This window comes from Mobula birostris, chromosome 31 (assembly GCF_030028105.1).
Source record: "Mobula birostris isolate sMobBir1 chromosome 31, sMobBir1.hap1, whole genome shotgun sequence".
NCBI lineage: Eukaryota > Metazoa > Chordata > Chondrichthyes > Myliobatiformes > Myliobatidae > Mobula > Mobula birostris.
Genome location: NC_092400.1, coordinates 20288531 through 20573532, shown reverse-complemented (window position 1 = coordinate 20573532; position 285002 = coordinate 20288531). Strand labels below are relative to the sequence as shown.

The 285002-nt window shown below is 40.5% G+C and overlaps 8 protein-coding genes across 17 annotated transcripts; 5 read left to right on the top strand and 3 right to left on the bottom strand.

Moving 5' to 3' along the window:
* The first annotated feature begins 72798 nt into the window (after positions 1 to 72798).
* Positions 72799 to 95173, top strand: ppp1cc (protein phosphatase 1, catalytic subunit, gamma isozyme). The gene is made up of 7 exons (XM_072247967.1): positions 72799 to 72996; positions 85298 to 85429; positions 86295 to 86525; positions 88374 to 88478; positions 88683 to 88906; positions 90302 to 90436; positions 93598 to 95173. The coding sequence occupies exons 1-7, from the start codon at positions 72942 to 72944 to the stop codon at positions 93685 to 93687; spliced, it is 972 nt and encodes a 323-aa protein (XP_072104068.1). The 5' UTR covers positions 72799 to 72941; the 3' UTR covers positions 93688 to 95173.
* A 7864-nt stretch (positions 95174 to 103037) lies between these two features.
* hvcn1 (hydrogen voltage-gated channel 1) lies at positions 103038 to 119473 on the top strand. 4 transcript variants are annotated; one of them, XM_072247561.1, is made up of 6 exons: positions 103038 to 103224; positions 105145 to 105338; positions 111538 to 111642; positions 116519 to 116750; positions 117905 to 118017; positions 118091 to 119473. In XM_072247561.1, the coding sequence occupies exons 2-6, from the start codon at positions 105177 to 105179 to the stop codon at positions 118178 to 118180; spliced, it is 702 nt and encodes a 233-aa protein (XP_072103662.1). In that variant the 5' UTR covers positions 103038 to 103224; positions 105145 to 105176; the 3' UTR covers positions 118181 to 119473. The 4 variants fall into 4 exon arrangements, with proteins under 4 accessions (XP_072103662.1, XP_072103664.1, XP_072103665.1 ...); XM_072247563.1 differs by lacking the exon at positions 103038 to 103224 and adding an exon at positions 104005 to 104050; XM_072247564.1 differs by lacking the exon at positions 103038 to 103224 and adding an exon at positions 104202 to 104303.
* Positions 119474 to 120692: 1219 nt separating this feature from the next.
* LOC140190896 (tectonic-1-like) lies at positions 120693 to 170829 on the bottom strand. Of its 3 annotated transcripts, XM_072247836.1 has the most exons (15): positions 170445 to 170824; positions 169917 to 170219; positions 161725 to 161845; positions 154817 to 154923; positions 151348 to 151505; positions 149875 to 149962; positions 144063 to 144175; positions 141753 to 141779; positions 138411 to 138539; positions 138126 to 138251; positions 135771 to 135852; positions 133986 to 134130; positions 127161 to 127317; positions 125441 to 125566; positions 120693 to 121735 (listed from the first exon to the last, which is right to left on the bottom strand). In XM_072247836.1, the coding sequence occupies exons 2-15, from the start codon at positions 170158 to 170160 to the stop codon at positions 121592 to 121594; spliced, it is 1767 nt and encodes a 588-aa protein (XP_072103937.1). In that variant the 5' UTR covers positions 170161 to 170219; positions 170445 to 170824; the 3' UTR covers positions 120693 to 121591. The 3 variants fall into 3 exon arrangements, with proteins under 3 accessions (XP_072103937.1, XP_072103938.1, XP_072103939.1); XM_072247837.1 differs by lacking the exons at positions 120693 to 121735; positions 125441 to 125566; positions 127161 to 127317 and adding an exon at positions 128161 to 128333 and having other exon boundaries at positions 169917 to 170829; XM_072247838.1 differs by lacking the exons at positions 120693 to 121735; positions 125441 to 125566; positions 127161 to 127317 and adding an exon at positions 129702 to 130740 and having other exon boundaries at positions 169917 to 170828.
* Positions 170549 to 203063, top strand: LOC140190898 (protein phosphatase PTC7 homolog). The gene is made up of 6 exons (XM_072247841.1): positions 170549 to 171060; positions 184330 to 184509; positions 187331 to 187529; positions 194692 to 194815; positions 197492 to 197621; positions 200464 to 203063. The coding sequence occupies exons 1-6, from the start codon at positions 170859 to 170861 to the stop codon at positions 200520 to 200522; spliced, it is 894 nt and encodes a 297-aa protein (XP_072103942.1). The 5' UTR covers positions 170549 to 170858; the 3' UTR covers positions 200523 to 203063.
* Positions 203064 to 206062: 2999 nt separating this feature from the next.
* Positions 206063 to 231186, bottom strand: LOC140190897 (cell cycle checkpoint control protein RAD9A-like). Its single transcript, XM_072247840.1, has 10 exons — positions 231079 to 231186; positions 230068 to 230220; positions 229003 to 229117; positions 225178 to 225277; positions 223427 to 223533; positions 223201 to 223307; positions 214567 to 214631; positions 213139 to 213264; positions 210656 to 210908; positions 206063 to 206575 (listed from the first exon to the last, which is right to left on the bottom strand). The coding sequence occupies exons 1-10, from the start codon at positions 231184 to 231186 to the stop codon at positions 206411 to 206413; spliced, it is 1299 nt and encodes a 432-aa protein (XP_072103941.1). The 3' UTR covers positions 206063 to 206410.
* A 4409-nt stretch (positions 231187 to 235595) lies between these two features.
* Positions 235596 to 246085, top strand: vps29 (VPS29 retromer complex component). Its single transcript, XM_072247946.1, has 4 exons — positions 235596 to 235654; positions 240115 to 240306; positions 243098 to 243333; positions 245560 to 246085. Exons 1-4 carry the CDS (start codon positions 235652 to 235654, stop codon positions 245675 to 245677), a joined length of 549 nt encoding a protein of 182 aa, XP_072104047.1. The 5' UTR covers positions 235596 to 235651; the 3' UTR covers positions 245678 to 246085.
* Positions 246086 to 249792: 3707 nt separating this feature from the next.
* Positions 249793 to 267075, bottom strand: LOC140190951 (protein FAM216A). Of its 5 annotated transcripts, none has more exons than XM_072247948.1 (6): positions 263705 to 263906; positions 261516 to 261584; positions 258921 to 259069; positions 254528 to 254654; positions 253618 to 253801; positions 249793 to 252250 (listed from the first exon to the last, which is right to left on the bottom strand). In XM_072247948.1, the coding sequence occupies exons 2-6, from the start codon at positions 261523 to 261525 to the stop codon at positions 252223 to 252225; spliced, it is 498 nt and encodes a 165-aa protein (XP_072104049.1). In that variant the 5' UTR covers positions 261526 to 261584; positions 263705 to 263906; the 3' UTR covers positions 249793 to 252222. The 5 variants fall into 5 exon arrangements, with proteins under 5 accessions (XP_072104049.1, XP_072104050.1, XP_072104052.1 ...); XM_072247949.1 differs by having other exon boundaries at positions 261552 to 261584; positions 263705 to 263902; XM_072247951.1 differs by lacking the exons at positions 261516 to 261584; positions 263705 to 263906 and adding an exon at positions 266966 to 267075.
* Positions 266763 to 281911, top strand: gpn3 (GPN-loop GTPase 3). Its single transcript, XM_072247944.1, has 8 exons — positions 266763 to 266957; positions 269970 to 270078; positions 272246 to 272413; positions 273177 to 273301; positions 274425 to 274540; positions 277735 to 277831; positions 278774 to 278902; positions 280521 to 281911. The coding sequence occupies exons 1-8, from the start codon at positions 266910 to 266912 to the stop codon at positions 280587 to 280589; spliced, it is 861 nt and encodes a 286-aa protein (XP_072104045.1). The 5' UTR covers positions 266763 to 266909; the 3' UTR covers positions 280590 to 281911.
* The last annotated feature ends 3091 nt before the right edge of the window (positions 281912 to 285002 follow it).

The following is a 285002-nucleotide window of genomic DNA, read 5'->3' as shown; positions in this document are numbered from 1 at the left end:
GGATCATTGGGGACCCGAGTCACCCCAACCACAAACTGTTCCCGCTGCTATCATCTGGGAAATGGTACCACAGCATAAAAGCCAGGACCAACAGGCTCCAGGACAGCTTCTTCCACCAGGCCATCAGACTGATTAACTCACGCTAACACAGCTGTATTTCTATGTTATATTGACTATCCTGTTGTACATACAATTATAAATTACTATAAATCGCACATTTGGACGGAGACATAACATAAAGATTTTTATTCCTCATGTATATGAAGGATGTAAGTAATAAAGTCAATTCAATTGAATCCCATAGAAAGAAGGCAAAATTGTATCACAACCGGCCTTCATCGCCAGCATTGTCTAATGTTCAGATGCAAGGGTTGCTAGCAGCCAAAACCTTTAGTTACAGTTTCTTAAAACATTGAAGCCGTTACAATAACAAGTGTTTATCATAACTAAAGCTTACCAGGTTTAGTTGATTCTCCAAAGTTTGTATCTGTTTCTGCAAATATCTTCGCCGTTGTTGAACTTTCGCTATGCCGCCGGTGGACATTTTGTGCTTCATAATTTTTTCTTCCTGTTCTTTTATCTGCACCATAACAAGAATCTCATATGCAACTGCACTAAAACATTTTGACTTGTTTCTAAAAGGCATCTGTTAGTCTTGCGACACCATGGATCTGCGCCTGGAAAGTCTTCACTCTCCAGGGCGCAGGCCTGGGGCAAGGTTGTATGGAAGACCAGCAGTTGCCCATGCTGCAAGTCTCCCCTCTCCACGACACCGATGTTGTCCAAGGGAAGGACATTAGGACCCATACAGCTTGGCAGCAGTGTCGTCGCAGAGCAATGTGTGATTAAGTGCCTTGCTCAAGGACACAACACGTTCCCTCGGCTGGGGCTCGAACTCACGACCTTCAGGTAGCTAGTCCAATGCCTTAACCACTTGGCCACGTGCATTATGTGCCAGGCTACAAACACTTCCACAGAATAAGTGTATTTTTGGTAGATATAACCGGTGAGAAATGAAATATTTTCTTTCATATTGCTGAACGTGGAAGATGGCGACCAGACATATGAAAGAAATGCAGCTTATGTGCACATATTGGACCACTAAATGGATTATCTCAGTGTAAGGCACAATGGAAAGGTGCATGTTAATGGTGGGATGTATCTTTGAACACCAGTGCTTGTTAGTACCAGATTTAAGTTGTGCTACTTTTCCAATTAGGAAAAGGGGAGGTGCAACGAGACCTGGGTGTCATTGTACACCAGTCATTGAAAGTGGGCATGCAAGTACAGCAGGTGGTGATAAAGGCGAATGGTATGCTGGCATTCATAGCAAGAGGATTCGACTACAGGAGCAGGGAGGTACTACTGCAGTTGTACAAGGCCTTGGGGAGACCACACCTAGAGTATTGTGTGCAGTTTTGGTCCCCTAATCTGAGGAAAGACATTCTTGCCATAGAGGGGGTACAAAGAAGGTTCACCAGATTGATTCCTGGGATGGCAGGACTTTCATATGATGAAAGATTGGATCGACTAGGCTTATACTCGCTGGAATTTAGAAGATTGAGGGGGGATCTGATTGAAACGTATAAAATTCTAAAGGGATTGGACAGGCTAGATGCAGGAAGATTGTTCCCGATGTTGGGGAAGTCCAGAACAAGGGGCCACAGTTTGAGGATAAAGGGGAAGCCTTTTAGAATTGAGATGAGGAAAAACTTCTTCACACAGAGAGTGGTGAATCTGTGGAATTCTCTGCCACAGGAAACAGTTGAGGCCAGTTCATTGGCTATATTTAAGAGGGAGATAGATAAGGCCCTTGTGGCTAAAGGGATCGGGGGTATGGAGAGAAGGCTGGTACAGGGTTCTGAGTTGGATGATCAGCCATGATCGTAATGAATAGCGGTGCAGGTTTGAAGAGCCGAAAGGCCGACTCCTGCACCTATTTTCTATGTTTCTGTGTTTACTACTTCCAAGCAATAAGCTGTGTCTAGGCAACTTCCCACAGACAACAAGAAGCCTGAACTTTCAGGTATTGCTTTCAAAACAGCAGATAAGAGATTAAAATCAACCCTACATCTCACATACAATTGTAGTTGTTGTGTACATCCCTCCCTCTGCCAACCCGATGTCGGCGTGTAACATCATTTACACCATTGGGCACAGGAGTACATTCAGCCAGAGACTCATTCCACCGGGATGCAGCACTGAGCATCATGGGAAGTCATTCCTGCCTGTGGCCATCAAACTTTGCAGCTCCTCCCTTGGAGGGTCGGACACCCTGGGCCAACGGGCTGGTCCTGGACTTATTTCCGTCTGGCATGGTTTACATATTATTATTTGATTGTCTGTGGTTTTGTATTGCTATGTTTGTACTCTGTTCTTGGTTGCTGCAGCTGTAACGAAACCCAATTTCCCTCGGGATCAATAAAGTATGTCTATCTATCTATCTGTCTATCTATGTACACTCCGATCCTTAAACGAATATAGATAAACAGAAATAGAGAGGGACAACACACACGAAACGCTGGAGGAACTCAGCGGGCCAGGCTGCATCTACAGAGACAGACGCTTCAGGCCGAAACGTCGACTGTACTCGTTTCCATAGATGCTGCCTGGCCTGCTGAGTTCCTCAAACAACAGGAATTCTGCAGATGCTGGAAATTCAAGCAACACACATCAAAGTTGCTGAGAATGCAGCAGGCCAGGCGGCATCTCTAGGAAGAGGTGCAGTCGATGTTTCAAGCCGAGACCCTTTGTCAGGGCTAACTGAAGGAAGAGTTAGTAAGAGATTTGAAAGTGGGAGGGGGAGGGGGAGGGGGAGATCCAAAATGATAGAAGACAGGAGGGGGAGGGATGGAGCCAAGAGCTGGACAGGTGATTGGCAAAGGGGATACGAGAGGATCACGGGACAGGAGGTCCGGGGAGAAAGGCGGTGGGGGGGAACCCAGAGGATGGGCAAGGGGTATAGTCAGAGGGACAGAGGGAGAAAAAGGAGAGTGAGAGACAGAATGTGTGTATAAAAATAAATAACACACATATACACACATTCTTTCTCTCACTCTCCTTTTTCTCCCTCTGTCCCTCTGACTATACCCCTTGCCCATCCTCTGGGTTCCCCCCCACCGCCTTTCTCCCCGGACCTCCTGTCCCGTGATCCTCCCGTATCCCCTTTTGCCAATCACCTGTCCAGCAATTGGCTCCATCCCTCCCCCTCCTGTCTTCTCCTATCATTTTGGATCTCCCCCTCCCACTTTCAAATCTCTTACTAACTCTTCCTTCAGGTAGTCCTGACGAAGGGTCTCGGCCTGAAACGTCGACTGTATCTCTTCCTAGAGATGCTGCCTGGCCTGCTGCGTTCACCAGCAACTTTGATGTGTGTTGCTGAGTTCCTCCAGCGTTTCGTGTGCGTTGCTCTGGATTTCCAGCATCTGCAGACTTTCAACCCTCACAAAGAGTAAATGTCACTGAAACACCATTGATTTACTTTAAACCAAGGAAGAACTGGTTTAAAATTCGAAGCGTGGGTCGCACAACTGAGCTGAGCAGAGGCGACCCAGGGGGCCAGAATGGGGTGGGGAAACCCTGATAACCGTGAGCCACAGGCTCTGCTTATTTCAGTGGCCTGAAAGCAGATTTTGTAAAGAAAATTTGTGACACAATCCCTTTAATAATGAATATATTATAAGCGAGATCTTGCCTTATGAAAGACACTTGGGGACAGCCAATGACTGGCTGTACTTTGGGGAAGACGTCAGTGCAGATCAGCACCCTGCTCACCCTGCCTGCACCAGCAGGCTGGTGGTAAATTCAGGGGAGCTCCTCTCCTTGAAGATGGACCTTGGGTGAACTTCCCAAGGCAGCAGTGAGCAGCAACCTGCGGTCAGCAGCAGCCTGGGATGTCCAAGGTCAGGAAGCTAAGAGTGACACAAAGCAAGAAGATGCACTTCCAAGCAACAGGATACCTGGAGATGTGTGCGGATTTGCTCTTATCTGGGTGATCCAACTTTCAACGGGATAGAACGAAACTGATACATTTCAAGGTGCGCAATTTGAGTTCTCGGCCTATTCCTGTGAACGCTGACTGGCCGCAATTGTTCCAAAGTAACAAGCGAAATAATTTGTTACATTTGCTGCCAACAGGTTACAAAGTGGTTAGGCCACATGTTGCTTTATAGTGGCAGACCTACAAAAAAACAGGGAGACCATTCTGACCCTTGCACTCATTCCCTACTCAAGACAACCATGACTGATCTTGTACCCTGTGCTATTTCCCTAAACTAACCCTAAATCCTTTGGTTCCTTTAAAATCGAAAAACTTATCGGTCTCTGTTTTGGATGAACTTCCGTAAACGTTCACTTCTCTCTAGGCCAGGAGTTCACAAACTTTCTAATATCATGGAGCCTTACCATCATCCTGGTCGGGAAGCCCCTACTCCAAGTGAAGAGATTTCTTCTCACCTCAGTCTTGACTGGTTGACCTTCTTTGCCCCTTTTTTTTAAATCTGTGGAAACCATTACAGCAGATGTTGAAGATGACAGAGAATGCTTCCATTATCTCCTTTGAAACCGTTAGGCGTTAATCATCTGGGCGCAGCAACTTATTGGCTTTCAGTCACGTTACTTTCTCCAATTTCCTTACGACTGATAATTTCTTTCAGCTGTGCAGCTCATCCAGACTTGCAGCTGAAGTATTTGTATCCTTATTTCTCCAAATAATCTCTCCCAGCTCAGTCTATAAGGGCCCTACAGTAACATTTTCAATTCTTTTCCTTATTACAAACATGTAGAAGATGTTTCAATCTGTTTTTATGTTTCATAGTGTACTGTAAAGTACCCTGTACTGTGTTCTCTTAATATATTGGATTGACCAATACTGGAAATTCAGCAGAATTTGGTTACTTTTATGTATTTTTATTTTCTTTAAGTCAGCAATACACAATAAGAAGTTAATAAAATCCTTCCTGCTTTAACTTTAATAAATAATTCACTATTCCTAAAGTAAAGTTAAATTTACTTCTATAAAAATCTTCATCATCATCATGTGTCATATGACGTGGGCTACCATCATTGTTCTTGGCAAATTTTTCTACAGAAGTGGTTTGCCATTGCCTTCTTCTGGGCAGTGTCTTTTCAAGATGGGTGACCCCAGCCGTTATCAATACTCTTCAGAGATTGCCTGCCAAGTGTCAGTGGTCGCATAACCAGAACTTGTGATGTGCGTCAGCTGCTCGTATGACCATCCACCACCTGCTACCATGGCTTCACGTGACCCTGATCAGGGGGCTAAGTAGGTGCTACACCTTGTCCAAGGGTGACCTACAGGCTACCAGAGGGACGAAGTGCCTTACACCTCCTTTGGTATTTTTCCCCCCGCCACCCTCAGACAACATTGGTCTTGTGGAGAGGGGAGACTTGCAGCATGGGCAACTGCCGGTCTTCCATACAACCTTGCCCAGGCCTGCGCCCTGGAGAGTGAAGACTTTCCAGGTGCAAATCCATGGTCTCGCAAGACTAACGATTGCCTTTACTTACTAGCTCACAATATTTAATTTATGCACTTTAGGTTATGTGTAATCCATCTGTAGGTGTCATCCTTAATTTCAGAAGTTATTATGTGTTATGAGTATTACAGCTCTTTACACCCTGGTTTGGAGAAAAGTTGTCTCATTTGACGGTATACATGCATGTAGTTAAATGACAATAAACTTGACTTAACCTTTGACCTATTGGCTCAGTAAATATCGCAACATCAGATGCCTCAACCCAAGCTGCCAATATTCACCACTAAACGATGTCCAGAATCAACTAAAGGAAACTTGTAACTAAATCTGCTTCACTCATAAAGGATCCGCTATTTTGGCATCATTTTTCCCATTTCTAATCCTTGAGACATTCCTTCAACAATGCATTCTACATCCTAGAAATGTACCTGAGCATCAAGCTTAGCAATTAGGTTCTTCTCCTGCTCAGCAAGGCAGCCATACTCCTCTTTGCTTTGAATCAAAGTCCTTATCAACGTTGAATCGTTAATGTCCTTCTGTACCCTCTGAGACGATGTGACAAGGCCCAAGTTCGTCACTAGGCCATTGCGATCGTGCTGCAATTGATTTAGCTCTCGTCTGTAAAAGAAAACATAAAGTCCAAAGGTACTTTGGAAAAAAGGGCTCCATTTTACCAGCCAGGACTAATATAAGCCACTGGTCCCTTGTGTGGGTCTTCCACACTGACTGCATTGTGTTATATACAGATACATTCATATATGTGAGACCTGACCTATTTCATGGCAAGTATGTTTAATTATTATTGAAGTCCATTTCCCCAATGAACCTGTGCTGCCCAATAACACCCATAAGACCAATTAACCTACTAACCAGTACGTCTTTGGACCGTGGGAGGAGATTGGTGTGCCCAGAGGAAACATACGCAGTCACCGGGAGAACACACAAGCTCCTCATGGACAATGGGGAGAATTGAACCCTAATAATGTAGCTAAGCGCACAACACCGTGCCATTTTCCCTTGTGTAAAAAGGTAAATTAATGCTTTTCAAAGCTGTCGTGCACAGCAATGGAAACGCCACCATTCTCCTCCAGCTCTTGGAACATTCCGGTTTTAAGATGGCGTTACTGAAGACCTGCAACAGCTTACTTGTGGTTCGAAAGCAAAGGAACTTGATTAAAGACATTACTAATAGCACTTTTTTTGAAGTAAATTGTGGTAAACTATCTCCGCAAACAATGACGAGGCAAGTGAGGACAAAGCGAATTCGAGAGATGTTACCTGCTGGGGCACTGCAAAATCAATGCGCTTGGAGCTGGAGCTGTGCTGGTTGGAGAGGACAATTCGGAGAGGAAAAGACGAGGTGGAGGAGTTCCGATGCCCGTCCGATTTATCCACGTGCAAGGGTGGATGGCTCTAAGTGCCAAGCCCATTTGGAGAGGTCAAGTACGGCTTCTTCAGCAGCTAAATCCAGGCCCGGATCAAATCACTGGGCGGCACATTCTAGACCCAGAACGATTTTCTACCATGGCAAAGCCTGGGTCCTAACGCAAAGTTTGGACAATCTAAACACCAGCCCAGATAGACCAGAAAGGTAGGGTGTCAGGGATCAGGCGAGGCACCGAGCTGATTTGGAGAGGTTGAGAACTGCTTCTTCAGCAGCGAATTCTTGGCCTGGAGCAATTCACCATGGCAGGGCCCAGTTCCTAGTGCAAGGTTTGGACAATTTAAAAGCCGGCCCAGATAGTCTGGGGGCTCCTCTCTCCACGATGCTAAGTCTGTAAGACTGCCCCCTGACTGCTGTGCTTCATGTCTGTGAACATTGAGGTGACTTACCCCGCTAATATGATGAACTGAATACCGAGGCTTTGGGCCTACTTCGGGCTGCTCCAGGGATTTGGATCTAAGGACTCAATTTGGTTCGAAATGCTGTCGTTGTTGCCTGCTTCTATTGTTTGCATGATTTGTTTTGTTTTTTTCTCTCTGTGGGTACTGGGGGTTGGTCTTATTTTCTTTTAATTGGGTTCTTTCGGGATCCTTGCTTTGTGACTGCCTGTAAGCAAACAAATCTCAAGATTGTATACTTTATGCATTTGTTGATAATAAATGCACTTTGAACCTTTGAAACTTTGAAGATCAGTAGTGTGTCATCGTCTCCGTAACTAATGGTGGGGCACAGACTCCCCTCGATTTAGAGTCACAAAGTCATGGAGTGTTACAGCAGGGAAACAGGCCCTTCATCCCATCCTGTCCATGCTGATCAAGTTGCCTCATCCAAGCTCAGAACCTTGTCCTGCTGAAGGGTCTCAGACCAAAATGCTGACTGTACTCTTTTCCATAGATGCTGCCTGGCCTGCTGAGTTCCTCCAGCATTCTGTGTGTGTTGCTTGGATTTCCAGCATTTGCAGATTTTCTCTTGTTTATCATCCCATTTTCCCATTTTTGACCCCATATCCCTCTAAAAATTCCTCCAATCTGTGTACTTATCCAACTATCTTTTGGTTACTGCACTGTACCTGCCTCTGCTGCTAAACCTGGCAACTCATTCCACATAGTATACATACCTCTCACAGAATGAAGGAATTGCTTCTCCGATCTCTTTTAAATCTTTCACCTCTCGCTAGAAAACTATGTCCTCTGGTCTCCCCTACCCTGGGGGAAAAAACAAGCTTTCACCCCACCTACTTCATGATTTTATACACCTCTGTAAGGTCATGATATTTAACCTTACTCTCGCATAGATTTCCCAACACGTGAGCTGTACACTTATCAGGAACTGCAGCTTCCTGGACGCAAATAATGATTATGAATTAATTCCCGACCAATGGACAACCAACAATTTGTTCATGTTGAGCAGAGGCTTTCGGTGGAGCTGAAGAGGAGCAGGGATGGCATTATATCATGAGGAAGATGTGTCTTCAAATTCAGTCGCACAAAAATATAACTCTGCATTTGAAACGAAAGCCTTTTTTTTTTAGCTAATCGATTTTATTCCATTAACAAGAACTTCTGCCCCTGCACCCCCACAGAAAGTTAATCCTAAACTTTGTAACGTTAAATAAAAACAATTTGTACTCGTACCTCACTTTCTCTGCACTAAAATGTCCCCAGTTATGGCAGAGGGTGGCTGCCAAGCACAATATATTGACAAGGATATGACAAGTGATATTGGTAATGACGACCACGTGATAAGTCAAAGTGGGAGTTCATGTTGGAGCCTCTTAAAGGAGAAGATAAAGCTGGAAAGGTGGAAAAGTTGAAGGAGTGTATTTCAGGATCCTGCTAACCTGGTCACTTAGTGCAGAGGTGAAGAACTGGGGTCGATCAGGAAGCCTACGTGACTCCCTTGTCCCCTCGTCTCTCCCTTGTCCCCTCGTCTCTCCCGACTGATCTCACTCCTGGTACTTATCCTTGCAAGTGGAACAAGTGCCGTGACTTCCCTCTTTAATAGCACTTTTATCTAGAAGTTACAGAAATATGCCTAGAAGGTTCAGAATATTAGGACTGAGATTTAATCAATAGATCAGTTTATGAGGCAATACTAGCAAATTATAGACAGAGAAAGCTCATAACATCATAATCCGCTTGGATTTACTTTATTAATAGTTTTCAAAATTCAAAGTAAATTTATTATTAAAGTGCATACACGTCACTGTATACAACCCTGAGATTCATTTTCTTGTGGGCATACTCAATAAATCCAGCTTAGGATAATAACCACAATAGGCAGCATCTATGGAAAAGAGTATTGTCAATATTTTGGGTCGAAACTCTCTGGCAGGACCCTTCTGTTCTCTATTGTTGCAGCCTGGCCTGCTGGGTTCCTCCAGCATTTTGTGTGTATCACTTGGATTTCCAGCGTTTGCAGATGTTCTTTTGCTTGTGACCAAGGCAACAACATCCAGTTTTTATAATAAATTGGAAAACAAGTGACAGAACCAGCTGCTCCAGTGTCCTGGGTCCAAGCCTAACCCTTCCGGTGCTGTCTATGTGGAGTTCGCATGGGTGTATCCTCTGGCTGCTCCACTTACCACACCCCGTCCCAAAAACTTGCACGTTGGCAATCAAGTTGACCAGCTCTCACTATAAGACCTGTATATAACCTGTGGGTTAATTGGGCATGGTGGCGTAGTGGTTAGCACGACCCTTTACCGTACAGGCAACCTAGGTTCAGTTCCCGCCGCTGCCTGGAAGGAGTTTGTATATGTTCTACCCATGACTGTGTCGGTTTCCTCCGGGTGCCTTGGCGTCCTCCCACAGTCCAAAGACATACCGGTTGGTAGGTTAATTGGTCACTGTAAATTGTCCCGTGATTAGGCTAGGATTGAATCGGGGATTGTGCGAAGGTTCGGGAGAACCTAGATGTGGGTAGAGGGAGTTACTGGGAATATGGTGGGGTTGAGATGAGTTAGGGTAGGAATAGTGCAAATGGAACTCATGAGGCTGAATGGTGTTTCTGTGCTGTATCTCCCTACGTCTCTATGACTCAAAACTAGTGAGTTTCATCCTAGCATGTTCCTGCTGATCCAGTTCTGACTCAATTCACGACACTGACTGAAAACGATGACGTGTCCACAGAAGCTGAAAAGTTCAGACTCTGTGTCTCAAGTTTAAGTTTAGTGCCCGCTCGATCCCCTTTTTAGATACCTCGTCGCTGTACTTTCACGTTCCAAATACATTTTGAAATTAATGGTAATAATATTAACAATATCAATCTCTCATTGCTACAGTCAGAAGTTCCCACCTGCTTCAAAAGGGCGACATTCATACCAGTGCCCAAGAAGAGTAGTGTGAGCTACCTTAACGACTATCGTCCAGTGGCAGTCACATCTATGGTGAAGAAGTGCCCTGCGAGGTTGGTTATGGCTGGAGTCAACTCCTGCCTCAGCAAGGATCTCAACGCACTGCAGTTTGCCCATCGCCACAATAGGTCTACAGCAGTTACAATCTTATTGGCCTTTCATGTGGCCTTGGATTACCTGGACAATACTAATACTTATGTCAACGTTCATTGACTACAGCTCAGTGTTTAATAAAAGCTGACCAAAAAAGCTCTAGAACCTGGACGTCTGTACCTCCCTCTGCACTGGATCCTCATCTGGCTCACTCCGGCCGTGGGGATTGGAAATAACGTCTCCACCTCACTGGTAATCAACAATGAAACACCTCAGCGGTGTGTGCTTAGCCCACTGCTCTACTCTCTACACCCATGACTGTGTTGGCTCGGCACAGCTGAAATGCCACCTGTGAATTTCCTGACGGCACTGATGTCGTTCGGCAGGATTTCAGATGGCGACGAGGAGGCGTACAGGAGTGAGGCAGATCAGCTGGAGAGTGGTGTTGCAACGACAAACTTGCAGTCAGTGTCAGTAAGACCACAGAACTGATTGTGGGTTTCAAAAAGATGAGGAATCACACGGCAGTCCTCATAGAGGGATGAGAAGTGGAGAGAGTGAGCAATTTCAAGTTCCTGGACGTCAAGATCTCTGAGGATCTAACCTGAGCCCAGAATATCAATGCACATACAAAGAAGGAACTACAGTAGCTATATTTCATTAGAAGAGATTTGGTATGTCACCAAGTACACTCGCAAATTTATACAGATGTACTATAGAGAACATTTTAACTGGCTGCATCACCATCTGGTATGGGAGGGCTACTGAACAGGATCGAAATAAGCTGCAGAAAGTTGTGAACTCAGTCAGCTCCATCATGGGCACTAGCCTCCCCAGCAACCAGGACATCTTCAAGGAGCGACGTCTCTAAAAGGTGGTATCCATCATCAAAGACTCCATCACCCAGGACGTGCACTCCTCTCATTGCTATCATCAGGGAGGAGGTACAGGAGCCTGAAGGCACACACTTAATGATTCAGGAACAACTTTTTCCCCTCTGCCATCTGATTTGTGAATGGACACTGAAACCATGAACACTACCTTACTACGTTTTCTTTTGCACTATGCCACATGACAACAAATTTCACAACGTATGCCGATACTGATTCTGATTCTGATACAGGGGAATCAGAGCCAACCAGTCCCCAGCAGAAGCCTATTCAGACAATGCACATCAGAACTATTATGAGGGTTGCCTGGGAAGGATTGCAGGTCAGCTAATACAGTTTTACACCCAAAATAAAAGTGTAATATTCATTTCATAATGCCCTTTACTCAGGGAGGAGTTACAGAAGGTACAGGTATAAGTCTCTAGAATCAATCTTAAACCTATAAACTTTCAGTTCTGTGCCAAGCAACCTGTTAATTGAAAGTTGTTTATGGTACATAAAAATAAAAGTTCACTGTTCTGCTAAATGGATTCAGGAGTATGACAATACTACTGTAATTTTAATGAGACTGAAAGTAAACTTGGAAGTATTTTTCCTCTTTTTTCAGAGCAGCCTTCCATTTTGCTTGTACACAGGACAAAAATCTTTCCTCTTTTCAAATAGCAGCCTTACATTTTGCCAGTACACAGAACAAAAAATGGTTTTAGAGAAAGCTTTGGATCTTGTCAGTGCAAACTTCACAGCGTGGCCACAGTCTTCAACCCAGGAGTTGCTTTTTCTGATTAATGCGGAGCACAATCTCCTTTGGGAACTTATTTGCTGCTGTAGTCCTTTGAAGCCCCAAAACAGTGCTGATTTAGAAAGGTTTCCCGATTTTCTTGCCTACAGTGCAGTACACAAAAATGCAAAGTCAGATTTCTAACGTCTTCAGCCCATTTCTCCGGGACAGTTTGCTTTCTAGCTGATTATTTCTTCTTTTCTATTCCCTACAATCGTTGGGTGTCTTTATTGAGAGATGGAATTTTAATTGTTGCAATAAAATTATATATATAGTACAATGATTCCTGTTTAAATTGCATCTTAAAGTCAATGATTCTTTTAACATATCTGAAGCTATAAATCACTCAAGTGCATATAAAGATTTTTAAAATCTGTTATATCTTCTGTTCAGAAATAAATACTGTAAGGCATCCATTTCCAGAAATTATTTTTATTCATTTGTACAACGGGCACAGGTGTCTGTGTCAAATGCGGTATTTATTGATCGTCCATTATTGCCATCCTCCTCGAGGTCCACAACCTCGTCATGGTTTGGAGGCTCGCATGTCTCAATGACCCGGAGAGCTATGCTGGCTGGAGTCAGGGCCTTGTGCTTTGGCTCTCGGTAGGGTCAACCATGCCAAAGAGGTCAAAGGGTAGAGGCCAGACTAAGAGTGATCCACCAGTCCTCCAGGTTCAGGGGCTCAGCTCAGGGCTAACAAGCCTGACTGGTAAAACAAAATTGTTATGGAAACAGCAATGAAGAGTCCTTCTATATCTGTGTGTGACTGTATGGACAGACAGAGACTGAGGACCTTCATTGCTGCCCTAAACACCAGCAGTGTGATTGGCATAAGTAAATCTTATTGCCATTGAAAAGGTCCTTGTGGGCTGCCCTCCTGAACTGGAGACAGTCTGCCACCAGCTTCTCAGAACAGAAAATAATAGGTAAAACTTAACTAAAAATCACATTCGGGAAATACCCCAATTTCAAAAATGCAGGTGACCCAGCGATAGTTTAAACACAAGTTTTTCTTAATTGATTTTGTAAAATCATTGAATGGCAACCAAAATCAAAATAATGCAGGTATTGGAGATCTGAAATAATAGGCAGGAAACACTAGAAATCCACAACCATCAGGAGCAAGAATTTGAATGCTTCAGTGTTTATGGTCTTTCTATGGAAATGGGAAAAGTTTTAGAGATGAAATTAGCTAAAAATTGCAAAGAAATTGGAGGGGAAGAGAGTAGAATAACCCATTTAACATCCCCAGCAACTTCTCACTTATCACTTTTAACTTTTCCCAGTTCTGATTACTTGAAACTACCTCCTCCCTGCTTCTCTCTCAAGGAGTAGGCTACTAAGCCTCTGCAGCCTACCCATTCAATATATTATAATGATCAATAATGGGTCTCATCTCCTCCTCTGTGCCAGATCTTTGTACCCTTAATTCCTCAAAAAAATATACCTACTTCCTCATTAAATACACAAATTCCAGAAACTCCCTATCTCTGAGAAGAAACTTCTACATACCTCAATTTTAAATGACCATCTGGTAAATATGTCACCTTGTCTGAGAGGCTGCAAGTAGTGGACAAATCTCAACATCTCCCTTGCTATGCTTCCTTAGGATCCTATGTGTTTCAATAAGATTATACTTCATTCTTCTAAGCTCCAAAGAATTTAGCTCTAATTTCTTGAGACACTGATGGTGGACAACTCTCTCACCTCAGGAAGTAACCTAATGAATCTCTGTTGGACCTCCTCTAGTGCTAGTATATATTTTTTTTAAATATTGGGACCCAGACTGTAACCACATCAATACCTTTCATACTTACCATAAAACCATAAGATATAGGAGGAATTAGTCCATTTGGCCCATTGAGTCTGCTCTGCCATTCCATCATGCCCGATTGATTTCTGTCTCAGTCCCAATCGCCTGCCTTCTCCCCATATCCCTTCATGCCCTGACTACTCAATAACCTACCAATCTTAGCCTTAAATATACCAGTGGCGTGACATCAACAGCCACCTATGACCACAAATTCCACAGATTCACCACTCTTTGGCTAAAGAAATTCCTCTTCTTCTCCATTCTAAATGGATGTCCCTCCATTCTGAGGCTGTGTCCTCTGGTCCTAGCCTCCCTCACCATATCACTAGATCCACTCTATCAAGGCCTCTCAACATTCGATAGGTCTCAATGAGATCCCCCATCACCTTCTGAATTCCAGCGAGTAGAGGCCCAAAGCCATCAAACGCTCCTCATACGACAAGCCTTTCAATCCTGGAATCATTTTCGTGAACCTCTTTTGAACCCTCTCCAATGTCAGCACGTCCTTTCTTAGGTGTGGGGCCCAAAGTCTGCTTACTTCCCTATTTCCAGCCCCAAACCTTGCAATAGAAACCGATGTTCCATTTCCTTACTTACCTCTTGCTGACCTGACCTGCCACCAGTTTGCCATTCATGCAGAAAAGCACCCAGATCCCTCTGTACTTTGATGATTTGCAAGCTTTCTCCATTTAGCTAACAATCCATAATACTAGGTGATTTGCCGAGCATTTCAACAGAAGAGTGTTTTTCCTCTCTTTGGTACTTCATCATATTTTACTCCTCTACTTAGTCCGCTACAAGATTTGATGAACAATGCTTGTCACCATTTTCAGCATAATGTGACGCACACCCACATCTTTGACATAGACCTGAAACACACGTTCTCTTATCACCAGCTCACTTGCTACTGGAAGCAAATTAATGCCATCAGCTTATCATTAATCCTTGTAACCTTAAATCCTGGAAACCGGAACGGTTTAATGCATAAAAATCCAGCCTTCTCCGATGATCAAATTGCAACTAAAACCGACAAAATACCACTGTGAATAAAGGCAGCTGACTTTCCATTGATTTTACATTTTCCTAATCTATAGTTCCAAACCAAACTTTATTCATTTAAATGTACCATTCCAATGATGCATTTATCTTCTATGGGAACTAGGGACCAATGGAATGGTGGAGCAGACTTGATGGACCGTGTGGCCTAATTTTATTGATGTGTCTTATAATCTTATTATTTTGTCTTCTTTATTTGCAGAGATCTAAGAAAATAGCAAAGGAAAGATGTTCATAAATTTTATCCGCTCTTTACTTCTTCACATACATTTTTACCCGGTGCCCTGAAATGCCAGAGGCAATTCAAATCGGAAGCTTATTAGATAGGATCCAGTTTCAAGTTAACTAACTGAATGCCTAGGAACAGCTCAAGAAATCCAGAATAAACATGAGATACTGATACAAATTATCCCCTTTAGATTATATGTAGTCACACTAGATAGTACTGCATGTCAGTAATCGAAAACAGATATACAGTATATAATTGGATTCTGCCGTATGATTAAAAATAGCAGGGAGCATGAACCGTGTCTAATTTATCTCACTTCGGCTTAAAGCTAAATGAATAACATACTTCCTTGAAAAAGATCAATATTCTAGATTAATTACAACTTTGTCTAAAATCGCAGCTTTAACATGCGGAATGAGAAATCAGTCTCTTACTTCACCAATTTATACTGCCAGTGTTGCCATTTTGTTACTTGTTTTATTGTTATAGAGTTAAATAATTGCAAAGTGATTATATACTTTTCCTACACTCAGTGTCCACTTTGTTAGGTACACAGGTATGTTCCCCACGGGACATTGGATTGCAGAGGGAGAGAGATGGAGTTGAGAATCTGATTCATCAGTTCTTCGGCGAAGAGAGGTGTAGGTCCGAAGCAGATTTTCTTTTCGTTATTTATTCGTACTTTTTTCTCGTTTTGCACGTTTAGAGCAGTGGGGATGCCAGACAGGATACTGGAATACTCCTCTTGTGGGAGGTGGGAAGGCAAGGAGACCTCCAGTGTCCCTGGCAACCACATCTGCAAGAAGTGCACCCAGCTGTAGCTTCTAGCAGACCTTGTTAAGGAATTGGAGCAGGAGCTGGGTGAACACTGAATTGTTTGGGAGGTTGAGGGGTTGATAGACAGGACATTCAGGGAGGTTGTTATACCCAAAGTGCAGGACTCGGGTAACTGGGTGACCGTCAGGAGGGGGAAAGGGGATAGGCAGCCAGTGCAGAGTTTTGTGTTCGTCCATCGTCGTCGATGAGGAATGGTGTCAAGACTAGCGCGTGATTTGGATTTAAGTGAGGGAGAGTTGCGCAGCGTCAGCCTCACTCTCTCTTCCCAATTCCCATCTGGATCCAGTGGCAAGACAGGGTCAAGACGGCTGGAGATGGGACTAGGCGCAGTGGATGACCAGGATGTCTTCTGTGTCTTGTCCTGCTCTACACATTCCATGATGCTTGCAGAGACCATTGGACCTTCCATTGGTCTCATCTGCTGGAGTCTGTCTTCACATGCTGGGATAGACAACTCTCTATCCCACTGAGGGTTTGAGACCCGTCGGCTACCCTCACCTGGTTTAGCCGGCTTGTCAAAGCCATTGCCCGGGGTGTGGCTGCCGTCGCATGCAAACAGCTACGGGGAGTCACAGCTGAGAGCTGAGTGCCAGGTGGGGACCAAAGGTGGACTAACCGCCTTGAAAAGGACTCAACATGCTCCCCCACCAGAGGTGCTACCCCTCCCTGACACCCCATACATCCCAGAGTACTGTGGCCCCTGTGGCCATTCCCCTCAGCAACAGGTATACTGTTGGGGGGAAATGACCGAGCAGACACTGTTGGGGGGAAATGACCTAGCAGATGAAAGCCACGGTAGTCAGGTCTCTGGCACTGAGTCTGGCTCTGTGGCTCAGAAGAAAAGGGGAGAGAAGAGTTGAGTTGTAGTGTTAGGGGATTTATTGGTCAGGGGAATAGAAAGGAGGTTCTGTGGATAAGAGCAAGATTCCCAGATGGTATGTTGCCTCCGGGATGCAAGGATCAGGGACATCTTGGATCCATTCAACTGCATTGTTAATTGGGAGGACGCATGGTCAGTTAAGTGAGACAGGGCAGGTGACAGAAGTTTGTGTAGGGGAGGGCTTTTCTTCTAGTCATCGTAATGCCATTCGTTTCAAGGTAATTATGGGAGAGGATAGGTCTGGTGCTTGCGTTGAGATTCTAAGTTGGACAATGGATAATTTTAAAGGTACCAGGAAGGATCTGCCAAGTGTGGGTTGGTTCAGGTTGTTTTCTGGCTAGAGGGTACTTGATAAGTGGGAAGCCTTCAAAAGTGGAATTATGGGAGCACAGAGCTGTCGGAATAAAAGACAAGGATGACAGGTTTAGAGAACCTTAGTTTTCAAGAGATATTGAGACCCTGGTTAAGAAAAAGGAGGTGCATAGCCGGAATAGGCAGGCAGGAATGAATGAGAATGAGAATAAGAATCAGAATTAGGTTTAATATCACTGGCATATGTTATGAAATTTGTTGTTATGCAGCAGCAGTACAATGCAACACATAATAATAGAAACATGTAAATTACAGTAAGACATGTACATATATATAGTTAAATTAAATTAAGTAGTGAGGTGGTGTTCCTGGGTTCAATGTCAATTCAGAAATCGGATGGCAGTGGGGAAGAGGCTGTTCCTGAATCATTTGAGGCGGGCTCCTGTACCTCCTCCCTGATGGCAACAATGAGAAGAGGGCATGACCTGGGTGATGGGGGTCCTGAATGATGGAATCTGCCTTCTTGAAGATGTCCAGGGTGCTGGTGAGGCTAGTGCCCATAATGGGTATTCGAGGGGTATAAGAAATGCAGGAGAACACTTAAAAAAGAAATCAGGAAGGCTAAAAGAAGCATGAGGTTCACTGGCAGACAAGGCAAAGAATATTCCAAAGGGATTCCACAGGTATATTAAGAACAAAAGGATAGCAAAGCAAAAAATTGGTTTGCTGGAAGATCAGAGTAGTAATCTACGTGCGAAGCCAAAGAGATCTTAACTGGATTTTTTGCATGTGTACTTACTTGGGAGATGGACACAGAGTCTTTAGAAGTAAGGGACAGCAGTAGCGTGGCCGTGGACCCTCTGAGGATTACAGAAGAGGAGGTGTTTGCTGTCTTGAGGCAAATTAGGGTGGATAACTCCCCAAGACCTGACTAGGTGTTCCCTCGTACCCTGTGGGCGGCTAGTACAGGAATTGCAGGGCCCTAGCAGAGATGATTAATACATCCTTAGCGACGAGTGAAGTGCTGGAGGACTGGATGATAGCTAATGCTCTTCCGTTGTTTAAGGAAGGCTCTAATCAGAATCAGGCTTATTATCACCGGCATGTGACGTGAAATTTGTTAATTAGCAGCAGCAGTTCAATGCAGTACGTAATATAAAAGAGAAAAAAAAAAAGAATAATAAATAAATAAATAAGTTACAGTATATGTATATTGAATAGATTAAAAAACGAGCAAAAAACAGAAATATTGTATGTTTAAAAAATGAGGTAGTGTCCAAGGGTTCAATGTTCATTTAGGAATCGGATGGCAGAGGGAAAGAAGCTGTTCCTGAATCGCTGAGTGTGTGCCTTCAGGCTTCTGTACCTCCTACCTGATGGTAACAGTGAGAAAAGGGCATTCCCTGGGTGCTGCCTTTCTGAGACACTGCTCCCTGAAGATGTCCTGGGTACTTTGTAGGCTAGTACCCAAGATGTTGACTAGATTTACAACCTTCTGCAGCTTCTTTCAGTCCTGTGCAGTGGTCCCTCCATACCAGACAGTGGTGCAGCCTGTCAGAATGCTCTCCAACTATAGAAGTTTTTGAGTGTATTTGCTGACATGCCAAATCTCTTTAAACTCCTAATAAAGTATAGCCGCTGTCTTGCCTTCTTTATAACTACATCGATATGTTGGGACCAGGTTAGATCTTCAGAGAACTTGACACCCAGGAATTTGAAATTGCTCACTCTCTCCACTTCTGATCTCTCTATGAGGATTGGAATGTGTTCCTTTGTCTTACCCTTCCTGAAGTCCACCATCAGCTCTTTTGTCTGACTAACATTGAGTGCCAGGTTGTTGCTGCAGCACCATTCTACTGGAGTAAGCCAGGAAACTATAGACCAGTGAGCCTAACTTCAGCAGTGGGAAGGCTCTTGGAAAGTATTCTAAGGGACTGACTACATAAGGATTTGGATAGACAGGGACTGATTAGGGTTAGTCAATACGGCCTTGTGCATGGTAGGTCAATGTCAAACAAATCTTCTCAAGTTTTTCAGGAAGTTACCAGTAAAGTTGACGAAAGCACGGCAGTGGACGTTGTCTACATGGACTTTAGCACGGCATTTGACACGGTACGCATGGGAGGTTGGTCAAGAAAGTTCAGTCGCTTGGCATTCAAGATGAAGTCGTAAATTGGATTAGATATTGACTTCGCGGAAGAAACTGCTTCTCTTCTCAGTTGCTTCTCTGGCTGGAGTGCTGTTGCTAGTGGTGTGCCACAGGAGTTGGTGCTGGGTCTGCTGTTGTTTGTCATCTGTATCAACGATCTGGGTGATAGTGTGATCAACTGGATCAGTAAACTTGCAGATGACACCAAGATTGGGGGTGTAATGGACAGTGAAGAAGACGACCAAAGCTTGCAGCAGGATATGGACCAGCTAGAAAAATGGTGAAAAATGGCAGGCGGAATTTAGTGCAGACAAGTGTGAGGTGTTACACTTTGGTAGGACCAACCAGGGTAGATCTTGCATGGTACGCGGTAGGGCACTGAGGAGTGGGTAGAACAGAGGGATCAGGGAATACTGATACATAATTCCTTGAAAGTGGTGTCACAGGTAGATAGGGTTGTAAAGAAAGGTTTTGGTACACTGGCCTTTGTAAGTCAATGTATCAAAGTAGAGATGGGATGTTATGTTGACATTGTATAAGATGTTGATGAGGCCTAATATGGATATTGTGTGTAGTTTTGGTCACCTACTTACAGGAAAGATGTAAATAAAGTTAAAAGAGTGCAGAGAAAATTTACAAGGATGATGCTGGGACTGGGGGACCTGAGTTATAAGGAAAGGTCAAATAGATTAGAACTTTATTCCCTAGAACATAGAAGATTGAGGGGAGATTTGATAGAGATATACAAAATTATGAGGGGTATAGATAGGGTAAATGCAACCAGCCTTTTTCCACTGAGGTTGGGTGAGACTAGAACTAGAGATCATGGGTTAAAGGTGAAAGGTGAAAGGTTTAAGGGGAACATAACAGGGAACTTCCTCACTCAGGGGGTGGTGAGACTGTGGAATGAGCTGCCAGCACAAGTGGTGGATGCAGGTTTGATTTCAAATTTCATGAGAAATTTGGACAGGTATGTGGATGGAAGGAGTATGGAGGGGTATTGGTCTGGGTGCAGTTCGATGGAACTGGGCAGATTAATGGTTCAGCACAGATTAGATGGGCTGAAGGACTTGTTTTGGTGTTGTGGTGTTCTATGACTCTATGGCCAGCTCAATAGATCAAATATCTAATCAGCTAATCATGTGGCAGCAACTCAATGCATAAAAGCATGCAGACATGGTCAAGAGATTCAGTTGTTATTCAGACCAAACATCAGAATGGGGTAGAAATATCATCTAAGCAACTTTGACCATGGAATGATTGTTGGTGCCAGACCAGGTGGTTTGAGTATCTCAGAAATTGCTGATCTCCTGGGATCTTCACACTCAGCAGTCTCTAGAGTTCACAAATAATGAGGTGAAGTACAAAAAACATCCAGCGAACGTAGTTCTGTGGGCAAAAATGTCCTGTTAATAAAAGAGGTCAGAGGAGAATGGCCAGACTGGCTCAAACTGACAGGAAAGCGACAGTAACTCAAATAGGCACGCGTTACAACCGTGGTGGGCAGAAGAGCTCCTCTGACTGTGCAACACATTGATCGTTGAAGCCGATGGGCCACAGCAGCAGAAGACCATGAACACACACTCAGTGGCCACTTTATTGGATACAGGAGGTACCTAATAAAGTGGCCACGGAGTATATTTTCACCACTGTGGTTATTAAAACAGGCACAATCTGCCTCACCTTCTGTACTTTGCAGCTGTGTGGGGAATGAGTTTAGACTTGCAGTGCCCATTCAGAAAAAACAATACCTGGTAATGGGAAGATCTGCAAAGGGAAATGCTAAAAAAAAAAGTATGTGTTTGTCAGTGTAATGTCACCCACATGCCCGCATACCAGGCTGCCTGTGCTTAAGGGAAACCATAAAGATCAGTCCCCTCCCAGAAGCAATGTAGTGTCTGTCCGAATGCCCTGGGCTTCAATCCCCAAGAAGTATTCATTCCAAGTGCCCCGTCTGGTGACCGAGGTGTCACCATGGCAACAACATAACGAAGCACTCGATCCACAGGGTACAGTACCGTCAGGGTAGTGAAAGCAGAGGCTTTGGCCGCACGTGGCCAATCGGAGCCTCGCCGTGGAGGAAGGGAGCTCGGAGGGTGCATGAGGCAGAGGACAGCCGTGGCAACTCCCCGGGGTGCAACCCGCCTCCGCCTCTGCTTTCGCCCGAGCGAAGAGGCCAGGGCGGATAACTGGAAAAACAGCACGTTAACACAGCAGAGCATGCCTGTGCATGTCTCCATCGTTGTCAAAGAAATGCTGTTGATCCCTGAAATTTGCAAACCTGCCTGTTCCACCTAGAGCGCGAGGACTTAAACCCTTTCTCATACACAGCCTGACCTGGCTCTGCGTATTCAATGGAGGCACTAGACTAAAGCATTTAATGGAAGCCAGGTGGTAGAGTTGCGTAGCAGTCTGGGCTTACAGCATCAGCCATTCGGGTTTAATTCCCACCGCTGTCCCCGACCACTCCGGGTGCTCCGGTTTCCGCCCGCATTATAAAAACGTGCAGTTAGTAAGTTGTGCGCGTGCTACGTTGGTGCCGGGAGCACAGTGATACCCGCACCCTGCCCCCATCGCAGCCTCGGGCTGTGTCGGCCGTTGACGCATTTCACCGTACGTTTGATGTACACGTGACAAATAAAGCTCGTCCGTTTCCATCTTTGCTTTTAAAGATAGCATACTTTTGTTAGAACATCGGTCAGAAGGTACCAGCCAGGCAATATTGTCAGCTTTATATTCCGTTCACTGTCAGCTAGTCCTTTTCTGTGTGATGCTGTTTCATTCTGAAATGTGATATTAACAGCTTGATGAATATGGCATTACTTTTGCTTCAGGTAAGTGCAACAACTCTCTCATGCAGAGTGGTAATTGCAATGAAAACCTCTTTGCACGGCAATTTTATGTTCTAAAAGAGATTCCGAGTATGATGAGTAATACTCAGCAAATCAGGGAAGAGAAACAGAGAGAATGTTTCACACTGGGAGCCTTTCGTCAGATTAGAGAGACAAAGGAAGCTGGTAAAGCTGCAACGGGATCTCGGCCCGAAACATCGACTCTTTCTTCCTCTCCATAGACTCTGCCTGATCTGCTGAGTTCCTCCAGCATTTTTGTGAGTGGTGACGACTGGAGAGTCAGTGACAGCCCGGAGAGACGGCAACCAGGGCAGAACGGGCTTGCAACCCAATCTGTGTCCTCTGAGAGGAGGACCCCCACAAAAACCACAAAGAATCTAAGGAAAAGATACCCCCAGGGGTGCCCGAGGTGGGGGGAGAGGATGAGCATCCCAGTCAGATGGACACAACGACATCAGACCCAGGCAATGAACAAACGACAATGAGGAAGCAGTGTGCATGTGGCAAAATCTGCAAGAACGATCGTGGCTTGAAGATCCACCAAGCGAGGATGAAGTGTTTGGCGGGAGCAGGAGCAGCACAACGCACAGGTGTCCAACTTGGTGAGACAAAGGAGGGGCCAGGCCCGGAGTCACCCCATAGTGCCCGGAACCTCCAAGTGTTGCAAACTAATCCTTCGAACATGAAGTCTAACAGGAGGCGGATCAAATGGCCTGCAGCTAACATGACTTCACTGTGGAAGCAGTTTGATGAAGATGTTAACCAAATTCTGGAGGGAACGGCGAAGGGAGGGGTCGATAGGAAGCTACAAGCCATGACAACAATTATTGTCAGTATCGCAGCTAAACGGTTCGGAGAAGAGGAGAAGGAAGGCTCCAAAACATCTTACTCAAAGAACCAAAGAGCATTGAGGATCCACAATATCAGGCAGGAGATGAAAGCGCTGAAGTTCCAATACAAGGAGGCAGGAGAAGAGGAGCGCATTGGCTTGGCCCAGCTGATGTGCACATTACGAAAGAAGATTAGGGTCCTCCGCCGGGCAGAGTGGCATCGGAGGCGTCATTGTGAAAGGGCCTGAAAACGTGCTGCCTTTATCACCAACCCCTTCAAGTTCTCCAAGGAGCTGCTGGGGGAGAAGCGCAGTGGGAAACTGGCCTGTTCGCAGGAAGACGTAGACTAACATCTGAAGAAGATATATAATGATCCTGAAAGAGAGCAGGAGTTGGGAGAGTGCGACATCCTAATAGACCTACCTGAACCGGATGTGCAGCTCGACATGTCAGAGCTGCAACTAAAGGAAGTCAGAGAGGTCGTCCACAAAGCAAGGGCAAGCTCGGCTCCAGGACCAAGCAACACCTCATACAAAGTGTACAAGAACTGCCCCAAACTCCTGCTGCGTCTGTGGAAGATCCTGAGAATCTTCTGGAGAAGGGGAAAGATCCCAGAACAGTGGAGAGTGGCTGAAGGGGTGTGGATCCCGAAGGAGGAAAATGCCACCCAGATAGATCAGTTTCACATCATCTCCCTGCTGTGTGTCGAGACGAAGATCTTCTTCAGTGCAGTTTCCAACCGGTTGTGCACCTACCTAGCAAAGAACACCTATAGTGATACATCAGTCCAGAAGGGTGGCATTTCAAGGATGCCAGGCTGTCTGAAGCTCATCAGTGTGGTGACACAGCTCATCAGGGAGGCCAGAGAGAGCAAGGGCAACCTGTCAGTGTTGTGGCTCAACCTGGCCAAATATCACGTCCCCAGCAGAATCAGAGACCTTATCGCTGATTATTACAGCAACTTCAGGATGAGGGTCTCTTCAGGAGCAATTACATCAACCTGGCACAAGGTGGAGGTCGGCATCATCACAGGGTGCACTATCTCAGTGACATTGTTCTCCCTAGCCATGAACATGCTCACTAAGTCTGCTGAACCAGAGTGCAGAGGGCCCAGAATGAATTCCGCTCAACGGTAACCACCTATCAGGGCATTCATGGATGACCTCACAGTCACCACAGAATCAGTCCCAGGCTGCTGGTGGATTCTGCAAGGGCTCGAAAAGCTGGTGGAGTGGGCCCGGACGCATTTTAAACCAGCCAAATCAAGATCGATGGTGCTGAGGAAAGGGAAGGTGGAGAACAAGTTCCGGTTCAGCATCGCAGGCACAGCCACCCAACCATCACAGAAAAGCCAGTAAAGAGCTTAGGCAAAATTTTTGACAGCTCTTTAAGGGACACAGCATCCATTCAGGCAACCTGCACCGAGTTGAATGGCTGGCTGAAATCTGTGGACAAGTCTGGCCTACCTGGGAAGTTTAAAGCCTGGGTGTATCAGCATGGCATTCTTCCCAGAATCCTGTGGCCCCTCCTCATCTATGCAGTTCCAATCTCAACAGTCGAAACCTTAGAGAGGAGGGTTAGCAACCACTTCAGGAGATGGCTGGGGCTGCCAAAGAGCCTGAGCAGCATCGCACTCTATGGACACCACAACAAACTGCAACTGCCCTTCAAATCCTTGGAGGAAGAATTCAAGGTAACAAGAGCCAGAGAAGTGCTACAGTATAGGGACTCAAGTGACCCGAAGCTGGCTAGAGCAGGGATCCAAGTAAGTACTGGCAGGAAGCTGAGGGCAGAGGAAGCTGTTCAGGAGGCAGAGGCGAGGCTGCATCACAGGAGGCTGGTGGGAGTGGTCACACAAGGCCGAGCTGGGCTAGGATCCTTTCCAACTCCCCAAATGGACACCAGAGGGAAGGAAAGACATCGTCTAGTTCAGGAGGAGGTGAGAGCAGTAGTGGAGGAGATGAGAGCCTGCAAGGCGGTGGGAATGAAGCAACAGGGAGCTTGGACAAGATGGGAGAATGCGGTTGCGAGGAAAGTGACCTGGGCTGATCTTTGGAAAGCCGAACCACACCACATCCAATTTCTCATCCAGGCAGTGTACGATGTGCTTCCGAGCCCATCAAACCTGCACACATGGGGCAAGGCAGAGTCACCTGCGTGCCCACTGTGCTCCAAGCAAGGAACCCTGGAGCACATCCTCAATGGCTGTGCAAGGGCACTTGGTGAGGGACGGTACAGGTGGAGGCATGATCAGGTCCTGAAGACCATCGCTGAAGCCGTCAGCGCAGGAGTTGAGTGGGTGAAGCGGTCCCGACCCTCCAAGCAGACCATTGCCTTTGTCAGAGCTGGGGAGCAGCCAATACCTGCCAAAAGAACATCTGCAGGTATTCTGACCTCTGCAAGGGACTGGCAGCTGTTGGTGGACCTCGAAGGGCAGCTGAAGTTCCCCAACCATATCGCAGCCACCACCCTGCGACCAGACATTGTCCTAGTGCCTGAGTCTACTAAGCAAGTGGTGCTGCTGGAGCTGACAGTCCCATGGGAAGATCGCTTGGAGGAGGCCTTTGAAAGGAAGCTCTCCAAGTACGCAGGACTGGTCAGCTACTGTCAGCAGGCTGGATGGAGAGCGAGGTGTCTCCCAGTGGAGGTTGGTTTAGGGGATTCGTAGCCCATTCTTTAGTTAGGGCCTTCAGCATTTTGGGCATCGAGGGAGAGAGGAAGAGGAGAGCCATCCGCAGTACCACCGATGCGGCAGAGAGGGCCTCAAGATGGCAGTGGCTCAAAAGAGGGGAGCCATGGAGTCATAAGTAGCTAGCCATCTGGACACAAGCTGGGGTCTGATCAGCCCCGGCTGGGTCACCTGGAGGAGGTTGTATGATGTTGAAAGACCTGAAACACCCGATGATTCCAGGAACATCACTGAAGATGTGTTCAGAAGCATCAATAGATGTACGTACACAGCAGTGTGTGTTGTTCTGGTAGGGAGATCTGGGGAGGGGGAAGGGACGTTTCTGATGGGGCAGCACCGGGATAACCATGGGGGTAAGCTGCCAATGATGCTATCTGGCTAAGGGGTGAGTGGAACCAGTTAGAGGGTGAGAACGGACAAAAGAATGTGAAAGTTGCAAAATGCAGAGCAGGAGAATAAGTTGAGCCGGTCAGGCAGGGCATGACAGAAAGAGATAGAGATAGAGATAGAGATAGAGAGAGAGAGAGAGAGAGACAGAGAGAGAGAGAGAGAGAGAGAGAGAGAGAGAGAGAGAGATTGAGATTGAGATTGAGATTGAGAGATTTAGCTCTCCACCATCCAAGCCCCTTTCCAAGTCCCAGACTGATCCAGATACTGCAGACTGGAAATCAGAATCACTTGGCAGGAGGTCCCCTGCCACACTGAAAATTCTCAGTGGCAGTCGGATCCCTGGCAATGGAGGTTCTTTGCTCCCAGCAGCTCGGTGAAGACCATCTTGTTCTGGTAAGTGGACACGTTTGGGGGTGAGGGGGTGGGGTCCCTGGCCTGGCTGACCATCAGGCCTGGAGTGCCCAGGGTTCTGGCAGTGCTGCTGGTTGGCAGCTGGTTGCCCCAGCATTACAGCATATGAATTAACTGCATTACTATGTGTGTCCATAATAAAGAACTTCAGTTCCCAGTGTGCAATGCGGGCGGTTCACCCGGAACCGGAAGTGGCACTGGTGAGCTGTGACTTCAGGAGCGTCCTGCGAATAAATATGTGCTAGCGTTTTTACCCAGGCTGTTTGTCTTTATTAAGAACAAACATAACATTAGCCTTGTCATGAAACTTCTCTCTCTTCCCTCTTATTTGATTTGCTTCCTTCCCGGATGGAATTGGAGGTTCTTCAGGAGTGAAATGAGATTATGAGGAAGAATAATTTGTCAGTCTTTGTTTATTGATAGCTTTTCATAAATTCCCTATGTCTCTATTTTCTTGTAAATGCCTGCAAGAAAATGAATCTCAAGGTAGTATATGGTGACATCTATATACTTTGATAATAATTTACTTTGATGCAGAAGTTGCCTGAAGGAACAGCATGCACCTTGTAGAGATGTCAGTGTCGGGCTGAGAAACCAGCCTGAGTCTAGGCCCAGAGGGCACAGCCTCAGAAAATAGGGACAACCCTTTAGAACAGAGATGAGGAGGAATCTCCTTAGCCAGAGGGTGATGAATCTGTGGAATTCATTGCCACAGACGGCTGTGAAGGCCAAGCCATTGGGTATATTTGAAGTGAAAGTTGATTAGTAAAGGCGTCAAAGGTTACAGGGAGAAGGCATTCGTTTATTCATTCATTATGTGCCATGTCATATGACGTAGGCAATCATGGTCTTTCCATGACCAGGGTTGTTATTGGCAATTTTTTCTACAGAAGTGGTTTGCCATTCTTCTGGGCACTGTCTTTACAAGCCGGGTGACCCCAGCCATTATCAATACAGTACTCTTTGGAGATTGCCTGCCTGGCATTGGTCGCATAACCAGAACTAGTGATATGCACCAGCTGCCCCTACAACCATCAAACACCTGCTCCCATGGCATTATGTGACCCTGAATGGGGGGGGGGGGTTGCTAAGCAGGCTAGTGGAGGGAAGGAGAACCTAACACCTCCTTTGGTAGAGACCTGTCTCCACCCCACCACCCAAATGGGGTTGAGTATATTCATAAATCAGCCATGATGGAATGGGGGAGCAGATTCGATGGGCCGAAAGACCTAATTCTGCTCCTAAGTCGTATACCTGCCCTTATGGTCAAACAAACCTCAACTTTAGTTTTGTTTTTGCTGCAAGTTGCTCTTTGCCATATTCCCCTGAATGATTACGTCCCCATTCAGTGCTGTCAGATGGTAGTATTAGTCATGATACCTGTTACCATGGAAACGCAACAGACTGTAACAGTGCCATCATCCCTAGTGAGAAGTAATTCTGTCAGCATTGTTAAACAGTTGCACTCTGTCAATGCTAACTTTAAACATTAGTTACCTCGCTTTCAATGCATCATGAATTCCTCCCCTCTTGCATGAAATTGCTGAAGAACTTACAATTGCCTTGTGATGGTGCGTTCAGACTCTTCGCGATAGGCCCGCTGGTCGCCTTCCAAATTGCGTAGCTGATACAAAAGTCTGTCTTTGACTGAGGTTGCTATTGCTTCTGTTTCTGTCTCGGTGTCTAACAGCAAACTCTCAGTTGCCTGCATGCTGCTTACGCTACCAAAACAGAAAAGCAAAATTATCCCTTAGGCAAATTCTCAGTTGGATTTCCTTTCTCTCTTGTACTTAATTCAAATACTGTGCTGCTGTAAATGGCACACTAGAGCAGTACTTTTGGAACTTTTTAGTTTTTAAATTGTACACAGTGAACAGTGGGGCACTGTGGAACAAAGGGATCTGGGAATATAGGTCCATAATTCGTAGAAAGCGGTGTCACATGTAGATAGGGTCATAAAGAAAGCTTTTGGCACACTGGCCCCCATCAATCAATGTATTGAGTACAGGAGATGGAATGTTACATTGAAGTTGTATAAGACAATGGTGAGGCCTAATTTGGAGTTTTGTGGGCAGTTTTGGTCACCTACCTACAGGAAAGATGTAAATGAGGTTGAAAGAGTACAGAGACAATTTACAAGGATGTTGCCAGGTCTGGAGGACATGAGTTATAAAGAAAGATTGAATAAGTTAGGACTTTATTCCTTAGGACATAGAAGATTGAGAGGAAATTTGATAGAAGTATACAAAATTATGAAGGGTGCAGATAGGGTACATGTAAGCAGACTTTTCCCACAGAGGTTGGGTGGGACTACAACCAGAGGTCATGGGTTAAGGGTGAAAGGTGAAATGTTTAAGGAGAACATGAGGGGAAGCTTCTTCACCCAGAGGGTGGTGAGAGTGTGGAACGAGCTGCCAGCACAAGTGGTGCAGGTGAGCTCGATTTCAACATTTAAGAGAAGTTTGGATAGGTACATGGATGTGAGGGGTATGGAGGACTATGGTCCCAGTGCAAGCCGATGGAAGTAGGCTGCTCAAATGGTTCAGCATGGACTAGAAGGGCCAAAGGGCCCGTTTCTCTGCTGTGTTTTACTATGACTCTATGACATCTAGAACCTCAGCTAAAGAATTTGCCTATCTACAATATCAAGATGAATTTGAACTGGGTGTGTTAGGACTGGACCAAAGGTTAAAGTTCCAAGTATTTGAAACAGAACCCAACCCACTTTAAACCCATTTGGTTTCACCAAAGGCAAGGTGAGGCTATCAGTTCAGTTGCAGGAACCGGGTTTGTCATTTGTGTCTTTCAACCAACAGCTTGCTAGGCTTTTTTTTAACTCTTTCTAAAGCCCAGGGAACCTACCAGGTGAAAAGAGGCAACAGGAACTGTATGTGTATGCAGCGCCTTCTCAACTCTGTGTGTTCCGCACTCAGCCCATCCTCTTGCCGCCTTCCCATCCCCATTCCGACACGTCAGTCCATGTCCTCCTCGTGTGCCATGATGAGGCCACCCTCAGGGTGGAGGAGCAACATCTTATCTTCCATCTGGGTAGACTCCAACCTGACGGCATGAACGTCGATTTCTCCTTCCGGTAAAAAAAAATCTCCCCCAACCCCCCCCACCCCACCCACTTCCTCAATCCACCAGTCTGACCTTTTACCTCTTCTCACCTGCTTATCATTTCCCCTGGGTCCCCTCCTTCCTCCCTTCCTCCTATGGCCCTCTCTCCTCTCCTATCAGATTCCTTCTTCTCCAGCCCTTGACCTTTCCCACCCACCTGGGTTCACCTATGACCTTCCCCTCCCCCCCACCTTTTAATTATGCCGTCCTCCCCCTTCCTTCTCAGTGCTGAAGAAGGATCTCGCCCCGAAATGCCGACTGCATATTCAGTTCCACAGATGCTGCCTGACCTGCTGAGTTCCTCCAGCATTTTGTACGTGTGTTGCTTTGGATCTCCAGCATCCGCAGGTTTTCTCATGTTTAATCTGTGCATAGACTGGGAGGTGCATTTTTCCTTCAGCCTTAGCCACCGTAACTGAGCTCATAAACCTTCAACTCATCCACCATTGTTTATCTTTACCCTCTCCTCACCATCAAACCCCACTAGCTACCTTACCAGTTCCCAAACTACCTCAAGTATGTACTTGGACCCATGCCTCTTCATTGGAACTGCCGCTGATTGAGCAACAACGCACAAAACGCTGGAGGAACTCAGCAGGTCAGGCAACATCTATGAGAGGAATAAAGACCTTCAGGTCAAGACCTTCTATCAGGACTCTTTGAGTAAAACTCCACCAACCACTTCAACTGTCCCCTCCAAAGCCTGGAGAAAGGGCCATCAGACCCTATTAATTTTGTCTAGATTCTTGAATTTATTGGTCATGTATATCGGTAAATCAAAATTCGCTGACATGCATGGGGAGGCACAGTAGCGTAGGGGTTAGCACAACGCTTTACAGTACCAGTGACCTGGGTTTAATTCCCAACACCGCCTGTAAGGAGTTCATGCGTTCTCCCCGTGACAATGTGGGTTTCCTCTGGGTGCTCCGGTTTCCTCCCACAGTCCAAAGACGTACCGATTGCTGGGTTGTAAGTTGTCCTGTAGTTAGGCTAGGGTTAAACTGGGGGGTTACTGGGTGGTGGGGCTCAAGGGGCCAGAATGGCCTCTTCTGCGCTGTACTTCAATAAATAATCCTGCTTTTTAATTAGAACACTGCCCAGCAAACTTTTATTGAATTTGTTTTTAATCCCGAGCGGTAGTACTAATACGGTTTACCATCGCGCAATGGAAGTGTCAACACAAAAGGACGCGAGTTTTGCATTGGCCTTTCCTCAATATTGATATTAAGAGGACCGTTTTCCAAACTTCATAACTTTTTCCTAGCTTCGTAACTTCTGGGGGGAAAAAATAGCCATCACTGACCTCACTGCCGGGGATGGGTGGTGGAGCCAGACACATGAGGGACAGTTGAGAGACTCTAAGATGAGCACATTGGTGGCAGGAAAATGGATGACTTGTTGAGAAGAAAGGGTCAGATTGTTCTTGGAGTGGGTTAAAAGGTGAGCACAATTTTGTGGGCTGAAGGGCCTTGCCTTATTGCTCTATGGCCTATATTCTATAGAACAGAGGTTTTATGACTTCCTCGTTGGATCTACTCTCAGGCTGCTAGTTCATGGTGCCTACACTTTGATCACAACCTGTAACTCAATCCTGACCTTAAATTTCTCCACCCCTACCTCAGCTTCTCCACTGAAACAGTTTTACCTGCTCTTACTGCCTCAGTGTTGTCCTTTCTATAGGCTTATTCTCTCCAAGGGTGTTCATTCATAAATCCCAGGTGACACTCCCTAATCCTTTTATTATCCAGGTACCCCTATTATCACATGCTTGGTAATAACGCCCAGTATATGTGTCAAGCCAAGTGCTCTATAAGTCATGTTGTTTCGATTTCTTTAACAGCACAGCTCTATTTGTTACCTTCCAATCTGTGGGAAATGCTGTGGCCACTCGATAAACCACTGTGTACGTGGCTGCCTATTTCAAAAGCCTAGGATGCAGGGTGACCATCCTTACGGGTTTGTCTATTCCATTAATTTCCACAGATATTATCCTATTGCCAATTCCTATGGACTCATTCCCCGAAATCTGTTGCTCTCCGATGTGTGTGGGAGATGTTCAAAGTCTTCTTCTACAAATGCAGGTATGAAATGTTTGTTTCCTTTCTCTGCCAGATCTCCCATTTAGTCTGTATGTCAGCCAACTAACCTTTGCTAGTCTTTATCTTTATCTACATAGATACTGAAACATACACCCTTTTTGCAGATTTGTTTCTAGTTCCAGTCATCTGGTGCTCCTATCTTTCTTTGTTCTATAGTTCAGCTCTAAGCTCCTCAATCATCAAATTTTTTATTATTTTACTTTAAGTTCCACTACAGCCTTGTCATTTCCCATCTCTATAATTTAACCTGTACGTCTCCTTATCCCCCACCTTACCCCCTTCCACCCACAAAATTCAGTCCTTGTGCTGTTGCGCATTTAATATTTTAATAACATTTGAGTTACCTTGCTCGATTAGGCATTCTTGTTCGTTAAGGTAATTCATTATGGTTGTACGTATAAATACGCAGATTGCATACGTCATCACACACGATACATGTGCTTCTCACTTAGCACAAAGTTAGACCCGCATTCCCAGACTCCCATGTCTTCCTTAATGCTTTTTAAATTACAAAACGTAATGGTCACCTCCATTCCCCAGCAGACCTCCCTCAGGAATCTCCTTCTTGTGGCCTCAGCTCTTTCAGAAACCCATCTGAATGAGTTGTAGTTACCTCTTTGATCTGTCCATTGTCGCAGATCTCTATTTCTTTGGAACAGGTTCTCTATGTCTGGATTGAATGTAAGGTGATATGCTTGTTTTCACAGATGACATCCAACCCAGCTTTAGGATATTATAAATTACTGACGTGTTACCAAACAATCGATATCTCAATAGTACCTTGGAAACATTGCTTATGTAATAATAAACATTTGTGTCATTTTACAGGGTATTGTGACATTATGAGTGTCAGGACTTCAATGCATTTTACTGATGAATAATTTGAAAGCTGGTAATCTGCTAATTAACAAAAGACTAACATATGCTAGACAGATTTTGATTCTTACTTTCACTATTTCTTCACAGAAGATGAGTTAATTTTACAGCTGCACAAAATAATTATTTAAAACACTTGTCTCATTTTTTGAGGAATAAAAAGTTGTATCAGAGTAGGCCCCTCAGTTCTCTAAGTCTGTTCTGGAAGGAATATTTCGCAGTGAATGGTGTGTTGTGCTACAGTGGGACTTAATTATATAGTTCCCTGAAGGTGACATCATAGCTAAACAGGATGGCGAAGAAGGTGTTTGGTATACTGGGACATTGCACAAGATATTGATGAGGCTGCACCTGGAGTTTTGTTTTCCCTGTTTTGGGAAAAACGTCATTAAACCAAAAGGAGAGTATGATACTCTTGCCAGGACTTGAAGGCCTGAGCTACAGGGAGAGTTTTGGCAGACTGAGACTTTATTATAAACACAAGAAAGTCTGCAGACGGCTGGAAATCCAAAGCAGCACACACAAAACGCCGGAGGAACTCAGCAGGCCAGGCACCGTCTATGGAAATGAATCAATAGTCAACCTTTCAGGCTGAGACCCCTCCTCAGGAGTTTGTCCCTTGGAGCGTAGGAGACTGAGATGGAATATCATAGAGGCGTGTTAAACCATGAGGGGTAGAGATAGCATGAATGCACATAGTCTTCTGTCCCAAGGAAGTACATCAAAAACTAGAAATGCTTCCTCAGGTGAGAAGGCTTTAAAAAGGAATCTGAGGGCCAACTTCTGCAATGTGGAGGGTGGTGTGTTTATGGAATCACCTGCCAGAGGAAGTGGTGCAGTAGGAAATATAATAACTTTTAAAGGGCACTTCAACAGGAATATGGATAGGAAAGGTTTCCAGGGATTTAAAGACAAATAAACGCAAGATTGACTAGCGTAAGTGGGTATCTTGGTCCTCGTGGTTGAGTTGGACTGAAGGAAAAGCTTCTGTGCTCTATCACTTAATGGATATAGAGCCAAAGTGGGCAATATTGCCCCACCCCCATAGGGCAGTGGGGGTTTCGAAGGGAGCGATAAAGAAAAAGGGGCAGTGGGGGGGGGGTGCTCGGTAGCGAAAGGGGGCAGCTGAGGGATTACAACCCAATTTGAGAAAAGAATCGCTTATTATAAGCATTTGATCTTCAGCGCCTCAGAATTGATTACAATGATCACATAATCACCTCACCATTCTCCTAGACTTCGTTTGAATTGTGTTATAGTTGTTGAAAAGCAATGTGACACTTCCGTTTTTGGCATATCATGAGAAAGCTGGACTGAAGAAATTGTATTGTTTCTGGCCCTCACCCATGCATTCTTGCCATTCACTACTGTAGTACGGTTAGCTAAGACGAATCCAATTCTCTAATCCTGTGAATTCGGTTATGGGAATTCGTTCAATGGGGTAAAGTTCAGAAACTGCCTTTACGAATGGTCTTGACCACATTTGAAGACTCCTTGGACATTTAAAGGGAATATATTCTGATAAAGCAAACGAGAACTTGGCTTATTTTCAGTCAATTCTTGAAAATTTTCAGAAACAGAAAACATTTCAAAGCATATTTGCCAACATTTCACAACAAAATTGCTTTCCGTGCTTCATACAACATTTTGTGACTCATTGTTAAATCTGGAAAGCCCATAAAATTGGAGAATAAATGATTCTGCCAGCAAAAAGGGAGATTCTGAGAATGGTTTCACGTAAATCACCAGACCAAATAATTAAATGATTCCACTCAGTGACGAATCTGTTCAAAGATGAATAAATGAAATGTCAGAGACACATTGTGCAGCATATTTAGGATAGCAGAATTTTCTCTGCAGTTGGCCGAGTCAACTTTTCCAAGCAATGAATATTTACTAAGCAGCACATCCTTGCTTCTTGGTTTTGTTCACTTCATAAAAGATGAAAGCCTGGTTCAAGAGTTGCTATTTGCAAGGGCACTATTAACAAATATGAAGGGAGAATTAACATGTTTGGTTGTTGAGCAATTTTTTTAAAGAGGACATTCTGCTTCAGCGACGTTCTTGCTTGGACAACAGATGGGGCACCATCAATGACATGACATCATCGTACTTTCTTGAAAAAAAACTGTACCTAACATATTTACCATTCACTGTGTAATTCACAGACAATGTCTTGTCACAAAAAAAAACGCAAGTGGTCAGCTGCACATATCATTATTATAGTGATAAATAAAACCTGGTCCCAAGCTCTCAATTCTTGACTATTAGAAAAGAGGAAAGAAAAGGCAGGAGGAGAAGATGGCGACGTGACGCGGCTCGCAGCAGCCACTCCAGTGGTGATAGCTGTTATCTGTCAAGCAGGGTTTTGTGCACAATCCTGATTTGATGGAGACAGATGTGAGAGCACAGAGGAACATCTGGAGAAACTTCTGAAATGCCTGCTTCGCTGCTGCTGCTACTGTGTGATCCAGAATCTCCGGAGGGGAAAGCCCCGAGTCCTCTGCTTTGCTTGTTGCTCAGCGGCCGGGGCGGGGTCGAAGCACTCGGCAGAGGATGGTGCTCGGTGCTTGGTGTCGGAGGCTCGAAGTTTTCGGATAGACTCAGAGTCTGCTGCGGTCGGGTGCTTCCAGTGGTGCTGCATCGGCAAGTTTGCGGTGCTTGGAGGTTCATGGCAGGGAGAGTTTCTCCCTTCTACCGAATGCGTGAGATGGTGGGGCTATCGGGATTTGAGACTTTTTACCGTGCCCATGGTCTGCTCTTTATCAAATTACGGTATTGCTTTGCACTGTTGTAACTATATGTTATAATTATGTGGTTTTGTCAGTTTTAGTCTTGGTCTGTCTTGTGTTTCTGTGATATCATTCTGGAGGAACATTGTATCATTTTTAATGCATGCACTTCTAAATGACAATAAACAAGGACTGAATGTCCTCATAATCTAATCTGAATAGTTGGAAATGGAAAACAGAAAATCAGGGAGACAATTTGGAAGCCAGAACAAATAAAGTTTGGAAAACAAACAAAAAAAATACAGGTGGCTGTGTTTAATAAGAGGAGTACAGCAATTAAGGGAATGAGGAGATCTAGCAAATGAAGTTACATGGAAAAGATTTTTCTGAATGTGGAGTCCAAAAATAAGAATGTGAAGAAGGGGTTGTTGAACCATACAATTCACTCTACAGTGGCCAAGATCTGTGCTAACAGTTCACTGCAATTCTATACCCAGTTTGAGTGATATGCAAGTTTACAGAACCCGCATTGTGTCACAATGGTGGGGGATTGGGAGCAAGGGTGGACCCAAATGCAAGACACATCTTGTGAGGTTAATTAGATTTAGTTTATTGTTTGATACCAGGAGAGCAAGCCAGGAGCAGGAAATAGCGAACTGGACAAGGACTCAGGACTACGACTAGGCTGGGACCAAGGGTCTGGGCTTGGACTCTGAATTGGCTCCCAGAACTAGAGGAGACATGAAGAGGCTAGGGTATGGACTCCGAGCCAGAGACTGGGCAAGGACCCAGTACCTGGGTCTTGCCTCGGGCTCGGACCCCAGAACCAGGCAAGGACATGACATGGGCTAGGGAGAGGAGCAACATGGGAACACAGAGCCTCGGTCTCGGGGAGCAGGTACATGGAACCATGGACACATACACAGAACACAGAGTCGAGACCCCTCCTTGGGTACAGGACATAGGGCTGGGACTCATGACCCTCCGCAGGGCAATGGCAAGACGGCCTGACTTACCCCACGGAGGTGAGGACAAGACAAGATAGAACATGACATCCGCGGAGGAACGGCAAGAAGGCCTGACGTACCCCACGGGGACAAGGACAAGACAAGACAGAACATGACCCCCCTCAGGGCAACGGCAAGACAGCCTGACCTACTCCACGGAGGCGAGGACAGGACAAGACATGACTCCCCGCGGGGCAACGGCAAGATGGCCAGACTTAACCCCACGGAGGCGAGGACCAGACAAGACAAAACATGACCCCCCGCGGAGCAACGGCAAGATGACCTGACCTACCCCATGGAGGCGAGGACAAGACAAGACAAGACCAACACAAATGAACACAAGACAGTACCTATCTAGCTCCGGTGATGGAACTAGACCGAAGTGCAGGCAGGGGCTGCAGACGAGGGCTAGAGGCGAGAGGGGCAGAGAAGGGATTTAGACAAGGGGGTAGGACAGGAATCACAGTCCGCCAGGGCCAGGACTTGACTCAAAACTGGGAGCCGCCAGGAACAGGACTTGACTTGGTGCTTGAATGCCGCCAGGGACGGGACTTGACTTGACTTGGTGCTTGAATGCCGCCAGGGCCAGGACGTGGTACTGGGAACCTCCGGGTAGTGGCGAGCTCTCGACTCGACCCGGGAACAGTAGACAGCGGTTCTTGATTCCCTCCGGCGGGTTAACTGACGGACCCACCTTGATGAGGAAACTTTGCAGGCTCGCTTCGGCGAGGTAACTGGACAGGGTTGCTCCGGTGAAGAGAGGCGAATTACCGGCACTTGCTTCGGCAGAGACTAGGCTTTCTCCGGCCAGATGACATCTGCACACCGTACCTTTGATGACTTTGCAGACGGTCTCGCACCGAACGGCTGAAAGCTGGAGACTATAAACTAGCAGTTCAGCCAAGCATTAATTGCCTCTAATCATCAAAGTCGAGGGACACAGGAAAACAAGGAATCAACGGTATGGATCGTAACATAAACAAGGTAAATTTAAAGGGACCCTGATCTGGATCATGACACATTGTCAGCAAACACCCAGTTGAAGTCCAGTGGAACCGCATAACAATGATTGTCTTTGTCATTGCACAATGCGACAACCATCAGAAAAGCCACAGATCACCATACATTATGTGTGAGGGGAAAATAATCTTTGTGCAGGCAACATTTCATTTTATTTACATCTTCACCTTATCGATTCACATAAAAAACTAACTCATCTTTTATTTACTGATCATCTACTGGTCTGAACCAAGTAGTCTCAACTTATCAATACTTTCAGAAGTCTGGAAGATAAAATTATTAAAAACATTCTAATCACATTGGAAAGACTTACTTAAACCCTGCTATAAAGGGAGAGAAATAAAGTTGAAAGGTCTCACAAGTAGAAGTTTTTTTCCTCTCAAGGTTTGAAGTTATTAAATTCCATTGTTCCCATCATTATTGGCCATTATGATGTGACCATCTGTGCCTTCCATTCCAGAGTGAACATGGTAACCAAAAGTTTGAAGAATCAGTGTGCAAGAGACCTTGCTTTTGTGGAGAGACTACGGGATCTCATCATGAGTAAAGTTTTGACAGTGCAGCACTAAAGAAACTGCAGCTTTCAAGACTTTCCTTTATGTATAATTACAACATTTTGTTAAACTTGAGTACTACTGTGTGTTGCAGGTGTCCTTGGTGTGTATGGAAACTGTGCCCAGGATGTCACTGAATGGTCAGGTAGAATTTCAAATCATGCATCGCTGTAAATATTGTGGATGTGAAAATACTAATCTAATGTATATGCAAATTTTAACAGAGAAACTAAATTACCGAAGTAAAGACTACAGAGCGCTCTAAGTTAAGAATACTGTGAGAGGAATATGCTAATTAGCCCCTGGAGACATTTCACTCCTTAATATGTTGACTGCTCTGTGAAATAATTCCACAGGCTTGTTTTTTTTTTTGCCTCCACAATACCCGTGTTTAGTTCGGAAAATATTCAGATTTAAAATTAGCAATGGATTGGCATTAATTGTGTTTTACAGGGTTCTAAATTTACACCATCCTCTGCAAGTAATGGTCTTGACTGATTTTACTCCTAAATTCTTATTTATTATCCATACTACCTGAAAATCACAGGAAGGGCTTGTCAGGGAGTATGTGAATATAGCAGATAGTAATTCAAGCAGGAACCAGTCCTCAGTTCTTAATGTAAATAGAAAGCAGTAAATCCAAGCTAAAAGCACAGGCTGCCCCACAGAGCAGAACCGTCCATCAGGACTCAATTTGTTTCCTACCACAGATGCTACTTAGCCCACTGCATTCCTCCAGCACATTGTTTGCTGCATCGTTTGTGCAGATTATCTTCATATTTAAACAGGTGTCATTCTGGTGAATATATCTGATTTTCCCATGAAGATCAACCTATCCTTCCTATACAGAAACGCCCATGGCACACCAGGAGTTTTTATCGCCGTAATGTAACAGGTACTCCAGACTTCAAGATTTGAAGAACAGTATTCTTTTACCACCTTTAATTATTTTGACTACTTCTCTGTGTAATTGTAGTTATTTATGTACATTGTGTCGGTCCCTCCAGTTGAACTCTGCCTTTTTTAGTGTTTCCCCCTAGCTATCAGTCTGTGGTTTTGTATTGCCATGTGCTCCTGTCCCCGCTCCTGCTCTACTCCGGCCCCTGTATTACTGAGTACTCCATCTCTCACCTGTTTCTCATTATTACCTGTATTGCTGCCTCCTGTGTCTCATTGTGTTCCACCTATCATCTGCCTCTCTGTTTATTGCTCAGTGTATTTCAGTCCTGTGTTTTCACCTGTTTGTTGCCAGATTGTGCCAGTTAATTTTCCTGAGCCTTTCCAGATTTGTATCTGTACTCTGTCTGAATATCGACTCTGCCTGTTTCCCGATTCTGGTTTTTGGATTTCTCTGGATATTTTGATCTCTGCCTGAACTTCGACGCTGACTTTGTTTGCACTTTGGGATTTGTTACTCAATTAATATCACTGTGTATACAGTACTGGGTCTGCGATTGGATCCCTGCTCTGGTGTCCTGACAGTACAGAGTAACAAAGCCCTGTATTACTCAGTAATACAGGGGGCCGGAGTAGAGCAGGAGCAGGGACAGGAACAGGAACACATGGCAATACAAAACCACAGATTGACAGCTAGGGGTAAAACACACAGAAAGAGAGTTCATCTGGAGGTACTGACACATTGAACCCTAAATCTCTTTGGTATTTAGTGCATCAAGCCATACATCACTTGGAAAATACAATGCTCTGTCCTTTTTAAGCCCAAAGTGAATTTGCCCACATTGAAATCAGTTGACTGTAGTTTTCTCCGTTCACTTAATCAGTTGATAACTCTTATTTAACACTACTGTTCATAATAGTTACAATACTGCCAGTCCTTATGTCATCAATGATTTGTATATGTGGGTTCCTAGGCTGTCATCAATGTTAGTTTTAACAATGAAAATAATTATGGCTTTAGCACAGATTCATACATACTGTAAATCCACTTCTGCAAAATGCAATTGACGTCCTGTTATTATTAATTCTTCATAACAAGCCTACCATGCTGCAATTTAGCAAACGCTTCTTTAAAGTCCGTATCCTCTGCGTTACCCTCATCACCTGCCCTCCCAGTTATCTCTTCAAAAAATAGCTAGCAAGTTGGTCAAACATATTAGCTTTCCCAATCGATCCACCTTTGCCCATTGAATGCTCATTCTGCCCCATAACTATTTCAAAAAATTTCTCCACCGTTAGGACGAAACAGGTTAGGGTCATTGCTGCATGTATTTTTGCACCTTTTTTGGAACAACTGTGCAACAGTTACAATTTTCCAGTCCTCAGACAGTCATAACATATCAAGGAGTACCTGGAAGAACATGGCCAATATCTCTGCAATTCTTATCCTTCCTTCCCTCAGCACTTAGGGTGTATCTCTCTAGGACCAATTGTTTTAACTACCTCAAGTTTGGGTGGCTGGCTGGAGACACGTCTCTACCAAAGGAGATGTAAGGCGAGCCTGCAGGTCACCTTTGGGCAAGGTGTAGCACCTGCTTAGCCCCCATCCACCCAACCTCCCCGCATCAGGGTCGCATGAAGCTATGGGAGCAGGTGGTGCATATCTCAGGTCCTGGCTATGCAACCACTGATGCCAGGCAGACAGTCTCTGAGGAGTATTGATACTGGCTGGGATCACCCAGCTTGTAAAGACACTGCCCAGAAGAAGGCAATGTCAAACCACTTCTGCAAGAACATTCATGGTCACTGAAAGACCATGATCGCCCGCGTCATTTGAAATGGAGCAGAACAAACAAACCAATTTTATGGATAACTGAAACTTCTTACACTTCTTATTTATCAAACCTATCCATTATCTGAACTATGTTTAACTATAATATAAAAGCAGAAAATATTAGAAAATTCAGTAGGTCCAGCAGCATCTATTTAATTTAGTCATAGCGTAGTCATCCAGCATAGAAATAGGCTGTTGAGCCTATTGTATCTGAACCAGCCATCATGTATCTCCATACTAATTTCTTGCCAACTGATCAATATCATTCTAAGGCCAAAGACGGCCCTCCTCATTGTGTACAACACCACCACTAGCTTCTGTGTCATCTACAAACTCATCAGTCGCATTTCCCACATTCACATTCGTTGCTTTTATTGTTGCCCATAAACCAGCCCGCCCACACCCCTGCTGCACACTCCAAATTCTGGAACTGCTTGGGTTCATCCTCTGAAGGGTGACAGCACTCTTACCCACCGAAAGTCTACTCGTAGGGACCAGCCACGCTTCGATTCCTGGTGACGAGTGGTGTAAGGGCACCAGGGCAGGCAGAGGTACTTGGAAAGCAGACGTAGAGAATTATTCCAGGGTGATTGGCTGGTTTCTATGTTATATGACATGCTTCCCATTGCCTTTCCCTTTTATTGTTTAGAACGCTCGAGGTTTTTCTTTCTCTTTGTGGCCATGGATGCTGTCATGCCCAGTAAGAGAGAACATCAATTGATAACTGATAGTTCATGGAGAATTGAGACTCTGATTGTTTCATTGTAGGAGGGTGACAGGTTCACAAGTCAGCCAGCAAGGAAGGAACTAAATAGCTTTCCCCCTCCTTTCCTCATTCTCCATACTTCCTTAGAGAGTCATAGAAAAGTACAGCACAGAAACAACCCCTTCAGCCTTCCTTCATGCTGAACTATTTAAGCTACCTGCTCTCATTAGGACCATGAGAGTAGCCCCTCACCAGGACCATACCCCTACCTTCCATGTACCTATCCAAACTTTGCTTAAACATTGAAATGGAGCTTGCATGTACCACCCGTGCTGGTAACTCATTCCACACATTCGCAGCCCTCTGAGTGAAATTTCCCATCACGTTCCTCTTAAACTTTTCACCTTTCACCCTTAAACCTTGGCCTCAAGTTGTAGTCTCACACAACCTCAGAGGAAAAAGCCTGTTCGCATTTTACCCTATCTATACCTTTCAGAATTTTGTACATTTCCATCAACTCTCCTCTCAATCATCTATGCTCCAAGGAATAAAGTCCTAACCTACTTAAGCTTTCCTTATAACTCAGATTTCCAGACCCAGCAAGATCCTTGTAAATTTTCTCTGTACTCTTTCAACCTTATTTACATCTTTCCTGTAGGTAGGTGATCAAAACTGCATACCATACTCCAAATTAGGCCTCACCAATGTCTTATACCACTTCAACATAGCATCCCATCTCCTGTACTCAATACATTGATTTATGAAGGCCAATGTGCCAAAAGCTTTCTTTACGACCCTATCTATCCCGACACCACTTTCAATGAATTTTGGACCTGTATTCCCAGATCTCTTTATTCTACCACATTCCTCAGTGCTCTACTGTTCAATGTGTAAGACTTACCCTGGCTGGCCCTACCAAAGTGCAACACTTCTCACTTGTCTGCATTAAATTCAATCCGCCATTTTTCAGCCCATTTTTCCAGCTGCTCCAGATCCTGCTGAAATTCCCAGAGTCTAGTCACCAACCTACACACACACACACACACACACACACACACACATATACACACACTCAACTGAACACCACTCCACTCCTTTGCAACTTTTGCTCATTTCTTTCTCAATTCCTGCTAAAACATTGTTTACATTGTTCACATTTACATTTACTTTTACATTTACATTTACCTTTACATCATTTATTATTATATTGTAATCTGTCCTTTACTGTGCCTATTGTCTTGTTTATTAATTATTGTACTATCTTGCACTGTTTTGTGCACTTTATGTAGTCCTGTGTAGGTCTGAAGTCTAATGTAGTTTTGTGTTGTTTCATGTCGCACTATGATCCTGAGGAATGTCGTTTCGTTTTTACTGTGTACTGTACCAGCAGCTATGGTTGAAATGACAATAAAAGCGACTTGACTTGATAGCCTTCCTCACTGTCCACTGCACCCCCAAACTTGGTGTTATTTGCAAATTTGCTGTTCTAGTTAACCACATTATCATCCAGCTCATTGATGTGGATGACAAACAACAATGGACACAGCAGTGGATCCCTGCGACACTTCAGTCAGAGACACAACCATCTGATACCACTCCCTGGCTTCTCCCGCACGGCCAATGTCTAATCCAAAATACTACCTCATCTTGAATGCCTGGCAACTGAACCTTCTTGACCACCCTCCCGTGCGGGACCTTGTCAATTACATCCACCGCCTTGCCTTCATCAACTTTCCTGGTAACTTCCTCAAAAACCTGTATAAGGTTGGTTAGACATGATCTACCACACACAAAGCCATCCTGACTATCTTTAATCAGTCCATGTCTATCCAAATACTTATATATCCGGTCCTTTGAATACCTTCCAACAATTTACCCACTACTGATGTCAGGCTCACCAGCCTATAATTTCCTGGTTTATTTTTCTTAAATGTATATCACCCTCCTCCTCCTCCGGACTCTCGACCACTCACCATTCCAATGGCAGTGGACGTCTCCAATAAAAATGATGTTCTGCAACAAAGAGCAGCCACCTCACCAAGGATCCTGAGAAATGCTAGACCGAATACCATAGGGCCAGTCCTTAGCAGTCTATGCAACAAAAATCTCATCTGTTTGATCTGTATTAATCCTTACAAAAAAAAGTACTCATTTCTGTAAATAATATATTTTAATGAATCCAATTTCCAAAGGAAGCATTTATTGAGTTTACCCTTTTGAAAAATTCAGATTAGTGTCTAATCATAATTTGATTATATAATAATAACACACACAGGGATATTATCTGATTGTTATGTCAGACCCATTAGCCAGAAGTGAATTTTGAATGGAGAATTCAATCTTTTCTCAAGTCTAAACTGCTGCCAAAATCAGGCAGTGAATCCTGGCCAGAATTCTCTCATTACATCACTGGGCTTTTATTAAATTGTTTGAGAGAAATTCAGCACTTGTATACTTCCTGAAATAAAGATCCAATCATTGTACCATATAATCCTTCAAAATAACCTCAATAATTCCATCCCCCTGCAGTTCCCTCCAGATTGTTTTGTCATTCAAGGATGAGGTGGGCATTTATCTTCCACAATGTTGTTGATGGTGAGCTCATTAATACTTTAGGTTGTGTATAGTGATATTTGCTCTTTGTTAATCCTTCTCATTCATCTTCTCATACACTCTAGGGACTGGACTACTCAGTTTGCTATCTTGTGGTTGTGTCATTATCCACCCCAGTTCTCTATAAACCTGCAATCATTCTCTTGGATTTTAAACCCTCCCGGAAATTTATATCACTAAAGTCCAAGAACATGTTGCTGTCCACTAAACCTATTCCCCTGGTCCCTTTGAAGTTGAATCTCTCTAGTTAGTTGCCAGCCCTACCATATTGCAGAGTTAGTCTTCAAGTCACTCTCCCTTTCTTCTCCCCTTCTCTGTAATCCCCAAGATCATTTTCCTGTCTCAGAAGGATAAACCTTAATCTGGTCTAACCTAAGCAGAAGAGACTCTACAAATGCCGGAAATCCACAGCGACACTTAAAAAATGCTGGAGGAGCTCAGCAGGTCAGGCAGCATCTATGGAAATGAATAAGCAGTCGGTGATTCAGGCCGAGACCCTTCTGCAGGACTGGAAAAGAAAGGGGAAGACGCCAGAATAAAAATGTGGGAGGAGGAGGAAGAGGACTTGGTAGACAGTGATGGGTGAAGCCAGGTGGGTGGGAAAGGTGAAGGGCTGAAGATGAAGGAATCTGATAGGAGAGGAGTGTGGACCATGGGAGAAAGGGAAGAAGGAGGGGTACCGGGGGAGGAGATAGGCAGGTGAGGAGAAGAGGTAAGAGACGAGAGTGGCGAATAAAAGAAGAGGAAAGGGGAGGGAAATAAAATTACTGGAAGAAGAAATCAATATTTGCGGTGGTATGACACTCAGTTAGCCACTCCCATGTGGGAGGAGTTCACATACTGTACAAGCAGCGTTATCAATAAAGTTCAGTTGAGTATCCTAGTGTGCTCTGCACTCTCCCTCAATAAAAAACACAGCATGCTGTCAGGAGTGGTTGATCATTGATGAATTGGTGCTGCAGACCATTTGAGATCCCCAACAAGAAAGACTGTTCTTGTTCACATATATCTTGAGACTTATCAACTAAACTACCTATGATAGGAGAATGGACAAAGAAGAGGCAGATGGAATAGTGTCGGGAAGTGTATAGTCAGGCACTTTGGTAGAAGAAGTAAAAAAGTAGACTGTTTTCTAACTGGAGAGAAAATTTTTAAAAACTGAGGTGCAAAGAGACAGGATTCCCTAAAGGTGGAGGCCAAGTCTTTACATATACTTAACGCAGAGGTTGATAGATTCTTGATTCATCAGTGAACGAAGGGATAAATGGCAAAGGCAGGAGATTGGGGCTGAGAGGAAAAATGGATCAGCCATGATGAAATGGCGAGCAGACTTGATGGGCCAGATGGCCTAATTCTGTTTGAATTATCGGACAGTTTTTAAAGTGGAAGAGCTATTGCACTGGGAGAGTTCCACTCTCTCGACCCCGGAAGCACGGGTCCAGCGGCACGAACAAGTGTCACAAACTGGTGTCTTCCTTGGTTGCCATGGAAGACCATCCATGCCCTATCATGCCTTCGCTCTCCACGGAGTGTTGTAATACCACCCTCTGTCGGATGTCTCTGTGGATTTCACCCACCCTGTCCGCCAGAGCTGACTTCACATGCTAGGATGGACATGTCCCTGTCTCACTGGGCTATGAGGCTGCCATCTATCCTCACCTGGTTTAACCCACCTGTTGAAGCGGTGAAGCTGCTGTCACATATGTTACGAACCCACAGGTTTCGTTGACTGCGCACTGTCACTTTAAGAGCGCCTAAATGAGGCAGGACTATGATGTTGTTCACTGACTGACTTGCAGCTTGTTTAACTTTATGACAAGGACACAGACAGAGACAGCCGAGAGAGAGAGAGAGGGCGACCAGCTGATGAAACTTCAGCTGGTCACTGCGATGGTTCGAAACTCTCTTATGCCCACAAGGGTGGGTTAAATATCCGCACACGGTGCACTACGAATGGGTGTCTGTCACTTCGTATAATCCAAAGGAGTGGATTTTGTTTGGGATTTCCTGTGGAGACCACTTATGTGCTAACCCTTGCCTGGGCATGATGTGTGCTAATCCCTTGAAGACCATGTCCCCGTGACAGATCACTTTCGGTGATAATTCATATGTGGATTTGGAACAACACAACGGACAAGATCTACAGCGACTGTCATCTCCTTTTACCATCATGGAATCCGTGGAATACTTAGGTTTACCCATGGAATTCGATGTAACCACCTTTTCTCTACGTTTCACCCTGGATTACAAATATCTCTCTCCTCTCATACATTCCATGGATGAACTGAACTTTCCTACTTTACCATATCAAGACTCTCAGCTTTGCTTCCCCAAGCTTAACTTAGTTTGGGAGCTATATTACATACATATATACACATAACACTGTTAACATTTGTTTATCTTGGTTAAGTTGCAATATTATAAGTAGATAGTGTACTAATAAAGATAGTGGTTTTAACATTAAAATCTGACTCAGAGTGAAATCTCTTGCCACTGGTTTATTTCAAAATGTTACAGTTCGTAACACATGCAAACAGCTACCAGGTGAGAGCTGAGTGTCCAGTGGGGACCGAAGGTGAGTGAGCTGCCCTAGAAGGGACACGGCAAGCCCCTTCACCAGAGGTGCTGCCCCTCCCTGGACACCCCATACATCAGGTGGGGTGGAGTCCAATTAAATGCTCTTTAGATTGTCTCGAAGATCATAATGGAAAGAGAGAAAAATAAGTGTGATTAGCTGAAGTAATCACAAGGAGTGTGAGAAAATGGGAGAACTTGCAAGTATAGAAAACATGCAAATTAGGCTTAAAATTGGGAATAAAAAGCTTGTGCATCTTAATGTGATCAAAATACCACAAATAATAGAAAGCAAAGAATTATTTTTAATTTATGCTCCCTCGAAGATGGGTCAAATATTGCCCAATACTGGGTGGAGGATTATTTGTATTCACAAGAGTTGAATACAAGGTCGGTGAAGATGTGGTCCAACTTTATAAAAGGCAGTGACACTTCAGCTGGAGTACTGCGGGCTGTGTTGGTCATCACAGCATAGAAAAGATGTGCTGGAGCGGGTACAGAACAATCTCACCAGAACATTGCCTGGAATGATGCATTTCAGTTGGAAGGAGGGATTGGAGAACCTGGATCTGTGTCCCTGGAGCAGAGAAGGTTAGGAGGAGATGTGATTCAGGTGCACAATGTTATGGGGCTTATGGACAGGGTAGGCAACAGGAAACTATTCCCAAGATCAAAGGTCGGTAAAACTAGAGGACCTGGAATTAGGGTAGGGGGTAAAAGATTGTGAGAAGATCTGAGGGAGTGGTACCAGGGATACACTGCATGAGGGAGTGCTGGAAGCAAAATCACTCACAGCATTTACGAAGAGTCTTGATAAATCACCGAGAATAGAGGACTATGGGCCAGGAGTTGGAAGCGGGATTAATTATGACTGGGTCACCACTGGATCTACCTGTGGGCCCAAGGCTTTGATACATTTACAATAAAAGAATGCCAGTGGTGATACTTCATTAAGAGTTTGAGGATATTTGGGATTTGGTGTGAGGAGGAATTTCCTTAGCCTGAGAGTGATGAATCTGTGGAGACAAAGTCATTGGGTATATTTAAAGCAGAGGTCGATAGGTTCTTGATTAGTACAGGCATTGAAGGTAAGAGAATGGGGTTGAGAGGGAAAATAAATCAGCCGTGACCAAATAGCAGTACAGACTCAATGGGCTGAATGGCCTATTTCTGCTCCTATGTCTTAACATCTTATGGTACATCACCAAAGACTTCAGGAATTTCCATAAATGCGTAGCGAAGAGCATTCAGACTGTTTGCATCCCCGCCTGGTATGAAGGCTCCAACGGGCGGGATCGAAAGAGGTCACGGAGGGCTGTAGCCTCTGCCAACTCCATCACAGGCACAAGCCTCCCCATGGTTGAGGACATCTTCGGGGGGCCATGCCTCAAGAAGGCAGCATCCATCACCATCCCCGACATGCCTTCATCTCATTACTGCCAACGGAGAGGAGGCACAGGAGCTGGAGGACTCACATACAACATCTTAGGAACAGTTTTTTCCCGTCTGCCATCGAATTCCTGAATGGTCCATGAACCCATGAACACTACCTCACTATTCTTCTTTCGCCCGGTATTATTTACTTATTTATTGGAGTTTATAGTCATTTTTATGTCCTACACTCTACTGCAGTCACAGAACAGCAAATTTCACAACTTACGTCAGTGATAATAAACCTGATTCTGATTCTAATTGGTCAATACGAACCTGATAAGCCAAGAGCTTGTTTTAATGCAGTATGAGTCTATGAATCTGCAAACCTAGTGGAGCAGAGCATGCTGGCAAGTACAGTACTGTTCAGTACTGTAGTAATTTTATGTACCTATATTGCACTGTACTGCTGCCACAACAAAAAAAAACAAATTTCATGACATATGTGAGTGATGATATGGGTCTTTAGTTTGGACGGAGAGTGGGAAGGGGACAGGGAGTGGGGAATCACATTTGGGAAAAGGAGATGGGAGCAGGAAGCACCAAAAAGACATTCTGTAATGAACAATAAACCAATCGTTTGGAATCAAATGACCTTGCCTGGTGTCTCAGAGCTGGTTGTGTCTGCACCCACATCACCGCGCCTCTCCTGCTTCCCCGTCCCCTGGCACTTCTTCTCTGCCGCCTGTCCCACAACCCTCCCATGGCACTCCACCCTCACCATTCCCAAAATTCTTCGCTCGCGCGAGATTTACAAACTCACCCTCTGCTCCACATTGATAAATATGGCACTGTGTAAAAGTCTTAGGCACCCTGGCTATATATATGTGCCTAAGACTTTTGCACAGTACTGTACGTGTGAATTTTTCCATAGATATACTTGGCAATATTTCCCATAAAACACTAATTCTCAAGCAGTATGGTTCCACATTGTAAATATCAAAGTATCTTAATCTCTGGTCTTTCTAAACCAATGGGCCAGGCAGCATCTGATGAGGAAATTAGACAAACTCTTCATCTGGACTAAGTCTGCATTGAGTAAGCAACTTGTCTGATGCAAAAAAGGAGGGAAAATCCGAGGAATGGCTATCCTGGAATTAGTCTTGTGGACTGGCAGCTCAGCTTCACTGCACTTTCATTGCAAATGTGAAGAGCTGATTATCAGGGACAACACAGAAAACTGGACACCTGGATGAGAACCAGAGCGTGGAGACACCCAGAATTCAGATGCCGTAATCGGCAGCAACAAGCCGATTCAATCCAGATGAAAGGCCTCAAACCAAAGCAGTGTCTGCCTAGTTCCTTCTCCAGATGCAGCTTGACTGAGCAATTTGTTTGTTGCCCAAGAAATCAAGTTTGCTCGAGCCATGCGTGAGTTCACTTCTCGAGGTCACTCACTGAGATCAATTTCAGGTTAATACTTCTCACCAGTTGTTTCCTTAACGCCAAGCAGAAATGGCAGTCTTGGAAGGAAATTATGTAGATTTGCTGGATTAACAAAAGGAGACTGGAACGCTGAAGATGTATCATTGGGAGGTAGAACCGTAATCTAAGGCCTTTATTAAGGACCCCCATCATTGAGATCATGCCTTGCTCCCTTTGCTACCATCAGGAAGGAGGTACAGAAGCCTGAAGGCACACACTCAATGATTCAGGAACAGCTTCTTCCCCTCTGCCACCCAATTTCTGAATTGACATTGAACACGTGAACACTACCTCACTACATTTTTATTTCTATATTTGCGCTACTTATTTAATTATTTGATATAAATATTTGCTTACTGTACTTCACAGTTTTTTTCTCTATTGCTCTGTATTGCATTGTACTGCTGCTGCAAAGACAACAACTTTCACGACATGTGCCGATGATATTAAACCTGATTCTGATAACAAAGGGCTAATCTTCCAACAGCACCTCAAGTGCAGAGATCTAGCATGCCATTAGCTCATCGGTTGCTCTGAATCAGAAGGCAGGAGACTTGGACGTTTGGACTAGCTTTGCATTCAGGCTTGCTGTCCGGTGGGATTTACAACACTGGTGAGTGTGGATGTCTAACCCTCAGCGTGTGGTTTGTCGGAGCTCACAGGACGAATTATCCTTTCAGCTGTTATAAAGATTTTTTTTTGTCATGGAAAGGGTATTCTGCCGTAGGTTCTTAGGTATTAATCAGCTTGGGAATGTTTCCCTTATTCTGTAAGGGAAGAGTTGAGGATACGAGAAAGACTTTAAAGATATAAAATTAAGTAGCTTGCAAATCTAATATGTTGAGACATCAATCACAATAATGCACTTTTGAAAGACTTATCTGAATTATTGAACAAAATTAGTTTATTGAATTACAATGGATAAATGTCTCGGTCTCTTACATCATGTAATCATGAACTGTGTATTTTAATCTGGCTTTACTTTCAATGAATAAACAATTTACAGATTTTTCACTGCATAATTTATATCTTTCTCTGCTCAAGCCATCTGGTGATTTGTTCCTAACTTTCCCTGCAAGAATCACAAAACTACGTAAGGTTATGTTACAAATCCTGGAATTTTCCATCATGGCAGATCCTGAATGAGAGAGAGTGCAGGTTTAACGTGGACCAATTGTACCTGAATTGTAATTGAAAATGAACTTTTGTAAATAAAAACTGACCAATAAAGTATTGGTGAGGGTTATGCCTAGTCTACTCCATCATAGGCACTAGCCTCCGTAGTATCCAGGTTGTCTTCAAGGAATGATGCCTCAAAAAGGTGGTGTAAATCATTAAAGACCATCATTAAAGTCCACCATTAAAGACCCCCATCACCCAGGTCATGCCGTGTTCTCATTGCCTCCTTCAGGAAGGAGGTACAGAAGCCTGAAAGCACACACTCAACGATTCAGGAACAACTTCTTCCCCAGTGCCATCAGATTTCTGAATGGACATTGAACCCGTGAACACTACCTCACTACTTCTTTTTAAATTTCTATTTTCTACTACTTAATTAATTTGACTATTATATATATAATATAATAATATATAATAGTTCTTTTCTCCATTATTATATATTTGCATTGTCCTGCTGCTGCAAAGTTACCAAATTTCACGACATGGTGCTGGTGATATTAAACCCAATTCTGAACTGCAGCTCGTGGTTACACAGAACATCGTTAGCTAATAGCATTATCGGTCAGTGTGTTCCTGACTTCCATGCCTGTACACTGCCGCGAGGAAATCAGGAAGGCACGGATGCACTAAGCCTAGGGATGGCTCAGAGCGCAGAGCTGAGGGAGCTGGTACACTTCTGTGCGATCCCTTATCTTTGTTACCGGCTATGTAGAGCAACCCTATTGATCAACTGAATCGAAAGGGTTTATGCAAGTAATTTATTTAAAATTCATATTTTAATATATATATATATAACAGGAGGGGGAGGAGAAGATGGTGGTGCGATGCAGCGCGCACGGTCACTCTGAAATGATATCGTATGTGTTAGCTAGGGGCCGTGCACAATCCTGATTTGATGGAGGCAGACGTGAGAAGCACGGAGGAACATCTGGAGAAACTCCTGAAATGCCCGCTTCGCTGCCGCTGCTACTGTGCGATCCAGAATCTCCGGAGGGGAAGGCCCCAAATCCTTGGCTTTGCCTATTCCCCGTTGCCGGGACCGGGGCCCAAGCACTCAGCAGAGATGCTGCTCGATGCTCGGTGTCGGAGGGCTGGTCAGAGGCTCGGAGTTTCCAGACGGACTCAAGAGTCGGCTGTGGTCAGGTGCTTCCAGGGTGCTGCATCGGCAAGTTTGTGGTGCTGGAGGTTCATGGCAGGGAGAGTTTTTTTTTCTTCCTTTTACCATCTGCGAGAGATGATGGGACTTTCAAGAGACTTTGAGACTTTTTTTTACCGTGCCCATGGTCTGTTCTTCATCAAATTACCGTATTGCTTTGCACTGTTGTAACTATATGTTATAATTATGTGGTTTTTGTCAGTTTTTCAGTCGGTTTGTCTTGTGTTTCTGTGATATCATTCTGGAGGAATACTGTATCATTTCTTAATGCATGCATTACTAAATGACAATAAAAGAGGACTGCATGTCCTCATAATCTAATCTAATCTAAAAAAATATGAGGTGAAGTAGAGGTGAGCAGAGCAAAGTTGGAGGCGGAGGAGAGACAGATTTGGGGCCCATCCACCTATATGAGGAGTGAAGTTTGATCAATAAAAGCACTGAACAAGATAGATTGAAAAGACAGGGTATCTGGACCAGAGGTGAGGGTTAAGCTCACTGCTCCACGACCTTTACTCTGCTCTTCACTGCACTGAGGGTGAAGCCTGCTCTGGGCTCCATGTCTGCACGTTGGATGTTTGCCGGTCTTTTCTTTCATGGGTTCTTTTGGGTTTCTTGTTGTGAGGCTGCCCGTAAAGAGACGGATCTCAAGGTTGTATACTTTAATAATAAATGTACTTCATAAATTGTTTTGTTATTTTGAAAAGCTCTTCATTACTAGGAGCCTTTAAAGTTGTCAGAAAAGTCATCCAGCAGATTGGGGGTGGGAGTGTTGGAGTGTTGTGAATTATCTCACTTCACAGAACAGCTGCAACTTTGATGCCTGCAGCCTAACTTATTCCATGGGGCTTCCAAAGGTTAGGGCATTTTGGGCAATGACAAGGAGAGAGCATAAGGCCTGGGTTAGATGGAACACATTATGGACCTTCATAAAGTGTTCTATTGTCAGAAGACTGCTATTTTTAGAGAAGTTTGTTCTAAACTTTTGTGGAATTGTGACACGGTTGTGATTCTAGTAACTTATTTCCAAGCTACTGTAGTTACGACTTGTGGGAACTTACTGCGCAGATATTGACCGCCATGCTTAAATATTGTCCACACTTCAAGTATTGCTGGCGAATTGCACCAATAAATCACGATTAATCCCTTTCACAAGTCACCTCTCTGAATACAGAGCATTGTAAGCACATTTTTGGCTAGTACTCTTTCATGCAAGGCAAGAGGAACAAAATCCCAAATGTAATAGATTGGTGTCTTTTTGAACTGTCTCAGAGCACGAACAGTTCTTTAGACATACAAAGTTATGGTTGGTAGAAATTTGTTCTCTTAAACACCCTGAATGCACTGACTTCCAAACCTCAATATTATTGATTATCTTCACACAAATACAATCACTTAAGTTAAAAGAAGAAAATGATAGAATTGCTCAGCAAATCAGGCAGCATCCATGGGGGGTGGGGGGGGGGAAAGAAAAGAGACATGAACTTTGTTCCTCTATCACAGATATGGCCTGGTCTGCTGAGCATTTGTTACATTTCTTGTTTTCATTTCAGATCTACACATTGGCAGTATCTGTTTTTTTTTGGAATGTAGTCACTTATTAAGAATTGAAACAAACAAGAGTTACTTTAGAAATGATTGGACTCTTCACACATATTTCTGAACACCATTGGTCTTTCTTTAAATTAAAGGTATTGTGCAAGTGTGAGTTTCTTATCAAATATAAAACAGCCTGCCATAAAATAGCCTTTGAACATCACCAAACAACACTTGCAAATTTCTACAGATGTACTGCGAGGAGCATTCTGATTGGCTGCATCACCGTCTGAGATGGGAGCTGGGGGGGGGGGCGCTACTGCACAGGATCGAAATAAACTGCAGAGAGTTGTAAACTTAGTCAGCTCCATCATGGGCACTAGCCTCCATAGTATCCAGAACATCTTCAAGGAGCGATGCCTCAAAAAGGTGGCGTCCAACATTAAGTACCCCCATCACCCAGGTCATGCCCTCTTCTCATTGCTACCATCAGGGAGGAGGTACAGGAGCCTGAAGACACACACTCAATGATTCAGGAACAGCTTCTTCCCCTCTACTGTCCAATTTCTGAATGGACATTGAACCCATGAACACTACCTCACTACATTTTTTATTTCTATTTTTGCACTACTTACTTAATTTAACTAATATGTGTGTGTGTGTGTGTGTGTGTGTGTGTGTGTGTGTGTGTGTGTGTGTGTGTGTGTGTGTGAGTGGGTGGGTGTGTGTGTGTGTGTGTGTGTGTGTGTGTGTGTATATTCCTGTAATTCACCGTTTTTCTCTATCATTATCTATTGTATTGTTCTGCTGCTGCAAAGACAACAAATTTCAGAACATATTCAGCGGTGATATTAAACGTAGCAAAATGCCTGACAACCTTCACAAGAATTTGTATTAAACAAAATTTGACACTCAGGGCTAGAATTTCATTTGTATTGTTTTTTTTTTGCCATTAAATCAGTATTGCATGTCTCTCTGATGGTGCTTTAGAACTTTAGGAGGTCATAACAATGCAGAATTCCATTTACAGACAGGTTACCAGGCTTCCTTCTGTAATGTTACACTGCTTCAGGAACAGTAAGTACTATAGAAAAGCTCCAGTGTACTTCTGACAGGTGACAGCACATAGGCACACAGTTGTGATCACATTGCGGGCCCCTACGGTCAGAAATGTCAAACACCACCAGCACTCTTCCAGCTACTGGAGAGTGCTGTTTACTTCCACAAGGCTGGCTTGATGAGGGTGAGGAGGTTTAGTGAGAGGGAATCGGAGAGACTGGTGGATCACCTGCCGTGCAATTCTACTCTGCTGTCAGATCACCTGCCGGAGGGTCTCCTCCATTCAATAGGTCAGTAGGTTAATAGGTGCATTTAGTGTCAGGGAAATGTATACAATATACATCCTGAAATTCCTTTTCTTTGCAAACAGCCATGAAAACGGAGGAGTGCCCCAAAGAATGAATGGCAGTTCACAAACCGATCCTCATAGAGGGATCCGAAGTGGAGAGAGTGAGCAATTTCAAGTTCCTGGGTGTCAAGATCTCTGAGTATCTCACCTGGTCCCGACATATGGATGCAGCTATAAACAAGGCAAAACAGCAGCTATGTTTCATTAGGAGTTTGAAGAGATTCGGTTTGTCACCTAAAACACTTGAAAACTCCTATAGTTGTACCGTGGAGAGCATTCTGACAGGCTGCATCACTGTCCGGTATGGTGTTGGGGGAGGTTACTGCACAGGACCGAAAGAGGCTGCAGAAGGTTGTAAATCTAGTCAGCTCCATCTTGGGAACTAGCCTACAAAGTACCCAGGACATCTTCAAGGTGTCTCAGAAAGGTAGTGTCCATTATTGAGGACCCCCAGCACCCAGGGCATGCCTTTTTCTCATTGTTACCATCAGGTAGGAGGTACAGAAGCCTGAAGGCACACACTCAGTGATTCAGGAACAGCTTCTTCCCCTCTGCCATCTGATTTCTAAATGGACATTGAACCTGTGAACACTACCTCACTTAAAAAGATATATTATTTCTGTTTTTGCATGATTTTTAATCTATTCAATATACGTATGCTGCAATACGTTTATTTATTTATTCTTCAATATTATGTATTGTATTGAACTGCTGCTGCTAAGTTAACAAATTTCACGATACATGCCAGTGATAATAAACCTGATTCTGACATCTTCAAGGAGTGGTGCTTCAGAAAGGCAGCGTCTGTTATTATGGACCCCTATCATCCAGGTCATGCCCTCTTCTCATGGCTACCATCAAGAAGGAGGTACAGAAGCCTAAAGGCATACACTCAATGATTCAGGAACAGCTTCTTCATCTCTGCCATACGATTTCTCAATGGACATTGAACCCATGAGCACTACATCACTTTTTTAATTTATATTACTTCTGTTTTTGCACTATTTTATTCAATTTAATATAAAATTGATTAATTATTTTTTTTTCCTTTCTATATTATCATGTATTGCATTGTTCTGTTGCTGCTAAGTTAACAAATTTCACAACACATGCCGATGATAATAAACCTGATTCTGATTCCAACAGCATGTAAATAGGAAAAGGTAACCCATGGAGGAGTGAGGCCTATCTTGGACAACTTGCACAAGGATAATAAAGGAACTGCTAGGGAACTGAATGTTAAGACATTGCATCCATCTTCTTTAGGAACAGGGGCTCCCAACCTTTTTAATGTCAGGACCAAGGAGTCTGTGATTCCCCAGGTTGGCAACCCTTGAAGGAGAGTGCTTGAAAACTAATGGAAACAGTTGCATCACTGGGTACATTCAAAACTGATAGCCTGGAGTTACTAGGAAAGTTGACTAATCTTTAAGTAGATAGGTCACCAGTAGCACTAGGATGCACACTGGAATTTTGAAGGAAACAGAGGAAGAAACTTTGGGGGCACTAATATAACTTTTCAAACCTCTTTGGATACAGAGATGATGTCAGAGGACTGGAGAATGTGAGGGGATCCTTTGTTCAAACATGAAGGTGAGGATCAGCCCAAAAACTGGACACTGGTGAGTTACATCTTGGGATAATTTCTGCAAATATTTACCCAGGACAGGTCTGGGAATGACCTAGAGGGAAATGGATTGATTGAGACAAATCAGCATATGTCTGTTAATGGGAAAACCTCCAGGGTTCAGACGCTCCAGTTCTCCGGAGTGTGGATAACTGGATTGGTCCCTTTAAAGATTCATACCCGCTCCACTAATTGGTATCCAGGTTTGGATATTTAAAGAGCACCTGAACTCAGGTTTGGTGCTCGATCGTCAGCCCAACTTTGGTTCAGTCTGCGATTGCGTTTAGGATTCTGTCTCATTTGGATTCTCATCTGGTCTCATCAGGCTCTCATCTAGCTCCTGGTCAAGAACCTTGTTCTTGTCTCAGTCTTGAAATCGATTCTGGTCTAGGATACTCCACCACTTGGGTCCTTACCGTCCTCGCCTAGGCCTCTCGTCATGGCAACACCCGTTACTCTGTTCTTCCACGAGCCAAGGTATTTAGACATACAGAGGTGTCGTCCACTATAGATATACAATTCAAAGGGAGCATTGTCAACTCAAAGTATTGAAGCAAATAATGTCATTGTAACTATTGAAATGTTATTGAATCACCTATTGATCTTAAAGCTATAATAATATGATATGTTTGGGGACTCTGCCACGAGATTGTCTATTTATTGTGATCAATAAAGACTATCATATGCACAAGTCCAGTGTCTCTCCAGTGATGTTGATTGCGGTCACAACATACCTAACAAGCAGGGTTGTGGTGAATAGTTATAGTCTGACTGTAAGACGGTGAATAGAGGCATTATTCACCTTCCTACAGATATGCGGTGGTAGCATAGTGGTTAGCACAATGCTTCACAGTGCAGGCAACCCAGGTTCATTTCCCGCTGCTGCCCATAAGGAGTTTGCACGTTCTCCCCGTGACCTCATGGCTTTCCTCCGGGTGCTCTGGTTTCCTCCCACAATCCTGTTAGTAGGTTAATTGGTCATCATAAATTGTCCTGTGATTACGCTAGGATTAAATCAGGGGGTTGCTGGGTGGCATGTCTCAGAGGGCCGGAGGGAACTATTCCGTGCTGTATCTCAATAAATAAACATTTGAGCTGTTCGCTTTTTTTGATCTGTTTTACCACGCTCGATTGGATGCTCCTAACCCCATCTTGATGACACAAAACTTGGCAATATTGCGAACCATGAAGACAATCTTGATCAATTGCATTAGGTTGTAAACGGGATAGTGGAAAGGTCAGAAGATGACAGCTGAATTTTAACACCAAGGAAAGGGGATAAATTTTGGTCGGAAAAACGGGAATGTAGAATAAAGGATACTGTGGGAATAATGGAGTGTTGGATCAGAGGGATGTGTGTGCACAAATAATCGAGAGTTGCAGAACAGGTTAAGAAAGCAATTAGTAAGGCATAGACAATTCTAGGCTCTATCAATAGTGACATAAAGCATAAAATCAGTGAAGTCATGCTGAATCATTTTAAAAAAACACAGCTCTAACCTCAGCCAGAATATTGTGTTCAATTCTGGTCACCACTGGAGTAACGTGGAGGCTTTAGAGAAGGTCCATAAAAGATTTATGCAAATGTTTCCGAGGATGAGGAAGCACAGTCTCAAGGATGGATTAAAGAAGTCAGATTGTTTGCTTTGAAGAGGAAGCTGCTATTGGGTTCTGAACAGAGTGGATTAGTGAATGGTTTTACCCTTTGGTAGAGAGGAGTTGGTCAGAGGAATAAAGGGGAAAGGGATAGGTAGCGTGAGGAAAAGCTATGTTTTATGCTGCATCTGGTGGTTATGACGGAGTAGGTTTCACTGTGTCCTTCAAAAGAGAAATGGATAAAGATATGGTGGAGAAACATTCAAAAGACCACTGAGAAAGGATGAAAGGATAGGTGGGACTAGGTGAGAGTAAGAATTTGGCACGGACTAGAAGGGCCGAGATGGCCTGTTTCTGTGCTGTAATTGTTATATGGTTATATAACTGGTGAGTTAGTCAAAGTTCAAAGTACAGGGTGAATTTATTATCAAAGTACATGCTGTATATGTCACATATATAGCCCTGAGATATATTTTCTTGTGGGTATTCACAGTAAATACAAATAAACAATTTTTTTAATAAACAGAGTAATTATAATAAATAATTCAACAATAAATATTGAGAACATGAGAAAAAATGAGTCCATAGGTTGTGGGAAGAGTTTAGTGCTGGGGTGAGTGAAGTTGAGTGACGTTTATCCCCTTTGGTTCAAGAGCCTGATGGTTGAGGGGTAGTAACTGTTCTTGAACCTGGTGGTGCGAGTCCTGAGGTTCCTGTACCTTCTTCCTGATGGCAGCAGTGAGAGCAGAGCATGGCCTGGGTAGTAGGGGTCCTTGATGATGGATGCTGCTTTTCTGAGAGAGCACTCCATGTAGCTGTGCTCATTGGCGGGGAGGGCTTTATCTGTGATGGACTGGGTCATATCCACTACTCTTTGTAGGCTTGTCTGCTCAAGGGCTTTGGTGTTTCCATAAAAGACTACAATGCAACCGGTCAATATACTCTCCACCACACGTCTATAGAAGTTTGTCAAAGTTTTGGAAAACATGACGGATCTTCAGAAACTTCTAAGAAAGAAGAGTAGTACTGCTATGCTTTCTTCGTAATGGAATTTATATGCTGGGCCCAGGCCAGACCCTCTGAAATAATAACACTGAAGAATTTTAAATTGCTGACCCCTCCACCCCTCATTCTCTGATGGGACTGGCTGATGGACCTCTGGCTTCCTCCTCCTGAAGTCAATAATCAGCTCCTGACATTGAGTGAAAGGTTGTTGTTGTGGCACCACTCAGCCAGGTTTTTAATCTCCCTCCCATATGCTGATTCATCACCACCTTGAATATAGTATCGGAGCTGTGCTTACCCAACCAGTCATAAGTGTAAAGTGACTAGAGCAGGGGCTAAGCACACAGCCTTATTGTGCACCTGTGCTGATAGTGATTGTGGAGGAAATACTGTTGCCATTCCGAACTGACTAGGGTCTGCAGGTGAATTTGAGGATCTAGTTGCATAAGAAATTATTGAGGCCAAGGTCTTGGAGTTCTTTAGTCTCTAGGTCTAGATTGGTCTTTAGTTTTGAGGGAAGTTAGTAGTGAATACTGAACTGTAGTCAATGAAGAGCATCCTGATGTATGCATCTTTACTGTCCAGATGTTCCGGGGTTGAGTGAAGAACCAAAGAAATGGCCTCTGCTGTTGACCTGTTGTGATGGTAGACAAAGCGAAGCGGATTCAAGTCACTTCTCAGGCAGGAATAGATATGTTTCATCACCAACTTCTCAAAGCTCTTCATCACAGTCGATGTAAGTGCTACTGGACAATCGTCATTGAGGCAAGTTACCACATTCTTCTCAGGCACCAACATAACTGAAGCCTACTTGAAGTAGATGGGTATCTCAGACTGCTGAACCAAGGGGTTAAAGATCTCAGTGAACACTCCAGCCAGTTGATCAGCACAGGTCTTTAGTACTCGAACAGTAACCCCGTCTGTGACGAATGCTTTCTGTGGGTTCACCCTCCTTTCTTTCTTTTTAAATCTTTTTATTAATTTTCCAAAATTATAAACAGAATAACAATGTTGATACAGAGAGATTGGAATAATCTTATTGTTGATAAGCATATACAAAGAAAGATTTCAAATAATACAAGTATAATAGACTTTCAAACTCTTAATGTAATTAATCATAGTGAAAAAAAAAGAAAAAAAATACAAAAGAAAAACCCCCAAAAGAAACAAAAATAAATAAATACTAACCCAAAAAAAAACAAACGGAACAAAACAAGGCTAGGCCAATATCTTAAATCCAACACGTTCAATAACGTCGTCAACTCCGCTCCTCTATTCATATATTTTAAGTTAATAAGAAGGATTCGGAAAGGTCAAATTACATCATATGAAAATGTTGAATAAATAGTTTCCAAGTCGCTTCAAATTTAACCGAAGGATCAAAAATGTCACTTCTGATTTTTTCTAAATTTAAACTTAATATAGTTTGGGAAAACCATTGGAATGTAGTGGTAGGATTGGTCTCCTTCCAGTTCAATAAAATGGATCTTCTGGCCGTTAAAGTAACAAATGCGATCACCCGACAGGCTGAAGAGGATAAAAATCTAAGTTCTATCATTGGCAAACCAAAAATTGCCGTAATAGGACGGGGTTGTAAATCAAAACGCAAAACTATTGAGATAATATCAAAAATATCTTTCCAAAATTTTTCCAAAAGAGGACAGGACCAAAACATATGAGTTAAAGAAGGCAACTCAGAGTGACATCTGTCACAAATAGGGTTTACATGGGAATAAAAATGGGCTAATTTATCTTTAGACATATGGGCCCTATGCATTACTTTAAATTGTATTAGTGTATGTTTAGCACATATAGAGGAAGTACTGACTAATTGAAAAATTTTATCCCATTTCTCTGTAGGTAGGCAAAGTTGAAGTTCCCTTTCCCATTCATTTTTAATTTCATCAGATATACCTGGCTGTAATTTCATAATTATATCATAGATAGATGCTATTGGTTCACCCTCCTGAAGGATGCTCTTAAGTCATCCTCAGAGAGTGAAATCACAGAGGGCTGTGGGAGTTCATACCTCCACGTTTTGATGGTCAAATCAAGCGTAAAAGGCACTGAGCTCATCTGGGAGCAAAGCTTTATCACCTTCGGTATGTTGCATGTTTTCACTTTGCAGGAGGTGATAGCACTCATGCCCTGCTTGAACTGTCGAACATCCTTCCCTGATTCAAGTTTGGTCTGGAATGGCCACTTCAGCAGTGAGGTGGCTTTCTGGAGGTCGTACGTGGACCTCTTATATTTTACTTGTTAACCAGACCTGAACACCATTGATTTGACCCTTGGCAGATTATGGACTTCTGGTTCATCCAGGGCTTTTGATCATCCAGGGAAAGCTGAATGATTTTGTGGGCACACACTCATCTATGACTGCTTTTATGAAGTCTGTGACATCTGTGTTGGATCCGTTCAGATCCTCTGATGAGCTCTTGGCCATGGCGCAGTCCACTGACTTGAGGCCATCACACCGATGCTCCCCTGCCTCCTGCGACCACCTCTTTGTTGTCCTTATCTATGGGGTCTTGCTCTTTAGCCACCGCCTGTAGGTTGCAGGAGGATACTGTATCTTTAGTAACAAGAATTACAAACACAAGAGGGACAGTACATTAATAAGGGGCTGAATGGCCTCTTTCCTGATTCTGCGGCAGATAACAGGAACTAACCATATTGGAGGACGATTACCAGCATGCTATAATCCACCAGAGGAAGTGACCATTTGTTGGCCATTGTGCTGAGTGTCATCGATGGGGTTACGGCTGTCCATGGAGATGAAGACACCAAATTTGAAGGAACCTGGTCCATCTTTTTTTTTACATATTACTTTTCCTTAACTGATTTTAAAGCTTCTAATGGTGTAATCATGTAATTTTCACTTTCAGCTCTGTTCTCTACCCAAGTTAGAAACATGCTGCCTTTCCAATACGTTCAAAGTCACCAGCTCAGAAACTGATACGACAGATAATTTTAGGGGATAAGAGAGTGACAAAATGCATCCACGTTGATACAATGGTCTCAAGCATCTTGTTCCCAGACAAAGCACGAGGCAGCAACGATGAAGGTCAATGGATGCACGGGTCAGACATCTGTTCGACTGGGGAGAATTCAAATGATGACTTCTATGGGCTAAGGGACAGAAGATTGATGGGCAACATCAAAAACAGCATGCTGTTGGTCTCCCCTCTCGATGTGGAAGGCATGATATCTCACTGTCCCTCGCTGGTGAGGGAGGGTCTGTGGCACGGTGAGGTGCTGGGTTATGGACTGTAGTTTTTGATGGATCTACTTCATGGTCTCTTTGTGGGCTTTGCTATTACTTGCATGGTGGGTGGTGGGGTGGGGGTGCTGCTACTTCCTGCTGGAACAAGTGGGTGAGGGGGAAGGTTGATGCTTTGCTGTTGCTTGTGCATGGGAGGGGGAGGAGGGGCTTTGGGATTCTAACATACTTCTGTTACTCATTCTTTAGGGTTTTCCTCTACTTTGTGGATGTCTGTGAAGAGTAAGAATTTCAGGTTGTATATTGTATATTAAATGGAACACTGAACATTACATAAGTAAATGTGATGCGCAGAAATGCCTTCCTTTAATGTTAATGAGTATCCAGAAGAAATTGACACTAATATGGCCGCTAGCTGGCAGTCCACCCTTTCCAATAGAGAATCTGTAGACACCCCCATTGGTTCATCTGTGGAGCCAATTATAATGCAGTATTAATCATGGGTACTAGTCTCCATAGTATCCAAGACATCTTCAAGGAGCAGTGCTTCAAGAAGGCGGCATCCAGTATAAAGGACACCCCCCAACCCAGGACGTGCCCTCTTCTCATTGTTACCATCAGGAAGGAGGTACAGTAGTCTGAAGGCACACACTCAAGGTGATTCAGGAATGGCTTCTTCCTCTCAGCCATCTAAATGGACATTGAACGCATAAACACTACCTAACTACTTTTTTTCATTTATTTCCATTGTTGCATTACTTATTTTAACTTAACTATTTAATATACATATATATATACTCTTACTGTAATTCAGTCTTTTTTCCTATATTTGTCATGTACTGCCACAAAGTTAACAGATTTCACAGCATATGCCGGTGACATTAAACCTGATTCTGATTCTGATCCCATGTACAACAGCCGCTTTGCCTTCCCATCTCAGCTTTCTGACGTGGGAGCTCAGAATCGTGCGGTCACGATTCGGGAAGCCACTGTTCCAGGGAGTTTCTGTGGGGTCCCACCAGCCTCACAGCCTGACCTTTAGGATTAGCAAAGCACTGCCCTGGGAGTGTGATAAATGTTGATGACTAATGGCCAGATGTTTTCTTGTGATAGCAAGGACGTGAGCTATGCGATGCCTGAAACTGACTCAGTCACAGAGCCACTCTCCTCTCCTAAGTGATTGTTCTGGAACCACAAGGTGTCAGATTTCTCATGGCCGAGCATCTTGCCGTCGGCCGACTGTGTGTGTACGCATGGGGTTTGCACCAATCATAAACCGTGCCTTGAGTGGTTAACCCTTGTTGCTCAATAACCATCACAGTCGTCACAAAACACTCAGCAGAGCAGAGAGCCAGGCAGCATCTAAAGTGTTAATTCTCCCTCACTTCACAGAAAACACCTTTCCTGCTGAGCGGTTCTCGCGTTTTCTACTTTTGTTTCAGATTTCCGCCATCTGCAGTTCTTTCATTGTGGTGTTTGAAATCGAGAGAAGAGCAGCAAGTGTGCGATTGCTTGAGGATATCACACTTCGACTGTGGTCGAACACCAGCTACACTTAGGGGCCTGACATCCTTTTTGGTTTGGGTGATGTCAAGGTAGATATGGAGTGCCTATAGAGTCAGATATGTGCATTCAACGACACACTGCAGCGCGAGGAAGTCCGTATTCCTTGCAAACCCTGGTGCACGCACCACCAGTTTTCCTCTGACAAAAGTGGAGATAGCATTGGTCTTTTTTTGCATTTACTGAGTCTCAGTGACCTTCAGTAGGCAACTATGGATTACAAAATAAGAGATGAGCCTTGGACATCTACTCTTGAATAAAATACAAATTCAACCTGAGCTTCGCATGACCGCAACCAATCCAAATTCAAACTGGCCCAAGGATTTAAACCCAACCTGACCCATCACATATAGTCAGATCCTGTCAGGCCCGAGTTAGGCTGCTGGAGTCAGGTGGTGATGGTTGCCCATCGTGCCAACCAGTGTTCTTAAAGGTGGAAAACCCTTTGCAGTGGGGTCGTTCCACTCCCTTGACCTCAGAAGTCCGGGTCCAGTTGTACGAACAAGGAAGAGAAAACTGGGATTTTCCTTGGTTGCAGTGGATGACCATGACATCTTCTGCCTTTCACGCTCCATGGAGTGTTACAGAACCACCTTCCTGGCCGTTGGATCTCACCCACCCAGTCCGCCTGAGCTAACTTCACACGCTGGGACAGGCATGTCCCTGTCTCACCGGGGTACGAGACCACTGGCTACTCTCACCTGGTTCAGGCGGCCTGTCGAAGCGGTGTACCGGGGTGTGGCTGCTGTCACATGTAGAAGGTACTTGGAGCCACAGGCAAGAGCTGAGTGTCTGGTGGGGGATCAAAGGTGAGTGACCTCTCACTGGCCACCCATTTTAATTCCACCTCCCGTTTCCCATTCCGATGTGTCAGTCTGCGTCCTCCTCTACTGCCGCGACGAGGCCACTCTCAGGTTAGAGGACCAACACCTTTCATTCCATCTGGGTAGCCTCCAACCTGAGAGCATGAACATCGATTTCTTGAACTTCCAGTAATTGCTCCCTCCTCTCTCCTTCGCGATTCCCCACTCCCATTTCCCTCTCTCACCTTATCTCCTTACCTGTCCATTACCTCCCTCTGATGGTCCTCCCCCTTCCCTTTCTTCCACGGCCTTCTGTCCTCTCCTATCAGGTTCCCCCTTCTCCAGTCCTTTACCTCTTCCACCAATCAACTTCCCAGCTCTTTACTTCACTCCTCCCCCTCTCCCAGTTCCACCTATCACCTACTACCTTGTATTTCTTCCTCCCCTCCCCCACCTTCTTAGTCTGATTAGGATGAAGGGTCTCGGCCATAAACGTCAACTGTTCACTCTTTTCCACCAATGCTCCCCGGCCTGCTGGGTTCCTCCAGCATTTTGTGTGTGTGTTGCTTTGGATTTCCAGCATCTGCAGATTTCCTCCTGTTTGTAACTGCTTTCTATGTTACCTGCACTCATAGGAACATAAAATGAGGAATTAGAACAGGAGCAGGCCAATCAACTCTTTGAATCTGCACCATGGTTTAATTAGATCATAGCTGTTCACATCTTGGCCTCAACACCACCTCCCTGCTTTCTCCCCTTGTAGTTCGAAGATGACCTGGCTACTTGAAAACAGTTGGCCTTGTTGCATACCACAGTTCTGAACCTTTAGCGATAAACAATCAGCTCAGTTCAATGCAGCAAAAGCCTCAGAATTTATAATCCTTTGATCCCTGACTCAAAGTTTAAAAAGTGCAAACTACATTTGTTATCAAAGTTCATACACTTTACTCAACCTTGATATTCGTCCCCTCACAGACAGCCACAAAACAAAGAAACGCACTGGAACCCGTTAAAATAAAAGGACCATCTAACACCCAATGTGCAGGGGGAAAAAACAAATCGTGCAAACAATAAAAGTAAGCAAGTTATATTCAGAATTGAAGTTCATGAAAGTGAGCCCACAGACACGAAGCCGGTCATCACTGAAGATGATTCAGGAGCCCATTAGCTGTAGGCCATTTCCTCTGTTCTGCGCAGGAACGAGTAAACCTAGTGGAGCAGCAAAATGTTACACGGGGTTAAGGATAATCAAAATCAGAATCAGGTTTATTATCACTAACGTATGTCATGAAACGTGTTGTTTTATAGCAGCAGTGCAGACACATAAAAACTTTCTCTACGTTACAAGTATATTGTGCAAAAGAGCAACGACAATACAGTGCTCATGGGTTCAGGACGATTGAGAGGTCTGGTGGAGGAGGAGGAGAAACTATTTCTAAAATGTTGGGTGTGGGTCTTTAGGCCACAGATTAGTATCTCTAACCTTCCTTCAAATTGCCGGGCAATTCCCAATAAACCAGTCTGCGTGGGTCTGCAGGCACAGACAAACTAGGCTGAATAATTAGAAAGCAAAGGAACTGCAGATGTGGGAAGACCGAGAACAGAACAGAAAATGCAGAAGTGCTCAGCAGAGCGGGCGGTATCTGTGAGAACGGAAAGAGAGTTTACGTTTCTGGTCAATGACCCTTTCTTGATCGTGGTCACTAGTCAGCTCCTTCAAATATCGTTGTTTCACTTCCCACAGAGGCTACCTGATCCAGCATTTTCTGTTTTTGGCCTGCATAATGGTGGCAGCTTTCTTTCCCATGAAGGACATTAGTGAAATGGATAGGTTTTTAATAACAGTCCAATAGTTTCATGGTCATAATTATGGACTTTAATTCTGATTCATTTAATTACTTTAATTTAAATCTGCCAGCTAATTCAAACTCATCTATAGATCAACAGTTTGGGCTTCTGAATATTAGACTAATAACTTCATCACTGGATATAAAAGTTTGCATCCCATTATTTCAAAGAGCAGGTCAGATATTCTGAATGCATGGGTTAATAAGACCATAAGAACGTAAGATAAAGGAGCAGAGTTAGCCCATTTGGCCCATTGAGTCTTCCCCACCATAGGAAACATCCACTCCATCGAGGCATTTCACCCTTTGATGGGTTTCAATTAGGTCACCCCTCATTCTTCTGAATTCCAGTAAGTGCAGGCCCAGAGCCATCAAACACCCTTCGCAAGACAAGCTGTTCAATCCTGAGGTGCTGTTCATTCTCACTGATGATGTCTCCTGGTATGGTGACAAAACATTTGCAAATGGATCACCGACGCTGGAGAACAACTCAACCGAGTTATTTCCACCATTAGTTAACATCTATCCTTCATTCAGCTTTGCTGTTTCTAAAACACCGAGTGTGGGTCTTCAGACTTCTTCACCAGTGGTAATGAGAAGAAGGCATGTCCCAGATGGTGAGAATTTTTAAAGATGGATGCTGCTTTTAAGAGACACCCGCCTCTTAAAGATGTCCTCGATGGTAGGGAGGGCTGTGCCCATGACAGAGCTAGCTGAGTCTACAACGCTCGGCAGCCTCTTATGACCCTGTCCAGTTGCGATGCAACCAGCCAGGGTGCTCTCCACCATACATCCATAGAAATTTGCACGTCTTTGGCGACACCTCAATTCTTCTCAAACTCCCAAATGACGTGGAGCTCCTGGCCTGCCTTCTTCACGATTGCATCAATGTTAGCAAAACCAAAATGTTGGCCATTGACCTGCACATACTCCTGTTTACACGCTCAAGGAATGATCCTGAGGTCGGATGGTTTGAGTGCTCCAAGTTCCTTGGAGTGGACATGACCAATGGCCTGTCCTGGTTTGACCACGTCGGCACCCTGGCCAAGAAAGCTTCCCAGCGCCTCTACTTCAGGAGACTAGAGAAATTGGGCATGTCTCCTTTGACACTCACCAGTGTTTACAGATGCACCATAGAAAGCATTCTATCCAGATACACCGCAGCTTGGTGTGGCAATTGCTCTGCCCGTGACTGGAAGAAACTGAAGAAAGTTATGGATGCAGCTCAGTACGTCATGGCAACCAGTCTCCTCTCCATGGACTCTGTCTGCTGCCCCAGTAAAGCAGCCAGCATGATCAACAATCCAATCCCACCCTCGACATTCTTGTGTAGGGTTCTCAGTAGTATTAACTGTAATGTTAACCGTTAACTGCCAATAATAAGATGGCTTCTCTATAGTGTTATAATGAAATGGCTTCTCTGTAATGTTAACTGATGAAGTAATTTTTTTTATAGCTGAAATGTTTGGGTTATAATTATAGATAACGGAACTAACTAATGGAAGTCATGTTATTCTATCTGTATGTGTGGGAACCTGAGTGAATGCGCGGGAATCTCGGCGAGGACGTGTGGGAAGCACTCTGGTAGACCACCGTGGTTGGTCCCAGTCCGAGGGTCGAGGAGTTCGGAGGAGATCGAATGGTAGAGAGAAGACCCTGTTTCATGAGCTCCAACAATTGTGCACAAACTGGTTAACTCTGATAAGTGTGGCACCTTTTTCTTTTATATTTTGTTTCCCCACTAACCACATAGTCACAGTAGGATAAATAAAGTGTAATCATTTAATGGCTTATTGTGTATTGTCTGATTTTTGCATTGTGGGTCTGTACATTACACAGCATCCACACACATTTGATTACCCAGGTTGGCGGGGCTGAGGGCACTTCCCATGGACGTACACGAGCTGAGCGAGTCAGACGCTTACATCTGCTTCTCCCCACTCTCATCGGGCAGAAGATACGTGCCATCAGGCTCAAGGACATCTTCTACCCCTGTTATAAGACTTTTCAAATGTTTCCTAAGTGTGATAAACCACGGCGGTGTAGCGGTTAGCGCAAAGCCATTACAGCTCAGGGTGTCGGAGTTCAGAGTTCAGTCCCGGCATCCCCTGTAAGGAGTTTGTACGCCCTCCCCGTAGAATGTGTGGGTTTCCTCCGGCTGCTCTGGTTTCCTCCCACAGTCCAAAGATGTACCAGTTAGTAGATTAATTGGTCATTGTAAACTGTCTCGTGATTAGGCTGGGGTCAAATCAGTGGGTTGCATGGCTTGAAGGACTGGAAGGGCCTATTCCATACTGTATCCAGACATCCCACCTCTCCCAGAAGTTCGAGAGTCTTCCGCATATTAATAGTGGTTCCCTGATGCCTGCAAATTATATACAATATCCCGCAGATCAATTTTTTTGAGAGCGAGCGAGAGAGAGCGCGCGAGAGCAACCACAAGAGAGCGAGAGAGAGAGAAAGAGCGCGATATGGCAGAGTGTTCCAGAAAATGAAAATATAAAACGTACATCACCCCAGACTACGCTAAAGTGTACCCCTGCCTAATAGGGATCAAAAATAATGACAGTGTTGCTCGCTGCACTGTTTGTAACAGTGACTTTTCTATTGCCCATGGTGGGTTAAGACTGTAAAAGACATGTTGAGGTGAGTTTAACAGGTGTTATTCGTTCATTAGCATAGCTAACGTTATTTAAACTAGCTGGCCAGCTGCTAACGAGCTACTCTATTACAGACATCCCACCTGTCCCGGAAGTCTCCCGCAAATTGATGGTGCTACCTCCCTGAAATGAGTTTTTACAGGGTGGGATGTCTGTGTATCTCTAAATAAGTAGATAGATAGATAGATAGATAAATTGGGCTCTTGACTTCACAGTTTACTACGCTGTGATCTTACTCATTACTGTTTACCTGCACTGCACTTTCAAAGAAATGGGAAGAGAAAGGGAAGCAAATTTGTGGGGAGGTGTTGCAAAGCACCATTTAAGTCATACACTAAGGTATGATTAGCTTTATTTGTCACATGTACGTGGAAATGGCATACAGTGGTAGGCACCATTTTGTGTCAATCGCCAACACGGTCTGAGGATTGTGCCAGGGCAGCCTACAAGTGTTACCACACTTCCAGCACTGGCATAGCATGCCCACAACTCACTGACCCTAACTCTAACCATGTGGAAGAAAACTGGAGCACCAGAGGAAACCCACATGGTCACAGGAGAACGGATGGACAAACTCCTCACAGCCAGCAATGGGGATCAAACTCCAATCAATGATCGCTGACACTATAAAGTGATTGCACTAACCACTACGCTATCCTGATTTGCACACACTTCACCCATTTCTCCACAGGATTTATGTCAAAATGCTCCAAGAATCCTGGACGTACCACAATCACAATGTAGACTCTAGGTGTTCAAGGAGGTGGCCACCCACCATCTTCTCTGCAGTGGTTGTCAGTCCCATTAACATCACCATCACCACGTCCTGAAAATCTTAATACTTCAGAAGATAACACCAGAGTTCAGATAATATTTAGATTAATGTCCAGACGGCAACAAAGCTAACAGCATAAGCAGGATTTCCCCAGTAGTCCACCCATTTCAATTCAACTTCCTGTTCCAATTCTGACATGTCAGTCCACAGCCTCCTCTACTTCCACGATGAGGCTCCACTCCTGCTGGAGGAGCAACTTCCTCATATTCTATCTGTGTAGTCTCCAACCTGGTGGTATGAACATCGATTTCTCTGACTTCCAGTAATTTCTCCCCTCCCCTTTTTTTTTACACTCCCCATTCTGGTTCCACTCTCACTCCTTCTCCTCCTCATCTGTCCATCACCTCCCTCTGGTGCCCTTCCTCCTTCCCTTTCTCTGGTCCACTGTTTTCTCCTATCAGATTCCCTCAGCCCTTTACGTCTTCCACCTATCACCTTCCAGCTTCTTACATCAATGGCCCCCCTCTTTCACTACCTACCCACCTTCCCCTTCACCTGCTTCTACCTATCAGCTGACAGCTTGTACTCCTCGCCCTCCCCCTCCCCCACCTTCTTATTCTTCCCCCTTCCTTTCTAGTTCAGATGAAGGACCTCAGCCTGAAATGTGGACTGTTTATTCCCCTCCGTAGATGCTGTCTGACCGTCTGAGTTCCTCCTGCACTTTGTTTTGTTCAAGATTTCCAATCAGGCACATCCTTTCCATGACCTACTGAATAAGAGGCAGAGCACCCTTTCGAACAAGCACATTAAGCTCCACTGTCACAAGGATCGTTACAGAAGATCTTTTCTACCAGATGCAATAAGTATACACAACTGGATCCTGACCCGGATCTGGGCTGTACTCTCTAAATATCCAGACCTGCATCTCGGTTTTTTTGCACTACCTTACTTTCCATTTTTATATTTTCTATTTATGATTTATTATTTAAATTTTTAATATTTACTATCGATTTGTAATCCAGGGAGCGGGAAGCGCAGAATCAAATATCGCTATGATGATTGTACGTTCTAGTATCAACTGTTTGGCGACAATAAAGTATAAAGTACCTCTCTATGCGACAGGAGAATGCATATCATAGTAGTCTCTGTTCTATTATTTTGTACATTATTATTGCACATTGGTAAATATTATTGTGTATTTTATTGTTCTGAACTTTATTATTAGCTAATATCACAGTACTATTAATATAGTTGTCATTAAATGGGAGAGGCTGTCCCAAAATAGATCATGATAGAAATGTTGACAAGGAAAACTACAGACTTTGAATGGTATGCATTGAGCGGTATGATTTTTAAACGGACATACATGAAGCTCTGAAAGTGACTGGAGAAGTTGAGAGGGTTTAAAAGAAAATGGTCTGAGTAAGGAAGTTGTGCTAAATCTTTATGAATCACTGGAGTACTGTGAGCAAATTTCAAGCTCAAGTTCATTCAACCTTACTCGTGTTTACAGCTAAATAGAACATCATTCCTCTACGGCCAAGTTGCAAACCACAGGTGGATTGAAAAGACAGGGTTCGAGACGAGAGGCAAGGGTTGGGCCAGTTCTGCTCGCTGTTTTGCTACGTTGGCTCGGCTCTGCACTGAACTGAGGCAGAGGACGCGGCCTGCTCCATGTCTATGAACTTGCCTTCGTTCTGAATGCTATTTGTTTATATTTATTATTTGCACAATTTGTTTTTTTTTCCCCCCTCTCTCTGCACATTGTGTGCTTGACGGTCTTCTTTTTAAATGGGTTCTTTTGGGTTTCTTTGCCTGTAAGGGGACAAGGTTGTATAACATATATCTACTTTGATTATGAATGTACTTTGAGCTTCGAGACGCTGCTCAAGTTGCTGAATTATTTCAGCAGATTGTTGCTTCAGCTTCCAGCATCTGCAGTCCACGGCGTCACCAAGTTGAATATTTGAAAGCCTTTAAGGACAAGTCGGGCAATCTAAGGCACCCAGAGTTGCCTCACTCCACATTCTTTGTAATATGGTTATCGTCTGACCCTCAGTTGAAAGTCCATTCTTTTTCAAAGCAACATGCTGGGGGAACTCAGCCGGTCAATAGACAATAGACAATAGGTGCAGGAGTAGGCCATTCGGCCCTTCGAGCCAGCACCGCCATTCACTGTGATCATGGCTGATCATGCACAATCAGTATCCAGTTCCCGCCTTATCCCCATAACCTTTGATTCCGTTATCTTTAAGAGCTCAATCCATCTCTTTTTTGAAAGCATCCAGAGACTTGGCCTCCACAGTCTTCTGGGGCAGAGCATTCCATATATCCACCACTCTCTGGGTGAAAAAGTTTTTCCTCAACTCCGTTCTAAATGGCCTACCCCTAATTCTTAAACTGTGGCCTCTGGTTCTGGACTCACCCATCAGTGGGAACATGCTTCCTGCCTCCAGCATGTCCAATCCCTTAATAATCTTATATGTTTCAATAAGATCCCCTCTCAGCCTTCTAAATTCCAGAGTATACAAGCCCAGTTGCTCCAATCTTTCAACATATGACAGTCCTGCCATCCCGGGAATTAACCTTGTGAACCTACGCTGCACTCCCTCAATAGCAAGAATGTCCTTCCTCAAATTTGGAGACCAAAACTGCAGACAGTACTCCAGGTGTGGTCTCACCAGGGTCCTGTACAGCTGCAGAAGGGCCTCTTTGCTTCGGTCAGGCAGCATCTATGAAGAAGAGTGAACAGTAGGCATCTCCGGCTGAGACTCATTCTTTTTGATCACTTAACTTTGCCTAAGGTGTGAGAATCTTGATATTCCTGGCATGGTAAGTGCAAAGGTTGCACAATCAAGGCATGAAATGACATTTAGCGGTGATAACTATGACCACAATATCACACAAAGAAGGACTTTGCTCCAGTGCAGAGAACTCGCCCGCGCGGACGTACAAACGATGTTTTTATAGAAAAGCTGACCGTGTGTAGTACGTCATGGGCCGAATAAATAGTCCGCGGGCCCGCTCTGGTATCCTTCCGCCGAGCGGTGACGCCATTTTCTGGAGGATTTTTTTTGAAAAGGGAAGGGAGGCTCGGGAGGAGACGGGGAGAAGCGGCTGAAGGCGAGGGACCGATCACCACTACCCCGAGGCAGTGCCCCAAACCATGGCCGATGTCGACAAGCTCAACATCGACAGCATCATTCAGAGATTGTTAGAAGGTGAGGTTGGCGGCGGTTTCGAGGCCCGGGGGTGGTGGGGGGAGGGAGCAGGGGTGCGCCTCTCCTACAGCCGGCCGCTTCCTCACCGGTTCCCCGGCGGTCGGCGCGGCCTACGTGTGTAAATGAAATAACGCCGCCGCCCTCCCTCAATCGGCAGGCCGGGTCCCAAGGCCAGCCCCGCGTTGTGACCTGGCTTCCCCCATGTTGAGCACGTCGGCCCCCGGCCCTGCTCGCATCCGCATCCTCTCCCGAGTCGGGCCGGCGTGCTGTGCTGTGCTGGGCCCGGCCTCTCATCGGAGGGAACAGAATGGGGATCTAGTTTAATGTCGTGGGGGAGGGGTGTGAGTGAGTGCGCGGGGAATGGGGGCTGTGGTGGGATCGGGGCTGGAACTGCCACCGAAATGGCGGAGCACTTAGTGATTAGGGTAAATTTCACCACTCATGAGCTGTATGTAACCCAGATCCATTATCGACCCTTACAACAATTCTCTGCTTCCTCACCATTACCCCGTTTTCGATTATCTGTAGAATTGGATTACTTTCAAGCCGGTGTTCTTTTGGTTAAAGAAAGGTGTGTGTATATATATATGGCTTATTACTTAACGCCCTAGAGCCACTGATGATGATGGCATTCTCACCTTCTATGTTTGGAAGACAACTGTTTCTCTTCCACCCTATCTCTGGAAATGTAGGGCAGGCTAACTATTACTTGCAGAGTAACCGAATAACCATCTGTTTCTTTCCGCGACCTTTATAATATGTAATTGATGTTTTATCGGTGGAAAGTCCATGCAATTACAGGATATAATGAAGATTGTGGTATAAGATTGTAATTGTTTTAGTTTGAAATTCGTGTTGTTGAGTTACCCACCGCATTAAAGGGATTAAAATTTAACTGACTTTTATTTTTGTTGCCGCCTAGTAAATCTTTTACCAGGAATAATTTCTGAGCATATCCTTCCAAAAGGAAGGATCTTCAGAGCCCTCACCCATCCTGTCCGTGGAAATGTAGGTCAGCAATCAAATGCAACCTTGTGCGTTAGATAAAGTTACCCCTTTTGTGGTTGAATTACTTGGAAAGTAACCAGATAACCATGGAGGTTTCTTTTTCAACTGGCCTGTATAAAACTTGATCAGTTTTACGTAGTTGGAAGGTCCACACTTTTATCAGAATGATATAAGATTCTGGTATAAGACGATCACTTTTTGTTTGAAGAGCCCATTCCCTAATCAGTGTTTGGATTAGAGAGTTAGACATTATCGGAATTTTGATTTCCCACTTGAATGGAAATCTTTACAATGTGTTTATTTGTGTGCATCCTTCCAATAGAATGTGACCATTAAATCTGTACATGTTATTTTTCCCACATTACAGCTGTGTTCAGTAGAGTATGCTGTTATACAAGTCTGCTATTGAAACGATGGGGAGGTCCCCCGCTGGCTATGATCAATACCCCCCTTCTGTATCTCCCTTCCAAGTTGCACTGTTATTTGTAGGATCTTTGATCAGGCCAAGGACACATCTTGTTTAACTCCATGACCTCTTAAGAATGAAGTGATTTTAAATCTCAGTGCATTGAGGGATTTTGCAATGCATTGCTGAGAGTTGGATACATTTAATCATTTTGTTCTTTCTGCACCTTGGACACAGCTACTGCAGCTCTGTTTATCTCAAGATATCTGTGGTATCTTGGCTCAAAGAAAGTTACCTGTACCTGAGGAATTACTTAGGAGTTGGGTGTTATAGGTCATTCTGAAAATGTACTAAAATGAGGTGGTATCTCTACAAACTATTAGGTGCTGTGAGGTCTGAAGTAAATAATAATGTTTACTGTGTTTAAGAAATGTGAATATTCGCCCAATGTCTCATTTAGTGGAACAGATGGATGCTGATCCTGAGGTGAAAGGAATGGCCAAGCATTTTCTTTCTTGGAGGAAGTGAGGTAAAAATTGAAGAGAATTTCAGATTGGTAGATGGGAGTGACATGACTTGCCAATCTATTTAGTGATTTTCTTAAGCAGATCGATCAACTTTGAGAAAATAAATATTGATTTGAGCAATAGGTCTGTAAATAACAGAACTGGGGATATTTCTAGACATTGCAAAGTTTCCTTATTTTTTTTTATCTTGTGTTTTTGAGTAAAATGGTTCCAGGGAACTGAATTTTGAGTTAACTTTAGTTTCAACTATCTGTTGAAATAGTAATTTTTTCATTAAGAGTAGAAACTGGCTGCTTAACCAGCATTTAAAGTTAAAATAATGAAGCCTCATCCAAACGAAAAGTGGTCACTTGTGATTCAGGGTGGCTGTTCATTGAATCTGTTTTTACGATTAGGTTTATTGAATATTCTATATTTGGAATTTAATCACCTGTTAAACAGTGAGGGGCAACCAGTTTTTCTGTGCAAATTATTAAATAGATACTTTATTGATCCCAAAGGAAATTACAGTGTCACAGTAGCTTTACAAGTGCACAGATATACAAGTATTAGAAGAAAAGTAGAAAGAATAAAAAAATAAGTTGCCTCAAACAGTCTAACAGGAGGAGGTCATCACTTCCCTGACTATAGGTTGACTCATAGAGCCGAGGGTAAGAATGACCTCATGTAGCGCTCTTTGCAGCAGCGCAGTTGTCTTGGTCTATTACTAAAGGTGCTCCTCTGTTCAGCCAAGGTGGCATGCAGAGGCTGAGAAAAACTGTTCAGAATTGGCAGGGTTTTCCACAGGATCCTTCGTTCTACCCACAGCCTCCAGAGTGTCCAGTTTGACTCCTATAACAGAGCCGGCCTTTCTGATCAGTTTGAGTCTGTTGGCATTATCTGTGTTGATGCCATTGACCCAGCACACCACCACATAGAAGATTGTATTGGTGACAACAGACTGGTTAAGACATGTGAAGGAGAGGTCTGCATACTCCAAAGGATCTCAGTCGCCACAGGAAGTAGAGGTGACTCTGTCCCTTCTTGTACACAGGCTCTGTGTCGGTGCTGCACTCAAGACTGGTATCCAGATGCACCCCAAGGTACTTGTAGGTCCCCACTGCATTGGTATGAATATTTGACGTTAAGTGTACTTGTGCAGTCTGTAATCTTTGTGGATCTGATGAACTTTAATCTAATGTCCATGAGGAAAACCTTTGCAATGTATTTTAGCTGTAGCCTGTATGTGCAGTCTTTTGTGAAAAGAGATTTGGGTAATTGTATTCTTGGGGATTTAAACATCATGGAAATTTTTCATAGACAAGTACTGAAATAAATAGCTGGCACTCTGCAGGTATTGTGGTTCAACAATAAAGTTCGATGTCACAGTTTAAGTGGGGCCAATTTTATAGTAGCACCATCCATGTTCCAAAGCTCTTTGCATCCTGTGACATGCATGCTGGGCTTCAGATGTTTATTGCATAAACTTAGTTCAGTCTTGCGTTGCATTCTGCCCTTGTATAGTGGATCAATACTTGCAAACTAATCTATTTTCTGTCAGTCATGTTGGTCTTCCCTGACCATTTTGTTGTAGTTCTAACTGTAGTTCTAAAATCGAGGCGAGAAGACTGCAACTAGAGGGGCACTGCCTACGCCACCCCGAGCTACCTGCTAGCCTAGTCATCATATGGGAGCCCAGGCATGGGAGGATGAACCTTGGACGCCCTCCCAAGACTATGGTCAACACGCTCCTGAAAACAGCGGCGCGGCTAATGTAGATGAACTGAACACACTGATGAGGGAGAAGTGTGGAGTCCGTCATCGTGCCTGAAGCCGGCCCCCTAGGCCTGAGTCGATGAAGTAGTAGTCTAACTGAAATCCAAGCTTTGGATTTGGAGGTGCCTTTTAAATCATGTTGGATGTTTTTGTTTTCCATAGAAATACTCAGGTCTTCACTTCCTCTGTTCCAAATTAGATGACTGCTGAATCGTTTGAAGCTTTGTTCGCCAAACCGTGATGTACCACATGAGGCGATGCCTAATGTAACAGATCATTTAATGTGAAATTTGGAAATTTGTCTTAAAACCTAAGAAATGCCTGCTTTGAAACCTAAATTCAAAGTTTACAAAGTCTGATTAAATGAGCAAATCCTTGATTAATTTACTAAGTCATTTCGCAGCTGGTAGTCTCAATTTCGTATTCTGTCATTCCAGTTAAGACTAGTATTTGCTGTTGTCCAGTAAAACTTCTGGGCAAACTGGCTCTGCACATCTTGTGTATACAGTATTTTGATAATGATCTCACACAGTCTGGAAAGCTATAAGCCTTGGTATACCATTTGCATTTGAGTGCTGCATCCAAGAACAAGGTAACATTCTCACTGTTAATACCCAGGTAATGAAGTGACATGTTATCTCAGGTGCTAATTGCTCGTGGAAAACTGCTTTGAGTTTGAAGGGCTTTGGTGGAAGTGGTGTGCATCTTTTCCAAATTTTAACATGGCTGCTTTATTTGGAGTATATCCCATGAAGAGTCAGTCCAACATAGCTCTGTAATTTCCATAGTTACACTAGTAGTTTGCAGATAGTGAATTGAGTTAGAGGTGTTCATTGTGTAAAGAAATTCAGTTGGATAAGGGAATCTTGGTTGGGCCCCTCTAAGAAACAAGAAAAACTTTCGCCCAACCAACACACATCAAAGTTGCTGGGGAACACAGCAGGCCAGGCAGCATCCTGACAAAGGATCTTGGCCTGAAACGTCGACTGTACCCCTTCCTAGAGATGCTGCCTGGCCTGCTGCGTTCACCAGCAACCTTGATGTGTGTTGCTTGAATTTACAGCATCTGCAGAATTCCTGTTGTTTGCATTTTAAAACTTTTGCCCACTCTGTGGGATAGAGCAAGAGAGGGATCCTTAAAATCCTCTTTTTGGAAATTGTTAATATTCTAAAGCATCACACTCACAGGTACGAGTGGAAAAAGACTAAACAATGGGAAAGAATAGACAAGGAAAGAATTAAGTTCTGTGAAAAATAGATCAAAATAGTGATTCTATTGTAATGCTCCTGGATCTTGCAAGGAGGTGGAAGTAGGCTGGGCATATTGAGGGAGCTGTTCAGCCTTTGCAACATAACAGCAATATTGTCTCCTGTTTTTTTTAATATATATATATTTATTTATATATATATATATATATATATATATATATCCCTCTCCCTGTTTACATTTCTAGATAGACCAGCTGCTAACAAAAAGCTTTCACCATCCCCTCTGTGCTGGCACTACCAACACTTGTCAATCAATGTCTTAGCTACTTTTTTCCTCCCTTACCCTCTTGCCTTTTCGCCACTTAAAACATTTCTAATACGTCCTAAAATGAAATCTAAGCTGAAATGTAGCTTTTTATCTGTCCAGCTGCTGTCTAATTTGAAGAGTATTTCCTGCATATTTTTTTGACCAACTAACAGTATGTTGTTCCTGAACAGGATAAATTTTAATAATGCCCTTGGTGCTTATAACGTTAAGTGTGTGCATCAGCAAATTGTAGTAAGTTACAGAAGTTAATGTGAGGTGCACTGTGTGAAATTAATTCAGAATTAGAATCTTTAATTATTTCTAGCCTTTGACTTAGCTGATTGCAATACTGGCATTGCTAGAATAGAAAAAAATCTTATTTCCATAATTCCTGCTAGCCATGCTTTATGTGGGTCCTTTAGAACAGTGGTGGAATGGTTTGTTGAACCTCCTGAAATTTATTCAGTGCTTATTATGGAGTATAAAGGAGAACTATTTGCAAAGATCTGTGGGATTGGTTTGCCATTTCCTGCAGTAGTAGGAGCAATTTTTAAGAGGACAAAATGATAAGGTGAACATGGATTAGGGTAAACTAAGCACTAGAATTATGTTAGAAACCAACTTTTGTAAAGTCTTGAATCTAAAATCAATTTGTTGCGAAACTTCAAGCATGTTGTCTACAAAGCAAAAGAGATGGATGAATTTTGTTTGAATGAGAGCAACAACTGTTGTACTATAAATACCTTTCCATTGAGATTTTTGGATACTGCTGAATACAAGGAACAAGTCTGTTCTGTTGCTCTTAAATCATATCTATTGAACTTTGATTATCGAAAAATACAATGGGTTGCAGATGAAGTGGGCATAATTGTCCATTTTTGTAATATTAAGTGGTAATTCATTTCTGGAAGCTTAATCTCTAAATACTTAGTGCAAATCAAAACTCTAGATATTGGAAAAGTGAAATAAAAATGCTGAGTATATTCAGTAGGTCAAGGTAGATCTCTGGAAAGGGGAAGCAGTTAATGTTCCCTCCTGCCACCTTCTTACTCTGACTTCACCTCTTTTTTTTCCAGTCCTGATGAAGGGCCTCAGCCCAAAACTTGGATTGTTTATTCATTTTCATAGATACTGCCTAGCTGGCTGAGTTCCTTCAGCATGTTGGTGAATTTGCAGCATCTGCAAATTTTCTCATGTTTGTAATGTTTTTGTTGATAGTTTTGTACCTTAACGTTTAAGTTATGTTTAGAGAGATTTGGTCCTTTAGACTACCTTGTCCATTTTCCAGTGTTTTCTTGGTACACTGAATTCATTGGTTTCTAGGATGGGCGGGTGCCAAGTTACAGGAGTGGCTGAGATGGAGGGCTAATTTTATTGTACCCTTGTAACTTATTAAATATTGCACCACGGTGTTGATTTTTTGAAGCTAGACAAAGTTAGTCCTCCAGTTTAAACACTCATGGATGTTTTCCTTTGTGCTTTTAAAAAAAACTTAACTGATAAATGTTGCATGGATCCCTGCTCTCTACTGGTGCACTGACAAATCACAGCGAAGAGGTTGTCTGTGAGTACTGTTGGGTGGGCCAGCAGTATAACTACTTGGTTTTCAGTTTTATGGTGAGTGCAGGACATTACCAGGAAGTAGCAGCAACTACCCCATATGTTACCATGTGTCCTGCAGTAAATCAGAAATATTTTTTAAAGATCTGGAATTAATGCTGGAAAATCTTAGCAGGCTAGGGAGAAACTATGGAAGCAGTTAACTTTTCAGGCTTTGACAATCTCAGTACAATGAAACCTTGCAGGTTTTTTGGAGCACTGCCATAACTTGAGATCTGTTACTGAGAACTTTCTCTTCTGTTAAAAATATTTTGGTAAGTTACAGAACTTGTATCTGTGGTTCTGTCTAAATTTTCCATGTTCAAAGTTTACTGCTGAAAGTCACTAACAGAACTAATTATATATGTATGCCTTTGAGTCTTCTAATTTCATGAAACCCTTGTAAATTCTACTCTGCTTGCTCATTGCCATATCTATTAATTTCCTCTGAGGAGTTGGTTTTTTTACATTAAGTGTTCATTTCAGTACTATTGCACTTGAATCTGTATTTCACCATATGCAATTAATCCTTTCTCCTTGACTCCCTCTGACTGTCATTCTGTTCATGCACTCTGTAACTGCTGTTGAAGCAACCACAGTGACTTGCTGAAGTGCGTTTTGGAGATGGTAAATATCTGCCTAGGGTTAGGCAGTTAATGTTTAGGATGATGAATAATGAACTGATCAAACAGGTTACCTTGTGCTCAATCTTTGTTGGAGTTGTATTCACTGAAGGAAGCTAGGAGTACTCTACCACACTGCCTTGTATAAATGGTGGACTGGCTTTATGATTGAGAATGAATTTTAAAAATTCTTGTTACCAGGTTCCCAGGCTGTGCTGTGTAGGCATGGTGTTTAAAGTTGTTGACAAAGTTAAGGTCGGTGATTATTGAGCCTTTCAGGGTTTCGATGGCTGGGGCCCACAGCTGTGGTATTACAATATTGTTTGAGTGGTTAAATTTATATTGGAGATAGTTTTTGTTTGTGAGTACACTTGTGCTATATCTAGGTAATATTCGTCTATTAAGTGACAAGTATGAATGATTGAACAAACTTTATTCTAGTGTGAAGTTAGATAATTGAAGATGGTTGAGCCTATAACCTTGAAGATGTTGTATTGTCGCGGTTCTTAGATAGTTGACTGTCAACAACCAGAGCTATCTTTAATACAAATTGTTGGAAAGTTTTCCCCTGGATTTGTTTGACCAACATCAAGACTCTTTAATGTCTCCTTATGAGCAAATGGTGTCTAGGTAAATTTTCTTACCTAAACTCTGGATTTCAGCTTTCAGTCCATGTTTGAATTAAAACAATAGTGCTTGCATCTGAGTTAGTCCTAGCTCAATCTAAACTGAACATTGATCAAGGTTGGTGCTTAATGGCACTGTTGACATCATCCATTAATTAAGAGTACACAGATAGCTTTGCAGTTAGCTGAATTGGATTTTCCTACTTTATCTGGTCTTGTATTTTTTCACATCCATTCAATATTTCTTGTGCACTCTGGCAGGTAGTGAGTGAACCTGCTTGCCCTTGTAAATCTGCCAAAGACTGGCAAAAACTTGCCTGTGTCTGTGTTGACGTTGATGTATGTCCACAATGGATCTGGTTAAGGAAAAACTTCACCACTGTGGCACAGCAAATGTGTTAAATAGGGAGAAATTAACAAGATCTCGGAGTCGAGAACTGGGCATGCTCAAGGCATAGTAAACTATCAGCTCTAGAAATGTATTTTAGCTATAATTACATAACCAGGCATATTCCACTGGCTTGAATGACAATCAGGTGCTAGACTAGTGGAATGCAATATAGTCAACATGTATGCTAAACAGTGTGTAATTGGCTTTTTAGCAATCCTGAAACCAGCAGATCAACTTGAAACATTTCAACATTTCTGCATCTGGTGGGTAATTAAACATCTAATGGGGGTTGGAGGAGGCTCCAGAATTGTGCTATTCTCAATGATTTCCAGCGTGTGAGCTCTAAAACGATTGAGTATTTGTAGTCATGTTGCATCAATCCTTGGGGCAGTACCCTAGACTGAACCATCCTCAGCTGCTTCAGAAATTTCCTGCCATAATAAATTTCCCTGTAGGTTCTCCTTCATCGTACACAATAATGTATTCTTGATCCTTCCTCACTGGGTTTCAATCTGGGAGTACCTTCACCATGCAGTACTAAAAGGCTGTGGTGTGCCGCCACCTTCATGAGGGTTGTGAAAGATGAACAAATATTGGCCTGGAAAATGTAGTGGATTCTGGTAAATTGGGACATACGGGGACCAGTACATTTTGGCCCACATAAGCAGCTGCCCCAATTTGCTGAAATTTCATAAAAATAGTTAAAAGGGTATAGTGAAGAAAAATTATCATTTAACTGAGTAACAAATTGCGTATTTGAATGAAATACAGAACAAATTAGAACACTATTGCTACTACAGAAGTACAAAACTAATTCTCAATTAGGCAGGAATTCATCCCATGTACTGACGTGTTCTTTTGACTGTAAAAATAAGTACAGATACCTGGTGTAGATAATGGACTGCCTTCATAATGCTTTGCAATTACATGCTCCATATTTTCATTTTTTTTTATTGTAATGAACAAGATGATTGTATCTTAATTCTTCATAGTTCCAAACTGGAAGTAGTGAAATCATTTCATTTTCACTCCCAGTCATATCTGGCATCTCCAAGCCTGAATGCTTGAAACTGCAGTGAGCAAAACACTTCTAAATTGTGTTGCTGCTTATTTCTAGCCAACCACCAATGTCAAAAATCACCACTCTTTGAATACACATAAGCAACTGACACTTCTGTTCACTCTAGCCACGGTGTAGTGACTAATGGCCACAAGTGTACGCCACCAATGCTAGTTGGAAACTGACAACAGTCTCCTGTCCCAAACAAGTGGCATAATGTCCAAAATAAGCGAAGGAAATCACGGCTATTTCTTCAGTTAGTTTTTCTTTTTAGGAGTTGTCCCAAACAAACAGCTGCCTCAGTTAACTTGTATTTGCTTGTTTAATTTTCCACCTCCATTGCAAACTGTGGTCTGTTCAATTTAGTGATGGTAGTGATGCACACATGGCTTCTCAAAGAAAAGGAATTTCTATAATGGTGTCATGGGGCAATGCATGGGCAATTGTTTTGGTTTACTGCGGCCTGCTTTACATTTATTCTAGCAACTATCTTTTGGGATTTGATCAACTCATTTTTGATGCTTTTGTGACTGCTGGTGATCGATATTGAGGTCTTTCCCCAATTAATGACTTTGTACCCATATTGGAAGAATTTTGGAAACAAGCACAATTGTTAGGTTTCCATGTGAGTTTCTTCTATTCGCGGGTGTTTTTTTGTTTACAGCTTTCATTTCCTGAGTGATTGTAGCATTTATACCAGGCCAAATTTTGATGTTTATTAATGTAAGAGGCATTACACACAGGGGAGCATTCCCTGACTTGGTTCCATCAGCCCAGGTTTGAATCTGAAGTCTGGTCCAGTGTGGGGATCCTCTGGGATTGCTTCTATATCCCAACTACATAGTGCTTAGTAGGTTAAATGGTATACCCCAAACTAAATTATCCCTTGTGGTAGCTGGTGAGAGAATCTAGGGCAATGGGGATGAAGATGGTATAAATTGGCCTGTGAAGGAATAAATTAGAGCACTAAATTTGGAATTGGGTTTTTCTAGAAGATATCATAGACATAGTGGGTCATTTGCTAATGTTATAAAAAAAGTGTATGAAGCTTTCATAAGTGTATACCTATAATGGATCATTATTCACTCACCTTGATTGTCATCCTTGAGTTGAATTATCCACCTTTTTCTGTGTGCAAATGGATCTTAACAAACTTGGCCTTGTATACCTGCATTTAAAATGTAGGTAATACATGTAGGTTTCAATAGGTACATTTAATGTCAGAGAAATGTATACAATATACATCCTGAAATTCTTTTTCTTTGCAAACATCCATGAAAACAGTGCCCCAAAGAATGAATAACAGTTAAAATGTAGCGACCCTCTTTTCCCCCCCCCCCCCCGCCTCCCCACAAGCAAAAAAGCATCAGCACCCTTCACCAAGCACTCAAGCATCAATAAAGACACGGACTTGCAGTGCCCCAAAATCTACTCGCTCACCCGGTCATTTGACATACCACAGGTTCTCTCTCCCTAATAAGGGAGAAAGAGGTGTCCCTGTTTCATAGCGAGAGGGGAGACCTAACAAGAAGCTCACTGATTTACGATGTTAAAAGTCTGCTGCTTCACCTTTTCTGAGCTCTGCATCCAGAGAGTCAGCACCAAAAAGGCACAGCTCTCCAGACACACAACCCTGGCAACTAACCCACTGCTCCCGATGTTCTGTGTTCTCCCACAATGCTTCAGTCAGGGGCACCGGCCTGGAATCAGCAAGTCCCCAGAGCCATGAAAATCCAAACCATGAAGGCATGCTCACCTCCCAGGCCGCGTCCTTGGGATATCAAAACGCAGTCGGTCGTGAGGCCCTGAGAGCAGGTCCCATTCCTGCAAAGAACTGAACTCAGCCTGTGACTCCAGGTCAAGGTCTTCAAAAAAACATTGAAAAGGGGAAAAAGAAAGATGTCAAAGAAATAGAGCTGTTTCCGAAGATGCAAGCAAAGGATTCGCTGTTTAACGCCCTCTTGACAGCCCCACTTCCAGTATGACAGTGCTGTCTTGAATTTTATTAAGTGAAATTTTGTCTTGGAGAATCTTACTGACAGTAAATACATGATTTTATTGTGCATAGGAAAAATGGAAAATTTCAATGTTTGTAGCTTTTTTTCTGTAAAATTAAACAAGAGTAAGTTGGTTTTAGGAAATGAAAGGTATGTCGCATCCAGAGTTTCTCCGGTTAGCAGACGATTTCCCCCTCTGACGTAGTGGGGAAACCACGTACGAGACCAGTTACAGCAGTGGTTTGCCATTGCCTTCTGCTGGGTGAGTTTCCAAAGAGATCACCAGCTCGTAACCCAGCACGGATGGAAAGCGTGCAGGGGCACTGGCTGGATTCGAACTCGGGACCTTTCATCCCGAAGTCCGGCGCTGATGCCACTATGCCACCAGCCGGGTCAACCTGGCTGAAAATGCTGGATGGTTGTGATATAGACCTGATTAAGTTATTTTACTTCAGTTCTACTGCTAATGGGTAATGGTAAATTGAACCCATAACTGCTGGGCATTTGAATTGCATATCAGCATAAGTGAATACTTTTCATGTTTTGGATTTTTGTTTTCTGTGGAGTTCAACAGGAATAATTTTCAGCAATTATCTGTCCACTGGTAGAGGACGTATAGTTGCATAGCTGTCTTTGGTGTTGCAATGTTTTCAGGAACTGCTGCTATCTTGGTATATGTAGTGGGGGCAGCAAACTGGCAGAGCCATTCAAACAAAATGTGTTTTAGAGCTTGTGTGACAAAATCACAAATGCATACCAGTAGTTAATTGACTAATTTTCTTCCACAATTTAGTGCGAGGTTCAAAACCTGGAAAGAATGTGCAGCTGCAGGAGAATGAGATCAGAGGCTTGTGTCTCAAATCACGTGAAATCTTCCTCAGTCAACCTATTCTCCTAGAACTCGAGGCTCCATTAAAAATTTGTGGTAAGAAGCTTCATGCCTTTTACTTGGGTTTAAGCATTTTTCTTAAGATGTCCAAATGTAACCTTTATAATTTATGCTCGAAAATTGGCCTTTTATCTGTGAAATCATATTTGAATGCACTTAGAAGCAAACAATTAACAATGAAATTTGTAACTTAGTACTGCTGTTATGATTATGGTATGTGCCCTGATTAGAGCCAAAGTTGCTTGTTTAGTATCATGCTTTATTACATTTTGGCTTATTTTTAGATGAGGCATTTGCATGTAACTTTAAAATAACAAGTACAATTAACCTGTCTGTTTGCACAATTGAGTTATTTGAAGATGGTGAGAAGCTTAACCTTTATTTTCATTTGGAGCATGGGTAAACTCTTAATTATCTTATCAGATCTGTTTGGGATTGAAATGTGCCTTTTGTGATTCTGTCACCTGTTACGCTGCATGTGATTTTGTTGTCTACTTAGAAATCTATAGGAATTTAACTTTCCATTTCTAGTAAACAGCCTTATCAATACATTTTCTTCAGCTATATGGGGGGGAAAAAGCATATTCAACTTCGGATATGTTGATTGTACTATATTATTGCAAGTTTTCAACAATTCAGTCCATAATGCAGATTCAGGAAATGGTGGTTTTTATGGTTTGTTCTTGATGTATGTTACACCATTATTGTGTTTGTGCTTATTAGCTCTTAATTGTATGTTGCAGTAAGACCATCTACAAAATTGCCCTCCATTTCTTCCTCTCATCCTCCCTCCAACACCACTCTTAGATAGAATGGTCTATTTGTTAACTAGGTCATCTAGTCTGCACTTCACTGTGATTTTTTTTTATTTCTCTCTAACTTTTCTTTTTTCTTTTCCCAGGTGATATTCATGGCCAATATTATGATTTGCTTCGACTGTTTGAATATGGTGGCTTCCCACCAGAGAGCAATTACCTGTTTCTTGGTGATTATGTGGACAGGGGGAAGCAGTCATTGGAAACTATCTGTCTTCTGTTGGCTTATAAAATTAAATATCCAGAAAATTTTTTCCTTCTGCGTGGAAACCATGAATGTGCCAGTATAAACAGAATTTATGGATTTTATGATGAATGTAAGCAAACTTCTCTAATCTACTTTTGCAAAAACTGAGATGAATCTGCTTAGCATTGGTTTCAATTGTAATATATTTGGAAACAATTGAAGAAATCACTTAAGTACATGGCAAAACATGACCATCTGTGGTTTGGCTACTGGTCGTATCAAATTGAATGCCAACATTTTACCATCATTACTTGGGTAAATAAATTAGACTCTACATTGGTACCGGGACATTCACCACACCATTGGATACCTTCATTCTCATGTCAAAAGTGAACATTGGAACTGGCCTAGTTGTTTTCTCAAAATAATCAAAAGCATTTCACTGACTAATTTTGATTCTAGTGCTCCTGTTTGGACAGTTCTAGAAGATGAAGCTGCTGGGTGTTTAAGTAGTGTATAGTACATGGGACAGTCATTTGATAAACAGTGACTTGAATAATACTTCAAGGCACAGTTCAAAGGTGACCCGTTTTGTATGAAGTTAATTATTTCTTAGAAATTTTTAAATTCCAAATTGGTGCTGTGCTAAGCAAGGCCATAATAAGTTAAACTAAATATTCTAATTTCTATCTTTTAAAATGCGATCCATTTGGCTGGATGCTGCCTTGACTTTTTGATTGAAGCTTTAAAATGTATTCCATATTTAAGGATAAATGTAAAACTTTCCATGATAGTTGTCATACAACTAGAATTCAGAAGGTTTTTGAATATTAGATTGTTGGGCTCATTTTATTTTAAGCAAATAATGCAGTCAAAATTTTGCTACATTACCCTTATCAACACGTGCTTTTTTCCCCCTCAGCAAACAAAAAACTACAAATGCATACAGTACAATCTGAATTGAAAAGCTTAGATTGCTAGGAATGTTTAGCAATTTGGGCTGTCACTGTGAAGAAATGTTGACTGTTCTGATGACATTGAAATTGCTTTTTCCTGAAATTCTTGAATTTGGTTTGTCCTGAGGGTAGTAATATGCCAAGTCAGAAGAGCATCCTTCAGAATTAGTGACCAGAAGTGCAGAGAAAGGGTACAATGGAGAATTAAAGTGACCAACAACAAGATCCATATCACATTTGCATAGCAAACTGAATTATTCTGTAAAATGGCCATTTAGCTTGCTTGGTTCCAGTACCCTCGAACTAATTGAAAGGGGTGCATTTGAGTTACAGGTGTGTTTGGGTCTCTGGTGGGAATGGAAGAAGAAAGTTGTAAGTTCCCCATCTCCAGCAAACTTATTTCAGATTTACAGCATTGTTTTGTTCATTCTTCCATATACCTTTCCAGTATATGGTTAACAAGACTTTGCTGTTCTTAGTCAGCATCACTGTCAATTTTTTATACAGCAATGTTGTAGGCCCTTCTGGCTCAATGAGCCATGCCAACCAGTTACACCAGTGTGATCAATTAACCCACTAACCTGTACCTCTTTGGAATCCGGAGCACCTGGAGGAAACCCACACAGTCATTGGGAGAAGGGTTAAAAACTCCTGACAGACAGTGGTGGAATTTAAACCCAGATCACTGGCTCTGTAATAATATTGCTGTGCTACTGTACCACCCAACTGGGTTTCTGTTGGTCTCTGACCTATCACGGGTGTTTGTTTTCTCTGTAGCCCTTGGAACTTTGATTTCTATCTTGGTTCTGAAAGGAATTTAAACTGAAAACTTTCTGTTTTTTTTTCTATACAGGCTGGCTGTCCTGAATATTTATAGCAGATATTTTCTTCAGCTTTCCCTGCCACGTTTAATATTTTTATTTTCAAATTACCAATATGCAAATAAGAGGCCTCAGAAATAATACTAATCCCCTATTTTGAGAGCCACGTTATCAATTAATTCTATTACTTTTCCCCTTAAGGTAAAAGGAGGTACAATATTAAATTGTGGAAGACCTTCACAGACTGTTTCAATTGCTTACCAATAGCTGCCATTGTGGATGAAAAGATATTTTGTTGCCATGGTGGTATGTATAATTTATGTACAAAGGTCACATTTCCTCTTTGACTAATCTTTTTTCTAAAGTTTGTAAATGCTTGATATTTGGGGCATACCACATCTGAAATGCTGAAATAGAACTATATTTTTAAATTGTGCATTTATGGAATATTAGTATTAAATGATGGATAAAATGTGAGTACTGATCAACTTTATTTGTGGTTTTAATCAGGTTTGTCACCTGATCTTCAGTCCATGGAACAAATCAGACGAATCATGCGACCCACTGACGTGCCTGACCAAGGACTTCTTTGTGATCTTTTGTGGTCTGATCCAGACAAAGATGTATTGGGATGGGGTGAAAATGATCGAGGTGTCTCATTTACATTTGGGGCAGAAGTAGTTGCAAAGTTCCTTCATAAACATGATCTGGATCTGATATGTAGAGCCCACCAGGTATGGTATGGAGGGTTCATTTTGACAGCCTGAATTTACAGCTGTTGTTGAAATATAAAGAACATAAAATTAAATATTTTAAATCTCATGTAATGTAATTCAGTCATACTAATAAACTCACGTCAAAAGTAAAATTCTGTTTTTCTTAGAAAGGGAAGCTATAAATATGAGACATTAGGTCAATCCTTTCGTCCTGTAAAGGATAACATGGATTGTGGATGCAGTTGAATTGCGCAGAAAATTCGCGTCTCCTCGGTGATCTTGTCATTGTGATCTGAAGAGTAGGATTGCTGAACTACATGAGGCAGCTGCTCTAGCTTTTCGTAAACTCAAATTCAGTCTACGTCAGTTTTCATATTGTCTGCTTGCTTTTGTTATATACTACCAGACTTTCATCTTATTTCCCAATATTCACTGTTTCTGTGGCTACAGTGCTGTAATGTGAAGACATCACTTCCTTTTGAATTTGAATCTCTTGCTCAAGTTTAATGTTTTAACTTGCCCAAGGTTGGATTTGTAGTCAGGCCAAAAGTCATTATTTCACAATGAACATTGGTGGTTTAGCATAATGAGGAAATCTAGTCGTAAAGTCTATTGAACAGGGATTACTTTTAATTGGAGTAAATTTTCCATACAGTTTGCTCCAGATACTCCATGATTTGAACAAATGCCCTTCATCAATAGAGAAGGCTGAATGCAAATGTCGATGATTAGTTTTATAACACAATGTTATCATGCTGAATATAACCAGGAGACTTGGAATTAGGAATAGGTGTCCCATATTCCACTTGAGTTTAACATTGTTTCATTTGGAATATAGTCATTTAAAATTACTATGTAGATGTGTAATATCAAGGTTTGTAGGGAAAGATAATTGTTGTCCTGTACACAGGCGTATAGCAGTTAGTGTAATATTAGTATAGGACCAGCAAACTGTTCAATTCTGCAGCTTTGTGTGCGAGTTTGTACATGTGGGATTCCTTTGGGTGCTATGGTATCCTCTCACATTCCAAAGACAATAAAGTTAGTAAGTTGTGGCACGTTAGGTTGGCGCTGAAGGTACATGGAATGCCACCAGCACTGGTCATTGATGTAAACAACTGTTTCAATGTACATGTGACAAATCGAGTTAATCTTGCCTTACCAAATTTTGTCATCCAGTAGCTGACAAGCTATTGATTCAAGTTGAGGCGATGGCTCTTGTTTCTCCATTATATGCCGTCAACTCTTAACTTTATTCAAATTAAAGGGTGTTATGGAAAAAGTCAAGACTTTTAATGCGGTTTAACAGATCCAGTGATTTGGAATGTGTATTAGTAAGCAATAGTCTTTAACATGAAGTACATAGTTAATATGTGAAGATTCATGTTCATTTTGTTTACTTTGCTGAAACAGGTTGTAGAAGATGGGTATGAGTTCTTTGCGAAGAGACAATTGGTGACTTTATTCTCTGCACCCAATTATTGTGGGGAGTTTGATAATGCAGGTGCTATGATGAGTGTAGATGAAACCTTGATGTGCTCTTTTCAGGTAAGACTGTCTTCAAATCTAATCTCAACTTTTCTGTACTGAATAAAATGTAAGGGTGTGGATGCTAGAACATTTAGTTGAGTATCTGGTCTGCTAATCAGATTGAATTTGAAATATGTAACCTAATTTTAAACCTGGCTTTTGGTACTGTGGTATTGCTCAAACTTAATAGTTAGATTGTACAGGCTTGTAAGATTGGTATGTGCAAATACTGCTTTTGCAGACACTGTCCACTTAAGTACATAAGATTTTGGAGCTGAGCACTTTATTTAGGCAACTCTTAAAGAACAAAAGCGAATGGAGAAAATAACCAGTGTTTCCTTTGTTTATTTGGGGCTGTGCCACTTAATAGGGACAGCAGTCTGCTGCTGAACAGTTTCTAATTAGCATCAGTCACATGCACGTGTGGCTGGTAAACACCACACTGTGCTAATTTGCCAGCAGTCTTTAAATAGTGTCGGTTCATTTGGGCCAACTGATGCCGAATTAAAAAGCAGTGATATTTGACACTGCTTCATGCAGGAAGGCAATGAAAAGTCAGTCCATTACCTGCATTAGGTGTCTGTGCTAGAATTCCTCTGTTGATAACTATTAGGAACTAATAGACAGTAATATTAATAGTATTCTAATTTATTCACTTCATTTAAATACATAATTTCTGACTCAGTTAAATGTAGTTTGTCCTTTTAAACTATATCCATGAACTAATATGGCGGGAGGTGGGAGCTAGTATGATAGAGCTGAGGATGAGCCAGCAGGTTTACAAGTGTATGTAATGTGAATGTAAGGATGGACAAGCCAACAATTGGATGCAACTGCAGACAGGGCAAGGAGTTCAATTGTATCACGGAGTGGCAGAATTTATAAGGGTGCAGGATCGAGCATGCTGTATTTTAATACACGTGGCAGGGCTAAGCAACCATGGCTGACAAGGGAAGTTAAGGACTGCATAAAAGCCATGGAAAAAGCATATAAGGAGCAAATGTGAGTGGGAAGTTGAATGATTGGGAAGCTTATAAAATCTAACAAAATGCAACTAAAAAAGAGCTGTGAGAAGGAAAAATGAAATATGAGGGCAAGTGGGCTGATAATATAAAGCAGGATACTAAAAGTTTCTTCAGTTGTATAAAGAATAAAAAGGGGGTGAGAGTTGATATTGGACCACTGGAAGGTGATGCTGAGGAGGTAGTAATGGGGGACAAAGAAATGGCAAATGAACTTGATATGTACTTCGCATCAGTTTTCACTGTGGAAGACACTAGCAGTGTGCCAGAGGTCTGTGAGTGTCAGGGAGTAGGAGTGAGTGCTGTTGCTATTACAAAGGAAAAAGTGCAAGGTGAACTCAAAGGTCTAATGATGGATGAGTCACCTGGGCCAGATAGATTACATCCTAGAATCCTGAGAGAGGTTGCTGAAGAGATAACAGATGCATTGATCATGATTTTTCAAGAATCACTTAATTCTGACTTGGCCCCTGAGGAGTGGAAATCGCAAATGTCACTCCACTTTTTAGGATGGGAGGAAGACGAGGAAACTATAGGCCAGTTAGCCTAACCTCAGTAGTTGGGAAAGTGTTGGAGTCTATTATTAAGAATGAGGTTTCAAGGTACTTGGAGACTAATGATAAAATAGGCCAAAGTCAGCATGGTTTCTATAAAGGGAAATCTTGCCTGATAAATTTGTTAGTTCGAGGAAGCAACAGGGTGGAAAAGGAAAGGCAGTGGGTGTCATTTACTAGAATTTTCAGAAGGTATTTGATAAGGTGCCACGCATGTGGCTGCTTAACAAGATAAAATCTTATGAAAAGATACTGGCATGGGTAGAGGAATGGCTGACAGCCAGGAGGCTGCGAGTTGGAATAAAGGGGGCCTTTTTTAGTTGGCTGCCAGTGACTAGTGGTATTCCTCTGGAATTGCTACTTTTCACAGTGTTTGCCAGTGATTTGGATAATGGAATTGATGGCTTTGTGGCAAAGTTTGCGGATGATATGAAGATGGGTAGAGAGGTAGGTAGTGCTGAGGTAGCGATGTGCCTGCAGCAGGACTTGGACAAATTGGAAGAATGAGCAAAAAAGTGGCAGAATAGTGTTGGGAACTGTATGATAATGCATTTTGTAAAAGGAGCAGTAGTGCAGACAATTATCTAAATGTGCAGAAAATCAAACATCATAGGTGCAAAGGGACTTGGGAGATCTCATGCGAGAATTCACAGGTTGCCTGGTAAAGAAGGTATGTTGACACTTATATCAAGTGGAATAGATTATGAAAACAAGGAGATGATGCTGAAGCTTTGTAAGACACTAGTCAGGCTGCACTTGGAGTATTGTCAGCAGTTTTGGTCCCCATGCCTCAGAAAGAATGTGTTGTTGGGGAGAGGCCAGAGGAGGTTTCCGAGGATGGTTCCAGGAATGAAGGGGTTAACATGTGAGGAGTGTTTGGCAGCTTTGGACCCGTACTCACTGTAATTTAGACTGCGTGGGGATCTCATTGGAACCTACTGAATGTTTGTAAGGACTAGATAAAGGTGGATGTGGAAAGGATGTTTCCTCTGGAAGGGTGTCCAGAACTAGAGAACATAGCCTCAAAATTGAGGGGTGACCTTTTAGAACAGAAGTAAGGAGGAATTTTTTAAAGCTGAAGTGGTGAATCTGTGGATTGCTCTGCCAGAGGCTGTAGTGGAGGACAAGTCCATCAGTATATTTAAAGCGGAAGTTGATAGATTCCTGATTGGTCGGGGCATCAATGGATATGGTGAGAGGGCAGGTGTATGGGGTTGAGTGGGATCTGGGACCAGCCATGATATAAATGGCAGAGCAGACTTGGGCTGAATGGTCTGATACTGCTCCTGTGTTTGAACTCCAGCTAATTGGGGCAGCCGCTTATTGAGCCAAAATATACTAGTCCTGGTGTGTCCAAATTAGCCAGAACTCTCAGTGGCGTGTTAATATCCAATAATCTATTGTTAAAGATCCTGAACTAAATGTTACATTAAATGTGAAGTTTGTAATGTGGGATAGTAATGCTATTTTTAATTTATTCATGTTCTTACAAAAAAGTTTAATTTGTGCTGGTTAAAATTGAGTGTATTTCCTATTTCATTGCATTAATTTACTATTGTATATTGAAAGATTGAAGGAAATCTTTAAACCCTATGTTTTTTAGATTTTGAAACCAGCAGAGAAAAAGAAACCCAATACAAGCCGGCCTGTAACGCCACCAAGGAGCATGATCACAAAACAAGCCAAGAAATAAAACCAGGAATTCTGGTGTTGCCTATTCGGACATGTATTATACCGGATTGTCTCCATTTTTAACTTTTTTTTGTGTAAAGTGTACCTGTCAGCTTGCTTGGGTTAGATTACTACTTGTTGACTTGTGGTTTATCTGCTGTGATATGCTGAGTCATATTTGCTGCTGCAGAGCAACAAACATGAGTCAGCCACCTGAGATGGAAGATTATTAAAAATACAGTAGCTCTCTAACCTGCACTGGTGCTCCTACTCGTTAGCATAGCCTGCTAACAATAGTGTGCACTTGATTATTCCACAGTAGGCTTCAACGTGGGGAGGGTGGGGATAATTGAGGGTTAGTAGTTGAGAGAAATTTGACTTTTTTGGTACAGTTCAGAAAGTATTGTAAATGCAATGTGAAGAACGTTGAGTTTTCCCTTTTTTAAAGGCCCAAAGAGGTGCTTGAGCCTGGTAATTTACTTTTTTTGGAAAACAAAATTCGCTAAATGTAGGAAGTGGCATACTGTTTATAAAACCAAGTTATAGTTCAAAAATTTTTGTACTTAATGTTTTTTATTTAGAGGAATGCATCTGCTTTTTTCAAGTCTTCATGCCTGTCATATAAACAACTGTCTTGTTGTATAAATGTCACGATTAGAAGGATCTGCCTCTCCACTCTGCCAGCACCACTGAAAATGACGTAAATTTGATTAAGCACACTTCCTGTACTATATTTTCGATGATGAAATAAAAGCCATTATTTTACATTTGGCATTTTGATTTGTCAAATACTAGCTTCCTTGTGTTTATAATGGCTAACACGGATTAGTTAACTTCTGGCAAAGATGGTGGAGAACAGATTAAGGTATGTCTAGCATAGAATATTAATGAACTTTTATTTGTCATTCACTCATTCCTAGAATGGGATTGGGAGATTTCCCTATTCCTCCATGCCATTATCATCCCTGGCCTTGAAGCCAAGCAAGCAATTTGAGGATCTGTGTCATTAGACAATTGGCCACTAGGCGAAAAATAAATTGGAATGCTCAATGTTTAAACTTCCCTTTAGACGTTTCTCACCATGTATTTGTAGCTGAGAGCATAAGGTTCTAAGCTCTTTCAGGTCACTTGTATGCAATGGACATTTTTCCCCTTCATTGCGTTCAAATTTCTTAAAGGTGAATAGATACGATACTCGTTTCCCTTTATTTAGTCATCCCCTCTCCTCCCATACCCCAAGATTTTTGCCTTTTCTCACTTGGTACAAAACCTTGTCCATACACTTTTTGTCAACATTACTGCATTCAAGAGGAGATACTGATTTGGCTTTCTGTATCTCCACTACCATGCTGGGGAAGTTCAAAATTGGGCAATCCACTTCAGCCTTGTGGCTGGTTTAAATGTGGCAGTGGCAGATCCCTGGGCATCTATTTGAATGCCTGTACTGTCAACTATGTAAGTTAATTTCAAGATCAAAATTGGGAAGAAAAATAAATCCTTTTTACAAACCTAGACTCCTGTGATGTTTGTGTGTGGATGCTTCATAATTCTTCTGGAATGATTCTGAACTAGGTGCAAGAGAAGAGTCATATAGGAAACTTGGCTTTTAGCTTGGTTTACTTAACTTGTTCTTGATCTCTAATGGCCTCTACTCTTACTCTTCATTGCCACCAGGCCATCTATTATTACTGGGAAGGTTTAGTATCCTTTAAAGTTCCAAATAAAACATATAGAATTCCATCCACTAATATTTTCCACGAATGATTCTGCAGTATTACCCTTAAGGAAATAAGGTATAATCTTTCTTTTATACTTGTAGAAACTCTTGCTGGCTACTTATTAATTCTGCCTTTTGGTCTCTACGAAGTTACCTATTCTGAGTTCCCTATTCCAGTTTTGCCAACTCTTGTCATAATGCCATTGTAATTGCTTTTATTTAATTTGATTTGGACCCAACTTGAAAGTTTACAATGCTATGGGGAAAAAACTTTGCGTTGATTTACTTGTGCTTATTTATATGTTTATATTTTATTCAAGATTGCTATTTTTCTGTTCCATTTCATCCAAACATCTCCTAAATCACCATCTTGCATTTGTTATCCATAAAAGTTGCTACATTTTAGTGACCACCCATTTGATCCTTCCCGATATTTTGCGGTAAAACCTATTGGTGTTATTCCTTATAATCAAGCTTCTCTGGGCTCTTCAGTGATCACCCCGTTTAATTTTCACCCTGCCTTTAGATTGCATTCTTATTTTGGAATTACAGAGTTGGACACTTAACTGTAATTTCTGCGCCTTGGGCAAATCAGATAAGATGCTACATGAAGGGCAGATTTTCTAGTCTTTCTGAGCTCTTTTGGTGTCAGTCATCATTTAAATCTTTTTTCCTGTGTGCGTATACCATCATGTTGCTGCAGGAATCAGTTTAGCTATGGTTACAGTTGTCTGGGCAGATGAATAAATGTTTTCAGTACTAAGCAACAGGAAAAAAAACTTGCCAAGTGAAAACAGATCTCTACAGAGTGATCTAAATTAATTACAAATATGAAACACAAAATATTTGCGTTAAGTATTCACCCCCTTCAAGACAGTATTAGTAGAGGCACCTTTGGCAGCAATTACAGCCCCCAGTCTATGGATAGGTCTCTATCAGCTTTGCACATCTGGACACTGCAATTTTTCCCCATTCTACTTTACAAAACTGCTCAAGCTCTTGTCAGATTGCAAGTAAACAGCCCTTTTCAAGTCCACCCACAATTTCTCAATTGGATTGAGATCTGGACTCTGACTTGGTCACTCTAGGGCATTAACTTCATTATTTTTAAGCCATTCCTGTGTAGCTTTGGCTTTATGCTTGGGGTTATTGTATTGCTGGAAAACAAATCTTATCCCAAGTCACAGTTCTCTTGCAGACTGCCTCAGGATTTCCCTGTATTTTGCTGCAGTGAAGTATCCCCGTCACCATGCTTCACAGTAGGGATGGTGTGTTTTTGATGTGCAATGTCTGGCTTGTGCCAAACAGTGTTTAGTCTGGCCAGTTTCGGTTTCATCAAACCATAGAACCTTTTTCCAACAGACTTCAGAGTTTCCCACATGCTTTCTGGCAATTTCAGTCCTACATTTTGGTAGGACTAATCAAAATAGGACATACATGGTAAATGGTAGGGCATTGAAGAATGCAGTAGAACAGAGAGATGTAGGAATAATGGTGCAGAGTTCTCTGAAGGTAGAATCTCATGTGGATGGGGTGGCGAAGAAAGCTTTTGGTATGCTGGGCTTTATAAATCAGAGCATGGAGTATAAGAATTGGGATGTAATGTTGAAATTGCACAAGGCATTGGTAAGGCCAAATTTGGAGTATTGTGTACAGTTCTGGTCACTGAATTATAGGAAAGATGTCAACAAAATTGAGAGAGTACAGAGAAGATTTACTAGAATGTTACCTGGGTTTCATTTCCTAAGTTACAGAGAAAGGTTGAACAAGTTGAGTCTTTATTCTTTGGAGCGTAGAAGGTTGAGGGGGGACTTGATAGAGGTATTTAATATTGAGGGGGATAAATAGTTGACGTGGATAGGCTATTTCCATTGAGAGCAGGGGAGGTTCAAACAAGAGGACATGAGTTGAGAGTTAAAGGGCAAAAGTTTAGGGGTAACGGGGAATTTCTTTACTCAGAGTGGTAGCTGTGTAGAAGGAGCTTCCAGCGGAAGTGGTTGAGGCAGGTTCTATGTTGTCGTTTGAAGTTAAATTGGATAGGTATATGGACAGGAAAGGAATGGAGGGTTATGGGCTGAGTGCAGGTCAGTGGGACTAGGTGAGAGTAAGAGTTCGGGACAGATTAGAAGGGCCGAGATGGCCTGTTTCCGTGCTGTAATTGTTATATGGTTAAACTAAAGCTGAGATTTTCTTTTCCAAAAGTGGCTTTCTCTTTGCCACTCTCCTTTCAAGCTGCGACTGGTGAAGCACCTGGGCATCGGTTGCTGTATGCACCATCTCTCGTATCTCTGGCACTGAAGCTTGTAACTCCTTCAGAGTTGTCATAGGTCTCTTGGTGGCCCCATCACTGGTCCCTTTCTTGCACAGTCACTCAGTTTTTGAGGACAGCCTGCTCTAGATGGATTTACAGCTGTGCCATATTTCCATTTCTTGATGATTAACTTAACTGCACTCCAAGGGATATTTGGTGACTTGGGATTTTTCTTTTATCTATCTCCTGACTTGTGCTTTTCAATAACCTTTTCATAAAGTTGCTTGGAGTGTTCTTTTGTCTTCCTAGTGTAGTTTTTGCCAGGACACTGACTCTCAAGCAGTTGGATCTTCTAGATACAGGTGTTTTTTTTTTACTACAATCAATTGAAACACCTTGACTGCACACTGTGGTCTCCATTTAGTTAATTATGTGACTTCTAAAACCAATTGGCTGCACCAATGATCATTTGGAATGTCGTATCAAAGGGGGTGAATGCTTAAGCAATTATTTTGTTTTATATTTGTAACTATGTAGAGATCTGATTTCACCTTGGCACGAAAATGTCTTTTCTTGTTGATCAATGTCATAAAACCAAATTAAATTTACTGATTCAATGTTGGAAATTTTTATTTTGTTTTACAAGGGGAGGGGTGGACACTTTTTATAGGCACTGTACAAGGTATTCCCTTTATCCTTTCCATCTATTCCTTTATGACTTTTATTCGTGTTTCTGAAGCATCATTGACCTTTTTCTCTCCAGAAATACTGCCTGACTTGCTGAATATTTGGGAGTTAAATACTTTCATCAGCAAGATTATTTTTGCCCCCTACATTGCATTCATTTGGGATCATCATGCTTCCTGGCTAAGTTACTCAATACCTGAACTTGTAATACTCAAGTTCAACCGATGCTCCTAGATTGGGGAGTAGCAAGGGGATGTTGCCTGAAGCCCTGTCTTTTACTAGTATTTGAAACTTCAAATCTGAGCATTGATGTACTGGTCAATTTTCTTAGAGCAATGTCTCAAACGTTTTATCTCATGACATTCAGATTGTATGAATTGCCTATTTATTGCAATATACAGGCATATTTCAAAAATATCACATTTGTTTCAAAGCTTTGGAAACCCTGAAGTAGAAGATTATGCCTCTCTGATCTCTGTAATTCCTTTTGAGTACTTTATTGCACCAGATACCAGTCCTTCACATAAGGATTATCTGAAACTCTTCCAAAACTTGCTTCCAGACTTCAAACACCTAACAGTTTAAACCACTCTTGCTCATAATTTTCCCTTGTCTGTTTTCTCCAGTTTGCTGAGCTCATGCTAACTATATTTCAAAAATAATGTACTGAAATTTCAGCTTCAACTACAGCCTCCACCAACTCTTAGCCTACCTGATTTTCTCAGTGCCACAGAATATCTGCGCTGTACAGGATTGGTGGATGAGCTGTTTTATGAAGACAGCAATTATACACCATGGAAACTATGAAGACTAAATTATTGCTTAAACAGTAGGTGTACTTTGAGTTACAAAGGAGAATCCTCTTTGGTGTGCATTGGCACGTTGGAAGCAATGGAGAATCCTCAAGTAAGAGCTGAAATTGGTTCCTTGATATAATGCAGAAAATGTTAATAATCCAAATATGAAAGTTTCAGAGGAGTGGATTTACATCTACTTTTGGTGTTCACTCTTTAAAATGCAGGTATTTTATAAACAATGATTTTTCTTGAAGCCGTCAACTGATGTTGGGTTATGGCTGCCACAAGCCTCCCATTGGAACTTCACAGACAATGCACATTTCTATTCATACTGATAACAATTGAAGCTCAAAGCTCCACACAAAGTTGATGTGGAACATTTCCAAGTCAACTTGGCACATGTTGCAGAAGTACATTGAGTTTCTTGCTATTTAAAGGGACGCCACTGACACTGGATACCCAGTTTTACAGCTTCGATACAAAGTGCAGGCCTATTAGGCAATTTCCAAAGTCCATAGTGTAATTAAGCCTTATCTTGCACTTAACTGCTAAGGTACCAAGTCAATAGCTAGTTACACAGAAGAGTTCTGGAACCTCATAGCTAAAGCACTGATGTGTCCCTCTACAAAGCCCTATTACCCAATCACTCTTTGGAGTCACCACAACCTCAATGGACCTCTGGTGAGAAATATATTTGCTAGCTCAGGCTTTCCAAAGTGGCCATCATGGGGAAATGTGGGACTAGGTGTCTCTAATTTTTTTTTTGCAAATTATTCAAAGCAGGCGCAACAAAAAAAAACTGCAGATGGATTGTAACCCCCCAAAACAATGTTTCTCTTTCACAGACCCTCCTGACCTAAGTTTTTTTCTAGCTTTCTTTATTTTTTTATTGCTCAGCCATGTTTGGCCACTGACACTGCCAGAGGGATGGTTCTGGTGTTCAAAGGCTACTGTACACTCCTCACAGCAGTGTACTCTCCAGCTACAGTCGCTGGGTGCCATCTCCTGGACAAAACCATAGGAAGGCACCATAGTCCATCAGCAATTCCACAAATTGTCTACGTACCTAAAAAGAAAAGGGCATCAAGTCATATTGACAGCACACCAACTTAATTTGGAAATGTACATTACCCTTTCACAGATGCTATCTGATGTGCTAGGTGGAACAATTTCAGTTTTTATTACTGTTTCTTTCTTAAAGTATGTATGAATTTGCAAATATGACTTACATTACCATAAACATATACGCAAATTATTCTGGGTACGCTTTCTGGAGTTTATGCTGTTATAACAGTTTGTGGTGCTGAGACAAACCTGTAGTCTAGGGTGGTGTATATATTGATCCACTGAAGAGGACTGACTCTGTCCCTCATCTTTCACAATCTCTGATCAATTCTCCATTCACAGTCTGACCAGCATCCTTAATAGTTGTATCAAATTTTTATACTGCTAGTAATAATTACCAACATTTCACTAACTTTGTTCTAGTATGACAACCTATTGCATTTCCTACAATCATCCTAGGTGTCTTTGCATGACGTTTTATAATCCATTACAAACAATAATATGCTTTTCTCTTGTTGCCCCTTCTTTCTTTTTCCATATGCTTTCCCCTTTCTCTATTTCTCCATTCTTCATTCTGGTTCCCTTCTCTTATCCTCATCCATCACCTCCCTCTGATTTTGCCCCTTTCCCTTTCTTTCCTGGTTACGGTCCTCTCCCATCAGACTCCCTCACCCTTTCCCTCTTCCACCTAACACTTTCCAATTTCTTACTGGTTTCCAAATAAGGGGAAATGTAGGTGGGTGGGGGAAAGGGATGAAATGAGGAGCTGGGAGCTTCTACCATCTTGTACTACTTCCCCTCTCCACACTCTTACTCTGCCTTGTACTCCTTCCCACCCCCACCTCCTTAAATCTGGCTTTTGCCCTTTTCCTTTCCAGTCCTGATGCAGGATCTCAGCCCAAAGTGTTGACTGTTTATTAACCTTCATAGGTGTTGCCTGAGGTGCTGAGTTCCCCCAGCATTGTGTTGCACAATATTTCCAGCATCTGCAGAATCTCTTAAGTTTATACTTTTTGGGTTTTTTTTCCCTTCCATGGGGCATAACCTCGTAATTTCCCACCTGATACTCTGTATACCAACCTCTTGCCTACTCAACCTATTGTAGGTCTTTGTGCTCACCTCACAACTCGTTAGAGCGTCTATCTTTGCATCTATGGTATGCTTGGTCTCTCTTCCCTTTCATCCAGTTTGTTAACAGTCTGTGAATGTAGCACTGGGATACCCCATGGTTACTGATTATTAATTTAAAATGGTCTCTTTATTCTGATTGTTTTCTGTTAACTAGTCCCTTAGCTAAACTGCCCTTCACCTACCCCAAGCGCTTTTAAAGTGCCTTCTGTTGTGAATCCAGAATTACTAAATCTCTGCCATTTCCTATCATTAATTCCCCAGCCTCATCTTCCAAAGGACTAGTGTTTGCTTCAGCTATTCTTTTTATATACACCTGTAAAAGTTATTTTTAAAACTTTTTATTAATTATTATTGAAAATCAACAACAGAGAAAAATACATCAAAATAATCGAGATAACATATCCATATGTAGAGTAAGAGTTAAACTATTAACCAGGCTGAACAGTATATCAATAATAATCAAAAAACAAAGTATTAAAGCTTTTTTTATGGAAAAAAGGAAAGAAAGAAAAAAAAAAGAACCCCTACTAACTAAAACAGAGAAAACCCCTGATAACTAAAAATAGGGGGGGGACCCCATTTGGAGCACAAACCCAGAGCTATGCGCCATACAAGCTTCCATAAAAAAAAGACATCAAACTGCCAACCAAATCCATACAACCAAGCATCAGAAAAGGACCATCTGTATTAACTCAAGTCAAATGATAATAACGGGCAAAAGAACCCCACCTTTTCTCGAAGTCAAATTTAGGATCAAAAGTTCGACTTACTAATTTTTTCCAAACTAAGACATAACATCATAAGTTCTTAACATTTTTTTAATACACAGTCGACGTTTGGACCGAGATGTCAGGACTGGAGTTATGTTTTTTTTTCCGGAGCAGATGAGGCTGAGGGAAGAACCTGACTGAGGTGATACATAAACCACGAGGTCACAGACCAAGAGGGTGATAGTGGGAAACTTTCCCCCATAACTGGGGTGGGAAAACACAGTCTGTGAAAGAGAAACAACGTTTTGGGGGTTATAATCCCTGTAAGATTTCCAACATCGGTCCTTAACCTCGAATTCTCGTATTAATATTGATATTCTCGTATTTGGAGTATAGTGTGCAGTTTTGGTCACCAAATTACAGGAAAGATATTAATAAGGTTGAAAGAGTGCAGAGAAGGTTTACAAGGATGTTGCTGGGACTTGAGAAACTCAGTTACAGAGAAAGGTTGAATAGGTTAGGACTTTATTCCCTGGAGCGTAGAAGAATGAGGGGACATTTGATAGAGGTATATAAAATTATGGTGGGTATAGATAGAGTGAATGCAAGCAGGCTTTTTCCACTGAGGCTGGGGGAGAAAAAAAAACAGAGGACAGGGGTTAAGGGTGAAGGGGGAAAAGTTTAAAGGGAACATTAGAGAGGGCTTCTTCACACAGAGAGTGGTGGGAGTGTGGAATGAGCTGCCAGATGAAGTGGTAAATGCGGGCTCACCTCACTTTTAACAATTAAGAAAAACTTGGACAGGTACATGGACGAGAGGTGTATGGAGGGATATGGTCCAGGTGCAGGTCAGTGGGACGAGGCAGAAAAATGGTTCGGCACAGCCAGGAAGGGACAAAAGGCCTGTTTCTGTGCTGTAATGTTCTGTGGTTCTATCTGCGGTTTTTTTTTGTCATGCCTGCTTTGAATAATTTGCAATGAGGAAGAAGAACGAGAGATACCAGAGAGGGCAGTCCAGGTCACACAGTAGTCTAGTCCATGATGGCCACTTTAGCTTCGGGGTAAGAGGGGAAATGTTTAGATGGGACCTGAGGAAGAATTTCTTCACCCAGAGGATAGCTGCAGTCTGGAACATATTGTATTGGTGATGGAAACAAGCACCTGAAGACACAGAGGGCAAAGGACAAAGGACCAGGAGCTGGTAATGTTATGGATGGGTAACTGATGGTCGGCAGGGACCCGATGGGCCGAGTGGTAGCCGGGAAAGAACTTTATCACGGCGTACGTAGAGGCTGGAAAACCGGGCTCACGGACACAGTGGGGCTGTTCGTGGTCACCGCTCTCCCAACATCAGTCATCGGCCTCCAGGGAAAGGAATGGATCCTTTTTTAAAAAATGGTGTCTTACTGTACCGGGGCAGAGTTTTACTGACAAGAGCGGCCCGGAGTTTGGAATACAACTCCCGGCTGAAAAAAAAAGTCCACCTTCCGAGTCCAGCTCAACTCAGCGTACTTTCTAGGGTCGTATTTTACAAAAAAAAAATCAGAATTCAACACAATATTGTTTCTATAAGTAGCCAGGATCTCTTTATAGAGCTTTGCATCCGCTCGTTTTGGTTTAAAACTTCATCCAAATCAGTAGGTGACACTGATGTGGAAAGTGTAAATGCTTCTCGGTGTATCGCGCAAACGGCACTAACAGATCAAAACGCTGTTTTTTTTTGTGTGAATATATATTATGATGAATAAAATTTATTTTTGGAACGAGAGGTAATGGCGAGGTTTGAAGCAGTCGGTGGCGGACGCGGAAAGAACAAAACCGGAGGCGCCACCGGGACACGGTCCCGGTGCGTGAAATTGCCTCGCGAAACCTCAGCCTCGCTGGAGGTGAAGGGAAAGACGACAAACTTCTAGGCTTCAGTCACGAAAAGCGGAAGGAAACGGTTAGGTCCGGGAAAAGCGTGAGCAGTATTTGGGTCAAAGTGCATCTGAAAATCCAAAAGTGTGGAATGTTTGTTGAAGCCCCTTGTGAGTAATTACAGTCCGTTTTCGATCCCTGCGTGTGCTTTATTCGCACTTAGAATTTATCCTCTTGTGACTGGTGAAAATTATTAAATCGGCTGTTTTTAGTGCGGGGTAACATCTCAGAGTTTCACAGGTCCTGGCTGGGTTCAGATAAACGGCCCTGACTCTTAAAAGTTTCTTGTGGCAGGGTTTGGCTCACGAGTTGGTTCCGCTCAGTCATATGATCCTGAGAGCTTTTCCCGCAACAGCAGCTCCGGTGAGTTGTTTAATTCGCCCCTAATTAGTGCGGAAGGCAGTTTATAATGAAGGATTATTGCACCGTTACTGTACCTGGTGCCCTACCTCTCAATCAGCGTCGCCGCTGGAAGGTCTTTGCCAGTGTACTAGCTCTGTGAATTTGCTGTGGTCACATTTCCTACAAGAGTGAACATTTCCTAGAGCTCCGTAAACTTTTCCCCCCCATAATTTGGGCTCCTTTACAGACAGGTGCACCTTTCAGCGTTCTTTTTAATACTTTTGTGGCTAATCTGGAATGACAAGTCTACCAAGGACCCTCTGGGGCCAACCAAGAGCAAACTGGGTTTTACCTGGCGTAGCAGTCCGCTGGTATCCTGAAAGTAGCCGCGTTTTTAGTGTTGTGCCAGGCTTGTGTTTTTAATCAGTGCGTGTTATTGGTTGCGTGTTTGAGTCACTAAACCACCAGTTTCTGTTCCCCAAAAGCTGTTTGCTGGGGAGGAAGTTAATGGATTTCCTGACAGTTGAATCCACGGTGGAATTGGCTGCGTTATCTCAGACAAATGAAAACGGCTGACAGTTATTTTTAAACGCCTCACTGTTATGTTGGAGTTATGTGCTTCCTAGTTTTAAGGTGTGGTTTTAACCTCTTTTATTACAGATTGAAGTTGTTTTTGACAAACTTAGAAACTATAAAGTAGGTGGCACCTGTTGAATGCAGATGTTTCAATTAAAATTAGATAATGTTCATTATTACTTCCTCTGTCTCTGTGCTCTGTAATCTGTAAATACGCCTGAACGTTTAGCTTGTCTTTGGACGTAGACTGTCAAATTTTGAAGTATTTTATCTGCTTGTTTTATAGGACTGAAGTTATTGTTAACATTTTTTAAACCAATGGCAAGGATCTTAAGATACTTTACCACTGTGGGTGATGACTACCAGAAGTGGCAAAAAGAAGATGAGCGTGATGAAGATGCCGATGAAGAAAGTGTTCCTTCCAAATTCAGTTCTCTCAGGGATGTTCTTAAGTGGCTTTTTAACTGCAAGAAGTTCCAGGTACTATTTGCATTTAACCACAAGGATTGAGAATTAGAAGTACAGGAGTTTTACTGATCTTAAATCCTTTTAAGTTTATCCTCAACTGATCTTGAAATATACAATCTTAGGGTTGCAGAAATATTGTGTGCTGTTCAATAAATGCACACAAATAGTTACAGGATTATGGAATAACCTATAGTGGTTTGGTTGTCTGGTAATGCATTAATTGTGACGTTGGTTTACACTACATTGTTGTCTTTTATCAGCCTCTAATCCGGGGAGAAGGGAAAATTCTTTTTGGGTCCCTTGTATTAACTGTGGCGCACAATTCTTTAAAATCTAGAAAGTGAGATTCAAGCCATTTCGTGAAGGTTGCCTAAACCAGGAAGCAAGTTGCACAAGCTTCTGTAGTTCAAGGACTCTTCAGGATGAAAGGTCCTTCTCCTTAGTATGTGAAACCTGACGCACATTAACTGCGTAGTGTCTTTATCAAATTTACTAAAAATTGATTGTGGGATTTTTAGATTTTAGATTATGAGGACACGCTGTCTTCTTTTATTGTCACTTAGTAATGCATGCATTAAGAAATGATACAATGTTTTTCCAGAATGATATCACAGAAACACAGGACAAACCGACTTAAAAATTAACAAAAGCCACATAATTATAACATATAGTTACAACAGTGCAAAGCAATACCATAATTTGATAAAGAACAGACCATGATCACGGTAAAAAGTCTCAAAGTCTCTCGAAAGTTCCATCATCTCACGCAGACGGTGAACCTCCAGCGCCGCCAACTTGCCGATGCAGCATCCTGGAAGCACCCGACCACAGCCGGACTCCGAGTCTGTCTGAAAACTCCGAGCCTCCGACCAGCTCTCTGACACCGAGCACCGAGCACCATCTCGGCCGCGCGCTTCAACCCCAGCCCCGGCAACAGGCAAAGCCGAGGATTTGGGGCCTTCGCCTCCAGAAATTCTCGATCGTGCAGTAGCAGCGGCAGCGAAGCAGGCATTTCAGAAGTTTCTCCAGATGTTCCTCAGTGCTTCTGACATCTGTCTCCATCAAATCAGGATTGTGCACGGCCCCCTAGTTAACACATATGATATCATTTTGGAGTGGCCGCACGCACTGAGCCGCCCCGCCATCTTCTCCTCCCTCCAGATTGATATTATCATTAAATTTATTTACTTGTTGAGTTACAGCACAGAGTAGGCTTTGCAAGCCACGCCGTCCAGCAATTCCCTGTTTTATGTATATATAAAGTATACACACTCTGTGTGTGTATATATATACACACATACATATACACACACACTCGCCTAATAATCAGGGGACAATTTACAATGATCAGTTAACTTACCAACCGATACATCTTTGGACTGTGGGAGGAAACGGGGAGAACGTACAAACGCTTTCTAGGCAGTGGCGGGAATCGAATCCTGGTCACCTGTGCTGTAACGCGTTGTGTTAACCACACTTGTGCCGCCCATTGGCTGATCTAATGTTACAGCTGGCCTGGCCTGGCATTATTGTTGCAGATGTTGAGTTGGGGGGATGGAATGATTAAAGAAGTAATGTGTGATATTTGAAAGCACTTTTTAACTCTGTAGAAAATGAAGTTTGAAATGTGTTTCCAAACTAGCAAACATAGTGGAGATTTACTGTCCTTAAATGACTTGGCTAAAAGTCGAATTGAAGTCAGCAATGTATAATACAATATAAAGGTCAGCAGTAGCATGCAGTCAGTCAGAGTTGAGCAACATCAGTGCACACTGGAGTGTGATATTGGATAAAAGACTGCTTTTTTTGACTAGGAAAAGATCTTTATCATTGGGGTTATTTGCTTCATCAGGAAATTAAAGTAGGGAGACTGATTCCAAGGTGCTTTGAATTATTTATCAGATGGACTGACTTTTTTCTCAATACAGTTTTTGTTCTTGTGTTACCCTATTCATTGTGCGTTACACAAGCTGTTTGAAAACAACGGTTATGAAACAGGAAATTGAAACTGCAAATAGTTAAATGCTTTATTCCACACCAGCAAGCTTTCTATAAATCTGGAAAACGTTTAGTCGTGGTTTTGCAGATAGGAGAAAATCTGCAGATGCTGGAAATCCAAGCAGCGCGCACGTGCACAATGCTGGAGGAACTCAGCAGGGCAGGCAACATCTATGGAAAGGGGTAAACAGTCGACATTTTGGGGCTGATGAAGGGTCTCGGCCTGAAACGTCGACTGTTTACTCTTTTCCATAGATGCTGCCTGGCCTGCTGAGTTCCTCCAGCATTTTGTGGGTGTTGCCTGGATTTCCAGCATCTGCAAATATTTCTTGTTTAGCTGTCAGTGATGTCCATTCATTTTAATTTTCATTCACAAATAAGGGGAGCAAATTTACAAGGGGAACAAAAACTTTACAACTCCTCCCTTGGAGGGTCAGATGCCCTGAACCAATAGGCTGGTCCTGGACTTATTTCCTGGCATAATTTACATATTACTATTTAACTATTTATGGTTTTATTACTATTTAATTATTTATGGTGCAACTGTAACGAAAACCTATTTCCCCCGGGATCAATGACTATGACTACTCATAAAACAAAATGCATTTTTATGGTAGTCAGGTCTAATATTAATCACTATTTTAAATGTCTGTTATTAAAATTGATGCTGGAATAAATGTCGGACTCTGCAAAAAAGATCAGATTGATTCCCTTGACCTGTCCTTTTCTACAAATGGAGTGTGGGTCATTCACACCATTTAATACATGGAAAGAGAAGAGCTTGTCAGATACATTTCATTGTTCCCAAGCTGCAGGTTTTTGTATATGGAGAATATTTTAATAGAATGAGCAAGAAAGTGGAAAATGATATACAATGCTGTAAAATGCACTTTAGTAGAAGAAGTGAATGTGCAGACTAGTTTCTAAATGCAGAGAAAATTTTTAAAAAAAAGATACAGAGGGACTTTGAAGTCCTCGTGCAGAACACCCTAAAGTTTAATTTGCAGGTTGAGTTGGTGGTGAAGAAGGCAAATGCAATGTTAGCATTCATTTCAAGAGGTCTAGAATACTGTATAAGAGCAGGGATGTGATGCTGAGGCTTTATAAGGCACTGGTGAGGCCTCACTTTGAGTATTGTGAACAGTTTTGGGCTTTTTTCTAAGAAAGAACGTGCTGGCATTGGAGAGGGTTCAGAGGAGGTTCACAAGGATGATTCTGGGAATGAAAGGGTTATCATGTGAGGAACATTTGGCTCTGGGCCTGCACTTGCTGGACTCTTAATTAACAGTGAGTATCTCATTGAAACCTTTTAAATGTTGAAAGGCCTAGACAGAGTAGATGTGGAAAGGATGTCTATTTTAAAACAGATGAATAGAAACGTCTTTAGCTAGAGGGATTATATTCATTAATACATAATTAATTACAGGGTATTTCACAATTATATTAGCATAATTTAAAAATTATATTAACACTATACAAAAGAAAATTTCAGCTTCGCAGCAGCAGTGGCTATGTGCATAGAGCATTTCAGTTGTTGTGTGGCCGTGCACCCACGCAGCTTAGAGGGAAGGGTGATTACCATCACAGAGGAGGCTCTTTAGTCTGTTGAGTGGTAGGTGTCTGTACAAATATATTAGTCTACTTCGTTCCCATGCTCTTCTCCCCCAGTAGCCCTGCAAATTATATTCTCTCAAGCACCTGTCCAATTATGTACTCTTGTACGGTTCTGACTTGCTCTGGTGTAGCACTCTCCAGGACTCTCATCCATCCGAAAGCCTGGTGTCCAGGATTGGATAAAATATTATACTAGTTCTTCTGTCTCTGTGAATGTAGTAGTAGGCTGCCGTCAATCCCAGGGGACCATGGGTTTGCGCCTCTGGTGGTCTGTGTCCTCTCCAGGGCACGAGCCTGGCTGGGGTGATTTGAAGAATTGGCTGTTGCCCATGCAGTGGGCTCCCCATCTCCACATCACTGTTGTAGTCCAAGGGAAGGGCAAGCGCTGATACAGCTTGGCACCAGTGTCATCGCAGAGGTTGCCAGAGTGAAGTTGTAAACAATATCAAACTGCCTTGGGTACCTGTAAACACGAGGAAGTCGGCAGATGTTGCAATTTCAAGCAACACACATAAAAGTTGCTGGTGAACGCAGCAGGCCAGGCAGCATCTCTAGGAAGAGGTACAGTCGACGTTTCGGGCCGAGACCCGGCAACTTTTATGTGTGTTGGGTACCCGTACCCTGGCTCCATATTTCTTCCTCGGGGTTTACTCCCGAAGCCTTTCCAACAGTAGTGTTGGGCATGTGGCCAAATGGTTAAGGCGTTCGTCTAGTGATCTGAAGGTCGCTAGTTCGAGCCTCAGCTGTGGCAGTGTGTTTGTGCCCTTGAGCAGGGCACTTAATCACACATTGCTCTAGTCTGTGCGAGGAGTGGCGCCCCACACAGACTTCCAATCTGTGCCTTGTAAGGCATGAAAATGCCCGACGCAGGCGTCTCATGGTCTGAGTCAACGTTCCCTCCCCTCCCCTCCCCTCCCCCCTTCCCAGCAGGGTGGGTATGGCCACAAGGCAGTGGAGGTTTCAAATCAGTTTTCCTTCTCCGAGGCGGGCTGCCGTCCAAGGCTGATGAGCCCCACCTACCCGATGCAACTGGTTTTGAGGCACCAGTGGTCCACCTTTGCCCCTTCTCTTGTCAGTAGAAACAGTTCCGCCGGGCCTAGTAGCTAAACCACACGTGAAAGCCAAGAGTTGGATTTGGTTGTCAGAGGCTGTTAGAGTCGCATGCCATTTGGAGCTCTTTAGAGATAGTGGGAGCTTGTCCCCACTACCAACCCTGGCTATGACAACCTTAGGAATCAAAGTATTCAAGCACAAAGTTGACAGGATTTTGGAGAAATGTACGGTTAAAGGGTTTAGGCAGGACAGGAGTTGAGGCCTGACTCCATGAATGATGTTGTTCTGCCTGAAGTGATGTATAGCTGCCTGAAGCTTCTATTTCTTAAGTACCATGTAAGCTGTAGTTCATAAACCATTTTGAAATAAAGTATGTTTACATTTTAATCTGTGTGCTCTGATTCATTAATGTTTTTTCTGTTTTAACCAATAAAATCCATTATGAACTTGTACATCTCTTAAATCTTCCCCTCTGCTGCCTTTCCTCCGTTGAGAGCAAGCGAACCCTCTCTGTTTAGAGCGGGGGTTCCCAATCTGGGGTCCACAGCATAAAAGTTCAGGACCCCTGGTTTAGAGTTATCATCAAAATTCCTCCTCCCCAGAACTATTCCAGAAAGTCTTTTCTGAAACTCTCCAAACTGTGGCAACTGGAATTCTACATGGTGCTTCAGTTGTGGCAAATTAATTTATTATGCACTAGGCTGCATTGAAATTATTTGCCTGTGCGAAGTTAGCACCCAGTATTTTGTGAAGGTTCTTTGTACACTGAGTTTGGCCTTGTGATGCAATAACAAAAAATGTAATTACCTTTATTTCTCAAATGTTGAACATTAATGTAATTTTACTACCTCACTGACAGTAATATTAAAGATCAATGTAGTTGGTACTAGAAGAGATTTTAAACAGCCTTCAACCAATTAAACTTTCTAATGATGGCCATGTTTTATAGCCAGCACTACTTTTTGGATAATATTTTAAAAAGATAGTAAGCTGCCTCATTACTAAAGAATATTAAAAAAAATTAAGGTAAATGGAGCTGAATTTGGCCATCTGTGTACCCACTACTTTAATTTCTTATATTAGCTGCTGGCGATGAAACGTTAATTATTTCAGAACTGAAATTAACGTTTTAGAAATGTGGAAGTGAATAACCAGAGAATATCAAGCTTACTGAACAATTTAAAAAAAGATCATGTTCACCTGTTTTATTTTCCCATATCCATTAATCTTGTCAGTAACTATTTTTTTAAATCTCTGCCTTGAATATACTCGGTGTTTCTTAAATTACTCAATGATCAAAAATGGTTAAGGTTGTAGAGCCAGGAATTGGAATCAGATTTATCACTGATATTGATTTTAAAAAAAAATATTTCTAAAGCTGTCTTCTGTTTCCAGGCAGCCAAAGAAGTTGATTACATTGAACTTGAGCAGGGAAGTTAAAAGCCTGCTTTGAATAGGATTAGCTCAAACAGTGTGTGACGGTCATGTTTGCTGTACCTGCTTGATACATTGTACTTTAATTTTGATTTTTTTTTTAAATAAATAGATTGCCGTTGTGTGTTTGGTCATTTTGGATGCCCTGTTCGTGCTTTGTGAGTTGCTAATTGATTTATCGATTGTTGAGGCAGACAAGGAGAAAATAGCCCCCCAGGTATGATTAAATACATTTTTTATAATATCTGATTTCCACAGTAATGCTTTGCATTTATAAACCATTGAAGCACATAACAGAAGTGAAAAAGCTGAAGGATGGAACCCCACTGGGTGTCAGTTACTGTGGTGTGGAGATGCACACAGGAGCCTGGGGTCAGAGTGGCAGCTGCTCAGAATTTCTGGGGACAAGGTTCTGACTTTTCATCACCCTTTCTTTTGCGTACTTACTACCCATGACGCCACTGACGTTTAGGGCAGCAATGAAGGTCTTCCATCTCTGTCGGTGTTCAGGGCTTCCTTCATCATGTCAGTAGCTTCCTCTTGGATTTCACCACCGACAGTCATGCAAGGCCCGGGTAGAGACTCAGGAACACCACCACTCTCTGATGTAGAATGATTCTTCATTACGGTTTTGTTTTGCCAGTCAGGATTGTTAGCCCTGAGCTGAGCCCCGGAACCTAGAGGACTGGCGGACCACTTTGAGTCTGGCCTCTACCCTTTGACCTGTTTGGCATGGGTGACCCTACCAAAAGCCAACACACAAAGCCCTGACTCCAGCCGACATCGCTCTCCCCATCGTTCGGAGGCACATAACCCTCCAAACCACAACAAATTTGTGGCCCTCTTGGAAACTCATTTGTGTGGTGCTCTCTATCCTCCTGTATGTTTACCTTGATTTACTGTCAATTTGATATAAAGCTGTATTATTTTTGTCAACCCGGCAACTTTTGCATTTTCTAAGCTTCCTTTAGTTCAATAAAAACTCTTCACCATTTCCCCACACAATCCCAATCCATTCTGTGATTTATTATCTATTGCTATTGCCGTGTTTTCTTCATGCCTCATCTCTGAAACGGCCACGAGCGTTCTCCACTATCTCACCTCCACTTGTACAGTTCTGTGAGTCGCACTGCCGATTGGCTAGCGGTGTGGCACTGAATCGACTAAACTAAATACTGCTGGACTCCCGCTTTGATGTTCTGTGTTCGCTCGCTTTTTGCCATTTGCGCAATTTGTTTTCCGCGCGTTGATGTTTTCTTGAACGGGTTCCATAGTGTTTCTTTGTTTCGTGGCTGCCTACAGGAGGACGGATAGCAGAGTAGTCTTTGAATCCTTGAATTTTCTGGTATTGCCCCCAATCTAAGTTTTATCAGCTAGTAGGAAGTCAGTTTCTGAATTGAAAATGGGAAGGTGGCCTATCACACAGCTGTTGTAGCTTTAAACTGCTGATACTCAATTGAAACTCTAATGTAACAGACAGACACTGGTCTACAACACAGAATCAGGTTTAATATCACTGGCACATATCGTGAAATCTGTGAATTTTGTGGTAGCGTAGTTAATGGTGGAAATTTCAATTGAAGTTAAACGGTGAGTTCAAATTAACTCATCACTGGAGCACAAGGCATTTTAAATATACAGCTGTAAATAGCTGAAATGAAAAGTGACTAATTCAAATTCTTTATTTTGATAAGCAAAGCAAAAGAAAACAGATGTGTTCAAATGTACAAGAAAATAGAACTGAGCATAGATGGTTATTTTGTACATAATTAGAACAATGTTGCAATCTCTTTTTCTTCTTTGATCCATGTTTATACTTGCTAGCATCCTCCTCCCCCCCCCCCCCCACGGTCCCTGTATGATGTTGTCCAGAGGCACTGAGCTTCTTTGTTTGAAGTTATTTCTCCAGCACTATGATCACCCCTCATCTTACTCATTGACTAGTGATGAGGAACTAATTGTATTTCCAACTTCAGTCAATGTGAAGCTACCCTGTGTTTTTTTTTTACTGAAGATATTCATGTTAGCATTTGATTTCAACCCTCTTGCCCTTCCGCAGTTGAATCTAATGAAAACCATTTCAGGAGTCCAAATGATCGAGTTTGAAAAGCACGTTGCTGCCATCATCAATACTCCAGACTCCACTTCACAAATTTATTTATCTCAAAGGCGTCACTGTGTACTGTTTAAATTCTATTGCTACTAACTATAAATTTTTTAAAAAGTCTTCAATCTATTTAAAAATAATCCCAATCCTTGTCAAATTTGTCCATGCTAGTCTCCATTTTCAACTAGTGCAGTAAATTCTTTGTGTGTGTTTATAATTTTTATTGCCTGATTGATGAATATGGAGCCAAGGAAAGCCAAAAGAGTTGAGCACATGCTGAAAAATAATTTCATTATTGCTGTTGTCCCCCATGTGGTCTAGTACGTGGATCTAAACACTACAGCCTTGAAAATCAATATGCTGTTGAATTGCAAGTTTGAGTTATAGAGCACGACAGCACAGAAACAGGCCTTTTGGCCCATCTAGTCTGTGCTGAACTGTTCTGCGTAGTCCCATCGACCCACACCTGAACTGTTCTGCGTAGTCCCATCGACCCACACCTGGACCCTTTATACCCTTGCCATCCATGTACAAATCCCATTTCCAGAAAAGTTGGGATATTTTCCAAAATGCAATAAAAACAAAAATCTGTGATATGTTAATTCACGTGAACCTTTATTTAACTGACAAAAGTACAAAGAAAAGATTTTCAATAGTTTTACTGACCAACTTAATTGTATTTTGTAAATATACACAAATTTAGAATTTGATGGCTGCAACACACTCAACAAAAGTTGGGACAGAATTAAAATAAGATTGAAAAGTGCACAGAATATTCAAGTAACACCGGTTTGGAAGACTCCACATTAAGCAGGCTAATTGGCAGCAGGTGAGGTATCATGACTGGGTATAAAAGTAGCGTCCATCAAAGGCTCAGTCTTTGCAAGCAAGGATGGGTCGTGGCTCACCCCTTTGTGCCAAAATTCGTGAGGGAATTGTTAGTCAGTTCAAAAGGAACATTTCTCAACGCAAGATTGCAGAGAATTTAGGTCTTTCAACATCTACAGTACATAATATTGTGAAAAGATTCAAAGAATTCAGAGACATCTCAGTGCGTAAAGGGCAAGGTCGGAAACCACTGTTGAATGCGCGTGATCTTCGAGCCTTCAGGCGGCACTGCCTAAGAAACCGTCATGCTACTGTGACAATTATAGCCACCTGGGTTCGGGAGTACTTCGGAAAACCATTGTCACTCAACACAGTCCGTCGCTGCAATCAGAAATGCAACTTGAAACTGTATTACGCAAGGAGGAAGCCATACATCAACTCTATGCAGAAACGCCAGCAAGTTCTCTGGGCCCAAGCTCATTTCAGATGGACCGAAAGACTGTGGAACTATGTGCTGTGGTCAGATGAGTCCACATTTCAGCTAGTTTTCGGAAAAAACGGGCGTCGAGTTCTCCGTGCCAAAGATGAAAACTACCATCCAGATTGTTATCAGCGAAAGGAGCAAAAGCCAACATCTGTGATGGTATGGGGGTGCATCAGTGCCCACGGCATGGGTGAGTTGCATGTATGTGAAGGTACCATTGACTCTGAGGCGTATATTAGGATTTTAGAGAGACATATGTTGCCATCAAGGCGACGTCTCTTCCCGGGACGTCCATGCTTATTTCAGCAGGACAATGCCAGACCACATTCTGCATGGGCTACAACAGCATGGCTTTGTAGACACAGAGTGTGTGTGCTTGACTGGCCTGCTGCCAGTCCAGATCTATCTCCTATTGAAAATGTATGGCGCATCATGAAGAGGAGAATCAGACAACGAAGACCACGGACTGTTGAGCAGCTGAAGTCTTATATCAAGCAAGAATGGACAAAATTTCCAATTGCAAATCTACTACAATTAGTATCCTCAGTTCCAAAACGATTAAAAAGTGTTATTAAAAGGAAAGGTGATGTAACACAATGGTAAACATGCCTCTGTCCCAACTTTTGTTGAGTGTGTTGCAGCCATCAAATTCTAAATTTGCGTATGTTTACAAAACACAATTAAGTTGGTCAGTAAAACTATTGAAAGTCTTTTCTTTGTACTTTTGTCAGTTAAATAAAGGTTCACTTGAATTAACATATCACAGATTTTTGTTTTTATTGCATTTTGGAAAATATCCCAACTTTTCTGGAAATGGAGTTTGTACTTACCCAAACTTTCCTTAAATGTTGACATCAAACCCACATCCACCACTTGTGCTGGCAGCTCGTTCCACACTCCCTCCACCCTCTGAGTGAAGAAGATCCCTCTCAGGTGCCCCTTAAACATTTCACCTTTCACCCTTAACCCATGACCTCTAGTTCTAGTCTTACCCATCCTCAGTGGAAAAGGCTACTCATAATTTTATATACCGTACCTCTGTTAAATCTCTCCCCTCCCCCCATTCTCCTATGCTCCAGGAAATAAAGTCCTAACCTATTCAACCCATCCTGCGACTGGGGTCCTCGAGCCAAAGCTTTATTTAGTGTTTAGATGCCACTCACTATATTAAGATTTTGCTAACGTAGACTGTGCCACAAACAACTGATACATTTTTATATTTACTCTATGGGGAATGAGCAAACTAGTGATTATTTGTTTTGTCAGTGGATTGTCAAGGTCATTACTAAATTAATAAAAAGGTTTGAAGGTTCATTTATTATCCAAGCGTATAGAACGCTGAGATTCGTCTTCTCCAGATAGCCGTGAAACAACGCATGGAAGTCATTAAAAGAAAAACAAATCTTGCAAACAGCAACACAATTATCAACTCCCCACCCCACGCAAAAAAACTAACAACTCGCACCAAACAGCAACAAGAACATCATGCCCCCATCCCTCCCCTCAAAAAACTTGCAAGTCACGCCAGATGGCAACAAGAAAACAGAGAAAATAATGTACGTTGTAATGAAATGACTGCCAGTAAGACGATCTGCCTTTTTTTTTGCTCCAACTCGGTATTCTTTTATTTAATTGCTTTTTGCCGTGGATTTAATAATGTTCTGTCTTTTACAGGTGTTTCACTACCTGAGTATTACTATTCTGACTGTCTTTATTCTGGAGTTAGCTGCGAAATTGTATGCCTTCCGCTTAGAATTTTTCTGGCACAAATTTGAAGTTCTGGATGGCGTCATAGTAATTATATCATTCATTCTCGATATTGTCTACATTTCCCGGGAAGATGCTTTTGATGGTCTGGGCTTGCTCATACTATTACGACTATGGAGAGTGGCAAGAATAATAAATGGTACATTTTATTATAGAGTATCTTTAAATGTAGGGAAGAGGTGGGGAAATGGATCTCTTTGTTATAAGTATTTTCACTTGGCATAGACTGCAGAATACCACAAGAACAGGAGCAGAATTCAGCCATGCAGCCCATCAAGTCTGCTCTGCCATTCCATCGTGGCTGATTTATTATCCCTCCCAACCCTATTCTCCAGCCAACTCCATGTAACCTTTGACTCCCTTACTAATCAAGAGCCAACCTCCACTTTAAATATACTCAATGACTTGGCTTCCAGAGCTGTCCATGGTAATGAGTTCCATTTGATACACCAGCCTCTGGGTGAAGTTCCTCCATCTCTGTTCCAAAGGAATGTTCATGTATTCTGAGATAATGCCCTCTAGTCCTAGACTCCCCCACTGTTGGAATCAACCTCTCCATGTCTACTCTACTTAGGCCTTTCAATATTCAATAGGTTTCACTGAGATCCTCCCTCATTCTTCTAAACTCCAGAGAGTACAGGTCCTGAACCGACATGTGCTCCTTGTATGTTAACCCTTTCATTCTTGGGATAATTGTCCTAAATCTCCTCGGGACCCTCTCCCATGCCAGCACATCCTTTCTTAGATAAGGAGTCCAAAACTGCTGACAATACTTCCCTAGTGTGGTCTGACTACTGCTTTTAAACCTTCAACAATACATCCTTGCTTTTATATTCTAATCCTCTTGACACTATATAAAATAATGTAATTTGAATACTGAATCATTTTTTGCTTACTAAATGTATTTTTACCAACTTGACTAAAAATATAATTTTTAAATGTAAAAACAGGATGTGTATTAGCTGCTGTTAGGTTTGTTATAAATTCTAACTTTCTTGAGGCTTGTGCCTGAAATTTTAATGTCCTAAAGGAATTGATTGATCAAGCTGAGGCTTTTACATGGTGCCTCCAGTCACCACGACTCTTCATGAGAAGACTGCAAGGACAGTAAAGTTAAAATTTTCAGGCTGACCAAATGGAGTCGGGTCAATTTTGTAAATCACCTGTATTGCAGGGAGGTTGTTATAATCGCTGCCTACTCGGATTATATTGTATTGGATATGGCTTCTAAAATGTAAGGACAACTGACCATTGTGTGAATTTCATAATTATCTCCCAATTCTTGTTGTAAAGGAATCTTTCTGACTCTGAAGTCACGGCAAAAGAAGAAAGAAATTGAACTGAACCGTGCCAACAACAATCTCAGTCAGAAAGTGGGTGAGCTCCAGAGTCAGTGCACTGAACTGGTAAGAGCATCCACCTTGAAGAAAGGTGTTCATTTTTAAATGACTAGATTTTAAATTGTCATTTCTTTTGCAGACACAAGAAGTTGAGAGGCTTCGTCGATTGCTCCAGGAGCACAGAATAAACTATCAGATCAATGAAGAAACTTCATTAAAGGTGTGTTAAATGAAGATTGCATTAAGAACAGCAGATGAAATTACTTTGTAACAGTATCTTGCAGACTATCAACCGAGACTTTCCAGTTTTCCAAGAAAACCAAATGACCATAAATTGTTAATTAACCTTGTATTTCAAAATAAACCAAAGACTTGACAGCGACAGTTTTATTTACCGGTAATTTGTAGTATTATTAAACAATATACTGATTAGCAGTCTGTTCTTAACAATGCCAGTGTGTTATTTCAATAGAGTCAGCATTTAGAGCACAGAAGTGGCAAATGTTCAGCCTAACTTGTTTTGCCAGCTATGAGGCCAATCCACACACAGGCCCATATCCCTGAATTCCTTTCCTAACCAAGTGTCTGTCCTAATGCCTTTGGAATTGTATCTGCCTCTTTCACATCCTCCTTGTCGCCACCATAACTAAAATGACAATTTATTAAGGGCTATTTTTATTTCAATAACAAGTGATTTGCATTTTGATTTGATCTGGAGTCAGGTGCGCTATCCTCCCTTTGTTACCTCTGGTAAATTACCAGATGTGACTAAATTTCTGTCAGAGCTTTGCCTTGGACTTATTTTTTTCCTGTAAACAGGGATGTGTGCTCTCTACAAAGAATGACTCATCCAAGTACCTTAAAGATGCAATTCCTTGCAGGGGAATAATTATCACAGCAGTAATCATCCTCAGTATTTCATGTGTAACCTTGAGAGTGCAATTAATTGCAAGTCATTGCACCCACAACTGGATATTATTGAGCAGATCTAGAATTGTATCTACACTTTCTCAGCAATGTAGCTCAGTTACATGATGCAACTGAGATGTATTTGCAGTTTCCATGATGGACTTTAAAGCGTCAAACTGATTTTAAGCTTCCAAAACAGTCAAATTTTTTTAAAGAGTGCAATTTAGAATCCATCAGGATATTCACTTGGAAAATTGGTGCCTTTTTCAGTTGTGTGAAATCCATCTGTGTATTTTCTCCTTTGGACTCTTGATTAAGTTTGCTTTCTCAATACTTAGCAGAAAGGGAAGGTGAAGAGCGGATGTAGAACTTTGCTTTCCATTTGAAGAGTTGTGTCCCTTTGTTTAGAAAATATACTGCTTTCTAGTGAATGGGTTTCAAAACTAGGGCATTTCAATACTGAATATCAATCTGTTTGTAATTATTAACTAGTGAGTGATGAAGCTTATACAGAACATTGCAAAATAAATGACATGCCACCTGTATTTAAATATAATTACATATATTCTTTCATTAGTTTGCCATAATTCATAGTGTATATTGACCTGGAAATCTGAATTCTAATAAATTCAGAAAGTTTCATTAATGTGCTTTCAGGTTCATTGTTTAAAATGTTAACTTTCCAAACATTGTGGAAATTCGCATTACAAAATTCACATCAAGTAGATTGTCATACATTGATTTATAAAATGTCTTTTCCTTTGGAATATATACACATTTAAAAAAAAAAAATTGAGAATAGTAAACTGCTGTTTATCCACTATATAGGAAGTAAAATTCTCAGATAAACAGCAAACATCTTTGAGAATATTAAGCCTTTGACTTGTGAATGTAAGGTAGCCAGGATATAGTGAACAAGTTGCACCAATTTTGGTTCAGGAAACTGTCTGGCCCGGGTGATGTGTGTCTATGGTAGACTGAATTGCTTTTATGAAAACTAGCTCAAATCGTGAATTTTGTTTCAAGTGCTATGCAAAATAAACACACATTAAGAACTGTAGACTGATTAGCGGCAAAATTTTTTGAATATTTGGTACTTCATGTCATGAGTATGGTCATTCATTTTCTGTATTTTACATTAATTGTTTAGTCTTATAATATAGAATTGCCATGTAAAACGTTATTTAAAACTAAGGAAATGTAGCTTGGTGATTTATTTTAAAGGGTTATACATTGGAACATTGTAGTGTACAGCAGTATTTTTGCATTTCGTTTTCAACCAGCACCCTATTTTCCCCATCCATTACACACAGCTAAAAGTATACTGTGTAGGTTCTCCCTAGGTAATGACAGGGCTCTGTTCCTGAGCAACCCAAACAGCAACAGCCACAGTGTTTCTATAAGGCGGAGGATGCCTGCAGAGGTGGATTGCCCCATAGGAATGGATAGTCCAGAGAAGCATCTTAACTCTAGTTTTGCCATTCTAATGATAAAGCTGCTATTAATGAATTTAGCCCAAGCCTATTTCAGGCTCATGATATTCTTTAAACGATTTTACTGCAGATGGTGTGTTAAATGCTATTGATAGTTTTTAAAAGGACAGCAGGTGACATGCCTTAAGTAGAACATGTAAAAGGACATGGAATTGTTCTTTTTGGGTTCAATATGGCAAAATTCCAACTCATTCAAGAATGACCATTTATAGCCCCACAGCAGCTGATAAATGCATTCCCCAAACACACTTGTATGTGGGGCTTAACATACAAAGCATTCATAAAGTGGGGAGGATCTGTATATAGTTTCAATATGCATAAATAATAAATGAGGCTTAATTCTCTTTCCATATGAAGCTTTTATTTTTTTAAGAAAGCATAAAATATTGGTACCAGCCCAAGTAATAAAACACATTATCTTTAGCATTTAAATTAAGTATAAACTACAGATGTTACAAATTTGGAAATGATCAGTGGGGCAGATGGCATTCTGGGGAGAGAGATGGTTTTTCAGGTTTGCAGCCCTTTATCAGAACCAAACAGAATGAGAAAACCAGTGTGTTTTAAGCAGCAAAAAAGTGATACATAGAGAAAACAAAGGGAATGTTTGTGTATAAGGACATGGGTTGTCTAGATGCCACAATACTTTTGGAGAAATTAAATTTATACATGAATGAGAATAAAGAATGAATAAAGCCAGGAACATGCTGAAACAGAGGCAGAACTCGGCAGATGTGAAGAACGTTCTTTCTCTCCAAAGATGCTGCCTTATCTGATAGATATTACTGGCAATCTTTTGGCTTCAGATATATTCTATGCACTTGTTTCCTTCTGAGTTGTAACAGATCTGTTTCTTCATTGGTTCAGTTCTGATGCAGTGTAACTTAACATATTAGGTCTTTTGCTCTCTCCACCGAATGCAGCCTGACTTGCTGAATAATTCCAGCTCTTTGTCTTCAGTGCAAATGTATTTCAGTCATCTAAATAAACTTAATTGTACTGTAAATGCAGTCCATTGGGAAATTTATGCTGAAGCAGGTATTCATATGTACGGTTGAAATAAAAGCAAATGGCTACATACAAAACAGTATTTGAGAAAATTGCAATTCATAGTTTAACACCATTACAAATCAGTACATCTACTGTAAGTTACTATACATAGCAGTTATTATTTAAACAATTTCATGGTATAGTTTCATTATAACTCCAGATCCACACAAAAAATAGTTGAGAGTATTTCATACAAAAGGAAAGAAGAAATCATAAGGTAAGTTGATATAAAGCATTGGTTTGCTTTTGTATCCAGGCTGGGCAGATGCAGACACATCTGTAAACTTAACTGAGGTAGAGATGTACAAATTTGTTGCAGTTTTCAAAGATCTCTAGAGAAAGAAGGCAAAAATTAACTGCAATTGTGCAGTGTAAAATTAAATCTGTAAAAGGCTTCTGTAGAATTTGGCAACTTGAATTACAAAAATCATGAAATTGGCTGTTACTCGTAATTGTCACAAGTCTTACTCTAACTTAAAAACAACTAGATTTAGTCAACTGAGAGGTTTTGAACCAAGTGGTGCAAAACTCCATAGATGTTATTTCCAAGAACTTCTGCCTATTTGTCATCAACTCCCAGATCACTGGCTTTTTGCTAAAAAGATTGTCACTTAAATTCCTTGGTCACTACAACACAAATCCAAGATGTCACTGACTTGAATATCATTCATGCCAATCAATTCTCTGAACCTCAGGAAAATGTTTCTGAAGCAATACTGTGGACTTTATTTCCTTCTGTTACTAAACAGTTGATTTAGCACTTACTGTAATTTATCAACCCAAGTTTCTGAGATAAAAACATTATGGAATCCAGTTGTCCCACAATTTGTTGAATTGTTGACTTCATTCTATCATACTGAAATAAGCATATTTATTTTCTTTTGGTTCATAATCTCTCCATAAAATAAACATCAAACATTATTTGGTAATCATAACCTTTTCAGGTCAAAGCAGAAATGTGCATTTTCAAAACATTAAGGTAGTGTGGATTTTTGAATATTGACATGAATACAAGGACAGCAAAGATAAAAAAATGAAGTGAAGTCGAGATGGGATGCGTTGAAAATCATGAATGGTTTACGTTGATAATGAGGCTGAATCAATTCAGAATATCTAAAAAAGAAATGGGGGCAAGAGGCTACTTGGCTGTTTCAGATTGTAATGCAATTTTTAAAAATGGCTTATTGTCTACCTCAAACTCTTTTCCCAGCTGAACCTGATTTCTTTAAATCTGAAAACAATTAATCTTTGTGTTGAGTGTAAATAACTGAGCCTCCACAGCCCTCTGTGTTAGAGAATCCCACAGATTCACTGCCCTCTGCATGCCTGCATTTGTGGGGGAGGGGACATGGGGAGAAAAAAATTCCATTGAATTTTGAACTAAATATCATACCCCTTATTTTAAGAATAATTAGTTCTAGACTCATTAGTCAAGTAAGATATCCATCCCATTTCTATCATGTTCAAACTGCAAAGAATTTTCTACAGTTCAGTGAGATCACCACTCAGTTTTCTAAATCCTAGAGAATAAAACTCATCCTCTTTTAATTTCTCCCCTTATAATAAAGCTAGCATCCCACTAACTGGTCTAGTGAATCTTCACTACTTACTTTTATATTTTAAGGTATGGAAACTTAAACTGTGCTCAATGATCCAGGTATGGTCTTCAGGTAATTGTAATAAGCTATTTTTACTCCTTTATTCAAATTCTTTGGACTGAAGGTTATCATTTGCCACCTTAACAATTTGCTACATCAACATGTCAGCTTTCAAATCTGGATGGCTTTAAACATAAGTTTACAATTTCAAAAGTTACACTCAGTATTTCCATGTTGTCTTCAAGTGGATGAACTCAATTCCCCCCCACCCCCACACTGGATTCCAATGGCCAGGTTGCTGTCCACACACTCAGCTCATCCATCTTTCCTTGCAGCCTCTGTGCTTCCTCATAGCTAACACTCCCATTTATTTTTGTGCTGTTAGCACACTTCACGATGTTATAGTTAATCCCTTCAACCAACTTACTGGTATACAGTAGATAGTCAATAGTTGGTTCTTACAAATAAGATCTTGTAATACCCCCACCACCTGCAGCCTATGGACGCGGGAAGGACTTGTTTCACTTCTACTTTTTACCATCAGCTAACCAACTTTCAATATATGCAGTTATATGAGCCCTGGGTCCCATGTGCTGTAACCTTGTTCATCATCATCCTGTGTAGACTTTAACAAAATCCAAATACACTATCTAGTGTACTAGATACAGTGGCATGCAAAAGTTTGGGCACCCCTGGTCAAATTTCTGTTACTGTGAATAGCTAAGTGAATAAAAGATGACCCGATTTCCAAAAGGCATAAAGTTAAAGATGACACATTTCTTTAATATTTTAAGCAAGATTACTTTTTTTTCCCTCCATCTTTTACAGTTTCAAAATAACAAAAGAGGAAAAGGGCCCAGAGCAAATGTTTGGGCACCCTGCATGGTCAGTACTTAGTAACACCCCCTTTCGCAAGTATCACAGCTTGTAAACGCTTTCTATAGCCAGATAAGAGTCTTTCAATTCTTGTTTGGGGAATTTTTGCCCATTCTTCCTTGCAAAAGCTTTCTAGTTCTAGTTTTGAGGAATATCCACAGATTTTCGATGATGTTTATTTAGGTCAGGGGACTGTGAGGGCCATGGCAAAACCTTCAGCTTGCGCCTCTTGAGGTAGTCCATTGTGGATTTTGAGATGTGTTTAGGATCATTATCCTGTCGTAGAAGCCACCCTTTTTTCATATAGAGCTTATTTTTTTTTTTTTTTTTACAAACGGTATGATGTTTGCTTCCAGAATTTGCCGGTATTTAATTGAATTCATTCTTCCCTCTACCAGTGAGATGTTCCCCATGCCACTGGCTGCAACACAAGCCCAAAGCATGATCGATCCACCCCCCCCCGTGCTTAACAGTTGGAGAGGGGTTCTTTTCATGAAATTCTGCACCCTTTTTTCTCCAGACATACCTTTGCTCATTGCGGCCAAAAAGGCTATTTTAACTTCCATCAGTCCACAGGACTTGTTTCCAAAATGCATCAGGCTTGTTTAGATGTTCCTTTGCAAACTTCTGATGCTGAATTTTGTGGTAAGGATGCAGGAAAGGTTTTCTTCTGTTGACTGTTCCATGAAGGTCATATTTTGTGCAGGTGTCGCTACACAGTAGAACAGTGCACCCCACCACTCCAGGGTCTGCTAAATCTTCCTGAATGTCTTTTGCAGTCAAACAGGGGTTTTGATTTGCCTTTCTAGCAATCCTACGAGCAGTTCTCTTGGAAAGTTTTCTTGGTCTTCCAGACCTCAACTTGACCTCCACCGTTCCTGTTAACTGCCATTTCTAAATTACATTACAAACTGAGGAAACAGCTACCTGAAAATGGTTTGCTATCTTCTTATAGCCTTCTCTTACTTTGTGGGCATCATTTATTTTAATTTTCAGAGTGCTAGACAACTGCTTAGAGGAGCCCACGGCTGCTGATTGTTGGGACAAGGTTTGAGGAGTCAGGATATTTATAAAGCTTTGAAATTTGCATCACCTGGCTTTTCCTAACGATGACTGTGAACAAGCCGTAGCCCTAACAAGCTAAATAAGGTCCGAGACCTTGGTAAAAAAATTATCTGAGAGCTCAAATCTCTCGGGATGCCCAAATTTTTGCATGGTGCTCCTTCCCTTTTTTTCTACTCTAAAATTGTACAAAACAAAAATAATACACTAATCTTGTTTAAAATATTGAAAAGAATGTTTCAATTTTATGACTTTTGGAAATCAGTTCATCTTCTACTCACTTAACTATTCACAGTAACAGAAATTTTGACCAGGGGTACCCAAACTTTTGCATGGCACTCTATCTTCAAAGTACTCCAATAGTTAAACTGTTATAAATGTTATACAAGGATGTTCTCCTTTTTCTGTCAATCAATAAATTCTAATTTTCAAATGTTATGCCTTGAGTTGATGATACCTTTTTTTAAACAACGTTTTTCTTCAAGAAAACTTACTACTTACCAAAATGCACGTTTCTCTGATTGTCTGTGTGACTGCTACAATTTTAGCTTGTGGGTTTATTAAGGAACCATATTTTGTCCACTTCACCTCCAGCACTAAAGATTCAGGAACTTCACAACCACATCTCTGTAAGAAGATGGTACTCCAGTTATTTTGCTGGTTGGAACAAGCAATGAGATCATGCAAATTGTCAACATAAAAATATTAGAAAATGACATATCAAAACCTTGTGTCATAGTCGTACAGCAAGGAAACTGGCCAATTATGATGCCCCATCCAAGCTAGTTCCATTTGTCAGTGTTTGGCCCTTAACATTCTAAATCCTTCCAGTCTATGTACCTGTCCCCCTGTCTTTTAAAAACTGTTATTTGTACCTGTCTCAACTACTTTCTCTGGCAGCTCATTCCACATAGATACCACCTTTTGTGTTTTTTTTAAACATTGCCCCTCAAGTTCCTCTTAAATCTTTCTCCTCTCACCTTAAATCTATGCCCTCTAGTTCTCGATACCCTAGTTCTGGGGGATCAAGTCCCTTATGATTTTATACACCAGTAAAAGATCACCTCAGCCTCCTGCACTCCAAGGAAAAAAGTCTAAGTCTGTACAACCTCTCCCCCTAACTCAGTCCCTCAAATTCTGGCAGCAGCCTTGTAAATCTTTTCTGTACTCTTCCCAGTTTAATAACATCTTTCCTGTAGAAGGGCAACCAAAACTGAACACAATACTCTGTGTGGTCTCTCCACTGTCCTGCTCAATTGTACCATAATCTCCCAATGCCATTTGCCTTCGTCACCCTGTCTGCCTGTGACTCCACTTTCTAGAAATCACGTATTTGTAGTCCAGAATCCTCTGTCCTGCAATACTTCCAGGGCTCTGCTGTTCATTGTGAAAGTCCTACTTGGATTTGACTTTCCCAAGTGCAATTATCATGCAGCATTAACTATGTTGGCTACATTCTTGTCCAAATCATTAATTTGGATGACAAATAATAATGAGCCCAGCATTGAACCCTGAGGTACACTACTGATCACAGGTCTCCAGTTTCAGAAACAACCTACTATTATCATCTTGCTGTGATTTCTACCATCCAGCCAACTGTGTATCCAATTAGCCAGCTCTCCCTGGATCTTGTGTAATCTAATCTTTTATTAAAGTGAAGTCATGTCTTAACTACTGCCAAACAGCCTCCATGCACTAAAAGCAAACACTGACAACCATAGTCTCTTTCCTTCAAATTTAAATTATCATTGTGCTTTCTAAAATGTATTGAATCACTTTTTAATGTATCTTTAAGCTCAATCTTCCTTGCTTTTATTTGGCTTTACAACCGGATATGATTAAATATTCTAAATAATGCTTGCTGATTTTTAAAACCTGTCTGCCTCAGAGTCACAGTCATACAGCACTTAAACATCAGGTCCTTATCAACCCAATTTATCACATGACCAGGATGGCCCCTCTAAGCTAATCCCACCTGCTAGCATTTGGCTCACAACTTTCTAAACCTTTCTAACCCATGTACCTCTCCAACTTCCTGTTGCAAAAAGCATATTTGATTAATGATTTTTTAATGTGTTTAAGCAGAAACATTTTCAGTCCATGTGATCCTGCTAGCCATATTTTGTTGCTGCTATGAGCAGATGAATATATTACCACACTGATATTTTCCATCAAGACGTAGATTAAAAACTGATTTCTTCATATTTCTCCAGGATATTACCTGAATTATTGAAGTAGCTTTTTGGATGGTCACCCAGTCTCTCACATTCTGCACTGGAGTGTTTCCAAACGATGCCACACTTTGAGGAAAGTTTTGTCCAATTAACAGATTTTTGATGATACGTGACCATTGATGGCATGTTGTGACGTTGGTTATTCTTTAGGGATAAATAAGAGAAACCTCAGTGGTTCATCCACGAATGTTGTCAAAAAGGCTGCATTGCTTGTGCTCCCTCGGATTGGATGGAAAATTTTGCCAATGAGATTCTTATTATTTATTTGTTTTGTTAAGTGGGAGTTATTAGCAAGGCCAGCATATTTCACCAAGGGAAGTATTTCTTCCCAATCCTTATTGCCCTTGCAAGATAAACTGGCCTTCCAAATTGTAATGGTGCAGAGCTTAAAGGAGAAACTGAAGGTGATGTGCTTTCACACATCTGCCAGCTTGCCATTCTTGGTAGCAGAGTTTGCATGTTTGGAAGTTGCAGTCAGAAGCCTAGGTGAGTAACAACTTCACATGCGTAGATGGCACCCATCACATTTTTGTGCTGTTAGCAAACTTCACGATGTTAAATTTAATCCCTTCAACCAAATTGTTGGTATACAGTAGATTGTCAATAGTTGCGTTCTTACACACAAGATCTTGTAATACCCCCACCAATTGCAACCTGCGAATGTGGGAAGGACTTGTTTCACTTCTACTTTTTACCATCTGCTAACCAACTTCCAATGTATGCAGTTACATCAGCCCTGGGTTCCATGTGCTGTAACCTTGTCATCACCATCCTGTGTAGACTTTATAACAAAATTCAAATACACTATCTAGTGTACTAGATATCTTCAAAGGACTCCAATGGTTAACTTGTTATAAATGTTATACAAGGCTGTTATTTTCCTTTTTCTCTATCAATCAATAAATTCTAATTTTCAAATGTTATGCTTTTAGTTGATATATTGTTATTTTAAAAGCAACTTGTGCAGATGGTACACATCACAATCTTCATGCATCAGTGCAGAAGGCATATATAGTTAGAGCTTAACATGGTTCCAATCAAATAAGTTGTTATGTCCTGAACAGATAAGAAATCTTTGAGTGTTGCTGGGCTTGTAGTTACCTAGGCTGGTGGAGGTTACTCCATTATGTTCCTGATGTGTATTGTAGATGGTGCATTCCCTGAAATAATCAAACAGGGAATATGTGTTTTACTCCTTAAAAAGCATGGAGATTAATGTAGTACAGAGATCCACAAAAGTTTTCATTTAAATCAGAACATTACTGGTCCATTATTATTGAGCATATCCCTCCTCCCAATGAGCTTCAAGACTTGAGGTTGAGTAACAATCTTTAATAGTGCCATAGTCCAAAACTTCAACTCAATTGTCAGTACTGTCACAATGACTCGGCCCAAAATATTCAGGTTTTCAGTGACCTATTAATTTTATAATTGTGATCCCACATTCCCCATTGCTTGTCTTTGGTCTTTAATGCTACTTCAATTCAAGTTTTGTACAGTCCTCTGAACCTTAATTTTATTTCTCCCATTAAGAACTTCTTTTACATCATCATCCCTTGCCTATTAACCATTCTTTGCTACATGCTACAATCGCATAATATGACAGATACCTTCCTAAAATAACAGAAATAATTATCACAGAGCAATACAATATAAGCATTACTCACGAATTCCATCACAGAACACCCAAGCAAATCAAACATAGAAATGTGTTTTATAAATTTGTTTGAATCCATTTAAAATTTTTCATTGTATAAACTAGTGCATTTGATAGATCTTCACTTGCTGCCCGGCAAATCAAACTCTTGGTAGGAAGGCCTACCACCAAGCCCTAGTGAAGCATATTTTACTTCTCCATATGCAGTGGTGCTATATCTAACCAGTTCATCTCCACCTACCTTGGGTAATCATCGGCAGAGGAAGGAAGTGAGGGAGGCAAGCACAATTCAAGCTTAGAAACATAATCTCACTCTTTTTCTCTGTTGAGTAATGGAGCCCCTCCAGCACAGGTGTAATATACTTTGATTTTCCTGGGATTAGATTATATCACACACTCACAGCAGGCTCACAAGATTTCTGGTGTAAAATAAGCTGTGGTGATGCTGCAGAAGTACTTGTTAAAGCTGCTGCAACAAAGAGGAACAGGAAGATTGCTCAGTTAGAAGAGCTACAACTAGTGAGAGGTACAGTGCTAAGGCTTGGTAAAGACTGGAGCCTTTGCTGGTGCTTTTAACCATACTGGAAGAGCAAGGGATATTCTGTGTAAATTGAGTGTCTCAATTCTACTATCATTTCCATTGTTTGGCTGTGGATGTCCTGGTAATAGAAGCAAGGTAGAAAGAAATTGTACAGAAAGCCGTGCCTCCTCTCTTAATTCCTTCCATTGCTGATGTTTTACCTGAGAAAGGTGAGCTAGATATATCCCTAACATAGATATAGAAGGAAAATTCAACTTTGTCAGTGAGTTAGTGGTAGGTCTTGTTATGTTTCTTAACTGTAAAACATAAAACTAATCAAAAGAAAAACACAAGGAGACCAGGGGCATGATTCATTATTACTTTAAGTGAGGTGCCCACTTCTGACGTGGTGGCATCATGACGTAAGCCATTCACGTACTTTTACACATAACCCACAATTAATTATTTGAACAAATAAAAAATGTTTAATCAGACAATATTTACAATATTACTCAAACATTAAATACACAACACTGCTCCCTACTTAGTTATACACTCCAACTCAATAAAGAATTCTTCTCAACTATATACATGGTATATTATATCATACAACTACTATATAGACATCCACAGCATAGCAAATTTGAAATTGCTACATTCAGGCCTAACGAGTTAATCGCTGTGGAGGATTTCTTACTCTTGTGGGATAATGTCTTTCCTGACAAGGGAGGTTGCTTTGCTTGGCAGGAGAGACTTGTGGCTGTGAAACAATCTCACGTTCTGGGCCCTCATCCATGGTGGTTGTAGGAGTTGACTCTGGGACTACAGGAAGTAGTTCTGACAGTTCTGAATACCTTTCTTCTGGACGTGTTGGCATCCTGAACAGTGCATGGCAAACTGCTCGATCTGCTATCTATCCTAGGCCACCAGACAAAGCTTTCATTTTGACCACACCTAGATGACTAGCTTGTAGCTCCTTCAACATTTTAGCTCTTAGCTTGGATGGTACAACAACTCTCCACATAGGGCAACTCGCGTCAAGAGCAAGTTCATCCTGGCACTGGTAAAAGTGGGGGAACTGGAATTTCTGCTGCACATTCCAGTCATTTTGGGTGGCCATGCAGATCTGAGACAGTGCAGGGTCTTTTCTGGTTTTCCTTTGGATCATCCTTGCCAGGGTAGAGAGATTTTTGATTTGTGTTAGGGAGAATACGTCAAAAGGAGTGTCCGTTTTTGTAAAATTTTCATGTATTTCCAAGGGTAAACAGGACAATCCATCAGCATTTCCGTGATTGGTTGTCCTCTTGAATTCTACCTTGTAACTTGTGCCCTCCAAGAAACGGAGCCCATCTCGGCACATGTGCTGCCGCTGTTAGTGGAACACACCCTTCTGTGGATCAAGAATGGACACTAGTGGTTGATTATCAGTAATGAGGGTAAACTCTCTCTCATAGAAGTACTGGTTGAAATGTTTTACATCCCAAACCAGACTCGAGGCCTCTGTCAGTCTGTGGGTATTTTTTCTCTGCAGTGGTAAGGGAATGTAATGCAACATTCATTTCCATCACTCATAACGTGACATGACTACACCAATACCATAAGGCAAGGCATCACAGGCAAGCTTCACTGGACGATGTGGATCATAATGTGTGAGTACAGAGTCTGATGTCACCATTCCCTTTGCCTTTTGGAAAGCCACCTCACACTGCTTTGTCCATTGTCATTTCTTCCCGATCTGTAGTAATCCGTTCAAGGGGTGCAGCACAGTAGCCAGGTTTGGCAGAAACCTGTTATAGTAATTGACAATTCCTAAAAAACACCACAACTGGCACACTTGTGTGACCACAGTAAGTAATGCTTGGTTTAAAGAACTCACATTTATTGCATCTTGCTCTGAGCCCCTAATCTTCTAACTTTTTTTAACACCGTCCTTAGGTTTTGGAGATGTTCCTTATCATCCTCACCAATAACAATAATGTCATCTAGGTATCACTGCGTGCCTGGGCAGCCTCGCAGCATCTAGTCCATTGCTTTCAGCATGAGTTCAGGTGCAAATGCTACTCCAAAAATAAGCCTATTATAGCAATAAAACCCCTTTGTGAGTGTTTATGGTGAGAAACACTTTGAACTTTTCCATCTCCATCCTCAGCTAAGCCCATTTTGCTGAAGTGTTTTTACCTAGAAAGGTTTGCAAAGATATACAATATCCTCCATTCTGGACAGAGGGTATTGATCTTTCAGTACTGGGTTGATGGTAACCTTGAAATCTCCACAGATTATGACAAATCCATTCTTCTTGGCTACTGAGACTACTGGTGTTGCCTTGGGTTCTATTCTACCTTAGAAAGAATTCCTTTAGCCTCCATGCTATCTAGGTCTCTGGCTTTTTTTTTAATCACAGATAGTATAAGGAACCGGATGGGCTTTGTAAAATTTGGGCGTGGCATTTTCATTTAACCCTATTTTATCCTTGCTATGTCTGAGTTTTCCAATGCCATCCTTGAACACTGCTATGGTATCATCCAGTACTTTTTTAAATTTACTGTCATATGGCTTCAATACAGGGGATGTGGCGTGCAAATGGTGGATGGATCTCTTATCAAGTTGTAGTTTTCTCAGCCACTCATAGCCCCATGATGCTGGCCATTGTGTTTTTACCACATACAAACCCAAAGTGGCTTGTTGGTTGTTGTATTTCACTGTTATTACTGTCACTCCCACAGAGTTATAAGTTCTTAGTTGGGTATCTGCAGGTTACAGTTCAGTATCTTTGAAATGCTGTTCAAACTCTTTTAGTTTAATGACTGAAACAGCTGAGCCACTGTGCAATTCCATTTTTAATTAATTAGCCATTCACTTCTGGTGTAAACTATATTGCCTATCTCATTAGTTTTCACATTGTAAATCTCAAGGCCACCCAGTCCTGTGTCACTCTCATTAATATCACATTTTTCATCAACAACATGCAAATTAGTGCTCTTCTTGAAACTGCAACTTGACTCTTCCCTATGCAGTCCATTTATTTTCGTCTGCCCGACATGCTCTTTGTATGTGTTCTAAGTTGTTGCATTTTCTGCAAGTTCTGCCTTTCAACCTGCATTACTATGGTGTATGTGAGCCCTTGCCACAAATGTAACACAATTTGTTTGGCCAGGCAGGTTTCTGTTTAGAGGTTGCAATTTTGTTCACGCTCACTTTCATTCCTGATTCCAAATCAGTTGATTTTCTAGTTGCTTTTTCCATTGCTACAGCGATTTGAACTGCTTTTTAAAATGTGAGTTGTATTTCAGATAGCTGTTTTTAAACGTTTTCTTGTAAGACTCCACAGAATAAACAATCTATCAGTGCATTGATAAGCTCATCACTGAAATAACAATGCTCAGACAATCTCTTCAGTTCAACCACACAGCTGATATGGACTCCCCTTCCTTTTGATGCCACTTATGAAACCTAAAATGTTCTACAATCAACAATGGTTTTGATTCCAAATGTTCCCACTTTACTTTCACAAAGCTAATTAGCAAAGCTAATTTTGGCAGGTTTGTTTGGAGCAGTTAAATTTCTAAGCAATCTCTAAGTACTTCCAACTATTACACTTAGCAAAACTGGCAAACACTTCTCATTGGTTATTTCATTTGCTTCAAAATATTGCTCAATTTGTTCTGTTTTCAGCAGCCAGTTACCTTTTGTGCCATCGAAGGCATCTATCTTTCCAATACAGCCAGGCACTTCTGCTTTAAAAAAAATATTTTATTATCATCCAGTACTCACTGTTTATTTAGCTGTGAATTTCATCAGTTTTCTGCCTTTTTTTTTAACCTTGATTGTCTCTGTCTCTTTTTCTGAAGAGATACATGCTGTGGTTTGTTTTAACTAGACTGTCCCTCTTCCCTTGTGAAGAAAAATAAAACGTCTCGCTGCGCTTCAACAGGTAGGTAGTTATCTTGGGTTCATTTTAAAACTTATTTGTCACCACTGTTATGTTTTGTAACTCCAAAACATAAAACTAATCGAAAGAAAAACTTGGGGAGACCAGGAGAAGTGAGGAGCCCAATTATGACAAGGTGGCACTATGACATAGGCCATTCATGTACTTTGACTTATTACCTGTAATAAATTATTTAAAGAACCAAATTCTTAATCAACCAATATTTATAATGTTACTCAAATATTACTGGAAATATTAAATACACAAGTCTTTTCACCAAGAGTTTGATTTATAGTTATTATAGTTTCCATGGAAGTTTGTATTAGTTTACCCAATGAAAATTATTTTACATTTTAAAAAGAAACATATTCTATGGGCTTTTAAAGACAAGAGATTCTGCAGATGCTGGAAATCGTGAACAACACACATAAGGTGCTGTAGGAACTTATTAAGTAAGGCAGTATCTATGGAATAGAATCAACAGTTGACATTTTGGGCTGACACCATTCATCAGGACTGGAAAGGAAGAGGACTCAAAATGTTGACTGTTTATTCCCCTCCATAGATGCTGCCTGACTTGTTGAGTTCCTCCAGCATTTTGTGTGTGCTTCTACAGACGTATAAACGGTATTTCATTGAATAAATGCCAGGATTGTATGTCCATTGACGTGTGTTAAAGAAAAAACAAATGATTCCACCAGACCTACCGCATAATGCAGCCAGAGTTTAAGTTGTATCCAAAAAGTACTGGCGTCCGGAACCCTACCATCTGTAGACAATCTTGATTGGCCGAACTCTTCATGACTGTCAGCTGCCCAAATCTGTTTCTGCTTTGAATTATACCAACAGTGGAAAGACCCAGTTAAGGAAAAATATTTGAATAAAGCAAGGAAAAATGGGATTTCTTGAACAATACTAAAATGAATCCTTCTTAATTAAAATTGTAGGATGCCAAACATTGCAGCTTTGGAAAGCTTAGTTAAGTCCTGATATATCAGTTTGTAAACCATGCTTGCTTTGAGAATACCTACATATTTTTTTTAAATTTAAAGATTTTGTCATGGCCTTCTGGGCAAAATGGCACGGATCTGCTTACTTCCCAAAGTTAAATATAAAATTGAATTAATTTAAAATGAAGCCAAAAAAAAACAAGATAAACCAGCTTATTTGGATGGAAACAATAAATGGAGTAATCTTGATTTGACGTTGTCAAAACTTTCAAACATATTTCCATTATTCCACACATTATTGAATGGAGTATTCCTGTTTGAGGAACAAATATAGATGTCAGATTGTTTAGCAACTTAGTGTAGAAGGAGATGACTTACTTCTGTATTATGCAAGTGGTTGAAAGCAATGCAGTTTTATAGAATGACATTGAAAAAATTTGACTACATCAAAGAAAGCATCACCAAATCAAAATTCCAAAACTGATAGAATTGAAATATAAACAAAATGATTGAAATACTCAGCAGCATTAGTGCAGAATTACTGAGACGAGCAAATAAACAAAACCTAGATTAAGAGGAGCTGTAATTAGCAAAAGGCAGAATTGTTACCAACAAAAAAAGAGACATCGTAATGATGTCCAATTGTTGAACTTAAAGCTACAATTTGCACACCTGAAATAGAAGGTATTCTTTCCCAAGATTCTGTTGAGCATTATTACAATAGTGTAGGGGACCACGAAGAGAGATCAGATTGGGAATAGGTTGGAGAATTAAAACAACCGGTGACTAGTAACTGAGGATTATATTTGCAAACTCATCAAAAGTTCAACATTTGTGGCAAGAGACTGCATTGTAACAAGTGAGTGCTAGATGCTAAATTGAACAATTTACAATATAATCATGATAATCTGGAAGAAACATTGAGGTCTGATAGGAAAGGAAGAAGGTAAAAAGGCAGGAGCTGCTTTATACAGTCTTCAAAGGAGAAAAACTCTAGTTGAATTATTCAACCTCCAAGAGGACCACAACCTTGTTGTAGGGTTTGGAGGCTTGCATGCCTCAACAACCTGGAGAGCTACGTTGGCTGGTGTAAGGGCTTTATGCTCTGGCTTTTGGTAGGGTCTCTCATGCCAAACAGGTCAAAGGGTAGATGCTAGACTAAGAGTGGTCCATTGGTCCTCTAGGTTCAAGGGTTCTGCTCAGGGCTAACAATCCTGACTGGTCAAACAAACTTGTTATGGAAATAGTAATGAAGATTCCTTCTACATCTGAGTGTGATGGTATTCCTAACCCTCCACCCAGGACTTGCATGACTAACAGTAGTGAAAAACAAGAGGATGCTACTGACATTATGAAGGACACCCTGAACACCACCAGAGTTGGAGGACCTTCATTGCTGCCCTTAACACCAGTGGTGTAACAGGTAGTAAATGAATTATTCAAGAAACAATCAGAATAATGGTTGATAAGAGCACGTTCAAGTGGGCCTTAATCGTGTATATTTAGTTTACAAAAGATAACTTGTGTGGAAAGGATATGTGGCATTTGGTCCAAATCCAGCCACTAGAGGGAGTCCAACAACATAGCCAGGATTCCCACTGAAGGGAACCCCCACGGTGTTTTCCTACAATTTAAAAGGACATATATGAGTAGACAAAAAAAATCCTTAAAAAGCATCATTAAATGTGACAACATTGAAAATTACAATAAATACACTAAGCTGGATGTTGGTCTGTTAAAAGGATCAATGCTGTTGTTCTTCAGAGTAAAATACATACAAGTTCAATAACGTCAGTCAATTAACAATTTCTTTCAGTAGGCTTTAAATGGCACAAATATATTGGGGGAGCTCCTAGTGAAGGTCATCCAAGGCTTTTAAACTTTAAAATTCAGGGGCATAACATAATAGATTCGAGCTCCACACAGGACTTGAATACAGTTATAAGGAAAGCACTAATGAAGTTGCTGTCCTTTAGTTTGATATTAATGATGGCAACCCCACAACAGTAAAGTGAGAGCTTCACCATTGTACCAGTGAAGTAATATCATGAAAAATGTATTATTCATCTCCGTACTGCTTGAAGAACTCTGTTTCTTCACTTTGCTACGTTTTCCTACATAATAATAACTCATTGCATGTGAAGTACTTTGGGACCACTGAAAGCAGATAAAATGTGATGGAAGTGCAAAAGTGAGTTTTTCTTTTTAACTTTTTTTCTATACATCAGGAATAAAAATATACTTATGTTTTTGCAACTCGCCTATTTATTAAAAAGATCCAAGAACAAGTCTGTGCGGTTAGACTTTGAACGTGGGTACAGAATGACCTTTCATAATCTTAGAGGAAGATCATCTTTAGAGAATCCTTTATTCATTTCTAATTCTGTTTTACAACTTAAGTTATAAGCACTCAGCATGTCAGGTAACATCTGTGGAAAAACAAAGCATTGAAAATGCAAGGGTTGGGGAAAATTGAGAATCGTGGTGAAATCTCATTGAAGGCTGAAGAAATTGCAAAGAATGATATTTTGAATATGGAGGCTGGTGGGGTGGAAAGTAAGAACCAAAGGATCTCCATCCTTGCTCTGTCAGGAGGTGCAGAAAATGTGAAGTGGGTCATAGTCTCTGTCAACTATGGTGGAGGAATCCACAGTTCAGGAAGGAGAATATCTCAGACCAATGTAAAAGCTCTCAATATCACAGCAGATATGATGGGTTTAGAGGACTGGATACAGAATTCAACTTTTTATGATAACTCACTCCATCCATTTGCGCAAATAAATAAACCTATTATCCAAGCGGGATCCAGGTGCATAATTTGCAAGAGGCTAACAAACAAACACAGCAAATAATTCAGGAAACTAACAGTAAGTTACTGCTTACAGTGAGGGCAATACAAAAGGAGAATTCTACTTCGGTTATCCAGGGGATTCATATGTACAGTATTGGTTGCCTTATTGTGAAAGGTGTGAGTGTTTTGGAAACAGTTTGAAGAATATTTGCTGGCTGGAATGATCAGATTGTCTGATCAGGAAAGGCTGGACAGGCTAGACTTGTACCTACTAGACTTTGGAAGAATCAAAGAGAATGATACAAACATACAAGATGCTAAGAAGCCTTGGCAGGATGGTTGTGGAGAGGATTTTTTATATATATATATAGAGAGATGCACAGCACAGAAACAAACCCCTTGGCCCAACTTGATGTGTGCCGCCAAGGTTCCTTCATGAGCTGGGCCTATTTGCCTGCATCTCTCTAAACCTTTCCTATTCATGTATGTGCCCAAATATCTTTGAAATGCATGAGCTCAGTGGAAAATGCTACAGTTTTGGTGCTCAATAAGAGTCTGGGCCAAGCAAAATCATGTTTCTGTAACAGAATGCAAGATGTCTATTCAGCCCATCAATGCCCACCAGAAAGTTGCAAGAGAAATCCACTTAGTCTCACTCCCTAATGCTTTCCCTATGGTCCTACAATTATTTTTCTTTCCAATAGCTATCCAATTTCCTCTTCAAAATAACAAATCAGTCTCCTTTCACCACTCCTTTAGGTAGTGAAATTCTGATCATGACTTCTTTTTTGTCACATCACCTTGGTCTTAAAACAGTTTTTGCTCATAAAATTTCCCCAAGTTAAACAATAAGCCTGACCTTAGAAATCTGGAGAATTTAAGGAGGGAAGAAAATAGAACAAAAATTATGTAGGACAAACTAAACAATATTGAATTTGAGATACAGTATACTGTACTGTTCAATATACTGTATTTTTGCTACAATGGTCCTGAGGTTTCAATAATATCTTTGTGAAAACATACTGAAAAAATTGTAATTTGCAGTGGTCATCATTGAGTCAATTCTGTTTTTTCCCAAATATCAAAATAATTTTGAAGTATTGTACCTGAATGAATTTAATCTGGAAGCGTTGTTGCACTGGTACCAAGCTACTGTCAATAGTTCCAAGAACAAGAGCAGCCGATGCATTTACAATGGTCCCTTTACTGTTATACACAATAATATATTCCACCTACCAATAAAATAAAGAACAATGCATCACTGAAATCATACAGAATTGCTTACTTGAAAGTCCATACATACATAAGCATTCTACAGTGCTTGGAAGCAATGATGAGGCTAAAAATGTATGACGCACAATAAGGCCTTCTTGAGTGATCACATAACTTACCTCTAGCACAATATTTCTGCACATATTAACATCTTGGTTGGGTAACCAGTTATTAACAGCAAAGTCTTTCAGGCGTATTAATGTTCCATTTAGAGATTTCAAAATTATAGAGCTAAGAAAGACTGGGATCTGGAAGAAAGCCAAAATTAATTAGCAAGTGAGTATATCTAAACTTCGTATTTTATCCATTTTTAAGCATTGTAGGCTCATTTCTAAAATATTTATTTAAGTGCAAAATTAAGTCCCTAAAACTAAAAACCAAAAATCAAAGCTCTTAAATATGTATTTTTTTGAACAACTGAGATTCCTCATGTGATAAAGCGTGTTAAAATTGAATGCATTTTTGATATTTATACATGTGGTAATTGCATTTAAAAAAATCTTTTCTGGTGTATGGGCTTCAGCACAATTCATATAAAAAAATCATCAGAAACAATATTCTGTAACACCGTAAGACACAGAAGCAGAATTAGACCAATCAGCCCATTGACTCTGCACCATGTTAAATACAGAGTACATTTCTGCTTTCTTCAAGCAAACTACATGCCAGGATATAGATTATTGAATAAATATTCAAGCAAAGCACAAATTTGTAATGCAGTAGCAGCATCCTTTTAGACTGAAATGTTGCAATCTCAGAGTAGCAGCAAATCCTGCTGTCAAAGAATTAAAAATTTTAAACAAATACACTTAATGGTAAATCATCTAAGTATGGTAATCTATGAAACAACTTGCCATTTGTTTATTAAATATATTGCTCATTGGTTATTCTGTTTATGTCAGCTGATTGATTATCCCAATCATTATACAAAAACATTTTGGGCATTGTGTTGGACAAATGATTACCCAATATCTTAATTACATTGTAATTTTCACTGCTACTTTTGGCCATCACGAGCTTTTGAAATCTGTGAGCTTAAAGGAGTTTAAGCTGAATAAAATCAAAAGATGACATCTATCCTTTCTGCATTATTTGTCAAAAAGTCAAAAGATATCTCAGTCTGTTATATGTTCAATTTTTTCCAGTTCTGAAATAGGTAGCTATATTACACAAAAAGGCACAAGTTTTTGTAAAATATTATATAGGAAAATAAGGTAGCATGTGGATAATACAAACAATTCTATAGAACCACATACCAGTGTGAAAAACGTTTCTCAAAATATCAGGTTATAAAAATGATATTAAGAAAACGCAGGTTATGTCCCTAAATTATACAACATCCAAAAATCTGCAGGATACATATGGTCTTAAATAGGAAGCTAAATCATTAAAATATTTAGGAATAACCCTGCCAAAAGAGCTTTCAATGTTGTCACGGGTAAATTATGGGCCATTAATTTCAGAGATAAAAGCAGATATACATAGATGGAATCTTATCCCCTTTTTAAGTCTAAATTCAAGGATAAATAGCACAAAAATGAATATTCTCCCTCAAATTACTTTACTTTTTCCAGACTTTACCTGTGGAGGTAGACGATAATCAATTCAGGGAATGGGACAAATGGATTTTCCACTTTATTTGGCAAGGAAAAAAACCTAGAATCCGATTTAACACCTTACAGTTAGGAAAGGAAGGAGCAGGTACGGCACTTCCTTGCTTGAGAAATTATTTTTATGCTTCACAGATAACCCCTCTGTTATATTGGTGTAATAGGGATTATAAGGCTAGATGGAAGGAAATAGAATTTGGATTGATGGACAGTTTTCCTCTACAGGCCTCAATTGCGGACAAAGGATTGACGGCCCGATTGGAAAAGGTTAAAAACAGCTGGATAAATCTCACACTAAAAGTATGCAAGAAAGTGGCTAATCCATGTGGAATCTACAACATGTTAAAACTTTTCAGATGGTGTGCTTATGATACTAAATTCCTTCCCAGCAGAGAAGATAAAAGATTTGAATTATGGATAAAGAAAGGTCTTACAACCTACCTCTCATTCACACATAAAAGTGCATTACAAAGTTTTCAATCCCTGCAGGATAAATACAGCCTAGAACACAACGATTTTTTTTAGGTACCTTCAAGTACGACACTACTTTAACCAGAGTTGTAGACATACAGACTTATCAATAGTAGAATTAGAATTTTTCAAGATTCTGAAATTGGCTTACAGCTCAATATCAAGTAAGTAAATTTCTCGATTATATAATGCCCTCTCTCATGCCAAAAATGAAAACACTTTGTATATTAAAGAGAAGTGGGGAAAAAGAAGCAGGGTTTTTTACTTTCAAAGGAGGCTTGGGGGAAAATATACAGCTTTCAGTGGTCTTCAACCAACTCTTTGGTTTGGAGAGAACACTGCTGGCAAAATATTATAAGACACTTCAAGACCCCATACCAGGAAAAATATAAAGACATAAATGTGGTGTGTTAGAGAAGGTGTGGCTCCAAGGAGGCAAATCACTTCCATATTTTTTGGGATTGCTCTAAATTAAGTTTATATTGGAAAGGTATTCACAGAACATTAGTTAAGGTATTTAAGACTCAGATACCTCTGAACTTGGAGAGTCTCTATTTGGGGCATGTATTGTTTTTGGAACAGAAGAAAGATATAAAGCTGCTGCAGGCCCTTTTAGCGGCAAGTAGGAAATCATTCACCAGAAAGTGGTTAAAACCAACATCACCTACATTAGAAGATTGGCATGAAATTACTTTGGAAATATTTAAAATGGAAAAGATGACTTACTCTCTGAGAATTCAAAAAGAAAAAATTTATCAAATTTGGAATAAATGGATTGAATTTATAAACCCAATGTGAACAGACTTTAGACGACTCTCCTAAAGGTTCATACTGCTTTCCTTATTAACATAGTAATAGTGTTAATGTAAGCTCGAATGTTCACTGTTTTATTTCTGGAAAACGTGGAATTAATACAAGAAAAAGATTTGGGAAAAAAATGATAAAATGAAGTAGTACACAGGGATTGGATAAGTATGTCTGTGGGTAAGAGCAAACATGAATGTGTACTTGTGAATGTATAAATATATATAGATTTATACATATATAAAAATGGAAAAGGTTTTATATGTAAAAGTTTGTGTAATACTTGTGAATGCCTTATCCAAATAAAAATAAAATTAAAAAAAAGAAAAACGTTTCTCTACCAACACATACCGTATATGATTTAGAAGAACACTCAATCAGACTTCTTTTTCTCCTTTTAACCAAAATGTCAGGATTCTAGATCAGTAATTTCAGTTTTCCTGCAACTTTGTTATGTGGGATCGATAGCTCCTCCAAAGCAACACTAGTAAGTCACAGAATTAATACTTTTATCCTTGTTCACTTTTATAAAATGTAAGAACACAAACTAGTAAGATGTAAAAACTATATACTTACTCCACTATTCAAATTTGCATTAGGGCTCTGCAAAATAAATTTCCATATATTAGTTTCTAGGTTCAAAGAATACTTTCATAAAGTTTAATCACAAATATATTTCTGTCAGAAATTGTAAATACATTCACAGCTGAGAAACTCTCTACACGTATGAGTATATTACGTTGAGTGTACTTTGGCCTTTTCTCCTTGGAAAGATGGAGGATGAGAGGTGACCTGATAGAGCTGTAGAAGATGATGAGGAGCATTGAACATGTGGATAGCCAGAGGCTTTTTTCTAGGGCTGAAATGGCTAACACAAGGGGGCATAGTTTTAAGGTGCTTGAAAAAAGGTACCAAGGGGATGTCAAGGGTAAATTTTTCACACAGAGAGTGGTGGGTGTGTGGAATGCTCTGCCAGTGGCAGTGGTGGAAGCAGATACAATAGGATCTTTTAAGAGCCTCTTAGACAGGTACATGGAGCTTAAAAAAAATAGAGGGCTATGCGCTAGGGAAATTCTAGGCACTTTCTAGAGTAGGTTACATGTTCGGCACAACACTGTGGGCTGAAGGGCCTGTAATGTACTGTAAATTTCTATGTTCTATGTACATTACACAGAGCCTTCTACCTTAATTTATGAACTCAGAATCAACTTCCCAAGACACAAATGACTAAACAACATGGTACTTCCCATGGTCAATTTATATATACAAACACACAACAGTGGATTCCAGTAAACTGGGACACATCAGGACCACTGCATTTTGGTCCAATTAAGTGGCTGCCCCAATTAGCCAAAGTTTCATGGAAATAGATAAAAAGGAATAAAAAAGACAAACTACTGTTTAACTGAGTAATAAATTATGTATTTAAATGAAACAGAACAAATTAGAACACTATCAATACTACTACAGTACTATAAAACTATATAGAAGTTCATAATTTATCCACTGTATGCTGCCATGTTCTTTTGATTGACTGTAAATTAGCACAAAGACCTAGTGTAGATTATGGACTGCTTTCATACAATGCTTTCTACAATTGCATCTTCCAAATCTTCATTTTCAATGTAACATTCAAGATGATTGTTGATCCCTTCAGATCCTTCATAGTTCCTAACTTGTTGACATAGTGGAATAGTTCCATTTTCACTCCTGGTCATTTCTGCATCTCCAAGCTTGAATGCTTAAACTGCACTGAGCAAAACAGTTCTGAATTGACTTACTACTTTTTTCTTGCCAACTAACAGCAACAAAAATCACTGCTTTATGAACACAAACACACACAACTGACCCTATTTAAAAACTGTTTGCTCTAAGCACAATGTAGAATCTAACGTGACTGAACAACAGGAATTCTGCAGATGCTGGAAATTCAAGCAACACACATAAAAGTTACTGGTGAATGCAGCAGGCCAGGCAGCATCTCTAGGAAGAGGTGCAGTCGACGTTTCAGCCCAAGACCCTTTGTCAGGACTGTTTAGAAACTGTTTGGCAACAGTCTCCTGTCCCAATTAAGCAGCATTGTATCCCAAATAAACAAAGAGAATCCCAGCTATTTCCTCAATTAGGTTTTGCTCTTTGAGAATGGCCCAATTAACCTGAATCCACTGTATATATAGATTCATACGGAACGAGTTCATTTCAACATGAATAATTAATGGTTATTAATTAATATTAATAATGAATTAATTATTTAATGAATATTGGCCCAGATCTTGATAGGCTTGACCTTCTGCCCACAGTCACCATTCATGTTCCCCACTGTGCCCATACTTACCTGGGCTGCTAGCAACCCTATACTCTCAAGGTCAACGCTAAGGTCAAAATAGTGATTGGGTAAACTCGGAGACCGTGGGACTGGCACTACTGCTGAGATCACCAAGCATGACAGAAGATAAAGCTGTGGCTGGACTTTGCCAACAGTGGCGACCACAAGGCATTTTGATGGCTTTGAAATCAATAACAATGGCAATATAATACAAATTTAAAACATTAAATAGAAGCAAAACATTTTAAAAAGCACATCTTCCTCCTTTGTAGATCACTACAAAGTTGGAAATCTTAGTAAGCCTGGGCTCTACTATTGGCTTCCATGTGCTGCCCAATAATGAAGCAGTGTGCCAGATGCAGCCAACAGGCAACATTCAACATTCAATAAATCCTGGATATGAGTGTCTGATGTCTCATACTTACAAACATTTTAATTACTGAATTCTAAAATTTTCATTGGGAGCACTATCAAAATTCAGTGATATTCATCCAATTAGTTTGTACATTACATTTTGGAACTACCACTGAATGTGAAACATCAAACTGTGGAAAACTTACTGGAAGAATTTTTACATTCAGATAATTGTTTATACTGAATGCTGGGAGACTTGTGCAGTTTGTTGATTTCTGTATCCTTCGACTGCAGTGTGTTGTTTGGTCTATCAAAAAAGCTATGATACAAAGAAATAAGAGTCAAACATCACTAACTAAAACACTATAAATACATCTTAATGCAGACTTGTTTTCTTGGATACCCTGCAACCTTAGATTATGTGGAAAACCAGTATCTCATTGACAGATTCAAAACTGAAATACATGGAAGGGCATGAAATTACTCTGCTTATGTGATAGATACACACTATAATAGACCTAAAGGGTTCAAGCTGATCCATTTCATGGTAAATAATTTGTTGACATCATGCTGTTTAATAATGGCCAACAAAACTCCTTCAGAGCCCCATTTTTCTGAGTCTTAATTGTTGGTGTTAGTTTCAAAATAAGTAATGAATTTTATATACTTTCCTCATCACAGTCTTCTAGAGAAACTCAGCAGGTCCAGCAACATTTAACTTCACAAGCACCCTTATACAATGCATTCCTTATACCTACATAAATGGCTTTAGATAAGCTTATCGCTCTTGAATGGCACACAAAGTGAGCAAAAAGGGCAAAGGAACCCTAATGAGGCAGTGACTAAAATATGACAGAATTCACCTTGGAGTTTGAAAGGGAGAAGCTAAATGTATCAGTATTACAGTGGAGTTAAAGTTAGAACAGAGGCATGAGAGAGGAGCTGGCCAAAGTTGATTGGAAGGGGACACTAGAAGGGACAACAGATGAACAGCAATGGCTGGAGTTTCTGGGAGCAATCCAGAAGACACAGATAGATTCAACACGAAGAAGAAATATTCTAAAGGGAGGATGAGGCAACTGTGGCTGACAAGGGATACAAAATACAAAAATAGTGGGAAGCTATAGGATTGATTCTCACATGGTTTGTCGGCTTGTCATGCTGTGAGAGCTTGTGTGAATAAATGATACCGAGAGCTAAGCCGTCGGTAGTTCATCTACTGGTAGGGTCTCCTATGATGGACAGATCTCAGCTGAGGTGTCAGACTAAGATAAACCACCCACCTAGGCAGCAGCAGTATCTGCGCAGAAGGAAGGCCAGGCAATCTCTTCCGTATCTTGCCATGAAAACCCTATGGATAACTACAGTAAAATGAAAACAAAATAAGATATAATGTTGAAAGGTGAAAATCCCAGGTTGGAAGACCTGAGGAAGAGCTGATGACCCTTTGAAGTAAGGCTAAGATGTATGATGCCGTTGGAGTAAAGCCTTCGGGACGTTCAAGCGCACGAAATGAGGGTCAGAGGCTACAAAGATATATTGATTTCTGGGTACATGGAACGTACACAGCATGAATCAAGGAGAGCTGGAGATGATGAAAGATGAAATAAAACACTTGCAAATCAACCTTCTCGGAATCAGCGAGCTGAAGTGGAATAGTATGGGACACTTTCAATCCAATCAACACTGGATATACTATGCCAGAAATGACAATTACAGGAGGAATGGTGTCACATTCAAAGTCAAGAAGAGACTGGCTGGAGCTGTATTGAAATACAATGCAGTCAGCGATCGCCTAATCTCAGTTCATCCACGATTAAGACCTACCAACACTACCATCGTACAAATATATGCACCAACAACAGATGCAGAGGAAGATGAAGTAGATCAGTTCTATGAGCAAGTGCAGGCTGAACTTAATGGAATACGCGAACAAGATGTACTAATAGTTATGGGAGACTGGAACCCAAAAGTCAGGAGTGCAAAGGATGATCAAGAAGTCAGGAAATATGGACTGGGTACCAGAAATGATGTAGATACAATGTTTAGTCAACTTCTGTAAAACCAACAACTTGTTCATCTCAAACACGTTTTTCCAACTACACAAGTGCAGACTGTGTACACTTGGACCTCTCCCAACGGATTACACAGAAACCAAATCGATTACATCTGCGGAAGTCAGCGATAGAAAAGTTCTATGATGTTAACGAAAACAAAACCTGGAGCCAACTGTGACTCAGACCACCAACTACTAATAGGCAAACTCAAAGTAAAGTTGAGGAAGCGCAAGCCTTTCACCAGAGTACCAAAACATGATCTTCAAAAGTATACCACTAGAATTCAAAGATGGCCTGAACAATCGTTTTGCTGCTCTAAACATAGCCGAAAGTACACCAGAGGGACTGTGGAGAAGTATCTAAGATGCTGTACGTGAAGAGTATGAAAGGACCCTGCATAAACTGAAAACACAGAAGAGATTGAAATAGATGAGTGAAGAAACTGAAAATCGCACAACGAAGCCAAAATTAAGGGAAAAAGGGTAGTAGTCGCTTTCCAATATTCCACTAGGCGAGACAAGGCAAGACAAGGAAAACTACTACAATAACAAGTGTGAAGTAGAAATGGAAAATAAGAAAGGAAGGACAAGCAACACACATCAAAGTTGCTGGTGAACCCGGGTCTTGGCCTGAAACGTCGACTGTACCTCTTCCTAGAGATGCTGCCTGGCCTGCTGCGTTCACCAGCAACGTTGATGTGTGTTGCTTGAATTTCTAGCATCTGCAGAATTCCTGTTGTAAAGGAAGGACAAGATCAGTGTTCTTAAAGCTACAAGAACTGAAGAGAAAATTCCAGCCTCGCACAGGAATGCTACAAGATGCTTATGGTGCCATGCTCAATTAACCTGAGAAGATCAAACAACGATGGAAGGAATACTGTGAGTCATTATACAGTAAGATCAACTGGATCAAGAATATCACCCTATATCTTACAATCAGGAGCTGACAGTGACGAAGGAAGAAGCTGAAGCAGCAATAAAAGCCTTAGCAAAGAACAAAAATCTTGGCGTTGACGGAATTCTAATTGAAATACCACAGAAATCAGACTCAGCTGTTGCAATACTGATAACACTCTGTCAGCTGATCCGGAAGACAACGCCATGGCCAAGCGAATGGAGGAAATCAGTGTTTTTACCCGACAGAGTGTGAAAATTATCGTCCAATCACCCTCATTCTAACAAGATTTTACTAAAGATCATTCAGAAAAGACTTCGACCTTATTTGGAGTGGGAGTTTCCTGAAGTGCAAGCAGGTTTCAGGAAAGGAAGGGGAACAAAAGACATCATTGCAGATAATATTATGGATTCTGGAGAAGACGAAAGGATACCAGAAAGACATCTGTATGTGCTTTACTGACTACAGCAATGCCTTTGACAGCGGCAATCATGACAAACTCTAGATCACATTAAGACACATGGCTGTACCAGAAAATTTGGTCGTCCATATGTGCAATCTTTACATCAATCAAAATGCAACAGTTCGAACGGAACAAGGAGAAACAGAATGATTCAGCATCTGTACAGGGGTACGACAAGACTGTGTTCTCTCTCCCCATGCCTGTTTAATTTGTAAGTCAAATGAGAGTCAAGTGAGAATTGTCAGCAAAATCATCAATAACCTTCATTATGCTGATGACATGACAATACTGGCTGAAAACGAAGAAGACCTGAAGCAACTGCTAACCAACATCAAGGAACATAGTCTCAAAATGGGTCTGCATCTTAACCTAAAGAACAATAAGATTATGACTATTGGCAGCACAACCAATTTCCAACTCGATGGAGAGGAAATTGAAGTGGTTGACAGTTTCAACTTTCTTGAACCAATGATTAACACCGAAGCGGTAAGCAGTCAAGAAACCTAATGAAAAATCGTCCTTGGCAGAGCAGCCATGAAGGATTTAGAAGACCTTCGGGAACAGGAATCCATCTCTACATACAAAGATTTGGCGTGTGCAGGTGATGGAGTTCTCAACAACATTATATAGATGTGAAAGTCAGATGGTAAAGAAGAATAGGAAACGTATCAATGCCTTTGAACTGTGGTGCTGGAGAAAAATACAGCACAACTCATGGACCTCTCACGGAATAAACGAATCGGTCCTAAACGAGATCAAACTAATTCTCTCTCTGGAGGCTCAAATGACAAGACTCTGCCTGTTGTACTTTGAGCACATCATGTGAAGAAACAACTCCCTGAGAAAGGATATCATGCTCGGCAAGGTGGAATATCAACAAAAGAGAGGAAGGCTGATAATCAGATGGACGGACACAAAAAGGACAACTGTGAACGCAACATTATCAACAATGAGCCGCCTTTGCGAGGATCGAAACTCATTTAGAGCAACTATCCATAGGGTTACCATGAGTCAACTACAACTCGATAGCACTTAACAGCAACTATAGGATTGGAAGTTTTTAAAAACCAACAGAAGGCAACTAGCCAATAACATAACAGAAGATACAGAGTTTTTTATATATATATATATAAAAAGAATAAAAGAGAGGCAAGAGCGGTTGCTGGAAAATGAAACTGGCGAGGTAGTAATGGGGGTCAAAGAAACGGTGGACAAATTCAAAAAGTAGTTTTGCATCAGTCTTCACTGTGGAAGGCACCACAGCATTATGTCAGAAGATCAAGAGAGTCAGGGGTTAGGAGTAAGTGTAATTGCTATTACTAAGGAAAAAGTACTTGGAAAGCTGGTAAGTAGTTACCGGAACCAGATATACACCAGGGTTCTGAAAGAGGTTGCTGAAGAGATTGTGTAGGCATTAGTAGTGATCTTTCAAGAATTACTAGATTCAGGAATAGTTTTGGAGGACTGTAAAATGGCAAATGTCACTCCACTCTTTAAGAAAGTTTTGGTGGTAAATGATAGGACATTATAGGCCCATTAGTCCAACTTCAGTGGTTGGAAATATTCTGGAGTCTATTATTAAGGATGATGTTTCGAGATACATGGAGGTGCATAAGATAGGCCAAAGTCAGCATAGTTTCCTTAAGGGGAAATCTTGCCTGACAAATCTGTTGGAATTCATTGAGGAAATAACAGGCAGGATGGACAAAGAACAATCTGCGGGCGTTGTTTACTTGGATTTTCAGAAGACCTTGGACAAGGTGTCACACATGAGGTTGCTAAATGAGATAAGAACCCATGATATTACAGGAAATATATTAATATGGATGGAAGATTGACTGACTGGCAGGAGGCAAAGAGTAAGAATAAAGGGGGCTTTTTCTGTTTGGCTGCCGGTAACCGGTGGTGTTCCATATGGGTCGATGTTGGGAAAACTTCTTTTACATTACATGTCAATGATCTGGATGACAGGATAGATGTCTTTGTGGTCAAGACGGCAGTAGATACAAAGGTAGGTGGGGGTTCAGGCAGTGTTGCGGAAGCGGGGGGGGGTCTCTAGAACTCGGAACTAATTAGTAGAATGGCAAAGAAGTGGCAGATGGAATATAATGTAGGGTAGTATGTGATCATGCCCTTTGGAGGAAGGAATAAAGGTGTAGACTATTTTCTAAATGGGGAAACGATTCAGAAATCAGAGGTGCAAAGGAACATACCTCATGCAGGATTCCCTAAAGGTTAACTTGCAGGTTGTTATCAGTGGTAAGGAAGGCAAATGCAATGTTAGCATTCATTTCAAGATGACTAAAATAAAAAGGCAAAGATGTAATGCTGAGGCTTTATAAGGCATTAGTCAGGCCACGCTTGGAGTACTGTGAACAGTTTTGGGATCCTTATCCAAGAAAGATGTGTTGGTATTGGAGAAGATCCTGAGGAGGTTCACAAGAATGATCCAGCATGGATTGTTCCCCAGTGACATATTTCTGACTCAATGTTCCAAAAAAGTTAAAATGATCATCCCAATTTTACAATAACTGAATGATTTTTAGAAATAGTTGTTTTTAACTTAAACACATTTCAACTGCCCTGTCCCTGTCCCTCCCTTACCTGCAGGGTTGTTGTCAGTGCATGTAGCTGTTACCAAAGGAGCAGGAAGCTTCAGATAACCTCCTCTGACTTTAATAGGCATACCATACTGGAATTCAAAAATAAAGCAGTGAGTGGATCAATAACAGATTTAAAAAAAAGGGAGAATGATAAATATATTTGTATATGATACAAAATATTTATGCAATGTAAACAGCTATAGGCTTCAGGAAAATATCAATGGATGGGTTAAATGGGAGAAACACAGTTAATGAAATTCAATCCGTAGAAATGCTGTATGATCTAATTAAGTTCAAAGTAAATTTATTATCAAAGTACATGCATGTCACCATATACAACTCAGATTAATTGCCTTGTGGGCATACTCAATAAGTTCAAGGAATAATAACCATGACAGAATCAATGAAAGACTGCACCAACTTGGCTGTTCAACTACCGTGCAAAAGACAACAAACTGTACAAATACAAACAGAGAAAAATAACGATAACAATAAATAAATAAATATGCAATAAATACCAAGAACATGAAATTGAGAATCCTTGAAAGTGAGTCCATAGGTTGTGGAAATATTTCAATGATAGGGCAAGTGAAGTTGAGTGAAATCATCCCTTTGGTTCAAGACCCTGATGATTGAGGGGTAATAACTGTTCCTGAACCTGGTGGCATGAGTTCTGAGGCTCCTGCACCTTCTTCCTGATGGCAGCAGTGAGAAGGGAGTATGAGCTGGATGGTGGAATGTACGAATTATGGAAGATATTAATGGAATGTACGAATTATGGAAGATATTAAAGGAAAGAAAGCTAAAGATACTTTGATATATCTACATGGCAAATAAATAAAGAGCTCAAGAAGCTATATGAGAGTCTTTCGTTCTCTTTGCAAGAGGTGTAGAATGCTAGTTAAGCCACAGAGTACTGCATACCACATTACAGGGAAAACGTGCTAAAACAGGCTCAGATAATGATCTTCAAGGATATTGCAAAGCGTGGAGTGGTTCAGTTATAAGGAATGTTGACTAGGCTGGGGTTTTGTTTCCTTTGGGACAGAGGTGCCTGAGGGGAGATTTTGGTGGGATGATTAAATTATTAATGGCCTACATAGGATGAACAGACAGGATATATTTCCCTTGGCAGATAACTGAAAGCCGAGAGGGAAGTTGAAGACTTAAGGCTGATTTATACTTCTGCGTCAAATTGATGTCGTAGGTACGGCGTAGCCGCGAACCCTACGCAGTGCCTATGCATTTACACTTGTGCGTTGGTGTGTCTGCGTCACTCTGCAATTCGCGCAAAAATAAAATCAAGTGCTCAATTTTAAGGAACATACTTGAAACAAAATGGATAGTCAGAATCAAGAAACCCAACTGCAACTGTTTTGATATTGTTAGTACAAAGCTCAAAAGATGGAGACAAGAATAAAGGCAAAATTCAAACCTAATTAGTATTATTTTGCAGAAGACTAGATATTGCTACCTGATAGCTACTTGAAGTTGAACTGGATGCACTTGTAGGTGACAGAGTTGGAGGCGCTTTATCGGTACTAAAGGAAAAACCACCAAACTGTTTCATTAAGCTGTTAAAATTACTAGTACTTGGCACTTCTGGGGCAAAAAAGGATGAGCCTTTCTTATCTGAGGATTAAAACACAAACATGCAAACAGAAAAAGGTAGATTAGAACATTTGAAAACAAACTTATATGTTAAAAATATACATGTATATTGCTTTTCAGAAAGAAATGGTGAAAACTATAACCATATGCCTTCATTTACAAAAGTGCAAACGTTGGTTAGATAAGATGCTTTATCTTGAACACACAAGCGACTGCAGATGCTGGAAGCTGGCGCAAAAAAACAAACTGTATCCAGCAGCATTTTGCTGTGAGATCCTGCCCTTCATCTAAAACATTGATGATTGTCCTGCCCCTTCTCCCACATTAACAGACACTGCTCAACCTGCTGAGCTCCTCCAGCACTTTGTTGTTCTGCTTCAGACTCCAGCATCTGCCACTTCTCGTGTCTAAAGGATGCTTTTCTTCTCTGTTTTGTACCTAGAGTTATAAAAGGTTTATATGGTGCCATTACAATTATTTAAGTTTTCATTAATTTTGCATTCTGCAGGTTGCTCGGGATTGGAAAATGGACGTGGACTTAGAAAAAAAGCTTGTGTTTCCCCCAGACATTGCGGCTACAACACTCCGGCCAGACATGGTCCTGTGGTCCACAACAGCCAAGTTGGCATATCTTGTGGAATTGACAGTACCATGGGAAGGTGGTGTCGAAGAAGCTTATGAGAGGAAAAAGACCAAGTACTCTGAACTGGCAACTGAAGCTGCCCAGAACAGATGGAAGACCAAGATTTTCCCTGTAGAAGTGGGATGCAGGGGATTCGTGGCTACATCTATGACCAGTCTAATGAAGAAGATGGGAGTGAGGGGTCACTCTCTCCAACAAGCAATCAAGTCCTTGACAAATGCAGCAGAAGAAAGCAGTAATTGGATTTGGATTAAAAGGAAAGACAACAACTGGGCTGCAAAATGAAGACAGGAGGGTATGGAACTGAGGGGGTGTATCTGGGATGCCAGGTAGCACCGTTGAGCCCTCTGGAGACGTTGTGGGCTTATCAACAAAACGTCAAAGAAGGAGGGTGCCCACCTGATGACCCCAATGACATACCTACCCTCCTTGTCACCACTCCAAGCCCACTCCCAACATCGACAGTGCCAACTTATCATAGGGATTGAAACATCAAGTCCTATTAGCTCTACTAAAAATACAATTATAGTTCTAATTTGGTCTTATTTTCTAGACCAATAAGTTTATTTGCCACAATTCATCAAATAATAAATACATAATGTAATACATAAACCAAGTGAAAAAATCTAATCTAAATAGAGAAAAACAACAACCTGCTATCCAACTACATGGAAACTTCAATGGCATAGTATCTGGGCCACTGGATGCAGATTCCCTCAGTCCCTTTCACACACCAGGACCCATGGTCCCTTTTGTTCCCAATGCTCACTTGAAACTCACCTAGCTTTATTTCCAGCATTCTTTTGAAATTTACTGGGTTCACTAAAAAAAAATTATTGTATTGCATAAAATCTAAAAAAAACTAAGTCTCCTTTCAGTTTCCTTTTGGAAACGTGACTGAAGAACAAAATCATTGTCTTCTCCTTAATTGCTTTTAAAAACCTCTGTGTGAGTGAGAGTGATAGAAACATAGAAACATAGAAAATAGGTGCGGGAGTAGGCCATTCAGCCCTTCGAGCCTGCACCACCATTCAGTACGATCATGGCTGATCATCCAACTTAGAACCCTGTACCTGCCTTCTCTCCATACCCCCGATCCCTTTAGCCACAAGGGCCATATCTAACTCCCTCTTAAACATAGCCAATGAACTGGCCTCAACTGTTTCCTGTGGCAGAGAATTCCACAGGTTCACCACTCTCTGTGTGAAGAAGTTTTTCCTAATCTCGGTCCTAAAAGGCTTCCCCTTTATCCTCAAACTGTGACCCTTCGTTCTGGACTTCCCCAACATCAGGAACAATCTTCCTGCATCTAGCCTGTCCAATCCCTTTAGAATTTTATACGTTTCAATCAGATCCCCCCTCAATCTTCTAAATTCCAGAGAGTATAAGCCTAGTCGATCCAGTCTTTCATCATATGAAAGCCCTGCCATCCCAGGAATCAATCTGGTGAACCTTCTTTGTACTCCCTCTATGGCAAGAATGTCTTTCCTCAGATTAGGGGACCAAAACTGCACACAGTACTCCAGGTGTGGTCTCACCAAGGCCTTGTACAACTGCAGTAGTACCTCCCTGCTCCTGTAGTCGAATCCTCTTGCTATGAATGCCAGCATACCATTCGCCTTTTTCACCGCCTGCTGTACCTGCATGCCCACTTTCAATAACTGGCGTACAATGACACCCAGGTCTCGTTGCACCTCCCCTTTTCCTAATCGGCCGCCATTCAGATAATAATCTGTTTTCCTGTTCTTGCCACCAAAGTGGATAACCTCACATTTATCCACATTAAATTGCATCTGCCATGAATTTGCCCACTCACCTAACCTATCCAAGTCACCCTGCATCCTCTTAGCATCCTCCTCACAGCTAACACTGCCACCCAGTTTCGTGTCATCCGCAAACTTGGAGATGCTGCATTTAATTCCCTCGTCTAAGTCATTTATATATATTGTAAACAGCTGGGGTCCTAGCACTGAGCCTTGCGGTACCCCACTCGTCACTGCCTGCCATTCTGAAAAGGTCTCGTTTATTCCCACTCTTTGCTTCCTGTCTGCCAACCAATTCTCTATCCACATCAATACCATACCCCCAATACCGTGTGCTTTAAGTTTGCACACTAATCTCCTGTGTGTGACCTTGTCAAAAGCCTTTTGAAAATCCAAATATACCACATCCACTGATCAGTATGCTAGAATAACTTACCATACAATATTTTTGTAATTACGCATGAAATAGTGCCACATGACAACAATATATATTTCATATACAGTAATACTATTCATATCATCTACACAGGCAAAGATAAGAGCCTCAGTAAAAGCAGATGAGAATTTGGAGGCACGATATAAGCTATGTGCAGAAATTGCTTCCTCAGTTATTCTTTAAAAGTCAATTTATTTTCAATTAGATCAATTAAAGAAAATTACAATGTTTTTTCCAATAATTATTTGTAATGTAGTGTATATTTAATAAATGAAGCACAAATAGATCATCGATACTAGTTGAGCATATTAGTTTCCACTAAAGATCTTATATATGAAATCTTGTGTTTCATTGCCATACGTAAAAACAAGATAATTCAGTTATGTGGCACTATTAATAACCATAAGTGCAGAAGTTAAGTGCCATTTTGTATTGCATTTTAACAAAACAATTATGAAATACACCACACACTGTCCAAAAATACACTTACAGTTGTTTGTCTCAATGCAAAATAGGCTGGGGTTGATCAAAGTCACAGCTTCACTACTATTTGTAGAGTACATTGCTGCATCTTGTCTGCAAAGTTCATTGTCACCCCTGCACAGAAGTCAAGAAATGTTGATATAATTATCAATTGATGTTTTAACTTTTATTGAATAAACAGATATCAAGGGATTAAAATAACGTGGATGTTGGAATCAATTCTTAAGGATGTGGTTTTGGGGTACTTGGAGTTATATGATAAATAGGCCGTAGTCAACATGGTTTCCTCAAGGGAAAATCTTGTTTGACAAATCTGTTGGAATTCTTTGAAGAAATAACAAGCAGGATAGACAAAAGAGAACCAGTTGATGTTGTGTGATTGGATTCTCAGAAGACCTTCGACAAGGTGCCACACATGAGGCTGCTTAACAAGTTATGAGCCCATGATTTAACAGGAAAGATTCTAGCATGGACAAAGCAGTGGCTGATTAGAAGGAGGCAAAGAGTGGGAATAAAGGGAACCTTTTCTGGTTAGCTGCTGGTGACTAACGGTGTTCCATAAGTGTCTGTGTTGGAACTGCTTCTTTTTACTTTATATGTCAAGGATTTGGATGACAGAATTGATAGCTTCGTTGCAAAGTTTGCAGACGATATGAAGATAAGTGAAGGGGCAGGTAGTATTGAGAAAGTAGAGGGGCTATGGAGGGAATTAGACAGATTAGTAGAATGGGCAAAGAAGTGGCAGGAAGTGTATGGTCATGCGCTTTGGTAGAAGAAATGAAAATGTATACTATTTTCTAAATGGAGAGAAAATACAAAAAAACTGAGACACAAAGAGATTTGGGAGTCTTTGTGTACAATTTGCTAAATGTTAATTTGCAGGTTGAGTCTGTGGTGAGGAAGGCAAATCAGATGTTAGCATGCGTTTCAAGAGGACTAGAATATAATGTTGACCCTTTACAAGGTACTGGTGAGGCTCACTTGGAGTATTGTGAGCAGTTTTGGGCCCCTTATCTTAGAAAGGATGTGCTGAAACTGGAGAGAGTTCAAAGGAGGCTCATGAAAATGACTCCAGGATTAAATGGCTTGTCCTATGAAGAGTGTTTGATGTCTCTGGGTCTGTGTTCACTAGAATTCAGAAGAATGAGGGGTGATCTCATTGAAACTTATTGAATGGTGAAAGGTCTTGACAGAGTGGATGTGGAGAGGGTGTTTCCTATGGTGGGAGAGTCGAGGACCAGAGGACACAGCCTCAGAATAGAGCGGTATCCTTTTAGAACAGAGATGAGGAGGAATTTCTTTAGCCAGAATATGGTGAATCTGTGGAATGCGTTGCCACAGGCAGCTGTGGAGGCCAAGTCTTTATGTATATTTAAGGCAAAGGTTAATAGATTCTTGATTGGTCAAGGCATGAAGGGATACTGGGGGTGGGGGGGGGAGGTGGGTGGGAAGGCAGGAGATTGGGGCTGAGAGGAAAACTGGATCAACCATGATAAAATGGCTGAGCAGACTTGATGGGCCAAATAGCCTAACTCTACTTCTATGTCTTATGTACCACACAAGTGCAAAGTAAATCTCTTTCTAATGAAATGCTACTCAATGAAAAATATCCACTTGTCCATCACCATTACATCCATAGCACAACATTCACCCGCTGTCAATCATGTTCAGATTTTTCCATTACCTCCTTTAATTTCCTTGTAACCTCCTCCTCCTACTGTAACCCTTAAAGTTCTGACTTTCTTAGAAAGTGAAATAAGGCAGTAAACCACTCCAGACTTGAAACTTGCCTCAGCTCATCTTGCTTCATTCTAATCCACACCTTTGACATCCATAGATTAAACTATATTTATGCTCTCCTAGCCATTCTTCTATCTAGTGATTAATTTGTGCTCATCCAAACGCTGTTGCCTGACCCCATTACGGGTAACCATTTATAACAATGTTTCAGTTTTAAAACCCATGTTATTTTTAAACAGCGCTACGGTCACTTATTTGTATTTTTAAAAATTCATTCAGAGATACAGCCACACTGCCCATTAACCTACCAATTTAACCCCAGCCTAATCACAGGTCAATTTACAAGTTCAATTATCATTCAACCATACCTGAATACAGCCAAACGAAACAGCATTCCTCCAGTGTCAAGATGCAAAACATACACAGCACAAGGCACATATAGTACATACAAGACAGCAAGTAATGCATCCAGCATTTTGTGTGTGTTGCTTTGGATTTCCAGCAGAATAAGAATCAGATTTATTATCACCCACATGTGACGTAAAATTTGTTAACTTAGCAGCAGCAGTTCAATGCCATACGTAATATAGGAAAAAAACACAAAATAAAATAATAATGATAATAAATAAATCAATTACAGTATATGTATCACACATCAAAGTTGCTGGTGAACACAGCAGGCCAGGCAGCATCTAATGGAAGAGGTACAGTCGACGTTTTGGGCCGAGAACCTAGTTAGTCCTGACGAAGGGTCTCGGCCCGAAACGTCAACTGTACCTCTTCCTATAGATGCTGCCTGGCCTGCTGCGTTCACCAGCAACTTTGATGTATGTTGCTTGAATTTCCAGCATCTGCAGAATTCCTCGTGTTTACAGTATATGTATATTGAATAGATTAAAAATCGTGCAAAAAAACAGAAATACTATATATATTTTAAAAAGTGAGGTAGTGTCCAAGGGTTCAATGTCCATTTAGGAATCGGATGGCAGAGGGGAAGAAGTTGTTCCTGAATCACTGACTGTGTGCCTTCAGGCTTCTACACCTCCTACCTGATGGTAACAGTGAGAAAAGGACATGCCCTGGGTGCTGGAAGTCCTTTATAATGAACACTGCCTTTCTGAGACACCACTCCTTGAAGGTGTCCTGGGTACTTTGTAGGCTAGTATCCAAGATGGAGCTGACTAAATTTACAACCCTCTGCAGCTTCTTTCGGTCCTGTGCAGTAGCCCCCACCCCCTTACCAGACAGTGATGCAGCCTGTCAGAATGCTCTCCATGGGACATCTATAGAAGTTTTTGAGTGTATTTGTTGATATACCAAATCTCTTCAAACTCTTAATGAAGTATAGCTGCTGTCTTGCCTTCTTTATAACTACACTGATATGTTGGGACCAGGTTAGGTCCTCAGAGATCTTGACACCCAGGAACTTGAAACTCCACTTCTGATCCCACTATGAGGATTGATATGTGTTCCTTCGTCTTACCCTTCCAGAAGTCTACAATCAGTTCTTTCATCTTACTGATGTTGAGTGCCAGGTTATTGCCGCAGCACCACTCCACTAGTTGGCACATCTCACTCCTGTATGCCCTCTCATCAGCACCTGAGATTCTACCAACAATGGTTGTATCATCAGCAAATTTATAAATGGTATTTGGGCTATGCCTAGCCAGACAGTCATGGGTATAGAGTGAGTAGAGCAGTGGACTAAGCACACACCCCTGAGGTGCACCAGTGTTGATCGTCAGCCAGGATGAGATGTTATCACTAATCCGCACAGATTGTGATCTTCCAGTTAGGAAGTCGAGGATCCAATTGCAAAGGGAGTTACAGAAGCCTAGGTTCTGCAACTCCTCAATCAGGATTGTGGGAACGATGGTATTAAATGCTGAGCTATAGTCGATGAACAGCACCCTGACATAGGTGTTTGTGTTGTCCAGGTGGTCTAAAGCCGTGTGGAGAGCCATTCAGACTGCGTCTGCCATTGACCTATTGTGGCAATAGGCAAATTGCAATGGGTCCAGGTCCTTGCTGGGACAGGAGTTCAGTTTAGTCATGACCAACCTCTCGAAGTGTTTTATCACTGCATATGTGAGTGCTACTGGGCGATAGTCATTAAGGCAGCTCATATTATTCTTCTGGTATAATTGTTGCCTTTTTGAAGCAAGTGGGAACTTCCGCCCATAGCAGTGAGAGGTTGAAAATGTCCTTGAATACTCCCGCCAGTTGGTTGGCACAGGTTTTCAGAGCCTTACCAGGTACTCCATCGGGACCTTCCGCCTTGCGAGGGTTCACTCTCTTTAAAGACAGCATAACATCGACAGAGATCACAGGGTCATCAGGTGCAGCAGGGATCTTCACAGCTGTGATTGTATTCACCCTTTCAAAGAGGGCATAGAAGGCATTGAGTTCATCTGGTAGTGAAGCATCGCTGTCATTCATGCTATCATGCTATTGGGTTTCACGTTGCAGGAAGTAATGTCTTGTAAATCCTGCCAGAATTGCCATGCATCCGATGTCGCCTCCAACCTCATTCAAAATTGTCTCTTTGTCCTTGAAATAGCCCTCCGCAAATCACACTTGGTTTTGTGGTACAGGCCTGGGTCACCAGACTTGAATACCACAGATCTAGCCTTCAGCAGACGGTGTACCTCCTGGTTCATCCACGGCTTTTGGTTTGGGAATGTACAGTAAGTCTTTGTAGGCACTCACTCGTCCACACAGGTTTTAATGAAGTCAGTAACAACAGCAGCATATTCATCCAGGTTCAAAGATGAATCCCTGAATACAGTCCAGTCCACCAATTCAAAGCAGTCCTGTAGGTGCTCCTGTGCTTCCCTTGTCCATACCTTCTTGGTCCTCACTATTGGCGCTGCAGTCTTCAGTCTCTGCCTATACTCAGGGAGTAGAAGTACAGAATCTGCCGATTGTCTCATGTACTAATCTCCCTTCTTCCACTTGTCCCCGCAGGTGTCTAAGTGCTGAACCTGCCTATAAAACACCTCTCTCACCTCCATTCAAAGCCCTAAACAGTCCTTCCAGGTGAGGCAACACTTCACCTGCGAACCTGCTGGGGTGATCTATTGTGTCCAGGGCTCCTGATGCGTCCTCCTCTATATAGGTGAGCCCTGACATATATTGGAGGACTGCTTCATCAAGCATCTCCGCACCATCTGCCACAAGCGTGACTTCCCGGTGGCCAAACATATTAGTTCCAATTCCCATTTCAACATGCCGATCCTCTTGTACCAAGATATGGCAGAACGACATCTTATATTCCACCTGGGTACCCTCCATTCTGATGGCATGGATATCGATTTCACCTTCTGGCAAACAAATTCCTCCCACCCTTCCTTTATTCCCCATTCTGACCTTTAATTCTCACCTGCCTATTACTTCCCCCTGGGTCCCCTCCTCTTTCCCTTTCTCCTCTGGTCCACTCTCTTCTCCTATCAGATTCCTTCTCTCCGGCCTTTACCTTTCCCATCCATCTGGCTTCACTTATCACCTTCCAGCTAGCCCCTTTCCCCTTCCCCCACCATTTTATTCTGGCATCTAACTCCTTCCTTCTCAGTCCTGATGAAGGGTCTCTGCCTGAAAGGGTGACAGTATATTCCTTTCCAAAGATGCTGCCTGACCTGCTGAGTTCCTTCAGCATTTTGTGTATTGCTTTGGATTTCCAGCACTTGCAGACTTTTCTCGTGATTGAGTAAACATTCAGACACACAAAAAATAGTCCCTGAGTGACATGTCCTTTAAATTGATGGTGCTATTGGCAAGAAAAATGCATCCTCAGCAGTCTACAGATGAACATACATACACATGCATGCAATCCAGCTTGTCATTCCACCAGTCGAACAATGGAAGGCAGCACCGAATGGGAGAGGCCAGCTCCCAACCAAGCATGGATACTGTGCTACACCATCTCTGGCGTATTGTCTCCTGGACTGCAGCAACAGGGAAGCCTGTGGCTTGAGGCCTAGTCCTCACTACAATCACCTGGCATGCCAATAAACAAGGAAAACTGACTTGTAGCATTTGTCCAACAGGGTCTAGTGATCACAAGAGAAATATCCATGACAATCACCTGCTGTTAGAGTGCACACTGCTTTCATGCACCAACTTGGATGTCTTTGATACCTTCCTGTAGCAGGTCTGCACCAAGTCCAGTTCCTCCACCATCAAGCAGCTCGCTGATGGGCTAAATCTTTAGTACTTAAAGTTCTTAATGTTCTCATTGTCTAGTGATCGTAAAAAAGACAGCTGAAAAAGACAAAAACTTTGGTTGGCCTCCCGGGAGGCTGCAGCATTCAAACGTGCTACCATCTTACCTAAGGTACAATGACCTATTAACCCATATGTCTTTGGACTGTGGGATGAAACCAGAGCACCCGGAGGAAATCCATGCCTACATGGGAAGTATGTATAAACTTTCTTATAAAGGGCGCCAGAATTGAACTCTGAACTCCAATGCCCCGAGCTGTAATAGCTTCATGCTAACCGCTACACTGCTGTGGTGCCCCAGCTCTCTACTCCATATATTCCTCTATCCCTATAAGCTTTTGAAACCTCTGTGCTTCAATTCTGACACTTTTATTAATACCTGATTTGAATTACATTATTAGTGGCCACGCTTTTGAGTACTGAGTTTTGAATTCCCACTTAATCCTGAATCTACATTCAATGCATAGAAAATAACCCACCTTACATCAGCCTACACTTTCACAATCGCAAGATAACTTGCCCAAAGATCCAAAGGACTCTTGACAGATTTTTCAGGTTATAATAAATTGAGATGCTTAACTTCAACACTGATTCATTCTAACAATATCCATTTGAAAAAAAAAATTGGTTTTGAATGTCTTATCAGTTCTTCAAGATTTGGAGACTCCAGAAAGGATCATAAATCAATAATGATGGTGACATGGAAAGTGGAAAGAACAACATAGAATTAGATGGCAGAAGATGGGAGTGGATACTGAAGCAAAAGCACACACCTTGCGAGCATCTTCAGTCATTTCATTCCAGCCTGTAGAATAATACATCATTAAAATAATCCAAATTACATTTTATATTGATGATATACTATATTTATTGGTTACAAGTAGAAATGCTGTAATTGCTTTCAGCACAAGTGTAAGTATTAGATGAATTAACCCATTTCCCAGTTTAACTTACGTGACAATATGAACATCACAGGTTGAGAAGGTAGATAGATCTGATGATGAGCAGTCTGGATCACAGCAGCAATTTATATCACATCGTCCAACTAGTAAGTTACAGACACACAAAGTACGAACTGAAAAAGCAAAATTATATTGCTGTTACTTTAGCAATGATTTTTATAAGTTAAGCAACACTGAACTTTTAACAAATAACTGTTAGCCATAATCCAGTTATAGCTGGTAGCACTTACACTTTCTTCAAGGCTTAGTCAAACATTTGAGCATATATTTTGGCAGATACTTCATTGGATTCCCAAGACTGTGCTGCATTATTTAAAGAGCTCATTTTTGGATGGGTGATTAAGCCAACACCCCACCTATTCTCAGATAAAGGTAATTGATCCCTGAGAATTGTAGTTTGGCTGTCTTGGCAAAGCACAAGTGCTACCAGCTACAATACTGTGCAAAAATTTTAATACTGGGCAAAAATAAAATATTGGGCAAATGTAAAAAGATTCTGTAAAGCTAAGATGCTTTCAAAAATAATGAAATGAAAAGTTTCTAAATATCAAAAGAAATACAGGTCCACAATCCCTTATCCGAAATTCTGAAAACTGAAGTTTTTCTCATGGAGTGTGGAGCGTGTCGTAACAAGGCTTGTTTGGCGCGCCAACAGCTGACATCACTCAATTCAAGTTAATTGCTGGTCTTGAACAACGTGCATTTATCAGTGAGCAAGAGATTATGGCAGTTTACTCAGTTAGAGGGAGACTGCTTAGACATAAACCTATGTTAATGAGATGGATGACACTTGAAGAAGTCTTTAAAAACGCCATCTGTCATAGTGCTGCTTCATAACTTAAGAATCCTGTTCCTGGCCCATCAGGTACCTGTAGAGTATTTAGCTTTGTTTGCCAGACATAATGCAACTTAACTAGAGGTAACTGTACGTATTTAGCTTACAGGTGTCCCCCGCTTTTTGAACGTTCGCTTTACGAAACCTCAATATTACGAAAGACCTACATTAGTTACCTGTTTTCGCTAACAGAAGGTGTTTTCACTGTTACAAAAAAAATCAGCACGCACCCCGAGCAGTCACTCTCCCCCAGATTCGGAAGATGAGTTCTAAGGTATCAGAAAAGCCTGAAAGAGCTCAGCATCCTGGTAAATCTCCCCTGCTTCCACATCCTTCCTCTCGTGAAAACCTTCCTCAGTCCACTACACCTCCAATCTTTGTATCATCAGCAAATTTGCTGATCAAATTTACCACATTATCATCCAGATCATTAATATAGATGACAAATAACAATGGACCCAGCACTGATCCCTGTGGCACACCACTAGTCACAGGCCTCCACTCTGAGAAGCAATCCTCTACTACCACTCTTTGGCTTCTTCCATTGAGCCAATGTCTAATCCAATTTACCACCTCTCCATGTATACCTAGCGACTGAATTTTCCTAACTAACCTCCCATGCAGGACCTTGTCAAAGGCCTTACTGAAGTCCATGTAGACAACATCCACTGCTTTCCCTTCATCCACTTTCCTGGTAACCTTCAGCAGGACTGGAAAAAATAAAAGCTGAGGAGTAGATTTAATAGACCACATTTCAAATAAAAACAACTTCTTCTTTTGTGCTAATGGAAAATATAAAAACAAACTTGATTACTCTGTAGGTAAATAGCCCAGTGCATGATTAAACAAAGATAACAAAAGGTGCAAATGAGGTGCACAATGAGTTGAATGAACTAAACTGATTAACTGAAACAGAAATGTGTGTAAAAGTAATCAAACTGAGGCTACGTCCACACTACGCCGGATAATTTTGAAAACGAAGCTTTTTCTCTTCATTTTGACCCTCCGTCCACACTAAAGCGGCATTTTCATCCCCCGAAAATGGAGATTTTCAGGAACTGTCTCCAGAGTGAATAAATCTGAAAACACCTAATATCCGTTGCAGTGTATACGGGGTAAACGGAGAGATTTAAAAACACTGTCATGACAACACCACAACAACAACGCTTTTTCTGCTTCTGCTTGGTACTGCGCAAGCACTGCTGTACGGCTGTTATAAAGCGCAGTCGGTGTGAACGGCGTGAGAGTTAAGTTGTAAAGTGAGCTTTTTTGACTATTTAAAAACGCTGTCAAAACGTGCCAGAAAAGACGGCCACAGCGCGGCATTTCGTTGTTTTCTTGAACTCAACCCTCCACATAACCTAACAATTTCAGAACAGACGGCAACGAGACTGAAACCAGAAGAGTTAGAAATGTACTCACCAAATACTTTGACCCATAGCTTACTAAATAAATAAGTATACTCACTTTGCCCTGTTTTCTGTCTTTGCTTACACATGGAGGTGGTTTACCTATTTATGCAAGCACTTTTCTGACAATAGATGTGTAACAGCCTAATGTAACATTGTATGGAAATACAAGATAACACTGATGCAGACATGTTTTATACATTTAACAAGGTATGATTAGAGATTAAGGGAGCTAGAGCTTTACTCTTTGGAGAGAAGGAGAATGAGAGGAGACATGATGGACTTCAGTAAGGCCTTTGACAAGGTCCCGCATGGGAGGTTAGTTAGGAAAATTCAGTCGTTAGGTATACATGGAGAGGTGGTAAATTGGATTAGACATTGGCTCGATGGAAGAAGCCAGAGAGTGGTGGTAGAAAATTGCTTCTCTGAGTGGAGGCCTGTGACTAGTGGTGTGCCACAGGGATCAGTGCTGGGTCCATTGTTATTTGTCATGTATATCAATGATCTGGATGATAATGTGGTAAATTGGATCAGCAAGTTTGCTGATGATACAAAGATTGGAGGTGTAGTAGACAGTGAGGAAGGTTTTCAGAGCCTGCAGAGGGACTTGAACCAGCTGGAAAAATGGGCTAAAAAATGGCAGATGGAGTTTAATACCGACAAGTGTGAGGTATTGCACATTGGAAGGACAAACCAACGTAGTACAGGGTTAATGGTAAGGCACTGAGGAGTGCAGTGGAACAGAGGGATCTGGGAATACAGATACAAAATTCCCTAAAAGTGGCGTCACAGGTAGATAGGGTCGTAAAGAGAGCTTTTGGTACATTGGCCTTTATTAATCAAAGTATTGAGTATAAGAGCTGCAATGTTATGATGAGGTTGTATAAGGCATTGGTGAGGCTGAATCTGGAGTATTGTGTTCAGTTTTGGTCACCAAATTACAGGAAGGATATAAATAAGGTTGAAAGAGTGCAGAGAAGGTTTACAAGGATGTTGCCGGGACTTGAGAAACTCAGTTACAGAGAAAGGTTGAATAGGTTGGGACTTCATTCCCTGGAGCGTAGAAGAATGAGGGGAGATTTGATAGAGGTATATAAAATTATGATGGGTATTGATAGAGTGAATGCAAGCAGGCTTTTTCCACTGAGACAAGGGGAGAAAAAAACCAGAGGACATGGGTTAAGGGTGAGGGGGGAAAAGTTTAAAGGGAACATTAGGGGGGGCTTCTTCACACAGAGAGTGGTGGGAGCATGGAATGAGCTGCCAGATGAGGTGGTAAATGCGGGTTCTTTTTTAACATTTAAGAATAAATTGGACAGATACATGGATGGGAGGTGTATGGAGGGATATGGTCCGTGTGCAGGTCAGTGGGACTAGGCAGAAAATGGTTCAGCACAGCCAAGAAGGGCCAAAAGGCCTGTTTCTGTGCTGTAGTTTCTATGGTTTCTATGATAGAGGTGTACAAGATATTAAGAGGAATAGATAGAGTGGATAGCCAGCACCTCTTCCCCAGGGCGCCACTGCTCAATACAAGAGGACATGGCATTAAGGTAAGGGGTGGTAAGTTCAAGGGGGATATCAGAGGAAGGTTTTTTACTCAGAGAGTCATTGATGCGTGGAATGCATTGCCTAGAGTCAGTGGTGGAGGCAGATACACTAGTGAAGTTTAAGAGACTAGTAGACAGGTATATGGAGGAATTTAAGGTGGGGGGTTATATGGGAGGCAGGTTTGAGGGTTGGCACAACATTGTGGGCCAAAGGGCCTGAAATGTGCTGTACTATTCTATATTCTATGTTTTCAAAGCTTGCAGAAGGATTTAGCCCAGCTGGAAAAATGGGCTGAAAAATGGCAGATGGAGTTTAATACAGACAAGTGTGAGGTATTACACTTTGGAAGGACAAACCAAGGTAGAACATACAGGGTAAATGGTAAGGCACTGAGGAGTGCAGTAGAACAAAGGGATCTGGGAATACAGATACAAAATTCCCTAAAAGTGGCGTCACAGGTAGATAGGGTTATAAAGAGAACTTTTGGTACATTGGCTTTGTGGCTAAGTTTGCTAACCATACGAAGATAGGAGGAGGGGCCGGTAGTGCTGAGGAAACAGAGAGTCTGCAGAGAGACTTGGCTAGATTGGAAGAATGGGCAAAGAAGTGACAAATGAAATACAATGTTGGAAAGTGTATGGTTATGCACTTTGGCAGAAGAAATAAATGGGCACACTATTATTTAAATGGGGAAAGAATTCAAAGTTCTGAGATGCAACAGGACTTGGGAGTCCTCATACAGGATACCCTTAAGGTTAACCTCCAGGTTGAGTCAGTGGTGAAGGGGGCGAATGCAATGTTGGCATTCATTTCTAGAGGAATAGAGTATAGGAGCAGGGATGTGATGTTGAGGTTCCATAAGGCGCTGGTGAGACCTCACTTGGAGTACTGTGGGCAGTTTTGGTCTCCTTATTTAAGAAAGGATGTGCTGATGTTGGAGAGGGTACAAAGAAGATTCACTAGAATGATTCCGGGAATGAGAGGGTTAACATATGAGGAACGTTTGTCTGCTCTTGGACTGTATTCCTTGGAGTTTAGAAGAATGAGGGGAGACCTCATAGAAACATTTTGAATGTTGAAAGGCATGGACAGAGTGGATGTGGCAAAGTTGTTTCCTATGATGGGGGAGTCTAGTATGAGAGGACATGACTTAAGGATTGAAGGGCGCCCATTCAGGACAGAAATGCGAAGAAATTTTTTTAGCCAGAGGGTGGTGAATCTATGGAATTTGTTGCCACGGGCAGCAGTGGAGGCCAAGTCATTAGGTGTATTTAAGGCAGAGATTGATAGGTATCTGAGTAGCCAGGGCATCAAAGGTTATGGTGAGAGGGCAGGGGAGTGGGACTAGATGGGAGAATGGATCAGCTCATGATAAAATGGCGAAGCAGACTCGATGGGCTGAATGGCTGACTTCTGTTCCTTTGACTTATGGTCTTATTAATCAAAATATTGAGTATAAGAGCTGGAATGTTATGATGAGGTTGTATAAGGCATTGCTGAGGCCGAATCTGGAGTATTGTATTCAGTTTTGGTCAGCAAATTACAGGAAGGATATTAATAAGGTTGAAAGAGTGCAGAGAAGGTTTACAAGGATGTTGCCGGGACTTGAGAAACTCAGTTACAGAGAAAGGTTGAATAGGACTTCATTCCCTGGAGCGTAGAAGAATAAGGGGAGATTTGATAGAGGTATATAAAATTATGATGGGTATAGATAGAGTGAATGCAAGCAGGCTTTTTCCACTGAGGCAAGGGGAGAAAAAAAAACCAGAGGACATGGGTTAAGGGTGAGGGGGGAAAAGTTTAAAGGGAACATGGGCGGGAGGAGGCTTCTTCACACAGAGAGTGGTGGGAGTGTGGAATGAGCTGCCAGAAGAGGTGGTAACTCCAGGTTCTTTTTTAACATTTAAGAATAAATTGGACAGATACATGGATGGGAGGTGTATGGAGGGATATGGTCCATGTGCGGGTCAGTGGGACTAGGCAGGAAATGGTTCGGCACAGCCAAGAAGGGCCAAAAGGCCTGTTTCTGTGCTGTAGCCTTTCTATGGTTTCTAAGGGTTCCGGCCCGAAACGTCGACTGTACTTTTTTTCCATAGATGCTGCCTGGCCTGCTGAGTTCCTCCAGCATTTTGTGTGTGTTGGTTGGATTTCCAGCATCTGCAGATTTTCTCTTGTTTATGATTCTATTACTTAAAATGTTACTTTCATGAACAAAATATAAACATTTCTCTGTAACAATTTATTTTGGAAAAAGAAATTTTGGGAATCTAAAATTTGCTATTTTCTACTGATACAGTAATACACATCTTAAACAACATTTATATAAAAATATAGGGTGCCTAAGACTATTGCACAGTACTGTACAACTGACATTTTTTTTAAATAACATGTATAAAATACTTTTTCAGGCTAACACAACATTTTACATGAAATGAAATGTATATCATAGAATATTATTTCACTAAATATAGAACCTACATTATACATGCAAGTTAACATCACCATTAAGATCACATTTCTTCGACTACCTTCACTCAAAGTTAAAGTTGTACCTCTCAGCAGTATCATAAGTAGATATATGAAACATTAAAAATGTCTCTGATGGTACAGATTTTCAGTGATAGATATTTACAGTCAGGGAAGAATTATTTTCAGTGATAGATATTTACAGTCATTCCCTTCAAGAACTTATCCAAAGCTTTTTCTCACCCAAACCAAAATAAAAACAAAATATTGATAAAAATTTCTAGAAATATAGTACAAGAAAATGGGAGCAGGTACAAGCCATCAGGCCCTTCAAGGCAGCCCTCCCATTTAATATGATCATGGGTGACCTATGCTGGCCTCCTCTTCTCTGCCATTTCTCTATAACCATCTATTCCTGTCAAATACGTTTCCACCTCCATTTTGACTACTTCTAATGATCTAGCTTCTACCATCCACCAAGAGTTCCCTCTGTGAGAAGAAATTTCTACATACTGTATTTCACCTTTAAGTAATCAGATATTTGTAGTTATATAGCTACATCAGATTCTCCCGTGAATGCATACACCCCAATATTTACCCGATCAATTCCCTTTAGGATTTTATATGCTTGAATAAATTCACTCCATTCTTCTAAACTCCAAGGAACACAGGCCCAAACTATTTAGACTCTCCTGGTAGGGCAGCTCTCTCATCCCAGAAATTAGCCTATTGAATCTCCTTTCTGCAGCCTCCAATGTCACTACATTTCTTTATTGTACAAGGAGACCAAAACTGAGTGCAGTCCAAGTGAGATCTCACTGACACCCTGTAAAATTGCAACAAAACCTCCCTATTTTTAAACTTCAACGTTCTCGACAGAGAAGAGGAACAGCCATGATCATGTATTTGCCTTCTTAGCTGCATGTTGGACCTGCCTGATAGCATTTGTGATTCACGTACTAGAACATCTAGATCATTCTGTTCTTCACTCCCTTGCAGTCCATTTAAGTAGTTATCTGCCTTTGATTTCTCTGACCAAAGTACACGATTCCACAATTCCCCGAATTAAATTCCATCTTCTCTCTCACTCAATCTATCTACAGTATATGCAGGATTTCAATATCCTTTTCACACCATACCCTTCCACCTATTTTTGTGTCATCAGCAAATCTGGAAACCTTACCTTTTTGTTCCTTCCTCCTGGTCATTAATGCAAGCAGTGACCATCTGCAGGCCAAGAACTAATCCTGTAGTACACTAGTTCGTTTATTCCAGTCTGAAAAGGACCCATGTATTCCAACTGCCTGAGACGGTCAGTTTTCAATCTATTATAACTCACTTCCTTCAGTACCATAGGCTTTTAATAAATGCAATAACCTCTCATATGGCACTGTGTCAAAAGCTTCTTGGAAATCTAAATATTCTACACCTACAGGTTCCCCTCCATCGCCCTCCCCAATTCCATCCTCAAAGAACCCGAGCAAGTTTTGTTAAACAACAATAGAAAGCCAAACAGGCAGCAATCGTGGAGTAAATGTTGGGGTGACTGTACAAATGAAGTACGACAGTGGAAGGGGATTAGTGAATAAAAATGTCCATGTGGTGGGCACATAAGCACTGTGAATCATAGCGGGAAATCAAAGACTGGAAAAGTTGATAATCTGAAATAGTTGGACTCAATGTTGAGTCCTGCAAACTACAACGTGTAAGGTGAGATGACGTGTTGTTTGGGAAATGTTACTGGAACTTAAGAGGCCAAGGAGAGAGATCATTGGAAAATTAAAACGCTGGCAATCTACGAATCATGTTTGCTATCTCAAAATCTCACAGCAAAAGTAGGACTTGCAGCGAATTTCGCGAAAATCTGCTGACAGTGAAGTGACTCTTAAGAGCAGGCAAGCTAAATGAAACCATAAAGTTTCCTACCGTTTACTTTAAGATCTGGCAAGGTATTTGCCCGGGGCAGAGCCGCCTTTGGGGCCACTTGAGTGGTCGGTTTAGGGTTTGTTGGATGCGTGGGATTTTCGGTGCTGCCGGAGATGGGGCCGAAGAGGCTCGAAGTGCTGGTTCGTTCCGCGAATTTATCAGCTCGCACTTCAAGCACCGCACCGGTCGGCCCCTGGACGAGGAACCATCCCCAAACCATCCACAGGGAGACCGACCCCTCCATCGCTGTGGGCAACCATTAAACAACCGCCAACATCCGCTTCCTGCACAGCGCCGGGAGGACTGGCAGAGAGAAAACGAAAGATAGTCGTCCATTTACCACAAATCGACACCACTTCCACACAAGTTTTGTTAACGCGAACAAATAAATCACAGCCATTAGTGCTATGCTAATGTGAGGAAACACCTGCTCGTGTTTTTTTTTAAAAAAGCAATTCGTCAGGAATTTTCGACGGCAAGGAAATTCTTAGTTTAAATTTTAGCATTAAGATAAAAAAACACACACACGTTGGTGGGCTTTTAGATCTTGATTGACTGATTTTTGGAGCCAGGCGGGCGGTCAGGCGGAGGCGATGGTTGCGTCAGAGCGGCGAATGACGCAGGGTCCCCTCCAGTGACGTCGCCAGGGAGTCACGAGAGCGGCGAGCTCGAGCGGTGCGGTTCAGTTCAGGCGAGGACCGGCCAAGACCGAGGTGCGTGCTCCGTGTGAGGAAGATGGCGATCGCCAGGCGGCATTTCGGCGGCGCGACCCACCTCGATCGGAGACTTTGAGCGGCAAAGGAGTTTGGAGGAGCACGCGGGTGGAAGGAGAGCGAGTCGGCTGCGTGGGCCAGCGAGGTCCCATTCGTGTGTCGTCCCCCCACCCACACTGAGGAAAATCACTGTGGACTGGAAGGTCGCTGAGGTCCCGGGCTTGCGGGGATGTTCTCGGTTTTGTCCTGTGGAAGACTGGTGGCCAGGGCGGTGTTGGGAGGACTTTCCCAGACGGACTCTCGGGATTATAGTCTGGTTACGGCCAGTTGCGGCTTTGGGAAGGACTTCAGGAAAGGGATCTTAAAGAAAGGAATGTGCTACGGAGACGACGCGTGTTTCATAGCCAAGCACAAGAGTGCCGATGTTTTGGGTGAGCGAGTCACTTATTTTTTTGTTGTTGACTTATTTTTCGGTAGACGAAATCGAAGAAAGGGAAATCCCGTATGAAATGAAAGCAAAACTGGTTTCAGAGTGACCTCTATCATGGCAAAATACACAGGCCTGTTCGATATCATCGGGCTTAGAAAAACTAAATGTAACGAGTTACGGTTGTAACGCCGTCTAAAATGTCGTTTGCCTTTAAATAACCTGTTAACCTATAAGTCACTGTGCCAACGGTCAGGTCCCGAGGTCTCTTGCCATTCCGGGACCAAAGATTGTAGGTAATATTTCATATACGCAAACTTTAACCATTTCACAATCTTGTCCTTTCTCGTTTTAAAAAGACCTACGATCCAAAATACTAGAGTAGCTTCTAATTGGCTGAGCCAGTACTCGCCTTTCTTCATCTAGATTATGATATGATATAATTTTGCCGGGGTGTTTGTTTTCACGCATGACCTTAATGTTTTAACTGAGCATTTCAACAGTTAAAATACTGCAACTCAAACCACATATTTCTTCATTTAGGCTTGAGTTCTGAGCATGACTTCCGCATTTATAAATTCAAATGAAGCAGAGTGCATGTTGGATATCAGTTTATATAACTTAAATGAGAATGCTATCGACTTTAATATGAACGCGAATTCCTTCAACTTCGTTACTAAAGTTAATTTCATTTAATTGCATTTGATCCAATGAGCTGAACTTCACAAATGCATTCAATGTTCTGCCGGCCTCGTTGTTGTGGCCATTCCGCAAGATGGAGCAATGTGTGAGCCCTTGCTAGGCCACAAGCAACGGAAAGGAACAGACCGCCCTGATGGCATTCTGACAGCTAATGTTGCCATGGGCCTCTTCCACTGTTTATAAATATCTCATTGACAGTTAGAAACTTTAAAAGACAATTTAAATAACTGCATTTAAATTGCATTCAACATGTAAATGTTCTTTTTCAAATGCTCTCCCAACTCTTCTCAGTATTTACACAATTTATCTTTTGCACATTTGTCAGTTTATGTTTACATATGGTTTTTCATGTATTCCTTTATCCCCCCTGTAAATGCCTGCGAGAAAATGAATCTCAAGGTACTATGTGGTAACGTATAGCTGCTTTGACTTTGAAATGAAAATGGAATTAATAAAGCAAGCTGGGGGAGGCTTTCTTTTATAATGAAGGTCATCAACTCTTACAAAACGAATGAACAGGCTGGATGGGCCAGATGTAAAATCCTTGGCCTCTATTGAGTTCAGGATGGAACAGGAGAGCTGATGTAACTGATCTCCAGCGTTTTGGATACTTTGGTAGCACAAGCAAAGAAATCTAGAATTCACTGATATGCACACTGTAGTTAGCTGGTGGTTCTTTGTGAAACTTGTCAGTTCAGTCTAGCCATGCTGTCAAAAGAAACAGCTAAATATTGTAAAGGATTTTAAAATTCATTTTTCAGGATCTGATGTTGCTACCACAGCCAGTATTTATCGTCATGATGGGAAAGGGAATTGAAATGGCAAGTAACCATTCTCTTTACGTAGAGAATGGAGGAATGTGGACTTGGGCTAAAGGAGCAAATTTAGTTAGGCTTTTAATCACTAGTTTAATTCAGTACATTATTGTTTCTATGTTCCATCCCCCCTCACTGGTTTTTCCTGTCAAATACCTACACTTGAGTGCCTTCGGTCTCCTTGTAGAGAGTTTATCTGCTCAAAGTATGATCTCTATTACTAATGACTTTTGATGCCCTAGTTGCTAGGGATCATGGTTGTATGTCTGGAGTCACATATAGGTCAGAACCTATAGGATAACAAGTTTCCTTTCCTGATTTAAACTACTGAACCAGGTGGGCTGCTAAGACTCTGGCCACTCTGGACTCTTGCCTCTTCTCGCCTGCCTATGACCTCTGTCTGGTACCACTACTCCTCCCCTTTTCCTCTCCTGTCAGATTCCTCCTTCAGCTATTTACCCTTCCTGCTCATCTGGCTTCACTTATCGCTTTTCAGCTAGCCTCCTTCCTCCAACCCCCATCCCACCTTTTTATTCTGATGTCTTTCCCCTTTTTTTCCAGTCCTGAAGGAGGGTTTTGGCCTGAAATATCGACTGTTTGTTCATTTCCCTAGATGCTGCCTGACCTGAGTTCCTCCAGCATTTTGTGTGTGTTGCTTTGGATTTCCAGCATCTGCAGAATTTCTCATGTTTATGATTTGCTATGACACTGTAGGGTAGTTTCATTGTTATCATTAGCTATATTCCTTGCTAGATTTATTTAAATTAATGAATTTAAATTGCCTCGATGGAATTTATACATATCTAGATCATCGATGCTACTGCATTACCAGCCCAGAGCCATGTTCCTCTGTGCTCCATAGTTGCTGCAATATTATCATTATCTTCCACAGTGATTCCTGTTAGTGCAAATTTTTATGCCCTTTAGCCCACATATCTACTTTTTGTATAGTTAACAAAGTTATATTTTCCTAATTATGTAGCGCTTGTGTTTTACAGTTTGAATGTTTCCAACTACAGTCATTCAAAATAAAAACAAAGCATTGAAGCTGTGGAGAGGGAAAGGGAAAAGATTAACATTTCAGGCAGGTAGCTGAGTATCGGAAAGAATTGGGCAGAAAATTTGTTCAGATGAGAGGTCATTTATCGGAAACATTTTTTGTTATTCACTTTCCATAGAAGATGTCTAACCTGAGTATTACCAATGTTTTGTTTTTATTTTTAAGATTTCCAGTGTCTGCAAATTGGGTTTCAGCTCCATTTAATCAACATTCCGAATTAAAATGCTTAATTTTAAACAAGCATTCTTACTGCTTTTGGAGGGGTGGGGGTAAACTGGTTACCAAACTTGTGTGCATTCTTCCTGTGTGACTTTTTTTTCTATTTCAGTAGCACATACATCTGCGTGTGCTGTAGTATTTCTGCTCCTGACTCCAGCTTTCATACCATGGCGATAGTCTGTGACACTCCGCTAAGTACTGTCTTCCACATGTGCATTCTATTTATTACTAATCTTTTGTTTCCTGTTTGCCCATCAATTCTTTATCCATGTCAGTATTTTACTCACAGTTCCATTGCAATGTTGGAGATTGGAGTTGGGAATCCTATGCCTGGCCTGAAAGTGACATGGCCTAGCTGAGGATGCTGAAGTTGGCTTACCCTATCCATTAGACTTTAGAGGTTTTTGTGAAGGTGGCTTTCAGTTGCCTGCTGTAAATAGACCATGTCTCTGAAGTGAAGTCATTGCTGATGCTGGTGAGTCTTCAATTTGTGCTAGATTTCTGCCTTTGCTGATAGGTGGAGGCTGTGAACTGCTCCGGCTGCTGTGCTTTGTGTCTGCGAGCTTCTTGGCGGTTTGCCCCGCTTATATGATGGACTGAGATGGAGGCTTTGGGCCTGCCCTGGGCTGCTCTAGGGATTTGGATCTAAGGACACAATTTGGTTCACTCCTGTTGTTTGCATGATCTGTGTGTTTTTCTTACTGTGAGCATTGGTTGTTGGTCTTTCTTTTAATTGGGTTCTTTCGGGTTTTTTGCTTTGTGGCTGCCCGTAAGCAGACAAATCTCAAGGTTGTATAACTTATGCATTCTTTGAATCTTGAGACATGAAATGACCCAGATTCTTCCAAGATCATCTTGTGAACATTTACTGTCATGCTCATTTAATGGCAGGGTTGTATTGTTCGGAGAGTTGTTTTAAGTGTTAAGTGAAAGACCCATCTCCCAGATCCTTAAGTGAGCGAGCCATTAATTTGGGGTTGACTGTGATTGTTCTAAAGTGTTATCTACACACTGAAGTTGGAAGTGTTACGTTTTGGAGTGGAGGTGAGATAGTTTGAACTGCTTCTCATTTTGCTTGTAGTTTAACTCTGCTACAGCAGGAAGCATGGTGGAGGTGAGGTAGAATATTGTTGAGAGAAAAATTGAGAATTAATATAATGATACTGCCTTACTTGACCCTATGCCACACTGCAATTTGGTCCCCAGTGAACTCATCACTGAGGATCACTAATACATTGCCATCGTGCAGATGTAGCGTGGACACAAATTTTTAAGGCAACCACAGTCTCTCTCAATAGACAGCCAAAGGCTTTTGTGAAGTCAATGAAGGATGTTTTAGTGGTAGGTGGTGCTCCTTGCAATTTTTCTGCCCTATTGAAAACTGCTGATGGTTATATATGCCCTTGCAAATTAGAAGCAAGTAGTTCACCCAGACCCTTAAACTTTGCTCTGTTGTTTAATACAATCATGGCTGATCTGATTACAATTTTAATGCTGCATTTCTGTCTGACTGATATTATTTCACCCCCTTGCTATCTACCTCTGCCATCAAAAATATTCAGACTGCTTCTATCCTTTTGAGGAAGAAAGTCTTAAAACCTTATGATGGAAATAAAGTAAGTTTGAGGATTTGGGTTAATGAAGAAGGAACACTGCAAGGTTACGGCAACATGTACACCTCCTCCCTCACTACCATTCAGGACCCAATCTTTCCAGGTGAGGCATCATTTCATCTGCGAGTCTGTTGTGCTCATCGACTGTATCCAATGCACCCAGTGTGGCCTCCTGTATACCATTGTGACCCATTGTAGATTGGGAGACTGTTTAGCTGAGCCCCTACGCTCTGTCCACCAGAAAAGAATGGAATTTCCATGTACCCACCCATTTCAGTCCCACTCACCATGCCCATGGCCTCCTTTACTGCCGCGATGAGGCCTACTCAGGTTGGAGGAGCAACAGCTTGTATTCCATCTGGGTAGTTTCCAACCTGATGGTATGAACATCAATTTCTCTATCTTCCAGTAATGGCACATTCCCATTCTTCCCCTTCATCATTCCCCATTCCTGTTTTCCCTCTTTCAACTTATCTCCTTACCTGCCCATCACTTCCCTCTGGATCTCCTCCCCCTTCCCTTTCTTCCATGGTCTTCTATCCTCTCCTAGCAGATTCCCCTTCCTCTACCCCTTCATCTCTTTCACCAATCAATTTCCCAGCTCGTTATTTCTCCCTCCCTCCCCCTCCCAGTTTCACCTGCCAACTAGTACTACATCCTCCCCTCCCCCCTCCACCTTACTCTGACTTCTCCCCTTCCTTTCCAGTGCTGATGAAGGGTCTCAGCCCAAAATGTCGACAGTTTACTCTTTTCCCTGGTTGCTGCCTGACTTGCTGAGTTCCTCCTGCATTTTGTGTGTGTTGCTATGGTTACAGCAGGGTATTTTGTTAATGTATAGTAAATGACATGAAGATTAGCAAAACAGTAAGACTAAAATACAGTATAAAGATAAATGGAGTAACAAATCTCGTGCCCTTTTGCTTGCTGGGGACTGTCTGGCTTCATGGCTGTCAGTATCTCTGAGGATCTATCCTGGACCCAACCTAAATACAGCTACAAAGAATGCACAGCAGTGGCTATAATTCATTAAGAGATTGAGGAGATTTGGCATGTCACCAGAGACACTCACAAATTTACCATGGAGAGCATCTAACTGGCTGCGTCACCAGTATGCGGGGGGGGGGGGGGTGCTACTGCACAAGATTGAAGTAATAAACTGCAGAGGGTTGCAAACTTAGTCAGCTTCTTCATGGATCCAGGATATCTTCAAGGAGTGATACCGCAAAAAGGCAGCATCCATCATTAAAGACCCCCATCAACAACCTGAAGGTTGCATGATTCAGGAACAGCTTCTTTCCTTCTGCCACCCAGTTTCTGAATGGAAATTGAACCCATGAGCACTACCTCACTACTTTTTAATTTCTATTTTTGCATACTTATTTATAATTCACATTTATTTCTCTGTATTGCATTGTACTGCTGCTGTAAAGACAACAAATTTCACGACATAGGCCGATGATATAAAACCTGATTCTGACAGCAAGGATGAAGAACTTGAGAGATCCTTGGCAGCAATCACATTTCTGGTTTGAAGAGAGATCTGATGAGCTTGCTCACTACCCATGCTGTATGTTCAAAAAGCCCTGCTTTCCTAATCTACAAATATATGCTAATTATATTACTAAAGCTAGTCAGTTTTAATGACACATACGTAGACCATTCAGTACATTGTCAAATGAGCCAATGTCACTCATTGCCACAAAACAAATTTATCTTCTGCTACATTTCTGCTTATTTCAAGGCCTCTTGGATCCTGTGAATCAAAGCTGCATGATTTTTTTAACTTTGTAATACTTGCCTGCTCACTCAGCACTGAGCAGACAATTTAAGTAAGTCTATTTTTAACCTTTTCATTACAGACTTGCTACCCACTGAAAGAGATTAATCTCTTTTGTCGTAAATATGTGATCTCTTATTTTTAAACACTTAACCTTAGTTTCGTATTCTTCCATAAGAGGAAACATCCTCTCCACATCCACCCTGTCAAGACCTGTCAGAATGCTGTATGTTTCAATCAAATTTCATCTTGCCTTTCTAAAGTCCTTGAGGTGGTAGGCTGGTTTGTTCAGCTTTTCTCTAAGACAACTGTCCATTGTGTTCCAAACACAAACATATTGAATTTTGTTACTGGGCATGAAATATTTTTGTGATTAAAAATCCTATTTAAAAAGTAATCCTTGTGTGAAATAGCTATGTACTAGAAGTGGCTTATTGAAAATTGCACTTAATTACAGCTGATCAAATTCTGAAATTACAATTGATGGCTTTCATTTGATAAGAGGTTATTTTGCCTTCAAGTCTGCTGGCTCAGAGAATTTCCCCACCATCCACCCCCCAATTCCCCTGTGAGCCTTCTGGATTAAAGGCAGTTCACAGTAGACAACTAACCTGCTTTGGGATGCAGTAGGAAACTGAAGCACCTTGGGGAAATGCATGCTGTCATCGGGAAAATATGCAAACCCAACACCAGAAGATTGAGCATGTGCTAGTGGAACTGAGAATAGCAGCTCCATCTGCTCTGCCATTGTGGCAGATTTAGAGGGATGGGGGGGGTTGGTTCTTCATAACCCCTCTTGTGAATTGCAAATGCATTCCCATATTCTTAACTATTTGTGTTCATGCTTTATTTGTTAACTTTATATTCACTTCATGGCTATTATCATAAGGGTTGAAAACAAAATCCTCCAAAATGCTTCAAATCTTCCCATTCTCGGAGTTGATGCAGTATGTTCGGCAATATTTTGAAGTTAAGGAATTATGTGAGTATAGCACTTATTAATTCAAAGAAGAAACAGTCTTCATTCCTTAATGTAAATTGCAAGCAATAATCAGTTTGAAGTTAAAAGGACAGCTTTGCAAACGGTACTGTCTACAGAGCAGAGGCTGCTGGCCCACAGCAGGAGTCTGGCTGCTCAGGACATGGTTTGCAGTGCAAAGTGATGGTGAAACGTTCTCAATTACATCAGTCAAACGTAAAACAATGCGGTTATGTTAATTGGGCTACATCAAACCAGGCAACGTTGGCTGTTAATTTGCACAATTGTGACCAAGTTGAAGGAAGCTTGTGGCCCAGACTGATATTGTCACTTAGCACATCAAACGTAGTTATTGTAGCTATTGAAATTGCATTAAATCACCTTTGATCTTAAGGATGTGACTACTTGTTGTGATAAATAGAGGGGTGATTGATAAGTTTGTGGCCTAAGGTAGAAGGAGTCAATTTTAGAAAACCGAGCACATTTATTTTTCAACATAGTCCCCTCCTACATGTATACATTTAGTCCAGTGGTCGTGGAGCATACAGATCCCTTCCTTGCAGAAGTGGTCCACAGCAGGGGTGATTGATAAGTTCATGGCCTAAGGTAGAAGGAAATGAGTTATACAGCTCTCGTTACATGCACGTGCAGTTCAACTCTGAGTGAAAATGCAGAAAGTTTGAAGTTAATAACTCGTCGCCGTCTACCTTAGGCCACGAACTTATCAACACCCCTGCTGTGGACCACTTCTGGAGGTCCAAGACACCAAAGGGATCCATATGCTCCACAACCGTTGGATTAAGTGTGTAAATGTAGGAAAAATAAATGTGCTAGGTTTTCTAAAATTGACTCCTTCGACTGTAGGCCACGAACGTATCAATCACCCCTCGTAAAGACCTTTATATCAGCAGCATTAATGTCTTGCCAGTAACTCAGATGACGGTCACAATACAGTATAGATGTAACACATAAAAGTTGCTGGTAAACGCAGCAGACCCTTCATCAGGTCTTGGCCCGAAACGCCAACTCTACCTCTTCCTAGAGATGCTGCCTGGCCTGCTGCGTTCACCAGCAACTTTTATGTGTGTTGCTTGAAATTCCAGCATCTGCAGATTTCCTCGTGTTTGCAACAGTATAGATGTCATTATTTCTTCTAGCAGCTGCACGGAAAGCACTTTCCTCCTCTAAACCTATCTTTCTTTCAAGTTCCAAAATCATTACATCTACTTTCTGAACACTGAAACTGACTTGCCCTGATTCGCTGTTTCCAAATTAGCTGACTCCCAATTCCTCAATACATGTCCTCCCTAGTTTACGAACTCCTAACTTATGTACATATGAATATTTGCTTGAGTGTTTGGAAGACTGGCAGTATAGATTTGCCAATAGCTGTAGTGCTGAAGGCATCTTCTACCATGTGGTTTATGGTTGTTTTTTTCTGGGGAGGACCAGTATGATTTTTTTCAAATCTTGTTCTGTCTGTAGTTTGGCATCCATTTGCAAATTTAATGAGCCTTGTTCAAAGTAAAATTTATTATCAGAGTACATTCATGACACCACATACAACCCTGAGATCCACAAACCTATAAAACAGTAACTAAACATCAGGAACTAAATGGTGCAAATGCAGATTATAAATAATGGGCATGAAATAATAATATGAGAGTTCTTAAATGAGCAGAGCTATCCTCTTTTGTTCAAGAGCCTGATAGGTGAGGGGTAGTAACTTGCTCTTGAAGCTGGTGGTGCGAGTCCTGAGGCTCCTGTACCTTCTACCTGATAGCAGCAGCGAGAAAAGAGCATGGCCTAGATGGTGAGGATCTTTGGATCCTGCTTTTCTACAGCAACATCTCATGCAGATGTTCTCAATGGTTGACAGAGTTTTACCCATGATGTACCGGATTGAATGCACTACATTTTGTAAGATTTTCTGCTCAAAGGGATTGACATTCCCATACCAAGCCGTAATGCAGGCAGTCAGCACACTTTCCACCACACATCTGTAGAAGTTTGCTAAGGTTTTCCATTTCCATGACATGCAGAACCTCCGCAGACTTTTGATGAAGTAGAGGCACTGACTTGCTTCCTTTGCAATATTTATGATGGGTCCAGGATAGCTCCTCTTGGATAATGACACCCAGGAACTTAAATTTGCTGACCCTCTCCACCTTTGATCCTCTGATTACTGGCTCATAGATCTCTGGTTTCCTTCTCCTTAAGTCTACAATCATTTCCTTGGTCTTACTGAGTGACAGGTTATTATTATACCACTCAGCCAAGTTTTCAGTCTCCTTCCTGTATACTGATTCATTACCCCCTTTGGTACAGCCCACAACAGTGGTGACGTTAGCAAACTTGTGGCGGAGATATTTTTGCCTATCTGAACTGACTGGGGTCTACAAGTGAGGAAATCCAGGATCCAATTTCACAAGAGGGTGTTGAGGCCCAGGACTTTGAGTTTACTGCTTAGTTTTGAGGGGTTGATGGTGAGCAGTAATCAATAAAGAGCATTCTGATGGAAAACATGAGTTAGAGAATTTAAATTGCTCTTGTTTTCCCTTTTCTCCTACCTACACATCTCTTTCACTAACTAACTACGAATTACTGCTTTTTCACAAACTCCCTTTATATTCTTTGGAGACTGCCTTTGATTTTATGTCAGCTCAATTTATAAGGTCAAATACCCTTCTCTACTGTTATAGGTAGGTAATCTGTGAGATCTACATCAGTGCTAGTTATCATACTAACACTCCACTCAGTTGCTATTTATCCAATCCAGGTTTCCTTTTTAGAGTGCCTTCCCCCATCCTCCCCTCTAGTTTTCTATAATGTCTATTAATGGGTGCTTTAAACTTTTGTGCATTAAGGACTCTTAGCACAGTTACTGAATATCATCGATGCATTTGCATATTTTCAGTATAGTTAGCCTTGACCATTTTTTCTCCACTTTTTTGTTCAAATCCTATATCTGTATTGCATGTTCCATTCTGTCAAATTATTTCAATTTGTAAAACCAAGATGATCACAGTGTGCTAAACTATAGTGTGATTAGGATTTTGCCTCGTCGTTTGAGTTATCCCTAACTATAGGTGATGTAGCTCAATGGTTTAACAAAATTTTCTTGGAATTTTAGATTGAGTTCTCTTTCTTAGTGTGTAAGTAGATATAGAACAGGGGTTTCCAACTTTTTAATGCCATGGACCCTTGCCATTAACTGAGGGGTCCATGAACCCAGGGGGAACCCCTGATCTAGAAGAATGTTCAAAAATGTCAGGTGGGTAATATATTTCCATTTTGATACAAAGAATAGGAAAGAAGAATATTGTTTGCAAAGGGATGCTGTCCAGCATGATCTGGGGTCCTTGTACATGAACTATGTCAAGTAAAATAGACAAATGGATTGATGGTCTTTCTGCAAGCGAGATGAGAGTATTAAATAGATAAATCCTGTTATAACTATACGCATCTTTGAAGCCATACCCGGGGGACTGCATTGTTTGCTTCCTTATTTAAGAAGGTAAATATCTGCATTGGATGCAGTTCAGAAAACCTTTATTGGATGGATTCCCAGATAAAAAGGATTTTTTTTTGTGTGTGTAAGGAATGATTGAGCAGGTTGGGTATATTATCATTGTGAGATGATTTTATTGAAATGTAAAATAGTGGCTTGAGAAAGGAACTATATTTTCTACTGGGAAAATCCAGAATTGAGTTGCGGATGAAGACTTGCCAATTAAAATTGTAGCTGCAGAAGAATTTTTGAGGGTCTATGGATCTTTGGAATTCTCAATTCATGAGAATTCTGGATGCCTTCATTAGATATGTTTGAGGCTGAAAATAACAGCTTTAATTTGGTTAAGGCTCAGTAAAGGGACTTGGCAATCCTTATGCAGGATTCCCTAAGGGTTAATTTGCAGGTTGAGTCTGTGGTGAGGAAGGCAAATGCGATGTTAGCATTTGTTTCAAGAGGACTAGAATATAAAAGCAAGGATGTAATGTAGAGTCTTTATAAAGCCTTGTGAGGCCTCACTTGGAGTATTGTGAGCAGTCTTGGGCCCCTTAGAAAGGATGTGCTGAAACTGGAGAGGGTTCAAAGGAGGTTTTCAAAAATGATTGCATAATTGCTTGGCTTGTCATATGAAGAGTGCTTGATGGCTCTGGCCCTGTATTCGCTGGAGTTCAGGAGAAAGGGATGACCTCACTGAAACCTTTCGAATGGTGAAAAGCATTGATAGAGTGGATGTGAGAGAATGTTTCCTATGTTAGTAGAGTCTAAGACCAGAGAACACAGCCTCAGAATAGAGGGGTGTCCTTTAAGAACAGAGATGAGGAAATTCTTTAGCCAGAGAGTGGTGAATCTGAGGAATTCTTTGCCACAGGCAGCTGTGGAGACCAAGTCTTCATATATGTTTAAGTCAGAGGTTGATAGATTCTTGATTGGTCAGGGCATGAAGGTTTATGAGGAGAACGCAGGAGCTTGGGGCTGAGGAAAATTGGATCAGCCATGAAGAAATGGTGGAGCAGACTTGATGAGCCAAATGGCCTAATTCTGCTCCTAAATCTTGTGGTCTTATTGTCTTAGGTGAATTTATAGGAAAACTGAATTGAGGCCAGGATTAGACCAACCATGATCTTAATGCTGAAGCAACCTGTCTGGCTCACGGGTACTCCTATTTATGTTCTAAAATACTTCAAATTTGTAATTAACAAACTAGAAATATTGATTAATGTTAACACTCAATTTACAGAATGTTTTTGGAAACAATTCCGCTCATCCGAGATGCAACAATATTAATTAATGCAACAATTACACTTTATTAGACAACTGTGTACCAAAAATCATATTAATCTGCTGAAATATGAAACATTGTTTCCTGGATTTGTCCAGCAATATGAAAGCTGTTTCCATCCAGTGGGCACTCTGATATTAATTTCTAGTCTTTGAACCATAAGAACTGTGGGGTAATGAGGCTAAATTGTTACATAAGTGGATCTGAGCTTTTTGATGCTGGAAAACTTTTCTGAAATATTTAAGCAAATCATGGACTAACTACTTGCATGTTGTGGTGTTTTGTGATTTTCCAGTAACCAGCTTTGCTCTCTGCTGAAAAGAGATTGAAAGACCAGTTACTAAATTATGCTAAACCATAACTGAGTTGTTGAACACAATCATGTGCATTTCAAAAATCAAAAGCTTTGCAAGTATCCACTGTCTGTGTTGGAAAGCAGTGTTGGAAAATTTGACTATTGTAATCAAGAAAATTTGCTAACAAGGCATGGCCATTGAAGCTGATAAACATCTGTAATTACTCTCAATTTTCCAACAATGTGTATAATTCAAGGAAGGGGTAGATTTGTGACTTGTTTGGGGCCTAGTTTTTAAGACCCCCCCCCGCCCAAACTTAACCATAAATTTGGCTTGTGTTCAAAATATGCGGTAAAAATGGTATTTACTCATTTGAATGGCTACTATCTTGCCTTTCAGATCACTAAGTACTCAAAAAAAAAAAAAAAAATTATTGGAAGCATTCTTGGTGCACAGATATGAACTGGGAATAATTATAATCATTCTCTAAAGTGGATATGATTGAGGCAAATATCCTCTTTTAAGGATTAGTGATAACTCCTGTTAACTCAAGCATCCACCTTCAGCATTTTGCCATACAAGTAACAATTCCTGAATAAGTCAAGGTACAACACAAAGCCATACAGATATACTGTGTCCCAGTATATTTGTACTGTAATTCCAAAAATTGGAGGCTTGCTGCAAAATTTCATTTAAGTATTTCAGTAAAATAATAGCTTTTGAAATTTATTTCCCATTAAAAATGGATGTAGCTAAAATAGAACTGTATCCATGCTTCCAGCTCTTTGTTAATTTCAATTTAGTGGAAACAGAATTAGCTTAGTACTTTATTCCAATTCAAAACTTTCTCCCATCCCATAAAGTGAAATTAAACAATAAAACAATAACTGCTGGAAATGTTACAGAAGGTGGGGGGGGGGGTGGAGATGGGGTAAGAAGTGGTTCTACATTACTGCATGGGTTTTACAATGTTTGATGAATGAACAAATTTTATGTTTATATACCAACTGATTTTCTTTCAGGTGTAGCAGATGGAGTTGGAGGTTGGAGAGATTATGGAGTAGATCCTTCCCAATTCTCAGGGACCCTGATGCGAACGTGTGAGCGTTTGGTACGGGAAGGGCGCTTTGTACCAACTAATCCTGTAGGAATCCTTGCTGCAAGCTATTATGAATTACTACAGAACAAAGTACCATTGCTAGGTAAGGATCTGAAGGTTTGCTAGATTACTTTAGACTTTAAAAAGGCATTATTCCTTGTACCTCTTAAAGACGCTACAACTTTGGTTTAAAATTCATTGCATGTATTTGCATTTTATTACAAATGGAAGTAATCCATTATTGAAAGATCATTTAATATTCTTGCTGATAAATTTTGCTTTAACATGGCAATAGACCTTGGTAAGATAGTGTTTACATATAAGCTAACCCTTAACATATTTCAATGGGTAGAAAGAAACTCAAGCCTGCTCTTAACTCATGTTATTTGAGCTCTGAAGTAAGCCTGCAAGTTGTTTAGCTCCACATTCACCATATTCTTTAATGGTCAGTGTTCTGAACTGAGTGGTTTTTGCTATGATGTATAGAATCATATCTTTATGTGCCTTGTGGATATTAGTATCCTAGCTTTCAGTTCCTGAAAGCCATCCTTCTGGAAATTCAACCAAATAGTGACCCTTTCTATGTTTCAATAAATTGTTCCTAGAACTATATAGCTAGTTAAACTCGGAAGGAGTCGGTTTCTGCTATAGAACTCGTTCCGAGATATCTCAGTTTTCAATAAATTTTCTTGATTCCCCTTTAGATATTGTAATTGGTTGTCTTAATAAACATTGTTGTATTTTGCATTTTTTCTTGATTATAATATCTGGAACTTGAGTAATAGTTAAGTCATGTGTGGGATATTGTCTTTAAATGCATGCATGTGTTATTTTCTCTTGCACACAAATGGAAAATATTAACTATCATTGAAATGATTTTGATGTAGGAATAACAATTTTAAGGTATTAACTGTGCATATGCATTCAGGACCAAGTAATGTGAATAAAGTGAATTTTACATTAAGAAAATTTTACCTTTCAATTCTGTTGATCGTCCTATAAAGCACTCTTGTGTAAAAAGATTGCAGGAAGTTTTTTTGAGATTGTGGCCTAAAATTGTACAATTCATCTGAAACTACCACCAGAGACCCATGAATGTTACAAATTATACTATTTAAATAAAGCAAATGTAACTTACAATATTAATTTAATCAGTAATACAGCCCTGTTTCTCTCTTCCCTGCCATTCCTCCTATTTAATTTACTAAAATACCAATCGTCATATACTATGATGTACAAGACATTTTCAAAGCTGTTATTTTTCTTTCCTTAGAATTTGGTTACTTATAAGGCAAAGTTCTATGTTCTGTAATAAACCATTTTGAGTTTTGCCAGATGCTGCATCAGGTCATCGTGTATAGCTATGAATATTTTGATTATGTAGATTAGAGCAGATACCTGAAAAATAACCTAGGTCCTAATATTTTCAGTTGTTTCATTAGCCCTCTTGTAAGGATAAATTGAATGTTCCATATGAATAAGTACACAATGTACACTTGCTCAATGAAGTAGCCTGCCTATGTAAAGGAAAACCTAAAGAATATATAGACATAAATTAATCATAAATGCCAGAGCGTTCCCTACCATCAACACTGAGGGTCTCCTCATTACCAGAAACTACTCTGGACCAGGGTACATCAATACTGTGGCTACAAGGACAGGTTACAGGATTGGTATCCCCCACTAAGTGACTTTCCTTCTGACACCCCAATTATTTTACACATCAGAGTACAAAGAATGCATTGAAATACTGTACACTTGCCATTCAGGGCGATGCTTGATAGACATCCAACCTTGAGGTTAATTTTAGTTAATGTAGGTTCTTTAGGTTATATATCCAGTTCTTGTTGCTTTATGTTCTAAGAAATTATTCAGAGCTGCTTCACACAGCACGCCTATAACAGCTCTAAAACTTGTTGTAATTTACAAATAGTGAATTTGGGTTAATTGGGACACATCGGGACCAGTATATTTTGGCCAAATTAAGCGGCTGCCCCAATTAGTCAAAGCTTCATGGAAGTGGTTTAAAAAGGTTTATAAAAGACAAACTACCTTTTCACTGACTAACAAAGTATGTATTTAAATGAAATACAGAACAAATTAGAATGCTACAGTACCATAGATCTGTATTAGTTCTGAATAGTTATCAACAAAGGATACCACGTTCTTTTGACTGTAAATGAGAAAATTCAGTGCAGACACCCAGTGTAAATAATGAACTGTCTTCAAACAATGCTATTGACAATTGCATCCTCAATATCTTTTTCATTGTAACATTCAAGATGATTGTTGATACCTTCAAATTCTTCATAGCTCTTAACTTGTTGAAGCAGTGAATTTGTTTCATTCTCACTCCCAAGCAATTTCTGATATCTCCAGGCCTGAACGCTTGAATCTGCAGTGAGCAAAGCAGTTCTGAATTATCTTGCTGCTTATTTCTTGGCAACTAGCAGTGACAAAAATCACAGCTTTTTGAACACAAACACATGCAACTGATGCTATCTAAAAACTGTTTGCTATAAGCGCGATGTGTCTAATGGCCACACAAGTTCACGCAACTGCTGCTACTTAGAAACTGTTCTTCAGCAGTCTCCTCTCCCAATTAAGGGGCATAGAGTCCCAAATAAAGTAGGGAATCTCAGCTATTTTCTCAATTAGCTCTTGTTCAAGACTTGTCCCAAATATGTGGCTGACTGAATTAACTGATGACCCTTGTGCTCAAATTAAAACAAATTGTAGTTCTATACTTCGAACAAAACATACCCTGTGTACCTTCCAACTAATACAGAGCAGGTAGCAAAATGTACTTTTTCACCTTACTATAATAAACTGAATTTATTTGTAATTATTTTATCTTTGCCTTTTAACCAGATTTTACACCCCTTTCAGAATTCTGATTAATTTGCTCCATTATTCCCTTGCAGGGAGTAGTACTGCTTGTTTAGTCGTTCTGGACCGAAGTAGTCATCGGTTGCACACAGCGAACCTAGGAGACTCCGGCTTTCTGGTGGTCCGGGGTGGTGAAGTGGTTCACCGGTCAGATGAACAACAGCATTATTTTAACACCCCTTTCCAATTGTCTATACCACCACCTGAAGCAGAAGGTGTAGTTCTGAGTGACAGGTAAAACACAGGTCTTAAATGTTTATCAGAAATGTAGCATGAGATTATCTAGTATGTGTCCAATTGCAATCTATTCGGATGCTCTCTTCTATTATCCATAAAGTGTCTGCTGGAATATGAACCATTATGCTTTGCCTTAGCTTTGTATTAATCTATAGCTAGATTGCAGATGAATCAAATCCTAATGTTAATGTAAGTATTCTGCATTCTAGGAATGGTTTAATCTTTTTCTCCTGTATGCTCTAGGGATACCAATTGATTATAATAACTTTAATGACACCTGTGACAGATAATATGGAATAGAGCATGTGGTTGCTACAGACAGCATGAATGGCATAAGGGTTGCTGCAAAGTTTTCAGTAAAGTGACATGGGCATTATTTTGTAACAGTTATTGCTTCAGGTTATATATTTTTGTAAGGTTAAAAGCATTGTAATAAAAGACATACTATTGTCTGCTTTTTTCCTCATTGTAAGAAAATTGTGCTTGATTGATGCATTCTATACTGATTTGGTAATATTAAAGAAGGAAGTGGTCAGTGATGAAGAATTAGAAGGAAAAATTTGGGTTCATTGAGTATTGACATTTTGAATCTTGACACTCAATTTTAGCTTGTATAAATTAGTTTATGCCAGATAAAATAGCAGCATTTTGTGAGAAGTTGACGGCACATTGGATCAGTAAGCATCTGGAAGCTGACTAAATGTGTGGATGTTGCTAGAAGTAAAAGATATATCTAAGGTAACTTTTTGGGGGTTACCTGGAGAAGGTTAGAAGTTAGAAAGATAATCCGTTGCTAGAGATGTTGATAAATAAGGGTGGCTTCCAGGAAAGAGATCAGGAAGAATGTGGACAACTTGGAAGGTAAATGAAAAAATTCAAGTTTAGGATCTAGGTGAAAGTTTGTTTTGGGTAAACAGAAGGTGGAGAGAGATCAGAAAAGTTGCTGAGGTAACTGGATGAATTCCATGGGACAAAAACAAATCCAAGTTTCAAGATGATAAGGTAGAAGGGACCTAGAGGTGGCAATTTCTCCCAAGATATTTGGCATTATATATTGCAAACTTAGCCAGCTCCGTCACAGGCACTAGCCTCCCCAGCACCGAGGACATCTTTAACAGATGATGCCTCAAAAGGTGGCATTTGTCATTAAGGACTCCCATCACCCAGGACATGCTCTTTTCTCATTTCTCCGAACAGGGAAGAGTTACAAGAACCTGAAGGAACATGCTCAATGTTTTAGGAGCAGTTTCTTCCCCTCCACCATAAAATTTCTGAACAGGCAATGAACCATCCATGATTGCTACTTCATATTGTCACCTTTTTTTTTTGAACTAATTTAATTTTTCAATATATGCATTGTAATGTATAACTTTTTAATGTATTGCTCTGTAATGCTGCTGCAAAACAACAAATTTCATTTTTGAGAGGACTAGAATGCAAGAGCAACAATGTGATGCTGAGGCTTTATGATATGTTGGTCACACCACACTTGGAATATTGTGAGTGATTTTGGGTCCCTTATCTAAGAAAGTATGTGTTGGCATTGAGGATCCAGAGGAGCTTCACGACAATTATTCCGGAAATGAAAGGGTTAAAGTATGAGGAGCATTTGATGGCTCTTGGCTTGTGCTTGCTGGAGTTTAGAAGAATGAAGGGGGAATCTCATTGAACCCTATTGAATACTGAAAGGCTTGCATAGAGTGGATGTGGAGAGGATGTTTCCTATCACAGGTGAGTTTAGAACCAGAGGACACAGCCTCAATAGAGGGATGTCCATTTAGAACGGACATAAGGAATTTCTTTAGCCAAGCGGTGGTGAATCTGTCAAATTCATTGCCATGGACAGCAGTGGAGGCCAAATCATTGATTATAGTTAAAACAGAGATTGATGGTTTCTTGGTTAATCAGAACATCAAATGTTATGGGGAGAAGGTAGGAGAATGGGGTTAAGATGGATAATAAATTAGCCATGATGGAATGGTGAAGCAGATTCGATGAGCTGAGTAACCTAATTCTGATCTTGTGTCTTATGGTGTTACATTAAATCTGATTCTGTTTTAACCATTTCCAAATGTATAGATCTGAGGTGATAAGTATTTAAATACAGAATCCTTTTTTTTTAAATTCCTCCTCATCTTGATCTGAAATGAGTGACTCTTTATTCCAAAGCTAGATAAGTTCATAAAACTATATAAAATCCATGATACTGCTTTCCACATCAAGCCTAAAAAAATCTAAGTATGCAACAATATTGGGAAACAATTACAATTGTAGTATACTTAAGAAATACAGGTGATTTACCTTTTAAAGAAATTAGTTTATAGGCTAGAAAGAGCTGGATATAGTGGAATTGCCTTGGGATGCAATAACTTTTTTTAAACATGTACTATGGACATGTGGTCGATGTTTAGAGATCTCCTGCAGGATGTTAGGGATAAATTTGTCCCGGTGAGGAAGATAAAGAATGGTAGGGTGAAGGAACCATGGGTGACAAGTGAGGTGGAAAATCTAGTCAGGTGGAAGAAGGCAGCATACATGAGGTTTAGGAAGCAGGGATTAGATGGGTCTATTGAGGAATATAGGGAAGCAAGAAAGGAGCTTAAGAAGGGGCTGATAAGAGCAAGAAGGGGGCATGAGAAGGCCTTAGCGAGTAGGGTAAAGGAAATCCCCAAGGCATTCTTCAATTATGTGAAGAACAAAAGGATGACAGGAGTGAAGGTAGGACCGATTAGAGATAAAGGTGGAAAGATGTGCCTGGAGGCTGTGGAAGTGAGCGAGGTCCTCAATGAATACTTTTCTTCGGTATTCACCAATGAGAGGGAGCTTGATGATGGTGAGGACAATATGAGTGAGGTCGATGTTCTGGAGCATGTTGATATTAAGGGAGAGGAGGTGTTGGAGTTGTTAAAATACTTTAGGACGGATAAGTCCCCGGGGCCTGACAGAATATTCCCCAGGCTGCTCCACGAGGCGAGGGAAGAGATTGCTGAGCCTCTGGCTAGGATCTTTATGTCCTTGTTGTCCACGGGAATGGTACCGGAGGATTGGAGGGAGGCGAATGTTGTCCCCTTGTTCAAAAAAGGTAGTAGGGATAGTCCAGGTAATTATATACCAGTGAGCCTTACATCTGTGGTGAGAAAGCTGTGGAGAAGATTCTTTGAGATAGGATCTCTGGGCATTTAGAGAATCATGGTCTGATCATGGACAGTCAGGATGGCTTTGTGAAGGGCAGATCGTGTCTAATAAGCCTGATAGAGTTCTTTGAGGAGGTGACCAGGCATATAGATGAGGGTAGTGCAGTGGATGTGATCTATATGGATTTTAGTAAGGTATTTGACAAGGTTCCACGCAGTAGGCTTATTCAGAAAGTCAGAAGGCATGGGATCCAGGGAAGTTTGGCCAGGTGGATTCAGAATTGGCTTGCCTGCTGAAGGCAGAGAATCGTGGTGGAGGGAGTACATTCAGATTGGAGGAGTGTGACTAGTGGTGTCCCACAAGGATCTGTTCTGGGACCTGTACTTTTCGTGATTTTTATTAACGACCAGGATGTGGGGGTAGAAGGGTGTGTTGGCAAGTTTGCAGATGACACAAAGGTTGGTGGTGTTGTAGATAATGTAGAGGATTGTTAAAGATTGCAGAGAGACATTGATAGGATGCAGAAGTGGGTTGAGAAGTGGCAGATGGAGTTCAACCCGGAGAAGTGTGAGGTGGTACACTTTGGAAGGACAAGCTCCAAGGCAGAGTACAAAGTAAATGGCAGGATACTTGGTAGTGTGGAGGAGCAGAGGGATCTGGGGGTACATGTCCACAGATCCCTGAAAGTTGCCTCACAGGTAGATAGGGTAGTTAAGAAAGCTTATGGGGTTAGCTTTCATAAGTCGAGGGATAGAGTTTAAGAGTCGCGATGTAATGATGCAGCTCTGTAAAACTCTGGCTAGGCCACACTTGGAGTACTGTGTCCAGTTCTGGTCGCCTCACTATAAGAAGGATGTGGAAGCATTGGAAAGGGTACAGAGGAGATTTACCAGGATGCTGCCTGGTGTATAGAGTATGCATTATGATCAGAGATTAAGGGAGCTAGGGCTTACTCTTTGTGGAGAGAAGGAGGATGAGAGGAGACATGATAGAGGTGTACAAGATAATAAGAGGAATAGATAGAGTGGATAGCCAGTGCCTCTTCCCCAGGGCACCACTGCTCAGTACAAGAGGACATGGCTTTAAGGTAAGGGGTGGGAAGTTCAAGGGGGATATTAGAGGAATGTTTTTTATTCAGAGAGTGGTTGGTGCATGGAATGCACTGCTTGAGTCAGTGGTGGAGGCAAATACACTAGTGAAGTTTGAGAGACTACTAGACAGGTATATGGAGGAATTTAAGGTGGGGGCTTATATGGGAGGCAAGGTTTGAGTGTCAGCATAACATTGTGGGCCGAAGGGCCTGTACAGTGCTGTACTATTCTATGTTCTATGTTCTAAAGTAACCGCCCCCTCTTTCCCCCCACCCCCCGGTGTGGTGTATTCTGAGCTGGTTGGAAAGTCCTAAGATTTAACTGTATTTTAGTTTGTTGCAATTGTTATGTTTATTTATTTTGCAATGCAACACGAAGTAGGCCCTTCTGGCTCTTCAAGACATGTTGACCCAGCGACCTGATTAAACCTAAACTAACCATGGGATAATTCACAATGACCAATCAACCTACATGGTATGAATTGGACTATGGGAGGAAACCAGACCACCCCGGGGTAACCCATGCATTCCACGGGAGGACGTACAGAGACTCCTTATAGACCAGCACCGGAACTGAATTCTGAAAATGTCCAGCTCTAATAGCATTGTGCTAGCCACTATGCTGTCATGGCATTCAAAAGCAATACACAAACCCCTAATAAAAGCTGGAATCGAACCTTGATCTGCGATCACTGGTGCTGTAAAGCGATTGCTCTAATGATTACACTGTCATGCCATCCATGATAAAGTATTGCAATCCTCTCTTCCACTACTCACTCCTAATCCCCGCCTCTACAACTGCAAGTGCAAAAGATTTACAATACCCAAGTAGCTGAGGGCTGCTTGCATATGTCACATGTATTCTGGTTGATACTAAAGTTTGCCAGCGGCACATGGTGTACAGCCAGGAATCAATTAAAATGTATCTGATGGTATTCCAGTATGCATGAGGAAATCAAGAAGAGGGTATTACAAGGCTCCATGCGGTATTAATAATTATGTAGAAAATAGAAAAATGTGCCAAAAACTAGGTTACTGGAATACAGTTGATTTGTGTAATCAAGTCGTATATTTATGGAGAAAGTTACAGGTTTTCTGTTGCTGAATTAAGTATTTTCCCACAACAATTGACTGGAAATTGTGTGTGTATACTATTTGCATTATTTCTCCAAGTATTTGTTCAATAGATATATTATCACATTAATGTCTGGGGGGGAAAAAAATCAACAAAGTTCAAATATAGAGCAGGTTAAGTCCTTTTAAAATAGCTATACTATATTTTCTCTGCAATATTTTTGTTAGTCATTGTGTAACTATTGCTGGCAGTTCATTTGTTTAAAAAGTCAGCTTGGCAGCATTCATCTATTTGATAGCTCAACTATTTGAGATTTACTTATTCTTCGCACAAGTATCTTTATATTCTGCATCATATCTTTAGCTTAGGTTGATCCTTGCAGTTTGATTCAATGGTTTGTCTTCTACCTTGGTTTCATGCCAGTCAGATCTGACTTCCTGGGCTTTGGACTGTGCTGGTTTAGCAAAATTGTGACTCAATCTTGACCACAAGGCATCCCTGCAGGAGTTGCTCAGAGTAGTTCTAGGCCTAACCATCTTCAGATGCTTCAACATAACATTAATTTATTTGTAAGGTCAGAAGTAGGGATGTTTGTTGATTGCACAATGTTCATACTATTCACAGCTGTTCAGGTAATAAAAGCTGCCCACGTCAAAATGAAGCAACCTGGAAGGTATCCTGCTGACAAGTCACTTTTGTGTTATAGGTACCGGGCACTAGTGATATTTGACATGAGAAAGTCCAAATATCACCCCTGCCACCCCTGCCATTACTATCCCTGTACCCCGCAGTATCAGTATTCTGGGGAAAGTACCACTGAACTGGAGTTGCCATATACACAATGTAAGAGGCTAGAAATAAGGAGATGAGTTGCTTACCTCCTACATCTCAAAGCCTGCCCACCATCTTACAAAACACGTCAGGAGTATGATGGAATCTCTTCATTTGAGAGCAACTCTAACAGCTCCTGAAGCTCTATACCGTACTAGACATAACAGCATAACATCATTCATACAATTTATCATTGCAGAACCCACCAAAACCTCAATCCCATCACCTTTACCAGCTTGTAGGACAAGGGCAGCAAAAGAATGCAACACTACCACCTGGAAGTTGCCCTCCAAGTCAAAGTTCAAAGTAAAATTGATTAGAGTGCATACATGTCGCCATATACAACCCTGAGATTCTTCTTCTGCAGGCATACATAGCAAATCAATAGAACAGGAACTCTAAACAAAACTGCAAATGTAGATAATAAATAACAAATAACAAGCATGAAATAACAAGATAAAAATCCTTAAATGAGTGTAGTTATCTCCTTTTGTTCAAGAGCCTGATGGTTGAGAGGTAGTAACTGTTCTTGAACCTGATGGTGTGAGTCCTGAGGCTCCTGTACCTTCTACCTGGTGGCAATGAGGGGGAAAAAGCATGGCCTGGGTGGTGAGGAACTTTGGATGTTGCTTTTCTACAGCAAAGTAGAACATCTTGAATTAAAAATGTATCTATCAATGACCCTTCAATGCCACCAGACCAAAATCCTCGAACTCACTCCCTCCTAGTATGGTGCTCTTTCCTCACAGTTCAAGAAAGCAGCTTCTGCTCAAGGGAAGCTAGGGGTGAGTATTAGGAGCTGGCTCAGCCCCACAAATCCCACATCCCATAAGTGAATAATTAAAACCAGAAATGCCATAAATCATCAATTTAGTGCTATATAAACAAAACATTTTGAATGTGGCTGGCACTTGAAGTTTGAACAATAGTAAATTTTGCAAGTTTGGTTCCATCAGTTGAAATTGAAATGAGCTACACTGCCATTTATTCTTGATGCTCTGGAAACTTCAATGTATCTGTCTTCACAGCCCTGAAGTTGCCGACAGTACTTCCATTGATGTCCAAATAGGCGATATCATCTTGACAGCAACTGATGGTTTATTTGATAACATGCCTGACTACATGATCTTGCAAGAGTTAAAGAAATTAAAGGTATCTATTTTGTTAATCCAATCTACTTCGAAGTGACATATTTAGTGAGAGCCATCAATGGTTAAACTTTAAATCCCTGAAGTGCATCATACTATATTGTAGAAATAACCAATTTGCAAGTAGTGTTATTTAAAAAAAAACATTTTTCATGATGTCACTTAAAACCTTTGAAATCTGAAGGTAGCTAAAGCGTTCATAGGGCTGTTCTACAAAATACAATTTATCCTCAGTGGCTTTGAAGACTTCAAGGGAGGAAATGACTGTACAAATTGTTTTCTATTTATGGTTTTTGTCTGTTAGATATTTCTTAGATCAATCTTATAACTCCATGTCTTCTAAATGCACAGGTATTTTCATGTATTTTTAATCATGTTTTTTTTATATTCATGTTGGGGCATTGTGCATATTACCATGTTGAATATTGATTGATATTGGGCTGAATCCTTCTGAGGACAGATGGTTTAATGTTAAAAACTCTTTGTTCATTTGATGTGGTGCATGTTCATATTACATTACAGTACTTTTTTAGATGTAATTATTTTAACCATCTTTATCCAAAGAGTCCATCACATAAGCTGAAAGCTTTGTCACAGGTACATTTCAAATAGCACAGTAGATGAGGACTAGAAGGACGGTTAGCAAAGATGGTTCAGAACAAGAATGGTTTTTGTGTAGCATAGAATATAGCCAAATAGTTCCTGGTGCAGTAACATTTAAATGGTATCAGTTGGATTAATTGATTCAAACTATACAGCATAGATAAAGATGCTTGTGAAGAAATAAGAGAAGTGAAAGTTTGGTTCGTGGAATCAAACACTGTTTGTTATTGGAGAATATATAGATGACCAGATTTGTGAATAAATCACCTTAATTTTTCAATTTTGATTCAAATAATAAATCCATGAAATCTGAAATGCCAGAAGTGGTATGGTGGCGGTGGGGGAGTGGAATGGATGGTAAGGCAAAAGATTTTTGATGTGGACTTTTGGGCTGAGAAGACCACCAATCATGGCTGGAGCAAATGCACCACTGACAGTTGAAGAATAAAGTGGAGTTGGAGATTAGAAATAGGAAGCTGTACTGTTGTAAGTGGGAGAGGATGATCTAGATGATTACTGATAGAGCTTTGTTCAGAGGGTAGAGGATAGGAGGAATTACAGGAAAACATTAGATTCTTGAATTTTCAAGTTTGGAGCCTGATCTGACACAAGCATCTCATGAATGTAGTCAGATACTAGAGACTGCTAATCCTTGGCTTGTACAAAAAAAAATCCATTGCGGGTTCTTCTCACATTTTAATACTAAACTCAGTGTGTTCCAGAAATTATTTCAATGATGTATTCAGTTATAAAGTAATAGCTTCTTGTAAATGTTCATGGTTTATTGTCCAAACTTGTTGTGAAACAGTAGAGAAAAAATGAACTTTTGTATCGTGAAGTACTTTTTCCAGGCAAAAGTCAGCTTCTAGGTTTCTAGCAAACTTCATTTTGAAGGTTATGGTCAACCAATTGCACACTCAACCCTCATTTTTATTTCCATAAGAGATCAAAAATCTTAGCCTAGGATATACCCTGGCTGAATATCCATGTTTAAAAAAAAAACACATACAAGTGGGAAAATCACAGAAGCAATGGGGCATGCCAGAACAGTCTGGTTTTAAGGGTCTTGGGTAACACACAGAAGTGGGAAATGCAGGGTTGAGTCACTGATTAGAGGCTGCAGAAGGAAGATCTTCTGATGGAATTCATTCAATATTCACATTGTTACCATCGGGAAGGAAGTACTGAAGTCTATTTCTAAATGGCATTGAACCCATGAACACTACCTCACTACTTTTTGTTTATTTTGCACTACTTATTTTAATTTAACAACATAATATGTGTATATGTATATATACTAATTCAGTTTTTTCATACTTACCATAGATTTCATTGTACTGCTACCATTAACAAATCTCTTGAAATATGTCGATGGTATTAAATCTGATTCTAATATGATCCCCAGTCATCTCTACCCATTCCCCAATTTCTATGCTAGCAATCTCACCTCTCCACTCTGTTTTCATGCAGGGTTTCAACCTGAAATGTTAATAATTTTTTTTCTGTTCACAAATGTTGCATGATGTTGGATTTTGATATTTTTAATCCAAGGTTCTTTTAGAAATTGGGGAAGAGGCACAAAACTTGGTGCTTCACAATCATTTTAAGCATTAGTAGAACAAAAGGAATTGAAAATTCATCTCTGGAGCAATGCTAAATTTTGTCTGATTGTATTTAAAGAAGAAATGCTCTTTAATAAATTGTAATATTGCTATGAACACCCAAAATGGAAAACAGGTGTTCAGGTGTACATGCATGTCTGAGGGCATTATCTTGTACTGTATCTCTGTAGGTCTTCTGATAAGGAAATGGAATAATTGCTGAATATTATGAGCCATTTAAGTTATACAAAAGCAAACTTTAGTGAACTGTTTAATATGTCTAAATCCTAAATGAACTTGGGTGAGTCATGTAATTCACTTCTGATGTACAAGATTCAATTTACCAAACTTTGAGTTGTATATACATGATTATACCAACTAATATAAAATGCCATATTGCTAGGTGTGTGGTATCTTTTGAAATGTATTCCTAATAACTGATGTAATTTAATCTATTTATGTCAATGTAATTGCAGAAAACAAATTATGAGAGTATTCAGCAAACAGCAAGGAGCATTGCAGAACAGGCTCATGAACTAGCTTATGACCCAAATTATATGTCACCATTTGCACAGTTTGCTTGTGATAATGGACTGAATGTACGAGGTAAGTAGATGTTGGTGTGAAATATTATGTATAGCAGAAACAATTGGAATTAATACTTTTAAGTTTTGTGCACATGCGGTATTTGAGGGTTGAAAGAAGTATCTCGCATACACCGTGGGGGTTCAACCATGCAGATTTGGTAGATGGAGATTATTCTGATTTTTTTTTTCATAACCCCAACAGATCTGTTATGTACAGTTCTGGTGTTTTCATGCCATGCATTAGTTTTCCTTTGGCATAAGTATGAAATACTACACAAATGAGCTTGACAAGTAGTTTTAGGAATATACAATATTGTATTCTAACTTTGTATGAATTGGTAATTCCAGTCAAAATAACTGGTTTAAGTGTCTGAAATAATTCATTGTAATCATATTCTGGACACTTGTAGAGATCTAGTTTATGCATCCTTGACCTCAACACTTGGGTTTCTGTAGAGCTCCTGTAGTTTTCTTTGTTTCAGTTAAATTGTGCTTTTCGATGACTAGAAAATATAGCTGAACATCCTCCGTTTTGACTAAAACATTTTAGTTGCTCAGAGGACTAAAAATAGGAAGTTTTATGCTATAACATCTGTCTCTGATAACAGCAGAAGCCATTGGTTTTGGGAAGGAATGGGATCAAAATCTGAAGATGTAGTCTGTGTCTGCATACTAACTTCCGGTGAGGCACGAGACAAGGTGGCAGCACAGCACTGAGCGCTGACATATAACCCTCCTTTTTCAAGTTCATTAGGGCTCATAGATGGTCTTAATACAGGTTGATTTGGAGAAAGATCTAACTAAAGACATGACCTCAAAAAAAGATCCAAATTCAACCAGGAAACAAGATGCCAGCAGACGACACCAAGCTAGCGATTCATCCGAGGAAATAGCTATGCTAATTAAGCAAACGATGACAACAGAGGTGGAATCGCTGCAAGAAACCGTAGCCCATATGCTAAAGGAGTCGCTGGAAAAGGCTCTCGACCCCATACAGAAGCATATGGCAGAGAATGGCAACATTCTCTGGTCGTTAAAGGAGCAAGCGGACATTCATGCTAAAAAGTTTAGGATGGTCTTCAACAAAATAGACAACATTCAGGTTTGCTTACGCAAGAATGAGAAAGTTACTAACTCCTGTCTCGTGGAGGTGACTAAGATATGGAAGAAGCTAAATGGCTTGGAGGATAGATCCAGGAGAAACTATGTGCGGCTGGTCAACTTACCAACAGGTGCAGAGGGCGACGATCCAAGAGGTTATCTCCAGAAGATGCTGCCTAATTGGATTCCAGCGCTCAAGAATTCCCACAGCACTCCATTGGAGATCGATAGAGCACATAGGATCTTTTCCAACAATACCTCAAGACCGCGGACCATGGTTTTTAGGCTTCTACAGTACACTGACCGGCAGGCAATCCTGGAGGGCGTGAGGAAAGCCAAACCTACTCTCCCTGATGGCACCCAGCTGCAGTTCTTCGCCGACTGCAGGAACAGCAGGGATACAAGGAGATCAGCGCTAAGCTTCGACAGAAGAGGATCGACTCGTTCCTCATATACCCGGCGATTTTGAGAGTGAATATCAAGGGCATGAAGATGTCGTTTAACTCGGCAGAGGAAGCGAAAGAAGCTCTGAAATCATCGGTGCTGGGAGATATGGAAGAAGACCCTGGGCAAAGTCCACACGCTCCTCAGGAGGAAATGGAACTGCGTTAAGAGCTCAGACCAGCCTGTATGCGCAATCTAACAGGCATGGGCAAGTTAATGTCCTAGGTGATACTCAATATACCCAAATGCCATACTTCATCGAGAATGAAGCTGAAAAACCAGTTTGTTCTGAATAACTTTAGAATGTTATTTCTCCAGTACACTTGATTACGTTCCTGGGCGCCAGATAAGATGTCACTGGCGCCATCACTAAGCGACAGTCTATTAAAACAACAGTTTCTCACAAGAGTTCTGTTGGGGTCTTGATTATGTGTTATACTATATTTGAGATGGAAATGGTTTTAATTATATAGGTTAATGGGTTTGTTCAGTTTTTTTTTTCCTTGTCTCTTTGATATGATTGTCTATGAGAACTGCTTTGCCTTTCTAATTTGTTGGTGCTAGAGGGGGGCAGTTAATGTTAATTTTCAGCGTCTGACATCACTAAATGACACTCACAGATGTTACAAGGTAAAGGGTTGAATGCGAGGGGTGATGGGAGGGAGGGTGGGAAGGGGGTAACTCAGAGCTCCACCACCAACTTACAATAACAGATCCAGGGGAAGATGTGCAACACAGATGAATTAGAAACATCTTCTAAATGATGACTCCTACCTTTCCCTTACGGAAAAAACATGCTAAGTCTGGCTGGCAGGCTTGACTGTAGCTAAGAAGATTGTAGTCCAGCGTTGGAAACCTCCCCATGATATTTCAAATACTCACTGGCTTTGGAGCTTTTTGGACATTTCTTAACCTGGGACTTTCATCAGCAAGAGTAAATAATGCACGACCAAATACGATCTTAATGTGGACAAATTTGATATCTAACTTAAAAGATCTTTTGTTAAAGTGGGAATGCTTTGTCTGTGTATGCACTACTATTCAGTTGGTTGGTGGGGGGGAAGAGGGGGTGGAGGGGGGATGGTGATGAAGGTTCAGGGGTATGGCTGAGTTAAACAGTCAAAATGTAATTGGCAATTGGTTGTATTGAATGTAATTTGCTGGTGTTGCAATAAAAAATTAGTAATAAAAAAGACAGAGGATATACTTAAGTTTTGGGGTTAAAGAACTAATATTCCCTGTGCTTATGTTAATAAAATTGATGATTAGCCATCTGGATATTTACATTGCAATTTTTTTTTGTTGCTGTTTTCCAGGAGGTAAACCAGATGACATCACTGTTCTACTATCAATAGTAGCAGAATATACAGACTAACCTCTTCAAAGGCGTGGATACTTTTTACCTAAATATCCAATTCCACTATTTCCTGCTGGCAGGACATCGTTTCCTTGACTATAACTTCTCAAAAGGCTAGTCATTCTCACAGCACAATTCCTCCTTTGTTCAAGCAAAAGCTTGATACTTTAACAAAAATGCCAGCAAGATATTCTAAATTATACAAAGGAAAGCAAATGCACACCTCTTCCAGCAGTACTTCAGTAGGGCAGTAGTTCAGAAGGGATGTTAGCCTGTTACTTGATGCCTGGGTCTGTAAGAGTATTGTGGTTAAATAAATTGTCAATCGTTTGATTAGATGGCATGTAAATGTGGGCATCAGCAGTAGAATACAGATGAATGCTGTTACAGTTGTTGGGTAATGGAAACTTGCCCTTACAGAATTAACAAATCAGAACCAAAACATTTGAGATATAGAATAGAATTTGCTCTCAGAATCTGTGGGGAACAAATATATTTTTAAATTAGTATTTCTTGATGGGACTTCATGATGCAGACCATTTTCTAAGAAGGCATGGAAATGCAGGAAGGGGTTGTCTGAATTCAACTTTCAAAATTACTTTCTGATGAAAAGCTTAAAATTTTGGGATAATGGCACATGACATCATATCAAAACCTTTTCCCTTTTACCCAGCTACTGAACAACTTGAATGTTTAATTTCAAATAGTTGAGATTAATTTTGCTGATGGCTGGATGATGTAGGGAACTGTGAGGGTGGATTAACATAGCTGTTCTGAATGGTTTTGTGTACAGAACAATTGGCTGTAAAATGTTAAGGCATGCAGCCCCCCCATGGAGTGATTAAAGCCATGAAGCCATGTCTAACTTTACATAGTAAATCGGGTAAATTTTGAGGAAGGTGTTTAGTGTAATTTGTTTTACCATCTTCCTATATGGTGGTTACTATTTCATTATGTATACTGTACATAATACAATTTAATTTATTTACATGTACTGTGTACATGTTAATTTCCTATTTAAACATGCTTGTAACAGGCATCTTGTTTGGTTTTTTGTTAGTCACATAAACTAGAATACTTTGTACTTTCTCACAGGTTTTGCACATTGCTTGCATTTATGTGTGGAGGTTGAATTTGAGTTCCTATTATGTTTTTACATTTTGGATGTCTGAATGCTTTGGAACAGAATTACTACTTAAATACAGTATTTTGATGAATGATAGATACTTCAAGCTTTTTGTCTGCTTATGATTATATTATTACTACTTAAATTATTCAGGAAACATTTTTATCAGAGCTTGCTAATTTCAGGAAGGATGTGACTTGCTACTAATTTTTTGACTGTAATTTGTTCTGATACTGAAAATATTCAGGTTGGAAAATTGTAAAAGCAGTGACTCATTTGCAGCTCACATTAAAATTTAGGGGAAAAGTTTTGAGCTGTGGTCTAAATTTTTAAATAATTGTCCTTTTTAAATTTAATTCTGTAGGTTACTAAATATCTTCAAATTTCATTCAAGCCAGAATAGAGCTCCAAAACAATTCCATAATGGTCTTCCTCTTATTTCTGATTTCAATTTTCTCTGTGGAGTTACTTTATCTGGCTGTGTGCACTGAATTATGTTTTGAATTTTCCTAATTGCTTAATACAACTTTTTGTGTAGATTTCCCAACAATGCAAAAACAAAGGTAGCAACAGTCCATTATTTGTGTTATTTGTGCTTCTTTGTAGATTGTGCAAGTTTCCACCTTGTTAGAAAATTAATGTAGTATTGACAACGAGGCCTTACATTTTACCAAAAAAAAAATTGGGGTAGGAGGAGTTGGCGGCTGTGTGTCAGAATCCACTAGAAAGATGGTCAAAATGAGCTTTATTTCAAATGGATATTTTTGTATGAAGTTATCCAAGTATAAACACTTATAAGTGTGAAGAAAAACTGCCACACTTAATGGATAATCACAAAATAAAATTAAATTGTATTATTACCAGTGGGAAAATAAACTTTATGGTCCCAAGTACACACCAAAGACCAGAATGCATTTTCTTCCCTGGCCTGGTGCAAACTCCACTTTTTTAAGCAATACTGTACTGATGTTATAAAATACCTGCTTTGGGCTAGTGTTTTAATTTTAGAGTATGTTCTATAATGCACTACTATATTTGAATGAGATAATGCTCAACTGAAGCAAATCTCCATATTTTTAAACAAAAAAATGCTCCTTGCGCACAAAATAATTGGACAGTTATGTTTACAGGCCTTTGACAATAAGGCACACTAACTTTAATTCTCACAATTATTGTTGAAATTGTGAAAATTCATTGTCCTTCAAGTTTGTTTTGGACTAAACCAAATTTTAATTGGTCTGTGTAGATAAGTATGTAACTTGGTGAAAGAGTACAATCCCTCCCAATAATGGAGTGTGTTCTGATCATGTAATTAACTGTAACTATCATATGCTTCAACTGTAATGTAAATGCAGGAATACTTGTGTACATGTTGAAAACTGTCCAGATATTTAATAAAAATATTGGATCTAAACATTTCCCTTGTGTGAGAAGTAGGAAATTGCAAGATCTCTTCATAGCATAGTTAAAAAACATCTATCACTTAACATTTTCTTTTTTTTACATAATCTATTGTACTGGAAAGAATGGGTGAAGAAATGCATGGGCAAGCATTGCAATGTCTTACTAATTTGCAGTTTTCAAATTGTTAAAGCATGCCCCAAAACATCATCTGTAGGAATGGTTGTTTCTGCAACTGTATAGGCATTTGGGACTTGGGGCAAATGGAAATTCAGAACTTCTGTGCAGCTGATTGCTTGATGATTTCTTCTGTGTTCCATTGGACTCCCCTGATGATTCACCAGTGGATTTGATGTACTATTTCATAAAGCAGTTTCATTTTGAGGAGGACCAGCATAAGTAATTTGCATTTTTAATTTTATTAAGTTAAATACACATAAAACTTATTTCTTGCTTTAATTGTACACTTGGTTAATCAATCTTACACTTTTAAATTGAATGTTAGAAAAAAATCAGTGGGCTGAAACTAGTTTACCCTTGGGGTTGGGTAGAATTGATTAACAAAAGTTTCTAAGAGAACATGTATAACTGGAAAGAACCTTGAGGGGAGTTAGTTTCCTGGAGGAAGATTACAACATGAGACCTATTCCGCAGAAGATGCAGGACATGAAGCATCAAGCCACATTCCAAATACAAGACTGTTCTCAAAATGCAAATTATAAAACTTGTATTAATATCTTTTTGTTTTGGCATTGCAGCCCAACTAATACAATTGCCATAGGACAATTTATAATTCCACTTTCTGGAATGGGATTGCTAGAGAAGATTGCTGGATAAGGCTTTATGGTGGTTAGCCCTTAAGAGTGGGTGATGGGAAGCTTGAGTAGAAAATGGCATGGTCTAAAATAAGCACAGTAGAATATTCATCATTGTACTCTGAATCCTACATAGAAAGAAAGGTAAAAACTAATCAAAACAGGAGCAAGATATAAAAACCAGGAAAAATGTATCAAGACTGCAAATGTCTGGTCTAATGTATGCCATAACTAAATACAAATGGGAAAATAATATTACCAAGAATTATAAAACTTGAAGATCCATGAACATACAAACACAAATTTTTTCTTCCACTGACATTCCACCAAATTATTAAACATAAGGAACGTGTCAACTTCCCATATCTGATCCCAGGTCTTTTTTCCACACCGATGGTTAATACTATCATTCCTCTCTCACCTCCTCTTCTTCCCCTCCCCCCCCCCCCCCGTACTGCACATCTCCACAAATCCATGTCCCAGCACACTGTCCCTCAAACTCTTGTATTTATTTTAGTTTAAGAAGAATACAATACACTCTTCCAGTAGCCAGACAGAAAATATATCTGCCATTCCTTCTGAATACCAAATGGGATAGGGATATTCAAAAGGATGATTAGATTTGTGTACTTATTTCCAGAATTAGAGATGAGTTTGGAATGCTTTATTTTAAATTTGGAGACAAATTCTTGGGAATAAACAGGACTAATTTCCAGGGATGCCTTTCAGAGTAGGTGTATTGAAAATGTTATGCCTTTATGAAGAAATCCTCCTTCGCATTTCAAATATTGAAGCACATCCTAGTTCAACATGCCTACCAGCATTATGCAGTCATTATATGCTGTTTACAGTATCAAACACTACATCATTTTATATTTTTAATGTTGAATGCAATGTTTTCAAGAATAACATTTCTGTAATCTAAACAGTAGCTTAAATTCTAAAAAGAGAGCTTTGCGCACCAATATATAGTTTATTTCAATTACAACTTGGCATATTCATATTTAGCCAGTTGGTGATTTTAAATGCTACACCTAAGTATGGATTAGTGAAATTTCAAGGTTAGATACTTGGTTCTTTTTGTCCAGATTTTTCCATTTGCTATTTAATACTCAGATTTGTCAACTGTTAGAATCCTTGCAAGCACTTTAAGAGAATATTATGGACTACAAAATGTGCAGATGCTGTATATGCAAATAGTCAACTCTTATATTTCATTAATTTTTCATTGACAAAATATGGATGATACAACTACATCACAGATATTCACAAAGTATTTGAATTTTATTAAATTAGTAAATTGAGTACAATATATAGGCAATAATCTTTTCTGCTGTGCTTAACAAACTTAATGCTTCACTGGTACTGCCAGATATCGTGTTACTTTCAGACTGGGAGTTTTGTATTTCTCCCCCTTTGGCAAAGCCTGTATGCTTAATAGGCTAAATGGCATCCATTGCTGTAAGCATCATTGATTTGATTTTTAAATATTCATAGAAACAGCTTATTTGCCAGAATTTTCTACAGATTAATTACCTAAACTTTGACATGCTCAGAACATAAATCCTATGCTTCACAAAACATTTTGGATATTTATTAACAGCTATCTTGTTTTGACTATTACAATCAGGCATACTACAAGCTCAGTAGAAAAATGATTTGGCAATTCAACATTGAGTGTATAATTCATAAACATGCTTCCACTTATTGGTCATCCAGTAAACCACTCGTATTATGCTGAGATTATTGCAATGTGGGACTGTAAACACAAGTCAGCGAATCTCAATACTGAAATTTTAGAAATGCATTGAACCCTGCTAAACTGCTCTAGCAAAAGCTAGTTATTGTATTTCCCACCATTTCAAGGATTTAAATATACTTAGGTTTAATGTAAATCATTTAACATTTTGCTGAACTGTCTTGGTTACTGAAATCTCGCTATCGTGGGAGATAGTATGTTTTGAGGGACTACTGCATGACTAAGTACACAGACATGGAAAAAGTGTACCAAAAAAAAAATCACACATTGAGCTTCAAAGATTTACTATAAGTTAAACTATTCTTAATAAGTCTTGTTTATTTCTTTAGTCTGCAAAAGGCAGTTTAAGGTTCTACATTAGCTATCTTCCAAAATAGAAAGTTTACTGAAATGTCACTAAATAGAAAGTTGAAGTCATGAAAGCAATTGCATAGAAATTTTTTCCAGGTTTCTTGTTAGTCTAGGTATGGATCAAGGAATTTAATTTGCAATAAGTTAACATTTAAATTTGATTGCCATTTCAAATTTTTTAAAGAAATTTGAACTTGGCATTTAAAATGGTATCTGCAGGCTGGTAAGAATCCAAACTCGGATATTTTGTACTGTTAACCCTATAAAGGATTAATGTAATCAACTGATAACTTGTGGCATTGAACTTGCTATTGTTAATGCTGTGATGCTTTAGAATATGATAATTGAATTGCTTTCTGTCCTTTATAACTCATTGCACAGCAAAGTCTGTATCTTATAGTTGGAACTGCAATAAAGCACTACAAGATTTTTGCTTTCAAGATCCAGAAACCCTTTAGCAAGACATTGCCAAGGCTGCCGTTCCTGAATTCTTAGAATTTTGCCTGCATTTTCCTTCCTTGATCTCCTCCTCTTCACTGTCATTTGCTAGGCACGCTAATGATTGATGATTGTTCTTCTGATATTTAGACAGCACGTCGTTGAAGAATAGTGTACACAACTTTTTTTTGGAAAGAATACAAATATGATTAATACATACAAATCAAGTGAGTCTTTAAAGTAATAATCTCCATTAACTCCACCTACAAGTTTGCATATGATACCACGGTGGTGGACTGTATCTCAGAATATGATATTCACCTTGCAACTTGAGAAGGAGAGGCTAAAGCCAGATTACAGTGTAATAAAAGGAATTACAGAGGCACGATATGGCAGCTGGCCAAAATTGATTAGAAGGGGACAGTAGTAGGGATGATGGCACAGCAGCAATGGCAGGAGTTTCTAGGAGGAATTTGGAAGGTGCAGGATGGGTACATCCCAAATAAGTAGTATTCTAAAGGCAGGATGATGCCACTGTGCTGTCAAAGCCAAAGAGTGGGCATATAACAGAGCCAAAAATTAGTGGGGTTAGAGGAATGGAAAGCTTTTTAAAAACCAACAAGGCAACTAAAGATGGATATGAAGATAAGCTAGACATTATTAAAGAGAATACTACGTTTCTGCAGATATATAAAGAGTAAAAGAGATTAGATGAGATACTGGACCGCTGGAAAACTATGCTGGAGAGGTAGTAAAGGGAGGACAAGGAAATGGTGGATAAACTGAATCAGTATGTTGCAACTGTCTTCACTGTGGAAGATACTAGCAGTATGCTGTAAGTTTGGAAGTGTCAGGAGGCAGAAGAGTTGCTCTTACTGGGGAGGGGAGTGAGAAACTGAAAGGTCTGAAGATAGATGGTCTGCACCCAGATTTCTGAAAGAGGTAGCTGAAGAGATTGGCGAAGCATTAGTAATGATCTTTCAAGAATCAATAAGATTCTGGCATGGTTCTGGATGACTGGAAAATTGCAAATGTTCCCCCATTCTTCAAGAAGGCAGAAGAAAAGAAGTTACAGGCCAGTTAGTCTGACTCAGTGGTTGGCAAGATGTTGGAGTTGATTGTTAAGGATGTGGTTTTGGGGTGCTTGGAGGCAAATGATAAAATAGACCATAATCAGCATGGTTTCCTGAAGGGAAAATCTTGTCTAACTAATCTGTTGAAAGTAATAAGCAATATAGACATAGGAGAACCAGTGGATATGTACATGGATTGTCAGAAGGCCTTTGACAATCACAAGAGGCTGCTTAACAAGGAAAGAGCACAGGGTATTACAGGAAAGACACTACCATCAATAGAGCATTGGCTAATCGGCAGGAAGCAAAGGGTGGGAATACAGGGAGCCTTTTCTGGTTGACTACCAGTGACTGCTTTTTACATTATATCAATGATTTGGATGATGCAATTGATGGCCGTGTGGCCAAGTTTGCAGACGATACAAAGAGGTGGAGAGGCAGGTAGTGTTGAGGAAGCAGAGAGGTTACAGAAGGACCTAGACAGAATTAGGAGAATGGGCAAAGAAGATGGCCGGGAAGTGCACTTTGGTGAAAGAAAGAAAAATATAGACTACTTTCTAAGTGGAGAGAAAATTCAAAAATCTAAGGTGCAAGGAGACTTTGGAGTCCTTGTGCAGGATTCCCCAAAGGTTAATTTGCTAGTTGAGTCAGTAGTGAGGAAGGCAAATGATAAAATTCATTTCAAGAGGACTAGAATATAAAAGCAAGGATATAATGTTGAGGCCTTAGAAACCATTGGTGAGGCCTCACTTGGAGTATTGTGAGCAGTCTGGGCCCCTTATCTAAGAAAGGATGTGCTGACATTTGAGAGGGTTCAAAGGAAGTTCACAAAAATGATTCCGGGATTCTGGGATTGAAAGGCTTATACGAGGAGCATTTGATGGCTCTAGGCCTTGACTCACTGGAATTCAGAAGGATGGGGGGGGTGGGTTGGAATCTCATTGAAACCTATTGAATGTTGAAAGGCCTCAATAGAGTGGATGTGGAGAGGATGTTTCTTTTGGTGGGGGAGGCTAGGACCTGAGGACACAAACTCAGAATAGAGGGACGTTCATTTAGAACAGAGATGAGGAGGAATTTTTTTAGCCAGAGTGTGGTGAATCTGTGGTATTTGTTGCTACAGGCAGCTATGGAGGTCAAGTCATTGGGTATATTTAAGGCACAGATTGATAGACTCTTGATTAGTCTGGGCACGAAGGGTTCGGAGAGAAGGCAGGAATTTGGAGCTAAGAGAGAAATGATGAAATGGCAGCATAAACTCCGTGAGCCAAATGGCCTGATCGAGTTCTTGTATCTTATGGTCCTGATGATGACTTGAGTATAGGAGGGAGATAAACAGCTTAATAGCATAGGGTTAAGACAACAAACTTTCCCTCAATGTCAGCAAAACCAAAGAGATGGTCACTGACTTCAGGAAGGGGGTGGTGCACATTCTCCCATCCTCCTCAATGGTGCTGTGGTTGAGAGCTTCAAGTTCTTAGAAGTGAACATTACCAATAGCCACAGAAAGTATTGTCTGGGTGCATTATGGCTTGGTATAGCAACTGCTCTGCACGTGACCTTAACAAACTGCAGAGAGTTGTGGACACCGCTCAGCACATCATGGAAACCAGCCTCCCCTCTGTGGACTGTCTAAACTTCTTGTTGCCTCAGTAAAGCAGCCAGAATAATCAAATATCCCACCCACCCTGTACATTCTCTCTTTTACCGGGCAAAAAGTACAAAATGCATGTAAGCATGACCCAGTAGACTCAAGGACAGCTACTACATATTGTTATAATACTGTGAAATGGTCCCTACAAGAGTCCATTACGTAGTAATAGACTCTTGACCTCACAATCTACTGTGTTATGAATTCATAGCTTATTGTTTAATCTGCATTGCACTTTATTTGTAGCTATTATACTTCATTCTGCAGATGCTGGAAATTCAAGCAACACACACAAAAAATGCTGGTGAACGCAGCAGGCCAGGCAGCATCTATAAGAAGAGGTACAGTCAACATTTTGGGCCGGGACCCTTCGGTTAGTCCTGTGTTCACCAGCATTTTTTTGTGTGTGATACTTTATTCTGCATTGTTTTATGTAAATGATCTGTATGAACAGTATGCAAGACAAGCTTTTCACTGAAACTTTGGTACATGTAACAATAATAAACCAACTCCAATTCTAAGGAAATATTCCATGAGCTGTCTTTCTTTCAAGTACATTGTGAATATATCTGCATAATCAACAATTACAGGTTATGGAAGTCAGAAACTTGGTGAAATAGAACCAAGGTGAAATTGCAAAAGGAAAGTAAAGTTCAGTGAATCTTAGGCCATTTCAGAATTAATTGTTAAGAATTAATGTTGCTCTGGGTCTATAGTGGCAAAAGGCAAATCTGGGTAAGGATGGCAGATTTCCACCCTTGAAGGACGCTGATCCTGAAGGAGTTAATTGATAAGCGTCAGAACAGTAGCAATCAGTCTTTTCTAAATCATAAAATGTTCTTAATTTAGTGTTGATCATCATGTATATCATGATGTTTCTAATAAAAAATGTAGGCCATAAGGTATAATTTAGCATCTGTAACACAAAGGCAGAAAAATACTGGAAAGGGAGCTAGTGGAGAAATAATAAACAGGAACAAGTCACTTAACAGAAGATCCAAAGGTGAAATTCAGAAGATCTAGCCAGGAGATACGACAGGAAAAGGAAAAGAAATAAAATTCCTGTTGATTGTTTTTACTTATATAAACATAAGTAAGCCTTACCATTTGGGTTTAATGAAATATTTGGCTCTTGGCCAAGATATGCTAGGGTACTGACAGTTAATCTTACTTATGGCTTACAGTAGAATACTTTTTTTTCCTAACTGGGGGAAAAGCAGTGCTGGAGATTGGAAGCTGCTGAACATTGATGGGTATTCCAGCCCAATAACTAGAATGGAATATTTTCTGTGCTAGCTTTTCTAGATTCAGAACTTGTTGAAAAACAGCTACTTTCAGGTTGAAAAAAAAGTTTTTAGAGGACTAAAACATGGGAAAAGGTAAGCATAGGTCATTAGGAAAAACTAAATTAAGCCAGTTGTAGGGATGATCAACAGTATAATTTTAAATTGTCTGAAGTGCAATATTTTACAATTTATAATTCAAAGTAAATTTATTTCAACAAAAGCATTTCATATTCTATAAATCAATACTCTACCTTTTTATTTGGTGGTGTTCCAGGCAGCATTTCACTTTCAACATCCTCTGAACAACTGTTACATACAGAGAATGTTTTGACATTTTGTTTCAGCTCTCCAGTTAATTTAGGGCTCCTACAGTTATCTTCTCCATCCTGAATTTGGCACTGAGCATCTTTTTGTAAAGTGGTTCCCATGGTTATAGCTGGTGCATTGATTTCTTCAGTAATCAATTTATTCACATCTTCAATCTGAATGTCTGTCAGATTAACACTGCTGGTAGATGAATGTTAGTAAGATCCTAGTAGTTAAAATTATTTATATTAATACACAGGTGTATAATATCAAAGAACTTAAATATGAGATCCAGCAGCAAACTTAAAAAGAACTGGGCTTACATGTTCACAAATCTTAAAAGTTTATTCACCGGTCTGAATCCAGTTACAGGTATCAGTTTCCTAAAAACTAAGAGACATCCAATTTTCATTGAATCAATTTTGCAAATTATATTTTTAATCACAAATATTTGATTTTTAAAATTTGATTTTCACCATTCCACAGTAATGAAAAAATACAGTAAAAATTATTTCTAATTCAAAAATGTTGGAAATACACATTCATTGAGGATATTGAGTGGTGTGGACCTTGGTATACTGTCTGTCCACGTATCATCACAAGGTTGCAGGAATGGTTCAGCGATCTAGTCAGAAAAGCATTTTGGAAACCTACCTTTAAAAGGTAAGGCTGAGAAGGTAATATTTGAACTATGTACAACACTAGTTAGACCACAGCTTGAGTATTGCATACAGTCTGATACAGGAAGGATGTGATTGCACTGGACATGGCACAGGAAATTTAGGAATATTTTGCACTGAAAATTGTAATCAATTAATTAAGGAAATTTGAATTTGCTTTCTTTGGAACAGGAGGCCTAAGGGTAAATTAATTGAGGTAATTGCAAAAACAACAGCCCTAAATTGAGAAAATAGAAAGGATCTATTTCCATTAGCACAAGGATTAAAAACCATGCTCCATAGGTTTATAGAAACTGTAAGAAGACTTTAAAGATCAAATGCATTTTCACTCAGAGAGTGTAAGAGTCTGGAATTTATAGTCTATATAGATTGTTGGCATAAACTATAAACATACACAGTGCATACACTGTGTGCTTGAGATATAAACTGCAGGCCTACAGGTCAAGTGCTTACGGCTGGGATTAGCAGAAGAGCGTTTTGGATTGGCAACAGATAACACCTCTCCTCCTGTTGTAAATCCAGTATGATTCCATAACTTCGGCTATTACTCTTTTAAAAATTGAAATAAAGTAAGCATTGCCAAGTGGCTGAGTGCTGTTGCACTGAAATAACCAAACAATAAGAATTGTACATCTTTAGCTTAAAAACCTGTTAAAAAGTGATGAATGGGAAGTTGTGGGCAGTGGAAAACAAGAGAAATTTAGTTCCAAATATACTGATGGCAAACTTGAAAAATCACACCATTTCGCATGCGCATAGGAATTCAGTGCTTATGGTTGTCTGGAATTTTATCATAAGTTCAACATGATTAGCTGTTTGTAACAGGGAGACTGAAAACCTCACGTTAAGTAGTGAAGAAGGATTAACATACAAAGCTTGTATCCTAAAGTGAAAGAACAAAGTGAAAGTGAAAGATATAAGAACAAAGTGAAATAAGATTATTGTTACCTGCAAGATGCACAAGAAAAATATGGTTACAGCAAGGATCCACAAGTCTTGCTTCACAATACCACCCCCTCTCCACTCTCTTGTTATAAGGAGCACCTATGTTATACCAAAGGCTAAATATTTGGTTTAAATAACTAATACTTAGTTAATGGAGTTCAATTAAATCACTTCAGATAGTTGCCAATTTATGACAATCAAAGGTGCATGTATCAGTGAAACAGAAGGATCATATTGTGAGAATATTAGTTAGAGAATGTAGCATCTCAGAGGATATTTGTGAACTGTATAATATAACCAGGATGCTGCCTGGTTTACAGGGCATATGCTATCATGAGAGGCTGAATAAACTTGGATTATTTTTTCTGGAGTGCCAGAGACTGAGGGGAGATCTGATGGAGGTTTATAAGATTATGAGAGGCTTTAGATAGAGTGGACAGAGAGTATCTGTTTCCCAGGGTTGAAATGTCTAATACCACAGCACATGCATTGAAGGCGGGAGGGTGTGGGTTCAAGGGGCATGTGAGGGCTAAGTTCTTTACTCAAGAGTCATGGATGCCCGGAATACGCTGCCTGGTAAGGTGGCAGAGGCAAATGCATTAGAGGTTTTTAAGAAACATTTGGATAGGCACATGGATGTAAGGAGGATGGAGGGATATGGACAATGGTGTAAGATTAGTGTTTGGGTGTTTTTGATTTGCTTTTAGCTGGTTCAGCTCAACATTGTGGGCAGAATGGCCTGTTCCTGTGCTGTTCTACATTCTATATTTTTAACATCCAAAAGTATGTCTACAAAGCTGTACCTCGTATTGTCAAAGGTTTTTGAGTCCTGATTATGCTGTGATGATGACTGAGTTCCTATGTCAATTACCGTAGCCAGAACGAAAATAGCTTCGAGCATCATGTTATCAATGATAAATCCAATTGGCCTGTAAAATCAAATAGATGAAAAGACTGCAATTTCATGAATATGAAGTTTTGCAATATCTCCTGACTTGAGTTTAGATGCAAATCATTTAGAAAATAATATCTCATTATTATGTAATTAGTAGAAAGATTATCTTTTTTGAACAAACTGTCCTTATGAACAGAGATTGGCTTAAGACGTCTTAATGTTTCAAAAGATACATAAAATCAGATTTGCTTATTTTGTGGCAAGGATTCCAGATATCAGGTACTTGCTCTGATCAAGTATTGATACTTCTATAATTGCTCTATAATAGGGATTCCCAACCTGGGGTCCATGGACCCCCTGTTTAATGGTATTGGTCCATGACATATAGTTGGGAACCTCTGCTGTATAAGATAATCAAGATATCAATGGATTGGTTATGTAAGCAAGAAAGGGGCAAATGGAATTTAATCTGAAGTTTATGGAAATGGCAAGGTATACAACAGGTCTCGAACAGTTTTGTGCAGGTTGAAGGTTACTTCAGAACTTGCAGAAAAGCTGGTTCAGAAAGCTATAGAATATGTTACTTTCCATGATTATGCAAAAACTAAAATGCTCATTAGACCACAGTTTAAGGTACTATGTACGCTCTAGCCACAATACATGAATTTTGCTAAGCTTAGAGAATTTCAGATACGAGGAAAGACTAACTTGTTCCTTTGAAACGAAGAAGCCTTGAGGGAGATTTAACTGTGTTGCATAAAATTGTACAAAGACTAGACTATGTGAACTGGGAAGACGATTTTCCATTTAGAGATATCAGGCTCAAGGATTAGTTTTTTTTCCAGCAAATAGTAGCGGTAATACAGAATTCACTGTCTGAAATGAGGGAGGAAGCAAAAGCCTACATCGTGACTGCAGAATATCTGGATGTGTGCTGAAGTACTATGACATCAACGACCACAGACAGATTGGTCTAAATAAATTTTCTTTTTAGCCAGAATGGCATGATAAACAAAATGGTCTACCTCTGTGCCATCTACTGTATTTCTAAACTTCCAACCACCCCCTCCTTTCACCTGCATCAATGCATCAATTCAATCAACCTGTTTTGAAATTCATCTTTTTAGATGAGTTTTTAGTCATCTGTTTTTGTAGCTCCTCCTTTCTGTGAGAAACTTCAGGATAATTTTTAGAGAAATATGCTATATAAATGGAAATACGCATATTGTTATACAGCAAGCACAGCCTACGATAATCACAACTTACAGCACCTACAAATAAGCACAAATATTGCTGGTTTTGTTACTATAAAGTTGTTGGTAGAAAATAAACTCACTTCCCAGCTGTTTCAAAATGGGCTGAAATGGAAAGGCTCATTGATTCTGCAAATGCCAGAAGACCCTTAAAATACAAAAAAAACTATCTGTAGCGAAATATAATAGCACAGACCTTTAAAATAATGTGCTTTTCTTAGCAGTGCAATGCAAAACAATATAACAGAACATTTTAAACTAAGATAAATGTAATTTTTTCAATTTTAGAGACTACATTTCTCAGCTCCCAACCATGCATTAGTAAACATTGGATGACCAATTAAAATTTTGGCAATTGAAAATCTATTTCAAAATAAAACTGCTGAATTAATATGTATAATGCAGTAATGTAAATACTTTTGGTGAAATAAACCAATTACTTATCAATTTTTTTGTTATGGTAGAAGTTCAACTGATGAAGAGGACATTTTGAAGTCATAATATTTATGTTGAAAGCTGCTGTAGAACATTAAGACTTATGCAAGGTATTGACCATGGCTGATTCTCCAGTCAAATATCCTGACCCATTTTTGCACGTATATAAGAATGTATGAATGACGCATAATTGTGTAAGGTACTGGAGGCGAATAAGAGTTAACATCTCTGGGGGACTAAAAGAGCTGAACTGACAAGTTACTATCAAAATTAGCAAATTATCTCTAAAGCCATAATTTATTGCAACACAAACTTTACATCTTTAAATTTAGTGCATATTTATTATATAGGCCTGTAGCAATGAGATAAAAGAATATGAAAATTTTAATAAAATGGTAAACCACATTACAATTTGCATGGCATTCATGATGGTAAAATGTTTTTTACAATACGTAGATTCCTGTAAATCCTTTCAAGACAGAAGTAGTATAAAAACAGAAATGAATATAAATGTAATAGTAAGTGTGTAGCTACTAATTTAAATGGTCTTGATAGGACATAAAATGGAAATATTGATGAAGCATGTTTTGCTCTGTTCAAAGAGCAAACTTTGCAACAACACTGTATAAGAGCTGTAAACACAAACGGAAATTAAATGGCCATTTAAAGTCAGCATCCTTTGTGGCAGCTCTACTACTACTACGTCGACTCAGGCCTAGGGGGCCGGCATCGGGCACAATGACGGACTCTCCACTTCTCCCTCTTCCTCATCAGTGTGTTCAGTTCATCTACATTAGCCGCGCTGCTGTCTTCTAGGAGCATGTTGACCATAGTCTTTGGAGGGCGCCCAGGGTTCATCCTCCCGTGATTGGGCTCCCAGATGATGACTAGGCTGGCAGGTAGCTCGGGGTGGCATAGACAGTGCCGCGCTAGTTGCAGTCTTCTCACCTCAATTTTAGTGGGGAGCATCGGTAGGTTGTTATAGAGCTCAACGTTCGTCATGTGCTGTTGCCAACTCACATCAAGAGCCATCCGGAGCATTCATGTATAGCAACCATCTAGAGGCATTCGCATCGTCTTGGTGAGTGTCCACGTCTCGCGTCCGTACGTGAGAATGGACTATAAGACTGCTATGAAAATCCTCTTTTTAAGCCCTCTGGTCAGATTCGACTTCCAGATTTCCTTCATGTCGCTCATAGCCCTCCACGCCAGCGCCTTCCGTAGCTTTATGTCCTTCTCCGAACTCTTCATTCTTGACCCGAGGTACTTGTAGTCTTAATGGTACCATTTCTTAATGGTATCATTCTCTACGGTCTTGAGAGTACCTTCGTCGCAGTTAAACGCCATGTACTCTGTCTTTTTAGCGTTTAGGTGAAGTCTAACTTTATTGCATTCTATTTCCACTTTTGTCAGTAGCTGCTGTTCTTCCTCCATCTGGTCAGAGAGCAGGACTATGTCATCTGCAAAATTGAGATCTGTGAGTGTAACTGGTCTGACCCTTTTGGTTCGCCCTGGTTTTATGGTAAAACCAAGCTTGTCATGATCTTTGGTAGCTTGACGCAGAGCGTAATCAAGGACGATTATAAAGATGTAGGGTGCCAGAGTGTCTCCTTGCAGCACACCAGCTAGGAGCTCGAACACTGCTGTTTCTCCGTCTGGTGATACAACTTTCGCCATGGTTTTGGTATAGCTGGACTCTATTGCTCTCAGTAGGTGGTCTGGCACTCCGTAAGCTTTCAGGATCTTCAGCATTTTACCTCGGTGAATGGAGTCAAAAGCTTTGCGGAAATCGATGTAGGTAAGCACAGCTGGTCGGTTGTTCTTCTTGACTTCCTCGATGATCCTACGGAGAGCAAGTATTTGCATTACTGTTGTGCACTTCTGCCAAAAAACCATTCTGATTGAATCTTAGCTTAGGGTCAATGGCGGTGTGAATCCTGTTCAAGATCATCCGATTGTATCGCTTTGCTAAGATGCAGGTCAAGCTGATACCGCGGTAGTTATCTGTCTTTGTAAGGGATCCAGACCTGGGGACTGAGATAATGTTTGAGAGTGACCACTCTTCTGGTTTGTCGCCTTTCATCAGTGCTGTATTACATTTGTCCAGCAAGATGCCATCCAGGTCGCAGTTCTTCAGGACATCCGGCGGTATCCCATCTGGTCCAGCGCTCCTGCCCTGTTTGAGTGCATATTTGGCCTTCTTCAGTTCCTCAATGGTGAATGGGCCGTCATCGATGTCGACTTGCATTAGTATCGTGGGTATGTCCTCTTCTTCTTCCGTGATCGTTGGAGGGCTTCCCAACAAGTTCTTCAAATGGGTAAACCACGTCAGGACACGGTCCTCTGCCGTTTTACCACTTATTTGACCTAATGGGGACTTCTTCCGTCTACTGATCTCATTGATTAGGCGCCATGCTTCTCCATGCTGCATGTCTTCATTAGCAGCTTTTATCTCTCTAATCCTCTCAGCTAGTTCCTCTTCCTTCAGTTGGTTGTAGGTGGCAAAGAGATTCTTCTTTGCTGTCTTGAACTTGTCTCTTAGCTCTTCTGTTTCGCTCCTTCTATGTTCGGCATGACAAGCATTGACCACACTTCTTGCTGAAACGACGTCAGGATGTTTTGTGATTCGACTGTTCTTGATTCGCTTCACAGTAGGCAAACTCCTTGTTGCATCTGTGTGTGCGTCTATGAGCTGTTGATAGCGGTCGGTGGCAGTCTCTTCCTCCCCTCCTTTCCAGTGGGCCGAAGCGATTTCTCACCTCCACTGTGTACTGAGCTTGAAGAACAGGTTGTGAGGAGAATGCCTTCCAGTCTATCTTCTCCTTGGGACCTGTGGCTTTGGGTTGCCGCAGGCTCAGTCTCACTTGCATTGACACTACTCTGTGATCAGAACTGACCGAGCTAAAGGTGCTGTAGGCTTCTGTGTTGATCACACAATTATGCCATTTTGTTCTTATGAGGACGTAATCGAGCTGTTTCCTGTAGATGAAGGCTCGGCTTTCATATGTCCACAGTTTACCAGCTCGCTTCTTGAATTGTGTGTTGGCGGCAGTAAGACTGTGTTCCTGGATGAAATCAACTAGATATTGTCCATTTCTGTTGGTAAAGTCTTGGTATGAGTATGGAACATCTTCCAGTCCGACCCGGGCATTAAAGTCGCCGAGCACAGCCAGGAAGTTATGTGCCAGTATTGAAGTGACAGCTTTGTGAAGTTTACTGTCGAAGGCCTCCACCTCCTTCTCCTCGCTGCAGTTGTGCAGGGAGTAACAGATGATGACAGAGGTCGCCGGGTTCCCGTCGAATTCCACAGTAAGGATTCTGTCATTGACTGAGACTACTGATACGGCCACTACTGTGGCAGCTCTGCTGATGTATTAAATCCTGCCTCTCCAATTTATCCCCAGCTGAGGAAGTTCAGTAACATCTTCCAGCCCACTCGCTAACCTTAAAACAATTATCTCACATTTTGAATTACACAGTTCTAACATGTATAAATTACTTGTTTTACAATATAACTGACTACACGCCAATCAAAAATCATCAAGCCCATTAGAAGAATGCTATCCATCATAAGTTGCATTTTTTGCTAATAACGTGTTTTCACTAGAGTGAAATCTACAAGCCTTTTCCAAAATAGGAAACTTTGGCTCTTTTTAATGAAGAAAGCCAGTCACAAATAAAGGCAGCTCCTCCACATAAATGATATGTCAAAAGAAGCACAAGATGAATAAAAAAGTCGAAAGAACAGAACTCTGTTCAGCTTTGAAATTTGTGACCATGCTCCAAAATTTTTAGAATTTGTAAATATGTTGCCATTCCTTTCACAAAAGCTCAGACTAACAAAAGTCAAGTCAAATACTCTCAGTGGCCACTTCGTCAGGTACGGGAGTGGAACCTGTTGTGGTCTTCTGCTGCTGAACCCCATCCACTTCAAGGTTCTACACATTATGTATTCAGTGATGCTCTTCTGCACACCACTATTGTAACAGGTGGCTATTTGAGTTATTGTTACCTTCCTGTCATCTTGGATCAGTCTGGCCGTTGTCCTCCGACCTATCTCATTAACAAGACATTTTCACCCACAGAACTGTCGCATAACTACATGACTAAGAAAGCAATTTCTTTTATACAATATTAATTGAAAGGCCTACTCAAATTAACTTAAGAGGGCCTTAGGCATCAAAAAGATATCTAAGGCGCCACCATAACATTTCCATACCAGTCACTCCTTTAGATGGAGTGGAAGCTTAAAATAGCTTGCATTAATTCAATTCTAAATGACAAATATTGATTTAAATACCAGGGTTTGGTTGGAAATATGCAAAGTAGGATAATTAAAAAAGGAGCTTTAACACATTTGTTACTTTACTCCTGTGGGCATTAATTAAAATGACAAAAACTACATAATTAAAAGAAAGCCGTAATGTCAGTATAAAGTATACTAGCAAAAAATCAAAAAGTCTCCTACCTTGTAATACAAAGCTTAATTTTAACCTTATTCACAATGCCTCACAGAAACACTCTATTTCAGACCAGTCTCCTCAGGGAGCTGCTCCACAGACATCAGCAAGCAGCTTCATGCAGTCAGCAATAATTAGCATCCTTTTCAATCCCATTTTCAGCACAGGCTGATATCATTACGTAGCTAGCTATCTCTGGATTTTCAAATTCTGCCACGTTCTGAATCATTATGTGTCATCCACTCTGAATTCCATCTGAGCAAGTAACTTATAAATAAATCACCTGCAGCACTTTTGGAAATTGAATAAAATAGCCTGGATGCACACGCCAATTCTTCCAACTAAACATTCAAGTTGTTATTTTTCTCTTTTGTTCAACGCTACCTTGCTAAAAAGGAGATATCCTGATATTTTTCCATTTCAGGATCCCAAGAAACCGTGTTATTTTTCTTACCACTTGACAGTATGGTGTCATTATCCGTTTTATCTAGTGCAATAAAGCATTAACATACAATGCTATACAAACAAAACAATTGTCTCAGGGTACCCAAGATGTGACATTTTTCTTTCAATACACATTTTAGTATGGCACTTTACGATCAAAATAAACAAGTTAGATCAATATCTTTGAGCGTGAATCTAAGAGTGCTATTGGTTATACTTGACAGTAAAAATTATGCGGTACACAATACATCTCAAAGTTTTAATACTTGTGACAGTGTGGCCAGATTCTGTTCTAACTCCATCTACAAGTTCGGAAGTGATACCACTATAGTGGGCCAAATCTTAAATGATGACAAGAGATAGAAAATCTTCTGAAACTGTGTCAAGACAACAATCTTTCCCTCAACATCAGCAAAACAAAAGAGCTGGTAATTGATTCCTGGACTACAGACAAGATCTTGTATGCATCGCTAAAGACTTGTACTCCAAAATAAGTTGTGCCATTAGCCATGCTACTTAGGCACCCTGGCTATATATATGTGCCTGAGACTTTTGAACAGTGCTGGAGTAATTTTATATATTGCACTGTACTGCTGCCAGAAAAAAATTCATGACATATGTGAGTGATGATAAAGCTGATTCTGAAATGGGTCTCTATGGTGGACTGAGAGTGGGAAGGGGGCATGGAGAGGGAAATCATGGTTGGGAAAAGGGGAAGGGAGAGAAGGGAGCGAGATGCACTAGAGAGACATTCTATTATGATCAATGAACTAATTGTTTGGAATCAAATGACCCTGCCTGGTGTCTCAGGGCTGGGTGTGTCTGCACCCACACCAGTCCCCGCCCCAGTGCTCTTCCTCTGCCAACTGTCCCACACCCCTCCCGCGAAATTCTACCCTCACTATTCCCAACATGCTTTGCTCCTGCTAGATTTACAAACTCACTCTCCGCTCAACATTGACAAATATGTGCAAAAGTCTTAAGCACATATATATAGCCAGGGTGCCTAAGAGTTTTGCACAGTACTGTATACTGTTGAAAAATATCCAAATACATTCTTGTTCATTAAAAAAGTCAATTCCTATCCCAATAGTTAACACTCAGACTCCCCTCAATCACATGCAAAATAATAGAAATTATCGATACTGTGCTATCAAGTGGCACGTTCTCTTTGATAACGCCCTTGCCAAATCCCAGACTGGATTTTGCCAGGACAAACTGGGCTCCTTTAAGGAAGATAAACAAACAAGAAAACCAGTCCAATCACACTTGAATACAAGAGTAAACTAATGAGAAACATAAGGCAAACTGTAAGTTTTCTCAGAAAATAAAGGCAAAAAGGCTAGTAAAAGCAAATGTTGGACTGTAAAGGACAGTGGCAGCAGAATTTAAAATGGGGAATACAAAACTGGCAAAGGAATTAAGTACTTTGTATCAGCACACACAAAATGCTGGAGCAACTCAGCAGGCTAGGCAGCATCTACGGAAAAGAGTACCCGAAACATCAACTGCACTCCTTTCCATAGATGCTACCTGCTGAGTTTCTCCACCATTTTGTGTGTGTTGCTCGGATGTCCAGCATCTGCAGATTTCCTCGTTTTTAAATATTTTGTATTTTGTTTCACTGTAGCTTACAAAAACATTTTCACATAAATACTGGAAAGCCAAAGGTCTAATGCAAATGAGGAAGTAAAGGGAATTAGTATTAGCAAAGAAAATTCTAATTGGAGTGTGTGAAAAATGATAAATCTAAAGAACAAAAATATCTGTATTTCAGTCTTGTAGGTGACAGTAATAGAAAAAGTGAATGCTCCAGTTACCATATTCCAAAATTCTATAGGTTTTGGAATGGTGTATATTGTAGATTAGCAAATCTATTTAATACAGAAGGGAGAGAGAGTACAAACACCCTGAGCTTTGTTAGCCTGGTTTTAGTAGCTGGAAAATGCTAAAATCTATCACAGATAATGTAAAGTTAAGACAATTAGAAAATGATAAAATTGAACAGAGTTAACATGGATTTATGAAAGAAATGTGACTGAGTTTTTGGGTTCTTTAAGGACCTCATGAAAATCCTGTTGAAAATAAGGTTGGTGAATAAGATTTCCACACAAGGTTGTCGCACAAAGGGAATAATAAAGAAATATGGAAGCAGCAAACTGATAGAAAACAAGGTAGGAACAAAAAGGTCCTTCGCAGACTGGTAGGCTGTTTTGAGTAAGCTACCATGGCAATTTGTGCTTTAGCTTAACAATCTTTATCAACAGTTTGGCTGAGATCAAATGTAACATTCCCAAGCTTGCTGATGACATGAAGCTAACTGACAGTATAAATGGCATTGAAGGTACAAAAATGGATATAGACGAACTATGTAAATAGGGGCAACACACATAAAAGTTGCTGGTGAACGCAGCAGGCCAGGCAGCATCTCTAGGAAGAGGTACAGTCGACATTTCGGGCCAAGACCCTTCGTGACGAAGGGTCTCGGCCCAAAACATCAACTGCAGTCCTGATGAAGGGTCTCGGCCCGAAACGTCAACTGCACCTCTTCCTAGAGATGCTGCCTGGCCTGCTGCATTCACCAGCAACTTTTATGTGTGTTGCTTGAACTTCCAGCATCTGCAGATTTCCTCGTGTTTGCATATGTAAATGGGAGATCGTATATAATGTAGGAACAAGTGAGGTTATCCATTATCAGTAGGAAACCACAAAAGGCTATGTATTATCTATGCTATCCGATGTATTTTTTAAACTGGTGAGCAATGAGCAAATGATGGTGGTGTAAGAGAGCTGTTTACCTTTGTACATAAAAATAATTCATAATTTCCATGAATTAAAATTGTCATTATTGTAAAAATTATGAATTATTTTTAAATATGTTGTAAACTTCTGTAGTGACATACTAATTACTTACATAAAGCATTGTGGTGTAATCATAGTTTCACTTTCCCATTTCAGTTCACAATTGTCCCTTGGGCATCATGCATGTTTGGACACGCTGCCATTATTCTAGTTCTACACTTAGGAAGCTTGTTTGTCTAAAGAGTATGAATGCCAGTCTGTCTGTCTCAGCAGTAGAGACCTGAAGCTCAGGAATAATGAGAGCAAGTGTTGCAGAAAGCAAGTAACAAGAGAATAGAATTAGAAGGTCTTTGTTTTAAGGAAAAAATAAAACTGTCTTTTACAAAATTCCTTGACATATGTATTCTTAATGTATCTAATCCTTCCATATATATTCTAATTAAAAGCAATCTGTGATTCAGATATACAGAACGCTGGTCTATATTTTGGCTCTACTGCATTGAATTTTACAATATGTGATTTTGTAACACTAAATTCAGAAATATCAATGTACTACAATAAAATAATTTTCCATACCCTAAGCTCCTTCAAGCAGAATGTTATCTCAGCGTCAACTCCAACCTGCAGATATTCAAACTCACTGGGTTTCAAGCTCACTTCAGTTTGCATTATTTTTGAGAAATCTATATATTAACAAGAAAAAGTCAACGTGAGGACAGAATTTAAAAAGAGAATTATCTCCCTTAGCTGATATTTGAACTCTATTTCCTTTGAATTACAGTAATGATTGAAATTAACTCACCTTTGTTTTCATCTACATAGCTCTTGAACAAGACTTTCAAAGGAGTTACGGTCAAAGTAATTTCTTCTTGAGACATTGGAAAATGAACGGCTATGTCAGAGAGAAGCCTTTAAAAGTTAAATTACATGAATTATTTTGTTTTAAGGTTTTCTCCTTTCAATACTATAATTCCAAGCAAACTCATCTCCAAACTCCCAGAATGGGACTCAATGCTTCCCCTTGCAGCTGGATCCCTGGTTTCCTGACCAACAGACTGCAACCCATAAGGATAGGCAGCAAAACCTCCGCCACGATTATTCTCAACGTTGGTGTGCCACAATGCTGCGTCCTCAGCCCCCTACTTTACTCCCTCTACGCTCATGACAGTGTGACCAACACCATCTACAAGCTTGCAGATGACACCACCATAATGAGCCGTATCTCAATAATGATGAGTCAGAGTACAGGATGGAGATAGAGAGGCTAGTGACTTGTGTCATGGCCACAGCCTTTCCCTTAAAGTAAACAAAAGAGTTGGTCACTGACTTCTGGTACACACACTACTGATTATGTCAATGGTGCTGCGGTCAAGAGGGCTGAGAGCTTCAAGTTCCTAGGAGTAAGCATCATCAACAGCCTGTGCTGGCCAATCATGTAGATGGCACAGCCAAGAAAGGTAACTAGCTCCTCTACTTCTTCAAGAGGCTAAAAAAAAAATGGCATGTCCCTTTTGGTCCTCACCCATTTTTATCAATGCACCATAAAAGCATACCATCTAATGTATCATAGCTTGGTGTGGCAGCTGTGCTGCCCGTGAATGCAAGAAACTACAGAGTTGTGGACACAACTCAGCACATCACAGAAACCAGCCTCTCTCCTCACGGACTCTATCTGCACTTCTCACTTCCTCGGTAACGCAGCCAACTTAATCAAAGATCTGACCCACACCGGCATTCTCACTTCTCTCCCCTCAGAAGATACAAAAGTCTGAAAGCACATACTGCCAGGTTCAAGGACAGTTTCTAAACCCCTTTTTATATGAATAAGATGGACTCAACATTCCTCTTTATGACCTTGCACCTTATTGTTTACAGCTGCACTTTCTCTGTAACAATAACACTTTATTCTGCGTTCTTTCTCTTGTACTATCTCACTGCACTGTTGTGATGAAATCACCTGTGGGGATGGGGAAACAGAAGTCACTGTACCTCAGCACATTGTTGTTCCTTCTCACGCCTTGTGGTGCATCAGCAGCATTTTTTGCCTTCTCCATAGCATCTGACTGTTTTTCACAAGGCCAAGTTGCTAGCTCAACGCTCAACCCAGCACGGATGGAAAGCGTGCAAGGAGCCGGACGGATTCAAACTTGGGACCACTCACCTCCAAGTCCGGTGCTGATGCCACTACACCAGCAGCTGGCTACCTCAGTGGATGTGACAACATAAATCAATTTACCAATTTAATTTCATCTGTTGTTCTTCCAGTAGTGTTTCAGTCTAGGGTCTGTTTCTGTTTTGAAGCATTGATAAAACATCTTATCATTTACAGCTATTATGTTAATAAAGAAATAATTATCTCAGTGTTTGTGTGCCAGATCCTTTAGGGATGTTGGAATGCTCCAGCTAATATTTTTGTCTGTCAACTTCCCAACCTATAGAACTACTAAAATACCACATGGAGTCTGTTGCTATTCACCTTAAATTTCCTTGACAATAATAATGTTCTCCTTCACCCACAAGTTTATTCCAGCTGGAAGGCACAGTAGTTCCTACCTTGCATGACATCGCACTATATTTGGGCTTAAGTGCGTCGAAAACACAGCCTGAAGGGACTCACATTCCTGAAATGCCAAATGGTGAGCTTTAATAATTCCTGCAAGCAGCAACATAGAAAGTTATTTGGAACAAGATCCAGTGAAAAAGTAAAATAAAAAGTTCAAGATATCATTTGACAGACTGACATCTTCTCACAGATTATGCAACAGAGACGCGTAATTTTATCTCTAGAATCTAACAGAAATAAAATGCGCAATTACCAAGTGTAGCTTTCACAAGCTCAGAATACTCCTTAACATTTCACGGCAAATGAAGCACCCTTGGAAGTGTCGTCATGACCTCATGCGTCACTTTTGAGACCCGTACATAATCTAGGCTGATGTTTCTAAGTATTAATAAGTAAATGCTCCCTGACCACAGTGCCAGTTTTCATATAAGATGCTAAACTGAGTTCTCATACTTTCTTGACCACCCGTAGCTCATTGGCAACACCTCCATCTTCAAATCAGAAAACTGTCAGCTGAATTCCCATTCTGAAGACTGGGAGCACAAATTTTAGAAAATACTCCAATGAATTATCGAGAGGGTTGTGAGGTACTATTCTTTTAGCTAAACTGTTTAGTCATGCCCCTGTCGGGGAATTTTTAAAATGGCATTGCTTATAAGAGCATAGATATCCCCAGTGCTGGCAAATCTCTTATCTCTTAATTAACTTCAGTAAAATAGATTAAACAGTCTTTTCACATTGCTGTTCATCTGGCATGCTGTGCATTCCCAAGTCATAAAGCATGGGAACAGGCCATTTGGCCCATCACGCCTATGCCAACCAGTGGGGATCCACTGGTATTAAACCCACCCAATTGCCTCCTTTGACTAGCAAAACTGCTTCAGGCAGTGTATGCAAAGTGCAGCTATTCTTCACAAGGATTCCATTCCTGAACACAGTCGTAAACTGATTTCTCATAATTTAATACTTTCAATGAGGGAGCGATTAACATTAACACTGATTTAATGCTACTGAATTAGAATGCCCCAAATCCAATGGATAGTTCAGATGATTTTAAAGTACTAATGGATGTTACATTGTTTAATAAAGTATTTTACAAGAATAAATTGCCTTATAAATTTTCACAGCTTATTTCTTACCAGAAATAAAGTGCATCAATTATTTGATACTTAGATTCTGGTTGTACAGTTTTTATCTAATGAATGGGGCAGTATTACTACAATAAGATGGAAGTTGCCTCCCATTGTGAGTCAGCAGCTCCTATCTAATAGTAGTCTGGAGATTAATTTTCTTGGAATTATGGTATTACAGGTGGAGCTGTGGTCAATACATAGTAGTCTGATATAGGTGTCTTTACTATCCAGTTGTTCCAGAGATGAGCATAGGGCCTGGGCGATGGTGAATGCCATGGACCTGTTTTGTCAGTAGGTGAACTGCAGTGGGCCAAGGCTTTCTGAGAGGCTGGGGCTACTGTAGGCCATGGTCAGCCTCTCAGAGCTCTTCATGATGGAACTGGGCAGTGAACCACTGGGCATTAAGGAACATTACCTTATCTTCTCTTTGGAACTGGGATGATAGTGGTCTTCTTAAAGCAAGTGGGAACCTCAGATTGAAGTAGGGAGGAGTCAAAAATGTCTGCAAATACCCGACCAGCTGATCTGCACAAGGTCTAAGGACTCTACTAGGAACTCCACCTGGGCCAAATGCTTTTCATGGATTGACTCTCCCGTAAGACTGATCTGACATCTGCAACAGTGACTGTGGGTACAGGTGCACTGGAGGCTGTCAGGGCTGGTGGTGATTTTCCATTCCTCTCCTATTCAGAGATCCCCTCTAAATCTCTTCACCCTGACCCTAAATCTATGTCCTCGAGTTTTCTCTGATATGGAGTATAGTTTCCTGCAGTTTGCTCTATACCCTTCAATTGTATATACCTCAATCATGTTAACTTTTGACGATTTCCACTCCAAGGTAATGTTCAACCAATAAGATACAGAGTTGGAGCATAACCTCCACGCTCTTGCATTCAGTGCTCTGACTAATGCAGGCCAGTATCCCGTATACCTTCTTAGCCACATAATCCACTGGCAATATCACCTCCAAGGATATTTGGATTTGTACACCAAGATCCCTCTGTTCCTCAATACGCCTTACCACACTACCATTCTTGATGTACATCCTACCCTCACTAGTACTCTCAAAATTCATCACTTCGCATATATCTGGATTAAATTCCATCTGCCATTTCTCAGCCCATCTCACCAACATAAGATTGTAAGACACAGGAGCAGAATTAGGCCATTCAGCCCATCAAGTCTTCTCCTCCATTTCATCGTAGCTGATTTATTATCCCTCTCAACCCCATTCTCCTCCTTTCTCCCCATAACCTTTGACGTCCTTACTAATCAAAAACCCATTAAACCTCTGCGTTAAATATGTACAACAACTTGGCCTCCACAGCCATCTGTGGCAGTGAATTTCACAGGTTCACCACTTCAGCTTAAAGAAATTCCTCATCATTTCTGTTCTAAAGGGAAGTCCTTCTATTCTGAAGTTGTGCCCTCTGGTCCCAGACTCCCCCACTATAGGAAACATCCTGTTCACATCCACTCTATCTAAGCCTCTCAATATTCGATAGGTTTCAATGAGATCCCCTCTCATTCTTCTAAACTCCAGTGAGTACAGGCCAGAGCCATCAAACCCTTTAATTCCTGGGATCATTCACATGAACCTCCTCTAGACCTTCTCCAATGCCATCACATTCTTTCTTAGATAAGGGGCCCAAAACTGCTCACAATACTCCAAGTACAGTCTGACCAATGACTTATAAAGCCTCAGCATTACATCTTTGCTTTTATATTCTATTTCTCTTGACATGATCAGCATCCATCATCAAAGATCTTCACCACCCAGCCCATGCTTTTTTTCTCGCTGCTGCCATCAGGTAGAAGGTACAGGTGCCTCAGAACTCGCACTACCAGGTTCAAGAACAGTTACTACCCCTCAACCATCAGGCTCTTGAACAAAAGAGGATAGCTACACTCACCTATTGAGATGTTCCCACGAGCAATGATCTCATCTTAAGGACTCTTTATCTTGTTATTTCATGCTCTTGTTATTTATTGCTATTTATTTATATTTGCAGGTAAAAGAATACCCACAGAAAAAATAAGAATGTCAGGGTTGAATGTGGTGACATGTATGTACTCTGATAATAAATTTTACTTTGAATTTTGAATGAGTGCTGACACTGGATTTGCCTTCCTTACTGTTGACTCAACATGCAAATTAAATTTTAAGGAATCCTGCACAAGGACTCCCAAGTTCCTTTGCACCTTTGATTTCTTAATTACCCTCTTACACACTATCAACAACTCCACAGATCTTTGTGAACTTACTGATCTTGTCTCCTACAACCAAATCCAATTTATTCATGATATTACAAATAGCACATGTCCCTGCACTAAACCCTGTAGAACACAACTAGTCACAGATATCCAATCACAAAAAGTAAATACTTCAATGACTGCAAGGTGCTTCAGGGTGACCCAGGATTGTGAAAAAGGTCATATCATACAAATAGTCTTCCTTTCATTATATTTGGACATCAGCCAACAGTATTTAAAAATATCTTACTCATTAAATCATTTATCTGTGGAAAATTGCTTTGTATGAATTGACCATCACATCTCTCTACATTTCATAATAAATTGCATCTACTCTAGTATTAATTACCAATACTATCCTTACCTCTACAAAATCATAAAACTAGTTACAATTAAATCTAAAGACAGATTAATTAACTATTTTCCTACCATGTTTACAGCAGAACTGAAAAACTATTCGGCAGTCCTCTGAATTTACATAAATCTTGCATTTTTCCACACTCCTCTCTAGTGTAGTTAGGCATCGAAACATAGGAAGAATATACTAAATAAAAAAGAAAAAAAAGCCCAGAGAGCCAAGAAGTAGTAATAAAATTATCTATCATAATGAATAAACTCGGTAATGTGCGTTCTGGATGTGTGTCATTTGAAAGGTAGATTACAAATACAGGTTCCTATCAAATCATTAGTATGATTTGAATACTATAACAAGACACTGGTAAGAACATATACAAAATCATTTTCAAGCTGCTCTTAAAAGGGAGCAAAATATGGGCAAGAAATTTACTCTTAAATAATGCTTTTGCCCAATAGAATCAGGCTTGTAAGAATTCAATGATTATTTTAAAAATTGTATTTGAAGACTTCTGCATTTTCACATTTGCTCACACTTTACTAAATTATGTCAAGCAATGAGTGCAAAACATAAATAGTGCATTATCAGTGGAATACAGAGGATTGCAAAGCCACATTTTATGGGATATTACTTTGTGGTAAGTTACTGAGGAAATGAAAACGTTCAGTAACAAGTGTAAACTGTATTCTTGCTGAATATGGTTTGAATTTAGACATCAGTGACACCAAGATGATTAGTCTGCTGGCTTCTAAATAAAGGACAATAAAGATTAAGAAGTTTATTTTCCAACTTAGGCAATTCCATATTTCACCACAAGAGCAGGCATATTGTGACTTCCATTACTGTATTCAAGCCAATAGAATTCTTATAAACTGAATAAAGACCATGCATTTGGTCTAACATTAACATCTCAGATTTTCTGCCTTCCAGCTAACACCAAAGAAACAATATTAACATATTGTACCGACATATCTTTCCACTGAACAAATTTTGCACAGTGTATTAAGAAATGCACTTAAATTCTATTTCAATAAAAATATTATTTATTTGTCATCTTTAAATCTTGTTTAAATAAAAATACTATTTAGGTGTCTCTGTCAACCATTTTAACCTGTAGGCTGTGAAAACACAAACTGTACCTTAACTGCTAGTTTACAGTTGAGGGGTACAACCTCAGCTTCAGTGCAATCTTGCTGCTGCTTGTTATCCTGACTATAATGCAGGAAGAAGAGGGGAGAGAATAAAAAACAAGCGTATGCTGATGCAGAAGAATTAACTGATCTCAGTGCAAGCTGCGGGAAAAAAAACAATAATGATTAGCTATTCTAGAATACAACTGAATATTCAAAGCTCTTTGACCTATTAAATAGGGAAAACAATTACTTTACTTAAAAAGATTCATGTTCGGGGTCTAAAATTTTAAAGGAGTTTGCCATTTTTCAAAATTAAGGAAGTGATCCCTTATCAATTTTCTTTTCTCTTCTTTAAATATAATTTAATCTTTGTTTCTCTTTTGAAGGTCCTGAGCCATAATGAAATTCAGTGCCAACCCCCTTTGGAATAGTTTAATATAAATAGTGTTTTCCAATCAGAATCATAAAACAGCTGATATTATGGCTGAGCCACTATACCTTGAAGATATTTAAGTTATGAAAGTACTTTGACGAAGTACTGAACATGCCAACAAGCAGCAAGGAAATTTAAAAACGCCTTTGTTCAAATTCCTGCCCTACACTAAAGAAAATATCATATAATATATCATCACCAAAGTCCTCAGGCAAGCAGTCTAGCTGATTGTTACTCAAAAGATTTTAAAATGCTCCATGATGGTGAAAGGGGAACAAGAGAAATGGTTTATTTAATTTCCCTCCTAACCTGCATGACTATTGAAGTACAATTTTTAATATGATTTATTTACTTGGGTCAATTCTGGTCCCAATTCCTCTACCTATTAAGTTGAACCAGCAGGAGAAAGTTTAGCCAATCTGTCATCCATTGCACCCACCCCACAATGCAATAATTAAGAGACCACTACATATATGAAAAGATTAAAATCAGAACATTCTGAAAGAAAGGGTATGTTTTTATCCAATTTTAACACTTCCTAAAAGTTAAGGCTCACAAACATATTGTTAATTTCTACAACTTACACCGTTTTGCAAAGGATCAAAGCATAATTCATCGCCAATTCGGGAAAGGGCATGGATTGCTTTTCCAAATGCTGCAAAGTACAGATAGCATTTTTCATGATTAAACATTAATTAACATTTCATTTTCCTTCACTGCTTAACATACTCATATGTAGCATTATGAAACAAAATCACATAATATAGCATGATTAATTACAGCAATTACAGCTGACCTGAAAACCAGATTATTTTGCCCACCACCTGGATGATTAATTTATAGGATTAAAAAAAATCATATTGAAAGTTTAGTTTGGGCTCTATTTCTATTACATCAGACGTCAAACAAAAACAACACAGAGAGATGAGGAAAAAGTCTTAAGATTTTACCTTTAATGATGATAATGAAAACCATACTTCTGACAATTCTGATCAAAGATCTAGAAAGCTAAAAAGCCTACGCTATATTCAAAAAATGACTGGTACAGAAGTTTAGAGAATGAAAGGTCTGAAAACAAAATTGTGATTAAATACAATCCGTCCACATTTATTCAATTTATTTATTTGAATAAAGGTAAACTGACTAAATATGCCGTTAAAACATAGATATCGGTTACATTAATAAAAAAATCTGAATGTTTAGAAACTACCTCTCAGGTTGTTTGCGGGAATGATGCATTTCATGGTAATGTCCTTATCTGGTTTCACCCGTCACTAACGCAAATCACGCTTGATTTTAACAAGTGAGACAGTAAAATGGTTTTGAAATAATAATCTTAAATGAGGAGTTGTATTTTCTCTATGCAGCACATGAGCATTTTCCCTGGTCCCGGGATACCGTTCAGGGAGACGACGGGCGTGATGGACGCTCGGACTTTCGCGCCATCTGCCCGGCAACGGGCTTCGAGCGTCGACTGGACTTCACCACAGGGTGAGGCCGGGTTCGGCATGTCGCCGGTCAGCGGGCTCATCAGCTGGCCCAGGCCCTCATGGCTTGCGACAATCCACTCCAAAACCCACCCCTACCCTAACTCCACGCGGAATGAAACGACAGTATTCCTGTACACCCCTCCCTCCGCGGGTTGCTTTCCGCCATTAGACTAGTCAGTTAGGTACCAATTTATCAAACACGTTGTAAGGAATTAAAATAAATTCACGAAGGATGAACAACCAGGTACACGACGTGTCTGCACTTTGTAGTGTTATTTCATTCACACGTTATTAAATCCAATTTCCCTCAATGTAACATCTGGCTTTTGGTCCATTTCCAATACCAGATGTGCAATAGATCGACATTTGTAATTTTTACGCTCTTTGACGTGTTTTTTTCTCTATTTTTGAAGCTGGGGCATAAACTTCAATTTGTTTTTTTTCAACTGCCAACTGAAGTATTTCAAAAATTATCTACCCACGCTCTCAGTACAGAGAATAAAAATGGGCATTATCAATTCCCGGCTACTTCAAATATGTTGCGTCTAAATTATACTACTAAGATTGTAGGCAGGACTAAAGACACATCAAAGGTAAATGCTACAGCTGGGGAAGTATTGATTGTGCAGTGTGCCTTTGATATGTCATTTAATGTGCTTTGATTTAGCAGTGAAAAGATCAGATGATCCTCTGATCAAATAAAGAATGAGACTGGGGATCAAGGGAGGTAGTTGACTGTGGGAACTGTTTTGAAGATAAGCCTTATGCTATTAATCATAACTGTTTTTATCTTTTGCCTCAGAAAATTAACCAAATGTTTAATTCCACACTCAACTTGTGCAGTATTGAATGCTAAAGTCTCCTGAAGTAGTGTTGGAATTCTGTGGTGTGAATGGGAAGACATTGTCTGGAGTACATACCTGCGATCCCACCATCTCATTAGGGATGGAAATATCTCCTCCGTACAAAACCATTTCCAGCCAACATAATTGACAAAATAAGCAGCACGTTGAATACAGTGAACCGATTCATTCCAGCTCTCGAGTAAAGGATTGCCTGGCAGAATCCGAGATAGAGGGAATCAACAGATCATTCTGCAACAGTCTGCACAGAAAGAACTTCCTCCGATTGATAGTTCTGCCTCATTGGAAACGAATAAATTACCAAATTTCAAATTGATCAGGAACTATCAGTGTGTCACCACTTTCTGACGTTGGAATGTTTATACTATGCCGGGAGCTGATAACTCACGCAAGATGAGATGCAGAAAGTGGAGATGATATTCAGCATCTGACAAGCAAAGGGTAGAAAGTTTGCATTTATTTATTTATTTATTTATTTTTATTTATTGAGATACAGCACAGAATGCCCTTCAAGCCGTGCAGCCCAGAAATCCCCCAACTTAAATCATGAGACAACTTACAATGACTGATTAACCTACCAATGTATTTGGACTGTGGGAGGAAACCGGAGCACCCAGAGGAAACCCATGCAGTCACGGGAAGAATGTACAAACTCTTTACAGGCAGCAACGGGGTACCTACCTTGTTCAATTTAATGCCAATTAAACAAGGTAGAAATCCTATTTGGCATCAGACAGGATGAGGTGACTCAAAGCAACTGATAGCATTAAGAATACACTAGAATGCTGGGGAGAAGACTGAATGTCCTTCTTAATGTCTGTATCATTGGAAGAACTTTCACATGAACAACTACCACAAACAAGAACCTTCTCACAAACATGGACAGCACATACTGTTTCCTGAAGCCCCATATTGCCAGCTGCTGTGTGCAAAACAAAAAGGCCTTGAGAATGTTAGGCAGGATGAAGCAGTGAAAAAAGAAAACTAAAATAATCGCACCTTCAAAGTTTCTCCAAATGAGTGACCCTTCCCACTCAGCAAAGTGCAAACAGATTATTTCATAGTTGGAGTATGAACTGCAGGCCATTTGCCATCTCCTTACATTTCTGTGTATCAAGACCAACTCTTTATTGCGCCTCCAATATGGAAAATGTAACTGAAGTCTTTTCATTCTTAGTTGGAAGAAATGTTTCCCAGGAGGGCAAATATCACATTGCCATTGGTTGTCAGGGTGAGCATGACACCTTACAGTATCATGCATTTTGTCTTATATTCTCCATTCCAACAGATGTGACTTATTTTCAGAATCAAACTTAGATTTAATATCACTGGCATGTGTCGTGAAATTTGTTAACTTTACGGCAGCAGTACAATGAAATACACAGTAAACAAATATGCAGGAAAAACTGACTTACATTAAGTATATATATCTCTAGTGCAAATAATGTAAAAAGTAGTGAGGTAGTGTTCATGTGTGATGCACTATCAATTACTCCAAAAGACTGGAATTAAATACTGAAAGGCTTTTATTAACAGTAAAATGGATCCACATCCATTCTGTATGTCTGTCCTGGACTGTGGCAGGAGCAATGACACAATCGCCTTTATTCAGGGGTCTGTGGGAGGAGCCACAGGAGCAGTCAGCAGAGGGGCGTGTCCAGGCATGTCCAGACAGGTAACCCAGTTACAACCTATATACATGGTTTACCACAATGGGTTCAATGTCCATTCAGACATTGGATGGCACAAGGGAAGAAGCTGTTCCTGAATCATTGAGTGGGTGCCTTCAGGCTTCTGTACCTCCTTCCTGATGGTAACAGTGTGAAGAGGACATGTCCTGGGTGTTGGGGATCCTTAATGATGGATGCCACCTTCCTGAGGCACCGCTTTAATTCCATTTTATTAGGGAGAGTTAGGAAGCACACAACTTTACCAGGATTAGATAGTGTAAGATGCCATCAACTGTGCAAGTATCACTGTGAGTGCTGCATATCAACTTTGAGATCTACATTAACTTCAAAAGGTTCCAGTCCCTCAAAGAGCAGCTGATTGGCATTAAGATCAATGCCTCATAAAATGGCAATAGATTATAGTACTATCTGTAATTGAGACATCATGGCATACTAAAAGATATATATTTTTGTCAATCTGTGCCTATCTAAATTTGTATAAAATTTCAATCCCTCTTTCAAATTTATCCCACTTTATTTGATTTCCAAATACAACCAAACAACACCACCCTTGTTCAATCATGTCAGTTCAACAATATCAGAAATTCACCGATTAGTCCCACGTCTTTCCTAACCCCAAACTGAAATTGAATAAACTCAATCTTTATGCTTTATCCCAAACCCGGAGCTCTCAGTTTCTTCACTTCGTTTTCTGCTTGGCATTAATTTCCTTTTCAATATAAAGTACTTTGACAAGTCTTCCTACAGATGAAGAGTGCTGTAAAATGCAATTGGACACTACAAATGGTGAAGACATAAAGGGAAATTATGTTATAGAGAAACTGAAATGCAAGAAACAAACAAAATAGCAGCTGAATATTTTGCCAGTATATTTATTTTAGATTTCCAGCATCTTTAGAAAAAAATAATTCAACTGACACTACCATCACTTGTGTCATTCAAACCCTAAGCAAAAGAAATTTAAAATTCAAAACAATAAATTCTAATTTCAAAGATTGTCCTGTTGGCAGCGCCGTCGGGACCGGTTCCTAATCTGCAATTTGATTGGTTGCCCCTGCACTAGGTGTTGCGTTTGTTCATTCAGAAGCTGGTCTTCGTCCTTACGCTTGGAAAATGGTGAGTTTACGGAGCTCGGGAGCCGCGCGTTGCAGTGCTGTCGTTTGTTTTTCTTTTGTCTGGTTGTCTTGATAAACAACAACGCGTTGGATCTTTTAACGTGCCTAATGTTGGAGCAGAGAGTTTGAAATTGTCCAGGGGCGGTGGTTGGTGTCTAGGGCCTGCAAGTGAGTTTGGGGCAGTCACATGATGCCTGTCAGCTGGACTAGACGAGCCTCTGCTCGGGGGTAGGGGCTGTACAGGCAAGTGGCGGTGGTACCATCCAGCAGCGACAGCCCGGGTGCCTCCCCTTCTTCCTATGTTCTATGAATGATCTGTGCAATAGTCAGTCCCTGATAATGCGATTTTATTAAACGACTGTATGTCTTCGGTGTTGGAAAAAATAATTGAATTGTCATGCTATTTTATTAATCAGGAATATCCATTAAAGTATGACCAATTTAAAATGTTTAATTGTTTTGTTTACCGTTTAAGCGGAACATATTCCGTAGTTTGACCTGACTTAAAACTGGGGCTCCCAACGTGGGGTCCGCAGACCCCTTGCTTAAATGTTGGTCCATGGCATAAAAAAGGTTAAGGCTTGAAACCTTGTAGAATATGCCTTTTTATGCTGCAGGAAGTAAAATGAAGTATCATTGTAGGCCTCTTAACCCCCTCCGTAATGCTTTGGGGGAAGTAAGCTTTCCTGTCTGCTTAAAATTAATTGCTAAATAATTGAAAGTTACACGTGTAAACAGAGCTATTACAAGGTCAGGGGAATTTAATTTAACACCCCATACGTAAGGTATTATTGGTTTCATGTTGACACTACTGTAGTTACCTTGTTAATAGTTGGTGTTGTTGATTGAAACCTATCGGATGGTGAAAGGACTTGATATTGTGGATGTGAAGAGGATGTTTCTTATGGTGGGAGAGTCTAAGACCAGAGGACACGGCCTCAGAATAGAGGCTGTGAACAGAGGGGTATCCTTTTAGAAGGGGGATGAGGAGGAATTTGTCTAGCCAGAGAGTGGTAAATCTATGGAATTCATTGCTACAGACAACTGTGGAGGCAAAGTCTGTAGGTATACTGAAGGCAGAGATTGATAGATTCTTGATTGGTCAGAGCATGAAGGGATACGGGAAGAAGGCAGGAGATTGGGGCTGAGAGGAAAATTGGATTAGCCATGATGAAATGCTGGAGCAGATTTGATAGGCCAAATGGCCTAATTCTGCTCTTGTATCTTTATGGCCTTATTATCAGCAATGTTTATTTCATTATTTTAAAAATCTTTTACATAGTGGTATTTAAATGTGATTTTGCTAAATTGCATTTTTTGGGAATAATTAATGTTAGTAAATTGAATTTAATATCTTTATGTACATAAATATTTCTGCCATGTTTTCCAATACCAGTCAAGGAAGATGCATCCATTAGCTATCAGATGTTTTTGGTGTGATTAGTGTTATTTCTGGAGTTAGATTGTGGACCCATCAGAGCTATATCTCAAATAATGTTAATTAATCAGTCAATATTGGGACTAGTTATAGGTAAAATGACTACTTATAGGGACAGTTTTACTGAATAATCTTGTGTAGATATTCTTTTGGATTTTATGTGTGTTTTTCAGAGGTTTTTTAATGATCTTGAAATGGGAGTTAAGATCATATTCAAAACTGGCTGTTCAGTCTTGGTCTAGCATGTAAAATGAAGGTATTGAATGAACTTGGTGAACTCTTATTTTTATTCTTTTGGACCACATCCAAGATGATTTGACGTCAATCGTAAGCCATCATGCAATTACTTTCCTGAAAGTTAGCATGATAATTGATTTTAGAAGGATGGCAGTAATCTTTCAGCCTGTCCAGCTCCACTAGTTGTCATCAGGGATTATGTGTTTTAGACTATGGACATGTGCCCTTTCTGGGTAGTTAAATGTCCAGAGAGGTCCATATCGATGCAAAAACATTCTTAGCACTTGACACACTGAAAAGGAGTGTTATCAATCCACAGATGAAGTTGAAACTGCTCAGTGTACAAAAAGATGCTTTGTTTATTGGGCAGTCCTGCATTTTCAGTTGTGAAAATTGGATAATGCAGGTGGTTAATTCGTGTGGAATTAATAACATGTTAAAACTCTTCAGATGGTGTGCTTGTGATACCGAATTCCTTCCCAACAGAGGAGATAAAAGATTTGAACTATGGATAAAGAAAGGTCTTACAACCTACCTCTCATTTATAGATAAAAGAGTATTACAAAGTTTCCAAATCCTGCAGGACAAACATGGCCTAGAACACAATGACTTTTTTAGGTACCTTCAAGTATGAAACTATGTTAACCAGAGTTGTAGATATACAGACCTATCAACAGTAGAATTAGAATTTTTCAAGATTCTGAATTCGGCTTGCAGTTCAATACCTAGTAAATCAGTTTCTCGATTATATAATGCACTCTCCCATGCTAAAAATGTAAACACATTGTATATTAAAGAGAAGTGGGAGAAAGAAGCGGGGTTGGTACTTTCAGAGGAGGCTTGGGGGAAAATATGCAGCTTTCAGTGGTCCTCAACTAATTCTTTGATTTGGAGAGAACATTGTTGGAAAAATATTATAAGATACTTCAAGACCCCATATCAGGAAAAATATAAAGATACAAATGTGATGTGTTGGAGAAGGTGCGGCTCCAAGGAGGCAAATCATTTTCATATTTTCTGGGATTGCCCTAAATTAAGTCTATTTTGGGAAGGTATTCATAGAGCATTAGTTAAGGTACTTAGGTTCCAGATACCTCTGAACTTTGAGACGCTCTATTTGGGGCATGTATTGTTTCTTGAACAGAAGGAAGATATAAAGTTGCTGCAGGCCCTCTTAGCGGCAAGTAAGAAGTCAATCACTAGAAAGTGGCTAAATCCAATACCACCTACATTAGAAGATTGGCACAAAATTATCTTGGAAATATTTAAAATGGAAAAGTTGACTTACTCCCTGAGAATTCAAAAAGAAAAATTTTATCAAATCTGGAATAAATGGATTGAATATATAACCCCAATGCGAGCAGACTTTAGATGACTCTCCTAATGATTTATGCTGCTCTTCTCATCAACACAGTAATATTGCTAACATAAGCACCCCTAGTCTAAATGTTTACTGTTTTTGTTTTCTTTTGGAAAATAGAGAATTAATACAAGTAAAGGAAAAGATTTGGGAAAGGGATAAAAATGATAAAATTAAGTAAATAAGTACATAGGGATTGGATAATTATGTCTGGGGGCAGGAGCAAGCATGAACAAGTTAGGATATAAACACCTACAATGGTTGTTACATAGGTTTACATACAACATTTTGGACCAGTAGCAGTGGTCCAGAAGAGATATATGGAAACTATTATTACTATTTTTCTTAACAACTAATACCATTACTTAGCCTAATAGATTAGAATTACCACTGTACATAATTATCTATTTAAGTGTCTAATTTCCTTTTATATCATCTCAATGTGTACTTAAGAATGTATAAATAATTATTGTTTTATACATATAAAAAAATGGAAAAGGTTATACGTGTGAAAAAAGTACATGATACTTGTGAATTCCTTATCCAAATAAAAATAAAATTTAAAAAAAGAAAAATGCTAACAAAAAAAAAGAAAATTGGATAATGCTTGTCCTATTAAGAAGCAACCAATTTCAACTATGCTGTTTGTCAAATCAAGATTCTTGGTGTTGAAGTTCTTCAGCCTGACGGCAACTTTAAATGCTCTCACTGTAAGTTTATGGGGTGCAATTGTCTGATGAAGAAAATGTTAAAGACCTTTTACGGTATGCTGAAACTGGAAAGTGAACTTTGTGGACCTGGAAAAGAGTAAACGGCTTAAACGCTACTTTGGACTGTTAACTGCATATCCATGAGTTGATCAAGTAAGTGTCATACAAAATTCATGAGGAAAATCCTGATCCTGATGGTGATGTGAAATATAAACAACTAAAAGTTTTAGCATCAAAAATTGACTTCCTAACCTAGTGTATGCAGGATCCACTGTGTATTTCTCCAAGCATGTCTTTCTTAACCAGGAACTGATTATTGAGAGTGAACTCTTTCTACTATTACCCTTGAATTCAAGGTGATGAGAAAGACTTGATATCAATCATTGCCAAGAGCAGCCTTGTAAGCACTGTGATTTATTCATTTGTGGCAGGAATTAGATTTTGAATTACATCGTGAAGCAATATATTATGTTCATTATAGTTATTTTACTATTAAAACCTTACAATAAAATCATATATAATGTTTGAAGAGGCATTTAGACAGACACATGAACAGGCAGGGATACAGTCAACATGCAGGCAGTTGTGCACTTTAAATCGGCATCAAAGACATCATGGGCCACAGGGCCTTCTGTAATGTACTGACCTGTTCTATTTGCTAATATGCATGTTTAGAAGAGTTTATAAAAACTTCTTGTTTTTCACTTTTCCTACAGTTGGTGCTGGTATTGGGAGACCTTCACATTCCTCACCGCTGTAACACTTTGCCAGCCAAGTTCAAGAAGTTGTTGGTACCTGGTAAAATCCAGCATATTTTGTGCACAGGAAATCTTTGCACCAAAGAGAGCTATGATTATCTTAAAACACTGGCTGGAGATGTCCACATTGTCAGAGGAGACTTTGATGAGGTAAGGGATATGCTAAATGTCACAGTTTTTGGCTGCTATAGAAATTCATCATCTCTGAACAATTAATGGGAAAGAAAATAATGGCATCATGTTTGTAAAACAATTATTTTCATGCCGTCAGTCTCCCTTCAAACAATGATTCTTTGTTGGTATATCACGGAACTTTTTCTTTTCTCTCAGTAGTTTGTAAAATGGGTATTTGACCTCAGAATTATGACAGTATATCCTTCACCCTTACGAGTAAAGATCTTAGCATTTCTGCATGTTTTTCAGTGATATTTTCATGAACAAGTTCTAGTTACAAAGATCAGCTCACTTAGACATACAGTACTATGATAAAATTCTTAAGCACATGCATACGTAATGGTCAATAAACCAATTGTTTGAAATCAAATGACCTTTCCTGGTGTTTCAGGGCTGGGTGTGCCTGCGCGTGCACCACCCCCCACCCTGGCACTCCTCTGCCACCTGTCGCATACCCCCCCCCCCCACAACACTCCACCTTCACCATTCCCAATATCCTTTGCTCACATGAGATTTACCAACTTTTTTCCCCCTCTAAATTTATTCTCAAAACTTTTTCAGTTTTATCTCTGCCAATTGTATGGTTAAGATGTTCCACTATTAAGAACACTCCATTCTGTTTAGGACCATGCTAACATGATCAGTGGTTGTTTGCTTTGGATTTTCCTCGTTGCCCTAAGATTTGGATTTATAACAATAGTAAACCTTATTACATAATATTGTAGTATCTACACACATAGATTTAAATATAACGCCAGGAAGTTGTAGGATTAATTGGCATACATGCTATGCCAGAAATAAGATTGATACATTTAAGCTTAGATATTTTACTGGTAAAAAATAAAACTGCAAAACATTTCACTAGTTGTGGAAAAATATTTTTCATTTCATTTTTTCAGAAGTTGGTATTGGAAATATTTAAAAAATTACAACTCCTGTATCAATCCGTCATTTTCACATACAGAAATTCCTATTCCTCCTTCCCAATCTTAATTTAGGTTTCTGTGTATAAATTAAATTCAGTCTACTTCACTCCTCCTGTTTAGTGGGTATATGCTAACTTTGGTATTGCAGAGTTGCAATATTTAACCTTTGAGTTGTCTGTGGGAGATCAGAAGCTGGATTACAGCAAATTGCTACTCTGCAGCCGTTGGAAACTTGGGACAACCAACACAGCTGACTGTAATGTAGAACAGATGTGTTACCTAGCAAGGCTAATTTTCATTATTGCTGCTGCTTTGCCTGATATCATAGAACATTGCAAGATCCCAGTTTTCTCTACCAAACTACTAGTTTTCCCATGAAAGGCTGGAATATCCAAACTGTAGGCAATTTATATTTTAATTGACATTCATGCACTCAGACAGAATAGATACGCAATGAATAATTCTCGTTTTTAATTAATTTCCTTGTGCAATACGGTATACTGTTTCCTGAAAATATTGCTTCACCTTGCAAGATTCTAGTAAATTGTTTCATCGGTCTGTGACTAAAACACGATGACCAAACTTGTAGAATCCGTACTTAAAATATCATTCAAATGTTAGTTTTCTAATTGCACACTGATCCTGTTGGGATTAGTGTTCTGGATAAGTATCATACTAGACAAAAGATTTTCAAATCAACACGGTACTAACTTTTTTTTAATATCAGGTGGATGGTGCAAGTGCATGGAATACCCTTTTTTTCTGCCAGATATTGTTCCTGCAAAATATCCAAATTATAAATAGAGGCTGTTAACAAGTTACATTTATCAAGTACACAACTCATCTCATCGTTATGGAAAGATCTGCAGTATTATATGTTGGTTATCCGTTGATTTCAACAATGATGATAGGAATCTGTGCGGGAAAGCTTTTAAAATGAAAAGGCCGTTGCACTGGGTTAGTTTCACTCTCTCAACCTATTCTGGTGGTACGAGTTATCGTCAGAACTGGAGACTTCTCTGTTTGCAATGGATGGCCATGAAGTCTTCGGTATCTCGCACACCCTTCGCTCTCCACGGAGCGCTGCAGAACTGCCTTCCTGGCTGTTGGATCTCACTGTTAATCTCATCTGCCCAGTCCACTGAAACTGAATTCACATACCAGGGTAGGCATATCCTTATCTCACTATCTCACCAGCATTTGAGGCAAACAGACCACCCTACCTAGGTTTAACCTGTCCAAGCAGTGTACAAGGGTGTGGCCACTGTCACATGCAAATAGTTACTTGGAGCAACAGGTGGTGAGTGTTTGGTGAGGACCAAGGGTGGGTGAGCTGTCCCAAGGAGGACACGAAAACCCTTTCACCAGAGAGGCTACCCCTTGCTGGACACTCCATACAGTATTATAACTTACCGATTTATAAGCAGTTTTAGGGGCATGTTAAAATTGTTTCATATTATTTTCCTTTGAACTCTCTGTTGGGTATGTACAATCAGCTGGCTAAAGAAAATAATGAGGTTGTAAAAGAACTGGGCATTTTTTCCATGCTCTTTGCCTAATAATCATAAAGCAGATAGCAATGAATAACATGTCAAAATAGTACATGCATATTTGAGTTTGCAATTTTTCTCAATAAGTTTGTGTTCATATCCAGAGGAGAACAAGAAAGAGTAAATCATCTCTTCTTTTTCTATCCTTTGTATCATTTTCTTTGGTGAGTTTTCCATCATGATAAGTAAATGAGATGAAGAACTGGATTATGACGTTGTGTGTATTGGCATTCATCTTTTCACATTTAAGGATGATTGTCAGGTAAACACTTACTGTTGTCTTCATTTCAGAATTTGAATTATCCAGAGCAGAAGGTGGTAACAGTGGGGCAATTCAAAATTGGATTGATCCATGGTCACCAGGTGATTCCCTGGGGAGACATGACTAGTCTGGCTCTACTGCAACGGCAGCTAGATGTAGATATCCTCATATCTGGACACACGCACAAGTTTGAGGCCTTTGAACAAGAGAGCAAGTTCTATATCAATCCAGGTTCAGCCACAGGTGCCGGTAACGCACTGGAAGGGTAAGTACATTTGGATATAGGATAAAATAAATGATATGAAAATAAGTTATCCATAATATTTCCTAGCTACTGCTGTGTGAAAATTTTAAATAAAGTCATGGTTTATTCTGGGAGGGGTTGGGGGTGTTAAGATGATCAGTTCCCCATATAAAGGAAGAATCTTGCTCTTGGCTACAGTTGAGGAAAAATGATAATTCCAAGTACCCCATCCACAAGGAAGCAGTCACCATTCTAGCTTGCAGTTTAATATTACTAGGTACAATTTAGTCAAACATGAATACCATTCATATACTGTAGATTTGCATTCTTCTGTGTCATTAGACTTTCTAATGTCTGGTAACTGAAGCTTTAATTCAAACAACCTATGTTGACATTGCTCAGTTAGCACACCTTTTGAAAGTTTACAAATGGATTTGCAAATCCTCTGATTCAAGTGGACATCCGAAAGTATCAAGAAAATCTCAAAAAAAAGATGCCAGAAACTTGGAATTAAAAACAGAAAATGTTGAAACGCTCAGCGGATAAGGTAGCATGTGTGGGGGATGAAACAAAACTGATCTGAGACCCCCCTCATCTAAACTGGGAACAAGAGAAAGCTGTTGGTTTTCAGTTGTAGAGAAGGTGGAGATGGGAATGGGTAGAAGAAAGGGAATATTTCATACAATGACTCTAAATGGGTTAATTTGGTAGTTGCAGCAAGCCAAATGATATTAATAAAAGAAATCTGAGTCAAAAATTACAAAAGACTGGCAGAAATGGCTATTGCTGCAACAATGAGTTATCTAGGTCATCATCACTTTTCACTGAACTGTGAGAGGATAGGCCTTGCACTCAGTTTTCCAAATTCACTGAAAGCAGCAGCCTAAAATCAGGCCGACAACACTGGTACTGAGGCTTTCGCTATACCCGGGCAACTATGTTGGGCAGCCATGTTACCACACTCAAAAATGTACAGTCTATTCTGAGCTCTGTTAGGGAAAGATTGCCAAGTAGACAAAGGAAAAAGAGATCTGTGGCAGTAAAAGTTTCCTTGAAGAAATGCAACAAATGGACAGGATCGAAAGAAGCTACAGAAAATTGTAAAAATACTGAACTCCATCATGGGTGCCAGCCTCCATAGTATCCAAGACGTCTTCAGGAAGTGGTGCCCCAGAAAGACGGTGTCCATTATTAAGGACCCCCATCACCCAGGACGTGCTCTCTTCTCATTGTTACCATCAGGAAGGAGGTACAGAAGCCTGAAGACACACAATTAGCGATTCAGGAACAGCTTCTTCCCCTCTGCCATCCGATTCCTAAATGGACATTGAACCCTTGAACACCATCTCACTTTTTTGTGTATTATTTCTGTTTTTGCACTATTTTTAATTTAACTATTTAATATATATACTTAGTGTAATTGATTTACTTTGTTATGTATTGCATTATACTGCTGCTGCTAAATATTTTTATTCCTCCTTGGGAATCTGTGGCCCATTTTGTGCTTGAAATGGAAAAATATGTGGGATAGATTTGAGTCCCAGCAGTCCATATGCCAGGAGATCAGAGGCCCTGTGGAAGCAGCAAATTGCCACACTACATGCCTGCCTGCCCCCATTAGTCAATATCTGCCTCATTTTATGGACTGTCTGAGAAGAAGAAAAGCTTGAGGGACATTGCTGCTGTGTTTAATTAGTTCTGGCATTTCAAAGGTATTTATCTGTGGAATTTTCCAAGATGAAATAATGTACAATATTGACATGGATCCCATTTCATTAGTGAAGAGAACCTAATAAAATGAACGTATAACAGTAATTGCCATATAAATAAAGCCAATTATGAAATACTGGAAATTTCCTTCATCTTACATTCTGTTCCTTGAAAATGTAGATGGATTAGTGTATTCATTCAAAATTCAGAAGATACTACAGATAAGATGAAATATCAATGGACATAGTCAAGAATGAAATTTGGTCTGTTCATTTAATAACTAACTCAAAGACAACTTCAGTTTTGTATCTTATATAGTTTAATGAGATACCAAGTTAGATAGTTAATATTTTCTTAGTATTCATTTGTTCATAGTGGCCTTGATGAAGTTGAACACAACATTCATTTCCAGTTTTCACTGAGGTTTGATGCTAAAAACTTGAGTAAAGCAATTTTGCATTTAATTTTCATGCTGTCCATAGTTGAAAAATGGTGATTCGTTTGTATAGAGACTAACTAATTTGTTTTCTTTTCCAGAAATATCATCCCTTCATTCGTACTAATGGACATTCAGGCATCCACAGTAGTCACTTATGTTTACCAGCTGATTTCTGATGATGTAAAAGTAGAACGGATTGAATACAAGAAGTCCTAATTTTTTGTCAGCTGTTTTTTATATGTATAATTTCACTCCTTTTCCCTTTCAATCTTATTTCCCTTTTCAACCTTGATCAAATTAATTGTATTATGTGTGTGAATTGTATGTTTAATTTCCACTAAAACTAGTTGTTAACTATTCCAGCAATATGAAAGGAACTTTATTGAACAAACTGATATAAAGATAGTTTAGATCCTTGATGGAAAAAGGTGCCACATTCTTGAATGAAAGGGTTTTCAATCCTGTAAATATTTCCTTTCAGAAATGGTGTAGTTGATCATGTAATTAATATGCATGACATTCTTAGCCATTGTTTTTTTTTTGTTTCTGCTTTTTGAAGCCCTGCTGGTCCATATAAAGTACTTGTCTACCATTCCACAAATAAATGTAATCTCAAGCTCTTAATATTGATTCTGATTTCTTGATGAAGATTTATCCGATTACATTTCTATTTACTCTTGTGCATTTGTTTATTCTTGAGAAAATTGTTTTTTTCGCACTTCGAAATACAAGTATTCCAAAATATCCTGGTTACTGATCTTTGATTTCAAATAGAGTACACTAAAGAATGCCAACTTTTGAAGATGTTGACTGAGCTTTGCTTTTCTGATACTTTTATTGTAATGGTTATTATTGAGGGTTTTTGAGAATTGGGGAACTTGTTGAATCATGAGCACAGTGAACAGCTTCAAAAGATGTCACTCAAGAAAAAAAAAGTACGCTACAACTTCTTTAGTCTACTCTTACAATATTTGAGATTCTGGTAAGGCAAAGGGAAGTGGCGTGTGTTTTATTATCAGTTCTTGTTGGTGATCCAACATGGCAATTATGTCAAACTCGTGTTCCCCCAACTTGGAACTCGTATTGATCAAATGTAGACCATTTTATTTGCTTTGAGAGTTTTTCTCTGTGATTGTGACCACAGTTTATGTATCGCCAGCAACCAACTATAAGCAAGCAGTCACGACACTGCAGACAAGAAATCACCGGTCCCCGATGCATTTCAAATTATATTCAGGAGGCTTCAACCAGGCCTGTTTGAAGAAAACCCTGCCCATTTATCATCAGCGTATAGACTTAGCACCGGAGGTCCTATCACACTATACCACTGCTACACTAAGGTAAGGTATGCCTATCATTCCTTGCATAGACCACATTTTGGTAACTCGGATCACTTCCCTGTCCTCCTACCTGCATACAGACAGCCTAAAAAGCAAAGCTCCAGAGATTAGGACAACTCTGGTCATGGGAGGCTGAGGAACAATTACAGGATTGCCTTGAGTCTTTGGACTGGGTCGTGTTCAAGCATTCATCAGAGGACCTGCACAACGACACCAGGGTTGTAACAGACTCTATTAAAACAGCTGTAGAAGAGTGTGACCCAAAAAATCATTCAGCATCTTCCCCAGTCAGAAGCTCTGGATGAACCATAAGATCCGAAATTTGCTGAGGGCCAAATCGGAGGCAAGTCAGGAGATCAAGAATGCTGCAAGAGGTGGAAGTATGATCTCCGGAAAGCCATTTCACAGGTGAAGTGGAGATTCCGGACCAAACTAGAACCAATGAGGGATGCTCGACAGCTGTAGTGGGGTTTGAATGCAATAACCTCCTACCAAGTTAAATCAAGCAAATTGGGGGACAGCAGGGTTTTGCTTCCAGATGAGCTCAATGCCTTTTATGCTCACTTTGACTGTCAGATCATGGAGGAACCATCGCAAATCCTCACATCTGACGTGGGCTTGCTTCAGGAGGGTGAATCCAAGGAAAGCATCTGGACCTGAAGGGGTACCTGGCTGAGGACCTGTGCTGACCAACTGGCTGGTGTATCCACTAAATATCTTTAACCTCTCGCTTCGGCAGTGTGTAGTACCCCGTAAAATGCTGGAGGAACTCGGCAGGTCAGGCAATATCTATGGAAAAGAGTAAACAGTCGACGTTTCAGGCCGAGGCTCTTCATTAGGACCACTTTCTCGTGTTAATGTGTAGTACCCACCTGCTTCAATCATACCAGTGCCCAAGAAGAGAATGGTATCTGCCAGTTGGAATTACATCCACAGTGATGAAGTGTCTTGAGTGGCTGATGATGAAGCATATCAGCTCCTGCCTGAGAGGTGACTTAGATCCACTCCAATTATTTACTGGAGCAACAGGTCCACAGCAGATGGCATCTCATTGACTCCCCACACAACCCTAGAACATCTGGACAGCAAAGATGCGTACATCAGGATGCTCTATCGATCATAGCTCAGCATTGAATACCATTATCCCCTGAAAACTAATCAATAACTCCAAGACTTGGGCCTCAATACCTCTTGTGCAATTGGATCCAGGATTTCCTCACTTGCAGACACCAGTGAGTTCAGATTGGCAAAAACATCTCCTCCATGATCTCAAGCAACACACATCAAAGTTGCTGGTGAATGCAACAGGCCAGGCAGCATCTCTAGAAAGAGGTACAGTCGACGTTTCGGGCCGAGACCCTTCATCAGGACTAACTGAAGGAAGAGCTAGTAAGAGATTTGAAAGGGGGAGGGGGAGATCCAAAATGATAGGAGAAGACAGGAGGGGGAGGGATGGAGCCAAGAGCTGGACAGGTGATTGGCAAAAGGGATATGAGAGGATCATGGGACAGGAGGTCCGGGGGGAAGGGGGGGAAAAGCCCAGAAGATGGGCAAGGGGTATAGTCAGAAGGAGAAAAAGGAGAGAGAGAATGTGTGTATATAAATAAATAAATACCGGCTGGGGTACGAGGGGGAGGTGGGGCATTAGCAGAAGTTAGAGAAGTCAATGTTCATGCCATCAGGTTGGAGGCCAGGTTCAAAAAGCGTTCAAAAAAAGTTACTACTCCTCAACCGTCAGGATCTAGAACAAAAGAGGATAACTACACTCACCTGACTATTGAGATGTTGCCACAACCAATGATCTCACTTTAAGGACTGTTTATATTGCTTTTTCATGCTCTCCTTATTTATTGCTATTTATTTATTTATATTTATATTTGCAGTTTGTTGTCTTCTGCACTCTACTTGATCTTTCACTGAATCTTGTTATATTTACTGTTCTATAGATTTGCTGAGTACGCCCACAGGAAAAAGAACCTCGGGGTTGTATGTGGTGACATGTATGTACTCTGAAAATAAAACTTACTTTGAACTTTGATTTGAAATCAAAATCCAGCGACTAGGACAGATTGGAATATTTGTGTGCAAACATCTTGACCTTAAGACACAGGAAGCCCAAAGGCAGCCTGTCCTGGGGTTACAGGTCTGTCTGTCTGTGAGGGAGTGGATGGTTGGGTGGGAAAGGGGCTTATTTTGCTGTTGCCTTGTGTGGTTCTGTTGAACATGATGGGTGTGCTGTATTGACTCTAGAAACATGTATGATGCTTGTGGGCTGCCCCAAGGACATCCTCGGGCTGGGTGTTTCTGAACCTAAAAGGATGGATGCTATATTGTAGAGGCTGTCAAGAAGCTGCAAGCTGCCATGAGCTTCATTCCTGCTGGGGACAAAATTGTCAGTAGAAAGCACCGTGAGAGGATCTGATGACAAAATAATCTTGAAAATCAATATGTCTTTTATACTATGGTAATTTAAAATTTATATTTGAGCATTCAAAATGAACTTTGAATGCTGGGCTTGAGTTTGTGCATTTGAATAAACTTGCTGCCCCTGTTGATTAAACAGCTTGATTGCTTATTGTTTTGTGACAATCTTAATGGTTACATTCAGGGTATTTCTTAACTAATTTCTCTTTCATTATCACTCACAATCTGAGCTGTAATTCATCAGTGGGCCAAAATAGGAAAAAAAAATCTTTTGGGGCAGTAAAATCTTCCAAATTTAATATGGGATTGAAAAGTTCAAGTTCAGTAACAATTAGAATTAAAACAAGGCGATGTTCTCCAAAATGCATCACAAGAAATCACTCCGATTATGAGAGTAGTTTACATCTTGACTGTGCTTCAAGTCCTCTTCTTTGTGTCCATTTGGAATTCTATTTTGATGCTGATCAGAAGCTGGATGAAGACCCAAGATCACCAATGTTCACTTTCTGTGAAGATTTGTTTTTGTAAATTTATTTGATCTTGAACTCTCCATCTTAAACACTGAAAGAAAATAGATTTTGAAACTGCATATGAAAGCAAAGTAGTAGCACAGATTAGGTGTGAGAATAGAGAAGCTTAATGTACAAATCTTAAATATACAAAGTGCTATTGAAATGCATATTGTGTGTGAAATCAATGTCAATTGCAGACAGCCCTTTTTGTTTTAAGACATCAATTCAGCAGTTCAATCAAGAAATAACTCATCTATTTATGAATGTTGCTGAGTTTCTGTTGGTAGTACTTCAAATGGCTCCAAATCTACACATAACAGACATTTCTGACCTATATTTAGGTCTGCATTTAGTTGGAAAAGTAACCAGAAACTTGGAATTTGCTGATGTTTGGCAGTGTACAGTCTTAAATATTCCCAGTCAACTTCTTTACAAACTCATGTTCTGGTACAAATATGTAAAAGTCACTTCTGTTTCAAGAGCTCTGAGGTTATGCTTTGGGAACTCAATTTTCTTTGCATTTCAATCTTTGATTCATGGAATATTTATTCAAACATGACATGGAGAATCTGGTTATTTGCTTGATCTCCTGTTGTATCAACATTAAGTTGGGCAGTAAGGACTAAAGAAATATTACAGTTTAAATTTTTCCATAGATGCATACATTCAAACTGCACGTAATAAAAATATAACATTTTGTCCAGTTTAAAAGAATACATTTATTACAAGAACTAAGTGTGAACTTGATAAAATGGTGATTGGCAGTGATACCAACCAGGACCAATGAAGAACAAATCTGTTAAATAATCTTAATTTTCCTACTTTTCTTCACTGATATTTAGCTGTTCCTAGTTCAATAACCATCCAGCTGAGAACTGAATTTAAGAGAAAAGAAAGAGTGAGAAGCCCCACATTAATGCATAATTTCTGCCACACAAACCTTCAGACTCACGAACTGTTAGCTACCAACTTTTGCAGGAAGTTTTGTGGGAAGCGAGAATTTCTTTAAGATGCTAGGTACTGTCAATCATTACAGTTGAGAATATCCTAGATGTTGATTGTGGTTTTAAAGTGTTTCAATATCGGTTGAATGTTTTGCTAGGGACTGAAAAATGACCCATTATTTTTAACTACTTTTAGAAAATTAATCCCGAGTCAGTTCAGTAACCTTCCTCTTCCCCCACCCTTCTACTTGTACTAATATACCTCTATGTATTAGCAGATAGCCCTTTTTTTCTGTTTTGTACTGGTAAGGAAGCAATAACTAAGGCATATTTGTACGCTGATTTTTTAAAAACTTGGGATGCAATGACAACTTGGATTAACTTCTGACTAATGTTAGTTCGTGTGTGTGTGTGTGCGCGCGCGCGAGAGAGCGAGTGCGAGCGCATGTATGTTGATTTGTCAGCCATTTGGACAGGTTGCTACATACATTGAAGCAAATTACTTCATCGTATGTGGCAGATTTGAGGGAATTTTCTGCTTCTATCTAGCATGCATCACCCATTTCGGACTTTTTTTTTTACCTTTTCACATAACTGCATTTGCACTAAGTGATTACTTACATTTTCAAATGTCATTTGGACCTGATCTTAGTTGCTTTAACCATGGCTGAAGTTCCAAAATACAACCTGTAACTTTGAAACAATGCAACTCCTTTATTTCTGTTACACCATATCTTGTGTATTTCTGAAAAATCAAAATGCTCTAGCCTTTATAGGTATGATCCGTGATGACAGTACCAGAAACACATAGAACTTTACCACACTGAAGGGTGCCCTTGCATTCATGTAACGTGTTGTGCAGCGATCCACTCATTTTGAATAGTTTGGTTTTACTATCTCAATAAAGTAGAATCTTGACAAAATCTAGTGACTGTTAAGCCTTTGGAAACTGAGATCAAGACATCAACTCAGCGCAAAGCTTGAGGCACCTCTGCCTTCCTGTCAGCTTTTGATTCTTGCATTAGCAAATACGGCACCATAAAATTCATTACTGCTGTAAAATGCTCCAAATTCAGTGGGATAACCTGCATCGAGTCCTGAATTGCACTGTTGGCTTGATTGGATAAGCTAAGTTGCCCATCTAATACCAGACTCACAAAACAGGAGAAAGAATGTACAGGATGTTACTAAGAACCTCTTCCATACACAGAGAAGCCGGTGTAAACAGTGAAAGGAGGGCACTATCTCAGGAAACTACCACCTATCTACTGGAGCGTCTGTTGTCTCAGGTGTTGTAAAATGAGTGGCTCTCATCGGCCATGAGCGTCATGTCTGAATCCATCTGGAATAGAAGTAAATTCTGTCAATCTCAGGGACCACCTTAATATCTTAATATTACAGGTGCAATCTAATTCTACAACCTCCAGACACATTTTCAAGGACACTTCACAACTCAAGTATTTTTTTAATTTGCCGTTTGTCATCTTTTGCACTTTGGTTGTTTGTCCGTCTTTGTTTATGTATAGTTTTTCCATGAAATCCTATTGTATTCTTTTTCCATGTAAATGCCTGCAAGAAAATGAATCTCAGGGTAGTATAAAGCAGCATATGTACTTTGATAATAAATTTACTTTGAACTTTGTACTTTCCTCTTTACTTGCCGATTAAATGTACATAAAAATTTGTGAGTTCTTTTAAATATAACATTACCTGACTTTTCATGACTTCTTGTTTCTTCACAATATAGACCATAAGACGTAGGAGTAGAATTAGGCCATTTGGCCCATCAAGTCTGCTGCCATTTAATCATGGATGATTAATTATCCCTCTCAACTGCCTTCTCCCCATAACCTTTGACATTCTTACCAACCAAGAATCAATTAACCTCTGTTTTAAATATACCCAAAGACTTGGCCTACACAGTTGTCTGTGGCAATGAATTCCACAGATTCACCACCCTCTGACCAACCTTGCTTTTATATTCTCATTCTCTTGGCATGAAGGCTAAAATTGCATTTACCTTCCTTACCACTGACTGAATGTGCAAGTTAACCTTTAGGAAATCCTGCAGGAGGACTCTCAAACCTCTTTGCACCTCTGATGTCTGAATTTTCTCCCTGTTTTGAAAATAGTCCACACCTTTATTCCTTCTACCAAAGTGCATTATGATATACTGCCTTCCTTTACATTCCACCTGCCACTTCTTTGCCCATTCTCTTAATCTGTCTGTCCTTTTGCAAACTCCCTTCTCCCTCAACACTAACTGCCCCTCCACCTATCTTCATAAACTCACTAAATCACAATTTCTCTGCCTGGAGTTTATTTGAGTAAGAATCATGTAGTAGTTTGCCTTAGGAGGAACAGTGATGCTGTAATGGGGTGGCTGTCCTAATTAATATCCTTAACAATAATGATATTGTTAATTTTTTCTCAGATGGATTAATAGAACCTCATGTTAATTCTATGACAAAGATCCAGCAGTTGAGGATATGCAGTACACTTAAAGTTCATTAACAGGTTGGTCAGAACTAGAGATCCTAAAATAAATAGTCCCTAATTCTGATTACAAAGCTTTTTAATTACACATCTGTAACTAATTGATAGGCAGAATAGGTATGTTTTGTTCTATAAAGAGTTGACATGGATTCCAAATGCCAATACTACTCACAAATACTTCAATCCCCACCAATCAGATAGATTACAAGATCAATTGAACAACTAACAACGTGGTGCATGTGAGGGTGTTACATGCAAAAGCCTCAACTTGGTGATACTCTGCCTTTCAATCAGCCGGCAGTGTTGAAATTGAGATCTGGAACATCAGACAAAGAGTTGAGATATTCAAAACCTGTAGTTCTTAATTGTCCACAGGTTCTATGCTGTAATTTTCATTAAGATGCAAAGACAAACATGAAATTAATGTAAGCTATGCAGACCTCTGACTGCTACCTCCCAGCAGGGGGAGAGAAATTGGTTTTCCGGGTTGCAAGATAGGTGACTCTTTCCCTGAGCTCTGAGCTGTAGATGACTTGTTGCTCTTATTTTGCCTCCAAGTTTCTTTCTGGGATTGCTTTCTGATATAATTAGAGTATTTCTGAGATTGATGTGAGGTGATATACCCTGAGATAAGAAAACATAATCAAATTAATTGAGTACATGTTAAAAAACCAGGTGCCAACCAGCATAGCTGGCTGGTGAGTGGTCTCGGGTTCGAATCCAACCAGCTCCTTGCATGCTTCAGAGTTCAATCCCAACATCCTCTGTATGTCCTCCCTGTGGAATGAGTGGATTTTCTCCGGGTGCTCTGGCTTCCTCCCACAGTCCAAAGACCTACTAGTGAGGAGGTTAATTGGCCTTCGGTTAGGGTTAAAAGGCCGGTCGCCAGCCTATTCTGCACTGTATCTCAATAAATAAAACTAAAATCAAATGGAATTAAAATGCATTCATTGTATCTCCGCTCCTAAGCCACAATCCTTCACAATAAACACTTTAAAAGCTCTCCCAAAATTTTTTACGATTAACTAAGACTGCATGCAATTTCAAGATTAGGATCAAGCACAGTAAAGCAATCAGCTTAAATGGTCAACAAATCAAAGACAATTAATTTACCCATCTGTGCAACTAATAGATTTGAACACAAGTTCGTGAACCTTGGTCTCTGCCCCTTACCAACTGGAACCTTTCTTGCTTCTCATGTTTCTGCTTTCTGCTTTTCCAGTTGCACAAACATCAAGCTCAGTGTATACTTAGACAACAGGGTACAAAAAAACCCCTCAAATTAGTTGGTTTGAATTTTGATATAAAACACAGGAAATGCTTCTTAATTGTCACATGTTCATTACTTACCAAGCTTTGTGCGGCATTGCAGCATATTTATGTATTGCCTCTCCATCAGCCTGTGCATATGATCTGTGCTATAGATGTTAGCAATACTAAATAGATATCGCTTCTGCCCTGTTTTCAAGCTCGGGTGCTGGAATATAAACAACAATATGCTAAAGGGACTCATAACTCCTTTTCAGAACTATCTGTCCATTCTTATTAGCCTGAACACAAATTAAACCAGTTGCAGCAAATCCCAAATTAATCAAATTTTAATTAATACACAGATTAAAATTCTGTAACATTGAACAAGTATAGGTTCCGTTATCCACTAATAAAAATAAAGGCAGAAATCTTCCTTATTGACCATTATTTCCTTATGAATGTGATTGCATAAAATGAAAAACCTTTGTCTCTCTCAGTAATGTCCAAAAGTGTTTCGCATCTACTGAGCCCCCATTCGAACTAGAGCATAGAACAGCAGGGGTAGTATTATCATCTCACGTGAAGGAATGCAACTTCAACAATGCCTGTGTTTGCATAGACCATCCAACTCTTGATACTTACTGGTTTCAGTATCACTCTGAAGAAAGAATCAAGTTGTAATAGGGGACAATATTAGACAATATTATAACAGTATCGTAACAGACAATATTACCCTTCTTTCTTTTGACCAATGGTGCTGGTTTATCATCGAGGAGAACCAAATTACAAATTAAACATCGATCATGCGAATGAAAATCAAAAGTGGAAGAATGCTTTGGTTATTTAAAAATACTTAAATTGATCACCCCATCACTTCAAATACAGTACACTAGCAATGGACATCTGTTATTGTTAATCAATTTGGAGGTGGCGTTATAACCACAGTTGGCTAAAGCCAAAACCAGAAGGACATAATCATTCATTTCACAAAGACAAAGGCTATAGGATATTCACTATTTCCACAGGTTTTCAACCCCAGCTATTGCACTTGGCATCAAAAATCATCAATTAAACAATTATTTTAGTCATGTGACCCTCCACGGAGCAAGTCCTGAAAGGAACATCTGGTCCTTCACTTAAGTTTTACAATTGCACACTTCTCAGCAAATCATCAAACGTATTCTGAAACAATAACTTAATAAGCATAATGGAATTATGTTTGACTAATTCTGTTACTATTTTGTAGCTTTTTCTGAAACGGAGCAAATTACAATCACGAGCTTAAGTATTTGAATGGGGCGGCATAGTAGCGTATCAATTAGCACGATGTTTTACAGTACCAGCGACCCGGGTTCAATTCCCACCACCCTTTGTAAGGAGCTCGTACACTCTTCCCGTGACCCTATGGGTTTTTCCAGGTGCTCCAGCCTCCTCCCACAGTCCAAAGACATACCAATTGATAAGTTAATTGGTCATTGCAAATTGTCCCATGATAAGGCTCGGATTAAACTGAAGGTTACTGGGCAGTGTAGCTTGAAGGGCCAGAAGTGCTTGTTCTGTGCTGTACTGCAATAGATAAATATTAATCACTAATACTTTTACATCCACAATGCATTTCAAGAAACTTGGTAACCAATAAATAACTTTTGAGCATCAGCAGTTAACATTTTGACTGCAATGTAATTTGTAGATCACAAAAATAAAAAAAAAGTGAGATTAAGGACAATTTAATTTATTTTATGGTGTTGTTTGAGGATTTATTCCTGGATAGTTTTCTTCCCTACAGCCAGTGCCAGAAGAGTTTGTATGTCCAGCTGAGCAAATACACCTGATATCTGAAAGATGGCACCCCCATTCGATGCAACACTCCTTTGGCACCTACCGAGGAGTCAGGCCAGACTCTGTGTTCGGTTTCTATACTGGCTTTAAGTTCACAGTCACTAATTCAGGAAGTATTCCCACCGAAACAAAGCTGACATAAGCATAAATTTTTACAAATAGTGACTTCACCAGAGCCATTATTCATTTCTCAAAGGACCTTGTACAGAATTCATTTTAAGAAATGTCAGTCTGCATGTACTTTCGTAGATAAATTTACCCAACCTTTATTATGCCATGGAGCCTTACCATTAACAAAATAGTCTGTGGACCCCAGGTTGTGAATTCCTGTACCAGGTGTTTTAACCAAATCTTGCAACACATTTTTACAAAATGTATTGAACATAAGCATAGAAAAGATTGTCCAAAATATAATTGAATACATTAAGTTTCTTTACACAGTGCATGAAGTCTATTTGTTTTGTTTAACACTACTATTGAGATAGGCACAGCATTGAATGGATCACTATGTTAGAGGAGTTATTCATTGCTAAGCTCATTAAAATGGATGACGCCGTTCAGCAAGCCTAGAAAAAGTTCAGAATATGAAGTGAGCTGGAAATTTAATTGTATTACACATTTTTCAGATTGTGCAACTAACAGCCTACTTTATTTTCTATGTCATTCCATCAAAAATACTTACCATAAAGTAATGGTTTTAAAAAGGGTGGCTGCAGAGTTGGTGAACCTATTTTGCTCTTAAAACAATTCCTTTAATTTCATTCCTTTAACAGCTTCTGCTCTTGTAAAAAATCCTTTAATTACAAAGGAGCCCTTATGGGTTGGAATATGACAAGTGTATCCTTGATGTTTAAGAAATTCTTGTAAAGTTTGTTCAACTTAAGTTTTTCTTGTGACTGTTGCTTACATGATGCTCCGTGCCCGTGATGCTGTTGTAAACAAGTTTTTCATTGCACTTTTACAGATATATACTTGTGCACGTGACAATAAACTCTGATGAAGGAGAGGGAGAACAGGCCAGTTTATCTGATATCAGCACTTGCAAGTCTACGCCGTTTTTGTTTGACAATTAACTGAGATGTATATCTGATTTTTGAAGAGAAAAAACACATTTGATACACTACCCAACAAGCAGTTATTGTACAAGATTTACAACTTATTGGAGTAGGAATTAACAAGTGGAAAACAGAAGGTTGGTAGAGATGATAGAACCTAGGGCAGTAGAGCACAGCACACTGTCCATATCCCTCCATCTTCCTCATATTCATGTGCCTATCTGAACATCTCCTAAAAGCCTCTAATGTATTTACCTTGACCACATAGCAGGCAAACCAAGTTCATCCAGCCTCTCATGATAGCACATGCCCTCTAAACCAGGCAGCATCCTGGTAAACCTCTTCTGCACCCTCTCCAAAGCCTCAACATCCTTCCCATCGTGGGGCAATCAGAACTGTATGCAATACTCCGGATGAAAGTCAGTTTTGTGCATTTTATATCGCAAGGGTAACTACACTTTAAAAACTCCTCCAATGATTCTAAAGCCTGAACTTGTAGGAGCTGTCATGCAAGTGTGCATCTTTTTTTTTCAATAAATGTCAACCCAAGGAACTTTTGGAGTAAGAGCAACACACATAAAATGCTCCAGCATTTGTGTGTGTTGCTCAGATTTCCAGCATCTGCAGATTTTCTCTTGTTTTGGAGTAAAGACTGGTATGTCAACAGCACCCATAGTAAGGACTAGACCTTTATCCTGACCCCAAAGTGCAGCACTCATCGTGTTAACAAAGTTAGATCCTTCATTAATTTAAAAAAACAGAAAATGTGAGAAATATCTTGACCTGAAATGTTAGATGTTTTTCCTTCCAAAGATGCCTGACCCTCACCTATTTTTATGAATATCCTTCCTGACACATTTCAGCTTGGTATGGCAACTGTTCTGCCCAAGGCTGCAAGTAATTGCAGAAGGCTGTGGATACAGCCCATTCATCACGAAAACCTGGCTCTCTTCCATTGACTGACTACACTTCCTGTCGCCTCAGCAAAGCCACTAGCGTAATCAAAGACACTTCCCACCCTGGCTAATCTCTCTCTTCTCCGCACTTCCATTGGGCAAAAGATAACAAAAGTTTGAAAACATGAACCAACAGGCTCAAGGTCAGCCTGCAATAAAGGAGAATTCTTGATTTCACAATCTTCTTGTCTTATCCCTTGTACCTTATTGTCTACCCACACTGCACTTTCTGTGTATCAGAAACATTATATTTAAAATTTTATTGCTTTGTTTTTTGTACTACTACAGTGTGGTTATGTTTGGTATGATATGTATGGATGACATACAAAACAAAAATTTTCGCTGTATCTTAGGTCATGTGACAATAATAAACCAGTTACCTACCGAGCATTTTCTGTTCCTATTTTAGATTTCCTGCATCTGCAGATCTTTTTTATTGCAATTTCATTAACACAACTTTCATTTATTTGCCTTCAATTTCTAAGCAATTGATTGGGAAATATCTGTATACATACACACACACCCTTGCTCTCATATGTTTGCAAAATGCCCCAAACCCTCAAGTACATTTCCAAGTTATTGGGATTAAGAAGTTGTTGCATATATTGGCTTTAGAAGCATACTGTTATATTGAATAGACACCTGCAGAAAAGGGGCTTTCTCCATTGATCTGGGAATGTGTATCGTTTTCAGCTGTGGACTGAGTGACAATTGCTGCAACATGCCACGATTCTCCTTAGCTTTCCATTCCTTTGTTTCAGATGCTTTTACCGTCGGTGGACACACCAGCCCTAAAGGGCAGAAGCAGAAAAAGGAGAACAAGCTCTCAGTGCACTTGCCAGATATGAACTTATATTTATTCAGAGAGCCCACACTGGCTGATTTATCAGAACTTTCTTTACAAACGCCCGAAAACTTTGGAACTCCCTCTCGTGCTTTGTTCTCCAATCATGGGCAGCAGCCACACAATAATTCGGTTTGTCACCTAAGACACCCGAAAACGTCTATAAGTGTACCATGGGAGAGCATTCTGACAGGCTGCATCACTGTCTGGTACGTGATGGTGGGGGGAGGGGGGTGGTGCTAGTGCATATGACCAAAAGAAGGTACAAAATTGTAAAATTAGTCAGCTTCATCTTGGATACTAGCCTCTATAGTATGCAAGACATCTTCAGTGAGCAGTGCCTCAGAAAGGCAGCGTCTATTATTAAGGACCCCCATCACCCAGGACATGCCCCCTTCTCATTGTTACCATCAGGTAGGAGGTACAGAAGCCTGAAGGCACACACTCAGTGATTCAGGAACAGCTTCTTCCCTTCTGCCATCAGATTCCTAAATGGACATTGAACCCATGAACACTACCTCACTTTTTTTCTTTTCTTAATACATATTATTTCTGGTTTTGAACTACTTTTAATCTATTCATTATACATATCTGTGTGTGTGTGTGTGTGTGTGTGTGTGAATACATGCTTATTTATTAAATCTAACAAACAAGTCAACTCTTACAAAGGTAACCAAGTCACCTTCATAAATGATTAAATTACCTTGATGCATCCAGGAAAGCAGAAGTGCCTACCTTATATACACTGCATAATTGATTTACTTGGTTATTTGTTTTCTTTCTATATTATCATGTACTGCATTGTACTGCTGCTGCTCAGTTAACAAATTTCACAGCACATGCTGGTGACAATAAACTTGATTGTGATTCTTGTTTTTCTGCATCGGAGTCTCCTGCCTGATGGTAGTAAGTCAGAGTGGATGCTGGATGGATGGGCGGGATCCTTGATAAGCTAAAGGCCCTGCATACGCAGTGCCCCTGATATATGTCCACTGTCCGAGTAGAATAGCCAGCAGCAGGTCACTACAGCGAAAATGAGTTTAGACCAGCAACCAACTGGCATTTGGGATTGATTAGCAAGAGGAAATTAAAGGCAGGCAGGGCTAAGAACAGCGGTCATCATCAGAATGGATAGAGCTAAGGAACTGCAAGGGTAAAAAGACCTTGATGGGAATTGTATACAGAACACAAAACAGTAGTAAGGACATGGTCTACAAGTTACAACAGGAGATAGAAAATGCATGCCAAAAAGGTTATGTCACAATAGTTGTCTGGGACTTCAATATGCAGGAAGATTGGGAAAATCAGATTGGTGCTGGATTCCAGGATGGGGAATTTCTAGAGTGGCTATGAGATGGCTTTTTAGAACAACTAATAGTTGAGCCCACTAGGGGATCAGCTATTCTTGATTGGCTGTTGTGCAATGAACCAGAATTGATTAGCGAGCTTAAGGTAAAAGAACCCTTAGGGACAAGTGATCATAACAAAATCGAAGTCACCCTGAAATTGAGAAGAATGTAAAGTCAGATATATCAGTGTTACAATGGAGAAAAGGGAATTACAGAGGCATGAGAGAGGAGTTGGCAGAATTGATTGGAAAAGAACACTGGCAGGGATGATGGCAGAGCAGCAATGGCTAGAATTAGTTCTGCTGTGGAGTCAGTGTAAAAGAGAGGCAAGAGTGGATATCAGACTGCTGGAAAACGATGCTAGAGACGTAGTAATGGGGGACAAGGAAATGGCAGACGAACTATGTAAATATTATGCATCAGTCTTCACTGTGGAAGACACTAGCATTGAAACCCATCAAATGGAAAAAGGCCTTGATAGAATGGATGTGGAGAGGATGTTTTCTATGGTGGGAAAGTCTAAGACCAGAGGACACAGCCTCAGAATAGAGGGGTGTCCTTTTAGAACAGAGATGAGGAGGAATTGCTTCAGCCAGGGAGTGGTAAATCAGTGGAATTCTTTGCCACAGGCAGCTAGGAGGCCAAGTATTTATGTATATTTAAGGCAGAGTTTGATAGATTCTTGATTGGTCAGGGCATGAAGGGATACTGGGAGAAGGCAGAAGATTGGGGCTGAGAGGAAAATTGGATTGGGCACGATGAAATGGTGGAGTAGACTTAATGGGCCAAATGGCCTAATTCTGGTCCTATATCTTATGGTCTTATGTCCCCAGTAGATGGTGGGGAGACCCCTATAATCAACATCCATATATCCCACTCTCGACATCAACACAAAACCACTAAAGCAACTAAGGCGTAATAAATAAAACAGCACATCGGTTTTCAGCTACAAAGCCAAGAGAATACATGCTTATTTATTAAATCTAACAAATGAGTCAACTCTTACAAAGGTAACCAAGTCACCTTCATAAATGATTAAATTACCTTGACGCATCCAGGAAAGCAGAAGTGCCTACCTACCAGCTGAATCATGGAGTTTGAAATCCTGGTGCCCTAAAATGAACAACATTTTGAGATAATATTGCATCTAATGTATGAGTATTCCAGTGAAAGAAAATGGAACAGGAAATGCAAAATGAAATCCTACATTTGTACCAATCTGACATTTGTTAATAATATGACTTAGCATAATAAAATCAGTATTACAGAAGTTATTTTATTCTTTTACTAATTCTAAATTTCTCCTCATCCATTTTTCTTAGATTCTCACTAAATTGTCTTTGCAGATTTTGTCATTGGTGTATTTTGTTTTAAACTGAGATACAGTGTGGAATAGTCCTGGCCCTTTGAGTAGCTCTGCCTTGAAATCCCCTGATTTAATCCTAACCTCATCATGGGACAAATCATAGTGATCAATTAACCTAACACCGGTACATGTTTCGACTGTGGGAGGAAACCAGGGCACCCGGAGGAAACTCACGTGGTCATGGGGAGAACGTTCACACTCCTTACAGTCAGGGACGGGAATTGACCCTGGTCGACTGTACTGCAAAGCGTAGTGCTGACCACTACACAACCATGCTGCCCTGAGGGCCTAGATTATCCAGATGCAGATAATTTTGTCATAATAATATTGTTGCTTGTGGGAGCTCATTGTGCACAAATCAGTTCTCACCTTTACTGCAATTAGAGTTGACCAAAAAAGGGTCTTGGAAAATGTTTGAAAGTGCTATGCAAATGCAAGATTTTAATGAAAATGTTACATCAGATTAATTGTTTTCTGCAGTTTGCTCCGATAGAAATGCCATTTGGTTCACTCCGCCTCAACAGTTCCAGTGCAAACTTGTAGCCTCCCGTCAGAGCGTTCAGTACTGCAGTTTGAACTGACAATCTAACTGCTACACATTCTGTATGTTGGAAACACCAAACTCTTGCTGAGTTCTATATCTCACCTTCATTAGTCTGAATGAGAACCCGCAAATCAATAACCAATGCTCTATATTGCCCTGCGTCTACTATGAAATAATGCTCAGATTTCTAATACTGGAGCGGACAGCCACAGCTGTCTTTCTTCAAAGTACTTAAACAGAAAATATTGAAAAGCTAAATCTTACAGGGAATAAGTGGAATTCTTAATCTGATCCTGGAGAAAGGCAGCTTGGAACTCAAACACCAATTACTTTCAACCATCTAGAAATACTTGCATTATAAGACCTTATGATAGAGGAACAGAATTAGGCCATTTGGCCCGTCGAGTGTTCCATTTCATTACAGCTGATCCATTTTCGCTCTCAGCCCCAGTCCCCTGCCTTCTCCCCGTAACCCTTTCATGCCCTGGCCAATCAAGAACCTATCAGCCTCTGCCTTAAATACACCCAAAGACTTGACCTCCACGACCGCCTGTGAACAATGAATTCCATGGATTCACCAATCTCTGGTTAAAGAAATTCCCCTTCATCTCCGTTCTATAATGTTAATGCTTGCGGGTGAAACAAAAGTGACTCCAGAATTTTGTGTTTGTTTTGGTTTTTTTTGGTTTTGCATGGATAGATTTACGACTTTGGATTTTCGTCACAGATTTTAAGTTCTTGGCACTGATACCAGACACCTGAAATTCGAGAAACCGTGACGGTGACTGCACCGCAGCGACGAAAGCGAACTTCGTCATCCGCCTCTCTCAACGTGCTCTTGGATGTTAACGTCCTCCGTCGCCAACGGGAATGCTAGAGTGCAGTCATCACTGGATAAACACTGCCCTCTTCACTTGTGGGAAACCGTAACAAAGCTAGCCAAATACTTCGTGATCCCAGCACACAGGCACGGGACACGAAAGGGGTGCGAAGTGGTCTGGGAGAAAGCGCTCTGCGCTGTAAAAAACTGAAGCAGGGAGGTGCCAAGTGTAAAAATAACAGTTGCCCAGCAAAACATTCTACTGAGAAGCTGAGAATCAGCACGATTCCTCTCGAATACAAAATTAATTTTAAAAAAAATCAAGTAAGTCGAATCTTGCGAAAAGGAAAGCACGTAAAGCGCCGGTTGTGTTTCAAAAGCGGAATCCACAGATGTATTCCGAGGATAAGCAACAGCCTCCGTTTGATTCCCTGTACATCTTGTTAAAGGCACAGCCCGGAGGAGAATAAAAATGAGCAAGAAATTATAGATGTATTCCTTACCTTCTTGCTCCGCTAGTCTTGGGTGGCTCCTGTAGATCCTGCCAAACCGACCCTCGTTCCTGAAAGGTAACCTGTTTCCTGGGGTACATGGCTTCCCAGCCCAGCCAGGCACCTGATGCACGAAGCGTCAGGGAAGTGGCCTAGTCTCTGGTGACAGTCCCTGCCTCAGCTGAGGAGGGATTCAATGTGGGCATGCGCACAAGCATGTCCCCATGAACATTTTGAAAGAATGTTTCCAAGCCGAATGTAACAACGTAAGGTTTAGACCCTGACGTAACCCTTGAAATCATTTTGAGGTTTCAGGGAAACCCTGCGTAAAAGTTATTACATCTACAGCTAACGGTACGTTAGCGTGATCAGTAAGTTGTAGATATAATAATCGAAAAAATAATTGTCAATGCTCTTTTGAGTAGATAGCGAATTTTTACTTACCTCTCTTGAAATTAATCTCTTTCTTTCCCCGCCATAAATCTTAAAAACTCATAAGGGAAACATAATAAATTTCTCAGTTCTGGGTCGAACTTGAGACAAGCACACATGGATTTCACCTTCAACTGAAATGAGATGATTTCTGTCCTTGAAGATGCTTGTTAAACAAGAAAAAGCTTGGTCACACACATCAGAAGTTGAAAACTGCAGCAAAATGTTCATTGCTTTCTTATGAATGGCAGGATACCCTTTTTTCATAGAAATCCAGAACTTGTCCAGGTGCAAGTCAGTAAATCTCATCTTGAGTGCAAGATCAGAGTGCAGCTCACAAAAGTTCTTGATCTTCTCTCAAAGTCAAGTTCTCAGGCTGAGCAGAAGATTCAGAGAAAGGGTCACTCACCCACTCATACACTTGTGTTGAAAGGGAGGGAAAATACTGTGACTTTATTCTCACCACAGCATAGTGCCAGAGCAACTCAGCAGGCCAGGTAGCATCTTTGGAAAAGAGGAAACAGTCAACATTTCAGGCTGAGAGCCTTCATCAGGACTGGAAAGGAAGGAGAGAAGTCAGAGTAAGAAGGTGGAATGAGGGGAGGAAGAAGTACAAGGTGGTAGGTGATGGGTGAAACCAGGAGAGGGGGAGGAGTGAAGTAAAGAGCTGAGAAGTTGATCAGTGAAAGAAATAAAGGGCTGGAGAAAGGGGAATCTGATAGGAGAGGACAGAAGGCTGTGGGAGAAAGAAAACGGGGAGGAGCACCAGAGGGAGGTGATGGGCAGGTAAAGAGATAAGGTGAGAGAGGGAAACAGGAATGAGGAATGGTGAAGGGGGTGACAATTACTGGAAGTTTGAGAAATCGATGTTCATGCCATCAGATTGGAGGTTACCCACATAGAATATATGGTAACACATACGAAATGCTGGAGGAACTCAGCAGGCCAGGCAGCATCCATGGACTTTTTACCATAGATGCTGCCTGGCCTGCTGAGCTCCTCTGGCATTTTGTGTGTGTTGCTTGAATTTCTAGCATCTGCAGACTTTCTCTTGTTTGGAATATAAGGTGTTGCTCCTCCAACCTGAGTGTGGCCTCGTTGTGGCACCAGAGGAGGCCATGGACCAGAATGGGAATGGGAATTAGAATGGAAATAGGTGGCCACCGAGAGATCCCACTTTTTGTGGCGGATGGAGTGAAGGTGCTCGTCGAAATGGTCTACCAAGAGGGACCTCCTGTTTGAGCACCGAGCTAGCAACTCGGCCTGGTAAAACAGACAAATGCTAAAGAGACAGCCAAGTTGCCACCTGATATTCCAAATGAGGTTGGGGAGGAAAAATCGATGGTTCAATGATTGGTGGTTTGGTGTTCTATATTCTTCGTTTTTCGCTCTTTTTTTGCTGTTTGTGTAGTTTATTATATTTTTGCACGTTTGGGGGTTTGATGTTTTCCTTTGAAGGAGTTCCAATGTCTTCTTTCCTTGTTCCGTGTCTGTCTGTGGGGAAGATGAATCTCAGGGTTGTATACTGCATACTTTGATAATAAATGTCTTTGAATCTCTGAACGTGTTTGCCCATTATCAACATCGATGAGGACCTCAACACCATTATGATGGTGTCAAGACTAGCGCGTGATTTGGATTTAAGTGAGGGAGAGCTGCACAGCCTCAGCCTCAGCCTCACTCTCTCTTCCCAATTCCCATCTGGATCCAGTGGCAAGACAAGAGTTGAGATGGCTGGAGATGGGACTAGGTGCAATGGATGACCAGGATGCCTTCTGTGTCTTGTCCTGCTCTGAAGGATAATTTATAACTATCTTGTTTGTCCACACTGTTGGTGTGGTCTTTGATTGATTCTATTATAGTTATCAGATTTAGTGAATATGCCCACAAGAAAATGAATCTCAGGGTTGTCTATGGTGACATATACATATTGATAATACATTTACTTTCAGCTATGAGGTATTGTGAGGAATGTGGAGGTTATATTACAGAAAGCTACTTCTGCAGTTGACGGCAAGTCCAGGCATTGGCAACTTTACAGCTTTTTTATGTACAATGCAAAATATGTCTCCTCAATACAAATTAAAAAATGCTGGAAAGACTTAGAAAGTCAAGCAGCATCTGAGGTAAAAGCTAAATTTTCATGAGGAAATGGTCCTGTTTAAATGGAGTGAATGAAGAGAACGCCTATGCTAGGGTGGGGAACAAATTAGTGGTTGACACATTTTTGGTGTTTACTAGGAAAGCGTTGTGGAGCTAAGACCAACTGATTGACCTAGGGGAAATGCAAGTACACTGCGGACAAACACCAGAAGAACCAGTTCTGACTGACCAGGTCGTGTGAGACAGCTTTCCGTCGCCGACTACATTGGAGAGTGGAGGTTGTCCTTCCATTGGCAGCTGGACTCCAGGGACACGGGATCATATATTGCGTTAATTTTGTTTGGAAAACTCAGTTCATACGTCAAGGGAAGTTCACTGACCTCAAAAATTAATTCTGACTTGCGTATCTATAGAGGCTCCGGAGCATTTCCAACAGTTTATGCGTTTATGTAACATAAGAACTAGACGCGGAATGCAGTGGCAAATTGTTCTGATTTGTTAAAGCTGCGGGTGTTGAGGGTGCCCCTGTTCCGAGTCGCGATTACGCCGAATATTGCGAAATGCGCGCTTGCGTTGATGTCATCACCAAGCGGCTTCCGTAGCTGGAAGTTATGGTGCGCGGTCGGTGCTGGAGGTAGGCGCCCCGGACGGTGAAGCGGCTCTCCCCGCTGAACGGCTCGGCATGCCTCGATACGCCCAGCTCGTGATGGGGCCTGCCGGCAGTGGAAAGGTACTTACCGACTCCGCCGGCAAATGGCGCACTTTCGTGGAGAGTGGATATTCAAACACGCAGCTCCCCAAAGTTGAGTGGAGGAGTTGGGCCTGAATTCGCTGTGAACTGGACCTTCCCTCGTGCTTTTGTTCAAGTACTACCAACCCAGTACAAAAACAAACCTTTTTCCAGTTATTCTGTTGTGGATTTAATGATGTTTGAGATGCAGATAATTCCTCGAGGCTTCAGACTCAGACTGTAGCATTTATGCAGCAAAGAGCCATTAAAGATGCAATGGTCCTTGACTCAAAGCATTTCGTATTTCACAGCGCCATTAAGAAATGTATTTTAACCTTTCTGTTAACCTTTATTGGTGATTCATTTCATTCCCCAGGGTATCAAACAGCAATCTTCTAATTAGATCCCTTATAATTTAAAAAAAATGCTCAACTTTTTATTAACAGGGAACCTAAAACCACTTCTTAATTTTCATTTATTCTTGGTCCACTCTATAGATCAATAATAACAAAAGGTTCAGCTCATGGACAAAATTTTGTGGCTGGATTTACATTAGTCTTCCAAGAATACCATTTTTTGTACAAAAGTTTTGACATCTTAATGCATATTTCATTTTTTTTGCTGCTTAATTTGAAATACTTGATAAAGTCTTTTTGTACTTTAAGTTATAACAAGCATTTATTTATTTGTTGAGATACAGCACAGAATAGGCCCTTCGAGCGACACTGCCCAGCAATCCCCTGATTTAACCCTAGCCTAATCACGGGAGAATTTATAATGACCAAGTAACCTACCAACTGGCACGTCTTTGGGCTGTGGGAGGAAACTAGAGCACCCAGGGGAAACCCCTGTGGTCACGGGGAGAACGTACTCCTTACAGGCAGCAGTGGGAATTGAACCCAGGTCACCTGTACTGTAAAGCACTGTGCTAACCATTACACTACATCTGTTGATGTACAGTTGCAAGTTTCTGAACCTTTTGCAATGACCTGCTTTTCTGCATTAATTACTCATAAAATGTGGTTTGTTCTTCATCTAGTCACAATAATAGACAAACACAATCTGCCTAAACTAATAATGCACAAATAATTCTACTTTTCATGTCTTTATTGAACACCTTGTTTAATCATTCACAGCCTTTGTATTTAATAACTAGTGGAACCTCCTTTGGCAGCAATAACCTCTACCAAATGTTTCCTGTAGCTGCTGATCAGAATGGTGAGGAGGAATTTTAGACCATTCCTCCATATAGAACTGTTTCAGTTCATCAATATTTCTGGGATGCCTTGCATGAAGTCATGCCACAGCATCTCAATTGGGTTAAGGTCTGGGCTCTGACTTGGCCATCCCAAAATGCAAATTTTCTTCTTTTTAAACCATTCTGTTGTTGAGTTACCCTTGTGTTTTGGATCATTGTGTTGTTGCATCAACCAACTTCCATTAAGCTTCAGCTGACAGACTGCTATCCTGACATTCTCCTGTAAAAGTGTCTTGATACAATTTTAAATTCATTGTTTCCTCAACGACTGCAAGCTGTCCAGGCCCTGAGGTAGCAGAGCAGCCCCAAGCCATGATGCTCCTTCCACCATGCTTCACAGTTGGGATGAGGTTTTGGTGTTGGTGTGCAGTGCCCTTTATCCTCCAAACATAGTGGTGTGCATTTCTGCCAAAAGGTTCAACTTTTGTCTCAGCTGTCCACAGAACATCGTCCCAGAAGTGTTGTGGAACATCCAGGTAGTCTTTTGTAAGCTTGAGAAGTGCAGCATTGGTGTTTTTTTTTGGAGAGAAGTGGTTTCCACCTTGGTGTCCTTCCACGAGCACCATTCCTGTTCAGTGATTTTCTTCTAGTGGAGACATGAACAGAGACTTTAGCAAGTTCTAGAGATTTCTGCAGGTCTTTTGCTGTTACCTTTGGGTTCTTTGTCACCTCCTTCAGCATTGCACATTGTGCTCTTGGTGTCATCTCTGCAGGACGCCCACTCCTTGGGAGAGTAGCAACAGTACTAAATTTCCTCCATTTGTAGACAATTTCTCTTACAGTGGACTGATGAACACTCAGGTCTTTAGAAATGCTTTTGTAGCCTTTTCCAGCTTCATGCATCTCTACAATTCTTCTAAGGTCCTCTGAAAGTTGTTTTGATCAAGACATGGTGCACATAAACAAATCTTTCTCAAGAGGAACAGGCTCCGTCAATAATCTGACTTTCTTTTTTTATATAGGGCAGGGCACCTCTACATCCCACATCTCCAATCTCATCTCATTGATTGGAACGCCTGACTCCAAATAGCTTTTGTAGAAAGCATTACCCCAGAGATTCAGAGAACCTGAACCGTGATTGTTTAAATAGAGTACTCAGTATTGACAAGAAGTAGTACAGTTGTTTGTGTGTTATTTCTTGAGGCAGATTGTGTTTGTTATTGTGACTTGGATGAAGATCAGACTACATTTTATGAGTAATTAATGCAGAAAACCAGGTCATTGCAAAGGGTCCACAAACTTGTTCTTGCAGCTGTATTTTCTTTACAGTACTGTATGATAGGTTGCGACAGTGATTATGTAGTCATGGGGAAATAATTCTATAAAATTAATAGGAATTTATGGTTAACCTAAATGTATAATTTTGGATTGACTATCAATGGGTTTTGATGTGGTATGTTTCTGAAATAATCCTTCACAATATCACAAATTTCAAGTCATATGTGACAAGAAATAGAAAAATTTAATGCAAAAAGGCCTTCAACAGCTGGAGGCAGTTAGTGGGTCAAGCAGAGTTTGTGCGGGGAAGGGAATTGTCAACATTTTGGATACAGATGCAGCACCTATTCTGATTCAGGGTTTCAAACTGAAAGGTCAACGATTCCTTCCCCACCTACAGATACAACTAGACCTGCTGACATCCTTCAGCAATCTTATGTTTTTCCCCCGCAGCATCTGCAGTCTCTTTGAGAATTCTGTGTTATTTAATTGATGTATTTACCGTGAGGTGTGTAAAAGTTGTTTTTTAATTTCAGAGCACTTACTGTTCTACCCTGCAGCAGCACTGTGAGGTGTTGAATCGGTCAGTACAAGTGGTAAATCTTGACCCTGCTGCTGAATACTTTGACTATCCTGTCCTGGCAGGTAAGTTGACTTTGCAAAATACCTTTAAAATGATCATTTAAAAACATATGAGATTTACAAATGTACTTAATCATTGTGCATTAAACAATTAACATAGCCTTGTGATGGTATTGTGTTAGTGACAGCGAAGTTCTGAGCTCAAAGGCCTTAAACCCTACCAGATATAGATAACCACAGGTACTCTCATTAAAAGGAGGTTGTACTGTAACTACCCAAAGTTCAAAATCTAGTTCACTTCCCTGTTTATCTTCCATGGTGAGTTTAGCTGCCACTACTCACTTTTTGAACCCCCTGGCTACCAAAGAGGAGATGCTTCCAACTAACAAAGTCATTCAGTAAGTCCTGAAGAAGAGTGTCGGCCCAAAGTGTCGACTGTTTATTCATTTCCATAGATGCTGCCTGACCTGCTGAGTTCCTCCAGCATGTTGTGTGTGTTACTCAGGATTTCCAGCATCTGCAGAATCTCTTGTGTTCATTTACACGGTTCATTTATTTTCAGTGAACTATGTTTAAATTTTAACATTATTGAAACAAAACTTAGAACATAGAGAATTTCTATCTTATAAATGCTTTCTAAATTACAAACCATTTGTAAAAACACAAAGGAGTTCCAAAACACAGGTACAGTGGGCTGCAGGCGACCAATTCATCCGTTGTGGGAATTCAAGACAGTGGAATGAATTATAGTCCTCCTTGCCCCCATCTTTCTGCTATTCATGATGTTACTGGACCATTCCTGACAAGCCTGGACTGCTCTGTCTATTTATACTGTTTTTCTGCCACTTGGGTGACTTCGTACTCGTGATTTTTTTTTCAGATACATTTTCACACAGGTGGTTTAAAAGTTTCTGGAGACAGAGTCCCAGGTACCCACAATTAATTCTGCAAAGCTGATTCCCTGAGTACATAAACCTTCCAACTATTAACAGATCCGCCTTTTGATATGCTAAGTGATGTTATCAATTTGGTCTGCAAGTTTCCTCAAACTAAGTAACTTAGCCAGCATTGTCTGGTTTGATACAAGCCCAATTAGCATAACATCATTGTCTTATACTGCATCTCTTGAGTAGTAAGCCCCGTGCTGTGAGCCAGCATCCTGTGCTGTATAGATGGTGCTTGTTTGCAAAGCTGTCCTTTTAAATTGAAACCTACTATTGCTTTTGACGTATCAACGAAACGTCAAAGAAGGAGGGTGCCCACCTGATGACGCCGATGACGTACCTACCCTCCCTTCTTGTCACCACTCCAAACCCACTGCCAACATCGAGAGTGCCAACTTACCATAGGGATTGAAACATCAAGTCCTAGTAGCTCTACTGCCATTTAAATTAAGCACTGAAGACTGGTCCCCACTTACAACCAGAAAGTAAACAAAGAATACTGGTTGGAAGTTTAACTTACCCAAAAATAACACACTGACTATTTGAAGTGTCAGCTGCTAGTGTTTAGAAAGAAAGCCCCCACACCCCTGCTTCCACTGGACAGTGAATATCCATGACAGTCTTATGCAAACAATTATACCTTAATAGTAAAAACTCACAGTAATCTATTGAAATGTATCAAAATATATTATGCAATAGGAAAGTCTTTGGAATAATGTTTAATAGGAAATCTTATCACAGTATCCAGTAAACAGGTTAACCTTAATTCCACTTAAGCTTGATATCTCTCAATCCCTTTCCCTTCTGGGAAATTTAGCTGGTCCTTCCTAATACTTTAAATTTCAAATATGTTGTACGTTATTTCAAATAACTTTAAATAGGTTAATACTTCAGATTTCATTTTGTGGTGATTTACTCTCAAGTCTAAGACAATATCTATTGAAAAATCCAATGACTTTCTTCAATATTTTGACATTGTGGTCCTTTAATATTGAGTAAATTCCCTCTCAATTTTTATCAATATTCTTAATAATCCTGAAAGGTCCAAATTAAAATATTTAATTCTGATCCTATGACATTTATTTCATAGTCATAACGATTGGTTTTTATGAAAGAAAATTAAAACTTAGTTTGTTAAAAATTCTATTTTCAACATTCTTATACAATTCGTTGAATTGTGCTTGTTTAGAAATCATTATTTTGATGTAATGCTCAGTTTTAAAATAGCAATTCTTTGAACTTGAAATATCACAGTGCGTTAATCTTTCTACTGATAATGGGTGCAGATATCCGGGAGCTTATCCAAGTGGAAGATGTGATGGAGGATGAAACGTTAAGGTTTGGCCCAAACGGTGGACTCATTTTCTGCATGGAATACTTTGCCAACAACTTTGATTGGTTGGCAGATTGCCTTGGCCACGTGGAAGATGATTATATACTATTCGACTGTCCAGGTAGGCAGCAAGTTACATTTATCTTCTCCAATGGTCTAGAGATTACTTTGGGTGGAGCTTCAAGATTAAGGTTGACTTGCTTCGTGGGTTCTGAGGTAACAGACATCACCAAAGCAGCAGAATCAGATTTACTCTCATTGACATGTAACGTGAATTTATTTGTTTTCTGGCTGCAGTTTTGTGTAAAGACATAAAGTAAGAATCTATAAATTACATAAGACTTCTGCAAAACAGAGGAATAACAAGGTAGATGTTTTGATGGTGTGAAAGTATTGGTTATTTCAATTGTTGCACACCCTCTTACGACTTTTGAAGAAACATGACCTTCGATGCTCTTATGTTGGTCAGAACAGTCTCAGTGCAGGAATTACCGTGATTCAGTGAGGATGTCATATTTCTTCAAGGAGCCTTTGAAGTGTATTCTCTGTCCTCAGAGAAATGGTAATGATGTGGGAGCTTGGAGGAGTAGTTAATCTTGGGCTTGGAAGTCTGCAGTTTAATGTGGCCTGCCCATCTGAGCATAATCAGAGCCTTGATGTTGGCCTGGGAGAGGTCACTCAATGAATTGCCCATAATGCCAGTCAATTTGGAGGCTGTTGGGGAGGCAGCACCTCTGTTGTAAATTGATCGTGATAGGGGCTGTGAATAGGCACCCCTCAGGAGTTGCATTTCCAGACTCACTTTGTAACAGAGCCCTTTATGATTTGATTGCTGGATCTACAAATGGTGTCTACACTAATGTGTCTTTATTTGTTATTTACAGGACAGATTGAGCTATATACACACCTGCCAATAATGAAGCAGCTTGTCGAACAGTTACAGCAGTGGGAATTCCGTGTTTGTGGTGTATTTCTTGTTGATTCTCAATTTATGGTGGAGTCATTTAAGGTAATCACCTCCATTTTATGGAATTCAATATTTGAGGTTGATGCCACTGCCTTATTATCAGATATGCAGATTTTTATTAAGGTGAGTGACATGTAAAAGAATAAAGTGCAATATACTTTGATCCCAGATTTATTTTCCTTTGTTTACATTTAGTTTAAAGTTTTTGACAAAGTGGAGAACAATTAATTTAAGGATTAGATGATGAATACCGTTTGGCTATTTGACTAAAGAGCAATAGTTTTGTCTGATACAGGTCCCTACGAGTTAATTCGGCTGGGCTTTTCATGAGATCAATTACCAAAGAATTTTTTCTCATTTTAGATTAAAAACATTGGGGTCATTTCCTACTGACTGTTGGTGTGTCGGGTAATGAAAGGGCAGATGTTATAACCGAGCAGGCGCTGACAAAGTCGGAGGTAGATATTATAGTCACTATGGGAAAGTAAGAAGCCAAATCTTGTATTTGGTTGGCTGGGATTGGGAAATGGCAGAAATTGTGGGATGGGGTGCACCAGGGAGGTGGTATAACAATTTGTTTCCATCAGTTTGAGGGGGGGTGCTTTTGGGAAGGGTGTGTGGTCAGCAAGACTGGCTTGGACGTCTGGGTTTGCACTCCACTGTGGCGTTTGTTGGTAAGCATGGGAACAGGTGGTCTTATTTTTGTAAGGACATGTGATCACGGTGTGCCACATATACTCGTTGGAACGTAGGAAGCTGTTGAGACGACTACTGGGCAGAACGGGAGTGCCTAGTTTGCGAGACATTCTGGCACCTGAAGCAGAGACAGTTAAGTCATGTCGGGACCTGGGGAACTTTGTAAATAAAACAGGTTTGGGAGGCACAATCTGATCCTTGTCATGGCTCCTTTCATACTCCACAACAGTAGGTGGCAGTAATGCACCCTCCTGATAGGGGCCATTAGCACAAAAGATGTTTTGCACCAGCTGAGATGATCAGAATCAACAGATTACAAATAAAATCTGTGATTTTATATTGCATATTTAGTCCAAATCTTTCCATCAACAAACTTAAATTCTGTATGAGTTTTATTATTTGTATATGAATGGCTTAATTCTGTCTTTCACTGCAAAATATGAAATATGTAATATCATAATTTTCTTAGTTTGTGTCAGGAGTAATGGCAGCTCTCAGCGCCATGGTCTCTCTGGAAATTCCACAGGTCAACGTCATGACAAAAATGGACTTACTTAACAAGAAAGCAAAGAAAGAAATTGAAAGGTAAGTGAAACCTTATTTCACACCCGACCCGCTGAGTTCCTCCAGCATTTTGTGTGTGTCACTTTGGATTTCCAGCGTCTGCAGATTTTCTCGTGTTTCTTACATGAATTACTTACTTAAGCCTGTCACCCTGACTGGGGCATAGGCTACCAACAGCAGCTTGCCAGAGTCCTCGAGGTCTTTACAGCTTCTGTTGGCGTTTCTGTAGCACTTTCTGTAGCCCAGTCCTCTTCTTTCCGCACCCAGGCTTGGGACCGTCCATGCTGGGGTTGCACTGAAGTTTCTACTGGGAATATTTACTCAAGCCCACAGACCGTCAAAGATTGCTACCTGTCAACCCCATCTGAAGTATAATTCATATTAAGCATGTACAGAGACTTGAAAAAAGGCCCGGAAGTAACTATACTCTGGACTCTTCCAGTGCCGTACAACTAAAGAAATGGACGTAACTGAAACAGTTCAGTACATACTTGAAAAAGATTTGATGATGCTTCTGAATGTGTTGGTGTAGCCATAAAATGATGGGAGAGCTGGCTTGCGCATAGAAGACAGAGGGTAGTTATTCAAGCTGGAGGTCTGTAATTAGTGGACTTCCATAGGGACCTTTGCTGTTTGTAATGTATATAAGTGAGCTGGATGAAAACGTGGGAAGGTGGGTTAGTAAATTTGCAAATGATGTCAAGATTGGTGGAGTTGTGGATGGTGTAGAAGACTGGCAAAGAATACAGCATGATACAGACCAGTTGCAGATTTGGGCTGAGGAATGGCAGATGGAGTTTAACTCCGATAATGTGAGGTGTTGCACCTCAGTAGGGCAAAACGAGGAAACAGTACACTGTTATGGGCAAGGTCTTTAACAGTGTTTCTGACCATAGAGGTCTTGGGATCCAAGTTCACAGATCCTTGAAAGTGGCTACACAGGTTGATAAGGTGGTGAAGAAGACTTACGGAATACTTTTATTAGTTGAGGCACTGAGTTCAAAAGTCAGGAGGTTGTGTTGCAGCTTTATAAAACTCTGGTTTGGTCACATCTGGGAATTGTGCACAGTTCTGGTCACCCCACTATAGGAAAGATGTTGAGGCTTTGGAGAGGGTGCAAAAGAGGTTTATCAGGATCCTGTCTGGTTTAGAGGGCATGTGCTATCTCGAGGCTATACAACCTTGGATTGTTTTCTCTGGAGCGTTGCAGGCTGAGGGGAGATCTGATAGAGGTTTATAAGATTGAGAGGCATAGAGTATATAGGGAATATCTGTTTCCCAAGGTTGAGATGTCTAATACCAGAGGGCATGCATTGTAGATGAGAGGGGGTAGGTTCAAAGGGGATATGAAGAGTAAATTATTTTACTCAGAGTGGTGGGTGCCTGGAATGCGCTGCCTGGAATGGTGGTAGAGGTAAATACATTTGAGGCTTTTAAGAGATGTTTGAGTAGTCACATAGATATAAGGAAGATGATGAGATTAGCGTTTGGGTGTTTTTGATTTGCTTTTTAGCAGGTTCAGCACAACATTGTGGGCTGAATGGCCTGTTCCTGTGCTGTACTCCTCGATGTTCTGATGTCAGTAAGGTACAACTGCTCAGAGAGGACGTGGTTAAAATAATAAGTGAGAACTCCTCAAGATACCTTTTAATTATAAAAATATAAGTGGATCACTTATGTCCTTAAGAGAAGGAAATGACTTTCCTTACCCCATGAGTTCTGAAATGATTTGGGAACTGGAGATGGACAGTAAATACTGACCTTACTTTGCCTGCAATTTTCTTTTCCAACTGTAAGGCAAATCCACAATATAACTTCCAAATAAATGTTCAAGGCTTGCTGGATTGAATTTTAAATTTACTAAAGAAAAGGAAAATCATAATGTATGTAAAATTCCTACTTCAAACTTCTGTGTTTAAAGCAATATACTGGAAATAAACATTGTTCAAGATTTAGTTGTACAGCGGGCCACTCCTAGCAGTACTACCCCTTCATCTTGATAGGCATATGCATTAGTGTAGTAAGACAATTTATATTAGTTTACATGCTTCTACAGTAATATTAGGCAGCTCAGGATAGGGGTATTTTGTTGGCATTTGTCATGCAAGCAGTGTTGGCTGGACTGAGATGCTCAGTTTCCATCCTTCCGTTGGTTTTTTCTGGTCCCTGGAATATACATTTTTACCTTTTTGCCAGCCTACCCGATGGACCAAGTGGCCTATGTGACGGAGACAGACACCCCCCCCCCCCCGTCATTCTGTTGTTGCACCAAGTGTGCATGCTTCAGTGTCTTCCCCTGGTATATTTTCTTAATGGATTTGCTGAATGGTGCCTTTCCCACCACACTCTTCACAACGTTTCATCTCTTTAGTAGTGGGGATGTGTAAATGGATATATGTTGTTTGAATATGGTATTTCAGGTAGATATTTCTGTTTGTTTTGTAATATGATTGTAACTACATTGTGGGGTGCATCATATTCTAATTCATGTGTAGTCTTAAGTTAACTTTGGTTCTTAAAGATGGTGTGTCCTGGTGCATAATAAACGGGCCTCTTCGCTCTTAGTAGGAGAGTTCAAGGTTGCCAGCAGTTCACACTGGTCAAGTACAAGTACAGAACTATTGTGTTTTCTGGTAGATAACTTTTTGTAAATATTGGCAGTTTTCTTTTCTCTATTTTTGCTAATTTTTGTAAGTTTGATTTTTGACGCACCTAATAAACATCCTTGCACCGAAGTGGTAAGCGAGACCAGCCGTTTTTCTTCCTTCGGTCATAACGCATGTATCTAACAGCCTAACTCTGCTTCTGTCTCTTATGGTGTTCCCTTTATAGAGTGAACTACTTGGCCATTTCACCTTTCCTTTAAGGTCAAGTGTCACTTGCTCTGATAACTAAATGCTTACAGGCAAATTCACCCTTCATTATGTTGGAATGTTGTTTTAATAGAGATGATTGCAATTTTGTCTTACTGTGCAGCTTATTATTGGACAGCATAAAGGCATTTGGAAAGAAAATGCCTAAAAGTCTGTTAACTTTCTCATATTTCCTCTGTTAAATTGTGTTCGTGCCATCATACTGAGTTATCAGCATAACAGGAAGTAACACTTGGAGATCCACTTTGCAAAACATTTGTCTATCAATACAGTTGTGTGTTATTTACAGAAAATGTTCTCTGACAATATCAATAATACATCCTTCTAATTCCTTTCATGAAGGTATTTGGACCCTGATATGTATTCACTGATGCAGGACTCCTCTGATATTTGGAAAAGCAAGAAATTTAAGAAACTCACCAAAGCAATTTGTGGATTGGTAAGTATTTTTGACTGATTAATAGGATGCTCTATTTCACTCTGTTTGAAACAATACCAGTATTCAGTTGTTATTAAATATCAATATACATTCATCTGTCTTTCCACAAGTTATTTAATCTATTCATTTATGAAAGGTTATTGGGTATGGAGTTTAATATTCATGCAGAAAATTAAAAGGTTATTTGATATTCAAAATTAGGAATGCTTGATACAGAATGCAAACAAACTTTTTACCGGCAGAAAGGACGGTATCCAAAGGATGCAAATTTATAATCATTATGAGCATTGATTTTATGGGGCAGAGAGCATCTGAATTCGCACTGCTTTAGTAATGATCCCAGCAGAGTGGTCTTTGTGGTCCGAGTTCGATAGTTTTTTTTAATGGGTACTTTTATTTTGGTACCGGCATGATGTTTTTTTTCTCTCCACACGTTGGGTGTTCAACAATGTTTTTTTATATGGGTTCTTTTGGGTTTCTTTGTTTCATGGCTGCCTGTTAGGAAATGAATCTCATAGTCATATAATGTATACATACTTTGAACTTTGACTCTTTGAAACTACTACTGACACACTGATAGGAAAGTTTATGATTTAGGAAGTTTTAAACTTTAAAACATTATTTCTGTAGATATTTAGCTAAAATTATGCTGTATTTTGTATAGGTGCCTTTAATATGTGACACATATTTAGGGAATATTCTGATATAAACACTTTGACAATCAGATTTGATTGTTAAACTAATATTTCTCAAAAGTGCTAATGAACCTCCAACATTTCTAAAGCAGTCTTTTCAAATTGTTTTTGTGTATGCATATTTAGTGTTATAAATATTGGCTTAATCCTGTTATTTGTAGTAAAATTGGGAGATACAGAATTTTATAAGCTATTTGGAGGATTTGATATTAAAATCATTTTAGTTATATTTATTAAATATCTGTAGGTTGATGACTACAGCATGGTTCGTTTTTTGCCATTTGACCGTTCAGATGAAGAATGTATTAGCATAGTTTTGCAACACATCGACTTTTCCATTCAGTATGGAGAGGACTTTGAAGTCAAAGAACCAAAGGTGAGTGCAAATCTTTTCCTGTGTGGGATTTCACCAGTGACATTAATAAACTCAAAAGTTTCTGTACTTCACCATTCCCTATCCCCCCACCCCCAGACACCTTCCTTCCCCTCATCTGGTTTTAGCTTTCACCTGCCAGCTTCTACTCTCACTCCCTCACCTCTTTTTTGGTGGTGCAGTGGCATCAGCGCCGGACTCCGGAGCAAGTTCAAATCCAAGTTGGGCCACCCCCTGAGGATACTTTCCATCCGTGCTGGGTTGAGCGTCAAGCTAGCCACTCGGCCTTGCTTTTTTAAAAAAAAAAGGGTCAAGTCAGGAACGTTCATATCGTGACCCTGTTAATCCGAAAGGAGACCAATCCTGACCCCACACACCAGACAAGAATGGCTGACTGTCTGGTGCGACATGCTAAAAAAAAAAACCCTATTTCTGGCTTCTGCCCCCTTCCTTTCCAGTCCTGATGAAGAACTCAGCCCAAAACACCAACTGTTTATTCCCCTCCATAGATGCTGCCTGACCTGCTGAATTCCTCCAGCATTTTGAATGATGGATTTTCATTGGCGCTGCTTGCCAAGTCCCCTTTAATAGTGACACTGGAAGTCCTTTATTATTGCCCATCACTCAGTCTTCATCAGCCTAGTCAACGTGAGCCACAGACATTCCATAATGACTTGGTATATAACACAACTTAGGTGTTCAAGTATATTGCATTCCTCAATTAATGTGAATACCCACCTTTGCAACCACATCAAAAAATCATTTACTGTGATTGGCTAACTTGTGAACTAATCTGTACCTTTCAAGCCAAGGCTGTTTGTTAGACAGTGGTAGGGTTGTGCTTTACCTTCTACAACTGAAAAGAATACACAATTTCACATAAAAGAATGAGTTCTTAGAGATCTGTTGTCACAGGGTTTCTGACAACCGTGAAGCTCCAGGATGAGCCACTTCCTCCAGGGGAGAAGGGAGAACAACACAATTGATTTTCAAATGCATTCTTTTACGACAGCAGTTTTCAAATGCTGATGCTGTTAAAGTGAGATAGAATCATAGAAAACCCACAGCACAATACAGGCCCTTCGGCCCACAATGCTGTGCTGAACATGTACTTACTTTAGAAATTACCTATACCCATAGCCCTCTATTTTTCTAAGCTCCATGTACCTATCCAGGGGTCTCTTAAAAGACCCTATTGTATCCGCCTCCACCACCGTCGCCAGCAGCCCATTCCACACACACTCCACTGTCTGCGTTAATTTAAAAAAAACTTACCCTGACATCTCCTCTGTACCTACCTCCAAGCACTGTAAAACTGCCCTCTTGTGTTAGCCATTTCAGCCCAGGGATAAAGCTTCTGACTATTCACGCGATCAATGCCTCTCATCATCTATGTGTAGACCAGTAACTGAATACTGTTGTTTCAAGTATCCTGACTCTGATCTTTCCTGTACTGTGCTTTGTTTTCCTTAAGAGTTCAGAACTAAAAGGTATTGAATGTCAAATAAAAATCCTTGTGATAATATGTAACAAGTAATGAGAGAATGCCTCATTCAGTGACTAAAAAATGAAGTTTTTCAGGGTTTACTTGCATAATTCAGTCACAAATCCTTCATTACAGGAGCAAGATGAAGAGCTTGATGCACCAAGCACAAGTCATCAGTTTTTCCAAGGCGCGACTGCTGACTGAATTCCTGGATCTAACCAAGCATCTGGGCCCAGTTAAACATTAGGTGCCTTCCTAAAGATGCCTGATACCACACAATTTAAAACCTTGTGTGAGAACTCAGCTTGTTTGCACTATTATATTGTGTGAAGATTAATTCAAATCTTTCAATTTGTATTTGAAAGTGATTGTTGAACCTACTAGATATAATTATGTGCTGGTAAGTTACCCGCTGCTGAGTGCCCTTCCTTTTATGATACTAATAACATTCACTGATGTTTGGAATGACGAGTGACAGACCAGTTTTAAAAGATCAGGACTTAAAGGTTTGTTTACTCGTAGAGAATCTTTATATTTTCACATTAAATTATTGCTTATCTCTGCAGGTACTTTATGAATGTTGAAATGTTGTTTCGAACTGTTGTAAAATGAGACCTGTCAGAAGTTGTACAGTGAACAGCGATGGTTTTTATCTTAATATATCTCATTTTGTGTGCTCCAAAATTCTTTCTGCCAAATACTGCACCATGTGTAGCTTCAGTCATGTGGTTCAGCAGAGATCAGTATGATGTATGATGTCTCACACAAAGTACCCATTATGCCTGCACAGCAAAAGCTTTAAAAGAGGACAAAATTAATCACATTAAGATTACAACCGAATGTTTATATAATGTTGAAATAATCAGCAGATGTTTCTTACATTTAGTTCTAACTTAAAGATAATATAAAACCTGATTTTAAACAGATTGGTTTGGAATATGGAGCAAAGGTCATAGAATGGAATTGAAGTACAGACCATGCTTAACGTAAATGAATGGGGCAAAAGACTGAAGATGATTTCCTTCTCTTGTTACTATGTTAACAGATACATTCATAGCAAAGATGGATTTTGATTTTTTTTGTATTATATGGAAATAAAAGCGTAATTCTCTGTTTTCAGACTTCATGTTGCAAATATTAGCACAAAGCAACACCTGAATTTATGGTGTAAGTGTAAAGTGAGAGAAATGATATGTTACAACTATAAAATTGTGGGATATTAATATTCATAATTCCATATTTTGGTACAAGCTGAAGCATATTTTAATTAGAAGTTTTTTACAGTGTTTACATATGACTAAAGACTATTGTTAGCTACTCCACGTAATTATCTTGAATCCTGGCTTGATTGAAGCACCTTATCTGTGAGATATAGTTTTAATGTTGGTAAAATATAATTTATAAAGCAGCATGGTTCTTCTGAACTCGGGCGTTCAAAGGTAGAACTAAAAACTGAACAGCAGTCTTAGTGTCTGTTTCAGTCTATCATCCCTGTTCTATCAATAAAGTTTATTTTGTATCATTAACCATGAAGGTTTGTGTGCTTACTGAAAAGCAATGACTGTGAAGCAGAGAGGATGGTGATGAACTTTTGTGTTTACAGAGGATAAGCTCAATATTATCCTTTCTTCTCCCACATTACCGACAATGATATCTGTGGTTTGGTTAAATGAAGCATACTCTGGGATCACGGAGTACGTTTAGAAGATATTTTAATTGTACTTGGAAAGTTGATGCAACTGGTATAAAGTGTGCTACCGCAGAACAAATGATCCTACCCTACTAAACAGGTCAGACCAGATGGGTGCACAAATAATAACTAACTGGAATATTCTCCTGAAGATAACACGGTCACAAATTGTACAGTCTTGGTGGCAATATTCATGACAGTGCAGGTGGAAAGACTTAATTGACCTGTGACTCCAGGTAAGTAATCAACGAAATAGCTCCGGGGTATAGAGGAGCTGTAAGTTTGTTCCTAAAGCAACCACATTCCATTGTGGGAATGCAGCAAAAGGTGAGAGGTCTGTAAACACAGATAGTCGATGAAATGTAACTAATAACAGGCCTGTTAAGTACAAATAACCTTTGGAGCAGGGGTCAACAGTTTGGGCTCATATCTGATTGGGAAGAGTCCAGAGGAGGTTCACAAGGATAATTCCAGGAATGAAGGGTTTAACATATAAGGAGCATTAGGCAGCTTTGGGCCTGTACTCACCGGAACTTAGAAGAATGCCGGGGTGTGGGGATCTCATTGAAACCTACCGAAGGTAGGGTGGATGTGGAGAGGATGTTTCGTATGGTGGAGGGTATCCAGAACTAGAGGGCACAGCCTCAAAATTGAGGGGCGGCCCTTTAGAACAGAGGCAAATAAGTATTTTTTTTAGCCAGAGAGTAATGAATATGTGGAATGCTCTGCCACAGATTGCAGCGGAGGCCAAGTCTGGGTATATTTAAGACAGAAGTTGATTGATTCCTGATCGGTCAGAGCATCAAAGGATATGGCAAGAAGGCAGGTATATGGGGTTGAGTGGAATCCAGGATCAGCCGTGATGGAATGGCAGAGCAGCCTCAATTGGCTGAATGGCCTAATTCTGCTCCCATGTCTTATGGGCTTTTTTTTATACCTTGGACCCCTATCATTAACGGAGGGGTCCATGGACTCCAGATTGGAAACCCCTGTTTTGGGGGGGATGTGATGATTGTGGGAATCTTTGTGAAATACAGCATGGAAAGAGGCCCTTCAGACTAATAATCAAACATTGCTCATTTCATTAATCCTACCCTAAGTTTATTTCAATGTTTCCACTGTAAATATGTAATACAATGGAACCATTTGTCATTCTCAATATTGAAGTAAACAGTGTTATTGTAGCTATTCGAAATTGTATTGAATCTCTGCTATCTTTGTTCTTGAAGGTGTGAATATATATTTTGAGTGGGAGATTCTTTGCAGAGTTTATATGCAGACGATTTCTTATATATTTCCAATCCTGAGAAATCCATTCCTGCAGTTTTATCCTTGTTGGCTCAGTTTAGTAATTTTTCTTGTTATAAATTGAACCTTAATAAGAGTGAACTTTTTTCACTGAGTTTATATTTATATATGCTAATTATTAACAATGTAATCCCAATAGCTTTGTATTAATACTATGTTATGTTTAACATTTTGATATTAGTAAAAAGATTGGAAAAGAAAAGAAGAGATTCCATGCAGAGTTACTTCAACAGAATGCATCCTTGTGACGAATAAGGCCACTTCAGCCTCCAGTGACTCAGTCAGAGTAGGGGTGGTTAACGAGAGGGAATTGCATAGTTCAAGTGCCATCTTCATTCTGGTAGGAGCCTAGTTCTTTGAGGCTTTGCGTTGGTCGGGGTCGACCATGGATGCTGCGTCCCAACTGTCTACGTGATACGCAAACCAGAACAGTACAATATGGAGAGTGAACTATTATCCATACAGCAAGCTCCCCCTCTCCATTGCAGCTGATGAATCCAAGGGAATGGCGGAGACTGATACAGTTTTGCCACTGGCCTAGTTCTTAAACAACAAATATAGTTAAAGATTTCGAAGGTTATTCCAAAAACTCTGGTCTACATCTGCCAAAAGCACAATATTTGCGGAGGTGCTAGGGCGTTAAAGGTAAATACCCTTTTCTACAAGCAGTAAGAGTGATCCGGGGAACCATGAAAATGAATTACATATAAAACAAATACACAGCAGGTCAGGCAGTATCTGTGGGGCGAGAAAGAGGCGACGTTTCACAGTGAAGACCTTGTGCAAGAACTGAATGTGAAGTCATTGTGGATAACCCGTACAATATTCTGTCTGTCTCGTTTTACGGCGGTTGGCACCCAGTTTAATGGTGCATTACTGCCACCTTCTGCTCCGGAGTGTGCAATAGACGTACATTCTAAATCCCTCACCCAATATCTATCTATCTATCTACTTCACACACACACGCACACACACACACACCCTAACCTACACTTTATCCTCCCATATTTGGCCATCCTAGTACCCTATTCCTGGTTTATCCGTCATATCCTATAAAAAACCCTGTAACCCTTAAGAAAGCTAAAAATACCCTAACCTGTGCTCTCTCTCACCCATACCCAGCAACCCTTTCAATGTGAATTCCTGCACCACCAATTCCCTTAGTTTAATTCTCATCATCTCTCTCTGTATCCCATACTTCCTGCAACTCAGAACTACATGTTCTACTAACTCCTCCTCCTGACATTCCTCACACATTCCTGTCTGGTGTTTCCCTATCATTTTCAATGTTTTGTTCAATGCACAGTGTCCCAGCCTTAATCCAGTCCACACAATTTTCTCTCTTCTGTTTCCACTACCTACCCTAGTACCTGCAACACTTTTTTGTATTTGATATAAATGCCTCCCTGTCCCATCTTTCTTGCACATTTGGTTGATTTTTTTCCCCCAGATTACACACTTAACCTCTGCTTTACTGATACTAATGTGCATTTCCATATTTTCTTTCTTTAACGCCTTCTTTGCCAACTCATCCACCCTCTCATTCCCCTTCACCCCTACATGTGCTGGAACCCATTGAAATTTTACCTGACCTCCCTGATTTGCAATTCTTGCGACTA

Coding starts and splice junctions, on each gene's coding strand:
- ppp1cc (XM_072247967.1), top strand. CDS start 72,942: ATGGCCGATGTCGACAAGCTCAACATCGACAGCATCATTCAGAGATTG. Junction 88,907..90,301: donor TGATATGTAGAGCCCACCAG/GTATGGTATGGA, acceptor TTGCTGAAACAG/GTTGTAGAAGATGGGTATGA. Junction 90,437..93,597: donor CCTTGATGTGCTCTTTTCAG/GTAAGACTGTCT, acceptor TATGTTTTTTAG/ATTTTGAAACCAGCAGAGAA.
- hvcn1 (XM_072247561.1), top strand. CDS start 105,177: ATGGCAAGGATCTTAAGATACTTTACCACTGTGGGTGATGACTACCAG. Junction 105,339..111,537: donor TTAACTGCAAGAAGTTCCAG/GTACTATTTGCA, acceptor TTAAATAAATAG/ATTGCCGTTGTGTGTTTGGT. Junction 118,018..118,090: donor AGAGTCAGTGCACTGAACTG/GTAAGAGCATCC, acceptor TTTCTTTTGCAG/ACACAAGAAGTTGAGAGGCT.
- LOC140190896 (XM_072247836.1), bottom strand. CDS start 170,160: ATGGAGGGGTCGGTCTCCCTGTGGATGGTTTGGGGATGGTTCCTCGTC. Junction 144,176..149,874: donor CACTGACAACAACCCTGCAG/GTAAGGGAGGGA, acceptor TTTGTATCATAG/CTTTTTTGATAGACCAAACA. Junction 125,567..127,160: donor AAGCTACTTCAATAATTCAG/GTAATATCCTGG, acceptor ATCTTCTTACAG/AGATGTGGTTGTGAAGTTCC.
- LOC140190898 (XM_072247841.1), top strand. CDS start 170,859: ATGTTCTCGGTTTTGTCCTGTGGAAGACTGGTGGCCAGGGCGGTGTTG. Junction 171,061..184,329: donor CAAGAGTGCCGATGTTTTGG/GTGAGCGAGTCA, acceptor ATTTTCTTTCAG/GTGTAGCAGATGGAGTTGGA. Junction 184,510..187,330: donor GAACAAAGTACCATTGCTAG/GTAAGGATCTGA, acceptor ATTCCCTTGCAG/GGAGTAGTACTGCTTGTTTA.
- LOC140190897 (XM_072247840.1), bottom strand. CDS start 231,186: ATGTTTAATCATGAAAAATGCTATCTGTACTTTGCAGCATTTGGAAAA. Junction 230,221..231,078: donor TTGATCCTTTGCAAAACGGT/GTAAGTTGTAGA, acceptor TTTTTCCCGCAG/CTTGCACTGAGATCAGTTAA. Junction 229,118..230,067: donor ACTGTAAACTAGCAGTTAAG/GTACAGTTTGTG, acceptor TTTTTTATTTAG/TATATTCTTCCTATGTTTCG.
- vps29 (XM_072247946.1), top strand. Junction 240,307..243,097: donor TCAGAGGAGACTTTGATGAG/GTAAGGGATATG, acceptor TCTTCATTTCAG/AATTTGAATTATCCAGAGCA. Junction 243,334..245,559: donor GCCGGTAACGCACTGGAAGG/GTAAGTACATTT, acceptor TTTCTTTTCCAG/AAATATCATCCCTTCATTCG.
- LOC140190951 (XM_072247948.1), bottom strand. Junction 254,655..258,920: donor AGAAAGCCCCTTTTCTGCAG/GTGTCTATTCAA, acceptor TTTATATTCCAG/CACCCGAGCTTGAAAACAGG. Junction 252,251..253,617: donor CTGGGAGGTAGCAGTCAGAG/GTCTGCATAGCT, acceptor ATTTTCTTGCAG/GCATTTACATGGAAAAAGAA.
- gpn3 (XM_072247944.1), top strand. CDS start 266,910: ATGCCTCGATACGCCCAGCTCGTGATGGGGCCTGCCGGCAGTGGAAAG. Junction 273,302..274,424: donor TTATGGTGGAGTCATTTAAG/GTAATCACCTCC, acceptor TAATTTTCTTAG/TTTGTGTCAGGAGTAATGGC. Junction 277,832..278,773: donor CCAAAGCAATTTGTGGATTG/GTAAGTATTTTT, acceptor AAATATCTGTAG/GTTGATGACTACAGCATGGT.